The 288,358-nt window shown below is 38.6% G+C and overlaps 2 protein-coding genes and 1 non-coding gene across 3 annotated transcripts; 1 reads left to right on the top strand and 2 right to left on the bottom strand.

The window, feature by feature from the left end:
• Nucleotides 1-55,546: 55,546 nt before the first annotated feature.
• LOC150080014 (uncharacterized) lies at nt 55,547-76,362 on the bottom strand. The gene is made up of 3 exons (XM_090382213.1): nt 76,294-76,362; nt 62,301-62,462; nt 55,547-55,982 (listed from the first exon to the last, which is right to left on the bottom strand). The coding sequence occupies exons 2-3, from the start codon at nt 62,397-62,399 to the stop codon at nt 55,632-55,634; spliced, it is 450 nt and encodes a 149-aa protein (XP_090238339.1). The 5' UTR covers nt 62,400-62,462; nt 76,294-76,362; the 3' UTR covers nt 55,547-55,631.
• Nucleotides 76,363-102,105: 25,743 nt separating this feature from the next.
• On the top strand, nt 102,106-273,943 carry LOC150080012 (putative fatty acyl-CoA reductase CG5065). The gene is made up of 13 exons (XM_090382225.1): nt 102,106-102,205; nt 182,834-182,986; nt 189,410-189,526; nt 201,691-201,866; nt 211,776-211,848; nt 224,867-224,973; nt 227,013-227,190; nt 232,286-232,330; nt 238,735-238,853; nt 249,140-249,379; nt 257,021-257,150; nt 269,712-269,839; nt 273,545-273,943. Exons 2-13 carry the CDS (start codon nt 182,855-182,857, stop codon nt 273,684-273,686), a joined length of 1,587 nt encoding a protein of 528 aa, XP_090238351.1. The 5' UTR covers nt 102,106-102,205; nt 182,834-182,854; the 3' UTR covers nt 273,687-273,943.
• Nucleotides 105,370-105,441, bottom strand: TRNAC-GCA (transfer RNA cysteine (anticodon GCA)). The gene has a single exon. It is a non-coding gene; the product is annotated as a tRNA-Cys (tRNA).
• Nucleotides 273,944-288,358: the final 14,415 nt, after the last annotated feature.

Below are 288,358 nucleotides of genomic sequence, written 5' to 3'. Positions count from 1 at the left end.
CTTTACATCCAACCAGCCTTTTTTTTTTTTTTTTTTGCAAGGGTGATTTTTATCAATCAACCTTCTGAGAGATGAAGTTGGAATATCGGATGTGGATTTAGTCCTACTCTTTTTTTTTATTTGGAAAGGTTTCTTTTCCAAACCTGCGATCTGCGTTGTAGTTTTTTTTTCCTTTCTCCAAATTAGATAGTATCTTTTTGTAAGGTGATACTTAAGCCAAACGTCCTTTGTTTTGGTTTCATTCCACATCTATCAGTATGTGGAATCAATAGTATGAAATGCACAATAGCCATTTTCTTTTTTTGCAACTTCCATCACATGGCTGAATGATCACATGATAGTTTTGTAAATGACATCAATGATGTAACTTACAAATCTCTTTCTAAAGCAGATTATTATTATTATTATTATTAGCCATATAATGCAATGAAGCTTGAGGCTTATTCTGCACCAGCCAAAAGGGCGTCCTTATGAAGGGCGTCCTTATGAAGAAAGACTTCGAATATGTGGGTTGCAGAGTTTGGAAACTAGACACCTTAGAGGTGATTTTATTGAGGTGTTTAAGGCTCTGAGAGGCATCAATAAAATGAATGAGGACGAAATTTTCAAGATTATAAATGATGCTAGAACTAGGGGACATAAATTCAAGTTACGGGGGGAAATGTTTGGATTGGACTGCAGGAAGTTTTATTTCAGCCAGCGAGTTATAAGTTACTGGAATAAGTTGCCTTCATGGGTGGTAGAGGCCGACAGTTTGGGGAAATTCAAAGGTCATCTGGATAGTACTTTCGGGTAAGGGAAGCGCATAGGATGATAGGTTTAATTTCCTTTTTATTTATTTTTTATTTTATTTTTTTTATTTATTAATTATTATTATTTAGTTATTTATTTATTTATTTTTTGTTTTTATCATTGTTTTGTTCGGATTATTTATTTATTTTTTTTTTTTTTTTGGCTGGTGCAGCATAAGCCATAGGCTTTCTTGCACCATGCGGCCGTTACTAATACTAATACTAATACTAATGAGAGTATGACAGGGTTCATTACAACACTGCCAACCTTTGTATCATCTGCAAACTTGGACATTGAGCCTGATATACTTCCATCAATATCATTGATAAATACAAAACACAATAATGGACCCAACACCGAACTCTGGTGGAATCACCTGATAATATTAGGCCATGGAGAGCAGTGGCCATTGATTACCACTCTCTATTTTCTCCCACTCAACCATCCTTTTATCCATTGTGGCAACTCTCCCTTAATGGCATACTGCTCTAATTTGTACAGTAGTCTTCCATGAGGAAAAGTATCAAATATTTAGTAAGTAGGCTTCATTAGCTGAGGAGGCACCAGAACTATCTTGTTTTTAAAAAGGTGGGAGTAAAGACTGGCAAAACTTGCGTCGAACTACTTTGGCAAGAGACCGGAATGCACAACGAGCTCTTGAACGTGAATTAAGTTTTTTCACCTTTAAGCCTATTGAAAGTGTTTATTTGGACTGATTCATTATTGGTTTACAATTATTGCAAGGTTTAGCATAGGCAGATAATGAACCTGGAGATTTGCAGGCAAGGCAATTGTGATATGCAACGTAAAACCCCAGGGGTTCACATCTGGTGAGTATAGGCTTGGCACATCCAGGGTCTCCCTGAGCTGGATATCATCATTCTTCTCTTTCTTGGTGATTCCCCTTCTACTTTTGACACTCTCTCTCTCTCTCTCTCTCTCTCTCTCTCTCTCTCTCTCTCTCTCTCTCTCTCTCTCTCTCTCTCTCTCCATGCCATATACATTGCAGTATATGGTATGGAGTCCATAACACGACCCGTGTTTATATCACGCGTGGGTGGCCATGGTCTTAAAAATACTAATTAGGCAGATCTGTACGATACCGCAGTGGTATCGTCACTGTGTTCCTCACACTGGGTGGTAAAGTCCCTGGTTCGAATTCCGTCGATGACGCGAGGAATTTTAATGGGTTTTTTTTCACTCCGTGGCTGAGTTAGAAGGCTTTTTCCTCAGAAAATGGGTTTTTTTTTCGTCCAGCAAAACAGGCAAATCGACCAGAGCACACACGCAATATACCGACAGAGATACTGGTTTATGTAATCAATTACAGGTAACCCTAATATAATAACAATAATAACTAGAGGGCTTTACCCCCTGCTCGCTTTGCTCATCAACCCCAGCGCAAGTTTTCCTACATAAAATGTGCAAGTATGAATGAGTAAGTTAAATCTTTTCTACATAAAAGACACCCCTGTCGAAACGTATAAATGTTCTTTCTCCCCCTTTTTACACCCATCCTTCAGCTATATCCCTCACTCATGCTTTTTTTTTTCTTCTCTCTTTTGTTCTCCATCAGGAAGCTCAGGCGACCCCTGATAGAGAACAGCCAGACTACTGCGGATAGCCTTGCTCATCTCACAGTGGTGGTGGTGGTGGCGGGTAACGTGAAATCCCACTAGGGGCATTGCGGCCAAGACACCAGCACAAACAATAGAATCAACACTAAACTACACATGCAACACACAACACTTTTCTGGCTTTTCCAGAGGTTCTTTATTCATCACAAGAGTACTGATGGCGCAGATGTGGAAAACCACATGTGGCTTCTTACCCAAACACTAGCATTAGCATTAGCATTAGTAGAGGCATTTGATGCAAGAAAGCAAGCTTATGCAGCATCAGCCAAAAAAAAAAAAAAAAAAAAAACAATTCCACTTCACCCCTCTGTTCGTTCAAAATACCTGTCCAGCTGAGCATTAACCTTATTTAGGCTATCACCTTCCACGACAAGGGATGGAAGTCTGTTCCACCAACCAACCAACCACCCGCTGGCTAAAGGCAAATTTCCGCACATCTATTCTACATCTGTCTTTCCTCAATTTGAATTTATGCCCTCTCAGGTGATTATTCTGAGCGAGAGGAAGAATCCCATCAGCATTGAGCATGCTCAAACCATTCAATGCTTTATACACCTCTATCAGATCACCTCGCTGGTGCCTAGTCTCCAGACACTGTAATTTGCAAAACGTAAGCCTTTCTTCGTAAGAGCATCCCTTTGTTCCATTCACTAATCTTGTTGCCCTTCTCTGTACTCGTTCCAGCAGGTCTACATCCTTCTTGAAATGAGGCCTCCAGACCTGTATACAGTACTCTAGGTGTGGCCTGACCATTGCCTTATACAAGGGAATAATCACCTCCTTATCCCTGCTAGAAAAATTCCTATATATCATTGACAATACACCATGAGCTACTCTTGCAGCCCGTCTGCACTGCTCAGAGAACTTCATATCTGCCTGCACAACCACCCCCAGGCCCCTTTCATTCTCTACCACTGTCAGTGTAGTACCACAGAGTTGATACATTGCTCTGGGGTTGATGTTTCCCATGTGTAGTACATTACATTTGTCAAGGTTAAACTTCATTTGCCACCTCTCAGCCCATCTGCTCAACCTTTCCAGATCCTGTTGCAGCAGCATAGTGTCAGTAGTGTCCTTGACAACCCTGCCTACCTTTGTATCGTCTGCAAAATTCGACATTAAGCTTGATATACCATCATCAATATCATTTATGAATACAGAAAACAATAATGGACCCAACACTGAGCCCTGAGGGACTCCACTAATAACATTAGTCCACGACGAGCAGTGTCCATTGATTAACACTCTCTGTCTTCTCCCCCTCAGTCCCCCTTTATCCACAGCAGCAATTTTCCTCCAATGTCACACTGCTCCAATTTGTGCAGCAGTCTTCCATGTGCAACAGTATCAGAAGCCTTTCTAAGATCCAAGTTTATAATATCAAAGTTATTCCCTGCATCCAGTTCCTTTGTGGCTGCATCATAGTATCCAATCAAATTGGTCAGGCAAGACTTCCCCTTAACAAAACCATGCTGTGTCCGAGCTATAACTGAAGTCTTGTCTAAATGATCCTGCAGTGCTTCTTTAACTAGTGCCTACATTAATTTTCCTGGAAAAGAAGTTAAACTCACAGGTCTATAATTACTTGTGTCAGCCTTTGATCCTCCTTTGTGAATTGGGGTCACATTTGCACTTCTCCAGTCTGTGGGTACCTCCCCTGAGTCCAAGGAAGCTCTCATAATTATGGCTAAGGGTTTGCTTACTTCCTCTGCTGCCTCCTTTAATATAACTGGATAGATCCCATCCACCCCGGGTGCCTTTCTTGTGTTTATCTTCAACAATTTCTCCTCCACTTTACTCTCAGTTATTACAAGATCCTCTAGCTTACTGCTAGAGTTGAATACACCTCTGGCTTTCCCCTCGCTAAATAACTCCTCATGTGTGAATGTCGATGCAAAATATTCATTTAGTTTGTTAGCTACCTGAGCAGGATTATCAACAGTTGACCCATCGATATCAAGTGGACCAATCTGATTCATCCCCTTCCTTCTAGAGTTTACATAAGTAAAGAACTCTTTGCTGTTTTTCTTTGCATCCCTTGCCAAAGATTTCTCGTAATCTGCCTTCGCCTGCCTAACCTCCTTTGTAACTTGGTTACAGATCAACTTGTATCTATCATAGGCTTCTGTGTCACGTGTTAATTTGTATGTATCCCATGCATCTTTCTTCTCTGCCATATGCCTCATCAGTTCATCTAACATCCATTTAGGCCTAAACCTTGAATAATATTTCTTAGTTGGTATGTAAAGCCTAGTAGCTTCCAAGATAAGTTCTTTGAATGCTTCCCATGTTGAGTTTGCTGTTGGTAACATCATCAGTTGGTCCCACTGTATAGAATTTTTAAATACTGTCTCAGTCCATCGTAGTCGCCTTTACGAAAGCAAAAACCCTTCCCTTTACCCCTAATGGTAGTTACCTCTTTGAGTAAATCCCACTTCAGCACACTGTGATCACTGCCACCTAGTGGTTCATTTATCTGCAGATTCTTAATGCATGAAGAATCACTGCTGATAATCAAATCAAGAGTATTCCTCCCTCTAGTTGCCTCCCGAACATGCTGATGTAGAAAACAATCATCCAATAAATCCACAAAAGCCTTGCTAGTGTGTGTGTGACCAGCCCCCAAATTCCAGTCAATATCTGGGAAATTAAAATCTCCCATTATAAGACTCTCTGATTTACTGGCCCACTCTATTTCCCTGTACAGTTCCTTATTATACTCATCAGAGTCATTAGGCCTATAGCACACTCCTACTCTCAATTTTGATCTCCCAATGCTTATGTCACACCAAACTGACTCGACACGGCACTGTCCAGCGATGTCCACTGGCTTCACTTCCTTGCATTTTATGTATTTCTTAACTAATAGCATAACCCCTCCTCCCTTCCTATCCAGTCTATCCTTTGTGTAGACGTTGTACTCCCCAAATTCCAGTTCTGCATTCCTTATATCTGTGTGACACCACGTCTCTGATATCCCAACAATATCTGCCTTTGATGTTTTGAGCAATACCTCAAATTCATCAAATTTATTTACTAAACTCCTAGCATTGGTGTACACGCAAGTATACATGCACCTATTTCTATTCTTAGCTACCCTAACACAACCCATGTGTTTAGTTGTACCGCAATGACTCCCAGCAGTCTCTGAAATATCCTGCATCTTGTTTTTCAGGCTTCTGCTCATTCCAATAGAAGCAGTGCAAGAATCACTTTCACCTCTGCCAGTGGCCACTGTTAATCTATTTGTCCTTGTATCCCCCAATCTAGCAGTTTTCCGACCCACCTAACACTGCCTCGATAGCATCAGCAAATGTTCTTGCACCCTTTCTATTTAAGTGTATCTCATCCCTGTAGAAGCAATCTCTTCTGTTAACAAGTACAGTCCAGGCTGAAAAAAATTCTACCCCTTGAGACTTGCACAATCTTTCCAGGGCCGAATTGATCGACAAGGCTCTCATCATATACTCCCTCCTGTCGTCTCTGGGCAGAATTGAAGACACTTTCAAATTCAACCCTATTTCACGGCTTTTTTTCAACAGTGACCTGTACTTGTTAAGCAATTCTGCCGGTCTCCTACTTTTGATATCATTAGTGCCAACGTGTACAACTATATCACCTTTTGTGCCCTTAAAAGATGATATCTACTGTACAACGTCATCAACCTGACGTAGCCCAGTGGTCAGGAGCGAGAGTGCATAGCACGCGTTCCTTGAGTGGACCGGGGTTCAAGCCCGTGACTGCTAAATACGATAAATATTTGTATTGACGATTTATTGTAAAACTCTACTGACTTGGTTGTCGTGCCGGAGTATAAAAAAAAAAAAAACCTTTGCCTCTGGCAGACATATCCTGTTCCACCTATCCTTTTTACAAAGCATGTTCCCCGTTTCCCTGACAATAGAGTCACCAACAACTATTAGTTCCTTTGGGACCAGCGCATTCTGCCTTGGGGGTTGCCGCTGTGTTGCGCGATGACCAAGTGCAAGCTCTGGCGTTGATGTGGGCAGCTGAGAGCTTGTTGGGCCCCTCAATTTAGTTCCTTCGAGGGCATCCCCTGTCCTTCAAGCACTCATATAGGCCCATAAGAACGCTGAGTTGTTACCTGATTTCGATACATTCCTTGCATCGGGCACACACAAAGACATCCCCCATGGCAATATCATGTCCCGTACCTGAATGCTCCACAAACATCATGCAAGCTGTGCAAATTAGAAGGCAGTGATTCAGAAGGCAACTGGCCCCCTCAGTTCTCCTCTGAGCCACAGCACTGCCATTAGCTTGAGCCTTTTGTTTTGCTGCTCTGGTTTGAGTCATGATTTTGTTTAATTTAAATAAAATTTCAATTTCAGTTTATAACCCTAACTTATCTGCCAACACAGTTATAACGGGATATATATTTTTTAGTGTCAAGTATTAATTATCTCCGAGTTCCCTTTATATAACTTCCATATCAGTTATGTATTAATTAATTATGTTACGTTTGTATATAAAGTGCTTAGCATCATAATACACAGCCATTTCTGAATAAACAGAAAATTTTTTCTGTTTATTCAGAAAATACAATACAAACCTAAAACGATGCCACCTTAAAAATTTTCTGTTTATTCAGAAATGGCTGTGTATTATGATGCTAAGCACTTTATATACATAGTCTAAACTTGTTCGCAGCTTGAGGCTCTAGCCCTAAATGCGCCTTAGTCTAAATACATCATACACCATCAGGCATCTCTCATATTGTGGAGTTATACTTCATAACTGTTTTTGCCATCATTGCATCACTTGGGTACCTACCCACTCACTGAAGAAGGGCCAAATAGCCCTGAAACAGTGCTGTCTGGGTGGTGGTACCTATCTGAGAATAAGTAACATTAGTCTTCTCCTTAGGTGAAGCGTTACTTATTCGAAGTAGTGCAATATCATGGCAACTCGTTGTGAAGGTATTCACAATATGAGATATAACCTAAAACGATGCCACCTTAAAATTTTTCTGTTTATTCAGAAATGGCTGTGTATTATGATGCTAAGCACTTTATATACATAGTCTAAACTTGTTCGCAGCTTGAGGCTCTAGCCCTAAATGCGCCTTAGCCTTATGTTACGTTTGTAATCTAAGTCGGTATATGTATTTAGTTAAAAGTACAATTTAAATGCCAACGAAGTTCAACAAGTATCCTACATCTGTCTTTCCTCAATTTGAATTTATGCCCTCTCAGGTGATTATTCTGAGCAAGAGGAAGAATCCCATCAGCATTGAGCATGCTCAAACCATTCAAGGCTTTGTACACCACTATCAGATCACGTCGCTGGTGCCTAGTCTCCAGACACTGTAATTCGCAAAACTTAAGCCTTTCTTCGTAAAAGCACCCCTTTGTTCCATTCACTACTCTTGTTGCCCTTCTCTGTACTCGTTCCAGCAGCTCTACATCCTTCTTGAAATGAGGCCTCCAGGCCTGTATACAGTACTCTAGGCCTGAACATTGCCTTATACAAGGGAATAATCACCTCCTTATCCCTGCTAGAAAAATTCCTATATATCATTGACAATACACCATGAGCTACTCTTGCAACCCGTCTGCACTGCTCAGAGAACTTCATATCTGCCTGCACAACCACCCCCAGGTCCCTTTCATTCTCTAATACTGTCAGTGTAGTACCACAGAGTTGATACGTTGCTCTGGGGTTCCTGTTTCCCATATGTAGTACTTTACATTTGGCAATGTTAAACTTCATTTGCCACCTCTCAGCCCATCTGCTCAACTTTTCCAGATCCTATTGCAGTAGCATAGTGTGAGTAGTGTCCTTGACAACCCTGCTAACCTTCGTATCGTCTGCAAACTTGGACATTAAGCTTGATATACCATTATCAATATCATTTATAAATACAGAAAGCAATAAAGGACCCAATACTGAACCCTGAGGGACTCCACTAATAACATTAGTCCACGATGAGCAGTGTCCATTGATTACCACTCTCTGTCTTCTCTCCCTCAACCACCCCTTTAGCCATAGCAGCACCTTTATCCTCCTTTAATATAAGTATGCCACTATGATCAAAATTTAATCAGGAAATGACCTCTGTAATTATTCACCTGTGCATTTGTAGTGACGTAATTGCCTTGCCCACTTATACCACGTGACCCGGAATCCCTCTTCTCTCGTTGGTTACCCCATCCCCACCACTCAGCATTCTCAAGGTGGAATAAATATCATTATGTAATTATTTACCTGCATTTACATAGGTCACTTAGGAAAAGGCCTTTTGCTTCGGGTTCCATAATGCCTGAGAGTAAAATATTTACGAAATACTAAACTACTTAGAAATATACAAACTATATTGAGTCTCTTCATCAGCTGATATTACAATGAAATATCAAATGATGCTGTGCGTGGTCATGTATTACAGAGTGAAGCAAGTGCATGAGGTTGGTGAACGGAGGCAGTCGTCTTTCAATGGAAGACAACAATGTAATTAATTATCTCCCATTGCCTCAAATAAATATCACCAGGAAGAAAACTTTTTAATGTATAGAGAGATAATACTAATGCAACATTTCAGTTTTTGGAAACGGCAGTTATGCCCAGGGTTACTAAGGTTCCACCATCGTGAAGGAGTAATCATAGGATTTGGTTGTTAGAGAATAACAGACTTCACCCAAAATTCGACCCATCTGACTCAACACTGTCAACTAGATATCGGTTCCATCTGCGTTTATTCATGCCCACGTTGGACAGCTGTTCCACAGTTAATGTAATCGCTGCCGTTTCCACACTGGGCGGAAAACACCCGGGTTCGAATTCCGACAATGCCACGAGGAATTGTTGTGAGCCTTTTTCCCAGTGAGGCTAAGTTAGTCAGGTGAGAGCAGCATGTTTTTTTCTCAAACTCGATATTTTGTTCAGCAAACAGCAGATCAACACAGAGCTCACGTCATTTACAGATATATTATGTACGGTGCAGTATGGCCTAAGTTGCATTAGCAACTTAAGCCATACTGCATGAGACTTAAATGCTGCCAGATGCAGCATCTGGAGACTAGGCACCTGCGAAATGATCTGATTGAGGTGTACAAGGCCTTGAATGGTTTGAGCAGGATCAACGCTGATGGGATACATTCACTTGCTGAGATTAAGAACCTAAGGAGTCATAGATTCAAATTGAGGAAAGACAGTTGTAGAATAGATATGCGGCAGTTTGCCTTTAGCCAGCGCGTAGCTCATTGCTGGAACAGACTTCCATATGTTGTTGTGGAAGTTAATAGCTTAAGTAAATTTAAGGCTGGACTAGACAAACATTCGGAGTGACCGGATGGGTGAAATGGGAAAGTTTTTTTTTTTTTTTGTCTGATGCTCTATAAGCTTCCTTTCTTGCAACATATACCTCAACTAATGCTAATGCTAATGCCAGGGGCTCAGGTGAGCATGGGATTGGCACACCCAGGGTCCTTAGCTGGATATCATCATTCTTTTCTTCCTTGGTGATTTCCTTCTACTTCTTTCTCTCTCTCTTAGGGTAAATTAGAATTTTTTTTTTTTTTTTTTTGGCTGGTGCAGCAAAAGCCTCAGGCTTCCTTGCACCATATGGCTAATAATAATAATAATAATAATAATAATAATAATAACGGTGGAAATGAACAACGAAACGAAAATAATTCTGTCGTTTGATCGCCTTGGTAACCTTTTTCTGGAGATGACATGAAGATGAGCGTAATTTCCAGTGAACAAATTGTAAAAAAGATAAAAATCTCGGAACGAATGCGAATAATCGCATACATTCCAATTTGATTTCAGATTTTTTGAGTGCCCGACCGTTAAGCAGAACGTATAGTGCCAATGAAAAAGGACAGAAGATATGTGTTCTTCTCAGAAAACTATAGTGACATGAATTTGCGACGCAACTACACACCTCGGATTTCACTGTGGACCTGCCCTGGTGAGTTTTGGACTTAATGCTTAATTATAGACTTTTTTACTTTGAAAATTTTTACCATTAAGTAGATGCAGAGATTGTAAAAACACACGCACAACTTAAAAAAAAAGTTAATGCATTTTCATCCCAGTACAAAGTTTTTCACTCTGCATAACGTCGGTAAAATGTCAATGAAGAACGTGACTGCTGCTCGTCCATAAGCAATAACATAACTACGAAACATTAAACTATTTCCTTTGGAAATTATTTACACATCAAGTATATTCAGAGGTTTCAGAAAACACACTCATTGCAGTAGATTTTAAGGATCAAAGATTGATTTTCAGATTTCAAGAACAGATGTACAGAGTACAGAGTATTTTTGGGTCTAACGGCACCAGGGATTTACTCCATCGCCGCGTATGTTCTTTGTATCGAGGACAGTACCCTGTCAAGGCCAGAGGTTTAAAAGTGTATGGGTCATGTGTTGTGTAATATGTTGTGCCCCTTGTTCCTCTGGATTGTTAGCCCCCACGCCACGTACTCTGCCACGTGGAGGCCAGCCAGGTGTTCCCTTAAAGTTTGCTCTGGCAGGTCCTACCACCTATTTTCCTGAGATTTCAGTGGCTAGGACCTAAAAAAAAAAAAAAAAAAGTAATAATAAATAAAAAAAATAATAATAAAAAATAAATAAAAAAATAAAAAATTCTTCTTTTCTTTTGGGCACAGATGGTACATTATACGATGCTTAGAGGGGCTATAAGGGATAAGCGCTGGAGGTGATAAGATTTCCTAATAGGTCAGGCATGAATTTTGGTGTTTTAAATTTGTACGTGTGGGGCAGGCGCTGTTGTAAGGATTTCTCCTTACAACTGGGAGGGGAGGTGGAAGACTGGGGGTGTTGGAAATTGGAAGTAAGGGGTTTATAGGGAAGATAACCCCTGTTGAAATAGTGGGGCATGCCCATGCCCCACCAGAGGAGAAAGAGGGGTGGCAGGAGGGGGAGGAGCAGTAGGCCGTCTCCTCCCCCCCTGCTAGGGAAAGAGGAGTAAAAAGCAAGCTAGACAGAGCCGGGGCGCTATATGGCTGTATGGCATAAGATGCAATCTTCGAGGTCCGAGTCCAAGTAGCAATCTTCGTCTTTGCATTAGTCCGGTGGAGGTCCAAGTCCAGAAGTCAGGTCCAGATTGTTATGTTCATGTGTTGTATCTGCTTCAGGTGGTCACTAGTTCAGAGTTTCGCAGTCATCTCAAGTAGTTACGTCTGTGTTTTCATAGGTTAGTGATGATGTGGCAGGGATCTTTGTCTTTTAAAGAGTTCGAGGGCAAAGACGGTGAAATCCCGGTAATTATCTTCTTCTTCTTGCAATATTATTTCTTCTAGGTTTCTTAGCAATGAGTTGATGCGTGTATATAGCTGACATCTGAGGTCCTCATAGTTGTCACAGTCATGGATAAGATGTTCCGCAGTTACAGCTCGGGTTGTCGGAGATTCCAAGCTCGTAGAGTTTCCCCTCTGAAGGAGCAGTGTCCCATAAGAAGGAATGTGGTATGCAAGCCAGGGGCAAAACCAGAACGGGAAATATACCCTACTGACATCGGGTATAAATTTTTTGGTGACTTGCCCTTTTGTGGTAAGATTCCATCTATTTTGCCAGATAGATTGCAGGTGTTCCGTTAACCTCTTATTTTCTGAGGATTTGCTTTTCTGTGGATCTGTTGTGTAGCCTCCAAGAACAGATATAACTGGCGCCTCCGTAGCCAGGTGGACAGGAGCAGCAGTGCGTAGCACACGCTTCTTGATTATTATTATTAGTAGTAGTAGTAGTGGCATGTGATGCAAGAAAGCAAGTGTATGAGCTTATGCAGCATCAGCCAAAAAAAAAAAATCACACCATTCCCTCGAAATGCCTGTCCAGTTCCTCCTTAAATTTATTCAACCTATCAACTTCCACAACGACAGATGGAAGTTTGTTCCAGCAATTAACCACCCGCTGGCTAAAGGCAGCAAATTTTCGCACATCTATTCTACATCTGTCCTTTCTTAATTTGAATTTATGCCCCCTTAGGTTCGTAATCTGAACAAGTGGAAGGATCCCATCATAATCCAGCGTGCTCAACCCATTCAAGGCCTTATACACCTCAATCAGATCACCGCGCAGGTGCCTAGTCTCCAGCCGCTGCAATTTGCAGAACTTAAGCCTCTCTTGGTTAGAGGATCCCTTCATTCCCCTCACCAATCTTGTTGCCCTTCTCTGTACACGCTCAAGTAAATCTACATCCTTCCGAAAATGAGGCCTCCAGACCTGTACGCAGTACTCAAGGCGTGGCCTGACCATTGCCTTATACAGAGGGACAATCACCTCCTTTTCCCTGCTAGCAAAATTCCTATATATCATTGACAAAACCCCATGACCTGCCCTGGCAGCCTGTCTACATTGCACAGAGAACTGCATATCTGACTGCACAATTACTCCCAGGTCTTTTTAATTTTCTACCACCTTAAGTGTAGTACCACACAGTTGGTACGTTTCTCTGGGGTTACTTCTACCCATATGCAGTACTTTGCATTTGTCAAGGTTAAACTTCAGTTGCCATTTCTTAGCCCATCTGCCCAAATTATCTAGATCCTGTTGCAGTAGCACACTGCCATTACTGTCATTAACAACCCTGCCAACCTTTAGACCAGAGTTCGAGCCCGTGACTGCCAAATACGGAGGATGCCACCTTTTGTGGCAATGGGAAATTGTGGGAGCAAAGTTGAAAAATATGTAATTAATGATATTGAAATTTCTGAAGATTATTTAAGGAAAAACCTTTCGAGCCTACAGGCCAGTAAGTCTCCTGGAGTTGATGGAATATACCCTATAATCTTAAGGGAGGCGGCAAGTGAGTGCATTGAACCATTGAGCCTAATTATGCGAGGATCACTAGACTCCGGGGATTTCCGTTGGATTGGAAAAGTGCCAATTTATCTCCCATACATAAGGGTGGCTCTAAGAGTGAAGTGGGAAATTATCGACCTGTCAGTCTGACTTCAGTGGTAGGGAAAATCATGGAGGCAATGATCAAGGGTGGAATTCAGGATCATTTGGATCGAATTGAAATTCTCAAGGATATTCAGCATAGTTTTGCAAAGGGAAAATCATGTTTAACAAATCTGGTACGCCATTTCGAAAGGGTCACTCAAGAGTTAGATTTAGGAAATAATTTCGACATTGTTTATTTAGATTTCAGCAAAGCTTTTGACTCAGTCCCACATGAGCGGTTCCTTTATACACTGGAACGGGTTGGAATCACTGGGAAAATCCTTAGATGGATAGCAGGATGGCTTCAGGGCAGGAGGCAGAGGGTTGTGATAAATGGCTATTGCTCAGATTGGGTTGATGTAGGAAGTGGGGTTCCCCAAGGATCAGTATTAGGACCACAGTTGTTTTTAATTTTCATAAACGACATCAATGAAGGGATAGAGGGCGTGATATCTAAATTTGGAGATGATATTAAAATTGGTAGCGTAGTTAATGATCACTGTCAATGATCTGTAAAATAGCTTTATTTTACCTCTTGGACTTATCTGAATAAGTAATCTTGGAAACGCGAATACTTTTCCACGGCCTGTAGAAGTAAAAGCTTCCTCCCTCCCCAACGGAGAAGGTTGCGTCGCAGCCCCCTGTGGTGTGCAGGTGACGCCGCGCGAGTGAAACAGTATCGCCCCCGTCATGTGCCGCCAGCTAGTGGAGAGTGGTCATCTCTCCCCCAGGCAGTGGGCTGACGCATGTTTTCAAAATAGAGAATGTGAGATTTGACACTCTGAAGTGAGAAAAGTCGCCTCTGTAAGAGTCATACTACTGAGGCCGACTGAATCACGTATCAGCGGAATGTTTGGTAGTGGGGAGGCTAAAAAGGGGAGAGGTGAATGTCACATAAACTTCTCCAAAGCAGCCCTGCACGAATATGCAAGCCCCTTAATAAATATCGTCCCTGGGTGAGTCAGGTCCTAAAAGTGTCAAGCAAAAACCCTTTTTGCCTGACCGTCCAGATGAACACCTGCATCTCAGAGGGAAAGGCAGAAAGGGGACAAACTTATATATAGAGATTGAGAACAAAGGAGGTCGAGTCGTCGTCGAGGGAGTGGTCCAGTTCGTTGAGCAGAAAGTTGTCCAGTTGCCGTGGTCCAGTGGCCGCAGTCGAGTTGATTCGAGAGCAGTAAGGAGAAAAGAGGCAGAGAGCGGTATTACCCCGAGTAGAAGCGAGATAAGATGATGCCGGAGGTAGTGAAGTCCTCGCTCCGACGTGGCTCGGAACTTTGCGGTAAGTTCACCCCATTTTAATCAATAGAATTGTATATGATAGTATGTCATATTATACCCACCTTTCTTCTCATTGAAGTAAGCTTCAAGATGTGTTTGATGTGATTGTAACAGTAAAGTAATATTATCCAATGATACCATATTGTGTTCTATTATTTACCCAGCAATTACCTTTGCTACTCATTTAACACTAAGATAGGAGAATATCTATGTCATCATCTAAAGGAAAGGAATCGTTGTTTGCCTAACTACATGAAGATACACAGATTTAATGTACCAACCAAATATCCCTTAAACTAACTTAACAATTATCTGGATACTAGATACGGTTATATCATGTTTAATGTATGTTTATATGTAATGTTGTTATGTAATGTTGCTGTTTAATAAACCATGTTTGTTTGCTAATTTTGCCTCATGACATTCTCTGGTTACACACGGACCACGGAATCCAAGTTAAGAAAGAACCTTTATTTGCGGCCACTCTCGAGGCTCTATTAAGTCAATAGAGAATCGGGGTGGAGAACACAGCGCCCTCCGATGTTGCCAATTTTATTCCACGAATAAGATTGAAGAACACGTTGAGGTTTATGTCCTAATACAAACTGGTAGACGAGCACATTAAAACCCGACTCTCTGGACATTCATTTTAGTGTTGAGCATGCCTGAAAGTTGTATGGATATTGGTGAAAGTTACACAGCATGCCCGCGCTATAACGGAGAGAAAAGGCGGCGTTACAGATCACTGTTAATGATCACTGTTAATGATCACTGAGCTTCTTCAGAGAGACCTAGATAGACTTCAGGAATGGTCAGAAAAATGCCAGCTATGCTTTAATCCAACAAAATGTAAGGTATTACACCTGGGAAACAGTAATTCTAAAATAACTTATTCACTTGGTGGAGTTCAACTAAACCCAGTACTGGAAGAAAGAGACTTGGGTGTTACGATACGGTCAGACATGATATTCTCTGAGCGTTGTAAACAGGTTGCAAGGAAGGCCCATGGTGTCCTATCGATGATCTATCGAACTTTTGCAAGTAGAGATAGGGACGTGATAATCCCATTATATAAGGCTTATGTTAGACCACAATTGGAATACTGTGTTCAAGTATGGAGACCGCAACTAAAGAAAGATATTGAGCTTCTTGAAAGGGTGCAAAGACGGGTAACTCGCCTGGTGAGATCGGCAAAAGGGCGTCTTTATGAAGAAAGACTTCGAATATGTGGGTTGCAGAGTTTGGAAACTAGACACCTTAGAGGAGATTTGATTGAGGTGTTTAAGGCTCTGAGAGGCATCAGTAAAATGAATGAGGACGAAATTTTCAAGATTATAAATGATGCTAGAACTAGGGGACATAAATTCAAATTACGGGGGGGATTTGTTTAGAATCTTTTATTAATTATTAGTATTTATTTATTTTTTTTTATCATTGTTTTATTTGGGTTTTTTTTTTTTTTTTTTTTGGCTGGTGCAGCCTAAGCCATAGGGTTTCTTGCACCATGCGGCCATTACTAATACCAATAATAATACTGATGCGGAAAGGTCAGGGAATGACCACCGCAAATCCCCGGAGCAATATGGCCTTAATTGCTAATGCTCCTAAAAACCAAATAACAACAACAAAAGATGTAACTTTGTCCCTTTAAGATTATTTAATTACAGATAATTTTATTTTCAGAACTTAACAACAGATAGAGCTGTCATGGAACTTCGCAATTTTTATCTTTCAGGTCGACCGACAACAGAGAAGATTCTTCTTGACGAAGGTCCTTCTCTATCGGCTATTCGCTGTTCGGTTACCAACACTATCGTGAATCGTTCAGACCACTTCTTCAGTAGTTTAGTCTTGTAACTGGTCATATCGATCTCCATCTCAATTATTTCGTAGTAAGATTGCGTGCTAAACGTTTTTATTTCGATGATCACCTTCACGCACTGGAATTTCGTTCCATCTTGGGTAGTCACTAGCGCATTTGCGCTCCAAGTATTTATTATTTTTAATACTAGTAGTAGTCGTATTAATACTCGCAAACGATGCAAATTTATATAGCATTAACCAAATCAAAAATAATAATAAAAAAAAAATCCACTGGTAGGGATCTCCTACTTGTGAAGAGCTCCTGGTAGCATTGCGAGAAGGCCTTTCACTCTCCTTCGCTGTCCAGCAAGTAATGCTCCTGGTGTTTTTGATTGAAGCTAATTCTGGTAATCAGAATGCAGTGAAGTTCCTCATACAAATGGCAGGCATACATTAGGTGACTCCAACTCTCCAGCTCTCCGCAGCGGCAGAGAGGGGATCATCAATAATTCCACGACTTGAGAGCTTGGTTATGATGGATCAGTGATCTGGTAGCCTGAAAGTTGAGTGCAGGCCGGGGGAGAACCATGAAGGAGACTTGGGATATACCTTGTTGATATGTGGAATAAATTTCCTAGTGATATCTCCTTTAGTGGAGTTAGCCCATCTACCTTGCCAAATCTGCTGTAAATGGAGACTAAAGCGCTTCTTTTCAGCCTTCAAGTTGTTAGTGGGATCAATGGTATGGTCCATGAAGGTCACCGATGTGCCTTTTGATAGTTGATAGTAGAGGAACCTGCATCGTATCACATCCAGATCCAAAGGAAGGGCGCCTGCCAGCACCTGCAACTAGTAAAGTCTGCAACAATAAATGTCCAGGACCAGATCTACTTGAACCAGAGATCACAAGGAAGACTGTGGAGCATTCCTCATCCTCTACCGGTTCAATCACCTGTTCAATCAAGGGGGAAGACTCCTGCCTGCAGAAAGGAGTCTTTCCCTCTGATTGGAAGACAGCTAACATACGCCTGATTCTGAAAAACCCAACCAAGCCTCCAGAAATCTCATCATATAGACCGATTTCCCTGTTATTTGTGCTAAGCAAGCTTTTCGAATACCTCCTACACAGTAGAACTACAGTACATTATAACGCAGAAAATTTATTCTCTACCAATCCTTGTTTTAAACCAATATGGTATGAAACAAGGATGCTCAACAGTTGATGCACTCCAGAATATCCTTACAACTGCCACAAATTCTAATAGAAAATACTTCTTGATTATTGCCATAGACTTTGCTGGGGCGTTCGACTCACTCTGGTGGCCAAGCGTCCTAAGCCGTCTATGACGTGCTTGTCTTCCCGAAAACCTCTATAACACCATAAGAAGCTACCTCACAGCCAGAGAAATAAATGTCAAAACACCATACTAGAGAGTCAGACGCCAGGTTTACAGGGCTGTCCCCAAGGCTCGGTACTGGGGCCTCACTACTAACCTGAATGAAGGTATCTCCCAGGCCTATGCAGATAATCTGATCCTGGCTGTGTCTGCAGACTGCAGAGCACAACTAGAAAAGGCGCCTCCGTAGCCAGGTGGGAAGGAGCAGCAGTGCGTAGCACACGCTTCTTGATTAGACCAGGTTCGAGCCCGGAACCACGAAATAAGGAGGATGCGGAAAGGTCAGGAAATGTACACCGCCATTCCCCTGAGCAATATGACCTTAGTTGCTAATGCTCTTAAAAACCAAATAACAAACAGAGCAAGGGATTTGTTAAGGGGAAATCTTATCTGACCAGTTTGATTTGATAACATGATGGAGTCACAAATGAACTGGATGCAAAAAATAATTTTGATATCATATATTTGGATTTCAGGAAAGCTTTTGCACTGTTGCGCATAGAAGACTATTAGCATTAGCATTAGTACATTAGTAGAGGCATTTGATGCAAGAAAGCAAGCTTATGCAGCATCAGCCAAAGAAAAAAAAAAAAAAACAAAAAGAAACCACTTCCACTTCACCCCTCTGTTCGTTCAAAATACCTGTCCAGCTGAGCCTTAAACTTATTTAGGCTATCAACTTCCACGACAAGGGATGGAAGTCTGTTCCACCAACCAACCACCCGCTGGCTAAAGGCAAATTTCCTCACGTCTATCCTACATCTGTCTTTCCTCAATTTGAATTTATGCCTCTCAGGTGATTATTCTTACAAGAGGGAGAATCCCATCAGCATTGAGCATGCTCAAACCATTCAAGGCTTTATACACCTCTATCAGATCACCTAGCTGGTGCCTATTCTCCAGACACTGTAATTTGCAAAACTTAAGCCTTTCTTCGTAAGAGCACCCCTTTGTTCCATTCACTAATCTTGTTGCCCTTCTCTGTACTCGTTCCAGCAGCTCTACATCCTTCTTGAAATGAGGCCTCCAGACCTGTATACAGTACTCCAGGTGTGGCCTGATCATTGCCTTATACAAGGAAATAATCACCTGCTTATCCCTGCTAGAAAAATTCCTATATATCATTGAAAATACACCATGAGCTACTCTTGCAGCCCGTCTGCACTGCTCAGAGAACTTCATATCTGCCTGCACAACCACCCCCAGGTCCCTTTCATTCTCTACCACTGTCAGTGTAGTACCACAGAGTTGATACGTTGCTCTGGGGTTGCTGTTTCCCATGTGTAGTACTTTACATTTGTCAATGTTAAACTTCATTTGCCACCTTTCAGCCCATCTGCTCAACCTTTGCAGATCCTGTTGCAGCAGCATAGTGTCAGTAGTGTCCTTGACAACCATAATAATGGACCCAACACTGAGCCCTGAGGGACTCCACTAATAACATTAGTCCACGACGAGCAGTGTCCATTGATTACCACTCTCTGCCTTCTCCCCCTCAGCCACCCCTTTATCCACAGCAGCAATTTTCCTCCAATGTCACACTGCTCCAATTTGTGCAGCAGTCTTCCATGTGCAACAGTATCAAAAGCCTTTCTAAGATCCAAGTATATAATATCAAAGTTATTACCTGCATCCAGTTCCTTTGTGACTGCATCATAGAATCCAATCAAATTGGTCAGGCAAGACTTCCCCTTAACAAAACCATGCTGTGTCCGAGCTATAACTGACGTCTTGTCTAAATGATCCTGCAGTGCTTCTTTAACAAATGCCTCCATTAATTTTCCTGGAACAGAAGTTAAACTCACAGGTCTATAATTACATGTGTCAGCCTTTGATCCTCCTTTGTGAATTGGGGTCACATTTGCACATCTCCAGTCTGTGGGTACCTCCCCTGAGTCCACGGAAGCTATCATAATTATGGCTAAGGGTTTGCTTACTTCCTCTGCTGCCTCCTTTAACATAACTGGATAAATCCCATCCACCCCGGGTGCCTTTCTTGTGTTTATCTTCAACAATTTCTCCTCCACTTTACTCTCAGTTATTAGAAGATTCTCTAGCTTACTGCTAGAGTTGAATACACCTCTGGCTTTCCCCTCGCTAAATAACTCCTCATGTGTGAATGTCGATGCAAAATATTCATTTAGTTTGTTAGCTACCTGAGCAGGATCATCAACAGTTGACCCATCGATATAAAGTGGACCAAACTGATTCATCCTCTTCCTTCTAGAGTTTACATAAGTAAAGAACTCTTTGCTTTTTTTCTTTGCATCCCTTGCCAAAGATTTCTCGTAATCTTCCTTCGCCTGCCTAACCTCCTTTGTAACTTGGTTACAGATCAACTTGTATCTATCATAGGCTTCTGTGTCATGTGTTAATTTGTATGTATCCCATGCATGTTTCTTCTCTGCCATATGCTTCATCAGTTCATCTGACATCCATTTAGGCCTAACTTTCAACAATATTTCTTAGTTGGTATGTATAGCCTAGTAGCTTCCAAGATAAGTTCTTTGAATGCTTCCCATTTTGCATTTGCTGTTGGTAACATCATCAGTTGGTCCCACTGTATAGAATTTAAATACTGTCTCAGTCCATCGTAGTCGCCTTTACGAAAGCAATAACCCTTCCCTTTACCCCTAATGGTAGTTACCTCTTTGAGTAAATCCCACTTCAGCACACTGTGATCACTGCCACCTAGTGGTTCCTTTATCTGCAGATTCTTAATGCATGAAGAATCACTGCTGATAATCAAATCAAGAGTATTACTCCCTCTAGTTGCCTCCCGAACATGCTGATGTAGAAAACAATCATCCAATAAATCCACAAAAGCCTTGCTAGTGTGTGAGTAACTAACCTACAAATTCCAGTCAATATCTGGGAAATTAAAATCTCCCATTATAAGACTCTCTGATTTACTGGCCTACTCTATTTCCCTGTACAGTTTCTTATTATATTCATCAGAGTCATTAGGCCTATAGCACACTCCTACTCTCAATTTTGATCTCCCAGTGCTTATGTCACACCAAACTGACTCGACACTGCACTGTCCAGCGATGTCCACTGGCTTCACGTCTTTGGATTTTATGTATTTTTTAACTAATAGCATAACCCCTCCTCCCTTCCTATCCAGTCTACCCTTTGTGTAGACGTTGTACTCCCCAAATTCCAGTTCTGCATTCCTTATATCTGTGTGACACCACGTCTCTGATATCCCAACAATATCTGCCTTTGATGTTTTTAGCAATACCTCAAATTCATCAAATTTATTTACTAAACTCCTAGCATTGGTGTACTCGCAAGTATACATGCACCTATTTCTATTCTTAGCTACCCTAACACAACCCATGTGTTTACTTGTACCGCAATGTCTCCCAGCAGTCTCTGAAATATCCTGCATCCTGTTTTTCAGGCGTCTGCTCATTCCAATAGAATTCACAGTTTGATTTGATACCATGATGGAGTCACAAATGAACTGGATGCAAAAAATAATTTTGATATCATATATTGGGATTTCAGGAAAGCTTTTGACACTGTTGCTCATGGAAGACTATTGTACAAATTGGAGCAGAATGGTATTAAGGGTAAGTTGCTACAATAGATAAAAGTATGGTGAAGTGAGAGAAGACAGAGGGTGATAATCAATGAGTGCTGCTCTTCGTGGACTAATATTATTAGTGGAGTCCCACAGGGTTCGGTGTTGGGTCCACTGTTGTTTTGTATATTTATCAATGATATTGCTGAAGGTATATCAGGCTTAGTGTCGAAGTTTGCAGATGATGGAAAGGTTGGCAGGGTTGTTAATGACAGCAATGGCAGTGTGCTACTGCAACAGGATCTAGATAATTTGGGCAGATGGGCTAAAAAGTGGCAACTGAAGTTTAACCTTGACAAATGCAAAGTACTGCATATGGGTAGAAGTAACCCGAGAGAAAAGTACCAAATGTGTGGAACTACACTTAAGGTGTTAGAAAATGAAAAGGACCTTGAAGTAATTGTGCAGTCAGATATGAAGTTTCTAAGCAATGCAGACAGGCTGCCAGGGCAGAGCATGGGGTTTTGTCAATGATATATAGGAATTTTGCTAGCAGGGAAAAGGAAGTGATTGTCCCTCTTTATAAGGCAATGGTCAGGCCACGCCTTGAGTACTGCGTACAGGTCTGGTGGCTTCATTTTAGGAAGGATGTCTCTTACCAAGAGAGGCTTAAGTTCTGCAAATTGCAGTGGCTGGAGATTAGGCACCTGCGCGGTGATCTGATTGAGGTATATAAGACCTTGAATGGGTTGAGCACGCTGAATTCTGATGGGATCCTTCCACTTGTTCAGATTACGAACCTAAGCGGCCATAAATTCAAATTAAGAAAAGACAGATGTAGAACAGATGTGCGGAAATTTGCCTTTAACCAGCGGGTGGTTAATTGCTGGAACAAACTTCCATCTGTCGTTGTGGAAGTTGATAGGTTGAATAAATTTAAGGAGGAACTGGACAGGCGTTTGGAGGGAATGGTGTGATTTTTTTTTTTTTGGCTGATGCTGCATAAGCTAATATACTTGCTTTCTTGCATCACATGCCACTACTAATACTACTTAAAGCATTTGGGTGCAGCCACTTGCTCGCTGAAGCGGTGCCTGCCCCAGTTTTTAAAATACCTGTCTTGGTGAATGATTGTCTGCCAAGGAATAGGGGCAATTTCAAAAATCCAGTTTATGCTGTTTCCATTCTTGGACTTTGTATACTTTGGGATGATTATTTCCTCCGGGTTGACGTCTGGGAGAGTTCTCTGGATATTTCTTCCGTAAAGCTCGTCTCGAACCCGAATCGGGGTGAGATCTTTGTTAATGTCTAAGACAATAATGGAAGGTCCTCTTTTTTTGGTGGGGCGGCTATGAGTCCTAGCATCCTAGCATTGGTATCCTGGGGTTGTTCATGATATCAGCAGCTTCTTGGCCAGATTCAGTTTCTATGATTACCCCCATATTTCTGGTTTTTCTAATTAACTTGGTACTAGTATTTTAGAAGTTTGCGGTTAATTCTGTAATTACTGTCTGTTTTACTTCCTTACTGGTTTGTATAGGTTCTGGGTGCATGGGCCTGAGGACTAAAGTGTGGTTGCTTTATGAGGGTCTTCTCTTGTTATTGGTTCCCTATTATGGTGGATGAATCGGGTTTTAAATTCCTCAGCGCATCAGCGTAACAGCAGGAGCGCTGTTGTTTTTTAGTTTCCCACTCTACTTGATACGCCTCTAACTTGACCTGAGCCTTTTCGTTTTCAATGCGGGAATTTAGTAGAATGAGGTCCATCTTACTCCAGATTTGAATTATTTCTCCTCTGAGAGCAGTGGTGGTTTGATTATCCGATTTAGCCATTGGTGTTTCGATCTCTGACCTGAGGGCGAAAACCTGAAGGCTATGTTGAGCCTCTTTTAGCCTTCAAAACAGCCTGGATTCGTCCAGGCATGGATTGAACAAGATGCTGAAAGCGTTGTGCAGGAATGGATTACCATGTAGACATGAGTGTGTCACGCAATTCCTTGAGATTCGGCGGAGGTGTAAGCCTGCAGCGAACAGCCCTTTCCAGCTCATCCCAAAGATGTTCCATAGGATTGAGACCCGTCGACTAAGCGGGCCACTGCAGCAAGAGGGTCATAAGGATTACGATCACTCTGTAAAGGACACCATGTCTAGAATACATTAGAGCACTGGAACAGGCTAAAACAAGAACCATTAATGAGTAACATCAACCAGATCTTAATATAAATTTCCCTAACTCCGTGAGGCATCAGTAAAATGAATGAGGACACAATTTCCAAGATTATAAATGATGCTAGAACTAGGAGACATAAATTCAAGTTACGGGGGGAAATGTTTAGATTGGACTGCAGGAAATGTTATTTTAGCCAGCGAGTTATAAATTACTGTTATTTATTTTTTGGCTGTTGCAGCATAAGTCATAGGCGTTCTTGCACCATGCGGCCATTACTAATACTAACTCTCAGAATATTACCATACTGCAACTGAATGCTCATCGCTCCAAGAATGTTACAGATGAAGTCCGAGTTGCCATCACCAAGAATTCCTATGATTTGCTCTGCTTACAAGAATCCTATTTTTCCAGAAGTCTCCACGGACACAACTCAAAATTAATTGGTTTCCCAATCTCGGCCCGGATCACACATGCTGACGTAGAACATCCATAATCTGCAATAGTGGCATTTAATACCTCACTTGATATAACAGCTATTTCTTCCCTGTGTAGACCAAATGCTACATGTGTACAAATCGCACTTTCTCATACTTTCTATTTGGTATCACTCTACTGTCCTCCATCTGAAGATATCCAAATCTCCTTGAACTATCTAGATTCTGCCATTGAAAAACTATGCCCATCACCAATCATTATAGCTACAGACTCCAATGCCAAGTCTCTATTATGGTTTAGTACCTGCACTGACCACAGAGGACGACAACTGGAGAACTTAATATTGGCACATAACCTGCACATCCTAAATAAATCCAATCAACCCAGTACCTTCTTCACAATAAATGGTGAGTCTAACATCGACCTGACTCTCACAACTGCAAACATCACTAACAAAATATCAAACTGGGCTGTGATTGAGGATCTAACATGTAGCGACCACCGTGCAATTTCATTTAAACTAACCACAAATTTACAGAATCGGAGGTTACCTCCTCAGGACTTGAGAAGCATATAAAGCATATAAAATGGCCATTGTTCTCGGAATCAGTTAAACATGACTTCCCTGATGAAATTTGATATTCATTTAGTCAGCTTAATGCCGAAGAACAAGCTTTCTATATTCAAACTGCCTTACTACGAGCAACTGAATGCTCGACTAAGAGAATAGCTCCAAAAAAATCATCTGTTCCCTGGTGGAATCCCCATCTAACGGTTTTAAGAAGACGTGTTCACAGGGCAAGGAAACTGTATCAAAGACGGCGCTCTTGGCCTCCCAATGAAGTACAAAGACTCAGAAATGAATACAGAACCATAAAACATCAAGATAATCTCGAAATCTCAAAGCAAAAAATCGCTGTATGGCAGTCTTTCGTCTCCACCATGGGCAACTCGAACCCATGTGGACCACTCTATAAACTTAGCAGAGACAAAGTGCCAACCAGTGATATTTCATCCCCTCAGGCCTGGCTTGGCATGATACTGTCACAATGATTCTGGATAAACTTTTAGGAAATCCCTACAAGACTGTATAAACATCTTCTCACCTGGTAACGAAAAACATCTAGTAGAATCTGCCTCACACCTTAGAATCCTACAACAATTTGCTTCTGATTTATTTGCTAGAAGAAAACTTCTGTTGGCCAATCCTGCTTCAGCTTCACCTCCTACGGTGCTTCCAACACCTTCAATAATGTCAGCCTCAACAGTGAGCAGCGTCTTGAAAAGATAAAATATTGTCATCTTGAATAGCTCTTAGAAGATCACATAGATCCAGTGTTTTTATTATTATTGTTATTATTTTTATTTTATTTTGTTTTACTTTCATTCCCTCAGGCCTGGGCCTGAGCAACCCGAGGAAGCTGGCACCCACTGTACTGCTCTGCTTCCAGTGGGTGAGGGATTTGTCCAATCTTAGACAATTCACTTTATTTTTATTTTATTTTTTTTTCTTTTAAATTTAATTATATATTTGTTTTTCTGTTTTCTCTCTTCTTTTTTCTCTCTATCTCTTCTTTTTTATTTTTTTATTTTTTAATATATTTTATTTTTATTTTTGTAATTTTTTTTTCTTCTTTTCTTCTATTTCCTTTAGTTGTACAAGCTAGAGAAAATAGAAGAAAGTCTGGGCAACTGGTTTTATTTATTTATTTATCTTATTTTATTTTATATAATTTTACTTTTTTTTTTTTTATGTGAACCCCAAACACGAGAGGTATTAGAACCTATAGTACTTAGTACCGTGCTTGAGTTGCAGGTTGAGAAGATGAAAGAAGATATTTGTTGACATTGGACTTGAACTTCTGTAGATTGTAATTTTCAGGAAATACGTATGAAGGCAGGTTGTTCCAGAAAACGGCAGTTGAATGAATAAATGAGGAAGATGAAAAGTTGGTTCTGTGGGTTTGAAGTTGAACAGTAAATGGATATTGGCTGGTGGCGGAACGTGTTTGGACTGTTTTGAAAGAGAGAGCGGGAATTATAGAAGCCAATTCAGAAGAACAGTGCCCATGGAAATATCTGTAGAAGAGCCATGCAGCAGAAACAGTACGTCTATGAGAAAGCGAGTGGAGAGACTCTGTTAAAGATGAATCATTAATTAACCTAACTGCCCTCTTCTGAACGGAATCAAGAAGCCTGAGAGAGGTTTTGGGGGCACCACCCCAAATGTGGGAACAATATTCCATGGCAGGGCGGATTTGCGATTTATACAGAGTGAGCAGCTGTTTGGAAGAAAAGTAACGCCGAGAGCGAAAGAGAAAACCAAGTTTTTTAGATGCAGAGGAAGCAATATTTGTAATGTGCTTGTGCCAAGAGAGATTATAAGTCAGGGTAATTCCCAAAAGAGATATATCCTTTTGCCTAGAAACTGGAGTGTCACTAAAGATAAGCATAGGAGCAGAAGAATCCTTTTTGCGAGATTATAAGACAAGACTGAGTTTTAGAAGGGTTGAAATCAACTAAGTTGTCTTTGCCCCACTGGAGAATTACCTGAAGATCGGCATTTAAGGAATTGGTAGCAGATTTTCGAGAAGTTGAAGCTGATTGAGCAGGGCAAGGTTTCTCAAAATGGAAAGTTGAATGCAATGTGCTATCATCGGCAAAACTATGGATAGGATTTCCAATCAATGGAAGAAGGTCATTGATATACAAGAGGAAAAATGTTAAAATGCTAAAAGAGTGGGAGAAAGAACTGAACCTTGGGGGACACCGGCATTAGTGGAGCAGTTAGAAGACAGAGAGCCATCTACCATCACCCTCAGTGAGCGATCAGAGAGAGAACTGGATAACCAATTACTAAAAACAGTTGGCAAACCATAAGATGGAAGCTTGTTTAGAAGACCTTTATGCCAAACACGATCGAAAGCCTTTGAGATGTCAAGAGCAACTACTTGTGTTTCACCGAACCTTTCCATTGAATTAGTCCATAAATGGGTAACATAAGCCAGAATATCACCAGTGGATCGACACTGACGGAATCCATACTGGCGATCGTTGATCAGACGGAAGGTTTCTAGGTAGTTTAAGAGATGGCGGTTAATTGATTTCTCCATTACTTTAGAAAGAGTAGAAGTAATTGCAATGGGAATTTGAATGGGAGGGATTTGTCACCCTTTTTAGGAACTGGCTGGATATGAGCAAATTTCCAAGCAGAAGGAAAAACACCTTTGGAATAAGAAAGCGAAAAAAGGCGGCAAAGAATAGGAGTAAGTTCAGGAGCACAGATTTTGAGAACAAGTGGAGAAATACCATCAGGACCAGGAGCTTTCTTAGCATCAAGATTCATCAAAATCCTTCTGATATCCTTTTGACGGAAGACCACAGGAGGCATTGAATGGACCGTGTTGGGAATGGTGGGAGGTGTTTTACCAAATCATTAATACATGAGCTGGAAGAAAAATGGGATGCTAGCAGGTCAGCTTTATCCTTGGCTGAAGTGACAACAGAACCATCTGGTTTGGACAGAGGTGGAAGCAGAGATGGGGAAAAGTTGCGGCCAATAGCTTTGGCAAGAGACCAGAATGCTCGGCTACCATTAGGGCAAGAAGCAAGTTTTCTACTCTTAGCCTGTTCAATCTCTAGTTTGGACTGATTAATAATTGCTTTACAATTGTTGCGAGCTTTGGTGTAGGCAGAAAATGAAACTGAAGAATTAGAAACAAGCCAATTACTGCAACATTCTTCTCTTGAACAGCCTTAGCACATTTATTGGAAAACCAAGGTTTAGATAAAGGACGAGATTTTAAAGTGGAGTGTGGGATAAAGGATTCCATTCCTGCAAGAATAATTTCACTGACACGATCTGAGCAAACGTTGACATCAGGAGTTTTGAAACAGTAATCCGACCAAGGAAAAGAAGAAAAGAAGTCTCGCAGGTCATCCCATTTTGCATTCTTGTAATGCCAAACAACACGAGTTTGGGAATAGCCATGAGATATAGGTTCCATTGGAGAAGAGACAATCACCAAGTTGTGGTCTGAAGTGCCTAAAGGACCTCTCACTTCGACCGTGTACTTAGAAGGGTTGTTTGTGAGAAAAAGATCAAGCGTATTGGCTGTATGATTCGGATTGTCCGGTATTCTTGTAGGTAAATGAACAATCTGTCCTAGGTCATCAGTAATTGCAAAAGCCTCAGCATCTCGACCTGCTGGGTCGGTGTGACTAGAAAACGGAAGCCAGCTGGAGTTGTGAACATTAAAATCATCAAGGAAAATTACCTCACTGTTAGGAAAGTTGGACTGGAGAAAGTCAAGTTGCAACGAGAGGAAGTCAAAGAGCTCCAAGTGATTAGTGGAGTTTGGGGAACGGTAGAGACAACGGATGAATTTGACACAATGAGGTAGAGAGATTTTAAGCCCGAGAAGATCAAAGAGAGGAGATTCCAAATTGCCAAGTCTCTGACAGGAAATATCAGAACGGACATATGCACAAGTACCACCTTTGAGGCGAAAGGAATCATACAGCGAATAATTTGGGCATCTGAGATGAGCAGTAATTGAATCAACCGATAACTGAGATTCTGTCAGAAAAAGTACATGGGGTTTGGCAGACTGCAAGTGGAAATGGACATCGTTGAGATTAGAATTGAGACCACGTATATTTGTGAAATGAATTAGGAAATCCTTGGGAGGTTTAGATCTTTTCGCAGATATGCTTGTTCTATTAGTTTGGCAATTCATGGTGTATTCAATAGTAAGAAAAAGTGGGTGGGACATGCTGCATGAAGTAATGAAATTTTTGGATATGGCGTACATGTGGTAAGGATATACCCAGATCCTTGACATAACGTGGCCTCGACAATGCTCCCCGCATACACACTACTCGGACTCCCTACAGTCACTATCTGGCAGAGTAGAGGTAGCAAGATTATACACTAGCTGATCCGGAAGCCTCCTAGAGAGTTACCAATAGGTTCGGTCCGGTGTACTAACTAGCGGCCGGCCTGCGAAAACCGTTTTAGAGCTGTACCCTCGAAATGTAAGGAATATTGGATCTCGCCACGACGTTCATCATAACCTCAAAAGTCATCAATCATACTGCATGATGGAAGAGATAGGGAAGGGTTGACCGGAACTTAGCTCTAGAGACTAAACATGGGTTCCACCACTTCAAGCCTCCAATAAGCAAAGTGGTGGTATTTCACCGGTTGATGAGAGTCATCTACCACCTAGTACTGCCTGGTAACATAGAGGGGCGGCATTCCTCCATGTGGTGTGGGCGCCACACCTCGACCCCTGCTTACGTTGGTTCACACCTGGGTGGTCACCCACCATGTGCTTATGCATGGAGGTTATACCCAGGATTACTAACAGTCCCACCATCGTGAAGGTGCAAGCAGAGGATTTGGCTGTTTTTTTTTTTTTTTTTTTAGGAGCATTAGCAACTAAGGCCATATTGCTCCGGGATATGCGGTGGTCATTCCTTGACCTTTCCGCATCCTCCGTATTTGGTGGTGACGGGCTCGAACCCCGGTCTAATCAAGAAGCGTGTGCTACGCACTGCTGCTCCTTCCCACCTGGCTACGGAGACGCCCGATTTGGCTGTCACAGACCGTCCGGACTTCGCCGAAATTGGGTCCACTTGACTTGAGTGTCACCCGAATATTAGTTCCATCAGCGTTTTAGACTCCCAGGTAGCAAGTACAGCTTGTCTGGCATATCTGAGAGAATGTCTGTGACAACCTCAAGGACCACTTCACCATCATTTTATTTATTTATTTATTTTATTAGCAATCTCCTTTTTTTTTTTTAACTTTGTATCTATATATATATTTCTTTATTTTATTTATTATTTTTTTATTTTATTTTCATTTTTTTAATTTACTTTTTTATTTTATTTTCATTTTTTTAATTTAATTTTTTTATTTTATTTATTTATTTATTTTTCCTACTCTTCTCTATCAATTTTTATCTTAATTTATTTTATTTTACTATTTTGGTTTTTTTTTTTAAATTATGATTTTATTTTTTAATTTTTTCCTCTATGCTGGTATCTTAAGTTTAGGGAGCTGTGGGTACGGGATTTGCTGGCACCCACTGGTATATCACAATCTCCAGTGGGTGTGGGACTTCGCCCTCTTCAGGGCAGACAAAGATTGTAATGGTCCATCTCCACTTGGCTAAGGACAATCTAGTTGTGGCCCACCTCCTCGTGGGTTAGACGGTCATCGGGCACGCTTTCCAGGAGATCGCCTGCCCGGTGGCAAAGAGGCCAGAAAAAACTAAACAACACATAATATACACAAACATAACACTACACGTTTCTGGCCGCTCTACAGAGTTTTGTATCATCACAGAGTAACAGGGCGGAGATGAACTTATATTCCTGGAGCTGCTATACAGAAAATACTATACATGTCTACATGTCTACTGTAGCAAAGAAAAGTCATTGTCGTGTTCCTGGAACCCTTCCATAGTGATTCGGGCTTTGTGCACCGGCGCATTATCCTGCAGGAAGTAAATCTGACTGAGGATAAACTATCAACATGAACGGATGCACTTGGTCAGCAACGATGTTTAGGTACGAGGTGTCATTCAAACGTGAATCTATGGGTATCAATGGACCCAACGTGTACCAAGAAAACATTCCCCACACAATAACACTGCCCCACCTTGCACAATAGTCGTAAGACGTGACGGATCCATGCATTCATGCTGTTTTCTCTAAATTCTGAGTCTTCCATCAACATGATGCACCAGGTTCTTCGACTCATCAGACCAACTAACTAGTTTCCAATCCACGATAGTCCAGTGCTAGTGTTGCTGTGCCCACAAGAGGCGTGCTCTCTTGTTTTTCATTGATAACAAAGGTATGCTATGTGGCCGTCGGCTGTTGTAGCCCATTCGCGACAAAGTGCGACGGAGTAATATGGCCTTAGTTGCTAATGCTCCTAAAAACCAAATAACAACAACAACAAAGTGCGACTAGTGGTCCGTTGGGATATTTTGTTCTGGGCACCAAGATTGTATTTTGACGTGTGCGACATTGTGGCCGGTCTGTTTGCTTGCACAATTCTAGTCATCAACCTCTCACCTCTTTCATCAACAAGCGATTTTCTTCTACAAGAGTGCCGTCGAGAGGATGTTTTCTGTTTGTTGCACCATTCTCGATACACCGTTGAAACTGTGGTGCGTGAAAAGTTCAAAACTGCCATTTCAGAGATGCTTTGTCCAGCACGTCTTGCACCTACTACCATGCCACGTTCGAAGTCCGTTAGATCACTCCTTTTCCCCATTCTTCCTACGGTTTGTACACTTAACTGATACTAGAAAGGTTGTTGCTGCATTTATATCCACAACTGTGGTCATGTGAATTGCAACGTTGTGGGACAAACCATTTGTGTGCACAGCAGGGGTGTACCTAATAAAGTGGCAGCACAGTGTAGATACAATAAGACAGCTACTGTCTTATTGTAGTAGTAGTAGTGCCTTTATTTCCTGTTATTAATCGATAGCGCCTTCCCAGACGAGAATACCTCGTCTGGGGAGGCGTTATCTAGGATGGACGTACACAACTGCGGATACTGTAACCGGTGGATGCTACTGTACTGAGGTAATCCTTCCCCAAGTGCGACTATTCCGAGGTGCCATTGGCCCCGAGTTTGTGTTTATGGATGATAACGCCACACCCCATTGCATAGCCGCTGTTGATATGCTTTTCGAAAGTGAGGAAATTGTTCGTATGTATTGGGCTGCCCGTTCTACCGATCTAAATCCCATCACATATGGGATGCTCTGGGGAGATCCTGGGGCACGTCCAGAAAATGTTGAAGATGGCGCTGACAGAGGAATGGACGATGTTACCGCAAAAACGTATCAACAACATTGTTCTAAGTATGGAGAAGCGGTGCAAAGCCTGCATCGGCATTAGGGGTGGCCATATCTCCTGCTGAGGACTACCTCTTCCCTTAGTTCCATCTTTGGCAGTGATACATCTGTATCATGGCAGCCAGTGCTATGTTGCCATTTTTGAATAAAGTCCCTCTTTACCGTTTTGGTTTCCTTCATCATTTCTGTATCTCACGAGGTTCCTTTTTTTATGCTTTTCCCATATCCAGGCCACTTCTATGAGAAGCTACAGGTGAAAACCTGACTGGTCCTTAAATTTTGCACACCAATGTATGATTGTACCAATACAAATATTTGTATTGTTGCAATCATACTATTCAACAAATAGCTACAATTAAATGTGTAATTAAGCTATTGGCCTACTCTTCCAAGCACTGATTCGGTAGAGTAAGTAGTGAGGGTGTGTATCCTGTTTATCACTAACATGGACTCGGCAGAATAAGTATCAGGCGTAAGCATGAATTACTTCTTTCGTGATTTCAGTTGTAGCTGTTCGAAATTTAGTAAGTGTCGTCAAAACATCTTTCGTGCGTACAGGGTACACACGCGATTTTTTTTTATTTATTTATTAATTGAACTATGGTGTCTCAGCCAGCTGTTCTGACAACCCAACCTATTTATAATGCTGTATTACTGCGCAATGTTAAAATGCAATAAATTTAAATCGCTCGTAGATGGTAAATTCTAGAGTTTACATACACAAAAACTCTTTGCTGTTAATTAATTAAAAAAGTAATCGCCTGAGGGGACACAAATTCAAACTGGAGAAAGACAATTGTAAATCAGATGTGCAGAAATTCGCCATTAGACAGCGGGTGGGTGATATTTGGAGAAACTTCCATCTGTTGTTATAAAAGTTGAGAGCTTAAATAAATCCAAGGCAGAACTAGACATTTAGAACGGATGGATGAATGGAAAGGACTTTTTTGGTCGATGCTGTATAAGTTCTTCTTGTACTATATGCCTCTACTAATGCTAATTCTTCATGTGTAAATGCAGAGGCGGATTTAACGGCGGGCGCACCGGGCGCGCGCCCTGAGCCCCGACTTCTGAAGGGCCCACGCAAAACTCCAACAAATTAGTTGAACTAATATGTTCAACTATTAGTTCAAAACTTTGTGATTATTATCATGCTATTATTAATTATATTATACATATATTATATTCAAATTTTATTGGAAATAAAACATTAATAGTACATAATATTTTTTATTTATTTAAAAAAATGGTTAACATGTATTTTTATTTTCCCTGTCTCTCTCTTTTTTTTAAGGGGCTAAATATTTTCTTCTGCGCCCGGGGCCTCAACCGACCTTAATACGCTACTGTGTAAATGTATATGCAAAATGCGTGTTGTTTGTAAGCAACCTGAGCAAGATGATCAATAGTCAGACTATGGACATCAAAGTGCACCAAGGTGATTCAACCCCTTCCTACTACTCTTAATATAATATGGATATCATCATTCTTCTCTCTCTCTCAGGGTAACTCAGAATTTTTTTTTTTTTTTTTTTTTGTCTGGTACAGCATAAGCCTCAGGCTTCCTTGTACCATATGGCTAATAATAATAATATAACTGTAAATAATGTAAATATAGTATACATATAAGATTCAGTAATTTTAAGGTAAACTTTCTTGATATTTTATTTTATTGAACATACACAGTGCCAAATGCCAATTAAACAATGAGCCTGATGCTTCTACAAAAAAAAAGTACTATTGGCAAATTAAGGCTATATATTTTCGAAGTAATCACCTCCGATGTGTACACACTGTTTACATCTTTTATACAAGTTTTGAAAACACTTATAGAACTCCTCTTCTGGTTCTGCTTTCAGCTGGTCAATCGCTGCAGCCTGGATGTTCTCTATCATCCTGTATTGTGTTGCTTTCATGGCTGTTTCGATTTCGGGGAAGAAAAAGTAATCTGTGGGAGCCAAATTCAGTAAATGTGGGTGTTCGATGACTGGACGTTTTGCCAAAAATTGCTTGATGTTGACGGCAGAATGTGTGGGTGCATTGTGATGCAACAACACCAATATTTGGAGTTGAACATTTCGCGCCTACCCCGACAAATTCGATCCCACAACTTCTTTTTCTTGACTGTTGTCCCTTGAGGCACAAATTCTCGATGGATGATGCCTTTGATATCGAATACGGTGAACAAGATTCTCACTTGCGATTTTTCCAACCGCACTTTTTTCTGACAAGGAGCGGACGACAAACGCCATTCTGAACTGTTACGTTTTCTCTTGGGATCATATTGAAATACCCAACTCTCATCACCGGTAATGATTCTACTCAAAAATGTTGGGTTATTGTTGACACACGCCATCAAATCGATGCAACACTGGAGTCTCTTTTCTCATTGCTTAAAACTCAACGAAAATGTGGTATTTTTCTCTTACACAGGTTTTCTTTCAGAATTTCTAGTACAGATTCCTTATTGCTACGGTTCGTCACAGCAAGTAATCTAATTGAAACTGATCTGGTTTCAGTCATTTTTTTCTAACCTTTGTGAAAATCTCCGGTGTTCAAACAAAGATCGGCCGCCCAGATCGGGGATCATCCACTAACAACTCATGTCCTTATTTCAAAAAAAAAAAAAAAAAAAAAGAAAACCATTCAAACATTCTTGGTCAAAACAAACATTCACCGGCATAAACTGGTTTTAAATCAAGTTGCCGTAGCGCTTTTTCCCCATTTATAATAACATCTGATAACTTCTCTTTGCTCCATTTTCAATTTTCTAATGCATGCGTAAAACTACTATTACTCTGTCATAAATCACTAACCTGAGCTGGATATCATCATTCTTCATTTTCTTGGTGATTCCCTTCTACTTTTGACTCTCTCTCTCTCTCTTTCAGGGTAACTTGGGAATTTTTTTTTTTTTTTTTTTTTTTTTTCCTGGTGCAGCATAAGCCTCAGGCTTCCTTGCACCATATGGCTATTAATAATAATAATAATAATAATAACTACTGACTGGACAAGTTTAAACTTGTACTCACTGGAAAGAGCACACTCTAGCGGATCTAATCATGTACTACTTCGGTCTCAGACATACTAAAGGCAGAATGCACGCAGTCTCGTTATTTAATTTCCGCATTGCGTATACTGTATTTATGTTTTATTGCATAAATTATGTATTTTAAAGTTAATATTTTTTATTATTTTTTTTTAAATTCAATTCCAATACGAAAGGTTACTGGACTCCTGCTACTGACCACTTGGCTACAGCCTCAATAGCCGAGTGGTCAGGAGCAGAAGTGCAGTAGCACGCTCTTTGGGAAGACAGGGGTTCAAGCTCGACTGCTAAATACGGTCGATCGGCCAAACCACCCTGGACCAGCGTGGCAGACTATGGTATATTTTCCTCAGCATTAATTGTTGAGGATTCCATTCTGCAGTGCGTTGATAATTTTTTTTTTTTTTTTATGTAAACCACAAACACGAGAGGTATTAGAACCTAGAGTACTTAGTACCGTGCTTGGGTTGGGGGTTAAGAAGACGAAAGAAGATATTTGTTGACATTGAACTTCAACATCTGTAGACTGTAATTTTCAGGCAATACGTACGGAGCAAGGTTGTTCCAGAAAACGGCCGTTGAATGAATTAACGAGGAAGATGAAAAGTTGGTTGTGTGAGTTTGAAGTTGGACAGTAAATGGATGTTGGCTGGTGAGGGCACGTGTTCGGACTGTTTTGAAAGAGAGAGCGGCAATTATAGAAGCCAATTCAGAAGAACAGTGCCCGTGGAAGTATCTGTAGAAGAGGCAGGCAGCACAAACAGTACGTCTATGAGATAGCGAGTGGAGAGACTCTGTTAGAGATGAATTATTAATTAACCTAACTGCCCTCTTCTGAATGGAATCAAGAAGCTTGAGAGAGGTTTTGGGGACACCACCTCAGTTGTGGGAACAATATTCCATGGCAGGGCGGATTTGCCATTTATACAGAGTGAGCAGCTGTTTGGAAAAAAAGTAACGCCGAGAGCAAAAGAGAAAACCAAGTTTTTTAGATGCAGAGGAAGCAATATTTGTAATGAGCTTGTGCCAAGAGAAATTAGAAGTCAGGGTAATCGCCAAAAGAGATACGTATATCATTTTGCCTAGAAATCGGAGTGTGTCACTAAAGATAAGCATAGGAGCAGAAGAATCCTTTTTGCGAGATATAAGACAAGACTAAGTTTTAGAGGGGTTGAAATAAGTTGTTTCTGTCCCACTGGAGAATTACCTGAGGATCGTCATTTAAGGTATCGGTATCAGATTTTCGAGAAGTTGAAGCTGATTGAGCAGGGCAAGGTTTCTCAAAATGGAAAGTGGAATGCAATGTGCTATCATCGGCAAAACTATGGATAGGATTTCCAGTCAATAGAAGGTGATTAATATACAAGATGAAAAGAGTGGGGGAAAGAACAGAACCCTAGGGAACACCCGCATTAGTGGAGAAGTTAGAAGACAGAAAGCCACCTACCATCACCCTCAGTGAGCGATCAGAGAGAAAACTGGATAACCAATTACAAAAAACAGTTAGCAAACCAACTTATATCTATCATAGGCTTCTGTGTCACATGTTAATTTATATGTATCCCATGCATTTTTCTTCGCTGCCATATGTCTCATTAGTTCATCGGACATCCATTTAGGCCTCAACTTTGAACAATATTTCTTAGTTGGTATGTAAAGCCTGGTAGCTTCCAAGATAAGTTCTTTGAATGCTTCCCATTTTGAGTTTGCTGTTGGTAACATCATCAGTTGGTCCCACTGTATAGAATTTAAATACTGTCTCAGACCATCGTAGTCGCCTTTACGAAAGCAATAACCCTTCCCTTTAGCCCTGATAGTAGTTACCTCTTTGAGTAAATCCCACTTCAGCACACTGTGATCACTGCCACCTAGTGGTTTCTGTATCTGCAGATTCTTAATGCATGAAGAATCACTACTGATAAATAAAGAGTATTGCTCCCTCTAGATGCCTCCCGAACATGCTGATTTAGAAAACAATCATCCAATAAATCCACAAAAACCTTGCTTGTGAGCGACCAACCCACAAATTCCAGTCAATATCTGGGAAATTAAAATCCCCCATTATAAGACTCTCTGATGTACTGGCCCACTCTATTTCCTTGTACATTTTATTATACTCATCAGAGTCATTAGGCCTATAACACACACCTACTCTCAATTTTGATCTCCCAATGCTTATGTCACACCAAACTGACTCGACACTGCACTGTCCAGCGATGTTGACTGGCTTCACTTCCTTGGATTTTATGTGTTTCTTAACTAATAGCATATCCCCTCCTCCCTTCCTATCCTTTCTGTAGACGTTGTACTCCCCAAATTCCAGTTCTGCATTACTTATATCTGTGTGACACCACGTGTGTGATATCCCAAAAATATCAGCCTTTGATGCTTTGAGCAATACCTCAAATTTATTTACCAAACTCCTAGCATTGCTGTACACGCAAGTATACATGCACCTGTTCTTTTTCTTAGCTACCCTAACACAACCCATGTGTTTACTTGTACCCCAATTACTCCCAAGTCTCTGAAATATCATGCATCTTATTTTCCAAGCTGCTGCTCATTCCAGTAGAAGCAGTGCAAGAATGACTTTCACCTCTGCCAGTGGCTACTGTTAATCTATTAGTCCTTGTAGCCCCCCCAAAGCTAGCAGTTTTCCGACCTACCTAACACTGCCTCGATAGCATCAGCAAACATTCTTGCACTGTTTCTATTTAAGTGTATCCCATCCCTGTAGAAACAGTCTCTCCTGTTCACAAGTACAGACCAGGCTGAAAAAATTGTACCCCTTGAGCATTGCACAATCTTTCCAGGTCCGAATTGATCGACAGGGCTCTCATCATATACTCCCTCCTATCGTGTCTGGGCAGAATTGCAGACAATTTCAAATTCAACCCTAATTCACGGCCTTTTTTTCAACAGTGACATGTTCTTGTTAAGTAATTCCGCCGGTCTCCTACTCTTAATATCATTAGTGCCAACGTGTACAACAATATCACCTTTTGTGCCCGTAAAAGATGATATTCGCTCTACAACGGCACGATCTGTAACCAAGTTACAAAGGAGGTTAGGCAGGCGAAGGCAGATTACGAGAAATTTTTGGCAAGGGATGCAAAGAAAATCAGCAAGGAGTTCTTTACTTATGTAAACTGTAGAAGGAAGGGGATGAATCAGATTGGTCCACTTGATATCGATGGGTCAACTGTTGATGATCCTGCTCAGGTAGCTAACAAACTAAATGAATATTTTGCATCTACATTCACACATGAGGTATTATTCAGGAAGGGGAATGCCATAGATGAATTAACACTGTCAATCAGGTAGATGATCTTGAAAGAAGTAAGAGTAAAGTGGAGGAGAAATTGAAGATAAATACAAGAAAGGCACCTGGGGTAGATGGAATCTATCCAGTTATATTAAAGGAGGCAGCAAAGGAAGTAAGCAATCCGTTAGCCATAATTATGAGAGCTTCCTTGGACTCAGGAGAGGTACTCACAGACTGGAGATGTGCAAATGTAAACCCAATTCACAAAGGAGGATCAAAGGCTGACACAAGTAATTATAGACCCGTGAGTTTAACTTCTGTTCCAGGAAAATTAATGGAAGCACTTTTTAAAGAAGCACTGCAGGATCATCTTGACAAGAATTCAGTTATAGCTCAGACACAGCATGGTTTTGTGAAAGGTCTTGCCTGATCAATTTGATTGGATACTATGATGTAGTCACAAAAGAATTGGATGCAGGGAATAACTTTAATATTATATATTTGGATCTTAGAAAGGATTTTGATACTGTTGCACATGGAAAACTGCTGCACAAATTGGAACAGTTTGGCATTGGAGGCAAATTGCTGCTATGGATAAATGGGTGGTTGAGGAGGAGAAGACAGAGAGTGGTAATCAATGGACATTGCTCATCGTGGACTAATGTTATCAGTTGAGTCCCTCAGGTTTCAGTGTTGGGTCCATTATTGTTTTCTGCATTTATAAATGATACTGATGATGGTATATTAAGCTTAATGTCCAAGTTTGCAGATGATACAAAGGTTAGCAGGGTTGTTAAGGACGCTGCTGACGCAACAGGATCTGGAAAGGTTGAGCAGATGGGCTGAGAGGTGGCAAATGAAGTTTAACATTGACAAATGTAAAGTACTACATACGGGAAACAGCAACCCCATAGCAACGTATCAACTCTATGGTACTACACTGACAGTGGTAGAGAATGAAAAGGACCTGGGGGTAATTGTGCAGTCAGATATAAAGTTCTCTGAGCAGTGCACGCGGCCTGCAAGAGTAGCTCATGGTGTCTTATCAATGATATACAGGAATTTTTCTAGCAGGGACAGGGAGGTGATTATTTTCTTGTTTAAGGCAATGGTCAGGCCGCACCTTGAGTACTGTATACAGGTCTGGAGGCCTCATTTCAATTATGTAGAGCTGCTGAAACGAGTACAGAGAAGGGCAAAAAGGTTAGTGAACGGAACGAATTGTTGCTCTTACGAAGAAAGGCTTAAATTTTGCAAATTACAGTGTCTGGAGAGTAGGCACCGGCGAGGTGATCTGATAGAGGTGTACAAAGACTTGAATGGTTTGAGCATGCTCGATACTGATGGGATACTGCCTCTTGCTCAGAATAATCACCTGAGAGGCATAAATTCAAATTGAGGAAGGACGGATGTAGGATAGATGTACGGAAATTTGCCTTTAGCCAGCGGGTAGTTGGTTGGGGAAACAGACTTCCATCCCTTGTTGTGGAAGTTGATAGCCTAAATAAATTTAAGACTCAGCTGGACAGGTATTTCGAACGAACGGAGGGGTGAAGTGGAATGTTTTTTTTTTTTTTTTGGCTGATGCTGCATAAGCTTGCTTTCTTGCATCATATGCCTCTACTAATGCTAATGCTAACAATAAGATGGAAGCTTGTCTAGACCTTTATTCCAAACACGATCGAAAGCTTTTCAGATGTCAAGAGCAACTACTTGTTTCACCGAACCTTTCCATTGAATTAGTCCATAAAGGGGTAACATAAGCCAGAATATCACCAGTGGATCGACACTGACAGAATCCATACTGGCGATCGTTGATCAGACGGAAGTTTCTAGGTAGTTTAAGAGTTGGCGGTTAATTGATTTCTCCATTACTTTAAAAAGAGTAGAAGTAATTGCAATGGGACAATAATTGGATGGGAGGGATTTGTCACCCTGTTTAGGAAATGGTTGGATATGAGCAAATTCCCAAGCAGAAGGAAAAACACCATTGGAATAAGAAAGTGAAAACAGGCGGTAAAGAATAGGAGTAAGTTCAGGAGCACAGGCTTTGAGAACAAGTGGAGAAATACCATCGGGACCTGGAGCTTTCTTAGCATCAAGAGTCGTCAAAATCCTTCTGACATCCTTTTGACAGAAGACCACAAGAGGCATTGAATGGAGCGTGTTGGGAATGGTGGGTGGTGTTTTATCAAAATCATTAATACATGAGTTGGAAGAAAAATGGGATGCTAGCAGGTCAGCTTTATCCTTGGCTCAAGTGACAACAGAACCATCTGGTTGGGACAGAGGTGGGAACAGAGATGGGCAAAAGTTTCAGCCAATAACTTTGGCAAGGGACCAGAATGCTTGGCTACCATTAGGGCAAGAAACAAGTTTTCTACTCTTAGCCTGTGCAAACTCTAGTTTGGACTGATTAATAACTGCTTTACAATTGTTGCGAGCTTTGGTGTAGGCAGAAAATGAAGCTGAAGAATTAGAAACAAGCCAATTACGATACGCAACATTCTTCTCTTGAACAGCCTTAGCACATTTTTTGGAAAACCAAGGTTTAGATAAAGGACGAGATTTTAAAGTGGAGTGTGGGATAAAGGATTCCATTCCTGCAAGAATAATTTCACTGACACGATCTGAGCAAACGTTGACATCAGAAGTTTTGAAACAGTAATCCGACCAAGGAAAAGAAGAAGTCTCGCAGGTCATCCCATTTTGCATTCTTATAATGCCAAACAACACGAGGTTGGGAATATCCATGAGATAAAGGTTCCATTGGAGAAGAGACAATCACCACGTTGTGATCTGAAGTGCCTAAAGGACCTCTCACTTCGACCGTTTACTTAGAAGGGTTGTTTGTGAGAAAAAGATCAAGCTTGTTGGCTGTATGATTAGGATCGTCCGGAATTCTTGTAGGTAAATGAACAATCTGTGCGACGTCATTAGTAATTTCAAAAGCCTCAGCATCTCGACCAGCTGGGTCAATGTGACTAGAAAACAGAAGCCAGCTGGAGTTGTGAACATTAAAATCACCAAGGAAAATTACCTCACTGTTAGGAAAGTTGGACTGGAGAAAGTCAAGTTGCAAAAGAGGAAGTCAAAGAGCTCCAAGTGATTAGTGGATTTGGGAGAACGGTAGAGACAACAGATGAATTTTACACAATGAGGTAGAGATTTTAAGCCAAAGATCAAAGAGAGATTTCAAATTGCCAAGTCTCTGACAGGGAATATCAGAACGGACATATGCACAAGTCCACCTTTGAGGCGAAAGGAATCTTACAGTGAATAATTTGTGCATCTGAGATGAGCAGTAGTTGAATCAACCGATAACCGAGATTCTGTCAGAAAAAGTACATGGGGTTTGGCAGACTGCAAATGGAAATGGACTTCGTTAAAATTAGAATTGAGACCACGTATATTTGTGAAATGAATTAGGAAGTGCTTGGGAGGTTTAGATCTTTTCTCAGATAAGCTTGCTCTATTAGTTTGACAATTCATGGTGTATTTAATAGTAAGAAAAAGTGGGTGGGACATGCTGTATGAAGTAATGAAATTTTTGGATGTGGCGTACACATAAGAATATACCCAGATCCTTGACATAACGTGGCTTCGACAATGCTCCCCACATACACACTACTCGGACTCCCTCCAGTCACTATCTGGCAGAGTAGAGGTAGCAAGATTATACACTAGCTGATGCAGTTTACTTTTTTTTTTTTAAGAGGTTAGAACCTATAGTACTATGTACTAAGGCTGAAGGCTGAGAAAACAGAAAGTACTCGTTGACTTGAGTTTTTGTAGATAGTAATTTAAAGCTTCAACACAACCTTTTATACCGTTGCATAGGTAATTAAAACAGGCACCATTTCTAACAGCCAGAAACACTGGTCACACCAACCAACTTAAAATTATTTACATTATATTCTATGGATACCCCCCCCCCCACAAACGTAATGCAAATTTACTTAGTACTATTTTTAAGGCCGCAGTAAAGAGTGCTAAGTGCACCTGCATTTTTTTAGTTCTATCAACTCTTCCTTTCATTTTATTTAGTCTGTTTACCAAAAAGATACAGGAGGAAATTTTTTATTAAAAAACAATGTTCACAATATAATCAACAAATTAAAAGAGTACACAAATATAATTCAATAATGCATACAATGTTAAAAGCATTCACATACACTTGTGTTCAAAGAAAGTGCATCACCCTTTAAAATTGCAATTTTCATCCGAATAACATAAGTCATCATCATGAACTCGGTCCAGCTTAGGTCTTTTAAGACCTGTTCTGTTGTAGCTCTTAGAGGTGGTCTTGATCTCTCCATCGTTGTCTTGGTCAACCAACATCTCTCTTGCCTGTAGGTTTGTAGTTAAAGGCTAATTTTGGGATCCGGTCTGGGTTCATTCTTTCTTTGTGGCTGATCCATTTTTCCTGATACCGTTTTGTCATTTACTATGTTATCTACTTTAATTTCTCGCAGATATCTAAATTTCTTTGGTGGTCGTCTTGTAAAGCCTAATAATGGTCTTAAAAATCTCATTTGTGCTGCTTCTAGTTTGTGTGCATCTTTCTTATTTATGACCCTAGTCTGACAGCTGTAGAAGAGGGTCGGTTTTGAAGTGATGTTGTGCAGTTGTAATTTTGTTTCAGTTGTCATTTGTTTTCCGAAGTGGCATTTAATCGTTCCATTCATTTTATTATATTTTTGTAGTTTAGTGTGGATGTCTTTCCCTTCATCTGATATTAAATTTTCCAAATAGGTGAAGTCAGATATTTGTTCAATTATTTTATCATCAATAACAATTTTGACTCTTTGTATGTTTTTTCCACATAATCCCATTGAGTTTGTTTTTGAGGTGGAGATTTTCATCTCTTACTTTTTACCTATTTTATTAAGTTCATTTGCTGCTATCTGTAGTTCATCTTCGAATTTTGCAATTATAACTTGATCATCAGCATATAATATAGTTTGGATTTTATTCCTGTTGTTCAACTGTATTCCGTTGTTGTTTGTTTTCATTCTTTAAGAATTTTATTGATATTGAATAAATTTGGTGATAGTCCACATCCTTGTTTGCCTCCTTTATTGGTGTTAATTGGGTCTGATAGTTGGCCATTAGAATATTTTATACAAACTTTTGAGTTTTTATATAGGCTTTGGATTGCTTTCCGGAGTTGGGTTGGGTTGGGATATTTTCTTCATGTAGAATCTGCCAAAGTTTTTCCGAGTTTACATTGTCAATGCTTTTTCATAATCAATAAACAGCAGAAATGTTGGTAGATTGAATTCTCTTCTTTTCTCAGATTTGTTGTAGTGAGAAAATGGCATCTATTGTGCTTCTCCCTTTTCTGAACCCACATTGTTCTTCTTCTAAGAATTGTTCACTGTATTTATTAAGTTTATTCTTTAGTATATTAGAGTGTAGCTTTGCAGCAGTTGACAGCAGTTATCCCTCTGTAGTTGTTAGGGTTATTTCTGGAGCCTTTTTTTGTGTAAATTGATTACTATTCCTGTTTCCCAATCTTTGGGTATCTGTTGCTTATGCCATTATGATGTTAAATAATTTTAGTAGTGCATTTTTTAGTAAGGTGCCCCCATATTTAAATAGTTCTACATTCAAATTGTCTATGCCTGGGCTTTTTCAGTTTTTTGATTTTTGTAATATTAACTTTAGTTCTTCCATTGTTATATTTTCTTCATCTTTGGTTACCACAGATTCATCTTCCAATTCCCTAGTGCCTGGGTTATACCATAGTTTGGAATAGTGTTGCTTCCATTCTGCTTGGGAGATGGAGTTGGTTTTTATTTGATCATTTGTGTCTAGTTGTAATTTCTTAAAAATTTTAACATAAGTATATGGCAATATTTCGTACAGATTGCATCAGATAAGATTTACATGCATAGGTGATGACATAATATTGCATACTGTTACTTTCAGCTATATAAGCATGCTCTGCAAGAGTTGCAGTTATTCCTTGCTCGTGTCAGGATGGAGAGTTATGTGCAGTTGACACCACAAAGAAAGAGCGCTATTGTTGATTTACATGAGATGTTCTTCCCGTCATATTGCTCGTAGTGTGTTTTGTAATCAGTCGACATTGAGTAGATTTCTTTCCAAACTGAAGAATACTGGTTCTGCTGATAGGAAAAAAAGGAACCAGATTCCGCAAATGAGTCTCTAAGCCAAAACAGGATTGCATTTTGAAGCACTAATCCCTTAAAAACCGTAAAGCTTCTTTGTTTGAGCTGAAAAGAGAATGGGAAGAACATACGGGAGTGATAGTAAGTGCAGTAACAGAAGACACCTCTTCAAAATGGACTTGTAGCCCTTTGTCTTAAAAAGCTCCACTCCTCCTCACACAAAAAATGAAAAAGGCCTGATTAATTTGGTGTAAGGAACATGTCAAATGGACCCCCCCCAAGCAGTGGAAGTCAGTTATTTTCTTGAAAGAGAAGAAAAAATTCAACCTGGATGGCTCTGATGAGAGACAAATGATTCGCCGTAGATGTGGTGAAGAATACCATACTGACTGTATGGTGTCTACAGTGAAATTCCCTACCGGCCAAATGATATGGAGGTGCATTTCATATCGCGGAGTAGGTCACCTGCAGTTTATAAAAGGTTCCGTAAATGCCAATGGATACCTGGCTATATCGGAAGACATATTGCTACCAACCATTAGAGACCATTTCAACCCACCAAGTAACTGCATCTTTCAGGACTCTGCTCCTTGTCATTGGGCGAAAAGTGTAAGTAAGCACTTCTGTAGTTACTTTAGCTTCATTTCTGCATTAGAGGTTCGACAGTAATGTGTTTACATTTGTTACAGGTGAAAAAATGGTTGGAAGAATGGTCCATTACAACTCACAGCTGGCCAGGAAACAGCCTGGACCTGAATCCTATAGAGAACTGTTGGCATCGTACAGAATCTGCAGTTGCCAGAAAGAAATCAAAGACCCTTCGTGGAAGCCATAATTCACGTTCAGAACCTTGAGCTATCAGTTGATTATCTTCAGAAATTTATCTTATCAATGCCTCAACGGTGTGCTGCTGTCATCATGGTCAGACAGGGTTCAACTAAATATTAGTTTGCAGCTTGTGAACCTTTCATTGTTTTCCATTTAAAATGATAAACTGAAACAAATTGAGAGCTTCTGATAACATTTCAGCCATAATTGTGGTGTTTACCAAAACTGTTGTATAAAGGTTGCAAATGCTCATTTTGGAATATTTTGAGAGCACCTGTCAAATATTACTTAGCTTTGCTTTAACTATTAATAAATATCTTATGTTTATATTTCTATTGGTGATGCTAGTCATTAATTTTTTTTTTTTTTTTTTTTTTTTTTTTTGGTAGTTGTTGGCGCATCGGCTTCTGTGGCCATATTGCACCTCCCAAGGTTTTTGCAGTACTTTGATCCAAGCCCGAGGCGGGAATCGAACCCGCGACCTTTGGGTTGCCGGGCAGGTATTTTACCCACTCGGCTAGCCCGGTCGGCCTCATTAATTAATGTAGCATACCATTGCGAAAAAGGATTACAAATGTGAAATTCCTAGGTGATGTGCTTTCTTTGAACAGTTTATTGTTGTATAATGTACAACAGTCAGCAGACAGAAAACATTTACTGCACAACATTTAAATTTCACTGACTGCAAATGTGCATGCAAACCTGATTTAAAATTGATTGTAAAAATATATGTATTTGAAAAATAACTGCATGTTATTTAGCCTTCAAGTTGCTTCCCCTACTACACTTATTAACATATAAAGTAATGGCTCCAAAGTTAACAGTAAAATATTTTTTTTCATGTGAAAATATCATGCTGACAGGTTGATATACAGATATGGATATAGAGGCAGCCAAATAAATTGCATCACCATCTTAGGGTTCAATATTTCCTAAACAACTTTGTCTACAGGTAAAATTATGTCGTCCCAAACACAACACCATTACATCATCCTTTAAAACTAATATGATATTAATCATCATTCTGTAATATTAGAATTGTATTGCATCATCTTCTTTATAAAAGCATCCACCTGATACTATCTGTCTTTATTTCATATTCGGTAGCAGTACAGCACACACTCAGTTAACCACCAAGGAAGAAAAGTGAAATTATTGCTCTTTATAGGAAGGACCTTTTTTTTTTTTTTTTTTGTTTTTTTTTGTTGCAAAAGTTGGCTTTATCCAGTCTACTGTATCATTATTGAAACATGAGACCAGAGATGTCAAAATAAAATAGAACCAGACTGATATGGAAAAGTACTTGCAGTGCAGAGAGTTTTGAAGCATCAACACCTCTGTGATCATTGTGCAAGTTCCCCAGACCTAAAATCTGTGTGGGAGGAACACACTGAAATCTGAAGAAAAACGACTAATCTGGGCTAAAGAACATGCTAAATGGACAATTTAGCAATGGGAATCTGCAATGTTCTCACCCAAATATAACCTAAAGAGATCTGATTGTAAATGCTACATTTGGCATAAATCAAACAAATAGTATAAAATAGTAATATAGTAATAAAATGCAATAATATAAAATAGTAGTAATATAGTAATAAAATTCAATAATATAAAATTGTAACAAAAAATACAATAGTATTTTGATATTTCATAGACACAAATATCAGAATGATGTACTGATATTCAATACAGTACATCATACTGTACTGTATTGAACTGTACGGCTAAAAACACACCATCTTCCTGGAACAATTTCACAAGGAAACATCTTAATACTTTAAGCAAATTGGTTTCAGTTAATGCTGCATTTTTCAAAAATACATCTAACATTTTAAGTAAGGCCTCTGTGTTGTTACATAACAACATAATAATATTGTTGTTTAATTCACAATATCGTTCCCCTTAACAATTAAGCTTAAAATTAACTAATTACAAAAAGAGACACAAAAAAGGACTGAATTGTATTAATATATTGAAATAAAAATGCTATGCAGGTGATTAAAAATAAAACTAAGGGAAAGAACATCATTTTACACCACATTATATGATTAGCTGAGATTTAGTTTATTGATATTGGTTAGTTAGGTATAATTAAATGATTCCTCCCCCAAATGATTCCTCCCTCCTGTACTGAACCACAATTTTCACACTGACTACGATATTTTTTTTATTTTGTTAACAGTAGCTAAAGGAGAGGAATAATTAAAAAAAGATTAAATGCTCAATAGTTAAAAAGTCTGACAGAATCCCAGTTATTGGTTCAAATATTTAATGCTGATGTTTCTAGATTCTGTCATCACAGCTTGAAGGATAGAGATAATTAAGAAAGACATGTAAAGTTGAATGTGAATTATTTAATTTAATGAAATATTTCGAAAGCATAACAATTTAAATAATATATAACCTCACTTGTAGGTTAAACTATAGGTGCAGGGAAGGGATCTTGTGCACATAAAATCAACTCACAGGGTAAGATATCATATTAATATGATGACACTGGCCATAATTACTATACCACTGGAAAGAGAAAAATTCTAATTTTCAACAAGAATACTAAGTGATAGCTTCGGCCTAAACAGCCCATAGCCAAATCCATGTGCAGCAATGACAAACTAAGGACACATGTTACAAGGGACACAGAAAAATATAATAGCATTAGAAGTGGCAGATGATGCAAGAAAGCAATTTTAAACAGCATCAGTGAAAAAAAAAAAATAAACTTCCCATTTCACCTATATTCCCTCCAATAGTTTGTCTAGTTCTTCCTTGAATTTACTTAAAGCTATCAACTCCCACAACAACAGATGGAAGTCCACTCCAGCAATCAACCACCAACTGACTAAAAGCAAACTTCTGCACATCTATTCTGCAATCGTCCTTCCTCGATTTGAATTTATGCCCCCTCACGTATGTAGTCTAAGCAAGAGGAAGAATCCCATCAGCATTGAGATTGCTCAATCTGTTCAAAGCGTTAAATGCTCAATCAGATCACCCAGCAGGTGCATAGTCACCATACATTGCTATTTGCATAACTGAAGCTTTTCTTGGTAAGACTACCCCTTAACAAATCTTTGTTCCCCTCACCAATCTCACTGTCCTCCTCTTTACTCATTCCAGCAGCTGTACATCCTTCCTAAAATGAAAGACTGCCCCTTAACAAACCCATGCTGTGGGTTTTAAGGGACGGTCTTGTCTAACCAATTTCAGACTTGTCAAGATAATCCTGCATACTTCTTTAAACAGTGTTGTTGTTGTTTGGTTTTTAGGAGCATTAGCAACTAAGGCCATATTGCTCCGGAGATATGCGGTGGTCATTCCCTGACCTTTCCGCATCCTCCGTATTTGGTGGTCACGGGTTCAAACCCTGGTCTAATCAAGAAGCGTGTGCTATGCACTGCCACTCCTGCCCACCGCTACGGAGGCACCTTTTAAACAGCAACTCCATTATTTTTCCTGGAACAGAAGTTAAACTAACAGATCTGTAATTACTTGTGTCACTCTTGATCCCCCTCCATTTGTGAATTGAGGATACATGTACATTCAAACAGCTCTATTTCGTGGGGACCTGCCTTGAATCCATGGATGCTATCATAATTAATTATGGCTAAGGGCTTGCTTACTTGATCTGCTGCCTCCTTTAATATAACTGGATAGATCCCATCCACCCCCAGGTGCCTTTCTTATGTTTAGCTTCAACAATTTCTCTTCCACATTCTTCTCAGTCATTACAAAAATCATTCAGCTCTTTGTTAGAGTTTGAAAACCTTCTGATATCCCCTTCCCTAAAATATTCCTCACTTGTGAATGTAGATGCAAAATACTCATTCAGTTTGTCAGGAACCTGAGCAGGATCTTCAACAGTCAAACCATCAATATCACGTGGTTTGATTCTTGATTAGACCAGGGTTTGAACCCGTGTCCACCAAATACGGAGGATGCGGAAAGGTCAGAGAATGATCACTGCATATCCCCGGAGCAATATGGCCTTAGTTGCTAATGCTCCTAAAAACCAATTTGATTCATCCCTTTCCTTGGCATATTGGCATGTGGTCACTCATAAATATTTAAAATTATTAAAAAAGAACAAAAAAAAAAAAAAAAAAAACCCCATTAAAAAAAGGATCTTTATTATATCAATTAAAGTTATGTTAATTTTAGTGAGTTTTTATTCTATGGCACACAAAAAATGGCTTATTTTTGTTACAGTTTATTTTCTGCTTGCCAGCTGAAGAATGACATTAATGGCTGTCCTAGCGGGATCTTCATGAACCAACCACTAAAATTCTAATAATTAAAATAACCCAAACTCCACCTAAGAAATAAAGACCAGGTTTTGGCAGCAGGAATAAGCAGGTGATTATCCTATTTATTGTATAAGGTGGTGGTTGGGTGACATCTTGAGTACTGCAATGCAAATCTGGAAGCCTCATTTTAGGAAGAATGTGGATCTGTTGGGATTTGTATAGAGTAGAGCAATAAGATTAGTGAATGGAACAAAAGGGTGCTCTTACCAAGAAAATGCTTCATTTCTAAAAATTGCAGCATTTGACAGTACCTGTAAGAGATTTAATTAAGTGTTCAAGACTGAATGGATTGAGTAGCTCAATGCTGACGACATCCTTCCTCTTGGTCAGACCACACACACATGATGGAGAATAAATTCAAACTGAGGAAAGATGTGAAGGTTGTTTGAAGGAGAGATGTGCAGAAATTTGCCTTCAGCAAGTGGGTAGTTTGAATAAGTCTTCAAAGAACTATACAAACTTTTAGAGAGGATGGATGGTGATATGGGAAGGGTTTTTTTTTTGTTATTCTGTGATGCTGTATTGTTTCCCCTCCAATAATTCTAAATTCAATCAACCACTCATAACAATCTCAATTTAATATCACTGAATTATTGCTATTAAAAATCTTTTTTATTAAATGAACTTTATTATGCTAATATATGTAAAGATATATTATGATATTTTTAAGTTCAAAACAAACATGCTTAAAGTACAGCATACATGATGGGTCCAGCCTTCAACCTAGCCTGCAAAAGAATTTCTGAAAATTATCACTGGTTAAATTAAACATCCTAGAGGCAAAATATGGAGCTACAGTTTCACTTATCATCAGTCACTTTAGCATTAGTAGAGGCATACGATGCAAGAAAGCAAGCTTATGCAGCATCAGCTAAAAAAAACCCTCCCAATTCACCCCTCCATTCATTCCAAATGCCTGTCCAGCTCAGCCTTAAATTTATTTGGGCTATCAACTTCCACAACAAAAGATGGAAGTCTGTTCCACCAATCAACCACCTGCTGGCTAGAGGAAGATTTCTGCACATTTGTTCTACAACTGTCTTTCCTCAATTTGAATCTATGCCCCCTCAGGTTCTTAATCTGAGCAAGAGGAAGAATCCCATCAGCATTCAGCTTGCTCAACCCATTCAAGGCCTTATACACCTCAATCAGATCACCTTGCAGGTGCCTACTCTTCAGATATAAGCATGCAACCAAGTGATTTGATACACACATAACACAAATAAATAAATTTAATAAAATAATTTCTTATTAAGCTTAAAGCCACAGTTTAGTTATATTATTTTTTTATGAAAGTACCAAGTGTCATTAATTCTTATGGAGCAAATCAGAACAACATTAAACCAATCTTTCCTTACACAGCTCACAAAATCTCAGAAAATCCCTATTGCAACCCTTTGGACAAAAGATTTAACCACTGCTCTAGAAAAATATTTAGGATTTGTTAAATATTTAATTTTCATAATTTAACTTTATTTAACCCTCTAACTGATGCACAAAAGTCACATGCCTTAAAGCAGGCATGCTGCTTTTCTGCATGCAACACTATATATTTTTTGTAAATAAAAGGCATGAAATTGTTTAAAACGGTGCACTTTATAAACTTACTCTTTATTCTGGTACTATATTTGACAATAAAAAGAAATAATATTTAGTAACGGTAATATTTTTATCTTAAAAAAAAAAAAAAAAAAACGCCCAACTTCCTCACACTTCCAACAAATAATGATTACTAAATATAGCATAGGCATATGATGCAAGAAAGCAAGCTTATGCAGCATCGGCAAAAAAAAAAAAAAAAAAAAAAACTTTCACTTCACCCCTCTGTTCATTCCAAATACCTGTCCAGCTGAGCCTTAAATTTATTTAGGCTATCAACTTCCACAACAAGGGATGGAAGTCTGTTCCGCCAACCAACTACCTGCTGACTAAAGGCAAATTTCCGCACATCTATCCTACATATGATGCAGTGAGACAGAAACTGTAGCAGAAACAAATTCTGTAGGAAATGGGTAGGGAGACATACAGCACATATTGCATAAAAATACATATTTTTTATGCTCTATTTCTCCAATTAAAAAGTAATCAGTTATGCGGATCAAATTGAAAGGCCATAAGAGCACTTATTAAAAATAATACTGACATAATTCTAATAGATATTTTAATATATTTATATTGAATACATTAAAATCACATATCAATGCAAAATCTGATTTTGTGATTGATTTTATGAGAGTCAGAATTTTCCCTGCAACTATAATTCCAACACACAAGTTAGATTACATATTCTTTAACTTGATTATGTTGTTGTCATTTAGCTTTACACAGCCCTGTTAATTAGGTATATCTTTTGGCCTGAGTGGTTTAGTGGAACAATTGTTGGTTTTTAATGGTTAAAAACCATTAAATTAACACTGTTCTTTTCTTAAGTGCATGATAATTATAAAATATTTTGAGAATCCATGATTCATTTGATATTAAATTTTCTACTAATTTACATATTACAATATTTAAAAAAGTATGCTACAGGAATAATAAAGATAATTAATATATAATGTATATAAATCAATATAATTTAATTTAAGAAAATTAAAGTAATTTCAAAATCAGGCTGACATCATGCAAAATTATAATAAAATGAAAGATTTTCTAGTTACTAGTGGATCCCAGGTGATGCACAGGTCCAAGGAGACTGCAGAGTATTTAACCAATCACTTAAATAAAATGCTACTGGTTTTTGCATTTTTGGCTTATCAAAAACGCTAAAACCAGTAGCATTTTATTTAAATGATATATGTGAAAAGAAGCAAAAGAACTTTAACTCAGTTGCTTATGATAAACCCTTGAAGCAAACACAAATGAGATCAGTGATCTGATTGTAATTGCACAAAAGAAAGACACTAGGTGAAGTGGTTATTATAATTACTGCAGTAGCTGCAGTTTCTCCCAGAAAATGCAATTCTTGACTCTTTACTTTCATTTTGTGGGATTGTCTGCTAAATCCACTTGGAGATGTTGAATCTCTTGACTACGAAGAATGGAATAAAAGCAATATAGACAGACAGAGATAACGTACAGCAATTATTATAAGAAATAAGTGATAAAAATCTATTTTCTGAAAATGAAGAAATACAAGTATATCTCATTAAATTCCAAGGGTTCCATTTAAAAATTTTAAGAGTGCGAAAGAGCAGAGTCAAAAAAAAGCTTCAAACTATTGCCAAGCACATAGGAAATGGATTCTTCAACAAACCTTTATGATTACCATATGGTGTGCCTTTGATCTTTCAATTCTCACTACTTTTGAATTACTGCCAAAATTACTCCAAAAGTTGGCTTTTATACCTTCTAAGATGTATTGAAGAATGAAATCAGTTAAGGTAAAGAAAGCCAACACGAGAACTGTGGCAAACTTCGGGAAACTTACTGGACAAACTGGTTTGCGGCTACCGCAGTTTTTCCCTGCATTCTCAGTAAACAGACGGTGTGTTATCAGTAGTGACAGCAGAAGTTGAGAGCGATATATTGATTAACACGTAGGAGTGACAGACAATGTAATGATTAGTTTTTTTCTCATTATTAAAAACAGATTATTGGAGTTCATGAGCGTTTTAACTATTAAAAACCCACATTACTGATTTCTTTGTAAGTTTTTAAGGTTATGTTTCATAACCTAACCTTAAAGGTTAGGTTAGGAAATAATAGGAAAAGAAAGAAAGATTCTTTATGTATATAGGTATCGTAACGTCATTGAATCACTTAATGCTATGATGTTATCGTCTGTCACACCTACATCAATCAATATATCGACTTCTGCTGATACTGATAACACACACCATCTGTTTACTGAGAATACAGGGAGAAACTGCAGTAGCGACAAAACAATTTGTCTGGTAAGTTGCCCGTAGTTTCCCGTTGTTCTTGTGTTGGCTTTCTTTACCTCCGCCATGAAATCAAGTGAGTTTGACTTGCATTAGACTTAAACGAAGTTCTGTTGACTCTCATTCCACAAGTACAGTGCATATTTTGGAATGTATATTGTGCGTGCTGTATAGCTGAAGAAATATAACACATTTGGGTAATTTACCAACACATTTCAAAATTGTAACCTCTTTCTTTTCATGACCAAATGCAAGTAGAAGTGATTTGTTTCTCAATAGATATAACAATATATCCTTAATGTTTTTAGAATTAAAAGTATTATTGGATGGATTGAAGCCCACCAAAATTATAGTTTTGAGTTTGGATAGAAAGGTCCCAAGAAACTGTAAACATTTCTTAGTCAGTAGAAAAAAACACAAAAGAGCTAATTAATTTTCTTTGTGAACATGTTAATATATATTAGTTTTTTTTTTTTTTTGTTAACCTGTAAATAAATATACAAATTTAAATGAGAATCAAACGAAGTCATTCTGGTGGATTTAAGAGTTGTTAAAAAACCTTTTTCTCGGGTTTCAAAGCTTGTTTACGACAGTTGAAAACCTCTTTTTCTACTGACAAATTTAAAGTTTAAATAAAATCCTTGGAATTTTATCAGTATGTTTCTTTTCTTTCTTTTTTTTTTTTTTTCATATTTTTGCCCTTCTTGAAAATCTGAAAATGACTTCTTACCATTTTCCATTAAATTAAGTAGATGCAGCTATGCTTTTACTTGCTAGTGAGTTATTTGATATTCCATAACTGTGTTTTTACCATTTGCATTAATCAGTTCTTTTCAATAAATCACCAGACATCATCTCTCTTTATTCTTTTATTCATTCTTTATGGTTAATGAATTCAATAATCTCCAACTGGATGAACAGACATCCCACAAAACAAAAATATGGTAATGTGAAAATGTTTTTTGAAGGATACACAATATTAACTATCTTTGCATAGCATCTTCCTTTTGCATGATTACAATCAGTCCTCAGATCACCGATGACAAAATTTGTGTTTGGTCGAAGAGTTGATCGCAAGTAATTCAGCAAAAGTAACTTGGCTTCTTTTCATAGATAGCATCCCTTTCTTTAAATCAACGACTATATTTTCTGAAATTTGTTTCGTAGATACACATGAGTTCTATACTTTCTCAGGAGATTCATCGGGTGAAAATAAGGTAAAAAGATGACATAGTAGATATGTGGTATTGGCTTTTTCTTCAGAGTAACAATTAATGAGCAAAAATTCTGTACTTGAGCTAGGTGGTACGTTATAGATTAATAAGGACAATAATATGTGTGTACCTAAACATGGAAAGGAAAGGAAAAAAAGAGGATTTAGTGGCCATGGAACCTATTTTGCCTTGGAAAAATGGGTATCTGGACCTCCCCTTAAAGGTGCACCCTTCATGGGGAATGGACTTATCCTGATTGTACTTTAAAATTTATGTACATGCAATTTGCATAAATCAAGTTTATACGCATGTTTAAATGGGCAGGGGTTTGCCTAGTTTTACCTTAGTGCAATTGTTTCCTACATGGGGAGAACTATAACTTATGTGAATTCTAACTTACATGGGGATACCAGGAACCTTAAGTAATGAAATTTATGATCAGTTGTACAAATTTGCACTTTGCCTGTAACCCAATGCTGCTTTTTTTCTCCATCCAGATACCCATTTTTCCAAGGCAAAATAGGTTCCATGGCCACCAAATCCTGTTTTTTTCCTTTCCTTTCCATATTTGGGATCCCCTGATTGGAAGTAAATTGTAACATTCTGTATAAGATTTTAACTGTTGTTTACAAAGAGATCTCGTATGGCAAAGAGAAAAAGTTATAGCAGAAGCAACTTATTCTGTTCATGCACTCCCAGAAGGTAAGTTATCCTTACCTTAACCAGATATATACATTTTAACAGAATACAATCACCTTTGTTGCCAAGATTCTGCATCCTAACTACCAATGGACAGGACAGCAGGAGAATTCAAAGAGAGTTTAACATTTGTCATTTCCTCAATATTCTGTAAGAAAAAGTTCAGGATTTAAAAATATTCTCATTTAGTGCCTATGTTTAGTTACATTTCTTCATATTTTACAGTTATACCATTTTATAAGCCTCTCACTGCTGCAATTCATATATTCTAATTTATGTTACACTAAAGAAGATCAATATGTCTGTATATCTTGCTAATTTAATTACATCTCAGTCTTTCCATCCATTAAAAATTACACTGTACATTCCTGAAAAGGGCCGCACTTGTTAATAATCAAACCCATAAATTGTCCTTCCCCGTTGCTTCAAAGCATGTACAACATCCACAGGATATACTGTTTTCCTTTTAGCATACTCTGTATATACTACTGCAGCTTGAATAACATCTTTTAAAAACACCTTCAGGACATCTTTAGTCATTTCATAAATCATGGCAGATATCCTCTTCACTCCTCCTCGACGGGCTAACTTGCGTATCACTCCATTGCTCAGGGGTGGATGAAAACGGCGTTTCTTCAAATGATTTCTTACGGTGCCTTTTCTGACAAATCCAACTGCACTGCTGTTTTTGTTTTTACTTGTACTAATCTTATTTTGTTCTTTGTGTGGAAATAGTACCTATAGAAATGCAAAGGATGAAATCATTAGATAAATCCAGATTATTTTTATTATTATTAGCTATAATGGTGCAAGGAAGCTTGAGGCTTATGCTGCACCAACCAAAAAAAAAAAAAATCCAGAGTTACCCTGAGAGAGAGAGAGAAGTAGAAGGGAATTACCAAGAAAGAGAAGAATGATGATATCCAGCTCAGGACCCTGGGTGTGCCAAGCCCAAACTCACCAGATGTGAGTCCCTGGGGTTATATAAGGTGTATACCTCTTCTTCTTTCAAGTTAATTCCTTATTTATACTTTATATTACAAATTTGAAAATGGGATTTGACAAGACCAGAGTTGGGCACATTTTTTCATCTCCAAATAAACTAGTGACTTTTTTGGTGACGTTTTATTTGTGTTCTGAAGGTTATTGCTTATTGTTTTAATGCACTGATTACACATCTGAATTTAGCGCTTAAATAAAGTAAGCATTTCAGAAATAAAAACTAAGCATTGTAGGTAATGCCTTTCTTTGTGGATTATAGCTAGTATATTTAAGTGAATATAAAGAGCACTACTATAATAAAATAAAAAGTAGTTTAACAGTACTTTGAACCAACAAATCTAAATGATTACTGATATGATAATCAGTAACAGAAGTTGAGTTACACTTTCTTTTTTAATTGAATAATTAAAAGTGTTGCCATCTACTGAAGATAAAATATAGCTTTAATTTACTCTGGTTTTGAATGCTCCCAACTATATATTTTTATTGTGAAATAAGTTCACAACTGGGTTGTCAATTTTAATACCACTGGTACCTACCCTCTCACCAAGATCCAACTAGTCTCTGAAATGTCATCTAGATGTGGCAACCACTAAGAATAAGTATAGGACTATATATTTAAGCAGAAAATGAACCCAGCCTAATTAATAACTGCTTTACAATTATAAAGCAGTTATTAATCCATCCAAAGTAGATTTTGAACAGGCTAAAATTAGAAAACTTGTTAGCATTAGCATGTTCAAATGGGAGTTGAGCACTCTGGTCTCTGGCCAAAGCTACTGGCTTCAACTTTTGCTCATTTTTACTTCCCCAACCCCTGATGGTTGTATTGATGATCTTAGTAAACCATTCCCAGTGCAATTCAATCAATGACTCATTTGGTCTTTTGTCAAAAGGATGTCAATAGAATTTTGAACAATCTTTATGCCAAGGAAGCTGTAAGGCCACATGGCATTTTTCCACTTGTTCTCAAAACCTGTGCATGCTCCTGTTCTTCATTTTTTTACACTTTCTTATTCCACTGGTATATTTCCTGCTGTTTGGAAATTTGCTGATATCTGGCCAGTTCTTAAAAAGGGTGACAAATCCCTCCCAGCCAGTTATCATCCTTTGCACTTACCTCCATTCTTTCCAAAGTAATGGCAAAATCCATTAACTGCTGACTCAAAAACTATCTTGAAACATTCCATTTGATCAAATGAGCACCAAGATGGATTCTGTCAGTGTCGATCCACTGGTAATATCTCGGCTTATGTTACCCATTTGTGGACAAATTCACTGAAAAGTGCAGTGAAACTCAATTATTGCCCTCGCTTACAAGTTTTAAGGCTTATAAACATGTTTGGCATAAAGTCTTCTGAACAAGTTCCCATCTTAGGATTGCTGACAGTTTTTTGCAATTGGGTACCCAGTTTTCACTCTGACTGCTCTCTGCAGTTACTGGTAGACTGCTCTCTGTCTCCTAACTTTCCCACTAATGCTGGTGTTCACCAAGGTTCAGTTCTTTCTCCCACTCTTTTCTTTGTGTGTGTTAATGACCAATTTCCACTGACTGGAAATCCTATCCATAGTTTTCCTGATGATTGCATACTGCATTCCACCCTCCAGTTTGAGAAACCTTGCCCCTACATATATTGTTTCATCTTCTCAAATATCCACTACCAATTCCTTAAATGCTGATCTCCAGTGGAGCAAAGATAACATAGTTGATTTCCAGTGGCGGCTTGTGACTGATGTATGGGTGTGCTGCTTTTTAATACGTTCCCAATGGGCCGTTTATTTAACATGAAGCCTAAGAGACAGATAGACTCACGACTTTTATTTCCCAAATGATGACTGTTTTTTTCATAATTTGGTTCATTTAAGTGACAAATAACTAGAATGTAGGTATAGCTTAGCTTAATTTTTCAGCACTCGCCTCATAGTAATCTGCTATAGCTAGTGGGCCTATAGCTAACTGAAAACGATTTTGAAAGTCGCTCATGCGCAGCTATTAGCTTTTATCTTTCTTCATTTGATTTATTTTAATTAGGCAACCATAGAATGGAAGGTGCACTTTCCTTTCTTAGCAAAAGTTTTAAAGCCCATAACTTAGTTTTTAAATCCATAATCCCCGTAAGTTATTAGAATCTTATAAACCACTATGTATGTGGTAAAACTTTCCACCAACTAAGCGGATTACTATGAGGTGAGTGCTGAAAAATTAAGCTAAGCTATACCTACGATCTAGTCATTACATTACAGCACATAAGGACTCCTTAAAAATCAAGTGACAAATAACACAGTACATGCAAGGCGCCTCTGTAGCCAGGTGGGAAGGAGCAGCAGTGCGTAGCACACGCTTCTTGATTAGACCGGGGTTCGAGCCCGTCACCACCAAATACGGAGGATGCGGAAAGGTCAGGAATGACCACCGCATATCCCGGAGCAATATGGCCTTAGTTGCTAATGCTCCTAAAAAAAAAAAAAAGTACATGCAAGAAAAATGGGTTGTCATTTGTTTTTTGTGAAAATTTGATAGAAACCCACCTGTGGCACTAAGTATTGTCAATAAATGGGGATGAGCACCAGTGAGTTGCCAATGCACATGCTCGAATTACTTCCTGGTACCACCACGAGCACTGTTTTCCAATTTGTTCATACTCTGTGAGACTGACAATAGTTATTGCCTCCATATTGACTTTATTTCAAATACATGCATGTGGCGAGAACATTTTCATTTATCAACCCTTTAGATATTTTGAATTTTCATTTATCGTATTTCATATTTATAGATATCTACTTCTAAAAAGTTTTGAAATGAACCCCTCCTCTTTTTACGGAAAACAAGCTAAAGACGAATGTTTGATGAATAGAAGTGATAGTGATGATTCAGATGTACCTCTTTTGAAAGAAAAAGGTGCCTAAAAACATGATGAAAATCATCCAGGAACATCGAGAACAGAGTTGGACTTGCAGATAAAAGAGAAGCCACAATATTTCTTTAGTGATGAATCTGACGATGAGTCAGAATTACATGATTTAGACATATATTCCAATTACAGTGATGGTGATGATAAGATCCAAACCTCAGAAGAATCTGATGAAAGTGATGAATATCATGAAATCAGCGATGAATATCATGAAATCAGTGATGAAAAAATAATGACCCAAATTCTCAAGTAATCTCCAATGCATCTGTCTGAAAATGTTATTTGGCAAGAGGTAGGAAAAACTAAAATTTCAATTAATGAATACAATAAAGATGCTGAAATTATTGTTGATGTTGATTTGAACCAACCTTACCACATATACAAACTGTTTCTAACCGACGATATCCTTCAGATGATGGTGACTGAAACTAACAGATATACACAGTACTGTTTGTCATCAGCAGCTAGTAATATACAAAAATCCGAAAAGAAGAAAGCTGATTGGAGACCAACCACTGAACCGGAAATGGAAAAATTTCTTGGAATATTATTGATAATGGGAATTGTTCGTGTCCCAGATATAAGATTACACTGGTCAAAAAAAAAAAAAAGATTTATACTCAAATAATCTCATTAGGAAATCTATGAGTAGAGATCATTTCTTAGATCTGCTGAAATATTGGCATTTCTCTGACAATGAAACTGCCACTAGCCAAGACCGTCTCAACAAAATCAGAATTTTATTAGATAAAGCCAATAGGAATTTTCAAAGCGTGTTAAAGCCAGGAAAAAACTTGGTCATTGATGAAAGTTTGATCCCTTGGCGTGGAAGGCTACTCTTTTAGCAGTATATCCCTAACGAATCTCATAAATACGGGATCAAATTTTATAAATTATGTTTGCCCAAGGGATATACTCATGAAATCTCTTATTTATACTGGAAAGGGTGATTCAGTGGAAGGTAAAGGACATTCCCATGCTGTCTCAATAAAACTGATGGCTAATCTGCTCAATGAAGGACGTGTTCTTTATTCGGATAATTTTTACACCAGTTTCCCTCTTGTGCAAGAGTTATTAGAAAATAAAACCTTTCTCTGTGGGACTCTAAGAAGCAATCAAAAAGGAATACCAAGGAATATTACAGGAAGACATAATCGCTCTTGAGAACAACAAAGGAGTGAAAATCATGAAATGGATTGATAAAAGACCAGTAACGATGCTAACAACATTAAAAACTCAGTGTAAAATTATTGAGAAAGGAAAGAACAACAGAAAGGGAGAAAAAAATCAAGAAACCCGATGTTATTATCAGCTACAATCCAGCAAACAAGGGAGTGGATATATCTGACCAAATGGCGTCATATTATAGTAGCCTGCGTAAAACCATAGTTATCACTCAGTCACCCTCAGTTATCACTAAATCATTTAGGCTCCCTGTTAGTTTGATAAACTTCTGCCATCCTCAGATTGGGTTGATGTAAGAAGTGGGGTTCCCCAAGAATCAGTATTAGGACCACTGTTGTTTTTGATTTTCATAAATGACATTGATGACGAGATACAGGGCATGATGTCTAAATTTGCAGATGATGTAAAGATTGGTAGAATATTAATGAACACTGCCAAGCAGAGATTAGACTTCAGGGATGGTCAGAAAAATGGCAGCTATGCTTTAATCCAGCAAAGTGTAAGGTATTATACTTGGGGAACAGTAACCCCCAAAATTACTTATAAGTTTGGTGGAATTGAACTAAAGTGGAGGAAAGGGACTTGGGTGTTACGGTACGGTCAGACACGAAGTTCTCCAAGCATTGTAGTCAGGTTGTAAGGAAGGCCCATTGTGTCCTATCGATGATTTATCGAACAAGTGCTAGTAGAGATAAGGACGTTATAATCCCATTATATAAGGCTATTGTAAGACCACACCTGAATTACTGTATTCAAGTATGGAGAACACACCTAAAGAAAGATGTTGAGCTTCTTGAAAGGGTCCAAAGACAGGTAATTTCCAGGTGAGATTGGCAAAAGGGCATCCAAGAGGGGTTGCAGAGCTTGGAAACTTGCCATCTTAGAGGAGACTTGATTGAGGTGTTTAAGGCTCTGAGAGGTATAAGTAAAATGAATGAGGATGAAATTTTCACGGGTATAAATGATTCTAGAAGTAGGAGCCATAATATAAAGGGAGAGATGTTTAGACTGGATTGCAGGGAGTTTTATTTTAGCCAGCGAGTAATAAATTACTGGAATAAGTTACCTACATGTGTGGTAGAGGCTGGCAGTTTGGGGAAATTCAAAGGTCAGCTGGATTTACCAATGGGAGGGGGGGGGGGAAACACATGTTGTCTATTTCCTTTTCTCTTATTAATTATTATTTTTTAAATTTTCTTCTTATTTCATTTTATTATTTTTTTGGCTGGTGCAGCATAAGCTACCATCATCATCATCACTGCTAGATGTGTGTATTTTTTTATGTTGGCTAGTAATCCCACTGCTAGATAGGTACATTTTTTTTTTACAGCCTTGCACCATGTGGCTAATACTAATGAAAGTAGTCCCCTTTTTACAGCCATGATTTGTAGAATTACCTCTTTCCATTCTCCCTTGAGCCACAGCACTCCCACTACTTTCAGCCCTTTGCTCTGCTGCTCTAGTCTGAGGTGATTTCCATTTAAATTTAGTTTAGTTGGAGAATACTACACTAAATTAATAACTCTACTCTATTTACAGGTTACAACAGCAATACATCTTATGTTGTCATGTTATTAAATATATATATATTATGCTTTCAAGTTTGTTATATATATATTATTTTACCCTTATAATGTTATAAATTAGTTCACTGACACTATTAAGAGTGAGAAAGTAAGAATCATCTTTATTATGGGAAGGTCTAACCAGGGCCGGATTTAAACTTATTGTGGACCTAATCTATAAGATGTATGAGGCCCTTCTCTCTTACCTGTCACCTTTAAAAATATTAAAAAAGTATTTTGTAAGATGGAACGAGGCCCCTTGTACTGTGAGGCCCTAAGCTGTAGCTTGTTCAGCTTATATGTAAATCCGGCCCTGGGTCTAATAGCAGGAGAGCAAGTGCAATGGTGTCCGCATGAATGCAAAAGAGGAAAAACAAATGTTTATTCCTTACCTTATTTATTACTGCAGACATTTTATCTTCATCATAATCACTGCTAGATTGGTATATTTTTTTATGTTGGCTAGTAATCCCACTGCTAGATGGGTGCATTTTTCTTTTTTTGTGTCAGCTAAATTTCTATTTTTCTAGACAACCAGACTGATTCCTAAAAGACTAAAGATACAGAGGAATAAAAATCTCAATTTTTCTTTTATTAAAGTAAACAAAGTCACACTTGTGAGGAAAGCAAGAAGAGATCAAACAATGGTTCAGTTTAAACAGAAGTGATCATATTAAAAAAGAAATTAGGAATGCTCTAACCACACATAGCAATGCATCATAACTGTTAATATATCTAAGTGATAAATATTGACACTTATTTACATACTATTCATTGCTTGCATTCTATAGCATCATGCAATTTTTTAAAATTTTCAACCAAGTAGTTAAAATTAAACAAAATGATCTGGAAATTTCTAAAAATTAACAAGTTATTGAATGTGCACTGTGTGTTACAATTCAAGCACATTAGAAAATAATGTTATTAATGGAGTTCCCCAGGGTTCACTGTTGGGTCCATTGTTGTTTTCGGCGCCTCTGTAGCCAGGTGGGAAGGAGCAGCAGTGCATAGCACACGCTTCTTGATTAGACCGGGATTCAAGCCTGTCACCACCAAATACGGAGGATGTGGAAAGGTCAGGGAATGACCACCGCATATTCCCTGAGCAATATGGCCTTAGTTGCTAATACTCCTAAAAACCAAATAACAAACAAACAACAAAAAACAATTGTTGTTTTCAATATTTATCAATGATATTGATGAAGGTAGACCAGGCTTAATGTCTAAGTTTGCAGATCATATAAAGGTTGGCAGGGTGGTTAACGATAGTCATCAGGGTGAGCTACTGCAACAAGATACAGGAATTTTTCTAGCAGGGTTAAGGAGGTGATTATTCCCTTGTATAAGGTAATGGTCAGGCCACACCTTGAGTATTGTATACAGGTCTGGAGGCGTCATTTCAAGAAGGATGTAGAGCTGCTGGAACGAGTACAGAGAAGGGCAACAAGATTAGTGAATGGAACAAAGGGGCACTCTTACGAATAAAGGCTTAAGTTTTGCAAATTACAGTGTCTGGAGACTAGGCACCAGCGAGGTGATCTGATAGAGGTGTATAAAGCCTTGAATGGTTTGAGCATGCTCAATGCTGATGGGATTCTTCCTCTTGCTCAGAATAATCACCTGAGAGGGCATAAATTCAAATTGAGGAAAGACAGATATAGGATAGACGTGCGGAAATTTGTCTTTAGCCAGTGGGTAGTTGGTTGGTGGAACAGACTTCCATCCCTTGTTGTGGAAGTTGATAGCCTAAATAAATTTAAGGCTCAGCTGGACAGGTATTTCGAACGGAGGGATGAAGTGGGGTTTTTTTTTTTGTTTTTTGGCTGATGCTGCATAAGCTTGCTTTCTGGCATCATATGTCTCTACTAATACTAATGCTAATAAATTCAGGTGGTAGATGACTTTCATCAACCGGTGAAATACCACCACTTTGCTTATTGGAGGCTTGAAGTGGTGAAACCCATGTTTAGTCTCTAGAGCAAAGTTTCTGGCATCCCCCTCCCCCCATACTTCTCCTTCAACCCATGCACGGTACTAAGTACTATAGGTTTTGATACCTTTCGTGTTTGGGGTTTTCATAAAAAAAAAAAAAAAAAAAAACTGAGGGGGAAAGTGGAGGAGGAATTGTTGAAGATAAACATAAAAAAGGCACCTGGGGTGGATGGGATCTATCCAGTTATATTAAAGGGGGCAGCAAAGGAAGTAAGCAAACCCTTAGCCATAATTATGAGAGCTTCCTTGGACTCAGTGGAGGTACCCATGGACTGGAGATGTGCAAATGTGTCCCCAATTCACAAAGGAGGATCAAAGGGCGACACGAGTAATTATAGACCTGTTAGTTTAACTTCTGTTCCAGGAAAATTAATGGAGGCACTGGTTAAAGCAGCACTGCAGGATCATCTAGACCAGACATCAGCTATAGCTTGGACACTGCATGGTTTTGTTAAGTGAAAATCTTGCCTGACCAATTTGATTGGATACTATGATGTGGTCACAAAGGAACTGGATGCAGGGAATAACTTTGATATCATATATTTGGATCTTAGAAAGGCTTTTCATACTGTTGCATATGGAAGACTGCTGCATCAATTGGAACAGTGTGGCATTGGAGACAAATTGCTACCATGGATAAAGGGATGGTTGAGTGGGAGAAGACAGAGTGGTAATCAATGGACACTGCTCGTCGTGGTCTAATGTTATTAGTGGAGTCCCTCAGTGTTCAGTGTTGGGTCCATTGTTGTTTTCTGTATTTATAAATGATACTGATGATGGTATATCAAGCTTAATGTCCAAATTTGCAGACAATACGAAGGTTGGTAGGGTTTTTAAGGACACTAATGACAGTACAGTACAGTACAGTACAGTACTGCAACAGGATCTAGAAAAGTTGAGCAGATGGGTTGAGAGGTGGCAAATGAAGTTTAACATTGACGAATGTAAAGTACTACATATGGGAAGCAGTAACCCCAGAGTAACGTATCAACTCTGTTTGTTTGTTTGTTTGTTTGTTTGTTTGTTATTTAGGAGCATTAGCAACTAAGGCCATTTTGCTCCAGGATATGCGGTAGTCATTCCCTGACCTTTCCGCATCAACTCTGTGACAGTGGTAGAGAATGAAAAGGGCCTTAGGGTAATCGTGCAGGCATATATGAAATGTTCTGAGCAATGGGGATGGTCTGCAAGATTAGCTCATGGTGTCTCGTCAATGATATACAGGAATTTTTCTAGCACGAATAAGGAGGTGATTATCCACTTTTATAAGGCAATGGTTAGGCCACACCTTGAGTACTGTATACAGGTCTGTAGGCCTCATTTAAGAAGGGTGTAGAGCTGTTGAAATGAGTACAGAGAAGGGCAACAAGATTAGCGAATGGAACAAAAGGTTGCTCTTATGAAGAAAGGCTTAGAAAGGAAGTTGATATCCTTAAGTTTTGCAAATTACAGTGTCTGGGGACTAGGCACCTGCGAGGTGACCTGATTGAGGTGTATGAAGCCTTGAATGGTTTTGAGCATGCTCAATGCTGGTGGGATTCTTCCTCTTGCTCAGAATAATCTTCAAATTTCATTTTGCAGACTTTTAAATCAGCAAAATAATTGCGAAATTGAGGAAAGACAATTGTAGGGCAGATATGCGGAAGTTTGCCTTTAGCCAGGGGGTAGTTGATCGGTGGAAGAGACTTCCATCCTTTGTTGTGGAAGTTGATAGCCTAAATAAATTTAAGGCTGAGCTGGACAGGTATTTGGAACGAACGGAGGGGTGAAATGGGAGTGAGTTTTTTTTTTTTTTTTTTTTTTGGCTGCTGCTGCATAAGCTTGCTTTCTTGTATCATATGTCTCTACTAATGTTAATGCTAGATAAAGTAGGTAAAGGGATGTATTCCTTTGCATTGTCCGTTTTGCTTCTTTCCATCCTATCGGCCTCTTGTATAATTTTTAGTTTAATTTCCAGGTTTAATTCTATCTGTCTATGTTTTGTGGCCATAACACTGCTAGATAAGATATAATATAAAAAATTTTAAATTAATTTAAAGACACAAGTTCCGAAAAAGACAACAGCTCAGATAAAATGGCACAAAAAATAGATTGCTATATAAGATAGCAAAAGACTCTTTGAATTGGGGTAACAATTGCAACTGACCTTATTCCCGTGGAGAGCGAGGGAGTGCACGTAAACAACTTAGAAAAACTTATTCTTTTGTTAATTTAAAAACTCATCCTTCAGAAGGATGTTTTTCAGAGTGCACTTGATGTTGTAGCTACCATAAAATGCTTTTGTTTACACAAAACTAATTTAGACTATGTATATAAAGTGCTTAGCATCATAATACACAGCCATTTCTGAATAAACAGAAAATTTTTAAGGTGGCATCGTTTTAGGTTATATCTCATATTGTGAATACCTTCATAACGAGTTGCCATGATATTGCACTACTTCGAATAAGTAACGCTTCACCTAAGGAGAAGACTAGTGTTACTTATTCTCAGATAGGTACCACCACCCAGACAGCACTGTTTCAGGGCTATTTGGCCCTTCGTCAGTGAGTGGGTAGGTACCCAAGTGATGCAATGATGGCAAAAACAGTTATGAAGTATAACTCCACAATATGAGAGATGCCTGATGGTGTATGATGTATTTAGACTAAAGCGCATTTAGGGCTAGAGCCTCAAGCTGCGAACAAATTTAGACTATGAGTATTATGATGCTAAGCACTTTATATAAAGTGCTTAGCATCATAATACACAGCCATTTCTGAATAAACAGAAAATTTTTAAGGTGGCATCATTTTAGGTTATATCTCATATTGTGAATACCTTCATAACGAGTTGCCATGATATTGCACTACTTCGAATAAGTAACGCTTCACCTAAGGAGAAGACTAGTGTTACTTATTCTCAGATAGGTACCACCACCCAGACAGCACTGTTTCAGGGCTATTTGGCCCTTCGTCAGTGAGTGGGTAGGTACCCAAGTGATGCAATGATGGCAAAAACAGTTATGAAGTATAACTCCACAATATGAGAGATGCCTGATGGTGTATGATGTATTTAGACTAAGGCGCATTTAGGGCTAGAGCCTCAAGCTGCGAACAAATTTAGACTATGTATATAAAGTGCTTAGCATCATAATACACAGCCATTTCTGAATAAACAGAAAATTTTTAAGGTGGCATCGTTTTAGGTTATATCTCATATTGTGAATACCTTCATAACGAGTTGCCATGATATTGCACTACTTCGAATAAGTAACGCTTCACCTAAGGAGAAGACTAGTGTTACTTATTCTCAGATAGGTACCACCACCCAGACAGCACTGTTTCAGGGCTATTTGGCCCTTCGTCAGTGAGTGGGTAGGTACCCAAGTGATGCAATGATGGCAAAAACAGTTATGAAGTATAACTCCACAATATGAGAGATGCCTGATGGTGTATGATGTATTTAGACTAAGGCGCATTTAGGGCTAGAGCCTCAAGCTGCGAACAAATTTAGACTATGTATATAAAGTGCTTAGCATCATAATACACAGCCATTTCTGAATAAACAGAAAATTTTTAAGGTGGCATCGTTTTAGGTTATATCTCATATTGTGAATACCTTCATAACGAGTTGCCATGATATTGCACTACTTCGAATAAGTAACGCTTCACCTAAGGAGAAGACTAGTGTTACTAGTCTTCTCTTGGCAACTCGTTATGAAGGTATTCACAATATGAGATATAACCTAAAACGATGCCACCTTAAAATTTTCTGTTTATTCAGAAATGGCTGTGTATTATGATGCTAAGCACTTTATATACATAGTCTAAATTTGTTCGCAGCTTGAGGCTCTAGCCCTAAATGCGCCTTAGTCTAAATACATCATACACCATCAGGCATCTCTCATATTGTGGAGTTATACTTCATAACTGTTTTTGCCATCATTGCATCACTTGGGTACCTACCCACTCACTGACGAAGGGCCAAATAGCCCTGAAACAGTGCTGTCTGGGTGGTGGTACCTATCTGAGAATAAGTAACACTAGTCTTCTCCTTAGGTGAAGCATTACTTATTCGAAGTAGTGCAATATCATGGCAACTCGTTATGAAGGTATTCACAATATGAGATATAACCTAAAACGATGCCACCTTAAAAATTTTCTGTTTATTCAGAAATGGCTGTGTATTATGATGCTAAGCACTTTATATACATAGTCTAAATTTGTTCGCAGCTTGAGGCTCTAGCCCTAAATGCGCCTTAGTCTAAATACATCATACACCATCAGGCATCTCTCATATTGTGGAGTTATACTTCATAACTGTTTTTGCCATCATTGCATCACTTGGGTACCTACCCACTCACTGATGAAGGGCCAAATAGCCCTGAAACAGTGCTGTCTGGGTGGTGGTACCTATCTGAGAATAAGTAACACTAGTCTTCTCCTTAGGTGAAGCGTTACTTATTCGAAGTAGTGCAATATCATGGCAACTCGTTATGAAGGTATTCACAATATGAGATATAACCTAAAACGATGCCACCTTAAAAATTTTCTGTTTATTCAGAAATGGCTGTGTATTATGATGCTAAGCACTTTATATACATAGTCTAAATTTGTTCACAGCTTGAGGCTCTAGCCCTAAATGCGCCTTAGTCTAAATACATCATACACCATCAGGCATCTCTCATATTGTGGAGTTATACTTCATAACTGTTTTTGCCATCATTGCATCACTTGGGTACCTACCCACTCACTGACGAAGGGCCAAATAGCCCTGAAACAGTGCTGTCTGGGTGGTGGTACCTATCTGAGAATAAGTAACACTAGTCTTCTCCTTAGGTGAAGCGTTACTTATTCGAAGTAGTGCAATATCATGGCAACTCGTTATGAAGGTATTCACAATATGAGATATAACCTAAAACGATGCCACCTTAAAAATTTTCTGTTTATTCAGAAATGGCTGTGTATTATGATGCTAAGCACTTTATATACATAGTCTAAATTTGTTCGCAGCTTGAGGCTCTAGCCCTAAATGCGCCTTAGACAAAACTAATTTCTAACAAATCAGTGCCATCCTTTAGGAAGCAGGGAGCCAGGTGGCCGGGGGGCAATAATCGGATCGCTCTGCCAAGATTTTTATTAAACGTACAAAATGATAATATTTATTTCTCGTGGATTGAAAAAGAACTTTGTAATACATATTAACCGAATTTTGTAATAAATGAATATATTTACATAAAAAAGCCTATCCTTTCGCAGGGGAATGGTATGTGCTTCATATAAACGAGTACTTTGTATAAACCGAGTTTGTATTAACGAGATTTTACTGTAATCACAAAATCAAATTATATCAAATTAATCACAAATTAAAGTAGGTAACTATCTACATTGCAAATGCTTTTGCAATAAACAACTATCGAATATAAATATAACATTTTAATTGAATGAATATTTTGCCTTACTTCAAACTTCGGCTAACATTTTTTTTTTTACAATTAACATTTTTTAATATGTTAAATAACATTTTTTTGGTTACAATTGTAAAATTGTAAGCAATCAAATTCTTGAAATTATGCTGAACCATTAACAAATTTTTCACAGAGTCGACAGCCAATCTATTTTTTTCATCAGTCCATTAAGTGTTCATCATAATAAAGACTCTTTCAACATTAGATTGTGCCTTTGTATTTCAAGGAACATATTTTTAAAAAATCCGAACTTCTGTATTCATGTTTTCGAAGAAATCTAACCATTTACCCAATGATTTTTTCATAGAAAATTCGGCATTGGTGTTCACATTATCCAAAAATTTATTTAAGTTAGAAAATTATATATGTAATATATGTGGGTGAAGAGAAGCGTTAGATAATCTAATTTTTTTATTTTATAATTTCAAAGTTTCAAAAAGAGTACATTCAACTTTGATAAGTGAAAAGTAAGAGTACGCTGTTTTACCAAATGAAAAAGAGATGGATGGTAATCCTACCTGCGAGCAGTGTTGAAAGACACTCTAATTTACTGGCCCAATCTATTTCTCTGCACAACTGCTGATTATACTCATCAGATTCAAAACTTCCTGCAATCCCGTCTAAACACCTCCCCCCCATAACTTGAAATTATGGTCTCTAGTTCTAGAATCATTTATAACCGTGAAAATTTCATCCTCATTCATTTTACTTGTGCCTCTCAGAGCCTTGAACACCTCTATCAAGTCTCCTCTAAGGTGCCTAGTTTTCAAGCTGTGCAACCCACATATTCAGTCTTTCCTCATATAGACACTCTTTTGCCGATCTCACCAGGCAAGTTGTTATTATTATTATTAGTTATAAGGCTTATGCTGCACCAGCCAAAAAAAAAATTTCTGAATTATCCTGAGAGAGAGAGCGAAAGAAAGTAAAAAGGAATCACCAAGAAAGAGAAGAATGATATCCAGCTCAGGAACGTGGGTATGCCAACCCCATACTCACCAGATATGAGCCCCTGGAGTTTCTGGACTCTTTCAAGAAAAAGAATGTCTTTCTTTAGGTGCAGTCTCCACGCTTGGAATACTGTGTATTCCAAGTGTGGTCTAACAATAGCTTTATATAATGGGATTATGGCATTGTTATTTCTACTAGCAATTGTTCAATAAATCATCGATAGGACACCATGGACCTTCTTTGCAACCAGTCTACAATGCTTGGAGAACTTCACGTCTGACCGTATCGTAATACCCAAGTCCCTTTCCTCCACTACCAGCTTTAGTTCAACTCATCCAAGTGTATAAGTTATTTTGGGGTTACTGTTATCCAGGTGCAATACCTTACACTTTGCTGGATTAAAGCATAGCTGACATTTTTTCTGACCATCCCTGAAGTCTATCTAGGTCATTCTGAAGCTCTGCTTTGCAGCGATCATTAACTACTCTACCAATCTTTACATCATCTGCAAATTTACACATCATGCCCTCTATCCTTTCATCGATGTAATTTATAAAAATCAAAACAACAGTGGTCCTAATAGTGATCCTTGGAGAACCCCACTTCTTACTTCAACCCAATCTGAGGAATAACCATTTATCACAACCCTCTGCTTCTTGCTCTGAAGCCATCCAGTTATCCATCAAAAGATTTTCCCTGTGATTCCAACCTGTTTCAGCTTATAAAGTAACCGCTCATGTGGGACTGAGTCAAATGCTTTGCTGAAATCCAAATTATTCCCTAAGTCCGGCTCCTGAGTGACCCTGTCAAAATAACTAATCAGATTAGTTAAACATGTTCCCTTTACAAAACCATGCTGAGTATCCTTCAGAATTCCATTTCTATCTAAATGATCCTGAATTCCACACTTGATCACTTGCAGTTCAAAATATTTTACAATGAAAACTATATATATTATTTGTTGAAAATGAATATATTAACCAGTCATGATTTACCTTTCGCTGTTTGCTAATGTCCTCGTATAATATACACTTGAAAATCGTCCTTTTTCATTTAAAGTAAATTAAACATTATTCACTTGTTTAGGTCCAATTTCCACCAATATATCTATCCACTTTGTTGATAAAATTTTGGGTCAATGACCAGGATCCTTGATGTCTTCTATGGGAATGTTTTCATCCAATGCTTCTGATTTTTCACCTCCCATAGAAGCATAATTTTCTTGCTCCACTATAGGTTGTCCCATTACTTTAAAATCATCAGAAAATTTCTCAGATTTATCACCTTGTTCTGCATGTGCAATAGTTGTAGTACTTTTGCAATAGTTTAACATACTTCCTTCTTGTTTTTCTATTCTTCTTTTTTTATATTCTGCTGCACTTAATTTTTTCCTATCTGGGTAATGAATCCGAAAAATTGTTTAATGATTTTATAAATGAATATTTAGTGTATTTTGCTCTGAGATAATATGATCTTTGTTGTAAGGTTCCTAGGTACATGCAGGTACCCTACCTTTACAAACCCTTCACGGCACTAAGCCAGGGTTATTTTTTTGAGTAATATTTGAGTTGGATATTTGAGTAATTTTGACCAACTCTTAATTGACTTTTAATTTTAATTTTTTTTTAATGAGTTAAAAACACTTACCTTTATTATTTGCATTAATCATAAAATTTTACTACTACTGCATTAATAAAAAGGTTAGCGATAGAAATGCTTTACTGAATGATAATATTCTGTCTTCTCATATGCCGTGTATACGTGTCGCTTACTTTAGCTCCGATTGAATCCTCTTCTTGAACGAACACGAGTGCATTGTCTGCAACTTAGTGCCATAATCATTTAATACAAATTCCGCACAAAGTATACATGTAACACTCAGATTCGATGTCTTTCAGTAGTCCCATAAATTTACGATTACCAGGTGAGGATTTAGATTTAAAATTTGTCATTTTGATGTATTCTGACACTATTTCTTAACAATTCTGTATCCAGTTGGCAACGTCTGGGGGGGGGGGGAACTAGTTCATAGAGCGACTCCAAACCAGTTTACTGATTACAGTATACTGTAGTCAGGAGCTGGAAGGGAAGTAGCTGAACTGTGCACCTGCCACTGCATAAAGCTTTCTAGGTTCAGTGATAGGAATAATTATAAACTGACCATAAAAACTGGTCTTGTATTGACTTTAGGGGTGAGTGACAACTGGTCTAAACTTCTAAAAGCATTGTAGTAGTAGTAGTAATAGCAGCATGTAATGCAAGAAAGCAAGCACATGAGCTTATGCAGGGTCAGCCAAAAAAAAAAAAAAAATTTTTACACAACCATTCCCGCTCAATGTTTCTCCAGTTCCTCCTTAAATTTATTTAACCTATCAACTTCCACAACAACAGATGGAAGTTTGTTCCAGCAATTAACCACCCACTGGCTAAAGGCAAATTTCCGCACATCTATTGTACACCTGTCTTTCCTCAATTTAATTGTAATCTTGAATGCCAAACAACATGGAACTTTAAGAGCCTGTTCAATCGAGATTGTTTTCCAAGGCTGATCCATAATGGTGTGCATAGGTAACCTGAATTTCTGAAAATGGCAGAACCATAATTTTCTTCCTTTCATATGTTTAGAAGGACTCAAACGTCTTGTTTTATCCGTATTTTGTTTTTTTGTTGATGCATTTTACAACAATGTTCGTCACATTTTCAATATTCACTATCTTGGAAAGTCTTTCTTGGTGGTTTATGCAAAACTAAATTTTTCAGCATATAAACTTTCTCCCATATCATTTTTCAAATATGTCAAAGCGCCCTTGTTCTTCCTTACCATAGATCTTGCACTGTTAGTGGATATTCTGATTAAGTTATTTTATTAAAGTTTGTATTCTAGCATAACTTCTTTCATCTTATTAAATATGTCTTTGCCCGTCGTTGTTGCTTTAAGCTGATTAGGTGATAACAGTTCTTCTGTTACATTAAAATTTCTATCTATTCCTCTGATAAAAACAGATAGTTCAGCTGTATCTGCCGAATTAGTCCTTTTGTCGAAAGCCAATGAATAATAATCAAAATAGGAATTTTTGGTTGTAAGGCAGTGGCATAACTACAGAAAATTTGCCTCCCTGAAAATGCAGGTCAAGGGCCCTGCCCTTCCCTGTTAGCACAACCCCAAAAAGTGAAGAGCAAAAGAAGAAAAAGCTCAACATATTACCCATTACATCTGAAAAATAGCAGATATATTTGTGTTTTTACTTTTTCTGAACAAAGAAAATACAGGGAGGATGGAAATTCTACCAACAATTGTCTACTTACTTTATTATTATTTAAAATAAAAAAAATACTGACATCAGAGTAAAAAATTACAATTAGTTCTGTCAAATTGTATCAAAACAAAAAGAACAGTAAAAAAATAAAACTATTATTATTTTTAGGCCACCCAAATAATTAAATTCATCTGCCATGCTGTGTGTCATGTCTGCGAATTGCGCATTCTATGGTCGATTTGTCTGGTTTTTTCAGGACGAAAATCCCGTTTCTGTGGGGAAAACTTTGCTATCTACACCTGAGACAGACTAACTCAGCCACGGAGTGAAAAAAGTTCCTTGCATCATCGATGGGATTCCGACCCGGGCCTTTTCCACCCAGCGTGGGGAGGATGGTGATGACACCACTGTGCTACCCGTGCATACAGTAAAAAAATAAAATAAAAAAATAATGATAATAAATTAAATTTACAGCAATGAGTAACATTATTATTATTATCACACACTCGACAATGTTTGATGAACGCCGACGTCCATCATGTAAAATAAACTAATGAAAACTGGAATAATAAATTTATCTTCAGTCTTTCCATCACAAGTTAGAAAAAAATGCAATTGTGCTGGTTCACACTGCTTTTCTTACTCTAAGAAACTTGAAAATTTAGAAAAATAGTATGACACTTGATAACAGCTGCAGAACTTTCTTTGCCAATAATGGAAATGAAAATCTGTGATTTGCTAAATTCTTTTGTTTAGTTTCCCTCTCTCGTTTCCTTCCCAAGTTACTCTTTCAAGTAATTTTGCAATAAATTTTCCCGCCACAAACGAAAACAGACAGATGCACATAAAAAGGTTATAAAATATATTATTCATGGCCAGCGAACAGGTCCAGGTCCTGTTGATAATAACCAATAGACAAGAGTAGAATGTTGTTATGAAAATGTCAAATTAACATCAAAACCATAAATTTAATGAAACTTCATGCTTTGCAGTGACCAAAGTAGACCTTTACTCTGCCTGGTCATTGTTTATTCGGCTCTCTGAACACCATGGGTAAATGCCAATTACAGGAGGGGTTTCTCGTTTCAGTTTCAGAACATCAAATGCAAATATCAAAGGATTCTCGCGTTATTAGATCAATTTAGATGCGTCTCTGGTTAGCATAGTAATAACTGATTCCTAGTCCTTGTGGTTTAGGGCAAGCGAGGTAAGTGTGGTTTAGGGCAAGTATTATTCACTGAAGAAAGGAAGTACGATACATTTGTTTTTCAAAAACAATTGCAATGAATTGTTTTTTTTGTTTTTTTTCTCCCTGTCTCATGCTCGTAATGACACTGTACGTTGCAGCTTAACTGCTTCCTTTCATTGCTTTCACTATTTTTTCTCTCACATAATTTCCTAAAATGCTAATAAACTCATTTTGACTCTCTGGCGATAAATATGAAGATTCTTTCCTCTCGGATGAACGTTCAATTCTTAAAATATGTTCTTTCAAAATGGGGTCATAATTTGAATTTGAACTCTACCATTTCTCTAAAGTTTCGTTTATTTGTAGAAACTATGGATTTATCATGTCCACGAAAAGGAAGATTCTGATTAGCCAGAAATAAGATCACATCTAAAACAGCTGTCCATTTTTCTTTATCCAATATCCAGTACTATCTGATGAATGTGGTCAATAGTTTGTTGAAACTTCAACCCTGCACTTAAGGTTTTCCACTTCTCCAAGCACGAGAGATGCTGTTCACTATTTTCATGGTCATAAACCTTTGGGTTTAATTTCCACTAAGTTTTAAATCCCGTGATAAAGTTGGATGTTTTAATTTCTTTATTCTCCAATAAAAATAGTTTGCAGCAAAAGCAAAATAAATTTCCTGATGATGGTAAATAAACCATCCGTGTTCTTAAATTTTTTTCTCAGTTTGTCAGTACACATGTATCTTATAAAACGAGGAAGTTGTTAGCTGTGGACATTTCCCTTTAATTTTTTTTCTCCTCCTCTTTCAACAGTATCAAAAGATCAGTCTTATTTTGAAAATATTCACTGCCTTTCTTAATAAAATAAATAAATTATCTGGTACCGGGATAGGCCAAAAAGCAACATCGAAATACTTGAAAAATATTTTCCTCTTCCTTTTCAGAATCTTCTCTCTGCTCGTGTATTTTCACAAGGTTCTTCTCCACTAGTGGAGGCATAACTTTCTCTGTAATCCTCTTGAGAAGAGTCATCTTCTCAAGAGGATCACAGAGAAAGTTATGACTTCTCAAGAGGATCTTAATCGATTTTTATCCAGCACCAAAGTGGTTAACAGTTTCGGGGGGGGAGGGCACTTCGGTGCTGTTTTAAAAATTGGAAAACGAAGTTAGGCACAACACTAGATCGTCCAATCACTGCAAACCAGTGGGCGGAGCTATGCTAGCTCTGCACACCTCGTCGCAACCGAAAAACTTTGAACTACGTACACAGAAAAATAATAAAAAAATATTCTATTTTACGAATATGAAGCAACCATTTTAATTGGAGTTAAAATATATTCCTTATCTAAGGAACGTCGTATAATAATCTAAGGAAAAACGTAAGGAACGTTCCAGAAGTTTAATCATATATGATATGGTAGTCCACCCTACTTCAAGATAGGTAACATTAATTTAAAAAAAAAAAAAAAAACAAGAACTTTCATCATCCATTTGAAACTACTGTACATTATATAAAAATTAAACCCAAATTCACTGTACCGCTTCACAAGACAACTGCAGAACGTTCCAACAACTCCAAACCAAAACAAACAGACACTTCCGTTTCACACTGTCGAATTATGAATAATGATCACAGCGCCACTAAAAATAATAATATTATTAAAAAATAGTATTAATGCTGGTGGCGAATGATGCAAGAAAGCAAGCTTACACAGCGTCACCCCAAAAAAAAAAAACAAGAAAAAAATGCAGTTTGTTTTGCATTAGCAACATCCCTTCTAATTAAGTTCTTTTCACTTGGTCGGTGCAAACAAGAAATGACTATGCATCCAAAACCAGACCTGACAAAAAAAAAAAAAAAAAAATTAGGATCCCCTGTAAATTAATACATCTATCCGTATTTATTTTGCCTGTAATTGCGTGTGTTCTCTGGTCGATTTGCCTGTTTCCTGGACGAAAAAACCCCAGGTCTGGAGGGAAACCTTGCTATCTACGCCTGAGACTGACTAACTCAGCCACGAAGTGAAAAAGCCCACTCAAGTTCCTCGCGTCATCGACGGGATTCGAACCCGGGCCTTTTGCACCCAGTGTGGGGAGGACGATGACGATACCACTATGCTATCCACGCAGACAATCCCGACCTCACAGGGTTCTTCAATCATCTTCGTTCCATGTGTTGCCCCGAGACCTGGCGAGCGGTGAGCCAGTTACAGAAGTTATTATTATTATTAGCCATATTGTGCAAGAATCCTGAGGCTTATGCTGCACCAGAAAAAAAAAAAAAAAAAAAAAAAAAATCTGAATTACCCCGAGAGAGAAGTAGAACGAAATCACCAAGAAAGAGAAGAATGATGATATCCAGCTCAGGACCCTGGGTGTGCCAAGCCCATACTCACCAGATGTGAGCCCCTGGGGTTATACATCAGCAACGCCAAGAACAGACAGCATCTTATCTTTGCCCACAGATGTCTTGACCGCAGGATCACGCCAAAGGCTTCCGTGTAAAACCCCCTTCTTCAGGATACCAGGCTCGATGCACGCATCGGCTATTTTCAGAGAAGCATTGTGAAATGTTGGATATGCAAGCTCCACACGGATATAAGGAACACCGAAACCGGTAGGTGACTTCCTCAGTGGACGAGTGTGCAATTTCCTATTTTGCTCACTTATAACAATTATCATCAACAAGGCTGTCACCACTGAGGAAAACGTGAGAACTAGCCAAATCAACAAACTACAGCGACTCATCAGTGAACAGAAAACCAGGAACCACCAAAGGTATAGCACCTACACCAATAATAAGTCATTCGTTCTAAATTCGTTCTAAGAGCCACCAGTCCTTGCGACAGGAACAGTTGGTTATTTTAAAGCTCGGTCCAAATTTTGCCCTCATTTCCCAACAAATTCCCATCACGCAGACCCTAGTAGGAGTCGAATACAGCCTCTCGGGACCCTCCGAAGAAACCACAGAGGAGGCCCGCTACAGAATAACCGGATTAATTAGATCGACAAAAAAGACCAAACCTAACCTCGATAAAGAGTAGATCCATCATCTAAAACAAATCCGGAACAACCCCAACATTATTATTGTTCCTGCAGACAAAGGACATGTGATAGTCATCATGGATCGACAAGAGTACTGAGATAAATCACACAAACAGGCCGCCCACGTTCCCTGAACGTTCTCGAAAACAAGGTGAACTCTCTTCTGAGGAATTGGCTCCATCAAAATTAGCAAAGAGTAATACTAGAACCTCCATGCCGCAGGTTGCAACTGGGGCCGCTTCTAAGAGCTACCAAAAATCTGTAAACCAGATATCCCCTTGTGCCCCATTATTTCGGGTACAGTCACCCCCACCCACGAACTGGCACTCTTCATTCAAACCTCATCAAGCGGCTGGTAGGCCGGACAGACTTCACAATCCAATCCAGCCATAAACTCATTCAATGCTTAAAGAACTACGGCATCAATAACCAAGACCTCCTCATATCCTACGAGGTCACCTCCTTATGCACATGTGTCCCATCTCTTGTGCAATAGACTCTGTTTGCCGTCGACTGGAAGATGACCATAACTTATGCGATAGGACTAAACTTTCCGTATCGGATATCTGTGAAGCAACACAACTATGCCTCAGCCATTCCATCTTCATGTTCAAGAGCACTGAATATAAACAAATCCGAGGCCTCGCCACGGGCTCTCCCATCAGTCTTCCCCTGGCAAACCAGGACAGGGAAGAGTTCGAAACAGATTCCCTTTCTAGTCCCCCCCCCTCCCCATCACCCTTTGGTGTAGATATATGGATAATATCTTCGCCATACTCCCCCAAGGCTCCAAGATGACATTTCTAGGATATCTCAACAGCAAATCACCTTTTTTTAAAATTCAAGATTGAAACCGAGAAGGAGCAGGCGCTTCCTTTTTAGACGTGTAGTTAAAAAAAGAAGGTTCACAAGTCACAACGCCATATATCGGAAATCCACATGTGGCAGACAATACACCAACTACCGTTAAGAAAAATACAGTATAATCCAGTGAATGTGTATTTAATAACACAATAAATACAATAAGATACAGTAGAAGCTTTCGAGGCTGACGGGTTTCTTTATCAACTAATAGATTGAAATTTGAATACAACTTATATAGTTATGCGTGCAGTGAGTTGAGAGTGAAGTCACGTTATTCAAGCTGGTTTCCTATTGTTGTCGCACGGACATGCGCTGTTTTACTTTGGCGTTTGTCGAGGTGTAGAATGGTTGTCTCCAGGATGGGGTGCATTCTCATGCCTTTGCAGCGGTTTATGGTCTTCGGATTGTTCAATATATTAAGTGACTCTAGCCATGCGCGGTGGCGAAAGTGTCGAGAGTGGTCCAATATTTCGAAATCACGTTTGGGATCGAGATCGTGGTTGGTGGCCCAAAAATGCTCCGCGACTGCAGACTGGTCAGTTTCGGCAAGCCGAATTGCTCTGTCATGCTCCGTAAGGCGATCTTGAAGACGTCTTGATGTCTCACCTATGTAGCAGCTGTCACAGTCTCTGCAGGTGATGCGGTATATTACTGGAACAGTATAACTACCGTTCCTGTCACTCCAACTCACAACATCATAACATTACCCGGTCAGTAATGAAGAGATCTTGGACACATTGCTCCAACGCTACCGGCACACGCGAAGAAATACAAAGGGTCAAGTTAAGCCTCAGAAAATGCGGCTACCCTGAGCAGACCCTCAACTACTGGGAACTACAGACATTACGCCGTCACAGCACCAGACACTCCTGATCGACGCCCGACATGACACTTCCGGTTTCACAGGCGTTTCCCACATCCCATTTTACCCTGCTCTAGCGTACCACATAGCCAGAATCCGTCGCAGCTAAAACATCTGCACCGTTCAAACACCCGGAACGAAACTCCAATACATATACCCACCTCTGAAAACACCGATTCCCTTTCTGAAGCGAAGTGGGATCATTTACTGCATACTGTGCCGGGGCTGCGACACAAGCTACATCGGGGAGACCATCTGTCGTTTGGAAGACCGGCTGAGGGACCACCAGACCGCCATCACTAAAGCTGACTTCACCCATTCAGCGCTAGCTGATCACTACTATTATTATTATTATTATTATTATTATTATTATTATTATTATTATTATTATTATTAATATGTCTAAGGTGGCACCTAGACTTCCGTCTATCTCCACCTGATAAAGTTGACTTTGTGCAGAACCTCTGCAAAATAGACCTGTATGGAAGGTCTCTTCGCCACCAGGGAGCAGCTGTCACCTGCACAGCCGCTCCCCGGTGGCGAAGAGACCCTAATGGCCGCCCATATTCACTTGGTGCTAGGCCTGGTCTTCTATTTTAAGTGCCTCATGCACAAAAATCCCGCACCCATCGGAAGTAGTGCTATACCGGTGGGTGCCAGCAATCCCGCTCCCAGGCTGCCTACACCTGAGAGCCAGCAAAAAAAAAAAATAAATAAATAATAAAATAAAATACATATATACACACATAATATAAACAAACTAAAAAAAAACAAAAAACACAAATAATCAAAATGTATATAACCAAATTTTAATTAGTAATCATTAGATTATTCCAAAGATTCTCCATTGAAAAACAGTTACGCAGAACTCTTGCAGTGCTTGAAATTTATCCTGATTAGCAATAAGATCACTTTCACAGCCTCTAAATTACCAATCTTCACTTTTAGCCTTTCTCTAAGTTGAACATACAAACTACAATCATATAATAAATGACTCCAAGTCTCAGGTTGACCGCAAGTGCATAAAGGAGAGCTGACTAGACCAAAGTAATGTAGTTTAAAATTCAATGAGCCATGGCCAGTTAAAATAAACGATGTTACCATAGAAGGAAAAAACTATTTGTTGTTACTATCATAAGTAAATTTAACTGTTGGAATAAACAATCTAATCACCTCCCCAGTTACACTAAGATCCCATCTCTGTTGCCACATACCAATCAACTGTGTTAGATCATTTTTCTTAGCTTTAGCTATCTCTATAGTGACGTCAGATGTAATATTCATGAAAGAAACCACTATGCCTTTTTTTAAGTAATAACAAAGGGCCCGATACACAATGTACAAGTCTAGAGGCAAATTCCCGGCCAAAACCTGCATAGCATTCGTTGAGACTGTTCTGCACAAATTAGAAATAACATAAAGCATTGAGCGCTGAATTGATAACAATTTCTGTTTAAATTTAACGTTAGTAACTCTGAAGTACCATGCTGATGCTCCATTCGCAACTATGGGTAAGAAGACTGCCTTGTAGTATAAATTTAAAACTTTCCTTTTCAACCCCCAATCTAACCTAGTTAAACGAATTATTGCTGCACTAAATTGTTTAACTTTTTCCTGTAAGTAATTTAAATGTGGGAAAAACAATAATCTATCATCAATTCTTATACCTAGATATTTCACCTCAGATACTAGGGGAATCTGCCTCCCCTTAATTAAAGCTTTTGGCGGTCGCGCATAATTTAGTTTCCCCTTAAGAAGCATCACAACAGTTTTAGTTGTAGATATCAATAGTTTGTGCAGATCAGCCCATGACACTAGACTTTCTAACACCTGGGCCACTCTTATTTCAAGCACAGGTCTGAATTTAACAGTAACCCATAAAACCAAATCATCTGCATGAGCAATCTTATGCACATTTTCAACTGATTGTTCTAGCCATAAATTAAGTACATAAATTAAGATTCGAACGAAATAACGGTTTTACCTATATTAAGTAATAAGCTACAAAAACTCTTTATCTAAATTAAAAATAAAAATAACCAGTGTAACAATAACTATAAGACTACGTATAAAGTACAATATAAAATAACAATTAGGTAAATAAAAAGACAAACACATCGCTTTTTCGGAGCCTGTAATTCACAGTTGTAATTTTTAAAGAGAGTCAGCGCCCTCTTTAAAATGTATCAAATCTTTCCTAAAATCCATGTATATGATGTAAAAATTATTTTTAGCATCTAGTTCATTTTTGATCACATCACAGTATCCAATTAAATTTGTAAGACAAGACTTGCTCCTAATCGCCTTTCCCACCTTCCAATTGTCAGGGATTTATCAATATATGAATATATCCCTGACAATTTATCAATTGCCAGGGATCGTCAATATCATTTATGAAAATTAAAAATACGATTGGACTCAATAACCATTCGAATAATTCGAACCTTGTTACACCATAAATCTGACCATTTATCACAGCCAGTCAACGATGAGCGAAATTTTCGTAGGAAGACAGGAGCAATTTTTAGACAACGTAACGAAGTTAGTCAGTGTCGTGCGAGCTTTTCACGGTTTTATCTTTCAGATACTGTTTTTTGTCCCACAAAAATACAAATCGGCTATACAATACAGGCAATTTACAGACACAAATAGATAACCGGAGTATTTTAGCGATTTTTCTTTAAGCTATAGGGCCCCTCTAAAAAGGATTCTTTATTAGAATTTAATTCGATTAGAAGTATATTTTTCATTTTTTATAAATTTTTCCATTCCCATTTTATCGAAGAGATGGCACTGCGATCGCAAACTTTTAGACTAAATTATTTCATTTTTTAAATCAAAGCTGGCATTTTCCCGGTAGATGGCAGCACTGTCGGTCTTTAAAAACTCAACTTCAAATTCACGGTACACTTCAGTTTGTTTTCATTCAACTTTAAGAAAAGTTGAATGAATGTAATCCTAAGCAAATATGTTTGTGTAAAAAACTCCAACTTGGTCTTTAAAAAATCAACTCCTTATATCTTAAGAAAAGATACATAAGCTGTGTAGAAAAAAGATTAACACAAACTTAATCTTCTCTCAAGTTGAATAAAAGCAAACTGAAGTGTACTCTATTTTTTTTACAAGGTTCACAGAATAACCAAACAACTTAAGCAAATATAACTACAAAATTAATCTTTTTTTAATAAGCTGAATAAACTGAAGTGTACGGAAAGCTGCTGAGGTCTATCGTGATGCCCCAGGGACTCACATCTGGTGAGTATGGGCTTGGCACACCCAGGGTCCTGAACTGCATATCATCATTCTTCTCTTTCTTGGTGATTCCCTTTTATCTCTCTCTCAGGGTAACTTGGAATTTTTTTTTTTTTTTTTTTTTCATTTTGGCCGGTGCAGCATAAACCTCAGACTTCCTTGCACAATAATAGTAATAATAATAATAATTTTGAAGTTGAGTTTTTAAATACGGACAAGTACTGCCATCTACTAGGATAATAAACTTGGATTTAAAAAATATAATGCTTAATTAAAAAGTACACCGGTATAATCAAAATTGGGTGCGCGACCTAGCGATCGCAGCGCCTTCTGTTAGGAAAATGAAAATGAAAAAATTAGGTAAAAATATGAAAAAATAGCCTTCTAATCGAATTAAATTATAACAAAAAAAGAAACCTTTATAGCCTGAGCAAAATTCGGTTAGAACACCCCGCTTATCAATTGACACAATACACTGTTGCCTCGTAGCCTTACTCGCAGTTAGTTTGCGCTTAAAAGACACACACAGTACATATTAATGTGTATATTATGGTATATAGACCGAGTTCACTCTGCATTAGCAACACCCACCTCGTGGGGCACCTTTGCTTGTAATACAACCTGTGCACATCTTGGTATGGACTCCACAAGGTTCTGAAGGATATCCTCCTGTGAAAGTGTTACCCATGCATTGTCTAGGAATGGCCGCATATTGTCAGGTGGGTGGTCCTAGGAAATGTTCTTTTCTATTAGATCCCAAACAGGCTCAAATGGACTGTGTGTTTCCATTAGATCCCAAACAAGCTCAAATGGTCATAAGGGAAACGAGAATTCACTGTTACATTCCGGAAAAAAGTTAAAAACCTACAGGTCATGTAGAATGGCACGTTATCTTGCTGATAGACGCCGGATTTGTCTGGATACATCGTCATCACAAAAGGTGACGATAGAAAGGTAGGTGTTCCCATAGAGCCGTTAATTAACGGTGATGAGTAGAACCAGGGAATACCACGAAAATAGTCCTCGAATCATAACATGGGCCATCGCTCCATGTTGCTTTCTTCTAATTTCTCCAAAAAAATGACTCCCCGCACAATACAGTGAATGAAACAATTTATTGATGAGATGTGAGGAAAGCCGAGATGTCACCTCCTCCTCGTTACAGTTTGATAAACTTCTGGCGTCTCCCTTCCCAAAAGAATTCCTCTTGTGTGAACGTGGATGCAAACTACCTATTCAATTTGTCCGAAAAATGAGCGAAGGTTATCAACATTTAACCAAGAGACATCAACTGGATAAATGTAATTGAATCCCTTCCTTCTACTGTTAATATTGAAGTGTCTTTACTGTTTTTCTTTGCAACAGACGTCTCATAATCTGCCTTAGTTTGCCTGACCTCTTTTGTTACTTGATTACAGACCAGCTACCATAGGCTTCTGTGCTACCTAATAGGTTATATGCATCTCGTGCACTTTCTTCTATACCACGAGTCTCAATAGTTCATCTGACATCCATTTAGGTCTGACCAGTTTTCTTTTTTGGTATGAAAACCTAGTACCTCCTTTGATTGCTTCCCTGAATTCTTCACCCTTACGAAAGCAAATGCCTTTCCCTTTACCCTTGTTAGTCGTTATGTCTTTAATTAAATACCACATTAGTACACTGTAATCGTTGCCACCAAGAGGGTCCTTTACCTGCAGATTCTTAATGCATGAAGAATCACTGCTTATAACAAGAGTATTGCTTCCTTTGGTTGCCTCTGTAACACAAGCTCTAGAAAGCAGTCATCCATGAAATCCACAAAAGGCTTGCTGGTGTTGCTAGATATTAATGATGGGGAAGTGCATGTCAGATGAGACGTCCACTTCCAATATGTGGGCTAAGGAACTTGTGGAAGAAATACTTTAAAGGATATATGACTGAAGTTTAGGAGGCTCTGTGTGAGGATAGTACAAGGACTGAAGGAGAATTTTTCACGCATTAATGACGCTTGAACTAAGGGAGCATAAGTGGGATAAGGACTGAAGAGATGGTTCAGACGACAGCTTGGGGATATTCAAAGGCCAGCTTGAGTTTTTTTTTTTTTTTTAATATTGTTTAGAAAGATATTTTTTTCCCATGTAGCAAAAGCCTAGCTTCCTCGTATAAGTCAATACTAATACAGTACTTTAATTAATTAAAGTAATATTAGATGAGTTATATTTAATTAAAGAAAACAAATATAAATGAATTTATAATATTAATTATGTCGTAAATTAATTTCGTTATTTTAATTAAATCAATTAATTTAATCATTTAATAATAACAAAAAATTAATGAAAATCAAAAATGCATTTCTGATAAAAGGAAAAGTAAACATAACCTGTAGCCCTTATCAATCCACTGCAGGATGAAAGCCTCCTCAACAATTCATGTTTGAGGACCATAATTTGGTCCTGTGCGGGGTGGCAGATCGACTGTACTGTATTGAGCAGTCAGGGGCTTGAACCCCGGTCTACTCAAAGAGGATGTGCTACTGCGTTCCCGCACTTGACCACTCGGGTACGAAGGCTAACTCCCAAAAATTGTGGTTACACATTTTTGGCTAACTTATATTTCAAACGACGTTCATCGTAGTGAACTTGGCTGGGAATGCAGGTTTTAAACATTAGGTTTTAATTGTCTTTTGTGGGAAATATCTCAACGATCACGGATTTTGTTAACTCCGACAAACTTATTCAGTTACAGAAACCTGTTTAAGCTGTTGTTTGTAACTAACGTGACTTCACCCAAGCAAATCCCTTGCAACCTGTCGGAAGTGTTTCGAAATGAAACACTTTTCTGATGTCACTTCTCAGAAACTTCTATAAATAGAAACTACTGGGAATAATTCCCTTAAGAATCATTTTAAAGAAATGAGTCTTATAAATCCAAACACCAATTTTGTAAGAAAGTGTTAGTACAATGGACTGTAAAACGAATATTTCTAGCTTGTTCATTATTGGGAAATATTTTCACGTACAGGAAACTTTCTTTGTTATTATAGCATTAATAAGAATTTTCCCATCTAAATAATAAATTTTTTATTTATGATGTAATAACATAAATGAGAAAGCACGCAATCAATGTATCACTTTAAATGCGTTCCTTGTTATAAAGATCAAAAATCCTTTATTTATTTTGGCTGAACTCCAGATTATGGGTAAACCTTGCCACCGTGTTGCGGGCATTACCATTAGTAGAGGCATATGACGCAAGAAAGCAAGCTTATACAGCATCAGCCAAAAAAATAAAAATAAAACCTTTCCATTTCACCCATCCGGACACTTCAAATGTTTGTCTACTTCAGCCTTAAATTTATTTAAGCTATCAACTTCAATAACAACAGATGGAAGTCTGTTCCAGCAATCAACTACCCGCTGGCTAAAGGCAAACTTCTGCACATCTATTCTACAACTATCTTTCCTCAATTTGAATCTATACCCCCCCCCCCCCTCAGGTTCTTAATCTGAGCAAGCGGAATTATACCGTTAGCATTGAGCCTGCTCAAACCATTCAAAGCCTTATAAACCTCGATCAAATCACTACGCAGGTGCCTAGTCTCCAGATGCTGCAACTTGCAGAAATTTAGCCTTTCTTCGTAAGCGAACCCCTTTGTTCCTCTCACCAATCTTTTTGCCCTTCTCTGTACTCGTTGTAGCAACTCTACATCCTTCCTAAAACGAGGCCTCCAGATCTGTATACAGTACTCAAGGTGTGGCCTGTGGAGGTGATTATCCCTTATACAAAGGGATAATCCCTCCTTGTCTCTGCTAGCAAAATTACTATATGTCATTGACAAAACTCCATGACTTGCTCTGGCAGCCCGTCTGGACTGCTCAGAGAACTTCATATCTGACTGCACAATTACCCACAGGTCTTTTTCATTCTCCACTTCCATGTGAGTGTAGTACCACACAGTTGATACGTTTCTCTTGGGTTACTGCTACCCATATGGAGTACTTTGCATTTGTCAAACTTCAGTTGCCACTTCTCAGCTCATCTGCCTAACTTTTCTAGATCCTGTTGCAGTAGCGTACTGTCTTTACTGCCATTAACAACCTTGCCAACTTTGTATCATCTGCAAACTTGGATATTAAGCCTGATATACCTCCATCGCTATCATTGATAAATACACAAAACAACAATGGGCCCAGCGCCGAACCCTGGGGAAGTCCGCTAATAACATTGGTCCCTGTAGAGTAGTGTCCATTTATTACCACTCTCTGCCGTCTTCCACTCAACCATCTCTTTATCCATTGCAATAACTTGCTCTTAATGCCACACCGCTCCAATTTGTACAGCAGTCTTTCATGCGCAACAGTATCAAAAGCTTTCCTGAAATCCAAGTATATGATATCAAAATTATGCGATCTTTGGGCCTAGGTGTTAGACGTGTGTGATTCAGCTCCTTCTTTATAGTGATTTTAAGTAGTTTTTAAATGGCATCTTTATAAAATCTGTGTATTGACATGTTCCATAGATGACTCTCAAGCAACTTAGATGGTTTTTATGAAGTCCTCATCAAGATAAGTACTATTTATTTAAGCTTGAACTTTTAGTGTGCAACGTTGCTATCTGAGCCTTTGTTTAGCATAGCTACAAACAGCAACGTTATTGACTTTTGACCTGAAATTCCTACCTTGACACAAAGCTGTTGGTGACCTTGGCAGTGTTCCTGCTTAAAGTCCTGCAGCCCTCTAGCAATTTTGCAGTCAGCCACTCCCACGTCCGAACTGTTTTGTTATTTCTTCAGGCTTAATACTCTTCTCTTCGATTCCCTGCTGTGTCAATAACGGCGCACCTGCTTATTTGTTACATTCTTTTTGCTGATATTTAAAGCCATTCTCAACTCTTCAACATGCCACCTAAAGAAGCTCTTTCATGCAATGTCTGTCAAAAAACAGTACGGAATTGGGTTATCTGCAAGGGAATTTGCAGTATGGTTTTTTGTGATGCATGTTCATTAATAAAGAACTTTTCTAAATCCAGTAATTTAAAAAACAATTTCAGATGCCCTTCATGCAAAAGTACTAACAAGGGGAGTGCAAACTTACAGTCTCCTAATCAGCATAAGCTGAATTCCCAAGATACCCCAACAGATGCTGATCTCCTTAGCAACGTTGACCATCCCTCGTTTTCCCCCGTCAAAATAGTACAATCTCCTAAGCCCTCAGACCATACAAGGAAGTCAACTAAAGATGCCTCCGCCCAAACGGATGACGCTTCCTCTTTGTCCCCCCTGCCTTCAACAGCCCCAAACAATGATCGCTCATCTGCCTCTCTGGAACAAATGCTGAGGAAACAATTTAGAGAAAATGAAGATATTAAACAACATCTTTTTCGTATTGAAGATCAGCAATGTAAATTCTACCACTTGCTTCTCGAACTAAAGGCTATGGTCGAAAGCCATCCGGTGCCTCACCCTTCTTTTCATCAGGCCTCTGCAGTTCCAGCCCTCAGCCCAGAAGCTGAAGAATTCGTTCCAGAAAAAACAGCTGCGCGATACCAAAAATCAAGCTGTAGCTCTCTTTCTGTCCGAGAACACAATCGTGCTTCCTCGCAACGTGTTGACACAGGCAGACAACCTATATCCACCTCTATTAGTAATCAACAAAAACCAAGCAATTTGTACGTGCACTGTCAAAATGATCGCACTGAGCATTATCCTGAAGTGCCTTCCCATAATGGCTTGCCTACAAACTCCCCAAGTTTTAAGTTTCCTCGCAAAAACAACAGAAATGCAAGCATAATAGGAACAAGAAATATGCAGTCTTGTGTTAAAATTAGAAACAGAAATAGTTCGACGCTTAGAAATAGTAACATTTTTGTTAGCAGGCTAGACCCGAATACTACTTCCCAGCAGATGGACCAACTACTATTAGAGTTAGAAATTCCAGGTAGAGCGTTCAAAATAAGAACGAAACATCCCACATATTCATCATTTAGAATTGAGCTAAAGGATTGTGACATACAACAATATCTAAATCCTGATATCTGGCCAAATGGTCTACTCGTCATGCCATTTTATGGAGCCATTGGAGGATCGCTCAACAACTCTAGTGAAAAGTTACCATCTAATTCCCAATCTGCGCAATTCTCTGCATAGCTAGAGAATAATATTCCTAATTCTCATCCTAATCCATCATTTAATTTGCCATCTAATACATCTGTTTGCAAACATCCTTCTAACACAAATGTCCATCTCAGCATTTTTCTTCAAAATGTAAGAAGCATAAAAAATAAACTGTCTACGCTTATTTCATTAATGGTTGAAGAATCGCATGACATCATATGTTTAGTTGAAACGTGGATGCAGGAATCTTTACAAGATGTTTTCCTACTGCCGAAGAATCTCAGCTACACGCCATTCATGACATCAAGAATTAATCGTAGAGGTGGTGGGACAGCAATAATTTTAAAATCCAAATTTAAAGTTTTGAACACATACAACTCTAATACTTTCAACTTTGAAGGAATTTCCCTACTAATTCAAGTTAAGGAATCTCTGCTTCAAATTTATAATATTTATATTCCGCCTGGACCTACTGATGACATCATTAATGAAGTAATAACCTGGATCACTACTGTTCTTAAGCCTCAAACTAACATCATTATAATGGGCGACTTTAACCTTCCCCTGCCCAAATATAATCTACAAATGAAGCTGCTGTCTGACTCATTTTTAGTTCTAGGAGCAAACAAAATCAATGTCCCTGTTACAAGAGGTAATCAAGCGCTTGATCTTGTATACTCTAACTTTCCACTGCATGAAAAATCTAGTACGAACATTACATTTAAATCTGACCACAAAAGTATAGAACTGCAAGCAACAATTTGCTGCGGGAATCCTCGCCCCCCTCTGGAAATCACTAAAAGAATATCATCAATTAAATTCCTTCAGAAAGAAAAGTTTTTGCAGCTCTTAAAATACTACCCATGGGATTCTCTCAAAAATATTCCTATACAGGACGCCACCTTTCTTCTTATAAAATGGCTGAATCAACTGAAAACAGAGTCGGCATCCAAACTTGTTAGAATATCCTCTCACTCCAAACCTTGGTTCAAATCCCACCTGAAACCATACTTTAAAAGTAAGCAAAAATACCACAGACAGTGGAAGAAATACGGCACTTCATCAGCACACATAAAATATAAAAAGAGCAGAGCTTTGTTTCAACTCAAAAAAATTCAGTCATACAAAAATTATGTTATGTCCACGCTAAAGCACAATAAAAGAGCACTATCTACAAAAACAACAGCTACCTTACAGCATGATCTAGTTGTTGAATGGATAAGATGCAATATGAAAACAAGCAGATCTGACATTTTCACTGAAGGTATACAAAACAGATTTATAGCATTTAATTCCTATGAACAAGCAGACAAAGTGCAACATGATGTGTCTCCGAATCAAGCCCTGCTAATTAACCAACTTGTGAACAAAAATACAGTTCAGCGTGCAGTTAACCAAATACGCCCAGATAGTAGTGAAGGCCCTGACGGCATCCCTGGTTTTATTATTAGATTGTCCAGCGTATACATCATTGATTCGTTAGTGCATATCATTTCCAGGTGCATCTGCCAGCCATTCCTTCCAAGACAGTGGAAAACTTTCAGGATTACGCTGATTCCTAAAAAAGCTTGCAGAAATAACCATCCCGGCCATCGACCAATTGCTATTTCGTCAATAATCACTAAAATTATTGAAAAAATTATGCTCCCATATCTTCAACATGCAATCTTCGCCAAGGCACCTGTCAATATGCATTTTGGTCCCAGAGGGCGCTCCACAACAACAAGCTTAGCTGACACCATTGTACGCATCCAAACTGCATTTCAAGACAAGGCACAATGCGACGTATTTTATTTTGACATCAAAGGTGCTTTCGACAACATAGATCTCAAAAAAGCTTTTCAAATACTAAAAAATCACTTTCTCGTTGACACAATGATTATTTCCTATCTTCAATACAGCCTAAATCGCAGACTTCTCCTCTTCCCCACTAATACTGACGATATTCTCGTCACAACCTCAACAGGCATTCCCCAAGGAGCCGTTCTCTCCAGTACGATATTTTCAGCATCTCTTCAACCACTTCTACAAGAAAATCCAAATCTACTGGCATATGCTGATGATTTAAAGTTATTTATAACCTCCAAAGCCAGTGATGATATTCGCAAAGTTATCAATGATGCGAACTCACAGATTTGTGAAATCATCAAGTACCTGAAAGATCTCAATCTGAATATAAATGCAAGCAAATCTGCTCAAATTACTTATTCCCTTCAGAAACAACCCAACCACATAGAAATCAAAATTGCAGATGTCCCAATCCCAAATGTTTACGCTCACAAAGACCTTGGAGTTGTTTTTGATAAAAATCTCTCCTTTAATGCCCACTATTTATATGTTGCTCAAAAAATTCAAAAAGCAAAATGGTTAATGAAACAAGAAACAGCAGCGATTCAAGACAGAAAAACAGTCATTAAGCATGTTCAAAGATGCATCTTTCCCATTCTGTCCTATGCTTCCGAAATCTGGTCTGGTGCTCCTCAAGTAACCGTCAAGAAATTCCTTGCCCTAGAATATTGGGTTCTTAGATGGCTCAATAGGAAGCTTCGCTTTCCACATACAATATCCAGGCAACAGCTTTATAAAAACCTAAAAACAAAGCCTCTGCAACAGATGATCAACGAGTCTGGAGTCATGCTTCTTGCAAAGATAATCACCTCTGCATGCGATTCACCAAATTTAGGCAATATAATAGCTGCCCCCAACAGGGAAAATACAAGAAACCAGCGATTCAAATCCAACCTCTCCAGGCTCAAACAAATGGACAGAATGTTCCCCAATGCATCTCTTCACTTCATAAATCATCACAACATTGATTGCAACAGGTTAATCAACTCTGAAGCCTACAGGAGTCAGATCTCCGATGAAATGAAGAAAAATAATCCAACCCAGTAATGGCAGCTGAAAACTAAATGCCCTGTTCTACAATTTTTTAAATTTCATAACTAAAATTCCTAGCCATTGTTAATATCTATATAAAATTTGCTATGTACATATACTTTATATCATTTCCTCTGTATTCTTATCTGCCCCTAGCCATGTGCTGTGATGGGCTTGCTGTATTTGCAATAAATGAATATTTATTTATTATTATTATTTATTTATTTAGAGCATCCAGTTCCTTTGTGATCACATCGTAGTATCCAATCAAATTAGTCAGACAAGACTTCCACTTAAATCCATGCTGTGTCTGAGCTATTACTGCTGTCTTGTCTAGGTGATCCTGTATCACCTCTTTAAATAGTGACTCTATTATTTTTCCCAGAATAGAAGTTAAACTAACATATCTATAAGTATTTGCGTCACCCTTTGAACCCCCCCCCCCCATGTGAATTGGGGATACATTTGCACATCTTCATTCCATGGGGACCTCCCTGATTCTAAGGATTCTCTCATACTTATGGATAAGGATTTGCTTACTTCCCTTGCTGCCTCCTTCATTATAACAGGATAGAGTCCATCTGCCCCAGGTGACTTTTTTATGTTTAGCTTTTTCTCCTCCACTTTGCTCTCAGTTATTACAAAATCATTTAGCTCCCTGTTAGAGTTCGATAAACCTTTGGCATTCTCCTCGAATAATTCCTCATGTGTGAATGTAAATGCAAAACACTCATACAGTTTATTAGCTACTTGAGCAGGATCATCAATAGTCGAACCATCTATGTTAATTCGACCAATCTGATTCATTCCCTTCCTTCCTTATAGAGTTTACATAAATAAAGAACTCTGTTTTTCTTTGCGTCCTTTTTTTTTTTTTTTTTTTTGTTAGTTGTTGGCGCATCGGCTTCTGTGGCCATAATGCACCTCCCAAAGTTTTTTTAATTTTTACTCTGATCCAAGCCCAAGGCGAGATTCGAACCCGCGACCTTTGGGTTGCTAGGCAGGCACTTTACCTATCTGGCTAGCCCGGTCGGCCTTTGCGTCCTTTGCCAAATATTTCTCGTAACTGCCTTCGCCTGCCTAACCTCCTTTGTGACTTGATTACAGACTAGTTTATATCTGTTACAGGCTTCTGTGTCTCCTGATAATTTATATGCATCCCATGCATTTTTCTTCTGTGCCACGAGACTGATTAATTTATCTGACATCCATTTAGGCCACAACTTTGAACAGTATTTCTTAGTTGGCATGAAAAGCCTAGTAGCCTCCAAGATTAAGTCCCTGAAGGCTTCCCATTTAGAATTCATCGTTATTAACAACATCAGTTGATCCCACTGTATAGAATTTAAAAACTATCTGAGACCCCTGCAATCACCTTTACGAAAGCAAAAGCCCTTCCCTTTAGCCTTGATGATAGTTACATCTTTATGTAATTCCCATATCAGTACATTGTGATCATTGTCACTCAGTGGTTCCTTTATCTGCGAATTCTTAATGCATGAATAACTGCTGATAATCAGATCAAGAGCATTATTCCCTCTGGTTGCCCCTCGAACATGTTGCTGTAAAAAACAATCCTCCAATAAATCCACAATAGTCTTGCTAGCGTGCGAGTGACCACCCCACAAGTTCCAGTCAATTTCTGGAAAGCTAAAAATCGCCCATTACAAGAATTCTGATTTACCGGCCCATTCTATTTCTCTGCACAATTGTTCATAGTACTCATCAGATTCATTAGGCTTATAACATACACCAACTCTCATTTTTAATTTGCCAGTGCTTATTTCACACCAAACAGACTCAAACCTGCATTGTCCACCGACATCAATTCGATGCACCTCCTTAGATTTTATGTGTTTCTTAACTAACAGCATAACCCCTCCTCCCTTCCTGTTTTGTCTATCCTTCCTGTACACATTGTACTCCCCAAATTCCAATTCTGCACTGCTTATGTCTGTGTGACACCACGTCTCTGATATCCCAACAATATCTGCCTTTGAGTCTTGACTAGCACTTCAAGCTCATAAAATTTATTAACTATACTCCTAGCATTGGTGTACATGCAAGTATACATGCACCTGTTCCTACTCTTAGTTACCCTAACACAGCGCATGTATTTACTTGTTCCACTATGACTCCCAACAGCTCTTGAAGTCCCCAGCAACTTGCTCTCTAGGCTGCTGCTCATTACAATAGAAGCAGTGCAAGAATCACATTCGCCTCTGTCTGCGGCTACCGTTAATCTTTTAGTCTGTGAATCCCCCCCAATCTAGCAGTTTTCCGACCCACCTAACACTGCCTCGTTAGCATCAGCAAATATTCTTTCACCATTTCTATTTAAGTGTATCCCATCCCTGTAGAAGCAGTCTCTCCTATTTAGAAAGCACAGACCATGCTGAAAAAAATTCTACCTCGTGAGCTTTGCACAATATCTCCAGGGCCGAATTGATTGACAAGGCTCTCATGATATACTCCCTCCTATCGTATCTGGGCAGAATTGCAGATACTTAAATTTAACCCTAACTCGGGACTTTTTTACAGCATTGACCTGTACTTGTTAAGTAAATCTGCAGATCTTTTACTCTTAAGGTCATTATTGCCAACCTGTACAACAATATCACCTTTTGTGCCATTAAAAGATGATATCTGCCCTACAACGTCATCAACCTTTGTCCCCTGGTCCTGTTCCACCTATCAAATGGAATGGCCAAATTCGGGACGGATCGAAGCAAAAGAATTTAATAGACTCATTTTTGACTAGTGAAAAAATGTTAGGTTAGTTTGCACCAGTAATTCGGGACGGATTCAAGCAAAAGAAGACACTTCCTCCGGAGGTATACCCATAATCTGGAGTAAAACCTTTATTTTTTCGAAATTGAACCTAACAAATGTTCCGATATTTGGCTGTGTTCGACTTCTTCCGGGACAAGAGACCGCTGCGAAATAGTGATTTGGTCTCGGTGGGTCAGAAATCCAGGTTTTTCATCCCGCGAAAACAGGCAAGGAACCAGGTGACAGAATACACAATTTACGACTCCCTCGATGTGCTATCGCTTTTGTCCCTTTGGCTATAAAAAGCCACAGCGTACTGAGAAAGTGAGGCGGAAAAACAAAAAACAATAATCCTCCATTTTCCTCTAAGAAAGATTTTAAATCGCCAGTAAACAAACACACCCTATATTTATGGATGTCAATTAAGACAACCAATTCATTGCGCAGCTCCTAATTTTGCCCGATAGCATCGGCACAGATGAAGTGATGTGGAAAGGACCGTCTGGTCGCTTTGTTCTGAGGCGATAACCGTTGCGAATGAATGGTAATTTGTCCGAGTTAAAGCGGTGATAATCCGTAATTTTTGAGAAAGGACAAAAGGTGCGCGATTAGGTTTATTGTCCTTAGGGCATCAGATATATGTGCGCATTTTACGGGGTGGAAGACTAAAAGAAGGGAATAAATTTACTTCTCATTTCGTATCAGATCAACCCCTGGCAAGGCCTCTCAGCCACAACCAACTCCATTCTACGGGCATTCGAAGCAAAATCAGAAATGGTTATTACTTTGGTTAGCAAAAGGTGTAGGTGGTCAAGGTTTATGTATTTTACATTAAAAATTCCACAGTCTCATTGCAAATCTCCTTTTTCTGCACTGTATGATTACGTTGTATTGCTCATTATGTTTTACGAAGTACATTCAAAAAGTTCCGGGAATTTTTCTATAAAAGTTTATTGAATGAACAGTTTGGCTTAATAACCTAATCACTTTCAAAGTACCTTCCTACTGCACAAACACCCACTTACTCCTTCGATCTTTCCAATCTTTGAAACAGTCTTTAAAATGATGTTTTTTCTTGGTGCACATAGGGCGACTTCGGCGTTTTCTTTGATGTCATCCTCTGTAACGAAATTTTAAATTTAGGGAACAACCAACAGTCAAACAGTGCGAGGTCGGGAGTGTAGGGAGGCTGATGTATCACTGTGATTTTTTTTTTTTTTTTTTTCGCAGCCAAGAACTGCTGAATTGCCTGCAGTCCATTTGACCGTCCGACAGCAAGCGTGGAACAAGTTTTACCCACACGCACCCTACATCTTGCGTCAGGATTGTGTGTACAGACTACAGGCAATCTAACTTAATGAGCAATCTCGACAACAGTCGTTCACTTATCATTTCGCACGAGTTCCTTCACTTTCGTGACATTTTCGTCGTTTCACAGCGTCGAAGAGGTTCATTTTCCAGTGTTTCCCGTCCGTTTTTAAACCTATTAAACCACTCATAAACTGCTGCTTTCTTCAAAACATCACCTTCATAAACTTTCTGTAATGCATGCCGCGTCTTTGTTACAGTTTTTCCAAGTTTAAAGAACTTTATGTTAGCACTGGCAAGCGTGCACACCAACGTGAACATCCTACGAAGCCTTATGACCGTGGCGCAAACCATTTAAATACTAGGGTGCGATTCCGGGAATTTTTGAATGCATACTACGCATATTTAACATATACTGTATTCGTACTACCCTACCCTCTAACTGATACTGAACCAGGTGGAGCAATTTATGCTAATAAAATTTACTTACATTGGTGTTCAGTCTGCATTGACACTGTTAGTATTCCCGTTGTGATGTAGCACTCAAGAAATTCTTTTCAACTAGTTGGGACCTCTTATGATTGATAAACACAAGTGACAGAACAATATTTTTGAAGGAGGATATAATCATCAGGTCCAAATAATCGCTGGCGTGCCTCAACGCGGGGTCAGTTTCTCCTTTAAAATTATAATTAGTGCAGTGCCTGCACCTGTATGGGGCATCAACTGCTCAGATTACAGTAAAGAGAGTGTTTCCACTGGCTGCTAAGTGAAAGATAACCAAACTTCCCTAACACAGTAGCGAAGACCTGCTCACATATCCTGACTGGCATAAAAGAGTCGAATCCTATTCTAAGCGAACATGACAGTAAGACTAGTCTCAGAGCGAAAGTAAGTCGTACTGACTCCACTGAGTCCAAACTGTGGAATGTGATCATAGTCCACTGTCCACAGTGGAATGTGGTCCCCCTAATCCAGATAAGTGCAGGGGCAGAACAAGAACGGACCTTCGGACGCTAAAGGATATCCATCTGGCAAAGTGTATTTTAATTTAATATATATTAATTAAATTAAATTAAATTAAAAGTGAACAGATTACTTTTTTCTGGAACAAGATTAATAATCCATTGATAACGGACTTATCGTACGTTGCAAGACGTACGATAAGTCCGTTTATCAATGAATTATTAATCTTATTCCAGAATAGTAACAGACAATCACACAACCATCTGACCCGCGTGGGTAACACAATTGGTATAAACACAGTGTTTTCCCCCACACCGGGCGGAAAGCACTAGAATTTGAATCTCGTCAACGAGGCTAAGAATTTTTATGGACCTTTTCCGAAACGTGACTGAGTTAGTCGGTCTCAAAAGAGAGTAGCGTAATTTTTTCTCCCGAAAACTCCGGGGTTTTTCGTCCAGCAAACAGCAAATTGACTACAGAACCCACGCAATTTATATAGGTATTATATAGGGCACAATAAGGCCTAAGCTGGTACACCTAAAACACAGAACAACACCTGACAAAATCGCTCACGTTATAAATTTATAAAAATAATGTTATATTATAAAAAATTATTAATTTCTAAGTGTTTCGAGTGATGCGGTAATAACATTTATGACTCTAAGATGCTAATCATGAATAGCACACATTCAGCATTTAATGAAATTAAAATAAAAACAAGGTGTACATAACAGTGCATTTTTCCCTTTTTATTGCTGTATTTTTAAATTGCAATAGTATTTATTGATTTCTTATACTTCTCAGTTGCGCGTGTTCCGTGGTCCATTTTCTGTTTGTGGAACAAAAAAAACCCTAGTTTCCGGGATAAAAAACCACGCTACCTCGCCTGAAACCGGCTAACTCAGCCATGTTGTGAAAAAGGCCCATAAAAATACTTCACGTCATCGACAGACTCAGGTCTTTTCCACCTAGTGTGGGGAGGACAGCGATCAGACCAACTTTGCTACCTGCAAGAGTTTTGAGAATTAATGTTGGGGGAAAAACAGAAGGGAAGAGCTCTCCTTTCCTTGATTGAACACATTCCTGATTAGAATCTGAAGCCCTTTTCAGTTGGAGGCCCAGCCTCATTGCATCGGCTGTAATTTCCCCCTCCCCCATAAAGAATCAGCCCTATTACGATTCCTAATAATGTTTTAACCACTTGAAAAGTGTAAATTTCCTTTTCACAACTACGTTGCTACTATTATTATAACTGCTGATCTCAATATGGTAAAAAAAAAAAATGAAAATAATTTCAACACAATGGCGGATAAATATCCATTCTTCCCTCCCATAAATTTGGTCCTCCCCGTAAAGTGCTCCGGATACCAACGTTTGAAATGAATCAGCTCTTTTTCATCATTTCTTATTTTTCTTTCTCAGTTTTTTCTTCTTTCATTTCCATTTTATTTCATTTCTTAATATAATCCCGAACCTCCTCGAATTTCAATTCCAAATCTCCCTGGAACTACCTTGAGCAGCTACCCAGAATTCTATTGTTAATTAATGGACTTCGGCTGGGCAAAATATTTTTAACCGTTCGAATTTCTTTTAGTGTATATCATTCTTTTCATTCTGATATTTATAGCGATAGGGTGCCGTTCGTTCTTAAATTAATTTGGCCTCGCCAAAGGGTTAATTGGCCATTTTTTTTTTTTTTTTTTAATCAGACTGAAGGTAAGTTTCATCAGATCCGGATTTCTGTTGCTACCCAAGATTTCATATCTGTTTCCTGGTTCAAGTCTGCCATATCAATGAAAATACGCCTCCCTCATTCACTTCACTACTTATACCTCTCATTCAAATTCCCTCTCTAAAACGTCTAGCTACCAAGCCTTGCAGTTCTTACCTTCCAAGCCAGTCCTCATACGGATAACGATTAATGCCCTTACTAATCTCGTTTCCCCCTTCTAGGGCTGCTATGTATTTTTTATTACTTCCTCCAAACCAGAATAAAATGTTATAAGTGCGGTTTCGCTAAGGTTTTATATGGAACACTAATGACATCCTTCTCCGTCCTTGAACAGGTCCGATAAATCACTGATAGGAAATCATGTGACCTCCTAACTGTCTTTGTAGAATGCATTAATTGCTTCTGACTTTCTGTTTCCCTAATGACAGACCTTCCGTTTAGAAGCATTAAGCTTTATTTGCAATTTTTAAGATCATATCTGTGAAATGTCCACATCACTTTGGAGCAACGTTGCTTGTTTCTGGTTATTAACTACTTTTGTAATCTTCAAATCATCAGCAAACTCTGACAACTTCCCCCAGTACTTCGTCATCGACATCAAGAGAGGTTGGACATACGAGGGCAGCGCTGATACCTGAGAAACGCCACTTGCTACTCTAGTCCACTGTGAAAAATGCCCATGTATTCAGCCGGTACCTATCTTCAGTGTACTACCAATGTTTTTCACATTATGACTATTTCAATGTCTAGTTAGATAACGTCAAAGTTCTTTTCAGCAGAAGTTCTTTTCGTCAAAGTTCTTTTACGTCTTCGTCATAGAAGTCGACTAGACTTATCAGACAACAATACTCTTTCCACGTTCTGATCCATTTAGGCTTCCACTCTTATCGACACGATCCTTTATCTGATTTGTAACCACAGAAGTCAAACTCCCTGGTCTACAGTTCCTCCGAACCTTTTTAAAGTAATTCCTTCACAGATTACATTAGTGCTTCAACAACCAAAGTCGATCACCCCGAAGTCTAATGATAGTATCGCTAAGTAACTTCAGTAAATTTTCCGATAAACGCTTCTCAGAAATCATAACATCACCAATTTTACATCCTCCTTATTTAAATATGCAATCAATTGTAAAAATCTTTGCCTGTTCAATTCATCTGCTTGCACGCCTAGGTTGTGTAGAATGTCCGGGGATAGTTTGCAACTGTCCCAGGGTTTTTTCCTTTTGCTCTTTTCCTCTTGTATATTAATGATCTTCTTCCATTGACGGGAAATCTTATCCATAGTTTTGCTGATGGTAGCACATTGCATTCCACCTTCCAGTTTGAGAAACCTTTCCCTGCACAAACAGCTTCTACTTATCGAATATCTACTACCAAGTCCTTAATTGCTGATCCTCGGGTAATTCTGCAGTGGGATAAGCATACCTTAATTGATTTCAATCTTTCTAAAACCCAGTCCTGTCTTATATCTTGCAAAAAAGGATTCTTCTACGGAAAATTGACTAATCGAACAAGTTAGTGCGTTGCATGATTTTAGTTCGCAGTAAATCACCGAAGTAAGTAAAATGGCATCGTTTATGTAATATCTCGTATTGTGAATGTCTTCAGAACAAGTTGCCCAGATATTGAACTACCTACAATAAGCAACGCTTCGACACTGGATTCTCGAATAGGCAACACTAGTGGATTCTTCGCTAGTGGATTCTCGACGGATACCACCACCACCCAGGGGTGGTGGTATCCGCCGAGAATAAGAAACATTATCTTCTCAGTGGTGAAGCGTTGCTTAATGGAGGTAGTGCAATATAAGGGCAACTCGTTGCGAAGGCATTCACAATATGAGATGTAAAAAACGATGCCATTTCACCCACTTCGGTAGTTTACTACGAATTATGCAACGCACTAACTTGTTCGATTACCAAATGTTTATATTGTTTAATATTTTTTAATATTAAAAATAAAGAATTTCTATATTTAAAAAACGTATTAAATATAGAAATTCTTTATTCTTTATTTCCCGCATAAAAATTTCCTGATAAAGAATACATCCTCTGTATTCTTTATCACGAACTTTTTATGCGGGGGAAACTTCTTACGCGGGAAAATAATACATTACAATATATAGAGGTGAAATTGGGACTTAAGAAACCAAACTTAGTACAGGGGAAAACTTCTTATGCGGGAATTTCTTATCTGGGTGCTACTGTATTGCTTTCTCTGCATCTAAAAAACTTGGTTTTCTCTTTCGCTCTCGGCGTTACTTTTCTTCCAAACAGCTGCTCACTCTGTAGAAATCGCAAATCCGTCCTGCCATGGAATATTGTTCCCTCATCTGGGGTGGTGCCCCCAAAACCTCTCTCGGGCTTCTTAATTCCATTCAGAAGAGGGCAGTTAGGTTAATTAATGGCTCATCTCTAGCAGAGTTTCTCCACTCTCTGTCTCATAGACGTTCTGTTCCTGCTGCATGCCTTTTCTACAGAAACTTCCATGGGCACTGTTCTTCTGAATTAGCTTCTATAATTCTTACTTTCTCTATCTTTCAAATCTGTCCAAAGATGTGCCGCCACCAATCAACATCTTTTTACTGACTACCAAGTTCAAACTCACAGAATCAAATTTTCTTCTTCTTCCTCGTTTATTCCTTCAACTTCCGTTTTCTGGAACAACCTCCCTTCATACATATTTTCTGAAAATTACAGTCTACAGAAATTCAAGTCTAATGTCAGCAACTATCGTCTTTCATCTTCTTATCATTTAACCCATGCACGGTACTAAGTACTATAGATTCTAATGCCTCTCGTATTTAGGGTTTTCATTAAAAAAAAAAAAAAAAAAATGACCTTAACCTCTGTATTCCACCAGTACATCTTTCTTTTACGGAACTCCTCCACTAGAAGAAAAGCATTTGTGCCTGCCAGAATGTCCTCCCTTGAGTACTATAAATAAGAACTCATATCAAACATTGTATAGTTGTCTCTCCGGTTAATAGAGCCCAAGGAATTCCTAAGTCCATTACAGTCTCCTCTCTTGGATTTCAAGCTTTCCTTTGACAACCAACACTACTCGTTCTGTGACAGCGGGGTGGCTAACCGTCATCGGTTTCTGCGCTGTCGAATTCATCGGTTTGGAGCGAGAGTGGCTTGGTTCTGACTGCCAGATTTTCATTTAGAAAAACAAACAAACGCGATTTACGGGTACAATATACTGACACCTCATGGCTTGGTTGCCTTCGCACAATAGGTTGCTCGCTTGATTATGAAATTAAAGAGACAACGTAACAGGTGACGACGTATCTGCAGAAAATTTTTTCTTGATCAACGCACGCTTTTATTTTGATCCATTACATTTCATCAGCGTCCCGTGTTTTCTCTTTTTCTTCCAAACCGGTTTTTTTGCCCTCCGCTCATTAACTGCCTTAAGCTTTATCTGCGCGCTAAGATAACTCTAAAGCAGCGGGGCCTGAAACCCACTGATCCGGGTCGTTAAGCGGGTTCATAGCATCACGTGGCGAGTATACGTAAGCACTGACGTCGCTGAAAAACGACCGAGGAAGTAATATTTAGTCAGTCACACTGCTAGGTTACCGTATGACCTGTCAGTCGCGATCTGGGTTCGTTACATGAAGCCTGTTTAGCAACCAGTGCTCGGACATTTTGCTATTTCTTCTAAGTCAGGTAAGTCCGTTTATATTGCTTAACGTGTTACAGTTCATGTTGTGTTCGGTTGCTACTGACCACATGCTCTGCGTGTTATTCTCAACAACTATCACCTTAAAAGAAAAACACCCACCAAGTTCTGCGAACAAGTTACACGAGATTGGGATAATTATCCGAAGAACCAGAAATTATTTGCTGTACTCAAACAACACACAAATTCGTTATTACATAGGAGTCCCTTTTAGTGCAGTTCTGGGTTTCTAGATATGATGCCATCGTGGGTAGTACATTTGGTAGGATCGCTGTCCTCCGCACATCCGGTGGAAAAGCCCTCAGTTCCAATCCCGTCGATGATATGAGGAATTTTATGGACCTCAGGGGAGGGTAATGTGGTTTCTCTCCCGGAAACTGGGATTTTTCGTCCAGCAAACAGCCAATTCAGAACACATCAATTTACAGATAATATATATAGCCCATTATGGCCTAAACCGCTGATGTGCCGAAAACCCAACAACAAATAATAATAACTAGATAGGACAACGTTGTCATAACAACGAATAATTGTGTATTTCTTGTCGAGCTAATTAGTCATTTATTGAAGTTTCGACCCGAGCTGCTTTTCTCAAAAACTGACATTAAAATTCTTTGCCAAAGTTAGCCTGAGGACAACTGGAATGCCCTCATTTTGGGACCGAAAAGATCGCTTTTGAGGAAGCAAATGGACAACGAACACCTCCATAAACAACAGACATCATGACGACAGGCTAAATCTAACTGCGCTAACACAAATTGCCTTGAGATGTCTTCCTCAAGGATATAACTTCAGTTCCGATTTATAAATCGCTGTTGAACGGGTACACTTTCCTGCAAATTTATAAAACGCCTTGCATAAATAATGAAAGAACTGTATACCAGATCTGTGGCGCAACATATTTACGCAACAGATTCAGATTAAAAAAAGTAGCGCAACATTTACGCCTAAGTTATGTCATTTATTTGATAAATAATACAATAATGGTGTCACGTAGAATGATCTAACAAGATATGGCAAGAATCAACGATTATCTTGATTCGATTATCCCAGGAACATTCCATGCTTTCATTAATTACTGAAGATCATCATTCTTACACCAAGATGTGAATTGTCCCGGGCTCGTGACAACGCGCCCAACCTGGGATCTGTTGCATTAATCATTTGACAGTCTTCCCGAGTTTCATTTTCCTTGGTAAAAATGAAGGAGACCGTCTCGACATGGCATTAAAATTTTCAACCTGAACTAATACAGTACTTATTGTCCATTGCTCAATCTGTAAGGATTACACCCCACTTTCATCAGTGCGAAAAATATTCCATTGCACTATTCTCTCTAAAATGTTAAGTAATTAAGGTTATGGATTTAGACAGGGCCGTTTTTCCTTTTTAAACACAGAATTCCATAAATAAATTCTTTCTTTGAATATTTTCTGTTAGCCGAATCATTAATGTCTTACAGTTCGTATTTTGCTAGGATAAGCGTTGCAGAAATAACTTCAAAACGAAATTTATAGAAGCGCTTTCGAATTTCTTTTTAAAAACAAAAGGATCATGTATTTAACTCGGGAACACTTTAATATGTTTAGTGTAATGTAGTGAGAAGAATGAAGATCCTAGGTATACGAGCACAAAAATATGCCCCCTCGGGTTTATAATACTATACTGTATATGCGTTCCCTTAGTTTTAAAACAGTTTGTCATCCCTCAAAGTGCCGCGGCATGTCAGGCAATCATTTGATGACTTTGAAAGAGAGTTATTACCAAACTCCTACAGTATAAGCCCATTTCCTCAATTAAATTATTGAAGTATAATTTTCAGTGCAAATATTCCATTGCACTATTCTCAAGAAACACACCATAACATTAATTATTCTATTATAAGAGGTTTCCTTTAAAACTTCTAGCGGCAGATGGATCAGTGACCTTTTCTTCATTCGGAAACTATTAAATGGACAGTAATGATCAATGTCCGATTGTGATTCGCCGTTCTAATATTACATTTCAAACCCTGTTTAACATTTTAACCTTTCAATCAAAACTAGTGTGTGTTGTCCCGCTTCCTGAAGGCTCTCGTACTCCAAAATAGAATCTGTGTAAATTGCACAACAGTGGATGTAAGTTTACACAACCAAGTTGTGTAAACTTGTATCCTTTTACTCGGAACTGATCAGAAGCAATAAGGAACTTTAATTCACTTTGGATCATTTCAAGGTCACTTTAGTAAATGACTATGGAATCGACTTCCCCGAGCATCAAAAACCGTCTGACAGGACAACGAAGACTCGTTTCAAACGAATAAAAGATTATATGAATTATATAACAATGACTGGCATCGAGGAATGGAATTAACTGGCGCTGCCCAGCTGCGTGTGGACATCACTTTACAATGGAAAACAGAGGCGTAGAACCGCTGTTATTTATAATTTGAAATTAATAAAATAAAGGCTGGCCTTGGCTTTTACAGAAGCTCTTACCTTATTTAGTTTTAATTGGTTACCTCAGAAATAACTTCCACGACGTAAGTTATAATTTCAGCTGTAAAGAATTGCAGGAGAAAAGAATGAAGAGATTAATGAAGAATGAAGCATCGTCATCGTTGTTTCGAAATGAAAATCGAGTTCTTCGTACGAAATCAAGTTCGTGTTCTTCACTGCCGGGGAAACTCAAGGTCGGAGCTCCTAAGGGCCTGGATGAAATAAAATGCCGAAAATTTCTTTCTTTTTTCCATTTATTTCTTTAAAACTAAGCGCGCCTTTGCAAATCTTTCCTATAATATAACACTGTAAAATCTGACACTTCAGAACCTGGAATACTTTAAAATTTGGCACATTTTACAAATAAATAAATAAATAATAAAATATTTTACAATCTGGAAATATTAAGAAAGTAATCCGGCAACTGAACATCATGTAATTATTAAACGTAAAATTTCATTGCGTACTTATCTAAAACATCCCAAAAGCAAAGTTAGTAGAGTATCAAAAACAAATCTTAATTTGTTTATTTCTTAATTTGATAATTTACAGTAAAAATTAAAATTAAAATTAAAATTAAAATTGGATCTGCAAATTAAAAGGAGGATTCTTAGATCACTATTCCAAAATTTTTCATTTAAAGAGAAATCGAAATTAAGAGAATAAAACTAATGAGGGGGTACCCGGGATTGAACCAGGGACCTCTCGATCTGCAGTCGAATGCTCTACCACTGAGCTATACCCCCAAGTACACCGCTGGCGTATAATCATTATACTCGTTTCTATGGAAACGTTGAAACAGCAGTTGTCAAGACAACTTCAAGGTACACTTACACTAGTTTACCGTACCTTTTCGGACCAGTAAAAATGTCACGCTCTTCGAGGCGGGAATTTTGATAATTTTGAATTTTGATAGACCTCTCGATCTGCAGTCGAATAATAATAATCTATGAACTACGCATTTTTTTTTTTTTTACTTTCCCCGAGACAAGGCCTGTCCTAAGACAAGGCTAAAAGATCTGCTCGATATTCACACGTTTAAACTACATTTTGTTTCCTCAAATTTCAACTCAAAACTTAATCTAGCACCTGCACCTACGCTGAATCAAAATGAAATATCTTTTCGGAAAAATGAGAACGAAAAGTACTCTAATAAACAGCCCATCTTAATCACTTAATAGTGCTGGAACCGAACCATATTACATATTAGGTAACTGTTGCTGTTACCATAACAATAAATAAATAAATAATGATAATTAGCGAATCAAACAAATTAATTAAACAAGGAATCCTACTTACACCACAGGAAGAGCCCTCAGTCTTTCGTGATTTCATCATTCCTTTTGTGTAACATCGATTGCAGCATCGCAACCCCTCACGAAGGACTGGGGGCTCTTCCTGTGGCATAATTAACGAATCAACCAAATTAATTAATTTGGGTGGTTCATTAATTCGATTATGGAGTTCGGAGAGTGCATGCATATCATGAAAGTCCACTGCATTCGATAAAATTAGCGTTTGGTGTGCGCTCTCACGCTACAAGATTATCGGTCCGATATTTTTTGAAGACACTGTGATATCTGAACAGTATCAAATCATTTTAATGCGGTTTATCGTTTTGTTTGATGAGAGATATTCCTGACTTCAGTAAGACGGAGACACCTGCCATACCGTTCAAACGACGGGAGAATTATCGCAAGTTTTTTCAAGAACGGTTGATTTCACAGGGCTTATGGTCCATCAGGTCTCCAGACTTATCTCCACCAGATTTCTTTCTACGAGCCCGACTGACCTGTTTACAATAGAAGAGCATGCCACAGAAAAAGAGCCTTGATATTGATATCCAATGTTACTGCACTCTCTCGGATACAACTTTCTTTTTGGATATGAAGTTCTCTGAACTGTTCAGAGAACTTCATCTCCTACTGCACAATTACCCCCAGGTCGTTTTCATTTTGCACTGCCCTGAGTGTAGTACCACGCACTTAGTACGTTAATCTGGAATTAATGCTACCAATACGCCGTATGTGAAATGCATGTGAAATAGTTCTATCGGAACTGCTAATTTGCAACAAATTCTCTTGCCGTCTACAACTCAAATACAATTTCTTTGTTTACTCCGTTCTTTCTCATGCCACTTCATTTCCAAAGATGTTTCCCACAGTTAATGATATAGCATCTACTGAAGGTTCTACACCAAAGCCGCTTGCTTTTAATGACTTCTCCCGGCTCTCTCTCATTTCGTTCTTACTCTGTTTCTTTCTTTCTTTTACAGTATAAATACTATAAAATCCGGCACTTCAGAATCCGGAATACTTTAAAACTCGACACATTTTACAAACAAATAAATAAATAATAAAATATTTTACAAGCTGTAAATATTAAGAAAAACATTCTTAATTTTCTTAGCAGAACAAATTTGCGTTTGCAACGAGTTGCCCTGCCTAGTATCGACTACTTTCAAACAGATGGTGCGCCGATTAGTTAATTAACCATTTCTTTAAGACATTAAGTCCCTTATCAGATAGCAAGTTTTTATAGCAGGTGGTCTTTAGTAACAACACGCAAACAAAATAGTTGCAAAGAACTTTTTCAAAGTGACTACCCATCCGGCACACGAAATCAGAGTTTCTGTTGAAAGTAGTGCGATGCTAGTACAACGCATTACAGAAGCAGGTTTGTTCTGCTGTGAGAATTAAGACCATTGCATTACCCATACCGTTTAAATCCATCTGTCCACATAAACAGATGTAAGAAGATAGTCATTATAAACGTTTATTGGGTAATTAATTTGTTTTTGTTTAATATTTACTGAAATAGGCTCTACTAACAGGCCGCCGTAGCTTAGTGGTCAGGCGCGCTGGTGCATAAGTACATGTGCCTTGATTGACCGGGGTTCAAGCCCGTGACTGCTGAATACGGTGCTGTTTCTTGTATTCTGTCTGTCTTGTGAACTCCTCTGACCATTTGGTCTCCCGGAGTATAAATACAATATTTATTTAAACTGTTCAACTGGGTATACCTGCGTAGTTTGACCAACAACCTTTAGCTAGTCTAAAATTTTTGGTTACTGTGAATGATTCAATTTCACAGTGGTCTAATAAATAAAGATGAGAATTAAGTGGACTGAATTTTCCAGTATCGGCTCTAAATTTCAGTAAAAAAGTCTCGCGATTACGTGGATATCTCTGAGGACATCGAAGTTGATTTCCGAAAGAAGGCAACTATTTTTAGGCATTTGCTTTGTATGTATGATTTTGTAGATGAACCTCAGTCCTTGAAAGTGTCTTTTTATAAATAGAGGTTTCATTTTATTCTTAGAGAAGTGGGAATGATATTTATGGCTGTGATGAGTAGAAATGCCATCTTGCCTTAGGAGATATTTTAAAATACGAATTTGAATTTTTTCAGTTTTATTTATTAGGTGAGAAGTGTAGACACCAGACAGGGCAGGAGAATTCTAACACCGAAAGAATTAGACTATAGATTTTTCGTTAATGTAATTCCTAGATCTATGATTGAAAAATCTCTATTAATTAATAGAGTTTCTTCTTGGTGGTCTATTGAATACGGAAAAGGATTATTTTTTATTTGTATGATGAAAAGACCCAGTTTTTTTTTTTTTTTTAATATGGAGAGAACTGTTTGCATATTGTGGGGGGGGGGAAATAAATGAATTAAATAAATATACATACCATTGTCTTTACTCTTCTTTAAATTTTATTTTGAATATGTATAATAATAATGCTTTATTAAATATTCCTTATTTGTTCTGTTCCCTTATAACTATATAGACCTCTATTCCTTACACATCTGACTTTGCTTCACAGGAGAATTCCAGATTCAAGGGAACTTCTCAATTATGTATAATTCCCTTCGGAAAGGCTGAGTGTTCAGGAATAACAAACTCGTAAATTAATAAACAACAATGTTTATTTACATATATATATACAACATAATATACAATTGAATAAAAAAAACATGTAATATGCATACAAAGTTAAATCAAGGATACTTTGCATATTTTATTCTTATTCCTGTTTCCCTTCACTAGCTAATCTGAGTTGACCATTATATGAATTCCTAGATCTATGATTGAAAGTAGCATATATTAACAATCAATATGCTACTTTCATCGTTATACTCTGTGTTCTCGCCATTCTGTTACAATACACTGAAGACCAATCTTAACTTTCCTAAAGTCTCTATTTGTTATTAGTCTTTCAGATGAACCAACAATTCTTCATCAATACAAACACTATATTCAATTATCTATCCTTAAAACATATTCAAAGTTTCTTATATAAATCCATTATCTGTCCTTAAAACATAATCAAACTTCTTATATAAACCTTATTACCCTTCTAACACATTATAATCATTTGAACCACAATTTAATTCAATTATCTGTCCTTCGTTTCTCTTGCATTTTACAATAACTTTTTTTTTAACATAATAACTCTGTTAGTATATATATAATTTACTTCAGAGATAATTTATCTATCATTTTACTTCTAGTGCTACCCCTTTTTTTTTATTAATCACTATACTGTTTCACTAACAGTCCTTGTTGACTTACAGTACTTACTATTAACTTTTTTCTTTCCTTTCCGGGGAGGTTAGAACCTTCCATTTTAGGCTGTCAGGCTACCTTCTGGGGATCTCCATCATCTGCTACACCTGAATTTGCTACAGATAATTTTTAGGAACTCTTGGCTGCATGGGACTGGCGTTCTTTCTCCACCTTATTCGGGCTACCACCCATTCGCTGCTTCCTTTCTTCTCATCGAGATACTAATTCCGAGTTTTCGCTCCTTTCTCTCGAGCTATTGATTCTGCGGATTTCGCTCCCTTTCTCTCCACCTTATTAAAACCTTTCACAAGAAAAAACTCATAGGGCATCTCACACTAACTCCTTCTCCACTCCACTTTATTAAAACTTATCACAAGGAAAAACTCATAGGGTGCTACCCTCGTTTTTCCGCTCCACCTATTAAGAACTCTTTCAAGAGAGAAAACTTCCCAGGGCGCTATCCTTCTCTTTTCCCACCACGACCAAACACTCCACCGTTAACTGACACATATTTCCTACCACAACAGAACCCTCAACTGTCCATGTTACTAACTCATTTTTACTTATATCGACGAAAATCTCGACTGCTGTGTCCGCAGACTATTTCATTTTCCCTAGCACAAACAAAAATCTCAACTTTGTCTCCCTCCTAACTCATTTCCATAAACACCCACATGAATCTCAACTTTGGGTTCTGTGTCTTCTCACATTTTCTAACACGACAAAACTCAACTGTCCGTCCTAACTCATTTTCCCAAACGCCGACAAGAATCTACTCATTTCCATAAACACCCACTGTCTCCCCTAACTCATTTCCATAAACACCCACATGAATCTCAACTTTGGGTTCTGACTCTTCTCACATTTTCTAACACGACAAAAACTCAACTGTCCGTCCTAACTCATTTTCCCAAACGCCGACGAGAATCTAAACTTTGTCTCCCCCTAACTCATTTCCATAAACACCCACATGAATCTCAACTTTGGGTTCTGACTTCTCTCTCTCTCCCTGTTCACTCGCTTTTTTCATCTCAATTACGTACCGCTCCTTTGTGTCAGGGTCGTCCTTGTTCTGAGTCTTAACCAATCTTTCTCATTTTATCAACTTCCACTCTGTCCTAATTCGCCCATGTTATCTTTTCCCAAGCTTTCTGTTTATTGCTCGATCTAACTTCTTATTTGTAAGAAATTTGTAAAATTTCTTACAAATAAGAAGTTAGATCGAGCAATAAAGAAATTTGTAAAATTTCTCAGGCTGTCTGTACCTTTGAAGTCAGCCGCTTATAGCAGACTAATTTCCCACGATCTATAAAACTTGCCAGACGCCAGTCTTAAATCTAATTCCCAGCATTTGTTCCGTATTTACTACCCTGTCTCTCCTCCAAGTGTCACCGATTAAAGAAATGTCCCGTCAGTAGCATGGTCCTTCGCGCCATTGTTTTCCAGAGTTAACACCTATTACTAACAGCAGTTGCTACTCGTTTCTATTGTCTTGGTTTGTCTGTGTGAGCTGGGAGTCGAAGTGTACCTAGGTTGCTAATAGCCTTTCAGCCTACCGCTCCCCTTGTATAGACGTTGTCTAATTTAATCCCTTGCGAGTGACCTTAGTAATATTCTTGACTTGAAAGGTTTCGCTCCCCCATATTGCCATATTATAAGTTTTACTTTAAATTAATCTCACTTTTCTATAAAATAATACATTTGTAAGATTTTACATCTTACAATATGATTACTTTGGATAAGACTATTACAAGAAATTTAAAACTTCACACCTTCTGCATAAAGGAGGAGTTTTAGTCCTTCAGGGAAGGATATGTGGGTTAAGTCATTGACATAAGCATTAAAAAGAAGTAGGTCCAAAAGCAGAACTTTGGGGAATACCAGTTTTTGAAAGGCGAAAAGCCATTTAGTGATACTTGATAAAGAAGGTCCGAAACAAAATATGAGAGCCAGTGAAGAATTGGATTAGTAAAGCCGTTTAGAACTATTTACTTTACTGTAAACAGTTCAAATTGTAGCGTACTGTGCAAAAATTCAAATTATTATATTAGGGCCACCCGTAATCTCTTACAAATACCGATATATGTATTATGACTGTAAATTGCGTGTGTTCTCTGGTCGATTTGCCTGTTTTGCTGGACGAAAAAACCCCAGTTTCTGGGGGGGAACCTTGCTATCTCCGCCCGAGATCGACTAACTCAGCCACGGAGTGAAAAAAGCCCATTAAAGTTCCTCGCGTCATCGACGGGATTCGAACCCGGGCCTTTTCCACCCGGTGCGGGGAGTACGGTGACGATACCACTGTGCTACCAGCGCAGACCGTACGGTGCACAGAAGAAATGGAAAATTTTGCGAATCGGAACGCCAGTTAATAAATAGGCAATGTGTATAGGTGCAACTCTCTACTGATTAGTTTCGCCGTGGATTTTGACGCGTGAGACCGAATTCCATTAATTTTCATTTTTTCCAATTTTTTCAACTCCATTTTTTCAAATTTCAATCCGTATAGGAATTAAGCATACAAATTTATGACCAAGTCAAAGACTTCGATAAATCGTTAAAGATGATATCTAATAAATTCGTTGGCCACCATTCCAGAGGCGCAAATTTGCTCAAATTCTTCCATATTGTAATGTAGAAAACATTCTTATCTAAATCGATTCCGTCCAGGCGCGATCCTATGTAAATACCATCGGTGCAACCCCCACCCGAATTCCAATCCAGAAGTTTTTAGGTGAACTGGGAAATATTTTTATTTGTGGCTGATTTACTGCTTATAAAAATTATAGAAAGGGTCACCTTTACCCCAACGTACTAAATTTAATCCGAATTTTGTTACAAAACCATTTCATATTTTTCATTTTAATTTCATTTTTTTCCCTCGAATTTGAAGTCAAGGTGACCGTCTTGTTCGCTTTGAAGAGCCAAACAGATTTCGTCTTTGGGTGGGTGCAATTCTCTCGCTCCTTTTAAATAAATAATAATGACGATGGTGTTTCTCCCCCATCCCCAGTGTGTTTTCCTGGGAGATGTTTCCAAGGATATGCTCGGGCATCATTAATATTCGTTACTGCATTCATCCTTTCTTTTCCTCCATTTTCCCAAAATATAAAACCTTGCTAGACTTCACACAGTTTTCGTCTTTGGGTGGGTGCAATTCTCTCGCTCCTTTTAAATAAATAATAATGATGATGATGTTTCTCACCCATCCCCAGTGTGTTTTTCCAAGGATATGCTCGAGCATCATTAATATTCGTTACTGCATCCCCAAAATATAAAACCTTGCTAGACTTCACACAGTGTTTGTAACTTCCTATCCAGTTCCTCCTCATGACGTAACTGTGATCATATAAATAGGAAACTATATTTCGCAACTTGAAGTCATTTAGTTTGTTTTTGCGTAAAGGTGTGGCTTTTTAAAAATACAACAGGATGCATGTCCAGACGATGTCAGGGTAGATAATCAAAGGAGAGTCCAAACAAGTTAGTTGAACATCGTGAATTTAAATTAGTTCACACGTGCTTCCATTCCGTAAGTTTTCACCCAGCAATTTTCTTGTTGAAACGAGCAATCCCAGGGCCACAAAACTGCGCTTTAGCACTCTTTGCCTATTATACTAGCATAGCAATGTATAGATGGTTGTTAATGCATAAGAAGATAAGAATACCGCCCCCCCCGCCCCAGGCTTGTATTAAGCTACTGCTAAATTCTATTAGGGACATTAGCTATTTATAGAGACTAAATGACCATCTTGATGCTGACATATCATTGAGTATTCAAGTAGACCGACGACACAAATTCTACGCATTCGAGGGAAATTTTTTTTTTGTGTTTTACATCGGCCACAGGTGGACCCGGAAAGCCAGCTTCAATGTTTGTTCCAGAATGTTTTGGCAATGCAACGCGTGTGAGAGTAGGTTACCCGGTAAACCACTCGCGGCGAGATATTCACCCACTTTCCAGGTCAAGTTTCGTACTTCTAATATACCCCACAAACACGAGGGTAATGCAGGTCACGCAGCAGTGCGTGTGTGCTTTTTTCAGTTGTATTCGGTAAATAAAAGCGCCTCTGTCTATTTATTATATTTACACCATTTTATAGATTTGTAATCGTTAAGCAAGAAAGTTCTCTTACGTCTTTTGTCAAGTGTATTATGCAAACCTTTTTTTCCTCCAAAAATCACTTGTAAAATCATAATTACTCGCAAATGATTCTCAAGTTTGCTTTTTTTTCTTAAAAGCTCTTCGGCCCTTTTTAAATAAATATTGCATCTTATTTAACATTTTAACTGAGTTGTTTACTCAGTTCAACACTGAGTAAACAACTTGCGCTATAACAAACACGAGGCTGTGCAAAAAATTAGAGGAGGTGATTGACATTACAGAGCAGCCGTCAGAGGCGCTTTCCACTTGTACTCATTTCGGGGATGTCTGCGTAATGTCTCGAGGAAAATTATTGTTATTTAATTCCAAAACATTACGGTAATTGTGTTTTAAACTGGAATTTGAGATATCGGTATTTTAAACACTCTTAGAAGACTGGTAACGATTTGAAAATAGGTTAATTGCAAATAGTAATTACTTTTTAATGAATAATCTTTATTCTTCATAATTAACTTACTTAAATTAAAAATTAAGTAAAATTTCACTTTTCTGTGAGAGTTCTGACCAATCAGGCTGAAGGTGTGTTTTTCAACTGTATCTATGCAATGTTCAACAATACAAATTTCACAGAAAAGTGAAATTTTACTTTATTTTTAATTTAAGTATACCAATTTATTTTTACTTTTTGTTGGAATTACGAAGGCTTGCTCCCTTGCATCATGTTTCCAAAACTAATGCTAATAACATCTATTAGGGACATTAGCTATTTATATTCAAGAATAATCTGACAGAGTTACACGTTCTGACATGTCAAGTAGTTGCAAAGTGAGCTTAAGTCACTCGCTGTAATTTGAACCGTTTTGTGAGCTGCATGATGGATTCAAATCTTGTTTCTAATTAGGCGAATTGTGGAATCTAGCAAGCACAGATTCTTGACGTTACGGAGCTCGGCAAAACAATCACGTGTTCTGCCGATTGAGACTGACATTCTGTGATGGATGCGATTCTCATACAGACTCTTCTGGACCTTTACAATTTGCGTCGGAGTGGTGGAAGTCATCGGCTGTCCAGTCAGCTAGTAGTTAGCCATGTATTCTCGACTTTTCTTGAAGTACCAGTGCTACTTTAACATTTCAGTTTTCTTCAAACACTGATCTCTGTAAACCTGGGACATTTTTCTCACGGTGCCTGTAGAACTCATATTAGATCCAACACAAAACGTTGCTCAATCTTAAAATGAAGAATGCCTTAGAAGGGGCGGATTGCAAAGCTTGCCAGATAGACACCTCAGAGGGAAGGAAGCGAATTGACGTATAGAAAGCCCTGAAGAGAATCGTTAAAATTAAAAAGTTCTATTTTTAATGCTTGTAAAAACAGGCACTAGGAGCAGAAATAAATAAAAAATCAGAAAAAAGAAAAAAAGCTAACACTTCCCTTTTTATATGTCCATCTTCTATAACAGTTTATCTTGTTCATCCTTGAATTTATCCAAACCATACACCTCAACAACACCAGATGAGAGTTTCTTCATATCAACCAAGAATTCAATAATCAACCAACATTTGCTGAAGACAAGTTTATGCACATCCGACTTGCAACCATTCTTCCTCAATCTAAATTTACGCCTTCTCATGTATGTAGTCTGAGCAACAGGAAAGATTCCATCAGCATTGAGACTCAGTCCATTCAAGGCTTAAACACTTCAATCAGATCTCATCACAGGCGCCTAGTCTCCAGACCAAAACTGAAGCTTTTCCTGGTAAGAGCAGGAAAGGCTTCAGGCCTGTTTGCAACCCTCACCAATCTTGTTTCTCTTCTCTGCTACTGATCCAACAGATGAAGCTTCTAGACCTGTGTGTAGTACTCAATATGTGCTAAAACCATTGCTTTATACAATGGATTAATTACCTCCTTATAGCAAAATTCCTGTATGTCATTGAAAAAAAAAAAAAACCCATAAACTGTCCTAGCAGCCTGTCTGCACTGATCAGAGAACTTCAACTAATCTGACTGCACAATTACTCCCAGGTCTTTTTCATTTTCTACTGCCCTGGGTGTGGTACCGCACAATAAAACCATTCTTATCTAGCGGGCCAATGTGATTCAACCCCTTCCTTCTACTATTTACATAAGTAAAGAAGTCTTCACTGCTTTTCTTTACATTCTTTGCAGACTTCTCGTAACCTGCCTTGTCTTGCCTATACTCCGTTGTGGCTTGATTACAGACTAATTTATATCTATTGTAGGCATGTCTATCGCGTAATAATTTATATGCGTCTCATGCATTTTCCTTCTCTGCCACAAATCTTATTAGTTCATCCGACATCTATGTAGGTCTATGCCTTGAACTGTTTCCTTAGACGATATGAAAAAAGCCTAGTAGATTCTACGATAACATACATGAATGCTTCCCATTTAGAATTTGCTGTTAGTCACTTCATCAGTAATTTTGCATAGAATTTAAAAACTGTCTGGGACCACTGTAGTCACCTTTAGAAAGCAAACATCCTTCCCTTGCCTTTGGCAGTAGTTACATCTTTAAGTAAATCCCACATCAATACGCTGTGGTGACTGCTACAAATGTGCTACCCACGACAGGGGTCTTAGCCCTTTTGGGTATCCCAGTAGGTAGAATCACCGTCTTCCTCACATACACCGGGTGGAAAAGACCTGAGTTCGAATCTCGTCAATAACGCAAGGAGTTTTTGTGGGCCTTTTTCACAACGTGGCTGAGTTAGTCGGCGAGCGTAGGATGAGTACTGTGTTTTTTTCTCTAGGAAACTCGGGATTTTCATACAAAAACAGACAACTCTACCACAGAAAACACGCAATTTAGAGACATAATATATACGTAAAATATATATTATGTCTCACATGACCTTAGTCGCTGATGTGCTTAAAATCCTATAACAACAATAACAGCAAAGAAGCTATTAGTTCTTTTATCTATTAGAATTTATCAATTGATCATTATTAATAAGTATTTTACTAAACTTTATTAATACTGTAAGTAGATTAAAGTTTTATTTTCGCACTGAGAAAAATTTGTGTTGAGAAATTCGAAAACGTCCTTCCATTGTTCTCACACTCCGATGCCATGTACTCTGGAACACGATTAGTTGCATAAGTAGGTTGCAGGTCACAGCGGTGATTTGCTCGTATGCTTTGCTCCTATATACTGAAATAACAAAAACCGGTGAAGAAACTACCAAACCATCAAATCTGCCACCGTGGAGGAGGGGGAGGAAGGAATCCGACGGTTAGTTGAGTATGGTTGTTAAAGAATTTGAAAGACAAGAACCCATTGGAGAATCTCTCAGAGGGGGCTGTCATTGAGAACTTTTCTTATTGTATTTATTAAATTCTTCTTTTGTACATTTTAGTTTTGCTCGTATTTCATAACCTGGGTTTATATTATAACCTGGGACCGATTTGAATTTCAGAATAAATATGGTTGAAAAATTATTGGTTAAGGCTCACTACATGGAGGGTGGGTGAGGAGGAGAAAGAGTCCGGGAGGCCACTCGGCTAACATCGTTTGGTGTTTAAAGCAGATGGGGACTCATCGTGGGTAGCACAGTTGATATAATCACCATCCTTCCTACACCGGGTGGAGAGGACCAGAATTTGAATCCTCTCAATGAAGCAAGGGATTTTTATGGCGCATTTTCGGAACGTGGCTGAGTTAGTCTGACTCCGACGAGAGAAGTATGGTTTTTTCTCCCGGAAAATCGCGTTTTCTTCCAGCAAACCGACCACAGACCACTCGCAATTCACAGACATATTATATACGGCGCAATATGGCCTAAGTTGCTGATGCGCATGAAACCTTATAATAACAATAACAACTCCCGGGGGATGCCAGGAGTTTAGAGTTTCACTGCTGCTATAACACAGTGGTGTTAGTTTGAACTTTTTAAAAGAAAACTAAGAGATGAATCATCAGTATATCGTGTTTAAAACTGCTTCTGTTTAGTAATTTTTCTGGTTAGAAAAACAAAACAAAACAAAAAAAAATGCAACAATCGACTGACACCGGATAACTAAGCCATGGCTCGGAGGGCGGGCATGAAGTTCTTCATATAAACGAATTCGATTCGGTGCAAACAACCTTTTCCACACAATGTGGAGTGAAAGCGATTATAACCACTGTTGTGCTCATGAGTGATGATGGTACTCTAGGTGATAACAGCATTTGAACGGCATGCTGCATGGATTCTTTATCTAAATACGTTAAATGAAATACTTCATCAAGTTCTTGTTTATACTCCGGCACGACCACCAGGTTAGTGGAATTTACAACAAATCAAACAATACAAACGTTAATCGTATTTAGTAGTCACGGTCTTGAACCCCAGTCCACTCAAAGAGCGTGTTCTGCTGCAATCGCACTTGACCACTCGGATACTCTTGGAGTCTTAAAAACTGCTTCACTGATTGTCACTTCTCACACATGTTGGATGTTTTCAAAATTCTTGATGTTTTTGGGTGTATTTAGTGCTAATTCTAAAAATCCAAACCGTACAAGTTCTTTTACAAACGGTAAGAATTGTTTTCTTAGATTCACACATTATATAAATATATACACGATGTGCGTATTACTTCCTTTGTGCTTGACAAGTACATATGTGCCCAGACGGGTTTAGACCTGTCGAGCCCTGCGATCAAGTAGCTATATAAACTTGCGAAGTGTTTCTCGCATTCATTTTTTTTTTTTTTTTTAAGTGCAGTCCTGCTAACTATCTGCTTCTAACGTTATTTCCATATTCTGTCTTTGCCAATGGTAACTCGCAATTATTTGAAGCATCAAAATACATGTACGCTGAGTTGGCTTTGCATTAGCAGTAACTTGTACAAGAATGGACTGGTCTGTGACGCTGGAGACGTTTGTAATTCGGGAACAGCTGATACAGATTGTTTTTCACACACACATCGATCAAATTTTGAGTGTCTGCGGGGAAGAATGGGTCGGAGTTCAAATCTTTCTGACTTCGAACATGGGATCAAGACGTGCAGATATTAGTATCTCGACAACAGCCAACATGGTTAAGCACTCCCGTTCTGTAATATCACGATTCTACCGTGACTGACTCAACAGCGGTCGAACAGCTACATATGGTCGCTACACAGCAGCGAGGCAAGATGGTGGTCCAGATAACCACCCAGTAAAACATAAGAACAGCAAGACAAATATCCACATAGACAAGTGTTTAGTGTTACAGGTCAAGCGGCCAGGGGTTTCTCCAATTCCGCGTTATGTACTTTGTGTCGTAGAACAGACTCTGTCAAGGGCAGATAGTGTGGCCTGCGTAGGGTTCTATTGGGTTGTGCTGGTCTGTTGTTCATCTGGCCTCTTAACCGTGGGTTCCTTGGAAAACCAGGGTCCTTTCGTTCCCCGTCCACTACCAAGAGGAGGTGGGCCAGAAAGTAGGATTTAAGGTGCCTGGCTGGGGAGAACCGTGGCTTCGCCTGAGCTTGCCAAGGAGATCCCCTAAATAAAAAAATAAAAATTTTTATTGGTATTTTTCCTTAGTATAAGTTAAGGAGTATAGGTTAAGATGGAGAAGGTGGATGATGGGAAGGTTTCCGCCAAGAATTTGGAAGTTAAAAGGGATAGAGGAGCACCGCTTTTGGAAGAAACCACAATCCACAGTAGGAGGCTGTTAAGAGCAACAAAAGCATTTGCAGTGGTAGGGTTCACCAGGTGAAGTATTTGGGGTAGAAAGTGAGGAGGGGGACGGGCAAGTCCTGGGCGTTTGAGCTAATAATAATAATAAACGTAAACGGATGTAATTTGTTTGCAAGCCTTAACCTTCTGATGGTGTATGCGCATACACCATCATACGTTATTCAGAATTGGTATAATCAAAGATACAATATTTCATATTTGAATATATTACTTTTATGGATTTCTTTAAACGTTTTTCCCCCTAATCTACCTATATTTCATTCCCACTTATAGTTCTCTTTGGACTAGTCTCCTAGAATAATGTTTTCCAAATGGTGTGCTCCGGCAGGTTGGCATGCCGCAAGATTAGGGAAAACTCCATCCAGTTCAATGGCAATTACTATTTTGATGTGCCGTCAATATGCGTCTTCAAGAATAACTTGAGTGATAAAAGATTGGGTACCACTGTCCTGGAGAGCTCTATAACAGACGATTGCTGCATTTATTTGCTTACTTATTGGCAAATGCTTTAGCCTTCGCCGGGAACTGATAAAACAGTCGTAGTTCATTGGTGATGAGCATCCACGGTGAATCAATATGAAGAGTTATTAAAAAAAACATATTCGCACAATGGTGACAACCCCTACGTGCGAATGTGAATGAGTCTCATTATCTAGAGGTCATACAACCCCTGTGTGACCACTAGACAATGAGAAAAAAAATTTTGGAAAGACCATGTGGGAAAGCCTATAATAGCTGAAAATTTAATCTTCAGCTATTCTCACCAGAAAGTCCTCATAATTAAACGACAATGTCCAGCAATGAAACGAAACGTTTTTCCTCATTTACCTAACTACTGTGTAGCCGACGTAAGCATATGGCTTTGAGGGAATGTCATTTACTTAACACACCCTCTGAAATCACCATGAATGGTTATATGTGTAAATAGCAGCTTAAACAACCACCTCTTCCTTGTATGGGCGTTGTCGTTACCTTAGCAAACAACAGTAAGCGGCAAAAATTATATTACACCTCCATAACACTGTAGCCCGATGAAGCTTTTATGTAAACAGAACGTGCAGAAATGTCAACGAAGTCCCATCCCCAACCCTAATGTCAGGCAACAAAATACTGAGTGACGCCTTTTGTTTTTGTCAAAGTGAATTTAAAAGTTTTATTATAGGCATTAAAAAATTCACATTCGCACGCTGAATATATAAAACGAATCCTTTGAAAAATATAATTTGAATAAGATTTAAATAAAAATGTCACCACTGACATGCACAATCTTATACTCAAATAATTAAACAGTTAATCCTCCACCATCCTCTCAACACGCCACATCACCAGGTGGCTGTAGTGTGTTGAGCCTAATGCCCACAACCGTTTGTAAACGAGGTGAGTAGTGTTCATTTTCTATCAGCTATCTTCTTTGAATCATTCTGCCATTTGTAATATAAATTTGAATACAGAAGGTAATGTTTCAATACTGGGAATCTCTTTTAACTTTAGTAAATTATTTAATTTTTTTTAAAATGTAGTGACTGAAGGCTGTTTATGGTAATTTTATTTACTTATTTTTAAAATTAATTCCAAAAGCGTAAAGATCGCAGTGACATCTGAAGGATACCAAAATAATAATAATAATAATAATAATAATAATAATAGATAAATAAATATAATAATAAATAAAAATACAAATAAATGAATAATAAATAAAATAAAAATAAATTATTAATCTCTCTCTCTCTCTCTAAAACTGACAAAAACAAATTTCATGTTCCAACTTGATTTCATAAAAACTTGACATCCGCTCACTGGTTTTTCGCATTGTATGTTTGTAGAGTTTTAAAGTTGGTCCTACTGAGGAAGAACACTCGTGTCATTCGAAAATTTATCACGTATGAATAATCGAGTCAAAACGGTCTTCACAATTACACTTCAATCATTTCCATAAGGCAACTTGGTCTCAGGCGAGGGTGGGAAGGTTTTTTCTCCCGGAAACCGGATTTTTCAAAATTCGTTCAGGAAAGTAGTAAATCGAGCACAGAACACGTGCAATTTACAGACATATTATATACGGAGCAACATGGCTATAGTCGCTGATGCTCCTAAAAAAAACTCTCCAACAACAACAACAACAAGGCAACTTATACGCCGAGTATGCAATAACTTGAATCAAAGTTTTGCTTACGGTTATAATGGCAGGAATTAATAACATATTTTCAATTCATTACATACAAATGATGGTTCTATTTACATGATCAGAATCTAATGGCACTGGCGTGTCGACCGCGACCACGGTGCTTACGGTGGCTTCAAGATAAAAACAACTCAATTAAAGCTATTATAAAGCAATTTTTGTAAGGCTCTGTTGCTTTTGTAAAAAAATAATAATTATATTTTCTAAATACAGTGTAAAAGTAAATTTAATAACAAAAGGGTAACTACTTCAATATATGTTATACTCCGCTCTTCAACGCAACAATTTTGATTTTTATAGGGGAATCGAGGAACCAGCATCCAAAATCGCGCAGCAGATTGGTTGTACAAATTGCATTGCTGCAATTTGCACATTCTTCTATTAAACAGCCGGAATTTTCTTCTATTAGAAGAAAATTCCGGCTGTTTTTTAGGAGGGAGACAATGAAATGATGATAGATATGACTGACAGTAAATGAAAAAAAGGAGCTCGAATTTACCCTGAATTCATCTCGAATTTTTAACCAGCTTTTTTACCTACAACTTAATATCATCAAACACAGATAGTTTGTTCCAATTTACTCAGGCTTTTGTGAGGAGGGGCGATCGACTATTTTGCTTCCTTCTGAATCAGTCACTACTTCAGATTTTAACACTGCTAAAGGAGATTATGGTAAACGGTTCCACTAAGGTATGATTAATTAGGATGTGAAAAATTGTCCTTAATGAGTGTCGTCGTATATTTCTAAGCGGTTACAAAGGATTATCCACATTTTTTTTTTTTTTTTAATATGCTTTCATTAAAGAGTATGAAAAGGCTGTTTAAGCATGGATAATGCATCTCCATCATTTCTATTACCCAGGTAGTATGCATGCATCGTTTTATTATACCTCACATTAATTAAATAAATAAATAAATTTTCGGTTTATACTCCGGGACGACCAAACGGTCAGAGGAATTCACAAGATAGACAGAATACAAAAAAACAGCACCGTATTTAGCAGTCACGGGATTGAACCCCGGTCACTCAACGCCTCCGTACTTATGCACTCGGCTACGGCGGCCGTTTTATTGTGAATACTTTCACAACGAATTGCCTAGGTATTGCACTACTTCGAATAAGTAACGCTTATCTGGTAGAGAAGACTACTGTTACTTATTCTCAGATGGGCACCACCACCCATCCACCGATGATGAAGCCAACCAGCTTCGAAATGGTGCCATCCATGTGGTGGTGGTGGTGGTGCAACTGTAGGTTGATTCAAATGATGTTAAACTAGATGATGCAGTTAGTGTGAAACGAGCATTACCAATCTCAATTGACTCCACCCATGAACTTTACGTTGCAATAGTGATGTAAGGTGCATTTATACACCCCAGTTACGAGTAGTATGCCAAAAGTTTTTAAAAATTAATAAAAAATAAAATGAAATTACACAGCCTATATATATATATCCCTCATCAAGTAGGTAACTATCTGGTTGATCTTTGAATTTTCCCAAGCTGTCGGCCTCTAGCAACTTATTTCAGTAATTAACAACTCGCTGGCTAAAAGAAAACTTCCTTCAATCTAGTGTAACCCTTTTCCTTGATAATTTGGAATAATTTATAACAAATGATTCTTAAAATCTTCATATCATCTGCAACTTGCGACATCACGTCCTCTATCCCTTGGTGGATGTCAATTATGAAAATCTTCCCCCTCAATGATCTTAGAACCGATTCGTGGGGAGCCCGCTTGTAACATTAGAACAATATGAAAGATATCCATTAATCACAACCCTCCACCTCCTATCCTGTAGTCACCATTACAACATATTCTAATGTCTTCCAGATTATTAAGTAGCATTTAATAAGGAACTGAGTCAAATGCTTTGCTAAAATCCAAATAAACGATATAGATATTATTTCCTACACCCAGCTCATGAATAACCGTGTCAAAATAGCTAATAGGGTTAAACACAATTTTTTCCTTTAACAAAACCGAGTAGCTTTCAGAATTACGTTTCAATCTAAATGTTCCTCGATTGCACTCTTTATCATTGCCTCCATCATCTACTAATGAAGTCAGACTGATCTGTCTCAGTTATTTACTTTACTGTTAGAGCTATCTATATGTATTGGTGATACTCTGGAAAATTTTCAGCTTCAGAGGAATCTCTTCCAAATCCAATGATGCCCTCATAATTAACCTTAATGATTAAGAATCTCTTCCAAGTCCAATGATGCCTTCATAATTAACCTTAATGATTAAATGCACTCTTTCACTGCATCCTTTAAATTAGTGTTAGTATTACCGCCCTCTCAAACATTTGACTTCCTCCTCAAGTTCCAACTGAGCGTTGAATTTCCTCAAGCTATCAGCCTCGATCACTCATAGAGGCAACTTATTTTAATAATCAACAGCTCTTTAGCTAAAAGAAAACGTGCAATCAAGTCTAAACCTCTTCCCCCGTAATTTGAATTTATGGCTCTAGTTCAAGAAACAATTAAAACAAAACCATAAATTTTTCACCCTTGTTCATTTTACTTTAATCTCTCAGAGCCTTTTACACCTAAATCAAATCTCTAAGGTGTCTAGTATCTAAGCTTTGAGTCCGCACATTCAAAGTCTTTCCTCATCTGGGCGCTCCTTTGTCGATTTCACCAGGCGCGTTACCAGTGCTTGTACTCTTTCAAGAAGCTCGATTTTTTTTTTTAGGTGCAGTCTCCATACCCGGTATATGCCATCCACTCCAACGGCCTTACTTGCCTTCACGCTCGAAAGTTCTTAGGGGATGGCTCTTCTATTTTCCGATCTTAAAACAATAATATCGACATGTTAATTGGTATCACAGTACACTTCAAGATAACGAGATAATGTATGTGGAATGAAATCTTGAAAGAAGCTATTCAAGGATGAACATTCCCATTTAAAGCCTCAGTCTAGAGGGTAGGACATCCAGCTTTCCTCCCAAATTATCTCTAAGACTTACCAGACGTTCTCATATCACCTCTGGAGAAAACGACTGCTTTATAGATAATATGAAGGCATTTGATAAGTCTATCTTCTTAGAATCCAGTACTCCCGTCTGGAAACTTTCGGAGGCATGATGGGGAGGTGGAAGATGACCATATTTCTGTAACACGCATCCCAATAATCTTTATGCATGTCTGAACCATTAATTTGAGACCGCACTTTTCGGCCATCTTCTGGGTGGAATGTACATTCAATCAAACAGTTGTTCCTGAAGCAAAGTAAAGTAAAGTAAAGTAAGTAAAGTCGAGAGTAAAATTTCATCCAAGTGAATCGGAGATTTTCTTTTAATTAGTGCATTAATTAGCATACAAGTAATGTGATGACATGGTTTCTATCTTCTATTTATAAAAGGTAGAGCTCCATCTGGCTGTCGGATTTGGTGCACGGCTTTGGTGATGATGTAAGTAAACTAGTTTTATGTTACGAATTAGAGTAGCCAATTTATTTATCAGACCTCGCACTTGTGGTGGGGGAATGCTTTCTCATAGCTGCAGGGTCAACGAACCGGTCTGAAGTGAACTGGATTTCCTATATTCACGCGTGCCCTTCTCTATCCGCATGATTGAGCCTGAATCTATTCGTACCACACACAGGAAAGACATTCTCCTGATTTGATAACCTGAAGCAAAACAGAATGCGATTCGATTTGGCACACTTCCTGTGCAGCCCTCGAAACTAACACAGTCGCCATAATCACTGTTCTTACACAACGTGCGAAAGCTCTATGTTCGAATCCCGTCTCGACAAACCCAATCCTCGGACAGGGGAGGGAGGAGACAGGTCTCTGTCTCCTCTCCTCCCTGCCTATCCCCCATACTTCGCCTGGTGCGGCTCGTCTCCACTGACCTCTTTGGGGATGCCTACTCTATCGTCTCTATTCCTCTATCTATTTCCCCCAGTCTTCTGTCTCCCCCCTCTCTCACTAAACCGACCGAGTACACCCGTTAAAAATGCCGCCAAATTCTAATCAATGTCTAAATTCTACCGTGTTCTTGTAAATCTCTTTTGGCCAAATTCTAGTATTCACCCCCTTTTTTATTTATTTTATTATTATTATTTTTTTTTAGGCCTCGCCACTGAAATCCTTGGAAACTAGGTGGTAGAGCCTGCCAGAGTACTTAAATAATCTACTGGGTGTGGTGCCTGCCTCCTCGTGGCAAAGTGTGGGCAACGGTGGGTCCCAATGGCTAAATGGTCAGAGAAACAACAGAACATAACGCTACACAACAGACCACTCCCCAGACTTTAAATCTCTGGCTTCCACAGAGTTCTGTGTCACTCACAAAGAATACAACGCGGAGATGGGGGAAACCCCTGGTGCCGTCAGACAACTAACACACTTTACATCCTGTCTGGACAGGAGGAATTTTCATGAGCCTTTTTTCGCACGGTGGTAGAGTTAGTCGGCTCACACACTTTTGTGCGGTTTTTGTTTCGGGAAATTCCTTTTTTTTAAAAAAAAAAAACAGAAAATAGGTTTATGATACTTGACTACCAGCTCTCACGACCTTGTTGCAAATTCTAAACTTCCCAATACAGGAAAGTTTATTGACCAGCCCGATTTCTGGGAGTTCGAATACCAAAAAAAAAAAAAAAAAAAAAGTAAATGAAGAAATATATACAAATTTGTATATATATATATATATATATATATATATATTTTTTTTTTTTTTTTTTTTTTTTTTATGTTACGAATTAGAATAGCCAAATTCAGACTTTGGTGGGGGGGAGATAGAGAGAGATGCTTTCTCATATCTGCGGAGTCAACCAATCAGTCTGAAGTGAATTAGATTTCCTCATTAGCAATTAAATATTTCTGAAATTACGCATAGTGATTCATTTAATTTATTTCATTATTCACTCTGATACAACCCCCTATGGCCTATGAGATAGGAAAGTACTCTTTAAATGTTCAATGAAATGTTCATTTTAGGAAGGGGGAGTTCAATAAAGATCCAGAAGTAGTTGTGACGAAAAGATGAATATTTTTTTTTGTTTGATGCCTTGAAATCTTCATAGACTACACGAATTTTGGTTTCGATTTGACAACTCTTTTTTTTTTTTTCTTTCCAGCACTGAATGAAATGAAGTGTCACAATGGATAAAATGGAATAGAAATCAGTGGTTCCATTTCTTTTTCTGCAAGGAGAAACACCCAAACAATCCACGAAAAAATGATCGCTGTTTATGAAGAAGAATGCCCAGGTTACAGTGTTATAAACAATTTAAATGTGGAAGAACCTCAGTGCATGATGAAGAAATCCCAGGTCGTCCAGCAACCGCTGACTACTGTAAGTGCAAGAAGAGTTGGGCAAAAATTGACGCATTAATCCTGGAAGATTGCCGTATTAGCGTCAAAGAATTAGCTACAGAGCTGAAATTAGTGCAGAGTCTGCGGAGAACATCATCTATCAACAACTGCATATGAGTAAAGTGTCTGATAGATGGATTCCCAGACTCCCGACCAGAAGAAAGAAAGTGCTCAGTGTGCGCTTGAAATGATGTTATTCCAGGAAAAATTGAAATATTGCCGCATCCTGCTTATTCTTCCATAACCTTGTACTTCCAGTTTTCTTCTTGTTTCCTGCCCTGAAGTACTTTCTTCGTGGAAAACACTTTGCTGCTGATGATGTTCAGGTGATTTCTGCTGTCGAGTCATGGTTTGGAGAATAATCCGAGATCTTCTACAAAACGGGCCTATGGAAGTGTTGAGAGGTGGCAAAAATGTGTCATTTTGTCTGATGACTATGTTGAAAAAGTGCAATACATGGTGTTTGTTTCAACCTTCTTCATTTGATCCCCCCCTCCTCGTCAATCATTATGACATTATTATTATTATTATTATTATTATTAATATCAATTTATTTTTGAAGAAATGTCCCTTTACAGCTATGCAGCTAGAGGACACGAATTACATACAGAGATTAAACATAAATGACAGACAAATGCATTGTGTACAGAGCCCAGATACAATACACGGCCTTAAACAGCCTCTGGTGAAGATACATAAAACATAAAGACACAACAAATAAAAGTACATGCAGATACAACAGAGCGTGGATAGCGCGGCATCTCAGAGAGTCCACTTAGAGCATGACGAGGGCATACAAGTCTGCAAAAATGGAAGATCTGTAGATTCTGATCTTGAGACCTTCTCGACGTCTGTGGCTAATCTATTCAATATTTGGAAGGCGCTATGTGGAAACATGTTGTCCAGGGAGGACATGCTACGCAGCTTCGATCTGTATGGGGATGTGTTGGTCTGGCATCTTCTCCTATCTGACGGTCTGGCGATGATATCTCATATATCAGGTGAGCTCAGTTTTCCGGATAGAAGGTGAAAGAGGGTAAGAAGGTTCCTAGAGATCATGTGATATCTCCAAGGAAGCGTATTAAGATTGGTGACCAGAACAGATTTTGAGATTGTAGGTGTTAGCCCGGCAACCTTATTTAGCCATTTCAAAATCCAGTATTCCAGGGAAAGGAACCTGGCTTGGTATGATGAGGGTGCTAAGGACCATATAGTCTAGGCATATAAAGGAATTTGCGATTATCCATCGAAGAATGTATTTGATGATAAGGTCAGGGTTATGGAAGTTGGAGATCGCCTGTTTTACTGCCCATAAAGCCGAATATCTTTACGTTCGAGTGGCATTAAAGTGAGGCAAGAAGGTGAGGTCTTTGTCCCAGGTGACACCCAAATCCTTATGTTGGGTGACTTTTTTAACTTGAGAGTTCGCTATAATGATGTTCACATCGTTGGTATTTTTCTTCTTGGTGATAGAGAGTTGTGAAGTTTTCTCTTTGCTAATCGAGAGCCCAATCGCATGAAGGTAATTTTCCAGTTCATGTAGCTGTCGGTTGGAGCTCAGAGTAATAGACTGGAGAGACTGGGGGCATTTTGTGATGATGAAGAACTTAATATCATCTGCGTAAGTGGTAAAATTAGTATGGTTTGCTAGGAAGCGTTCTAAAGATGCGGCGAAGAGGGCGGCAGAGAGAACGCCCCCTTGGGGGAACCCTCTGGAGCAGAGAATGCGGTGATTATGGTTCTGATTTCTGATCCATAGGGCTGGACTGAAGGAATTTCCTAAGGAGAACTAGGATGTGGTCAGAGATCGAGGAACACAATATCCAGTTGCTCTTTGTTGCTTAAGGTACCTTCAATTCTGAACAGTGTGTCCATGAGGTTGGTGATCGTGGATCGTCCAGGTAGTACACTATGGAGGTTTGTGGCCGAACATGTGATGGGCCACAAGCTTGTTTATGTAGCTTGTTTATGGCTTTTTCCAAGATTTTGAGGAAGGTACATCCTACGGAAATTGGTCTGTAGTCATTAGGCGATTTTGTGTTAGACTTTTTTGGAAGGGGAGAAACATAATATGTGTTCCAGATGGCAGGGTAAACTCCTGTTTCGAGGATGGAGTTAAATGCGTCAAGCAAGTGGTCTTTGATATATACACTGCATAGTTTAATCATGAAAACAGGGAATCCATCCGGGCCAGTGGTAGACTTGTTGGGAAGACTGTTGATGACCTCACTAAGGCGTTCCTTTCTGATGGCTATTTTATCCAGTGATGTCATGTTAGCTGGTGGATTAACCCGAATAAAGGGGTTTGGGGCAGGTATTGGCTTAGTTTCGAGCGAGTTAGCCCAAGCGAGGAAGATTTCAGTGGTCATTGTCAGGGGGACTGTTGGTTCTTGTTGGTGTAGATTCTTCTCCCAAGTTTCATTCTGTGTGCAATCCAGTCGTTCTGTGCCTTCCTCCGAATGTGTAGGAAGCTTGCCCAAAGTTTTTTATAGAGCTGGTAGTCGGCTAGATCCCGTGTCCTTTGCCATTTCCTGTATAGTTTCTGTTTCATGATGAAGGCGAGTTTTGCGTCGCTGGTAAACCAGTTCTTGGTTCTGGAAGACAGGCGGACGGATTTGTAAGTCCCTTCACGGGCGATGTCTTTTAACAAGTTATCTAAATTGGTAAGCGTTTGATCAGGATGGCTAGCAGCAATTTTTTTCCGGTCTGTAGCTTTTAGCCTTTGTAGGATGATTTGAGGTTGCATATATTTTAATGAGAACATCTTCAGTTGGATTTTTTATGGTCATATTGTTCAAGTTGTCGGGGGAGAGCATAGGCTTTCACAATCAAAGGCAATTGGGAAGTGATCTGATGCAAACTTAAAAATCGGCGTTGTGAGAGTGAGATGGTCGAGATTATGGAATAAGAGGCGGAGGTTTTAATGTCGTCTTGTAGGTTGCGTATGGGTTAGTCTAAGGCCAAGAGATGAGAAGGAGCGTACGACGTCCTTCATAGCAGCTTCATGTCTTGGGGAGGGAATGTTGAAATCTCCTAAATCAAAGGTGAGCATGTGCGGCTTGAGGTGGGTTATAATCCAGGTAGTTAGCTCATCCCTTGCGTCAGGATTATTGTCAGGAGGTAAATATACAGCTACAACTTGAGTCCTCACTTCTTTGACTTTAAAAATTGCAGAAATGGCTTCAAATGCAGGGGAGTCGCTGAGTTGTGCACACACAAGGTGGTGGATGTCTTTGTATATGATAGAGACGCCACCTCCACGTCTGGTCTCTGCCGTTGCAATATTTCCGTATCGGTGGGGAGTGGCCATGTGGGTAAGTTGTCTTCCATGGTTAAGCCAAGTTTCCTGGATACAGATGAAATCATATTTGTCGAGCAGGAGGAGAGATTGCAGAGGGGCCAATTTGTTAACAATACTGCGCACATACTGCGAGAAGACCCTCAATGTAGGGCATGGATGGAGGTTTTTTGGAATAGGTGATTGCTATTGTAGAGGACGAGTTAGTAGGGATTCCTGGGGAGGGGGTGGCCTTTCTTCTTCAGAGAAAGGTCTGATAAGTATGCCTGGGGACCAGAAGTCGGGATCCAGAACTTTTTCGTAGGCAGAGGGTGAACACCTTACTAGAAATGACGCGTAGCCTGTTTTAAGCTGTTTTACTTCGATGGGGATATTGTGTTCCCCAAGAAACATTCTCTTTATGGATTCGGGGCTTGTTGAGGGTCCAAACCTTGAGACAAAAATCTTGGTCCTGGGCAAGGCGACAGAGATGTCATATTTCTCTGCGAGCGTCTGTTTACTGCGATGAGGCTTTGATAATTGCTTGTTTGCCAGTGTTGTTGGAATTCTTTGGTTGCCTTCCAGAGTGGGAGAAATGGGGTGGGGCTCTTGCTTTTCGATACGCATCCCTGGTCGATGATCCTCTGTTCAGTAGCTTGTTTATGTCTGTTGTTGTGTGGTACAACATCGTTTCTTTCGTGAAACTGAGTCAACTTATTAGTGTGGTTCACTACGTGGTTGGCTCCGCTTACTTCCTATGAACGTTTGTCGCTTAGTTTACTTCTTCGTTATGTTTGGCTAACTACAATTATAAGGAGTCTTGGAGTGGTTGCAGTTTTCAGATAGAGTAATTGTATTAACACAATCTAATTTTCTTAGACCAGGTATGTGCAACGTCCTCTGGGGCGAAAGTCCCATAAGGTTTTAAATGTCCCTGCCATGTGATATAAATACAAATGTACACTGCCCGACCAAAATATTAGAAACGGAATCTTATTTCTAATTTCTAAACGAAAACTACTGAATTCGACATCGAAACCTCTCCCCCACCATCTGTAGGAATCCTCCCATTTGTTGTGTGTACAGTAAAGCGCTTTTTTTTTTTTTTAAGTTAATTATATTTACACGTTCTCCCCTTCTAAGTATATAGTTTGGCGGTTTCTATTCTAACGACATTTAAGGAATCGTGGTTGACATGTTCCTTTGCACCGCGTCAATGCAAATGGAACAGGGTTTCTTAAATATTTTGGTCGACAGTGTATAAAATAATGAATATCCTTAGCAAAAATCTCTAATCGGTAATATATGAATGATTCGAGTGCTAGAGGAATGTATTTAGGCCTGACGTAGCCCAGTGGTCAGGAGCGAGAGTGTATAGCACGCGTTCCTTGAGTGGGCCGGGGTTCAAGCCCGTGACTACTAAATACGATAAATATTTGTATTGACGATTTATTGTAAACTCTACTGACTTGGTTGTCGTGCCGGAGTATAAACAGAAAAATTATTTAAAATTTATTTACGACTAAACGAATCAAAACAGAGATCCGGTTTATTCCTAAGATGTTGACTTTCCGACGAAATATGTAATTGCAACATAATAAGCACGGTTGTAATAAAAATAAACCTCCACGACATGTTATTGGTGAGTCATATTTATGGAATTAATAGCTAAATCATCGCATAATCTTCCAACGAAAGGGAATTCCAAATCGTAATGCCACTTGCTGCATTATGAGTCAGTCAGCTGTGATCACCGAAACGTATTATACCATGATGCTCTTCCGGTTATATTGCCTGAGATGTCAGGCGTGAAAGTCGTAGTGATTTAACTTTCGTAAACAACATGACATCAATTGCTATAAGAAATACTGGGACACGTTTTATTGCAAACGAGCTTTCTTTTCACTTTTGGAATACAGCAAACTCATACCTGTAAATCAGGTTCAATTTCCCAGTTATCCTTCAGTTTTCCCAGGGAGAAACATTTCCTTTCGATGATGACTAAATCAAATACATCTTTTCAGACCCTTTCTAACTTTCTACGTTCCTTTTCAGATTCGTCTGGTGACACATAACCTTCTGTCTGTCCGAATAACGCACATAACAGCACTCGTCTGGCTGAGTGAATTTTGCAAAGATTTAGTATTCGACGACCTCATTACACTTTATGGGCCTAATTCTTTACAGCCTACCTATTACGGCCTATTATATTACGGCCCCAAAAAGGAATGTGCAAAGTTAAGAGGTGCCAGGCACAGTCTATTCTGGACATTGGGAAGCAAGTTGTGAGATGGGTTTCTCCGTTTACCACAGAATAATATCAATTAATGATCTTAATATTTAGCATGGATTAATCCAAACCCGCTTAATTTTCTATATAAATTCGAATTTATAGCTGCGTTAAGGCTATTGTACTCTTGATTAACGGTGTTACAAAGTTAATTTTGTCATATTTGCTTTTCTGCGTCACAAGGGTTCATTTCCATGCAGGGTAGATCCATCAGAGGGTAAGCTGACTTCAGTATCCGTTTCACTGTTGCTTGGTATTATAATATTATCTATTTCGCCATCATTTTTCCAATATTCGCTGCACAGTTCATTCACATGTCGGCAAGCATTTCTCCATTCCTCTACAGTCCGAGTTGAATTCTGCCACTGTTCCTTCGAGAACACCATTTATACTATTAGCAATATTCTGTTTTGCAACACGGGATTTTTACTATTTCCCAGATATCTTCTATGGGATTAAGGTCACAAATAGTATGGTGGCAACCGTAAAATAGAATGTCCGTTTTCTTTAAAAAAGTTCGTTGATCACATATCCGCGGATCCCTTCATTTTGCTTAACAATTTCAAGTAGTTTTTCTTATGCATGTACAAAATTAAACATTATTGTCTTCCACCCACTTTTCAATCTCTGCTTTTGTTGCTGACCGTTGGAGATCTGTTCAATTGTGCACTTTGCTACGGGGTGTTATCCATTACAATTAACAATTACAATTATCGATTTTTCTTTCGGATTGGACAAAAGTTTCCCTTTCTTATTAGCAGTGGCCATTTTCCTATGGTAATCTGTAGTTTTTAACTTATATTTAAAAACTAAAAGAACGTTTGGAAATAATTCATATTCTGATCCAGCATGCGCAATCATTAGTCGATCCTACATTTGAATTATAATGAACTTCCGCTTTATTCGTTACTCTGCCAACATTTGAATCAATGAATCAACCATGTTTCATCGATATATACTTGGATGCCAATACAGGACAAATCACGGGGATTTGTCAATGATTATAATGAAACAAGACGATTCCGGCACAGCAGAAGAGACATAACCCTTCATTAACAAGAAGGAAATGGCTACCTACCTATGCAGTACCCAACACCAGCTACCTTCAGCAAACCCACGAGGAAAAGATCGGCAAGTACACAGACCTAAGTCAGGAGATCAAAGAGATGTGGCATATGGAACAATCCCAATCACCATATCAACTACCGGTATGGTGCCAAAGAGCGTTAATTCCAGGCCTCCCAGAGGACACTTAAATGAACTCTAGAAAGCCGCGATCCTGAACACCTGTAGGATAGTCAGAGTTTCTCGACCAACATCCCATGCACTTGGTACCAGTACCCATCACGTGGTGGAAAAATCCCATAAAGGAGAAAAAAAGAGATAATAATAATACGGAAGACGTATCAACCGAGATGTATTCAAAAATTTGATTCTACAGTGGGAGAGAGAAATGACTAATCCTTAATGTCATGTCATCTACGTTGTATAAGAAATTTAACCATGAATGATATTAATGAATGTTTTTTGATTTTAATATAAAATACAGATTTAATACTTTTACTAATTCTAAAATAATTTTTGCATCAAAAAGCAAAATCAGGAAACAAAATATAATAAGATAAAATAAATAAACAAAAATGGAGGGCTGAGTATCGTGTGAAGTGTTCAACTTGCTACCTTGCATCATGACACTCACACATGCTGAAGGTCGGCTCAATAAAAAAAAAAAAAAAAAACGCACAGCCCATTCTAAAGAATGAAGTCATTAAAATATTTCCCATAACCGGTGGGAGAATATGGTACTAATTTTACTGGATTATTTTCAGTCTCACTCTTGGACTTATCGGTCTGACTTTATTTTATTTATTCATTTTGCTGACCCTGTTTCTGTGGATAACAGGGATGGAATTCATCTGTATTTATGTGGCCCGTTTTTTTTTTTTTTTTTCAGGAGAAATGAACGAAAACCAGTAGGTGGTATACTCTGCCACCTCATAAGTGGGCGATCACTCAACCCAAATAACGTAACCCGATACGGCACATACACTCCTTCCTAAAAGTTCGGAATCACAGCGTATAACAAGAGTTTTCGTTAATTTTTTTTTTAAAATTAGCTATGACAACATGAGGTTTTTATTATATAAAAAAAAAAAAAAGGAAAAGGAAACAACACTGCAAGGTTCCCCATAACTTTTCTGAAGATGAGCAGACTTCACGGGCTTGACGCTGTAGACGATCCCATAAAAGCTCTATTCAGTCTATTGGGTTGAAGTGTCTTTAACCAAATATAAAAAAAAAAAAAAAAAAAAAACTATTTATTAGGGTCAACTGGAAAATTATTTCATCTATCCATTATTTCATCTGTATATTGTGTCTGTAAATTGCGTGTGTGCTCTGGTCGATTTGCCTGCTTTGCTGGACAAAAACCGCCAGTTTTTTTTTTTTTGGGGGGGGGAGAACCTTGCTGTCTACGCCTGAGACAGACTAACTCAGCCACTGATAAATGCTCATAAAAGTTCCTCGCGCCATCGATGGGATTCGAACCTGGGCCTTTTCCACTCGGTGTAGGGGACGACAGTGACGTTACCACTGTGCTACCGCACAAACCAGTGGCGTAGCCTGGTAGGATCAGCAGGTACACTGTACCCCCTGACGCTGAAATCTGGTATTGTGGCGCATTTTAGCATTAGGCAATTGGCGCTTTTTTTGTGAATATACCTGCTGACAAAAAATTCTGGCTACACACTGGCGCAGATCAAATCCAATATAAGTCGAAGTCCAGAGGACAGTGCATTATGTTCAAGAATGTTTTTGTAGCCTTCTTTCCCTAAAATTTCTTCAATTCTGACGATGTCATCCATTCCTGTAAAACAAAAGCAACCTCAAATAATGAGGGAACCACCACTGTGTTTGATTGTAGGCACTAAACAGTATGGCACCATTTTTAATTCAGTTGATCGTCTCAAAAACTCCACGCTTAGATTTAAAAATTTCAAATGTAGATTCATCCGTCCACAGTACGTTTTTCCATTCTTCAATTGTTCCAGTGTTGATGGTTCTTACTCTAAGCGAATCGTTTCTTTCAGTTTTCCAATTTTAATAAGCTACAATTAAATCGTGAAGATCGTGAAGTTCTGCTTGTTTAAGACGTTTTACAATGGATGTAGACAAGGGAGTTTCTCTGTCTCTATTGAACTCAGCTTGGGTTTCAAGTGCAACAAGTCGTCGATTACGTTTAGAATCAGTGCTGTGGTCTTATTTTGTGCTTCCGATGTTACCCTGGTCGTCGTGGTCTTATCTTGTGCTTCTGATCGTGGTTTGTCCTTAAAACTATCAGTGTCCTTGAACTGTTAGAATTGTAGCTTTTACTCCGTTAAATGAAACATCTTGATTTTTGCCAATACTTCACGCCGAATAACTTCCTTTATGCAGAGATATAATAGTACTACTTTCTTCAACACTCAGTTCCTTACTTCTTGCCATATTTATCACGAAACACCAAACATTCGTTCTGAGTGACAGGTGTTCGATTTTATAAGTTACAGCTCTTCTCAATTTATATTATTGCAAAACACTCTAGAATCATCTACAATCTTCTATAATATTGAAATGATACTCCCAATTTCAAAAATATTTTAGGATCATCTACAACTTTCAGGAACCGATTACAGCTTCTACTACATTCAGTAATCTAGATCTTTCTTGGATATTCTTGAAAATTCAAGAAATTTCTTAAATATTATTTTAGTTTCTTGATTTTTATAATCGGACTGTCTACATAAACCAAAAAAAAAAAAAAAAAAAAAACAAAAAAAAAAAAAACCAATGTCTCGGAACATAAATTACTGTTTCCTTCTCCAAGAAACAACCCATCACAATTGAAGGCTTCTCTTTGTTTGTCGCTTGTAGACGGACATCTATTGTAGACTAATAGAAGTTTGTATACAATGAAGTTAAGGTCGTTCAACTGACCAGTTTGCAAAGAAAGAAAGAAACATCATGCGCAATTGGTAAAACTTGACATTATAAGCACTGCAATGATCTATTTATGCTTGCGTATTTATCACGCAACACATCAAGAGAATTCTGACCTGGAAAGGTGCAGGAAGAGGCCAATAGAAGCTCCTACTTCTTGCCTAGCTTAAGGATTATTCCGATCTCTCTTTTAACTACAAAGCAACTGAAGCATCAGTGTATTTTTTTTTTTTTTTTTTTTTTTGTAAATTAGATGGTTGTATTCATGGTCTGTTTGCCCATTTTTCTGGAGAAAACACTCAAGTTTCGGGATGGGGAGAGCTATTTATACGGAGGACTGGTGTGGGACAAGGTTACCAACAGTTTTCTTCCTTCCGGCTTTAGAATGAGGTACACTTTTTGCAAGTTCTATCCACTTCTCAAACAAGTTCAACAGGTCGTTTCTCAACAGTTCAATAAAGCAGAACTATGATTTCAAATCACTATTGAAAGTCACCAGTGACCCTCTGCTGACAGGAAGGCAGTAGTTTGGTCCGTTCCTCCTTCAATACAGCAGTCAGTTCTGCTACTGATTGCGGGTGTGTTACCCTGACTAGAATCCAACGTTCCAGCTCTTCTCAAAGGTGCTCAGTGAGAAGGGTCACAACTTTAGGTTAGCCAATGAAGCTTTTTTATGCCCGTATCTTCAAACCAACTCACTAAATGTTGTGCAGTACGACATGGCACATTGTCGTGCTAAAGCAGAAAAAGGCTTCGCACTGCTGCTGCAGTGTAGAAAGGCTGGAACTGTCCGGGATGTCGATGTACTGTATGGCAATCCTTGTTGTTCCCTAGAATGATGTCACAATTGTTCACAATTTCTTCACATGTACAGTAGGGGTTATTGATGATTCCCAAGGTAGTCAACTTATGATTTATAGAGCCGTGTCCAGTTATAATACATGAACAGTAGAGGCCAGGAGAGAACCAAGGTGGCGACTTTGGATAAACAAGTTTGACGTCCGGGATGAATTTCTTAGTTATTAGGCCCTTGTTCGTCTCTTCCCATCTTGTCTGCCAGATTTGTAGTAGCATGGCAGCTAGTTTCTTCTTTTCATGCTTACAGTCAGTGTGGGTGTCGATGGTATGTGCAAAGATGGTAGCTTGGATGCCCCGCGACAAGCAGTAGTGCAAGTCTCGACGGATAACCTCCAAGTCAAGAGGGAGGATACCCGCAAGAACCTGGAGGGCTGGAGAGCTTACTGTGCAGCAGGCCCTGGTAATGGTGAGCAATATACTCTGCTGAATTGTATAAAAAAAAAAAAAGTGCAGCCATTATCAACCCACTGCAGGATGGAAGCCTCCTCAACAATTCATGCTGAGGGAAATGGACCATAATCTGCCACGCTGGTCCAGTGCGGGTTGGCAGATCGACCGTATTCAGCAGTCAGGGGCTTGAACCCCGAGTCTACTCAAAGAGCGTGTGTTACTGCACTCCCGCTCCTGACCACTCGGCTACGGAGGCCAACCTATGGAGGCTGAATTGTATATATAGTACCAAATCCCGGTTATGTAATAACAGGGAGGAATATTGCTTTATACAGGAGTTTGAGTGATCTTCGGTTCAGTCCCCAGTCACACCTGCTTACTCGGACGATTAGTGCTACATAATTTCTGATTTTGATTTGAAGGTATGAGAGGTGCGGGAAGAAGGAGAGCTTCGAATCCAGAATAATACCCAGGTGTTTTAGGGAGGTAACCAGCTTGATGGTTTTTCCTTGTATCTGAGGAGGCCTTGATATTTGCAGGGTGCCTTTGAGAAGTATAGATTGTGTCTTTTGTGGGGAAATCCAGATCTTGTGTAACCGACCGGGCTAGACGGGTGGGTAAGGTGGTCGCGGGTTCGAATCCCGCCTCGTGCTTGGATCAGAGTACAAAATGTAAAACTTTGGGAGGTTCATTATGGCCACAGAAGCCGATGCACTAACAAAAAAAAGAAAAAAATGGCTTGTGTAGAGTCGCCCAGGCCTGTAAGATCTGTAGTGCTTGATTGCCAGTGGCCTCGAGAGTTGCTCTAGTGTCCGCTGCGATGGAGATGGTAATCCGCGAATGCTTGGATAGTAACAGGGCCCAGATCCAGGCCAAGTAACTCATCGAGGACGATGTTCCAGAGGAACGGGCCGAGGACCGAGCCCTGTGGGCAGCCTCTGTAAATAGACTCGGTGAACTTCTGGTATGGTGAGGAGATGGTGATCTTCCTGTTAGAAAGGTAACTTTGTATACACTTGTATAAGTTGGCTTGTATGCATCCACTCTTAGCCTGCGAAGAATGTTTGGCCACCAGAGCATGTCAAAGGCCCCGGCAAAGTCAATGGTTATGAGGAGGAAGTACTTTCACAAGAAGTACTTTTATCTGCAACTTAGGTTATTTGGTAGAGAGCGTCCTCTCTGCAGTGTCCTGGGCGAAATCCATACTGTGAATTGGATTGTAGGCCAGCTTCTGTGTAGTGTGTTAGGAGTCTGATATGGAGGAGGCGTTCAGGTAGTTTTCTCAATGTGAACAGGAGGGCAATGGGCCGGTACGAGTTAGGCTGTTCTGAAGGCTTCAATGGGTTTTTTGAGTATTAACTTTAGTTCAGCTATTTTCCAGCTTTCTGGAAGGATCCCTGGGTTAGAATTGAACAGGTTAAGCAGAAATTGTGGATTTACCTGGGCGGCCTTTTTTAATATTTCTGGTTCAATGCAATCTAGTCCTGGGGATTTTTTATCCTTCATTTTGCCAAGGGCTTACTGCAATTCTTCAGTGTTAAATTCTTCCTCCACAGAGTCAATGTGGTAATTGTCATTATCTACACAAATTTGCTGCTGTTGTGTTGTGAGATGATCGGCGTCGCTGATAAAGAGAGTATCCAAGATATTCATCATGGATTATTACCATGATGTTGTCATGATTCCTTGGGGTGTTATTGTGGAATGGACTACTTCCCCTCCGGGTAGTTTGTTGGTAGTAACTCGGTACACCACTCCCCATGGGTCCGAGTTACCAGTGGTAGTAACCAGTCGCTCCCATGTGGTTCTTTTTCGCTGCCTGATCATGGAAGTTTATTGGTTCCTGATCCTCTTGTAGTCTTTACGAAGTGCTTCCACTTCAGTAGCTGGCCAGGAAGTGCGAGCTCTCTGAAAAGCTTTCCTCTTGTTATGAACAGTCCAGCGTAGGCCTTCGAGTTCGTTCATGAGACCACCATGGAACAGCACTTGGAAGAGGTTTTTTCTTGGGCATAGATTGATTGCAGGAGAGGGTGATGATGTCAGTGACAAGCTTCTGATGCTGCTCGGGATTCAGAGAGAGGATATCAGAAGGGTTGATATCGTAGTGCGGAGTAGGAGTTGATTCTATATTTCTTGTGAAACTGTATGTGATTGCTCTATGGTCAGAGATAGTCCAGGCTTCATTGACCTGCCTTTATTGGGCCTGTTTATTATATTAAATGGTGAGGTGGCCAGAAAGTCTTCCAAATGCTGCCCATTATGGGAACAAGGTCGGTCAGCTGTGAGGCTGTGCCAAGCAGGAGAACAGCAGTTAACATCCGCCCCGAGAATGATTTAAGCGTTAGATAGAGTAGTGGTAACTGTTCTTAGGTAGCTGACACCTGGGCTCGATGTCTTGTCCTGGTCTACAATAGAGTGATATTAAATAGAAGGCACCTAAAGGGCCAATTACATGGGCACACTGCCCACACCGTGCAGAGGGAAAATATTTTGGTGACCATTATGTTCGGGTTCCGGATGACTATGACAGCCCAGGGAGTATCTTCATCTGCTTGAATTATTTTATATGTGAGAGGATAGCCTCTAACTTTCTTGGAGTGGGTGTATGGTTCTTGCAGTAGTAATATATCAATGTTTTCTACATCTACATTTTTCCTTATTTCCTCCGCTACTGCAGGTGTTCGCTGAGCATTAAGTTGTATAAATTTAATAACACTGTTGTTGAATGGTTTAGGAATCTCGCTACCATAGTCGGTCTTCAGTTCTTGGTTTCGCTTAGCCTTGTTGTAAATAGAACATTTTCTCTCCCTGATTGAATGAAATACATCCATTTTTGCTGCTTTGCAGTTTTCGCACACCGCAGCAGATGATTTGTTCAAGCAACTGCTATAATGATGCCCTTTTTGGAACAATCTGCCCTCAGGTTGGTTCCGTGTTTGTGCACGTATGGGTGGTGTGCCCAAAACGACAGCATCTGCAGCATTTAGGAACAGCTACATGTTTCTTGAAGCGGTAGCTGATCCAACCAATAAAGAAAATCTGGCGCAGTGCAGTTTCCTACCTACTATATTGTCCTTTTACTACTCATTTCCTGTGACTCCTTCCTGAACTTCAGAACTGAGATCTATGTTCACCATCCGGTCTTTTTCCGTCCATTTCGTTCCAGCTGTAGTGGCACAATGACGTTTTCATTTGGCGATTACGTTATTCACCTTTGATGAAAGATGCTGCAGTTTTGCTGCAAAAGGAAGAACAGATTGGTTGATTGCTAATATGACACTCTACGATTGCTTTATGTTAGAATTCGCTATGCTCAACGCCTCAACCCATCTACTGCATTTTGCTGATCCGCGTCTATTGCGATCGCAGTCACTGTTATGCAACTTGTACGTGAATGGGGTTGAGGTTTCCAAAATATCAGGGGAATACGGATACTTTTGGTAATATAATGTGTCGCATGATCTAAGAATAGCCAATGGCTATCAGCCAACGTCTCTCATGCCATATACGTAACACGGTCTAGAGGGAAGGAAGAACTAGACACATCCTTAGATTGTACGGATGAGTGAACCGTCTATTGATTTTTTTTTAAACGATGCAATTTAAACTTGGTTTCTCGCATTATTTGCCATTATAAGACGAATCAATACACCTTATTTTGCACTGATAGTAGGCAGTGAGTTTGGCAAGAACTTCACGAAGTGATGGACCCTACTTGCCTTATTAAGACAACCCTAGAATCTGGGGTGGTATAGGGATTGTTTTTTTTTTTTTTTTTTTGGCACGGACTGGATTCGTTGATACCGTTGGAATGTCATCCAGGGAGTACCTAAATTTTGTACCAGATCTACTGCACCCCGCAAATGTTACACTTTTATCCAGAAGGTGATGACCACTTTATGGATGACAATGCAACAGCGCATCTAACCAGAATCGTGCAAGAATGGTTCGGAGAACATGACACGGATTTCCACCATCTTTTCTGCCTTCACATTCATCTGATCCAAATCCTATTAAGAATGTGTGGGATATGCTGGAGAGAGCTATTCATCAATGAAATCTTCTTTCTTTAACTTTGTTGAAGTTACGCGATATTTTGCTGGAAGAATTGTTGATACTGAATGAAGGTCCATATTTTTTTGGCCATTGTGTGTATTATATATCAGATAACAATTATATTATATTATATAATTCAAACACCATTTGTATTAATAATCAAAATAATAAAAACCTGCCATGATACTGAATCGACAGCTAGTAGGTTTAGAACCGAAGAATATAAAAATTCGAAATTTTAAGACTGCGGCTTTAAAGTTTAAGTTACCCTGGTCAACGTTTACCCTGAAAAATAAAATTTAAATAAAAAATTCAACGAAACACATTTCTTTCTAAAGCATATAATAAAATATTGTACGTTGATAAAGATAATTTAATGTATTGAAGATAATTTTAAAAATTTTAAATTATTTAAAAAATAGTTTGTATATTTTATTTTCATTTCTTTAAAGGAGGGGTATTTGTCATACAAAGTTTATTCAGTAGTCACCATATAGAGACTAAAAATGATTCTCCTTCTTCGTCAAAGAAGAAGAAGAAGAATTTGACGTTTTAATGCAACTTCGGTCACAATAAGCCTCAGGAAACTTCCGAGCTGCATATTTGTGCAATTATTTCCGCTGAATTCATGCGTGACAGCTCGGGCAGTAAACAGGAAGTGACGTCTTATCGCATTACCATTACCGAATACTTATAAACAGATGACTAAGCTCGAGCCTAAAAGTCACTCATCAGCGCGTATTTGCATACAAGAAATTGCTGGAAGTCCACTCATCTTTTGGTGATTTCAATAGCCCCAATACTCCATGAGGTGGAACAGAGAACTTAACACCAGGCATGGAGGAAGGTACTTTGAATTCAAGGGGAAGTTAAATATTATAATTTCGATTGTAGTTTATAAGATGTAGTTTTTATTGGATGATTGTTTTCTACATCAGCATGTTCGTGAGGCAACAAGAGGGAGCAATACTCTTGATCTGATTATCAGTAGTGATTCTTCATGCATTAAGAACCTGCAGATAAATGAACCACTAGGTGGCAGTGATCACAGTGTGTTGAAGTGGGATTTACTCAAGGAGGTAACTACCATCAGAGGTAAAGGGAAGGGTTTTTGTTTTCGTAAAGGCGACTATGATGGTCTGAGACAGTATTTAAATTCTATACAGTGGGACCAACTGATGATGTTACCAACAGCAAACTCAAAATGGGAAGCATTCAAGGAACTAATCTTGGTGGCTACCAGGCTTTACATACCAACTAAGAAATATTGTTCAAGGTTTAGGCCTAAATGGTTGTCAGATGGACTAATGAGACATGTGGCAGAGAAGAAAAATGCATGGGATACATACAAATTAATGGGTGACATGGAAGCCTATGATAGATATAAGTTGGTCTGTAACCAGGTCACAAAGGAGATTAGGCAGGCAAAGGCAGACTACGAAAAATCCTTGGCAAAGGATGCAAAGAAAAACAGAAAGGAGTTCTTTACATACTTGAACTCGAGAAGGAAAGGGATGAATCAGATTGGTCCACTGGATATTGATGGTTCAACAGTTGAGGATCCTGCTCAGGTGGCTAACAATCTAAACGAGTATTTTGCATCTACATTCACGCATGAGGAGTTATTCAGGAAGGAGAATGATGTAGGTAAAGTAAACATTGGCAGTGAGCTGGATGATTTTGTAATAACTGAGAGGAAAGTGGAGGAGAGATTGTTGAGGATAAACATAAAAAAGGCACCTGGGGTGGATGGGATCTATCCAGTTATATTAAAGGAGGCAGCAAAGGAAGTATGCAAACCCCTAGCCATAATTATGAGAGCTTCTTTGGACTCAGGGGAGGTACCCATAGACTGGAGATGTGCAAATGTAACCCCAATTCACAAAGGAGGATCAAAGGCTGACACAAGTAATTATAGACCTGTTAGTTTAACTTCTGTTCCAGGTAAATTAATGGAGGCACTGGTTAAAGAAGCACTGCAGGATCATCTAGACAAGAATTCAGTTATAGCTCAGACGCAGCATGGGTTTGTTAAGGGCAGGTCTTGCCTGACCAATTTGATTGGATACTATGATGTAGTCACAAAAGAACTGGATGCAGGGAATAACTTTGATATTATATATTTGGATCTTAGAAAGGCTTTTGATACTGTTGCACATGGAAGACTGCTGCACAAATTGGAGCAGTGTGGCATTGGAGGCAAATTGCTGCTATGGTTAAGGGGATGGTTGAGTGGCAGAAGACAGAGAGTGGTAATCAATGGACACTGCTCAACGTGGACTAATGTTATTAGTGGAGTTCCTCAAGGTTCAGTGTTGGGTCCATTGTTGTTTTCGGTGTTTATGAATGATATTGATGATGGGATATCAAGTTTAATGTCTAAGTTTGCAGATGATACAAAGGTTGGCAGGGTCGTTAAGGACACTACTGACGCTATGCTGCTGCAACAGGATCTGGAAAGGTTGAACAGATGGGCTGAGAGGTGGCAAATGAAGTTTAACATTGACAAATGTAAAGTACTACATATGGGTAACAGTAACCCCAGAGCAATGTATCAACTCTGCGGTACTACACTGACAGTGGTGGAGAATGAAAAGGACCTGGGGGTAATTGTGCAGGCAGATATGAAGTTCTCTGAGCAGTGCAGACGAGCTGCAAGAGTAGCTCATGGTGTCTTGTCAATGATATACAGGAATTTTTCTAGCAGGGATAAGGAGGTGATTATTCCCTTGTATAAGGCTATGGTTAGGCCACATCTTGAGTACTGTATACAGGTCTGGAGGCCTCATTTCAAGAAGGATGTAGAGCTGCTGGAACGGGTACAGAGAAGGGCAGCAAGATTAGTAAATGGAACAAAGGGTTGCTCTTACGAAGAAAGGCTTAAGTTTTGCAAATTACAGAGTCTGGAGACTAGGCACCGGCGAGGTGATCTGATAGAGGTGTATAAGGCTTTGAATGGTTTGAGCATGCTCAATGCCAATGGGATTCTTCATCTTTCTCAGAATAATCACCTCAGAGGGCATAAATTCAAATTGAGGAAGGACGGATGTCGGATAGATGTGCGGAAATTTGCCTTTGGCCAGCGGGTGGTTGGTTGGTGGAACCGACTTCCATCACTTGTTGTTGAAGTTGATAGCCTAAACAAATTTAAAGCTCAACTGGACAGGTATTTCGAACGAACGGAGGGGTGAAATGGGAGAGGGTTTTTTTTTTTTTTTTTTTGGCTGATGCTGAATAAGCTTGCTTTCTTGCATCATATGCCTCTACTAATGCTAATGCTAAAAGACAAATAAAAAATAATAAAAAAAAAAACGAAGACAAATCGGAGCCCAGAGAATAAGAGAATGACACGCCTCTCACTGTACTGTCCTTCAAAAATACTTTCTAAAATGCTGTTTCTCTCAAATGGGTAAATAAATAAGATCTTTATTATTCGGTGTTGAACCTGTCCTCCAACGTAAATCGAGCCCCTCTCTCCTGAGAAATGATGGTTAATTCCAGAGGACAGGTAGATGGCGGTACCAGTTAAAAGTAGGATATAAAAGACACGTAAGGACATATTGTGCCTGTTAGGGTTGTCTACAGTTTTTTACAGAAGTCTACAGAAGCAGCTGTTGCGTCTTCAGAAGAAAATTTCTTCTGAAGACGCAACAGCTGCTTCATCGTGGTTACAACACTGGAAGTTTTCCAGGAGTTTTCCTACAATTTTTTGAAAAACTGGCCATCATCACAGTTACTTCGCTCCTGATCGATATCGGAATTAATTGTTCCGCTATATATATATCAATGAATTGCTAGGTATTCCTGAGTGCATGATTCCTGTAGCTGTCGTAGGAATCTACAATCAGAGTATTATAGAGACTAATTTTGTCAGATGGGATAACAGAAGCATACAGTAGGATGTGAAAGAGGTATCCTTTGGATATATCGTGTCATTCGTTTTGGGTCCTTTAAGTGAGGCCTTCGTCCCACTTAACACTCAGGTCCGCGTGAGGAAACTTTATGCACTGAGGGTGCCGCCTGTTCGGATGTCAATTGTTGTCTTTTTCTTTTTTGCTTTTGTCACTACTGGTTGAACCTGATTTTGTTGGGTTAAGCTCTAGTCAAAATGAGGTTCTTTCGAAATGAAGACCGTACATAGGGCCATGAAAAGGGGTTTAGAGCTGCTGCAAATAAAATCGTTGAACTGAACTGTTTGGAAACATTAACACCTCCACAAACATACTTAAGACAGGTGAAAGTGTGATAGGTCTAGAGTTCTAAGTCCTTCTTTGTCTTCATCTCATTATGTCCTTTCCAGAGGTGGAGCAGTTCACTCCCCCCTTCCCCCAGACAGTACACTGATTGAAATCACTGTCTTCCACACCGTGTGATAAAAACTAGGTTCCGATGCATCAGTGACGCAAAGGATTTTATAAGATTTTCCAATGAATCAGTTAGCCTCATGCAAGGGTCGCACGGTGTTGATTATTTTTTATTTCTTTCGTCTTCTTTTTTTTTTTTTTTTTAATCCCGGCCACTGTCTTTTCAGCAAAGTTTTTCTTTTAGGCAAAACGACCGAAAAATGTATGAATTACAGAAGCAATATACTGGATTGGCTTAGGGGCAGTTCACTGTCTGCCTTTACCATCTGAGTACTGATGCCACACTTGACTGCTAAATACAGTGCCATTTCTTGTATTCTCTCTATATTCTCGTGTAGTTTATTTGGGCTGCACGTGATCAGGCACGAGGGCGCACAAATACACGTTCTTCGAATGATCGGGTTCAAACCTGTTGTTGTTATCTGTGTTTTGGTATAGATTTTCTGTTTGCTAGACTAAAAACCATGTTACCCTCGCCTCAGACGAACTAATTCAGCCATATTGTGCAAAAGGCCCATAAAAATTCCGCACATTATCGACGGGGCTCATACTCAGGTCTTTTTCCACGCGGTGGGAGGAGGACGGCGATCCTACCAACTGTGCTACACACGAGGACTTTCAAACAGTCACTGCCGGTGCTAATGATGCTGTTTCTTGTATTCTCTCTATCTTAGCTAATGCTAAGATAGAGAGATAGTATTAGTAGAGGCATATGATGCAAGAAAGCAAGCTTATACAGCATCAGCAAAAAAAAAAAAAAAAAAAAACTCTTCCCATTTCACCCATCCATTCGCTCAAAATGCTTTTGTCTAGTTCTGCCTTGAACTTATTTAAGTTGTCGACCTCCACCACGACAGAAAGAAGTTCGTTCCAACTGTCAACCTTCTGCTGACTAAAGGAAAATTTCCACAGTTCTCTTCTACAATTAGCTTTCCTCAATTTTAATTTATGAACCCTCAGGCGAGTAACCTGAGCAAGAGGAATAATCCCATCAGCATTGAGTCTGCTCAATCCATTCAAGGCCTTATACACCTCAATCAGATCACCTCGCTGGTGCCTAGTTTCCAGACGTTGCAATTTGCAGAACTTAAACCTTTCTTCTTAAGAGCACCTTTGTTCCCCTTACCAGTCTTGTTGTTCTTCTCTGTACTCATTCTAGCAACTCCACATCCTTACTAAAATGAGGTCCCTAGACCCGTACGCAGTACTCAAGGAGTGACCTGATCGTTGAATTATACAAAGGGATAACCATCACTTTATCCTTGCTAGCAAAATTCCTGTATATCATTGGCAAGACCCCCATGAGCTACTCTTGCAGCCTCTCTGCACTGTTCAGAAAACTTCATATCGGACTGCACAATTACCCCCAGGTTCTTTTCATTCTCCACTACCCTAAGTGTAGTAGTACTACACAGTTAGTACGTTACTTTGAGATTACTGCTGCCCATATGGCTTTTCAAATTAATCAGTTAGTCTCATGTCCTTGAGAATTTTTTGTTAAAATTAGTCTACTACAAAAATCAACTACTTTTTTTTTTTTTTTTTTAATGGCAAGTTGTTCTCCGTTATGGGTTTAGTTAAAATACAGCATCGGTGATACTTAGAAACAATTATAAACAATTCAGTGAATTTACACAGTGCATTAATTACATTTAAGGCGCGTTAGCAAAGAGTAAAAATTAGTAATTTTGGCTCTTTAAAACGAGAAAAAAGCTCGTTATTACATGCGGACGTGGGATAAAAATAATAATTGCGGATTTCTGTAATTTTAATGAAATTTGGGATGGCTGGACAAATCTGTATACAGTATAAGTTCGAAATATACAATTGCATGAAAAACAATGGACCAGGATCAATTATTACGCGCTGACTGACAGACGGACATAGTGAAGATGTGTGGATGACGCACATATGCTATAAAGGACCTTAAAAAAAAACAATATCCATTTGTAAATTCAATGCCAGGAAACGGTAAAGACCCTAATAAACGATAAAATTTAAGACGCATATCCACGTGATTTCGGACGTTTCTTGTTAAAGTTGAATGCTGTTATTTCCACAATTTTCAATTGGCACAACATTTCAACATTTAGCAGCAGCAATTCATTGTAAATATTTTGCAATATTTACAATGAAACTTGTAGTGAATGACTAAGCAGACAGAGTGAATGGTTTCGTAAAGACTTTAACTGAATGTGACTTTCGTCAGCCAATATAGGCGCTTTTAACGACGTAATAAATCAGCGTGAACTTTCCGTAGAACGGCGCGATTAATTGCAGCGGACGCAGTACGTATTCCCCTCATGAGATCATCCAAGTTTTCGAGATGTTTTCTCACTTTTCGTTTATTTATTTGCATTTTCAAACCTTTACAGTGAACTTATACAATCGTTTATTAAGGTCAGGGGAACACAGTGCCAAATCAAATCCCCACACCCCCCCTTGACCCTGCGCTTCGCAACAACTATTTAATATCAGGAAATTTGCATTTCTACTTTGAATTAAATGCGCAGCTTGTACAGTGGCAGAGGAGGGGAGGCTACCATATTTATGAATGTCATGTTTATTTATTTACGCTGTATTTTACACTTTCTTTCTAAACTGCACGGTCTGTAGCATTCAAGTTACATATTTCTTTCTATAAGCAATATTGCAGAATTATAAATTATAAGCGTTGTTGTTGTTGTTGTTGTTGTTATTAAATTAAAATTATCTGGACAGCTGTTGTTGTTGTTGTGTTCGTTAACATTTCCTTTGTTTTGGAAAAAGCTGCGGTAGCCATGTTTCCCCAAACGATTGTACACTCCCCATACAGTTTTACCACATATAACTATACCCAAAAGCGTTCAGGGAGGGGGGGGGAGGCTACACAGGAAAGTGGAAAGGACAGAAAAAACTTCGATGCATTCGCATTCATGCGCAGAGACAAAAATTCTGAGATGCAGCTAATTTTCATTAACTTCAACAATTACTAGATCTCCATGCACACCAAACAGCGTTTCAATTATTAGTATTAGTATTAGTATTAGTAACGGCCGTATGGTGCAAGAAAGCCTATGGCTTATGCTGCACCAGCCAGAAAAAAAAAAAAAAAAAATCCGAACAAAACAATGATAAAAACAAAAATTAAATAAATAAATAATAATAATAATTAATAAATAAATAAAAATAATAAAATGAAATTAAAAATTAAATAAAAGGAAATTAATCCTATCATCCTATGCGCTTCCCTTACCCGAAAGTACTATCCAGATGACCTTTGAATTTCCCCAAACTGTCGGCCTCTACCACCCATGAAGGCAACTTATTCCAGTAATTTATAACTCGCTGGCTAAAATAAAACTTCCTGCAGTCCAATCTAAACATTTCCCCGCGTAACTTGAATTTATGTCCCCTAGTTCTAGCATCATTTATAATCTTGAAAATTTTGTCCTCATTCATTTTACTGATGCCTCTCAGAGCCTTAAACACCTCAATCAAATCTCCTCTAAGGTGTCTAGTTTCCAAACTCTGCAGCCCACATATTCGAAGTCTTTCTTCATAAGGACGCCCTTTTGCCGATCTCACCAGGCGAGTTACCCTTCTTTGCACCCTTTCAAGAAGCTCGATGTCTTTCTTTAGGTGCGGTCTCCATACTTGAACACAGTATTCCAAGTGTGGTCTAACATAGGCCTTATATAATGGGATTATCACGTCCCTATCTCTACTTGCAAAAGTTCGATAGATCATCGATAGGACACCATGGGCCTTCCTTGCAACCTGTTTACAATGCTCAGAGAATTTCATGTCTGACCGTATCGTAACACCCAAGTCCCTTTCCTCCAGTACTGGGTTTAGTTGAACTCCACCAAGTGAATAAGTTATTTTGGGATTACTGTTTCCCAGGTGTAATACCTTACACTTTGTTGGATTAAAGCACAGCTGCCATTTTTCTGACCATTCTTGAAGTCTATCTAGGTCTCTCTGAAGAAGCTTAGCTTGACAGTGATCATTAACTACTCTACCAATTTTAACATCATCTGCAAATTTAGACATCACGCCCTCTATCCCTTCATCAATGTCGTTTATGAAAATTAAAAACAACAGTGGTCCTAATACTGATCCTTGGGGAACCCCACTTCTTACATCAACCCAATCTGAGGAATAGCCATTTATCACAACCCTCTGCCTCCTGCCCTGAAGCCATCCTTCTATCCATCTAAGGATTTTCCCAGTGATTCCAACCTGTTCCAGCTTATAAAGCAACCGCTCATGTGGGACTGAGTCAAAAGCTTTGCTGAAATCTAAATAAACAATGTCGAAATTATTCCCTAAATCCAGCTCGTGAGTGACCCTTTCGAAATAGCGAAACAGATTTGTTAAACATGATTTTCCCTTTACAAAACCATGCTGAGTATCCTTGAGAATTTCAATTCGATCCAAATGATCCTGAATTCCACCCTTGATCAATGCCTCCATGATTTTCCCTACTACTGAAGTCAGACTGACAGGTCGATAATTTCCCACTTCACTTTTAGAGCCACCCTTATGTATGGGAGATACATTTGCACTTTTCCAATCCAAGGGAATCTCCCCAGAGTCTAGTGATGCTCGCATAACCAGCCTCAGTGGTTCAAGGCACTCGCTTGCCGCCTCTCTCAAGATTATAGGGTATATTCCATCAACTCCAGGAGCCTTACTAGTCTGTAGGCTTGAAAGTTTTTTCATTAAATAATCTTGCGAAATTTCAATATCATTAATTACATATTTTTTAACTTCGCTCCCACAATTTCCCATTGCCACAAAAGGCTTTTCATTTGTAAATATCGATGCAAAATAACTGTTGAGTTCATCTGCAACGGCAGCTGGTGTATTTATTACTATCCCCTTTCCCTTACGTAAAGGTCCGATCTGGTTTGTCCTGCTCTTCTTGGCATTTATATATGTGAAGAATTCTTTATCCCCCCTCTTTGCTCTGTTTGCTAGTGTTTTCTCATAAACTGCCTTTGCCTGTCGAACCTTTTCTGTGGCTCTATTACACATCACCTTGTAGCTGTTATAGGCTTCAGTACTTTTTATTGCTCTGTAACGTTTCCATGCCACCTTTTTTTGCTCAAGTAATGTGGCAACTTCACTATTCATCCAACTTGGAACCCTTCTCGTGGAGTATTTTTTTAATGGTATATACGCATTCAAGGCATCTGTGATTAATGTTTTAAAAGCGTACCACAGTTCAATTGTATTCATTCTCTGCGCGATATCTACCCAGTTAATAGAAGCCATGTAGTACCTTAAGGCATCGTAATTTCCTTTTCTGAAATTAAAACCCATTCCTTTGCCTTTTACTTCTGCTACCTCTCTCGTCATCATCCACCGTAGAACTCCGTGATCACTTCCTGCTACTGGTTCCTCTACTGTCAGCCCTGTTATGTCATCTGATTCATGTGTGATGATGAGGTCTAGGATATTCTTTTCTGTAGTACTTTCCCTGACATGTTGATACAAATAACAGTCATCTAGTTGATTTAAAAATTTTGTTCCCCATGTCGAGTTTCCTTCCCATTTACTCCAATCAATTAAAGGCAAATTGAAATCACCCATAATAAGGCATTGACGCTTACTTGCCCATTCCATTTGCATGTAGAGGCTTTTGTCATAGTCTTCACAATCACCTGGTCTGTAGATTACGCCTACTCGCATTGTACCTTTGTTTCCAACTATCTCACACCATACTGACTCTATACTAGCATGTGAAACGTCTGAATCCGGGAAAGCTATCGTCGCACTCAGGCTGCTTCTGATAAGAAGCATTACCCCACCACCTCTTCTATCTAACCCATCCTTCCTAAATACATTATACAAGCCGTACTGAAACTCATCATCCCCAATTTCCGGGTGGCACCACGTCTCTGTAAGCCCTATTATGTCCGCGTTACTTGTTTTAACCAGCAGTTCGAATTCGCTCATTTTATTGACGACACTTCTAACGTTACTGTATAAACAATTAAGATTTACTGTTCTTGTATATTTAACAACCCTAACACAACCCTTGAAGTTTTTTAGGCTCTCTTCCCTGATATTAACTACCTGCTCACGTGAAACGTCTTTGCCCCCAGAACATCTAGATAATACGTCCAGTTGGGGTAACAGATAAGAACTCTTAAGGTATGTGCAAGAGTTACATTGACCAATATTATCAGATAAACGCGTGTCAGTATTACCCACATCCCCCCTAACTAGCAGTTTCCCTGAGCCTTTAAGGTATCCTCAATAATACTGGCAAAAACTTTTGCACCACCTTTGTTTAAGTGTATCCCGTCTCTACAAAACAAATTCCTTCTACCTACAAGTGTGGGCCATGCTGATAGAAATTTACCCCCTAAAGCCTTGCAGATTCCTTCAAGTCTTGAGTTAATCCACAAGGCTCTTAACATATAATCCCTCCTATCGTGTCTGGGCAGAATTGCAGACACATAGACATTATGGCCTAGCTCGCGACATTTCCTCAGCATGGTCCTGTATTTTTCCAACAAATCGTCAGATCGTGTACGTTTAATATCGTTTGTCCCCACATGAATAATAATATTTTCTTTACCCCCTTTAAAATCTGACAGTCTGTTGGTGACATCATCAATAGTTGCTCCTGGCAGACATACCCTGGTTCTGCTCCACCTATCTTTATTACAAAAAATATTCCCCGTTTCCCTTACAATGGAGTCTCCTAATAAAACAATGTCCTTTCTAACCAGGGTAGTTTGCACTTGGTTTTTCTGTTTTGAGGCTCGAATCGGGTGTGCAACACTTGGTAGATTGCTGGAGTTTTGAGTCCCTGACGAGCTTCCAGAAGCATTATTTTCGAGGGCAAGCACTCGTTTTTTCAGGGACTCAAATTGTTCCATCAGTGCACCAAATTGTAATTTAAGATCGGTGCACTCCTTACATCGATCACAAAGAAAAGAATCCCCAGGTGAGGTAGGATTAGTCACCAGGTCGACCTTAGAAAACATTCCACAGGTTCCACAACGGATTAAATCATGACTCACCCGTAAATCGCCATCTGCTATTTCCGTGTGACTCACGATACCCTGTGACGTGTTTAAGGCAGATCTCCTAACAACCATTATAAAATTAAATAAATATCAATGAAAGTAACTTTAAAAAATTATATCTATAATATTATTAAAATCAAACAGTTACAGGAAAACCTATAACAAAATAATCCAACAATATTTAAATAAATCAAATATTTAAAAGCACTATCCAAAAGTAAACCACTTAACTGAGGAGCCCTGTCTAAGCGCGTCCGCTCACCTCGAATGCCAACGTACATAAGCCAACGTACATTATTGCAGTAAGCAACTTTAATCTAAAATGCAAAGAAACCTAGAGAGGACTTAACCCAATAAACTTAAATTAGAATAACCTTCAGTCTATTCTACCGTAACAGCGGAATTTTTGTGAATTTCAATCGGACCATAATCCAATGGCCCTCGTGGGCAACATAGTTCGTAGAATCGCCGTTCTCCCAACACCGGGTGGAAAAGACCTGAGTTCGAGTTCCGTCCATGACGTGAGGAATTTAAGGGCTTTTTTCACAACGTGTCTGAGTTTAGCAAGGTTAGCATGTTTTTTTTTTATCAAGAAACTCAGGTTTTTCGCCCAGCAAACAGAAAATCTACCATAGAACACACGCAATTTACAGACAGTATACAGGGTGTCTCAAAAATACACGGCATAACTTCAGGAACGAGTTCCTCATATGTAGACAATAAAAATATTTTATATTAACATAGTTCCGGAATTCTTGGTTTCCGAGTTTTGAAGGTCAGTCTATGACACTTAACTGTTCACATCACCTTATAGTAATTGTTCAAAATGTCCACCTTCTGCCTGAATACAGGCCTCACATCGACGTCTCGTGGACTCGCTAAGACTATGCCAAATTCCTGGCATGTTTCGTATTATCTCACAACCTGCCACAATTCGATTGCGGAGAGTTTCCACATCAGCTACAGGAGTCGAATACACCAATGACTTTAAATGGCCCCACAAGAAGAAATCTAGTGGGTTTAAATCAGTTGAGCGTGGAGGCCAGGCAGTTGGCCCACCTCTACCTATCCACCGACGTGGAAACCTTCGATTCAGGTAATTGCGGGCTAGATGGCTGAAATGTGCAGGAGCGCCATCGTGCATGGTGTGCTTGTTGACGAATAATCAGTGGCGTGTCGTCCAAGAAATCAGGCATGTTGTTTTTCAGAAAGTTTCTGTACGCCTGCCCTGTGAGTTTGTTTGGAAGTACATGGGGCCCAAATAACTTATCACCAAAAACACCCACCCAGATGTTGAATCTGAACCACTGTTGATGTGATGGAAGAATTGCACGTGGACTTTTCTCAGCCCATACATGCTGATTGTGAAAGTTTTGGTTTCCATCTCGTGTGAACTGTGCTTCATCTGTGAATATCACTAAGGCAGGAAAGTGAGGAGTTGTACCCTACTGCTGCAAGAACCACTGGCAGAACATTACTCGCGCAGGGTAATCTGCTGGTGACGAGGCCTTTACCCGTTGCAGATGATAAGGATGCACTTGGTGTTTCTCGCACCACTCTCCAAATAGTCGAACGTTGAACAGCCAGTTGCATTGCTATTCTGCGTGTGCTGATTCTAGGAGTGGAATACACAACATCCAAAATCTCCTCCTCTACTTCAGGAGTCGTAGCTTTTGGTCGTCCTCTGTCGGTAGCACGAGGTGTAAAGGTCCCATGTTCACAAAGGCGGCGATGAATACCTTCAAACGTTTTCCTGTCTGGACATCTTCGTTCTGGGAACCTTTCGTGGTACAAACGACGAGCCTCCAGAGCATTGCCGTCCGGCAAACCGTACATAAAGTGCATATCCGCTGGCTTCTGATTTGAGTACATGGTCGAAATGGAAAACCACCAGATCCTGTCAGTACCTTGTGATGAAGGAAATCACCTGCCGGAGATAAGACATTCCGGTTAATAACTCGGGAACCAAGCATTTCCGGAACTATGTTGATATAAAATATTTTTATTGTCTACATATGAGGAACTCATTCCTGAAATTGCCGTGTATTTTTGAGACACCCTGTATATACGCGGAGCAATATGGCATTATCGCTAATGCTCCTAAAACCCCACTACAACAATAGCAACAACATAGTCCAATAATGTGGCTTTTCGCTTACGATTTTATTTATCAAAATAAAGAAAACAATCAGCACAGCAACCTGTACTATCGTTTAATCAACTAGGATCGAAAACATGCTGGAAATACTCAAAATCACTAATTAGAAGGTGCTCCCCCTCCGAAGAAACGGAATTCATTGCTCGCCATCTGACGCTAATTGCCCCAAAGCCCCCCTTCTCTTTAAGAATTTGTCCCTGGCTATGTCATGAGTCTCATCAGCCTTACTCCACTGTCAGAAAAAGTGCCTACACAATATTCAAAAAACATCTGAAAACAGCAACAAATTTAAAAAGCATTGACAGCATTCATCCAAACCATGAGGCACTCCCAACTTGAGGAAGTGGATAGTCAAAATAATGTTTCCTCACTGAGTAGGAACATCATATAGAACAAGACATTTTCCTGAGCTGGATTGGACACCTTCCAGCGTTTTACCATTGATCCGTCCTCTTTCAGATTCTACCAATGGTGAAGTCACTACCAGAAGATTACCCACTCTGATGAGAAAAAAAATAATAATAAAAATAAAATTAATCAGTGTCTTCAACAATCCTCAGTATTATTTATATTATTCATTTCTAAAATCTGTAGCTCATTTATCACTGATTTATTTATGCAACAGGCACTCGCGATTAGCACAGTGCTCGTAATCCTGTCCTTCCATACTATGAAGGAAGGCCATAGGTTCAAATTCCGACTAAACAGAAAGCTCTTTGAGATTTTATGTATTTTATTATTATTTTTTAATGTCTGTTTACCGTGGCCAAGTTATTCGATCTCACACAATTGCTTATTTTTCATTCAACTCCCATCAAAAAAATTATACAATATGCGCCATTTACGCCATTTGCCGTGGCACTTGACCATTTATAAGGTCAAGTGCCACGGCACTTGACCTTATAAAATTAACATTAACAGAATCCAAGTGTCAGCCTGGATCGCCAAGAACTTGTATTTATTCATTTTTTTTTTTGTTATGTAGGGATGGATGGTGGTCCAAAAGAAACTCTCCATATTATAGCTGAGATACCGTTTTAGTAAAGGTCAAAAAGAGATCATAGACTTATTTATATCAGACGTTGCCGAAGGCTCGGCGACTGGATGCTAATTACTGCTGTTGTTTGACCTCGACGGTTCATCTCAACAGTTCGTTCTAAACTCGGAATAACCTTGTTCTATCACCTTAACTTGCGACCACACCCATCGCTGCTCGAGTTTTATTTATCCTGTACTTGAGTTTTATTTATCCTGTACTTCTCCATTCTTGGAATACTCCAGTGTTGCAGTAACACTCAACATGAATAATTGTCTTTTATCCTCTGATAGACCACACCTCGAAAAATTATACCTGGCTTGAAAATAGTGTGATTATTCAGATAATAATAATTATTATTACCTGAGACAGCATTAAAAAAAAAACATAAATATAACGAAGTGCCAGTGCAGAAATAATACAGTTGGATGAGTATAATACACATGATAAAACTTTAGAGAAATATACATAGTGTGCATAGTATTAGGGTCAGGCGCCACCTGTGGTTTCCCACATCTGCGCCATATGTTCCCTGTGAAGGAATACAGTACTACTATAAATGCCAGAAAAGTGTTGTGTGTTGTATATGACATATTGTGTTAGGTTCTGTTGTGTGTCCTGGCATTTGGCCGCAGGGCTCTGGTGGGACTCCACTTTACCCGTACACACGCACACCACTAGGAGGTAGCCAGTCTGCTCATTATTCCAGAGAAATATACAGTTCTTCTACCCAAAAAATACTTCAATATCTCAGAAACTAAATCTGTGCGAAAGGTCACTGCCCCGAAATTTCTGAATCCAGTGCGCTGCACTGAAGCTGCATCCACAGTCCCATGGAACATCTTAGATGGATACGAACTGGGCCTCGCAATCAATATAATGACCAATGGATCAATACTATCACCCTTCACACTGCTACCAAGACAGCCGCAATCACTCCGCACTCCAGAGGTGGACTTCCCAACTCAACCAAAGTTTCCACCCAAAACAATCACTACACACCAAATGGAAAGCTTCTGGCGATGTTCAAGACCGTATTGCATTCTCCAAAGCCAGGGCCGAATTCAACAGAAACAAACCAGCGGCAATTAAGAAGCAGCTCGAAAGAACCCTAAAAAAGTAGAAACCATTCTACAAAACAAAGGTTAGCAACGTCAGTCCGGTTGACTAGCTTGAGTACATTGCCAGATTTTCTAAGTAGCCTCCAGCTCTACTTAACCTGCCACTCTTCAGTCACATTCATCCCATTGATAGTCCCGCTACGGTTCGAATTTCGAAGCAACAACTGATGCAAGCCATTAACACTCTCCCTCTCGCAGCAACCACCGGTGACGATGACATTCCCCAGTTCATCGATCCACTCCTCAACCTATATAACAGATGCCTCAAAGATCATTACTTTCCCCCACAGTAGAACAGGTACTTTGTCTGGCCCCTTCCTAAGTACCAACAATCAACTCGCCGAAGCCAATATAGGCCCATCGTTTGCGCCTCTGTATTGCTAAAAATTCTGGAGAAAGCATTACTACTGTCCATCACCCATCAAATTCTTTTTGACAGCCCTTAGCAAATACACTATGGGATATCAGGAAGATCAACTATAACTAACCTTACAACGATCACACCGCACGTCCTAAAAGCCTTAGAACAAAGACAGGAATTGTCAGTTATATATACCTTGACATCCATTCTGCATTTGATGCCATATATATATATATATATATCCAAACTCCTACATCTCTTAGAAAGCCAATTCAATTTTCTTGGCGATGTTCTCTGGTTTCTAGAATCTCTCCTATCCAAGAGGAGGTCCTTGTGTTTAAGATCGGAACGAAGACCTTCATGCATCACATAACTGCTGGTGTGCCTCAAGGAGGAATCCTGTCTGGCGTTCTTTTCATGGAAATTATGGTGCCGTTTGTGGCCAACAAATGCAATTGGATCACATATGCTGACGATGTTAAGCTCCTTACTAGGATTTCACCATCTGAAACCACTCAGCAAATCAATAGGAAATTACAGGACATGGTTGACTAACTTAACACATTCAACCTTCAAATTAACCTCCTGAAATGGGCACAAATCATTTTTTTTACTAAAGTGCAGCCCAACAATGTTGGAGCCTGTGCTCAATGCCCCCTCAGTTCCAAGTGTTCAAACGCACAAGGATCTGGGGGTCGTTTTGGGCTCAAAGCTCTCCTTCAACGATGATGTTAACCTCATACATTCGAGGCTGACTGCACTACGCTGGGTCGCCAAGCAACAGCTTAACCACACCAACGACCCGCACCTGGTAAAAAGGTACGTCGTATCAAACCTATACCAGACAGTACTATATGCTTCAAAGATATGGGCCTCGGCTGCCGTATCCAACTTTTAAAGAACTTTGCTGCAGAATTCTGAGCTACAAAGTTAGCAGACACCCTTCAACTGCGCAGACTCCGATCCTACATCGGAGAAATTCACGATCAAGATGCCCACCGTTAAAATTATAGAGCCGAATTTCTGGGATCACTGCTCTTGGCGCATTCCTTCCCCTTATCTCCGGTCTTCAGCACAGCTGCTAGTAGACCAAAACTGGCTAGTGCTTACAGCATTTGCTTTGTGCTACTCTCACTGCAGGGGATCGACGGTGGCCTCCAAGAAGTGGTCGACAACAAAAAATACAGGAATGGAATCCTCGTCGAACTGAACACGAAGAACTTGCATTTCTTCTATCTGTGAGTGTCTTAATGCAGAGGTTCCTATTTTTTTTTTTTTTTTTTTTTTTTTGGCCAGTATGTATGTATATAATGATAAAAATTACCTTGTTAAAGTTACTTAACCAAATGTTGTTAAGCAGACCGTGATGTTAAACAGATACAAAACTTAGACGATATTTAAAAAGTTGATGTATTGTTAGTTAACCCGACACAAAGGAAGCAACTCTGACAGCAAAGTAAATCAGTCTATCGTCTTCAGCGTGTCCATTCGTCTGTCTGGCCGTTTGTATTCCTTTTTTGTTATTAGTTTACTAAATACAAAAATCAAGACTTATTACTATTTGCTTATTATACTAATCACAGCGCAAACGTTAAATACGTGTTATATTTTAATCGTTATTAAAAATTCAGAAGAAATAAGTAAATGCATTACGAAAGCGTTGACAGTATACTACGATTGTTCATTTTATTAAATCACGGTTGTTTTAAATGAAAAAAACAATAATTATGTTGTGAGGTATGTGCAGTGAAGTAAACACAATACTTTTATATGTTTTAGTTAATGAATTAGCAATTAATTGGTAATTAGACGGTTACCTATTTACTTTTCAATTCTATCAATCATAGAAAAATGAAAATTTCGATTAATTTAAAAAATAAAAATCTTTAACGCGCAATTTAATGTATATTTGACTAATGCACGTTATTATTAGTAGCTTGTTATTAGCAGCCATTTTCAGTAAATTACAATGTTTTTTATTTATTTACTTCTCACCCAATCGAAAGGGGACATTGACCAACTGTAAGAAAGGAATTTCTTCCAGGTATAACAGTCTGTTTGACATGCAGTGACGAGGGTCATCGGTCAATCCTTGACGTCATAAAGACGCACGAACAGGGGTGGGCCGGTAACGAGGGGTTCGTCTGGCTGAATACGAACATCATTTGGTATTCTGTGGACGCCTTAAAGGTCACCTATGACGTAATCATGACACAGAGAAAAGAGATAAATTATAAGGGAATGCATAATTAGAAGTGGGATGCAACGATGGGTGGACACCGACTCGGAATGGACCAAGCGCACTGGAAAGCTGTTCCCGACCATCAGAAGCATCAGCAAGGTCAAGTACAATTATTAAAAAATAAAAATTTATTAACTAGCCTTTGGTATCATAAAATTTTCCATTCTTACTCCTGGAAGGGCCTCAGTAATAAGGGAAAATGAAGGAGGTTTGTGCGTGATTGTGAAAATACTGCTAAATCATACTTTTGGGATTTCTGTCGAGATTAAAGATCACCCATTCGTTGTAAAGTATTAATGCAACCACCGGGAATATCTTTAGTGAGCTTCTGTGAAAATCTGTTATGGATGAAATTTCTCAAAATTCCTAAAAAAAAAAAAAAAAAAAAAAAAAAACCCATGCACATCGGAATAGGAAAAAAAATAATCGCATAAGAACTGAAATTGGTCTGATTTCGATTCCAATTCTCAAGCTACAGCCTGGCATTGATAATAACTACAAATGCAGTGATGAAATTTCAGTTATGAAAATTGACAGTAAACCTAAAAAACCCGAGAAAGAAAACCACCAAAGATTTAGGAAGCTAAATTTAAAAAAATGCTACTCAGTTGTGTGCTCAGAAAAATAATACTTTGATCTCGTTAGTCCTAACCAAATATTATAAACCAGAAATTTAGAGAGGGCACGGGAACTGATTATTATTATTATTAATAATAGCCATATGGTGCAAGGAAGCCTGAGGCTTATGCTGCACCAGCCAAAAAAAAAAAAAAAAAAAAAAAAAAATTTCCTATTACCCTGAGCGAGAGAGAGAGAGAGAGAGAGAGAGAAGTAGAAAGGAATCACCAAGAAAGTGAAGAATGATGATATCCAGCTCAGGACCCTGGGTGTGCCAAGCCCATACTCACCAGATGTGAGCCTGGCAAATGATGCTGCTGGAAGGCAAGCTTCTAAACGATAAAAAGGAAAAAACTTCTCACATCACCTGTCCATCTTCTCCAATAATTTGTCTAGTTCTTCCTTGGATTTATTCACACCACTCACTTCTACCACAACAGACGGAAGTTTCTTCCAATAATCAACCACCCGCTGATTGAAGGCAAACTTGCGCTTATCTATCCTGCAGCCATTCTTCCTCAATTTGAATTTATGTCCCCTCACCTGTGTAGTCTGAGCTAGAATACCGTAAGCATTGAGTTTGCTTCAGCCATTCAAAACTTTAAACACTTCAATCAGATCATTTCTCTCTTCGCTTCTCTGTTCCTGTTTTAGCAGCTCTACGTTCTTCCTAAAATGGGACCTCCAGACTTGTATGAAGTACTGAAGTTGTGACCTGACCACTGCCTCATAAAACGGAATAATCACCTCCTTCCCTGCTAGGAAAATCATTGACAAAAACTCCATGAGCTGTCCTTACAGCCCTTTTACACTACTCAGAAGCCTGACGTAGCCGAGTGGTCAGGGCGAGAATGCTAGTAGCACATGCTCTTTGAGTGGACCGGGATTAAAGCCCATGACTGCTAAATACGATTGACGTTTGTATCGATGATTTTTGTAAGCTCCACTGACCTGGTGGTCGTGCCGGAGTATAAACAAGAACTTTATTATTTTTTTTTTATATATATATATATCTGACTGCACAATTGCCCCCCCTTCCCCAGGTCTTTTTCATTTTTCACTACTCTGAGTGTAGTTGATATGTTAATCTGGGACTCCTGCTACCCGTATGCAGTACGTTTGAATTTTCAACGTTAAACGTCAACTGCCATTCCTCAGTTCATCTACCTAATTTTTCCAGATCTTGTTGTAGTAGCTTACCTTGATTACTGTCATTAACCATCTGCCAACGTTTCTATCATCTGCAAAGTTGCACATCAGCCTAATAATTTTGGAAACATAGTGTATAAAATTCGCTTAAAACTATTTCGGGCATATTTCGGTGTTGGTATTCTTCGAGTCATTCATCTGTAGTGGAATTATAGTTTCCCCTGTCCTGGAATTGTTTCCATAAACCGGAGATGACCCTTTTGGACATGCTGACGAACTCTTTAACTCCATCACGAGGTTGGCCCACTCCTCCTTAGCTCAGTGTTTCTCAAAGGGTGTGCCGCGTCACATTAGTGTGCCGCAAAATTTTCCAAGTGTGCAGCGAAATTTAGAAATTTCTTCTTCTATGACTACGTAGGCGTGCCGCGAAATTTTTCTTCTTTGGAAAATGTGCCACGAGAGTAAAAAGATTGAGAAACACTGCCTTAGCTGACTATCATCGAGATTGTACATCTTGGTATTAGTTCTAAAAGCATATCAGATATGCCCAACAGGAATAAAAGGGGAAAATGCTATTTAGACCTATAAGGATGTGAAAATTATAAGTGCCTGTCCTTTTCTCTTATTTCGTATATTAACAAGTTCTTGTCCTCCGTAAAAATTTATAAACGGCCTACATTCTATTTTTTTTTTTTTTTTTTAATCTTTTTTCTTTAACAGCAGTGACTTTTGAGAAAGAGGGTGATTTTTCGTATTGAGTAATATGGATCCCTCTAAAAATAAAATACCTTCAAGGAAAGTAAGTTTTCGCGCCTTCGAAGTTTCACGTAATGTCACGTTCTGCTTTCAAATGATCCTGATTTTGCTGAGTAAGCTTTTCATGGCTGATGGCCTAAATTCTCGAGCCTCAACGACCGTGAACGACCGTCAACTTTCCTCCTAACGAGCATTCCCCTCTTGTTCTATTTTGTGACGCCATTGTAAAACGCATTTGTCTGGCAACTTATTATAACATCCTTGGAAAAAATTCATCAGTCATCCCTGATGAATTTTTCCAAGTTCGAATGAAAAACTTTCATCGAAGGTTTGGTCCAATCTTCTAATGAAAGTCTTTATGCGATTCCTCATGACTGGGTTCAGCGAAGTTCCATAAATTATTCCAGCTATTGAGGAAAGTATCAAATTACTCCTTTCTGTGTCCACGAATAATTTAATCTGTTCCTTGTTGCGTAATCAATGAAATTTCTATTAACTTCCCGAATCGTTTCTTTATTTAGGAATTAACAACAAACAATGGCGTCGGTTGTACAGCCAGTTTCACAGCTCTCGGTCTGAATTTTTCACAGGAGCAGAACCGGTATTTCCATCTAAATTAATAATGAGGAAAAATAAAAGGGGGATTTCTTAGTGTGTGTTAAATTTATTAAGTTACAAATTTCCTTCCCTGTAGGAAAGGGAAAAGTGTAACTTATGCAATAATTTTATCCTTATAACTTAGAAGACCTTGAAGTATTCTACGAAGACCTCAATGTCTGCTGATTAAAAATGGGTTTTCTTTTTTGTTTTTCGCCAGTAACAGTGAGATGGATTTTTTGACTTGAACAGTATCAAACCTCCTTCTGTATATCAGGATGATGATATTTTATTTATTTAGTCATTACATGAAATTTTTATTAGTATTAATATACACTGTCCAAAAATACACACGAACTTTTATTCAGTATCAAATCGGACTACTTTTGTTGCGAATGTTGCAAGCGTGCGACGCCGAATGAATTCTATAAGTGGTGTTTTGGTCTAATTGTAACCATTCTTCCAGCAAAATTTCGTGCAGCTGCGACAAAGTTGAAGAAAGAGGACTTCATTGCCGAATAGCTCTCTCCAGTATATCCGACACACGCTCAATAGAATTCAGATCAGTTGAACGTGGGGATCAGAGAGGATGGCAGAAATCCGTATCATGTTCTCCGAACCATTCTTGCATGACTCTGGCTCGATGCGCTGTTGCATTGTCCTCCATAAAGTGGTCATTCACATTCGAGATGAAAGTGTAAAATTGCAGGATTCAGTACACCTAATACCAAATTCAGGTACTCCCTGGATGACATCCAACCTTCCATTGGTATCAACTGACCAAGCCGATATCAACAAAACATTTCCCATATCATGATACCACTCCAGATATTTGGGTTGTCTTAACAAAGCAAGCAGGGTCCATCGCTTCGTGCAGTTCTTGCCACACTTTCTGCCTACCAAAACAAAGTGTATTGTGATTCGTCTGACCACAAGACTTTCTTTCACTGTTCCGCTGTCCAATCACGACGTTATCGGCACCACTGCAAGCGGATATTTCTGTTTTTCTCTGAAGTAAGTGGCTTCCGAACAGGCAGGTGACTGCCAAAATCTAATTTCTTCAATTCCCTGTGCATAGTATGGGTTGAAATAAGGCAGTTCTGAGCTTAGTTGAATTCAGATGTTACTTGCTGCACACTGGATGTCCTATTTTTCCGTCCATTGCTTAGGATAATGACGTGTTGCCTCAAAGAGGCAACACGTCATTATCCTAAGTCCTTAGGATAATGACGTGTTGCCTCAAAGAGGCAACACGTCATTATCCTAAGTCACGTTTTCTTTGAATTTGATTACATTTTTTTGCATTTCTTCTATCCGTGACTGTCTTAATATAGAGGTTCGTACTTTTTTTAGCCAGTTTGTATGTATGGTGTGTCTTAGTAGTGGAAAAGGATGATGCGAGGATGTAAGCTGATACAGCAAGTTTCCTTAAATTTCTTCAAACTACCTGCTTCTACAACACCAGATAAAAGTTTGCCCAACAATCGATTACTCTCTGCCTCAAAGTAGGTCATGTTATTACACATTTATATATACAGGGTGTCTCAAAAATATTGGTACAATGTTTAGGGGAGGTAGATAACATCTAAAGGAATGTGAATCGCATAGGAACCTATAACCGGAAACGTCACGGGAAAGGAGTAGCAGAGGCACAAGAAGCAGAAATGACACAAGATAGTAATTAGTGGCAAACATTTATTTGACATAATATTAACAATGGAGTACGAGATGGATGCATTTCATGATGTTACAACAGATGCTCGAAGGTTCCACCATGAGACGCGATGCATGCGTCACACCGACGCAGCATGGATTGGCGGACACGGTCGAACACACCTGCAGTTTCTTTGACAGTAGCAGCAGCGCAGAGGAGATCCATTTACATTTCCACAGGCGATTCATACACGATAGATTTGAGGGGCCCCCACAGAAATAAATCAAGGCTCGATAAATCAGGTGAGCGTGGGGACCAGGAAACGGGTCCACCACGACCAATCCATCGACGCCCAAAACGCCTGTTCAAATGGTCACGAACACACCTTCCATAATGGGCAGACGCCCCGTCATGTTGAAACCAAATGTCCCGTCTCACATTTGCTGGAACATCGTCAAGTAACCCTGGTAGAACTTGTTCAAGAAAGATCCGATATTTAGCGGAGTTCATGCGGGATGGTAACAGGTATGGGCCGACTAAGCAGTCACCGACCATACCTGCCCACACATTTATTGCGAAGCGATGTTGTGCCGCATGGGGGCGCACACCGTGTGGGTTGTCGTGAGCCCACACATGAGCATTGTGCTGATTGAATAAGCCTTCCCGAGTGAAATAAGCCTCATCCGTTAACAAAGCATAGGCTGGAAAATTCAAGTCATGAACACTTTCTTGGAGAAACCACTGTGCAAAAGCCACATGTGCAGGATGATCTTGGGGAGCAGTAACTGAACCCTTTAGAGATGAAAGGGTGTAAGGAATCGTCGTGCCAGACATGCTGTACACTGCAATGAGACACTCCTAAGGCAGAGGCAACGGCACGTGTGCTGGTATCAGGATTATTCTAGACTGCATTCAACACACTTTCTTTCATGGCGGGAGTTCGCGTCGAACGTGGTCTGCCCGCACTACTCCTGTTACCTCTAAATGACCCATAATCGCAAAAATTTTGATACACACACGCAAACAAACGGCTGTCCGGTACATGTCTGTCTGTCTGGGAAGCGTTCTCCATAAATTCGTTGAGCGGCTTGTCCATTGCCCTCTGCTAATCCATACATTAGGTGCATGTCTGCCAGCTCACAGTTCGTATATCGATGCATGCTCTTCGTGCGGCGACTACTGTTTGAATGAATAAACCAGAAATTTTCCCTCTCGCGAACTGATGAACAGCGCCGTCTACCGACTTACGGTGACATTTCCGGTTATGGGTTCCTATGCGATTCACATTCATTTAGATGTTACCTACCTCCCTTAAACATTTGTACCAACATTTTTGAGACACCCTGTATATGAACACATGTGTGTGTGTGTTTTACCTGTATCAAAGGTGGCTCCTAGGCCTAAGCCCAACTGCAACTTGCACTCTGTGTTGGTGCAGAAACTATGCAAAGCTTTATGCATTGGTGTATGGTGTGTCGCTTGTGTCAGTCCACCTCGCCACCAGGGAGCAGCCAACACCTAGGCAGTCGCTGCCTGCCCCCAGGCAAAAGGAGCCGAGTTGGGTCTACTATCACCTTTAGTGCCTTGTGCACAAATCCCGCACCCACTGGAGATAGTGCAATACTGGTGGGTGCCAGCAATCCCGTCCCCAGGTTGCCCAAACCTGGAAACCAGCAAAAAAAAAAAAAAAAAAAAACTAGTGGAAAAAAATCCAAGCCTCAGCAGATACAAGCCAATTTGAAAAACTCCAATAAACTTGGCGAAGTAAATATTTATATTTGTACAAGATACTAGAATTTTAACTCTAAATCCTAGTAATACAATTAAATTTACATATATTACAAATCATTCTATTTATATTTAATGGGATACAAACATATATCAACTTGTCAGCTGTCAGATTTCTATTCGATTTTGGATTTGAGTTCTTAGTTCAAGTCATTTCTTAAAGACCGATTCTGCAAAGGTCTGAAAATCTCAAAGTTTGTTTTGTTCTCAACTAGTAATTTTACATTATCCTCAGCTAGACCTGGAACCTGATTAAGTAGCAATACTCAATGGTCTGTATATTGCGGACAAAATAGTAAAACATGGATCCAGTCCTCCCTTTGACCACAGGTGCAAAACGGATCCGGCTGCAAACCTCTGTCGAAAAATTTGGCTGTCAAAGATCCATGGCCTGTTAATAAATTACGTCGTAAACATGCTTGGTGCAAACCATGAAAAAGAAGGTTGAGTAGAAGCAAACTCAACATTTTCAATATACTTCTTTGTGACTTCACCATGCACAGACTCAATTCCATCTACTTTGCCAAATACTAACCACTTCACTCCATAATCTTTTCCGTTCTGTCTTCAAGTTACTAAATCGGTCAGCTGTAATTCCAATAATAGATACCTGCAGTCCTTTCATATGTTTATAAATCATGCCACGGTATAAGATAAATAAATCTAAAGGCAGTTCTCCTCCAAGGATTTGGAGGGCATTGTTTGATACTGTATGAGGGACATTATTTAGTGCCAGAAGCACTGTTCTTTGAATTGATAGTAGCTTATTTTTGATTTTCACCTTAACAATGTTCTGGTGCCAAATACCTGCTATGTACGAAACTATAGGCAGAAATAATGCTTTGTAATATAGTTTCATGGTCTTTTTATTCAAACCCCAGTCTCTTTTGGAGATTCTTATGACCAAAGCAGTAAAATTTCTAATTTTTTCCTTCAGTTTGGTGACATGAGGGAGACAGGTTAATTTATCATCAAGGATTATGCCGAGATATTTGTTTTGAGGAATATAAGGTATCTGTGAACCATTCAATTGAATTCTTGGTGGTCTTCCATAATTAAAGTGATTTTTAATGTCATGAAATTTATTTTACTCGGAGATATCCTGAGCTTGTTGATTTCAGCCCATGCCACCAAATCATCTAAGATAGGTTGAATTTTGTCCTCTAATACCTTACGTGACCTTCCTTCTATAGCAATCACGAGGTCATCAGCGTAGGCCACCTTAAAGAATCCTCGTGTGTTCTCATGAGCGACTGATCTAATACGGCATTCCAGAGGAGAGGCCCCAACACCGACCCCTGGGAATCCTCTTGAAACCTGGGCATTATAAGACTGATGCTTTGCCTTGACCATGTATCTCTCATTAAAGTATGATCTCAGTACTCTGTACATATAATTATCACATTGCCACCCTTAAAGACCTGAGGGCACTCTCCCACCAGAGGGAATCGAAAGCGCCCTCAAAGTCTACAAAAATTGCCAAAACATATTTAGATGATGAATTCTGGATAAAGTTAGTCAATGTAAGAACAGCATCGTCAGCTTGAGCATAATTGGTTTTCCTCAAATTTGTTTAATATTCTGGGAGCTAGAAGATGTTCGAATAACTTTCCCAGATTAGCAAGTAAGGAAATTGGCCTGTAAGCACGGGGATCGGATGTGTTTTTTCCAGGCTTGTGAAGAATCTTGAGCAATACCAATTTCCAATGATTTGGAAAGCACACTTCCAGGAGGCATTTGTTCAAGAGATTTAGTAGTACTTGTGGGTATCAGTTGAAAAACTTGACGATAACAAGGTTCTCCACAAGGTCAATTCCGGGGAATTTCTTACTGTTTAGTCCAATAGTTTAGTTTAGTACTGTACAAATCCAATTTGTACAGCAGTCTTTTATGTGCAACAGTAACCACAAAAAGAAAAAAAAAAAAAAAAACTATTATTTTTAGGCCGCCCGAATAATTAAATTCATCTGCTGTGCTGTGTGTCTTATGTCTGTTAATGGTTGATTTTTCTTTTTTGCTAGACAAAAAGCCCCACTTTCTGGGGAAAAACCTTGCTACCTACGCCTGAGACTGACTAACTCAGCCACGGAGTGAATAAAAGCCCATTAAAGTTCCTTGCGTTATCGACGGGATTCGAACTTGGGCCTTTTCCATCTGGTGTGTGGGGAGAACGGTGACGATACCATTATGCTAATCGCGCAGACTGTGCAACAGTATTCCATTTTTTTCCATTTATTTGTACACACAATTATTACAAATTATATACAAAGCTTACAAAGAAGATATATATACAATTTTATATAAATTAGCATTCTCATTTTAATATATAAGATACTATATTATATGTGTGTGTGTGTGTGTGTGTGTGTGTGTGTGTGTGTGTGTGTGTGTGTGTGTGTGTGTGTGTGTGTGTGTGTGTGTGTGTGTGTGTGTGTTTTACGTGTATCAAGGGTGGCTGCTAGGCCTAAGCCCATCCCCACCTTGCACGTCTGTGTTGGTGCAGAAACTTCAAAACTTTATGTATTAGTGTATGGGGTGTCGCTTGTGTCAGCCCACCTCGCCACCAAGGAGCAGCCAACACCTAGGCAGCCGCTGCCCGCAACAGTATGAAAAGCTTTCCTGAAATCCAGTATATGATATGAGAATTATTTGTTGCATCCAGTTCCTTTTTACTGGGTTGGTCAAACAAGCTCGCCCCTTAAAAAATCCATGCTATGATTGCAGTATAATTTGATTTCTGTCTAGCTGATCCAACATTACTTCTTCAACCAGAGACTGCATTATTTTACCCAAAACAGAAGTTAAGCTAACTGGCCTGTAATTACTCATGTCATCCTTTGACCCTCCTTGTGATCTGGGGATATATTTGCACATTTCCAAGAATAACGTGGTAGGCAGTTGGCATGTTATCCTCGGATTACTGTTACTCAATGTTAAACTTGAACTGCCACTTCTTAGTCCATCTGCCTAATTTTTCTAGATCTTGTTAGTAACATGCTGTGTTACTTCTATAACTAGGGAGTCCATTATTTTCCCTAGAACAGAAGTCAAACTTCTTGGCTTGCAATCACTCACTTCACCCTTTGATCCCCTTTGTGAATTGGGGTTACTTTTTTAAGATACGTTATCTTAACAAAGGAATCGATAAACCAGTCAAAAATCTAAGGCTTCTCACGATCCCGATCGAACTTACGGGCAGGGACCGTTTATTGAAGCCCAATGATGCAAGTACTTCTTGGCTGAAATGTGTGGTGGGTCCTCTCCCGTCAGTACAATTGCTGTTGGTATCGAATCCCTAAAAACTTTATTTTTATGGCCTTTAAAAATATGTGCAATGTCGTCCCCCCCCCCAAACATGAACCCTCACATTGTTCATAAGTTTATTTTACTTCCAAATCATATTACTAATTATTTATCAAAAAAAAACAATTAAACAATTTGAACATAGCATATGGCATCTACTGTACATTTTTGAACTAAGAGGGATACTCAAATTATTCCATGTTTTTCAATATGGTTCGTAGATAACATACCCGTACATTTCTGCTAGTTAAAATCATAATTACAGTATATATGATTTAAAAGGTTTAGCAATGAATCTTTTTTCCCTAAACTGTACGTTTCCGTTTTTCCCTTACAGTTCCTAACATTCAGTGTGCTTATTGCGAAACTAAAAACGTTCAGTCAGGAAAGATTTTGGTCACATAAATCTGGTTCCACCTCCCCTCCCCTCCCCTTCGGGCTAAATTTGATGATGTAATAGATAGGTCAGTGTTCGCGTTCCAGTAACCTGGTGGTATTATTTTTGTATTATTTCACTTTTATCGAAATTCTATAGGCCAACATCGGATTTCTGTGCAGGCCTCTTCGGATTTATTTCCAGTAGATATTATGAAATGAAACATTTTATTTCATAACATTCTATGAGATAAAGATTTTTCTTTTAGCTGCTATGGAATAAGCTCTCCGAAATTTTTCATAGTAATGACGAGGGTAGACTCACATATACAGAAGTTTCCTCCTCCTCCTTTAAACAATTTCTTTGTTCAGCGCATTTACTAGAAGAATGGAGTAACTCAACAACACAAAACTACGTTAATAATTCTGAAACACAAAAGTTAAAGGGTGTATTTATCATCGCCTTAAATCCCTGCTGAATACAGAGCATATAGACAGAGCCAGATTTAACAAAGATTATAATTTCTATTATATTTACGGTTCCCCTGTGACAATATTAAAACAGAATTTTTTTTTAAGACGGCGCGAGATCCCTTGTAATGGAGGCCCTAAGCCGTAACTTGCTTTAGCTTATATGTAAATACTGCCCAGCATATGACCTTACGTAGCCAAGTGGTGTGAAGAGAATGTAAGTAATACACGCGTTTGAGCCGAGGAGCGGATATCGTCTTTTAAGGGCACAAAAGGTGATACAGTAGTACACATTGGCACTAATGATATTAAGAGTAGGAGACCGACGGAATTATTTGGCAAGTACAGGTCACTGTTGAAAAAAGCCGTGAATTAGGGTTGAATTTGAAAGTGTCTGCAATTCTGCCCAGACACGATAGGAGGGATGAGAGCCTTATCGACCAATTCGGCACTAGAAAGATTGTGCAAAGCTCAAGGGGTAGACTTTTTTTCTGCCTGGTCTGTACTTGTTAATAGAAGGGACTGTTTCTACTGGGATGGGATACAATTAAACAGAAAGGGTGCAAGAATATTTGCTGATGCTATCGAGGCAGTGTTAGGTGGGTGGGAAAACTGCTAGCTTGGGAGGATACAAGGATTAATAGATTAACAGTAGCCGCTGGCAGAGGTGAAAGTGATTCTTGTACTGCTTCTATTGGAATGAGCAGCAGCCTGGAAAACAAGATGGAGGATATTTCAGAGACTGCAGGTAGTCATTGCGATACAACTAAACACATGGGTTGTGTCAGGGTAGCTAAGAATACGAACAGGTGCATGTATGCTTCCGTGTACACCAATGCTAGGAGTTTGGAAAATAAATTTGATGAATTTCAGGTATTGCTCAAAGCATCAAAGGCAGATATTGTTGGTATATCAGTTGGTATTGTCAAGAGCTGCCTTGAATCTATTTAAACTATCAACTTCTACAATGACATGGAAGTTTGTTCAGCAAGCAACCAACCACCTTCTGGCTAAAGGCAAACTCCTTCACACAGATATGAAGAATGCAGAACTGGAATTTGACGAGTACAATGTGTACAGAAAGGATAGGAAGGGAGGAGGGGGTTATGCTATTAGTTAAGAAACACATAAAATCCAAGGAAGTGAAGCCAGTCGACATCGCTGGACAGTGCAGTGTCGAGTCAGTTTGGTGTGACATAAGCATTGGGAGAATTGAGAGATTGAGAGTAGGAGTGTGCCATAGGCCTAATGACTCTGATGAGTATAATAAGAGACTGTAGAGGGAAATAAAGTGGGCCAGTAAACCAGAAAGTCTTATCATGGGGAATTTTAATTTCCCAGATATTGACTGGAATTTGTGGGTTGGTCACTCACACACACTAGCAACGCTTTTTTGCATTTATTGGATGATTGTTTTCTACAACAGCATGTTCGGGAGATAACTAGAGAGAGTAATACTCTTGATCTGATTATCAGTAGTGATTCTTCATGCATTAAGAATCTACAATTAAAGGAACCACTAGGCGGCAATGATCACAGTGTGCTGGAGAGGCATTTACTCAAAGAGGTTACTACCATCAAGGGTAAAGGGAATGGTTTTTGCATTTTAAAAGGCGACTACGATGGTCCGAGACAGTATTTAAATTCTATACAGTCGGACCAACTGATGATGTTACCAACAGCAAATTTAAAATGGAAAGCATTCAAAGAATTTATCTTGGAAGCTACTAGGCTTTACATACCAACTGAGAAATATTGTTCAAGGTTTAGGCCTAAATGGATGTCAGATGGGCTAATTAGACATGTGACAGAGTAGAAAATTGCATGGCAATCATATAAATAACATGTGACACAGAAGCCTATGATAGATATAAGCTGGTCCGTAACTAAGTTACAAAGGAGGTTAGGCAGGCGAAGGCAGATTACGAGAAATTTTTGGCAAAGGAGGCAAAGAAAAACAGCAAAGAGTTCTTTACTTATGTAAACTCTAGAAGGAAGGGGATGAATCAGATTGGTCCACTTGATATCGATGTGTCAACTGTTGATGATCCTGCTCAGGTAGCTAACAAACTAAATGAATATTTTGCATCGACATTCACACATGAGGAGTTATTTAGGAAGGGGAATGCCAGAGGTATATTGAACTCTGGCAGTAAGCTGGATAATCTTGTAATAACTGAGAGTAAAGCGGAGGAGAAATTGTTGAAGATAAAAACAAGAAAGCCACCTGGGTTGGATGGAATCTATCCAGTTATATTAAAGGAGGCGGCAAAGGATGTAAGCAAACCCTTAGAAATAATTATGAGAGCTTCCCTGGACTCAGGGGAGGTACCCATGGACTGGAGATGTGCAAATGTGACCCCAATGCACAAAGGAGGATCAAAGGGGGACACAGGTAATTACAGACTGTTACTTTAACTTCTGTTCCAGGGAAATTAATGGATGCACTGGTAAAAGAAGCACTGCACGATCATCTAGACACGACCTCAGTTATAGCTCCGACACAGACTGAGTTTGTTAAGGGGAAGTTTTGTCTGACTAATTTGATTGGATACTATGATGTAGTCACAAAGGAACTGGATGCAAAGAATAACTTTGATATCATATATTTGGATCTTAGAAAAGCCTTTGATACTGTTCCACATGGAAGACTGCTGCATAAATTGGAGCAGTGTGGCATTGGAGGCAAATTGCTGCTATAGATAAAGGGATGATTTAGTGGGAGAAGACAGAGTGGTAATCAATGGACACTGCTCTTCGTGAACTGGTGTTATTAGTGGAGTCTGTTAGGGTTCGGTTTTGGGTCATTGTTGTTTTCTGTATTTATAAATGATATTGATGATGGTATATCAGTCTTAATGTCCAAATTTGCAGACGATACGAAGGTTGGCAGGCTTCTTAAGGACCCTAATGACAGTACGCTGCTGCAACAGCATCTAGAAAATTTGAGCAGATGGACTGAGAGGTGGCAAATGAAGTTTAACATTGACAAATGTAAAATACTGCATATGGGAAGCAGTAATCCCTGAGTAACGTATCAACTCTGTGGTACCACACTGACAGTGGTAGAGAATGGAAAGGACCCGGGGGTAATTGTGCATGCAGATATGAAGTTTTCTGAGCAGTGCAGACGGTCTGCAAGAGTAACTCATGGTGTCTTGTCAATGATATAAAGGAATTTTTCTAGCAGGGATAAGGAGGGGATTATCTCCTTGTATAAGACAATGTATTTATAATGTATGTATTTATTGAGTACTCTATGTAGTACTCAAGTTGTGGAGACCTCATTTTAAGAAGAATGTAGAGCTGCTGGAACAAGTACAGAGAAATGCAACAAGATCATTGAATGGAACAAAGGGTTGCCTTACGAAGATAGGCTTAAATTTTTGCAAATTACAGTGTCTGGAGACTAGGCACCTGCCAGGTGATCTGATTGAGGTGTATAAAGCCTTGAATCGTTTGAGCATGCTCAATGCGGTTGGGATTCTTCCTCTTGCTCAGAATAATCGCCTGAGAGAGCACATAAATTCAAATTGAGGAAAGAAAGTTGTAGGATAGATGTGAAGGAGTTTGCCTTTAGCCAGAAGGTGGTTGGTTGCTTGCTGAACAAACTTCCATGTCATTGTAGAAGTTGATAGCTTAAATAGATTCAAGGCAGCTCTTGACAAACATTTGGACCCTAATGACAGTACGCTGCTGCAACAGCATCTAGAAAAGTTGAGCAGATGGACTGAGAGGTGGCAAATGAAGTTTAACATTGACAAATGTAAAATACTGCATATGGGAAGCAGTAATCCCTGAGTAACGTATCAACTCTGTGGTACCACACTGACAGTGGTAGAGAATGGAAAGGACCCGGGAGTAAATGTGGATGGGTGAAATTAGGGTTTTTTTTTTTTTTTTTTTTGGCTGATGCTATATAAGCTTGCTTTCTTGCATCATGTGCCTTTGCTAATGTTAATGCCAGGAATTTGGCATCGTCTTCGCGAGTCCATGAGACGTCGAAAGGCGGCCTGTATTCAGGCAGAAGGCGGACATTTTGAACAATTACTATAAGGTGATGTGAACAGTTAAGTGTCATAGAGAGAACAGTTAAGTGTCAAACTCGGAAACCGAGCATTTCCGGAACTATGTTGATATTAAATATTTTTATTGTCTACACATGAGGAACTCATTCCTGAAGTTATGCAGTGTATTTTTAAGACACCATGTAATGACATAATTAGGAAAATTATAAAAATAAAATAAACAATAAAATAAATAAAACTGTCATTAGAGGCAGCAAAATACACAATCCTCCACATGATGCCCAAGGCATAACCGTTAAGTATAAAATTCAGATGTCCAGTAATATGGCAAACTGTTGAGCGAAAATTTAAACATAATAGTTAAATTAACATAAAGGTTAAATCAACGGGGAGGGGAAAGCAAAGGTAACAAGACTAAAATTGTAGCCGACGGTCTCCGAATAATTTAGAAATTCAATTAAAATTAATTCCATTTTTAAATTTAAAGCCAATTAACGTATATAGAAATTTAGTGGTGCCCACCAGTAAGATGTCAGTTCCAAAATACGTGAAATATCAACAATAGAGACTAAACAAACTACGAAAATAAAACAAAGTAAAAAAATAATAGACTGACCATATCGATATGGGGCATAATGGTCAGTCTATTATTTTTTTTTACTTTGTTTTATTTTCGCAGTTTGTTTAGTCTATATTGGTGATATTCGCGTATTTTGGAAATGGCACCTTACTAGGGGGCGCCGCTAAATTTCTATATAATTGGCTTTAATTTTAAATTTGAAAATGGAATTATTTTTAATTAGAATTTCTAAATTATTCGGAGACTGTCGGCTACAATTTTTGTCTTGTTACCTTTGCTTTCCCCTCCCCGTTGATTTAACCTTTATGTTAATTTAACTGTTGTTTAAATTTTCGCTCAACAGTTTTTCCATACTACTGGCATATTTTAATTTTATACTTAATATCGGTTATATATACTGTATATATATTATTCCCCCTCCCCCTTCATAACACCATTCCCAGTGGATGAATTTTCATGTTATTTCATATTTGGGCTTTTTAGAAAGATTTGTCCAGCCACTCCAAATATCATTAAAATGGAATCAATAGAAATTCGATAATTATTATTTCTTTGTCCATCCCTCCACATGTAATAACTCAATTCACATTAGATGGCTTTTCATGACATTTTATATTTTGCCCCTTTAAAATCATTTGGCAGCCCTTCTCAATTTCCTGGTGGCTGTACCATACACAGCGTAGTGCCAGGAATTGTATTAAACTCTTTACTGCAAGAATAATTATCATTATCATTATTAGTTATATGGTGCAAGGAAGCCTGAGGCTTTTGCCGCACCAGGCAAAAAAAAAAAAAAAAAAATTCTGAGTTACTCTGTGGGAGGGAGTGAGAGAGAGAGAGAGAGAGAGAGAGAAAGAGAAGAATGACGATATCCAGTTCAGGACCTTGTATGTGCCAAGCCTATACTCATTAGCATTAGCATTAGTAGAGGCATTTGATGCAAGAAAGCAAGCTTATGCAGCATCAGCCAAAAAAAAAAAAAAAAAAAAACCACTTCCACTTCACCCCTCTGTTCGTTCAAAATATCTGTCAAACTGAGCCTTAAACTTATTTAGGCTATCAACTTCCACCACAAGGGATGGAAGTCTGTTCCACCAACCAACCACCCGTGGCTAAAGGCAAATTTCCGCACGTCTATCCGACATCTGTCTTTCCTCAATTTGAATTTATGCCCTCTCGGGTGATTATTCTGAGCAAGAGGAAGAATCGCATCAGCATTGAGCATGCTCAAACCATTCAAGGCCTTATACACCTCCATCAGATCACCTCGCTGGTGCCTAGTCTCCAGACACTGTAATTTGCAAAACTTAAACCTTTCTTCGTAAGAGCACCCCTTTCTTCCATTCACTAATCTTGTTGCCCTTCCCTGTACTTGTTCCAGCAGCTCATCAGATGTGAGCCCCTGGGGTTAAATAAAAAATGTTGGTAGTGACTCCCATAAGCATCTACAACAACTTGTTTTATTTGTTTAATAATGTTTGTGTGTTTTTCTCAAATTACTGAGATTATGAAGATTGTCTTGGCAGACTGCACTTTTAAATATACCCCCTTGTGAAATGCTTCCTTAAATCCATCCAGTCCTTCAATTTGGATCTCCAGGTAATTCTCTGATGAGCAAAGGTAACTTCGTTAATTTCAGTACTGTCTTATGTCTCACAAAATGGATTTCTCTGCTTCTATGCAACCCCAGGGGCTCAAATCTGGTGAGTATGGGCTTGGCACACCCAGGGTTCTCAGCTGGATATAATCGTTTTCTCTTTCTTGGTGATTCCCTTCTACTTCTCTCTCTCTCTCTCTCTCTGTCTGGGGAATTCAGATTTTTTTTTTTTTTGCTAGTGCAGCATAAGCCTCAGGCTTCCTTGCACCATAAGGCTAATAATAATCATAATATCTTCAATGACACTCAGATTTCTAGACAACATCACATTTCTCTGTTAGTTTTAATCTCTCTTTCTCAGCATAAGCACATCACAAATATTGCTGCTTCTGCATCTAAAAAAATTGGTTTTTTTTCTTTGCTCTTGGCATTACTTTTCTTCTAAACCACTACACTGTACAAATCAAATCCTCCCTAACATAGAATATTTTTCCCACATCTGTGGAAGTACCTCCATAACCTCTCTTAGGCTTATAGACTCCATTCAAGAGAGCAGTTAGGTTAATTAGTGACCCATCTCTTACAAAGTTTCTCCACTCACTGTCTCATAGATGTTCTGTCTCTGCATGCCTTCTCTATAGATACTTCATGGGCACTGTTCTGAATTTGATTCTATAATTTCCCTCCCTCTCTCTCTCTTCTAAACCAGCCAGCATCCTTTTACTGTTCAACTTCAAACTCACAGAACCAACTTTTCTTCTTTCTCATTTATTCTTTCAACTTCCATTTTCTGGAACCACCTCCCTTCACACTTATTACAATCTACAGAAATTCAAGTCTAATGTCAACAAGTATCTTCTTTCATTTTCTCAACCTATGCACTGTACTAAGTACTCATGCTTCACCACATGAAGCATGAGTGAAAGTTCTTTGTAACAGGAAACTGTTAAAATAATTAACCATCCATGATTAGTATTAAAGCTTCTTCATTCGTACTTTCTCCAAGTTCTTGCTGCATGAGCATATTTGAGTTGTCACGTGTGATGGTACAAATGTGCACATGCTAGAATGACTATGGTTCAACCCCCACATGGCTATTAAATATGGTGATATTTCTTTTATTCTCTCTCTATCTTGAGAACTCCTCTGACCCAGAGTATAAACAGAAAATTTATTTTTATTTTTTTGTGTAAATTCTGTGCCTTATCCTTATACTTACTATAATGGGCATATGTCGTTCATTCATACCCTCAATCCAATCCAGATGGCTAATAGTATTTCCATTGTTTTTATATCTAGTTACTTTGGTCACACCTATGGAAGTAACATTTTGTGAAGCACACTTCTAAATAAATCTCATGCAATGTTCATCACATATTCTCTGGCTTCAAACCTGCAAATAATATTCAGTTTTTGCTGCATCATCATCATCATGTTTTTTGTCTTTTTTTCTAAATTTTTGCTATCTGTTTTAGAAAATTTTTCTAAATTGTTTTGTATTTGTGTGGGATAATAGCTCTATTATCTGCTTGTCCCTATTAGACTTAAAAAGCAGAGGAAAGTAATAGGAGGAGAGGAAGAAGAAGAAAAGAAACAGATAAAGAAGAATGAAAGGGGCAGTGACTCCTTCAACTCACACCACTCATAACTCCTCGAATACACAATGCTTCCCCAGTAGGGAAGACTGTTGTTACCTATTCTCGGAAACTCAGGGCCACAGAGTAGTAAGATTATTACAGGCTCCCCTGGTGGCACTTCAAAATTTATTTTTCTAAATTGTTGCAGGTCATTTAGATATCCTAATTAAATAGAAATAAAAATAAAATAATAACGCATATATCCAGTGAAATATTTTAATTAACTTTGGAGCTTTCGAGGCTGAATGTGCCTCTTTATCAACAAATGGAAACTTTACAGATAAAGTTATTTAACGGACACAGAGTTGTGCATGCAAGTGAGCCGTGCGAGGGCACAAGGTGGGCCATTCAATCATTAAACTGGTGATCATTGTTGCTGCATGAACATGTGTCTGTTAAATAATTTTATCTGTAAAGTTTCCATTTGTTTATAAAGAGGCACATTCAGCCTCGAAAGCTCCAAAGTTAATTAAAATATTTCAGTGGATATATGCATTATTATTCTATTTTTATCTCTATGGATTCCAGTACGACAGGCCCATTCATTCTTATGCGTTCTCTTTATGGCCAAAACATTTACAGTGCTTGTGTTTAGTTGCAGAAGTCCTTTAGTTCGGTAGCCCGCAATAGACAACACTTGCGCTTTGCACATAGGTGCAAAACCAACCACATCATTCCTAAAGACTTCCGCTATAAAGCCCCATTTAACAATACTTGCATGGACCGTGCATTTCAACTTCAGCCTACAAACATTGAAATTGTGGATTAACCATCTCCACTATGAAATCAAGAGAGCTGACTATAATAAATCCAGACTCTTGCAGGAACTACAAGGTAGGATATCACCTATAATATTTTCTAACCTTATCCATACCATCTGTCGCCAAACTAACCATATCTCTGATGCTTACCGTTCACAACAACAACGGAAATTTGTTAATTTAAGCAGAGAAGCCCACTCCTCAAGAATGAACACCCGTTCAACTAACACCGCTTCCTTCATTCATTCTAAATTTGAGCAGCAAACAATTAACCACTAAGCAGCTCAACGTTTTGACCGCCGTGAAGTTCGCCTTAATGCTGTCGAAGCCACTGATCACACAACTTGCTATGGGAGTAGAAGCAAGCATTACCAACCTCCCCGAAGAATCTACTAATGAAATCCACTTCAAAACAGCCTCCATCCTCCGATGCACACGGCCCACCCTCTCCAGCCTTAGTCACCAACAGCATGCCGCTCTTTCCTCTATAAGAAAGGACAATTCCATCGTCATACTTCCCGCTGACAAGGGCCATCATACTAGACCGGTTGGCCTACCTAGAGAAAGCCCTTGTCCTCCTACAAGACCCAAAGTCTATGAGCCCGTAACGGATCCGCCAATCAAAGTCTTAGGACATCTAGAATCATACGTTAATAAACTTCTGTGCATGGTTTAAAGCTAATAAAATTTCTACTCCAACTCGGTAGCCTGTAGTGTCCTGCTGCAATGCACCTACATATGAACTATCCAAATATATTGCACAACTTCTTATACCTCTTGTAGGAAATACCACCCACACTGTCACTAACAGTGGCGAGTTCATTCACCTTATTAAAGAGCTCTAAATTTTTGACAATGAGATTATGGCATCATTCGATGTAGTGTCCCTGTTCACATCAATCCCAGTCCAGCAGACCATAAACTGCACCAAAAGGATCCTAGAAAATGACCCAAACCTATCCACTGACGACATCTGTACTGCCCTCAGCCTGTGCTTGTCAGGCATCATCTTTACTTTTGAGGATTCCTTATACCAGTAGGTACATGGCATTGCCATGGGTGCCCCTGTTAGTTCCATTGTGGCCAACATCGCCATGGAAGAATTGGAAGAGCAGATATTCCTGAACCCACCAATACCTATTGCAGATACGTCGATGACATCTTCACCGTCATCCCACGTGCCTCTGAAGCAACATTGCTAGAATATCTTAATTCCTTATCAACGTTCCTCCAGTTCACTCTAGAGTTAGACGTAGACGGATCTCTCCCATTCTTGGATGTCCTGGTAAAATGCGTGGGCCCACATCTAGAAACCTCAGTGTACAATAAGCCAATGTGGTGCGGACAGTTCACAAACTACAGATCCGGCCATGCCCCTAGCCATCTCAACAGCACTGCCCACACTATTCTCCAGGGCTTGGAGCCACTCCAGCAGAGATGAAGCTAGGTGCAACGAGATTTCCAGACTGACAGACTTGATCAATTGTGACTACCCAACACACATATTGGACAAGTGCTTATTACAATTGCAGAAGCTCACAGTCCACCCGAGACCACCATCAACTCAGGACGATGTGCCTACTGCCTACATTCCCTACTATCCAGGCATGTCAGGCCGGATCTCAAAAATCATCCGTTAATACCACATAAAATGCGTGCAGTTGTCTGGTAGAAACTTACCTTCTCTAGTTTCTAACGTAAAGGCCCTGTCACCCCTCTCTTACACAGCGGTGTGGTATACCGCATAGCCTGCAAAGATTGTAACAGCTGCTACATAGGAGAGATCTCGAGATGTCTTCAAGACTGCCTCGCGGAACACGACAGGTCGATTCGCCTTGCTGAGACCAACCAGTCTGCAATCGCAGAGCACTACCGGTCAATCCACCATGATCTCAATCCCAGGGGGGGGGCTACAAAGTAATTGCCCAGTCCCGACACTTTTGCCACCACCTCTGGTTAAAATCACTCAATATATTATGTAATGCAGGAGCCATGAACTGCAACAAAGGCATGAAACTACACCCCATCTTAGAGGCAACTGTTTTAAGTCTAGATAAACGTTGGAGGCAAAACTACGCACATCCATGCATCAACAATGATCACCAGTTTAATGATTGAATTGCCCACCTCGTGCCCTCATGCCACTCACTGCATGCACAACTCTGTGTCCGTTAAATAATTTTATCTGTGAAGTTTCCATTTGTTGATAAAGAGGCACATTCAGCCTCGAAAGCTCCAAAGTTAATTAAAATATTTCACTGGATATATGCATTATTTTATTTTTATCTCTATGGATTCCAGTACAACAGGCCCATTCACTCTTATAATTAAATAGGTTTCCATACTTACATATATGTCATTAAAAATTTATATTAATTTCATGCATTAGCATTAGTAGAGGCATATGATGCAAGAAAGCAAGTTTATGCAGCATCAGCCAAAAAAAAAAAAAAAAAAAAAAAAACACACACTCCCATTTCACCCCTCCATTCATTCAAAATACCTGCCAGCTGAGCCTTAAATTTTTTTAGGCTATCAACTTCCACAACAAGGGATGGAAGTCTGTTCCATCAACCAACTACCCGCTGGCTAAAGGCAAATTTCCCCACATCTATCCTACATCTGCCTTTCCTCAATTTGAATTTATGCCCTCTCAGGTGATTATTCTGAGCAAGAGGAAGAATCCCATCGGAATTGAGCATACTCAAACCATTCAAGGCTTTATACATCTCTATCAGATCACCTCGCTGGTGTCCAGTCTCCAGACACTGTAATTTGCAAAACTTAAGCCTTTCTTCGTAAAAGCAACCCTTTGTTCCATTCACTAATCTTGTTGCCCTTCTCTGTACTCGTTCCAGCAGCTCTACATCCTTCTTGAAATGAGGCCTCCAGACCTGTATACAGTACCCTAGGTGTGGCCTGACCACTGCCTTATACAAGGGAATAATCACCTCCTTATGCCTGCTAGAAAATTTCCTGTATATCATTGAGAAGACACCATGAGTTACTCTTGCATCCCATCTGCACTGCTCAGAAAACTTCATATCTGCCTGCACAATTACCCCCAGGCCCCTTTCATTCTCTACCAAATAATTATTTCATTCTCTACCAAATAATAATTATAAGAAGTGTACTGAAACACCTGAAAATATTTTTAACATTTTAAATTATTCTTGAAAATATTTAAATAATGAAAGTAACATTAGAGGGCTGCAACAAAATTTTTAAGAAATTCTCAATAAATACACAAAGCACAACTGATTTAACAGCAATATGACAAAATACACAAAGCACAACTGATTTAACAGCAATATGTAAGCTGTCATGGACTACAGCATGATAGACAAGTGGTGACAAATTAACGAAATGATGAAAGCAAGATTCGCTGTATTCTTATTTTCAGCATCTTTCATCCAGGGTTTTCATAATGCATAACATAACACATTTTCCTCTCTTATTTGCTTCTGTTTGGAGTGTTTAGAATGCCCCCCCCCCCTAAATTTCTAAAAATTACCAAAATTGCCATAGTTGCAGAATTTCTCACTTCTACCTTCCGCTGGAAGTGAGAAAATATTATTCCTCCTTGTACCTTCAATAAAAATAGTCAAGCAGTGTACTGGTCAGCAGACAGGTATGAGATGGCCAAATTATCTAATCATGTGGATGAAATTTTAAAACTAATTTAAAATTCTTACTTTTATTCCTGTAATTAATGTAATAACAGTTCTGTTAATGGTCTTTAAATAAAATGAGTGAAATAATACTGAGACTAGTGTTTTATTCCAGATACAACAAAATAATTCTAATATGGCAAAGATGCAGAAAGAAAATGAATCCGGAAGTTCTTTAATATCAGTGAAAGAAAGTGGATCTCCAATTTCAGACTTCTTCAGAGACAGAAGCATCTTCATCACGGGTGGAACAGGCTTTTTAGGAAAGGTTCTTATAAAGCTTACATATTTTTTTTTTTTTTTTTTTTGTGGCTTTCTATTTAGAAGTGATGATGAATTTTGGACAAAATTCATCATCACCTCTATATTTTTTCTGTATGTGGGTGGAAGCTGCTTTTTATTTTTTAATGTTTAATTGGAACCTATAATATCATAGTACCATGTGCGGATTAAAAGTTCAGAAGACAGAATATAAATAAAAATAAATTTTTGTTTATACTGTGGGATAGGCCGCACAAAGATGAGTTTCCAAGATAGAGAATACAAGAATATTACCATATTTAGCAGTCGTGGGCCTGAACTTAACTTAATGCATGTTAACTCAAATGCATGTAGTAACCACTTGGCTGCATCGGACCTTCTATATGTTGATCCTGGACATCAGTTTTTGTAGATTGTTTTCATGAAATATATGTGAAGTAAAGTTGAGCCAAAGAACAAAAGTGAAGTTAAGAGTTTAACTGCAGAATGGCATATACTAATATGCAATTCCATCATGTTCAAGATGAGCAAGGGAGCAGCAGAAATCCCCCCCCCCTCCTTTCTTGCTAATCCTTTCCTCCACCTTGCACTGGGAGTTTCAATACAAGTGGTGCAGCTGTACCATAGAATGATAATTATGATGGGATGGATAGTAGCTTTGACTGTCTACAGCATGGTACTATTACAAGTGCCGTTACTCAGTAAAAGAGCACTTACTGAGGAAAGACTTTGAATATGTGAGATACAGAGCTAACTGAGCATTTTAGAGGAAACCTAATTGTGGCATATAATAGTCTGAGAGGAGAAAGTCAAATGAATAAGTTTGAAATTTTCACTGTTATATATGATTCCAGAACTAGGGGCTATAAATTTAAATTTCAAGGGAAGAAGTTTAGATTTGCTTGTAGGACATTTTATTTTATCCGTCGTTATTAATTTCTGGAATAAGTTACCCATCAGTTGGTAGTTGAGACTGCTTGGGGAAGTTTAAAGGTTAGCTGGATAGGTACCTATATGAGGAAGCAGTCAAAGAGGTAGTTTTTTTATTATTATAATTTTTTAAATTTTTTGGTTGGCACAGCAAAAGATTCAGGCTTCCTTGCACCACATGGCTAATACAGACAGTAAGACTAATATTTTTTTTTATATTTACTTTTATTTGTAAGGCAAAACATGAGAAAAGAAAATGTAATACATGGTGATGTAGATCAGTTTTGAGGAAATTTATCCTGAAAATAACTTTCCTCAACGACACGAGGAAATTTATTTTCTCATTTGCATAGAGAAATTATTCATTCGAAGCATGTGCTATTCACTTTATAATAAGTTCATTACATCAGTTTCCATCCATTATCATTATTTATTTACTGGGAAAGTCTGTCTGCTGACAGAAAAACAAAGAATAATTATTTCCTTCCTTTAATGTCAGCAAAAATAATATTTCCGTCTATTATCTGTTCTTGATTTTTACACCGACCCTGGCCTTGTTATTGCGTTAGAGAATTTCAAAATAAAGCCGCAGAATGATGTTTATGTATTGAATATTCAGCAAAATCTGCTTTAAATATTGAGCAAAAAAAAAATTAGCAGAGCATTTACTTTATACAGCATAAAGTTTTAGGTTTACTCAAATCAAAATACTACTGGTTTATATGGTATAGACTGGTGAAAGGAATGAAAGGGTGGTCTTAGCAAGAAAGGCTTCAGTTCTGAAAATTAGAGCATCTGGAGACTAGGCACTTTCGAGGTATTAGTATTAGTAATGGCCATATGGTGCAAGGAAGCCTATGGCTTATGCTGCACCAGTCAAAAAAAAAAAAATAATAATAATAATAAAAAATAATAAAATAATAAATAAATAACAATAAAATAACAAAAAAAATTTAAATAAAATAATAATAATAAGAAAAAAATTATAATAATAAATAAGAGAATAGGAAACGGACAACCTAAGCATTTCCCTCTTCCCGTAGGTAATTCAGCTGACCTTTGAATTTCCCCAAACTGTCAGCCTCTACCACCCATGTAGGTAACTTATTCCAGTAATTTATAACTCGCTGGCTAAAATAAAACTTCCAGTGATCCAGTCTAAACATCCCTGTAACTTGAAATTATGGCCCCTAGTTCTAGAATCATTTATAACCATGAAAATTTCGGCCTCCTTCATTTTGCTTATGCCTCTCAGAGCCTTAAACACCTCAATCAAATCTCCTCTAAGGTGCCTAGTTTCCAAGCTCTGCAACCCACATATTCAGTCTTTCCTCATATGGACGTCCATTTGCTGATCTCACTAGGTGAGTTAACCGTCTCTGGACCTTTCAAGAAGAACAATGCCTTTCTTTAGGTGCGGTCTCCATACCTGAACACAGTATTCCAAGTATGGTCTGACAATAGCCTTATACAATGGGATTATGACATCCTTATCTCTACTAGCAATTGCTCGATGCATCATCAATAGGACACCATGGGCCTTCCTTGCAACCTGTCTACAATGCTCAGAGAACTGATCGTAACACCTAAGTCCCTTTCCTCCACTACCAGCTTTAGTTCAACTCCGCCAAGTGTATGTTATTTTGGGGTTACTGTTTAACAGATGCAATACCTTGCACTTTGCTGGATTAAAGCATAGCTGCCATTTTTCTGACCGTCCCTGAAGTCTATCTAGGTCATTCTGAAGAAGCTCTGCTTGGCGGCGATCATTAACTGATCTACCAATTTTTACATCATCTGCAAATTTAGACATCACACCTATCCCTTCATTGATGTTATTTATGAAAATCAAAAACAACACTGGTCCTAATACTGATCCTTGGGGAATCCCACTTCTTACATTAACCCAATCTGAGGAATAATCATTTATCACAACCCTCTGAAAGGGTGGTCTAAGGATTTTCCTTGTGATTCCAACCTATTCCAGCTTATAAAGTAACCACTCATGTGGGACTGAGTCAAATGCTTTGCTGAAATCCAAAAAAACAATGTCGAAATTATTCCCAAAGTACAGATCTTGAGTGACCCTGTCAAAACAGCTAACCAGATTAGTTAAACATGATTTTCCCTTTACAAAACCAAGCTGAGTACCCATATCCTTCAGAATTCCATTTCTATCTAAATGATCCTGAATTACAACTTTGACCATTACCATGATTTTCATTACTGAATTACCATGATTTTCCCTACTACTGAAGTTAGACTAACTGGCTGGTAATTTCCCACTTCACTCTTAGAACCACCCTTATGTAGTGGAGATACATTGGCACTTTTCCAATCCAACGGAATCACTCCTGAGTCCAGTGATGTTCGCATAATGTGAGTGAGGTGACTTTGAATGGCGAATAGGAAGAATGCCATCAGAAAGCTGATGGCATTCTTCCTCTTGCTCAGACTACACACGAAGGAACATAATTTCAAATTGAGGAAAGGTGGTCGCAGGATAGATGTGCGGAGTTTTGCCTTCAGCCAATGGGTGGTTGATTGTTGGAACAAACTTTTGTATCTGTTGTTGTAGAAATACAAACCTTTGTATCTGTTGGGTAGTTGGAATAAATTCAAGGAAGAACTAGACAAATTATTGGAACAATGGACAGGTGATCTAGGAAAGTTTTTTTTTTGCTGATCCTTTATATGCTTTCACATGCCAGTACCACTACTACTAATAAAAATGGCTACAGAATCCTTCTATATTTGGGACTAATCCTCATAATTGTTTGCATAGTTTACTATCTCTTCCTATCTATTGAGGCAATTTGTTGCAAATATATGTTTTTTCATATAAGAAGAAGAAGAACTCTTTATTGCATACAAAAGGCACACGCTGTACACAGTACCCTTCACGGCTACAAGCCAGGGGTTATAAATAAATTTTCTGTTTATACTGCAGCACTACAACCAAGTCAGTAGAGTTTACAATAAATTGTCAATAGAAATATTTATCATATTTAGTAGTCACGGGCACGACCCTGGTCCACTCAAGGAACGCATGCCATGCACTCTTGCTCATGACCACTCGGCTACGTCAGTCATATATTGATTGCCAACATGGCTTTGAGATCGCTGTTCTTCCCCACCATATGGATTAAGCCTGGGTTTGATTTGAGGAGGAAATTGTATAGACAGTTTCACACCATGGCCACATTAGTTGGTCCTGGACAAAGGTTGTCCAGTTTTTTTAATTTTGTGAATTTTTACTTCCCTTCTACAAACTGGCAAATCAACCACAGTATAAATGAAAGTTACAGCCATATAAATGTAATATATATATATCTGTAAATTTTATGCATTTTATGGTTGATTTAGGTTCCTAATGGCTTTAGGTTTCTCAGAATTTAATCTAAACAACCTAACCCACTGAATATAATAACGGTATCAATGCTGCCAGTGATATCTCTGTCATGAAGTAGCGCCCTAGTTTTTGTGGTACTGCAGTGACCAGTGTTGGAATTAGGTAACATAGGGTGCACATATAAAAAAAAATAGGTTGTTGGGGGATCAAAACAGTAATTGTCTTGCCCCCCCTAAATTATTATTTTAATAATAATATTAAAATAATAATAATAATAATAATAATAAAAAAAAACAAAATATAAGTTCCAAATCTGGATATGCTTATGTCACACCAGAGCTGCATTTGGTAAGAAGAATGACCGTCCCCTTCCCCACACACACACACACACACGCATCTTTCCTGTCCTTTCTAAATACATTATATATGCTGCAGTGAAACACTTGTCCCCTATTTTGGAGTGTTCTGTACCAGAAGTTTACTCTCACTCCTTTTAATTGATAACAATCTTGAAATTAAAACCTATGCCTTTAACAACTCTGATCTCTCTCTCTCTCTCTTTCTCTCTTCATTGCCCAACTTAGGACTCAGTAATCACTCCCTGCTTCCTTTATTGAAACCACCCATAATTGATGTTAGAACAGATATGGTTCAGACCAGTGATCTTGTACTGATCTCCTGACACATCCCTTAAAGTTGTTTAAGCTTGTTTTCCCTAGCATTTACTACTCATTCATTTAAAATGTTAATATCTTCTTGGCATCTTTCTAGTATAAGAAAACTATGTTTTTAGTAGCCACATACATTTTCCCCTGAAAGCTTTGCAGAATACTTCAATTCTTAATCTACGATGGTAGGATGAAAAGTAATATGTCTTATTGTATAACCTTTGAAGGAATGGAAATAAATCAAAAAAAAAATTACTTGTAGATAAAAAAAAAAAAGTTGGCTTTAATTTGATATATAATTTTTTAAACCTATGCCCCACCTAACTTGATACATTTCATCCGGTTAACAAGTTTTTATATGGTATTAAAATAAAATTCTTTTGGCTGAGTGACCAACCATTTCTTGATACCTACTAAATTAATTTCTTCACATTGTGTTTTAATATTTGTGGGGGCACTTGGGGCTAAATCTGAGCTATGCAACTGATGGGGAATCCCATTGACAAAATTCTTGTCAATGATGCACAACAGCAGTGAGGCAATATTTGGCAATACAATACAACTTGTTGTGTTGTATTGATAGGCTTTACTTATTTGATTATTTTTTTTTTGCAGTGTACCAGTACTTATTTATTGTGATCCTTTTTCTGAACATTTGGCATGAATAAAGTTTCAAAAACGGTCAACATCACTTTCGCAGCTGATGCTTGGATTTTCATTTGTGTTTTCAAAGATGCTTCTATTTAAAAGGTTTCAGGGTTGCCAGTTTGTGTTTAGTATTGTTTGTTAGTTACAAGATTGTTTAGTATGGTTAGTTACTACATAAAAAATAATATTCTTTACTCTTCTCTCCCACTCATTGAAGATGAAGTAAAACCATAAATTTTAGCAATTAGCTATTTATATAAGCATCCCTTTATCTCTTACCAGTTACCATCCTTTTATCTCCTAGAGCAACTGCTAATTTATGAGACATCACTCTTGTTTATGCAAAGGTATGGGACTTACCAGAAGCCTTATTAAAGGCTGAGGAGATTATGTGAAAATTACCTTCATTCAATTTTTTCAGTAGCAATCTCATAATAACTTATCTGATTAGTTATGATTTCAGTTACTGGTTTCATATTATAAATGACTTCACTTTAAAAAATCTGCTGTGTTTTCTTATATAATTCATTCCTGTCTGACAAATGACAAATTCTCTGAATATTGATAACCAAAGACAAAAAAATTACTCCTTTTAGATTATCAGTTTTATAAGCAGTATTAATACAGAAACTTTTATCCAATTAAATTTGGCAACAAAAAAATTAAATAAGAAATATTCATGTGTAGTTTCACAACCAAGATTCCTGCCATTAAAACACCTAGGTTAATCATGCCTAGTGTCTCTTTAAAGATATTTAATATAGATTTATTCTTAGAATCTGTTTTAAATAATTGTTTGCTATTCATTCATTCTCTCTCTCTCTCTCTACAGGCCCTACTAGAGAAGTTATTGCGTTCTTGCAGTGGACTGAAAACTGTTTATTTGTTACTGAGAGGTAAAGATGGCCTAGAACCAAGGCAGAGGCTAGATGAACTACTCAGTTCTCAAGTAAGATTTTATATACAGTATATATATATATATATATATATATATATATATTATGATTTCTTAGATGTGCTAACAGAGAAATTCAAAGTATCCACAAAAGAGTAACTCCATGGACCTAGGAGTATTAATTTTTATCTAGATTTAATATAAAGAAATAGAAATAAAATAAAATTATCCATATTCATTCTGAAAAGGGCAACTGTTTTAAAAGAATTTACTTGATTAAAAGTAAATTCTGCCTTCAAATAGTAGCAGTGAAATAAACAATATGCAGATGGAAGATTGTATACACACTTGTCAGGCCTGCCTGAAGAAGGTCAAACATATACTAATATGCAATAGTGACTGCGGCCGCTCCTTGTGTGGAAACTGCTCTGGATGGTCACAAATCTTTAAAATGTCAAAGTCAGCCAAAGAGTGTTACGTTTGTGCTCACTGCTGGAGGGTATTCCCAAGGAAATCTGCTGAAATCTCACCGGAGAAACACAGTTCAATGTCTCAAGACTGGAATCGAGCTCAGAAACCGGAGGGCACACAGCCAGCTACACGACCACTGATACTGAAAGTGCCATTCCATTCCTCAGACTAATTGATTCTGAGGATGCTCCCAGTGAAACCAGTAATGCTAAAGAGGGCACAAAAGGTGATATAGTTGTACACGTTGGCACTAATGATATCAAGAGTAGGAGACCGGCAGAATTGCTTAACAAGTACAGGTCACTGTTGAAAAAAAGCCGTGAAATAGGGTTGAATTTGAAAGTGTCTGCAATTCTGCCCAGACACGATAGGAGGGAGTATATGATGAGAGCCTTGTCGATCAATTCGGCCCTGGAAAGATTGTGCAAGGCTCAAGGGGTAGAATTTTTTTCAGCCTGGACTGTACTTGTTAACAGGAGAGATTGCTTCTACAGGGATGGGATACACTTAAATAGAAAGGGTGCAGGAATATTTGCTGATGCTATCGAGGCAGTGTTAGGTGGGTCGGAAAACTGCTAGCTTGGGGGAGACAAAGACGAATAGATTAACAGTAGCCACTGGCAGAGGTGAAAGAGATTCTTGCACTGCTTCTATTGCAATGAGCAGAAGCCTGAAAAACAATTTGCAGGATATTTCAGAGACTGCTGGGAGTCATTGCGGTACAAGTAAACACATGGGTTGTTGTAGGGTAGCTAAGAATAGGAACAGGTGCATGTATACCTGCGTGTACACCAATGCTGGGAGTTTAGTAAATAAATTTGATGAATTTGAGGTATTGCTCAAAACATCAAAGGCAGATATTGTTGGGATATCAGAGACGTGGTGTCACAGAGATATAAGGAATGCAGAACTGGAATTTGGGGAGTACAACGTCTACAGAAAGGATAGACTGTATGGGAAGGGAGGAGGGGTTATGCTATTAGTTAAGAAATACATAAAATCCAAGGAAGTGAAGCCAGTGGACATCGCTGGACAGTGCAGTGTCGAGTCAGTTTGATGTGACATAAGCATTGGGAGATCAAAATTGAGAGTAGGAGTGTGCTATAGGCCTAATGACTCTGATGAGTATAATAAGAAACTGTACAGGGAAATAGAGTGGGCCAGTAAATCAGAGAGTCTTATAATTGGAGATTTTAATTTCCCAGATATTGACTGGAATTTGGGGGCTGGTCACTCACACACTAGCAAGGCTTTTGTGGATTTATTGGATGATTGTTTTCTACATCAGCATGTTCGGGAGGCAACTAGAGTGAGGAATACTCTTGATTTGATTATCAGCAGTGATTCTTCATGCATTAAGAATCTGCAGATAAATGAACCACTAGGTGGAAGTGATCACAATGTGCTGAAGAGGGATTTACTCAAAGAGGTAACTACCATTTCGGGTAAAGGGAAGGGTTATTGCTTTCGTAAAGGCGACTATGATGGACTGAGACAGTATTTAAATTCTATACAGTGGGACCAACTGATGATGTTACCAACAGCAAATACAAAATGGGAAGCATTCAAAGAACTTATCTTGGAAGCTACTAGGCTTTACATACCAACTAAGAAATATTGTTCAAGGTTTAGGCCTAAATGGATGTCAGATGAACTGATGAGGCATATGGCAGAGAAGAAAACTGCATGGGATACTTACAAATTAACACATGACACAGAAGCCTATGATAGATACAAGTTGATCTGTAACCAAGTTACAAAGGAGGTTAGGCAGGTGAAGGCAGATTACGAGAAATCCTTGGCAAGGGATGCAAAGAAAAACAGCAAAGAGTTCTTTACTTATGTAAACTCTAGAAGGAAGGGGATGAATCAGATTGGTCCACTTGATATCGATGGGTCAACTGTTGATGATCCTGCTCAGGTAGCTAACAAACTAAATGAATATTTTGCATCGACATTCACACATGAGGAGTTATTTAGCGAGGGGAAAGCCAGAGGTGTATTCAACTCTAGCAGTAAGCTAGAGAATCTTGTAATAACTGAGAGTAAAGTGGAGGAGAAATTGTTGAAGATAAACACAAGAAAGGCACCCGGGGTAGATGGGATCTATCCAGTTATATTAAAGGAGGCAGCAGAGGAAGTAAGCAAAACCTTAGCCATAATTATGAGAGCTTCCTTGGACTCAGGGGAGGTACCCACAGACTGGAGATGTGCAAATGTGACCCCAATTCACAAAGGAGGATCAAAGGCTGACACAAGTAATTATAGACCTGTGAGTTTAACTTCTGTTCCAGGAAAATTAATGGAGGCACTAGTTAAAGAAGCACTGCAGGATCATTTAGACAAGACTTCAGTTATAGCTCGGACACAGCATGGTTTTGTTAAGGGGAAGTCTTGCCTGACCAATTTGATTGAATACTATGATGCAGTCACAAAGGAACTGGATGCAGGGAATAACTTTGATATTATATACTTGGATCTTAGAAAGGCTTTTGATACTGTTGCACATGGAAGCCTGCTGCACAAATTGGAGCAGTGTGACATTGGAGGCAAATTGCTGCTGTGGATAAAGGGGTGGCTGAGGGGGAGAAGACAGAGAGTGGTAATCAATGGACACTGCTCGTCGTGGACTAATGTTATTAGTGGAGTCCCTCAGGGCTCAGTGTTGGGTCCATTATTGTTTTCTGTATTCATAAATGATATTGATGATGGTATATCAAGCTTAATGTTGAAGTTTGCAGACGATACAAAGGTAGGCAGGGTTGTCAAGGACACTACTGACACTATTCTGCTGCAACAGGATCTGGAAAGGTTGAGCAGATGGGCTGTGATGTGGCAAATGAAGTTTAACATTGACAAATGTAAAGTACTACACATGGGAAACAGCAACCCCAGAGCAACGTATCAACTCTGTGGTACTACACTGATAGTGGTAGAGAATGGAAGGGACCTGGGGGTGGTTGTGCAGGCAGATATGAAGTTCTCTGAGCAGTGCAGACGGGCTGCAAGAGTAGCTCATGGTGTATTGTCAATGATATGTAAGAATTTTTCTAGCAGGGATAATGAGGTGGTTATTCCCTTGTATAAGGCAATGGTCAGGCCACACCTAAAGTACTGTATACAGGTCTGGAGGCCTCATTTCAAGAAGGATGTAGAGCTGCTGGAACGAGTACAGAGAAGGGCAACAAGATTAGTGAATGGAACATTCACTAATCTTGTTGCCGTTCTCTGTCTTAAGTTTTGCAGATTACAGTGTCTGGAGACTAGGCACCAGCGAGGTGATCTGATAGAGGTGTATAAAGCCTTGAATGGTTTGAGCATGCTCAATGCTGATGGGATTCTTCCTCTCGCTCAGAATAATCACCTGAGAGAGCATAAATTCAAATTGAGGAAAGACAGATGTAGGATAGATGTGCGGAAATTTGCCTTTAGTCAACGGGTGGTTTGTTGGTGGAACAGACGTCCATCCCTCGTCGTGGAAGTTGATAGCCTAAATAAGTTTAAGGCTCAGCTGGACAGGTATTTTGAACGAACAGAGGGGTGAAGTGGAAGTGGTTTTTTTTTTTTTTTTTTTTTTTTGGGCTGATGCTGCATAAGCTCTTGCTTTCTTGCATCAAATGCCTCTACTAATGCTAATGCTAAAGAGATCCCCATGACCAACGCACCATCGGAACGAGGCACGATCTCAGCCCTACCTCTCACATCAGCACTGCCTCACAGACTGAATGGACCCACGCACCTGAGGCCGCCGCGTCGATCTGGACAGCAAAGAGTGTCAGCATGACCCTGATGCGGAAGCCACAGTGGAGACGAATAGGCAGTATTCAATAGGGCTGCAAAATAAAAACCCTCCTGTTCATTCCACCCAACCTCATGTAACCGATGAGGTCCTGTTGCCAATACTGAGTAACTTCAAGGCTGCCCTACTAAAACGTGTACAATTGGAGCTTGATACATTCTACAATAAGTGTTACAAGCTTTCCTCCTGCAAAATTCATGAGGATGTGAAATGTAGCTTAAGTCATTCTATTCCTGACTCACAGTGCAGTAGAAAAGCTACAAGAAATCCATCACTACACAGAGAAAATATCGCATTCCCATGCAAAAGGCAATAATATACCTGCAATGCAGTCCTCAACTGACATGTCAAATGAAAAGTTAAAATTCCACTGAGTGAGCATTCCATGTCCCTTCCAACCAGCCGTAACACAGCCATCACGAGTGCCTCACAACCTATACACGTGCACAACTCATCAGTCAATTCATGCAGTTGTGAAGAAAGTCCAGAAATTATGCCATCGGTACACATGAGAATTGTAACAAGAAGTGACATCAGCCATCATACAGAACTGCTAGCTCACGGCACTGAAATTCGTCCTAATAAAAAGGCCATCAGAACAACATGGGCAGGGATTGTGGGTAGATTTCAGCCCCATCCCACTCACAACACTCCATCACCAAGGGTCAAACAGTCACACGAACCAAGTGCACGAATGAAAAATGCATGTGTAACAGGTGCATCAAATTCTTCTAGTCTCAGAGCCATGATGCCACATCGCAACAGAACATCTAAGAATTTTTTTATTTCGAGGCTGCATCCCCTAACAACTCTTGAACAAGTAGCTAATGTCCTCCTCCAAGACCTCTACATCATTGCAGAAGTCACTAAGCTACCTACCAAGAGCAATAATTATGCTGCATTCAAGTTATCCTGTGAAGCAACGTCCGTCGAACCTATCAGTAACCCCTCTTCCTGGCTGATTGGTGTTATTGTCCAATCATTCTACCCAAGCAACAGCGTCAGAAGGAGAAACATCACAGAGCACGCATCGGACACTCAACTAAATGGAAGCTGACTCAAGATCCAGGCTCTACATTGGTCGCGCCCCTTATGCCATACACAAAACAAGACAGTCGATTCTACCATTGCAGTAGACAGCAGCCCCATTTTACCCCATAGCCCAAATTCTCTGAGCAAGCAAGGCAAGCTACTCTGTCTGATCCCAACAGTGATCACAATGAGACACCCATGACCTCATGTGGTACTTCCTTTTTCGAGGTCCAAAAATTTAATTCAAGTGCACTGCTCTGACACCGTAAGTGTAATGTATCAGAACGTTAGGAGCTTGTGAAATAAAATGGAGACTACGGAGCAAATCCTGCTAGCAGGCAAATTCGATATTTTAGCTATATCCGAAACATGGCTTGAGCATGAGCAACAGAACATAGTGATAGCTACACCAGCAGGCTATGTGGCAGAGTTCACCTCCAGGAGGAATAGAAGGGGAGGTGGTGTTGCTATGTTCTTCAAAGACATGGCCTTCAAATTGATCAACACTATCTACAGTGACTCACCAAATTTCGAAGCCCTAGCCATGACACTGCTCAGAAACACATCCACAATAGATATTTGCTTAATGTATATCCCGCCGGTACCCACAATTGATATCAGTAAAAAATAATTTAAAATTGTTCACTTTTTTGATGGCACTTTTATTTTCAATCCTTTCTTTCTGAACATACTGAGAAAAATCCATTATTTTATGTTAGACATATATATTTTTAATTAATTTTTGCAATTAAAACTCTCTTTAAATCTGTCAGGAAGCAAAATGCAAATTTAAAAAACTGCATGCTTTTAAATGAATGCACACAATTGAATGCCAGCCTGTCAATAACAGGAATGCCCACTGCAAAATGTGGAGAACCTGTCAACAATTTGATTCCAGATAATGCTTCAATGTCACGATGCCTTTGATTGTTACCAACTGGAGGAAAGTGCATGTCATCAAAACCTGCATGCTGTCAATAATTTTATGTGAAGGTGCCAGTCAACGTGTTCATATAATTAGGTTTAATTTAATTCCTGAATTTTTCTTACTCGAGCTATAGTTAATAGAAATTTCTGGAATTTTCAGAGGAGAAATCAAAGAAAACATTTTAAAAAAATATATTAGGGGTTTCAGCTGTGTGGATAGAGTACAATGAAGAACATGAATTGCAGAAAATATTGTCTGGGGTCTCACTGACCCTAGTGACAGGCTCAGGATTAACCTTGAGCCAGGCATGGGAGGCATAGGCGTCTAGCACAATTTCAGCAGTGTTGTACTCTTTGTTTACTTGGGCTATACAAACTGAAACCCCCCAATAGCTGTCAACGAAATGTTTTCTTTGATTTTTATACTGAAAATTCCAGAAATATCCATTAGTTATTATGCAAACAGGTAAAATGCATGATCAAGTTAAGCTTAATTATATGCACATGTTGAGTGGCATCTCTCGCCTTCAGTTATGTGTTGTGTGCCGACCGGGCTAGCCGGGTGGGTAAAGTGCCTGCCTGGCAACCCAAAGGTCGCAGGTTCGAATCCCGCCTCGGGCTTCGATCAAAGTACTGCAAAAACCTTGGGAGGTGCATTATGGCCACAGAAGCCGATGCGCCAACAACTACCAAAAAAAAAAAAAATGTGTTGTGTTTATGATATATGGCAGTGGCTCCTATTAAAGACTATTATTATACACTTTTAAATTAGTAAGAATGTATATTTTTAATTATTTTCAAAAATTAATTAAAAATATAAATTTTTAATATAAAAAAACAGATTTTCACAATTGTGTTAATAATATAATAAAATTAAAGGTAGCATGAAAGAGTGAAGGGTTTTGAATTATTTCTTGCTGATTTTTAAAATCGCACTTTCATGGCATCACTTAGACCCCTACACCTAGAGGAGTAACAATCCTTTGTGCAACTTTTTATGTGATGTCAAAATTTACAGATGACATACAGATTGGGAGAGTTGCTGATAACACAAAAGTTTTACTTTCTTGCATCTTTCTGCTATATTAATGCTAATAATGTTAATATTCCAAGAAACTAGTTAATATTCTGAAACTATTTTTGGGAGTGAAGGAACAGGAGGGACATATACAGGAAAACTGGAAAGGCCAAAGATGCAATAAGGCTATTTATGATATTACTACCACATAAACATCACAAAATTTTAATGGGAGGTCTTTGTCTGACCAATTTGATTGGATACCATGATGTGGTCACAAAGGAACTGAATGCGAAAAATAATTTTGATATCATATACTTGGATTTCAGGAAAGCTTTTGATACTGTTGCACATGGAAGACTGGTGTACAAATTGGAGAGGTATGGCATTAAGGGTAAGTTGCTACAATGGATAAAGGGATGGTTGAGTGGGAGACGACAGAGAGTGGTAATCAACGGACACTGCTCTTCGTGGCCAAATGTTATCGAGTTCCCCAGGGTTCGGTGTTGGGCCCATTGTTGTTTTGTATATTTATCAATGATATTGATGAAGGTATATCAGATTTAATGTCCAAGTTGGCAGAATTCACAAAGGTTGGCAGGGTTGTAAACGACAGTAAAGACAGTATGCTACTCCAACTAGACCTAGATAAGTTGGACAAATGGGCTGAGAAGTGGCAACTGAAGTTTAACATTGACAAATGCAAAGTACTGCATATGGGTAGAAGTAACCCCAGAGAAACGTAACAACTGTGTGTTACTACACTCAGGGAAGTGGAAAGTGAAAAAGATCTAGAGGTAATTGTGCAGTCAAATATGAAGTTCGTTGAGCAGTGTAAATGAGCTGCCAGGGCAGGTCATAGAGCAGTGGTTTTCAACCTTTTTTTAATAACGGCACCCCTAAGTAATTTATTTTATTTTGCAGCACCCCTACTCAATTTTCTGTCTGTTAGATCCAATTCTCTCTCTCTGTGTATATATATAATATTAAAAAAAATATATGTTATACAGGGTTATTCAAAATGAAGTCCGGGGTTATTCAAAATGAAGTCCGAACATCGCGAGCGTGGGAACGAAACTTGAGATATTATAACAGGGTTATTCGGACTTCATTTTGAATAACCCTGTATGATGTTTATTACAAGAATATAATTATAAAAATTACATTTCATAATACAAATTATATATATACAGTATATAATTTTATTCTTTATATAGAGGTACTAAGTAAACATCAATTATAAATCAACACAAAATTAAAAAGATACTGTAATTATACCTAATTATAAAAAGGTATAATTATATCTAATTATACCTTTTTATAATTAGATAGTATGAATCAGAGTTGTAATACTCAATATGTTCTACGTTGATAATAATATTAGTAAATTAGTAAGAGGAGTTTACCTCAATATAGTACGTGGAACACTTCCGTATGATACCCTCCAGAAATTAAAACGGAAAAAACGAAAAAATCGACAACTTACCGGTACATTAAAATAAAATATAAATAATTAAAGTAAAATATAAATAATTAAATAATCAATTTAACACAATTCAAAATCAATACAAAACAATTAAAATTCAAATTAACGCAATTAAAAGAATCTAACGAAAAAATTCAAAACGATTTTACTTCCTGAAGCTGACAATGCTTTTCGACCGACTGTCGTGATCACAGGAATGAAAATTACCGAATCAGGCTAAACCTGCAACTTAAATAGTGATTATGTGTCTTCGCGCATGCGCGTAAAGGTCCATGCATCGGAGATCAAATATGGCCGCCGAACATTAACAGAATTCTCGTGTAATTTAATTTCAACGGTTTCTGCAATTAATAGTCGCGTATAATTTCGTTGAACGTTAAGTATTTTGGCCTCGTTAAATAAAAAAGTATGTTTTTCGTTAATGGCATGAAAGGCTAATTCTGACGCTGCTGAACGAGAAGCACGAACTGAGGCTTCGTGTTGATTTACACAAATATTAAGAGAAAACCGCGTCGAACCCTGATAAGACGAGTCGCAATCACCACAAGAAATGTTGTATACTAGATCATTAATTTGTGTTGCGAACGCGGAAAGAACCGAGCGATTGTTCAGTATAGTGTGTAACTTCCGTATAGGCCTAGCTATAATTTTAAATTCGGTATCTTTAAAGAATCTGTTAAGCTGTTTGTGCCACTGTTCAACATATGGGACAGAAATAAAGTATTTTTTGATATTACTATTGTTGATTGGTGCAGTATTTTGTATCCTATCTTTAGCTTGTACCCTAATTCGATTTATTGTGTTAATAGGATAACCCCTGTTCAAGAATCTGCTAGTTAATATTTGTATTTCTGAGTCCAAAGCAGAATCCGTCGTTGAATATTTATAGGCATTTAGAAATTGATTAAAGATAACCGATCTTTTGTAGGTGAACGGGTGGTAGCTATTATAATGTAAAAGCATACCGGTGTTTGTGGGTTTCCGATAGATGCTAAATTGTATTTTGTTCGAGTCCCGGGTAAGCGTGAAATTTAGAAAGTTTAATGACTTAGTATCCGTATCTTCCCTTTCCAATGTAAATTTGAGTCTAGAATGAATATTATTAAACGAATGTAAAATGTCTTGGATAGTACTACTATCGGTAATAACTAGAACATCGTCTAAATACCTCCCATAGTATGTGATACGGGGATGAAAAGGTGTCAAATGTATCTGCTCAATCGTTGAGAGATTTATATTTTATTTTAATGTACCGGTAAGTCGATTTTTTCGTTTTTTCCGTTTTAATTTCTGGAGGGTATCATACGGAAGTGTTCCACGTACTATATTGAGGTAAACTCCTCTTATTAATTTACTAAACCTTTTTATAATAAAATAAACATATAAATTTAAAAAAATAATAATAAGTTTAAGTAACTTAAACCCAAATTATGTGGCACCCCTGGAATGTTGTTGCGGCACCCCAGTTGAAAACCACTGTCATAGAGTCTTGTCAATGATAGTTAGGAATTTTGCTAGCAGGGACAGGGAGGTGATTATCCTGTTATACAAGGCAATGGTCAGGCCACACCTAGAGTACTGTGTACAGGTCTGGAGGCCTCATTTTAGGAAAGATGTAGAGTTGCTAGAACGAGTACAAAGAAGGGCAACGAGATTGGTGAGGGGAATAAAGGGGTGCTCTTACCAAGAAAGGCTTAAGTTCTGCAAATTGCAGCGCCTGGAGAGTAGGCACCTGCGAGGTGTATAAGGCCTTGAATAGGTTGAGCAAGCTGAATGCTGGCGGGATTCTTCCTCTTGCTCAGATTAAGAACCTGAGGGGGCACAGTTTCAAATTGAGGAAAGACAGTTGTAGAATAGATGTGTGGAAATTTGCCTTTAGATAGCGGGTAGTTGATTGGTGGAACAGATTTTCATCTTTTGTTGTGGAAGTTGATTGCCTAAATAAATTTAAGGCTGAGCTGGACAGGCAATATGAAATGAATGGAAGGGTGAAATGGGAGGTTTTTTTTTTTTTTTTTAGCTTGCTTTCTTGCATTTTATGCCTCTACTAGTGCTGCCACTGTTTATGTGCTATTAACTGCTCTGTACAGTGCCTTACTACTGGTAATTTCACAAGTAATGATGTCCAAAAAGGGAAAAGAAACATTAATTTCAAAGAATTTTGGAATGTATTTTGCTGATACCAGTACAATTTTTTTTTTAAATTTTATTTTATTTAATTTTTTTGGATTCTGTTAGAATAGTTAGTACCACATAAATATCACAAATGCTGTCACTGTTTATGTGCCGTTAACTTCTGCACTATGTCTTACTGGTAATTTGGCCAGTAATAATGTCCAAAAATGAAAATGAAGCATTAATTTTGGAATATATTTTGCTAATACCAATACAGTTTTTTTTTTTGTTTTTTTTTGGGATTCTGTTAGAATACTTTTTAGAATAATATTAACTTTGTGGGCCATTTTCATCTGATTCATTAGAAACTTTTCAAATTTTTAACAGTGACTCCACCAAAAAGTATCTCAAAAATCGCAGTAGATGACTACTGAGTGAAAAGAAGGTTAAGTGAAAATAAGAGCAATTGGCAAAAAAAAAGTGGGAGAAGAAGAAAAATCATATAGTCCATTGTGAACCATTTCAATACAGGTGTGGTTTGCCACTTTTGAGAAATAAGGATTGACTAAATTAAATGTGGGTTGCATCCTTGCTTTACTGTTTATGTGCTGTTTAACTCTTTACATAAATTTAAATTGAAAAAGAATGGTTGTAGGATAGAGGTGCAAAAATTTGCTTTCAGTCAGAGAGCAGTTGATTGTTGGAGCAAACCATCTTGTGTTGTGGTGGGGGATACTCGGAATAAATTTAAGAAAGAATTAGATAAATTATTTTGGGGAATGGACAAATGAGGTGGGTATAGTTTTTTTTTTTGCTGATGCTAAGCTTGCTTCTTTGCATCATTGTGACAACTGATATTAAAACTTCGATATCCTTCTAGAGATCAAGAGGGATATGAAAGTTACTTTAAAGTTGGCTTTAAGAGAGTGATACATCAAGTGCCAAAGGTCTGCATCAAACTTTATTTGAATTCTATCAAGCCTTAGAGTATTTTATTGTGTTATTTTTTTTTTTTTTTTTTTGATATTTTGTTGCATTTTTCCAAAAAAATAAAACGATCTTCACAAAATGCATAACTTGGTTCATGTTGAGAGGGAATTATACCAGTCTATCCTCTATTTTCAGAAGTACTTTTGATAAATGATATTATTCATCTGTATAGCAAGGTTAAAGTAGGATTTTGATTTTGCAGTTAGGTATTGAGACCAGTCAGATACTGATTTAAAAAAAAAAAAAAGAAAAACAAATATGATACAATACAGAAAAGATGCACAAAAAAAATTAACTTTTTTTTTTTTTTTCTGGTAACACTGGATATTTTTGACTAAATATTTGTGTGCAAACTGATTTTTTATTTTTTGTTCACTTAGGTGTTTGACAGTATAAAGAGGCATCATCCTAATTCCTTAACCAAAGTGATTCCAATTAATGGAGACATAACACTTCCAGAGTTAGGAATGAGTCAGTCAGATATATCCTTACTTGTGAATAATGTATCTGTAGTCTTCCATGCAGCAGCTACCATCCGTTTTGATGAACCACTCAAGTAAGTTATTTTTCAGTGACTGTCATTATGTTATATAAACCAACTTGGCTTATATGGAGTAATAAATGAATTTGCTAATTAATTTATTACCCCATATAGCTTTCTTCATCTTAATTATTTTTTCTTAAGTTTGAGAGAGAGAGAGAGAATGGTCACAGTTAATATTATGTGATTCCCATATATTTCCCTTGACAACGTGATAGAAGGAATATGCCACTAAAATGATATTTTTTTTCATTTGTGATAATATCGATTTTAAATTTTATGATCTCTTTTCAAAGCAGAAAAAAAAATAATTAAATTATGTAATTTTATTCCTTTCATTAAAATTATGAATTAAGGTTAACTATTAATATAGTCTATGTATACAGTTTGTTATTTATAGTTTCCAGTATGGTTAGTCTTTCTTCGACAACAGATGGAAGTTTCTTGGAACTTATCCTAAAAAAGGATGCTGCAGAATAAGAAGGTATTCAGATAATAAGTGAACTGGGTTGGCTGATAACAGGCTTAGAAAGCACTACCTGACTAACTTATGTGAGGTGTATAACCATTTTGGTTGTACACCTCACATGCTCTTCATGAACTAATGTTATTAGTGGAGTATCCCAGGGTTTTGTGTTTGGCCCATTGTTGTTTTGTATATTTATCAATGATATTGATGAAGGTTATATCAGTGTTAATGTCCAAGTTAGATGATACAAAGATTGGCAGGGTTGTTAATGGCAGTAATGACAGTATGCTACTGCAACAGGATCTAGAAAAGTTGAACAGATGGGCTGAGAAGTGGCAACTGAAATTTAACATTCACAAATGCAAAGTACTGCATATGAGTTGCAGTAACTCCAGAAAAATGTACCAACTGTGTGGTACTACACTGAGGGTGATAGAAAATGAAAAAGACCTTGGGGTTAATTGTGCAGTCAGATATGAAGTTTTCTTAGCAGTGCAGACAGGCTGCCAGAGCAAGTCATGGGGTCTTGTCAATGATATACAGAAATTTTGCTAATAGGGAGGTGATTATCCCTTTGTATAAGGCAATGATGAGGTCTCATTTTAGGAAGGATGCAGAGTTGCTAGAATGAGTACAGAGAAGGGCAACAAGACTGGTGAGGGAACAAAGGGGTGTTCTTACCGAGAACGGCTTATGTTCTGCAAATTGCAGCATCTGAAGACTAGGAACTGCAAGGTGATCTGATTGAGGTGTATAAGGGCTTGAATGGTTTGAGCAGGCTCAATGCTGATGGATTCTTACTCTTGCTCAGATTACTAATCTGAGGGGGCACAAACTCAAATTGAGAAAAGACAGTTGTAGTATAGATGTGTGGAAATTTGCCTTTAGCCAGTGGGTAGTTGATTGCTGGAACAAATTTCCATCTGTTGTTGTGGAAGTTGAGAGCTTAAAGCTTAAATCAATAAAAGGAAGAACTGGAAAAACATTTGGATCAAATGGATAGGTGAAGTAGGAGGAATTGTTTTTTTTTTTTTGGCTGATGCTCTATAAGCTTGTATCATATGCCTCTACTAATGCTAATGCTGATAAGATGGTTCGGTTATGCTTTATAAGCCTGTTACAAATCAAATCAATATAGGTAGAACTTCAGTCTGAAGGTGAAGATCTGTATTCATTTTAAATACATCTTGCAGTGCTGTTTTAATGTTGTTGCTGAATATAAGCATTTGGATTGTGCAAAGAGCCATGTCTAATTGGGTGTAACCTTGAACTGTAGGGTCTTGAGGATATATGAGGATGTAATTCTTTGGACAGTAGCTCTGACATGACTTCCCATTTACACTGTGATGCAGTTTCCAGCATGATTTTCATTGCAATCGCTGATGATAAATCCAAGAGCAAAATTTTAACACGTTAGGTATAGTGGTTACCAGCTAAACTCCTTTATTATTATTACTCTTGATATTATTTCTCCCTGATTGGGGGGTTCCACCTTGTGACGGGTATTGCTACCAAGTACAAAGGGTGGTTGTTGTTATGTCTAGCGTTACCGTTGGTCGAGGAACTCTCTGACTATCCTACAGGTATTCAAGGCTTACGACTTTCTGGAGTTCCTTGTAGGTGTTCGCTGGGAGACCGATTGCTGTTGGGCTGTTATGTAGGGTCTTTGGCACCATACATGTGGTTGACACAATGATCAGGATGGTTGTCACTTGTTGATTATGCCACATCTTTTTGATCTCCTGTCTTAGGCTCTTTCTGATTTTTCCCCCATGGGTTTTCTGCAGGTTGCCAGTGTTGGGTATTGCTATGTCAATCAGATAGGTAGCCTTTTCCTTCTTATCCACAAGTGTTATGTCCAGTTTGTTGTGCAGGATTGTCTTATCCATTATTATGGTGCAGTCCCAGTACAGCTTGTGGGTTTGAGTCTCCAGTACTGCCTGGATTTCGTACTTGTAGTATGGTACACTTTCTTCGATCAACTGGTATTTCCTTGCTAGCTTCTGACGTATTAACCTGGCTACCTGGTCATATCTATGAGTGCACTCAGTCTGGGTGATCATCTTGCTTCCCGCGGGGATGTGTTGGATCATTTCTGAGGCTAGGTGGCATCGTCAACATGTGCCATCGGACATTCTGGTCTCTTTGGTTATGTATTTCTATAGTTTCTGGTGTTGATCACCTGGTCTTGGATGGTGAGCGTGAATCCTTCAGTCTTGGGGAAGAGCATCCCGCTCGTGAGCCATGTATTGGAAGCAATTTTATCTATATGATCTTGATGGAGATCATTGTAGTGTTTTCTGTGGAGTGCCTTCTTTGCCCATCTCTCTCTAGCTTTGTTTATGCCTCCTGGTTGGGAGGGGACTCCTTGCTTAGGTTGAGCGGGGTATACCACTTGTCTGTCTTCCTTATGGTCTGGTGGAGTGCTGCTGTGTTTTTCTGGAAGTAATCCTTCAGGTTAGCAATCCCTGTTTTCTGTTGCTTGATGAGGTCTGTTAGGCCCATTTCTCCTCCTTTCCCAGCAATTGTCAGTCTCTCCACGGCTGGCTTCGGGTGGTGTTGGCGGCTCTTGGTCATCATTGTCCTTGTCTTTCTCATGATATCCTCCAGCTTGGTGTTAGTCCAATCTATGACCTCAAAGGAATATGTTAGAACTGGGACTGCATAGGTGTTTATGGCTTTAACTGTGTTCCCTCCATTCAGCTTTGCTTTCAGCAGGCTTCTGAGTTTCCGGTGGTATTTTTCTGTCAGGCAGCCCTTAATTTCCTTGTACTGTAACTGCTGAGCCTGCATCATCCCCAAGTATTTGTAGACCTCTCCCTCTGCCATGGCTTCGATCTCTTTACCAGTCTGCAGTTGGTAGTTTCAGTTGACTAATTTTTTTCCCTGGTGCAATCCGTGGATCTTGCGTTTGTCTAGACCAAATTCTATCTTAATATCATTGCTGAATTCTTCAGTGATCCAGAGTAGTGGCTGAAGTTGCTTCTCAGTTCCCCTGTAGAGCTTTATGTCATCCATGTACATCAGGTGGGTGAGGGTGTACAGGTTCTTCCTTCCTTCTTTAAGGTTATATCTGTAATTGTTGCTGTTGAGCATAGTGGATAGCGGGTTAAGTGCTAGACAGATCCACAGTGGGCTCAGGGCATCTACCTGAAAGATTCTTCTCCCGATGGAGATTGGCCTGGTTGTAATGTTCTCAACCTTAATGATGGTACTCCATTTCGCCATCATTTCTCCTAGGAAGTTTATCACTATCGGATTGACTTTGTAGATGTTCAGTGCCTCTTTTAGCCAGCTATCAAGCACGGAGTCGAAGGCCTTGCGGTAACTGATGTAGGCTGTGTACATGTTGTGGCACTTCTTGTAGGCTTGCTCTATAACCACGGCATCTATGGTTAATTGCTGCTTGCATCCTTTCTGCTGTTCGGCCATTATGTTCTGGTTCTCCAAGTGGTGTGATATCTTCCTGGTTATGCAGCTGGTCAGGATCTTGTACGTTGTCGGGAGGCAGGTATTGGCTTGTATTTCAAAGGTGATTGGCTTGTATTTCACCGGGTTTCTTGTATCTTCATCTTTAGGCTTCAGATATGCGATTCCTTGAGTGAGAAACTTCGGGATTGTTTCTGGGTGCGTTATCATTCGGGTGAACTGCTCTGCCAGGTGCTTTTGTGTGTGTGTGTGTGTGTGTGTGTGTGTGTGTGTGTGTGTGTGTGTGTGTGTGTGTGTGAGCTTCTTATACCAGTTGTTGTGAATGTTATCTATTCCTGGAGTTTGCCAATTGTGAGAGTTCTTGATTGTCTGTGTTACTTCTTCCCGAATCTCCCTCTCTCTCATCTCTTCTACGTCCTTGGTTTTCTTGCATTCTAGTTCTATACAGGGTGCTCGACTGTTATGTCTTACTTCCCTGCTCCGTATGTTGCCCCAAAGTTCCTCAATCATCTTCTGCTCGGGTGGTCTATTCCTTTTTCCCCATCCTCTCCAAGACTTCTGTAGAAGGATCTTTGGTCCTCACTGAAGATTTGGTTGTTTATTTTTCTCTGGGAGCTCTCTTTGTATCGGCGTAGTCTCTTGCTGAGTGCGAGGAGGTTCTGTTTCAGTGTGTCCAAGTACTCTCCTATTCTCCGATTTTTTGTCTCATGTTTGCTGTGGACGCTGTCTGTCTTGAGGACGTTCTTCACTTTTCCAATCAATTTCTTACTCCTATTACCCCGTTGGTACTGGGTCAATTGGCCTATCTTGACTTTTAATTCTTCTATCTTCTGCTGAAGTCTTCTTTCCCAAGCTGGCAGTTCCTTCTGTTTTTGGTTCTTCAGCTGCTTGTGTCTCGTTTCTCTTCCATTAATCCTTGTGGCTGCTATGGCAGCACAATACATGGCTGTGTGGATGGCCTCCAGGGTTGCACCATTGTTTCGAGGTAATGTGGTATTATTTCCTGATTGAGGTGGTCTGTGACTCTCCACAAGGTTCTATTGCTTCAGTATCACGTGGGTCTTTTGTGGGGTCCATTCCTTCAAATTCTGTTAGGGCCTTCTTCCACTCATCCTCTATTCTGGATATCATGACCTCATCTCTTTCCACTTCAGCTGCTGTGGGTTGTACTTCTTGCTCTCCCTCCTCTGGTTCCGTATTAATCATATTCTTTATCCTTTGTAGTTGATCGCTCACATCCCGCTTGTTTTTTTCCAAGATTGCAGGAGCTATCAGGTTCTTCATGACGATGGTCCTTCTCTGGTCTGCTGTTCAGTGACCTGAATATCCAGGAATCGTTCCAGCCACTTGGTATGTAGTCTCGCCCTGTATGTTGTAATATCGGTCTCCAGATTCGTTATTTCGTTGTATGCTTGCATGATGTACATATTCATTTCGATGCTCCACTTCATGCGTTGGCATTTTCTTCCTTCCTGGGTGGTCACTCGCGCAGTTGCACAGGAAGCACTTCCAGTTGATGGGGATGGATGGTCTTGCCCTTCTCTTGTGATAGCCATACGGGGGACAGTGCCACTTGCTCCACTGTCTGTCTTCCTTGGGAGACCGTCTCTGATTTTTTAAACTGACCCCCTCTGCCTAAGGCCTGAATGCAAGTGCTTTATCCTGTGCCACACTCAATGCAGTATGATTAATATTTCTCTGTAACATCATCTAGCTATGGAAGTGGACCTGTTTAGCTTCGGCTTATGTCCAGTGATAGTTATCAAGCGTGACACTAGAAGGCGCCCCAATCTACCACTCCGAACTTGGGGTAGGTCGTTCCATGGAGCAACTTTCACGATGTTTATTTAATTTTTTATTTCTATTAATTTATTTATTATTATTATTCTAATTTATTACTATTATTATACCGGTCTCCCATCGTGATGGAGCCACGTTTGCTTCCACCAAGGCAGGACTCGAGCCCGGGTCCATCAGGTTGGTAGTCCAGTGTCATAACCACTGGGCCATCGCATCCCTTATTATTATTATTAATGATAGTAGTAGTAGCATATGATGCAAGAAAGCAAGTTTATATGCATCAGCCAAAAAAAAACTCAACTGTCCATCCCCTCCAATAATTTGTCTACTTCTTCCTGAATTTATTCAAACTGCACAATTTTACAACAGATGAAAGTTTTTTCCACCAATTAACCACCCACTGGCTGAAGGCAAATCTCTGCACATTCATTCTGCAATCATCCTTTCTCATTGTGAATTTATGCCTCCACCTGTGTGTAGTCTGAGCAAGAGGAAGAATGCCATCAGCACTGAGCATGCTCAATCCATTCAGAGCCTTAAACACCTCAATCAGATCACCTCGCAGGTACCTAGTCTCCAAACAATACAATTTTAAGAACTGAAGCCTGTCTTGGTAAACCACCCTTTTGTTCCCTTCACCAATCTGGTTTGTTACTGAATATGGGCAGATGTATGCGGCATTGTCAACATAGAGCTACCCATGATAAATTAGAAAATGAAATTAGACATGATAAATTTTAAAAAATTCTGTAAATAGGTTTGTATAAAATAGAGTATATTAGAATTAATGTTAGAACATTTATTAACTATTACATTTTATTTCTGTCATATTTTAATGGTTTTGCAGCTACCATTGTATGTGTAACAGAGTAAATGTGAAATTGCTGATATATATACCGATGAGCCAAAACATTATGACCAGCAAGTCGGTATGCAAATCGAAGCACCTGCAGGTGAACAATGGTATGTGTGCAGGTCGGGACATAGTATAAAAAAACACCTGATACTGAGCTCCATTAATCAGTGTTACTCTTGTTCTTCAGATGGGAAAGCAGCGGACTTAAGTGAGTTTGACAAAGGCTAAATTGTAATGGCTAGACGACTGGGTCAGAGCATATCTGAAACGGCATAGCTGGTGGGGTGCTCATGGTCAGCCGTGGTTAGTATCTACCAAAAGTGGTCTGAGGAGGAAAAACCCACAAACTGCTGGCTAGGTGTTGGACGACCATGGCTCATCGATGCTCGAGGTGAGCAAAGGCTCTCCTGGATGGTATGTGGCAACAGAAGGGTGACTGTGGCACAACTTGCCAGTAATTGGAATGCTCGCGATGGGAGTAATGTGTCACAATACACAGTACATCGAACCCTGCTGAAAATGGGGCTGCATAGCAGCAGGCTGCTCCAAGTGCCCATGCTAACCATGGTTTACCAGAGACAGCGCCTACAATGGGCACATGAGCTTTGAAACTGGACCTTGAGTGATTGGAAGAGGGTCGTCCGGTCCGATGAATCACGTTTCCTGTTATACCCTGTGGACGGCCAGGTACGTATGCATCATTTACTTGGGGAAGTGATAGCGCCTGGATGCACAGTGGGACGAAAACAAGCCAGTGGCAGTGGTGTCATCCCTGTGCCAGGCACTCTGACATCTACCACCTACCTCTGGTGGGACAAGGGCATGCTTCACTGTTTCAACAGGGGTCATCTTCCCTATCGACCCCTTACTTCCAATTTCCAATTCCCCAGTCTTCCGCCTCCCCTCCCATCTCTTTCCCCTTACACAGTAGGCGCCTCCGTAGCCAGGTGGGAAGGAGCAGCAGTGCGTAGCACACGCTTCTTGATTGGACCGGGGTTCGAGCCCATCACCACCAAATACGGAAAGGTCAGGGAATGACCACCGCATATCCCGGAGCAATATGGCCTTAGTTGCTAATGCTCCTAAAAACCAAATAACAACAACAACAACCCTTACACAGTGCCTGCCTCACACGTCCAAATTTAAAACACCAAAATTCATGCCTGATCTATTAGGAAATCTTATCACTTACAGCATATATCTCTTTTAGCCCCTCTAAACAGCGTATAATATACCATTCCAACTGCACCCAAAAGAAAATATATTTTTTTTTTTTCTAGGTCCTAGCTACTGAAATCTCAGGAAAGTATGTGGCAGGACCTGGCAGAGCAAACTTTTAAGGGAATACCTGGCTGGCCTCTCTGTGGTGGAGTACGTAAACGTTGAGTCCCATCAGGGGTCCGGCGGCTAACAAGCCAGATGAACAAGGGGCACAACATATTACACAACACATGACCCACACACTTTTAAACCTCTGGCCTTGACAGCGTATACGATCTTCAATACAAAGAACATACGTGAAGATGAGGTAAATCCCTGGTGCTGTTAGATCCAAAAATACTCTGTACTCTGTACCTAAACATTGCTGACCAGGTACACCCTTTCATGGCAACGATCTTCCCCTCTGGCGGTGCAGTCTTTCAGCAGGATAATGCGCCATGCCACACCGCCCGGATTGTTAGAGACTGGTTCGCAGAACATGAGGAAGACTTCCAGGTATTGACCTGGCCTCCAAATTCCCCAGACATCAGTCCCATCAAGCATCTGTGGTTTGTTGGAACAGCAACTCTGATCTGCGGCATCTCAACCACAGACCTTACAGGAATTAAAGGATTTGCTGGTTGGTACCAGATACCACAAGACACATTTAGAAATCTTGTAGTGTCCGTGCCTCGCCAGGTATGAGCTGTTTTGGCTGCGCGTGGAGGACCAACATCTTATTAGGTAAGTGGTCATAATGTTTTGGCTCATCAGTGTATAATGAAAGTTTCTGAAAAGTCTATCAGCAAAATGCTTTTCTGATATTTGACATTCAGCTGATTGACATTCAGCTCAATGGCTGAATGTCAATCAGTCGCTTGTGATGGGCAGCTTAATTCTCAAGCAATCACTAAAATACAGTATTCTAAACTTTCCCAATAAATTACACTCCCCCCCCCCCCCAAAGCTGAAAAAAATGATATAGTTGAAATACAGGATTAAAAAGTATTGAAAAATTAGCTTCTGCCCACACTGAAACTTGAAATACAGATTTTAACAGGCTGGTTAAATATAATGATATGCTTATTAGTATTAACATTGGCAAACAATGCAAGAAAGCAAGCTTATACAGCATCAGATAAAGAAAAAAAAAAAGATATACATATTATATATCTATCTCCTCTAATAGTTTTCGAGTTCTTCCTTGAATTTATTCAGACTACCCACTTCCACAACACCAGATGGTGTTATGGAAGTTTCCCTTAATCAGATTTCCTCGCAAGTACCTAGTCAGATTTGTAGAATGGAGCTTTTCTCAGTAAGAGTGCCCTTTTGTTTCTCTTACTAATCTCAGTGCTCTTCCCTGCATTCCAAAAATTGACATTCTTTCTAAAATGTGCAATAGTATCAAAGCTTTTCTAAATTTTAAGTATATGATGTCAAAGTTATTGTTTGAATACAATTGCTTTGTTACTGCATCATAGTATCATGATTGGCCAAATAAAATCATCCCTTAACAGAGCCACGCTGCCATTACAATATAACTGCAGTCCTCTCTAGATGGTCCTGCTTTATTTGTTTAACCAGCGACTCCATTATTTTTCCTGGAACAGAAGGTTCCACTGTTATTTTCCCTGTTTTTGTTTTTAAATTAAAAAAACAAAACAAAAAAACTTGGAATAATATTTAAAACCACACTTTAAATGTTTTTGCTTTAATTATTGTAAATTACATATAACTATCTGAAAATTTGCTTTAGCTATCTGAAGTAGTGTGTTTCTTGGTGTGAATCTAACTCTGTAATGTATGTATTTTAATGGTTGTTCCAAATCAACTGACAGCTATTCAAACTATATATCACATAAATTTATAAAGTGAGAAAGCTTTTTTTTTTTGAGGTGATACTGGACATTTCTTAATTAACTTCATTGCACATTCAATTCTTGATTGCAGCCTTGGCAATTTAATGTACTAGTCTCCATGGGAAACTTTCCTGTGGCTGCTGTTTTGGCAGCTACAGGAAAGTTTCTATATCAATATTTCCCACTAATATCAATGTGGGGAAAAATACTAGCTGTGAGAAAATTATTTTAAAAATAATATAGAAAGCTTTCCTATCTTTGTTCTTATAACTACTCTTCTAATTATTTTATTAACTTTTTTTTAATAGGCGATCTGTAAATATTAATGTAGTTGGAACAAGAAACATTATAGAACTCTGCCAAAAAATGACACACCTTGTTGTAAGTATGATAAATTTATTTAATTTAATCTAACTAAATTATTTAGTATTTGTAATATGGGGTAATTCAAAAATTGCATAAACAAATATCAGTATTGTACCATTTTGAAAACTTTTGCCTATGTAAATTTAAGTCACCCAGTATCGTTGGTAAAATAATGCAAGTAACAAGCTTGCATAATTTTGCATTTGTGGCATCAGTCAAAAAAAAAAAAAAAGAAAAAAAAAGAATTTGGCCCCAAGAGACTTTGTTCCCTTATCTGGTTCTTTTAAGTGTTTATTCAATCCCTCTTTAAATTTACATTAACTTCCAAACCCCCAGGGGCTCACATCTGGTGAGTATGGGCTTGGCACACCCAGGGTCCTGAGCTGGATATCATCATTCTTCTCTTTATTGGTTATTCCCTTCTATTCTCTCTCTCTCTCTCTCTCTCTCTCTCTCTCTCTCTCTCTCTCTCTCTCTCTCTCTCTCAGGGTAACTCGGGGAATTTTTTTTTTTTTTTTTGGCTGGTGCTGCATAAGCCTCAGGTTTCCTTGCACCATGTAGCTAATAATAATAATAATAACAATAGAACACAAGAAAACCAAGGATGTACAAGAAATGAGAGGGTGGGAGATTTGGGAAGAAGAAGTAAAACAGACGATCAAAAACTCTCACAACTGGCGAACTCCAGGAATAGATAACGTCCACAACTACTGGTACAAGAAGTTCACTTGCACACACAAGCACCTTCCAGAGCAGTTCACCCGAATTATAAGGCACCCAGAGACAATCCCAAAGTTTCTCACTCAAGAAATCACATATCTGAAGCCTACAGACGAAGAAACAAGAAACCCAGCGAAATATAGGCCAATCACCTGCCTCCCAACAATGTACAAGATCCTGACCAGCTGCATAACCAGGAAGATATCAGACCACTTGGAGAGCTAGAACATAATGGCCGAACAGCAGAAAGGATGCAAATGGCTGAGCAAAGGATGCAAGGAACAATTAACCATAGATGCTCCAGTTATGGAGCAAGCCTACAAGAAGTGCCGCAACATGTATACAGCCTACATCAGTTACCGCAAGGCCTTCGACTCCGTGCTTGATAGCTGGCTAAAAGAGGCACTGAACATCTACAAAGTCAATCTGATAGTGACAAACTTCCTAGGAGAAACGATGGCAAAATGGAGTACCATCATTAAGGTCGAGAACATCACAACCAGGCCAATCCCCATCAGGAGAAGAATCTTTCAGGTAGATGCCCTGAGCCCACTGTGGATCTGTCTAGCACTTAACCCACTATCTACCATGCTCAACAGTAGCAAGTATGGATATAACCTCAAAGAAGGAAGGAAGAACCTGTACACCCTCACCCACCTGATGTACATGGATGACATCAAGCTCTATGCAGGAACTGAGAAGCATCTTCAGCAACTGCTTCGGATCACCGAAGAATTCAGTAATGATATTAGGATGGAATTTGGTCTGGACAAATGCAAGACCCACAGATTGCACTAGGGAAAATTAGTCAACTGAAACTACCAGCTGCAGAGTGGTAAAGAGATCGAAGCCATGGCAGAGGGAGAGGCCTACAAATATTTGGTGATGATGCAGGCTTAGCAGTTACAGTACAAGGAAATTAAGGCCTACCTGACCAAAAAATACCATCAAAGACTCAGAAGCCTGCTGAAAGCAAAGCTGAATGGAGGGAACACAGTTAAAGCCATAAACACCTATGCAGTCCCAGTGCTAGCATACTCCTTCGGGGTCATAGATTGGACTAACACCAAGCTGGAGGATATCATGGGAAAGACAAGGATGACCAAGAGCCGCCAACACCACCCAAGATCTGCCGTGGAAAGACTGACATTTGCCCGGGAAGAAGGAGGAAGGGGCCTGATAGACCTCATTGAGAAGACAGCAATAGTTAACTTGATGGATTATTCCCAGAAACACACAGCAGCAGCATTCCACCAGGCCATAAGGAAGATAGACAAGTGGTATATCTCACTCAACCCATGCGAGGAGTCCCCACCAAGCAGGAGGTACAAACGAAGCTAGAAAGATGGGCAGAGAAGACATTCCATGGCAGACACTACAATGATCTCCATCAAGATCATATAGATAAAATTGTTTCCAATGCATGCTCACGAGCGGGACGCTCTTCTCCGAGACTGAAGGATTCATGCTCACCATCCAAGACCGGGTAATCAACACCAGGAACTATAGAAAATACATTGCAAAGGAACCCGGAGTGTCCGATGACACGTGTCGACTATGCCACCTGGCCTCCGAACCGATCCAACACATCACTGCGGGACGCAAGGTGATCACCCAGAATGAGTACACTCATAGACATGACCAGGTAGCCAGGATAATATATCAGAAGCTAGGAAGAAAATACCAGTTGGTCGAAGAAAGTGTACCGTACTACAAGTACGAACCCCAGGCAGTACTAGAGACTCCATCCCACAAGCTTTACTGGGACCATGCCATAATAATGGATAGGACAATCCTGCACAACAGACCGGACATAACCCTTGTGTGACAAGCAGGAAAAGGCTACCTATCTGATTGACAAAGCAGTACCCAACACTGGCAACCTGCAGAAAACCCATGGGGAAAAATTAGGAAGTACACAAACCTAAGACAGGAGATCAAAGAGATGTGGCATATGCAACAAGTAACGACCATCCCGATCAGCGTGTCAACGACAGGTTTGTGCCAAAGACCCTACATAACAGCCTAGCAGCAATAGATCTCCCAACAAACACGTACAAGGAACTCCAAAAAGTCGCAATCCTGAATACCTATAGGATAGTCAGAGTGTTCCTCAATCAACAGTAATACCACACATAACAACAATCACCCTGTGCACTTGGTAGCAATACTGTCACGAGGTGGAATCCCCAATCAGGGAGAAATAATATAAGAGCAACAATAATAACAATAATAATAACCTCCAAAAGAGTGTGTGGGAGTTTGCTGCAAGCTCCCTTTCACTAAAGGGAAAGTTTCAGAGATCTATTCTACAATTATCCCCTCTTGATTTCAATTTATACCTCTTTGTGTATCGTTATGTAACAAAGTATATAATGATGCCTGTGTTTGGCATCTTAACCTGATTGAGATATTTAAAACTTTTAAACATCTTGATCACATTTTTATGGCTGATGCTGAATGATATAAGGAAGCCTGCTTCCATATATCATTTTGCCAATACTAATAACTTTTAAACACGTAACATGGTCAACATGTAAAACGTTATGATCTTGACTAATTTCATGCTGCTGAACATGAAAATCAAATTAAAATTCGTCGATTGGCTCTTGTTTTCAAATTTAAGTTGGGGTCTCGTATTAGCAAGTTACTCTACATTATTAACTATGGCTCTCGGCAAAATGCATGGCAACACCACAGTTTCAGCACCACCACACTCTTATCACCTGATTGGTAACTGTCGCTTCACTCTGCATCACTTGTTAAGTTGTTGTTCAACTCTGTTACAGTAATCCTCGAATATGGCTAGGTACCGATTTGTTCTCTATGAAATTCCTTTTGCACAGTATTTATGCTGTCTAAAATTAATATGCCCCATAATTATGTGGGTTATGGGGCATATATATTAATATGCCCCATAACACTCTAATTGAGAGTAGGTGTGCTATAGGTCTAATGAATCTTGATGAGTATAATAAGAAATTGTACAGGGAAATAGAGTGGGCCAGTAAATCAGAGAGTCTTATAATGGGGGATTTTAATTTCCCAGATATTGACTGGAATTTGTGGGTTGGTCACTCACACACTAGCAAGGCTTTTGTGGATTTATTGGTGATTATTTTCTACATCAGCATGTTCTGGAGGCAACTAGAGGAAGTAATACTCTCAATCTGATTCTCAGTAGTGATTCTTCGTGCATTACGAATCTGCAGATAAAGGAACCACTAGGTGGCAGTGATCACAGAGTGCTGAAGTGGAATTTACTCAAAGAGGTAACTACCATCAGGGGTAAAGGGAAGGGTTTTTGCTTTCGTAAAGGCGACTACGATGGTCTCAGACAGTATTTAAATTCTATACAGTGGGACCAACTGATGATGTTACTAATACCAAATTCAAAATGGGAAGCATTCAAAGAATTTATCTGGGAAGCTACTAGGCTTTACATACCAACTAAGAAATATTGTTCAAGGTTAGGCCAGTTCAATATTGTTTAATTTAGGCCTAAATGGATGTCAGATGAACTAATGAGACATATGGCAGAGAAGAAAAATGCATGGGATACATACAAATTAATGCAATTTCATGGAAGCCTATGATAGATATAAGCTGGTCTGTAACGAAGTCACAAAGGAGATTAGGCAGGCAAAAGCCGATTATGAGGAATCCTTGGCAAAGGATGCAAAGAAAAACAGAAAAGAGTTCTTTACCCATGTAAACTCTAGAAGGAAAGGGATGAATCCGATTGGTCCACTGGATATTGATGGTTCAACTGTTGATGATCCTGCTCAGGTGGCTAACAAACTAAACGAGTATTTTGCATCTACATTCACACATGAGGAGTTATTCAGGAAGGGGAATGCCAGAGGTGAAGTAAACTCTGGCAGTGAGCTAGATGATTTTGTAAGAAAGTGGAGGAGAAATTGTTGAGGATAAACATATAAAAGGCACCCATGGGTGGATAGGATCTATCCAGTTATATTAAAGGAGGCAGCAAAGGAAGTAAGCAAACCCTTAGCCATAATTATGAGAACTTCTTTGGACTCAGGGGAGGTACTCATAGACTGGAGATGTGCACATGTGACCCCAATTCACAAAGGAGGATCAAAGGCTGACACAAGTAATTATAGACCTGTGAGTTTAACTTCTGTTCCAGGAAAATTAATGGAGGCACTGGTTAAAGAAGCACTGCAGGATCATCTAGACAAGACTTCAGTTATAGCTTGGACACAGCATGGTTTTGTTAAGGGAAAGTCTTACCTGACCAATTTGATTGGATACTATGATGCAAACACAAAAGACTGGATGCAGGGAATAACTTTGATATTATATATTTGGATCTTAGAAAGGCTTTTGATACTGTTGCACATGGAAGACTGCTGCAAAAATTGCAGCAGTGTGGCATCGGAGGCAAATTGCTGCTATGTATAAAGGGATGGTTGAGGGGGAGAAGACAGAGAGTGGTAATTAATGGACACTTCTCATTGTGGAATAATGTTATTAGTGGAGTCCTTCAGGGTTCAGTGTTGGGTCCATTGTTGTTTTCTGTATTTATAAATGATATTGATGATGGTATATCAAGCTTAATGTCCACGTTTGCAGACTATACAAAGGTTGGCACGGTTGTTGAGGACACTACTGACAGTATGCTGCTGCTGCTGCAACAGGATCGGGAAAGGATGAGCAGATGGGCTGAAAGGTGGCAAATGAAGTTTAACATTGACAAATGTAAAGTGCTACATATGGGAAACAGTAACCCTGGAGTAATGTGTCAACTCTGTGGTACTACACTGACAGTGGTAGAGAATGAAAAGGACCTGGGAGTTTTTTTTTTTTTTTTTTTATGAGAACCCCAAACACGAGAGGTATTATAACCTATAGTACTTAGTACCGTGCTTGGGTTGGAGGTTGAGAAGACGAAAGAAGATATTTGTTGATATTGGACTTGAACTTCTGTAGATTGTAATTTTCAGGAAATACGTATGAAGGAAGGTTGTTCCAGAAAACGGCAGTTGAATGAATAAATGAGGAAGATGAAAAGTTGGTTCTGTGGGTTTGAAGTTGGACAGTAAATGGATGTTGGCTGGTGGCGGCACGTGTTCGGACTGTTTTGAAAGAGAGAGCGGGAATTATAGAAGCCAATTCAGAAGAACAGTGCCCATGGAAGTATCTGTAGAAGAGGCATGCAGCAGAAACAGTGCGTCTATGAGACAGCGAGTGGAGAGACTCTGTTAGAGATGAATCATTAATTAACCTAACTGCCCTCTTCTGAATGGAATCAAGAAGCCTGAGAGAGGTTTTGGAGGCACCACCCCAGATGTGGGAACAATATTCCATGGCAGGGCGGATTTGCGATTTATACAGAGTGAGCAGCTGTTTGGGAGAAAAGTAACGCTGAGAGCGAAAGAGAAAACCAAGTTTTTTAGATGCAGAGGAAGCAATATTTGTAATGTGCTTGTGCCAAGAGAGATTAGAAGTCAGGGTAATCCCCAAAAGAGATATATCATTTTGCCTAGAAATCGGAGTGTCACTAAAGATAAGCATAGGAGAAGAAGAATCCTTTTTGTGAGATATAAGACAAGATTGAGTTTTAGAAGGGTTGAAATCAACTAAGTTGCCTTTGCCCCACTGGAGAATTACCTGAAGATCGGCATTTAAGGAATTGGCAGCAGATTTTCGAGAACTTGAAGCTGATTGAGCTGGGCAAGGTTTGTCAAAATGGAAAGTCGAATGCAATGTGCTATCATCGGCAAAACTATGGATAGGATTTCCAGTCAATGGAAGAAGGTCATTGATATACAAGAGGAAAAGAGTGGGGGAAAGAACTGAACCTTGGGGGACACCGGCATTAGTGGAGAAGTTAGAAGACAGAGAGCCATCTACCATCACCCTCAGTGAGCGATCAGAGAGAAAACTGGATAACCAATTACTAAAAACAGTTGGCAAACCATAAGATGGAAGCTTGTTTAGAAGACCTTTATGCCAAACACGATCAAAAGCCTTGGAGATGTCAAGAGCAACTACTTGTGTTTCACCGAACCTTTCCATTGAATTAGTCCATAAATGGGTAACATAAGCCAGAATATCACCAGTGGATCGACACTGACGGAATCCATACTGGCGATCGTTGATCAGACGGAAGGTTTCTAGGTAGTTTAAGAGTTGGCGGTTAATTGATTTCTCCATTACTTTAGAAAGAGTAGAAGTAATTGCAATGGGACGATAATTGGATGGGAGGGATTTGTCACCCTTTTTAGGAACTGGCTGGATATGAGCAAATTTCCAAGCAGAAGGAAAAACACCTTTGGAATAAGAAAGTGAAAAAAGGCGGCAAAGAATAGGAGTAAGTTCAGGAGCACAGGTTTTGAGAACAAGTGGAGAAATACCATCAGGACCTGGAGCTTTCTTAGCATCAAGATTCATCAAAATCCTTCTGATATCCTTTTGACGGAAGACCACAGGAGGCATTGAATGGAGCGTGTTAGGAATGGTGGGAGGTGTTTTACAAAGATCATTAATACATGAGCTCAAAGAAAAATGGGATGCTAGCAGGTCAGCTTTATCCTTGGCTGAAGTGACAACAGAACCATCTGGTTTGGAAAGAGGTGGAAGCAGAGATGGGCAAAAGTTGCGGCCAATAGCTTTGGCAAGAGACCAGAATGCTCGGCTACCATTAGGGCAAGAAGCAAGTTTTCTACTCTTAGCCTGTTCAAACTCTAGTTTGGACTGATTAATAACTGCTTTACAATTGTTGCGAGCTTTGGTGTAGGCAGAAAATGAAACTGAAGAATTAGAAACAAGCCAATTACGATATGCGACGTTCTTCTTTTGGACAGCCTTAGCACATTTATTGGAAAACCAAGGTTTAGATAAAGGAGGAGATTTTAAAGTGGAGTGTGGGATAAAGGATTCCATTCCTGCAAGAATAATTTCACTGACACGATCTGAGCAAACGTTGACATCAGAAGTTTTGAAACAGTAATCAGACCAAGGAAAAGAAGAAAAGAAGTCTCGCAGGTCATCCCATTTTGCATTCTTGTAATGCCAAACAATACGAGGTTGGGAATAGCCATGAGATAAAGGTTCCATTGGAGAAGAGGCAATCAACAAGTTGTGATCTGAAGTGCCTAAAGGACCTCTCACTTCAACCTTGTACTTAGAAGGGTTGTTTGTGAGAAAAAGATCAAGCGTATTGGCTGTATGATTAGGATTGTCCGGTATTCTTGTAGGTAAATGAACAATCTGTGCTAGGTCATTAGTAATTGCAAAAGCCTCAGCATCTCGACCTGCTGGGTCGGTGTGACTAGAAAACGGAAGCCAGCTGGAGTTGTGAACGTTAAAATCACCAAGGAAAATTACCTCACTGTTAGGAAAGTTGGACTGGAGAAAGTCAAGTTGCAAAGAGAGGAAGTCAAAGAGCTCCAAGTGATTAGTGGAGTTGGGAGAACGGTAGAGACAACAGATAAATTTTTACACAATGAGGTAGAGAGATTTTAAGCCAGAGAAGATCAAAGAGAGGAGATTCCAAATTGCCAAGTCTCTGACAGGGAATATCAGAACGGACATATGCACAAGTACCACCTTTGAGGCGAAAGGAATCATACAGCAAATAATTTGGACATCTGATTTGAGCAGTAGTTGAATCAACTGATAACTGAGATTCAGTCAGAAAAAGTACATGGGGTTTGGAAGACTGCAAGTGGAAATGGACATCGTTGAGATTAGAATTGAGACCACGTATATTTGTGAAATGAATTAGGAAGTCCTTGGGAGGTTTAGATCTTTTCGCAGATAAGCTTGCTCTATTATTTTGACAATTCATGGTGTATTCAATAGTAAGAAAAAGTGGGTGGGACATGCTGTATGAAGTAATGAAATTTTTGGATATGGCGTACATGTGGTAAGAATATACCCAGATCCTTGACATAACGTGGCCTCGACAATGCTCCCCGCATACACACTACTCGGACTCCCTCCAGTCACTATCTGGCAGAGTAGAGGTAGCAAGATTATACACTAGCTGATCCGGAAGCTTCCTAGAGAGTTACCAATAGGTTCAGTCCGGTGTACTAACTAACGGCCGGCCTGCGAACACCGTTTTAGAGCTGTACCCTCGAAATGTAAGGAATATTGGATCTCGCCACGACAGGCAGATATGAAGTTTTCTGAGCAGGCAGATGGGCTGCAAGAGTAGCTCATGGTGTCTTGTCAATGATATACAGGAATTTTTCTAGCAGGGATAAGAAGGTGATTATTCCCTTGTATAAGGCAATGGTCAGGCCACACATTGAGTACTGTATACAGGTCTGGAGGCCTGATTTTAAGAAGGATGTAGAGCTGCTGGAACGAGTACAGAGAAGGGCAACAAGATTAGTGAATGGAACAGAGGGTTGCTTTTACAAAGAAAGGCTTAAGTTTCGCAAATTACAGTGTCTGGAGACTAGGCACCGGTGAGGTGATATAATAGAGGTGTATAAAGCCTGGAATGGTTTGAGCATGCTCAATGCTGATGGGATTCTTCCACCTGTCAGAGTAATCACCTGAGAGAGCATAAATTCAAATTATGGAAAGAGAGATGTATAATAGATGTGTGGAAGTTTGCCTTTAGCCAGCTGGTATTTGGTTGGTGGAACAGACTTCCATCCCTTGTTGTGGAAGTTGATAGCCTAAATAAATTTAAGGTTCAGCTGGACAGGTATTTCGAACGAACAGAGGGGTGAAATGGGAGTGGGTTTTTTTTTTTTTTTATACTGATGCTGCATAAGGTTGCTTTATTGCATCATATGCCTCTACTAATGCTAATGCTAATTGTGTGAGTAGCCTGGATGACTACTGTTATGTATGTGGAAATCACGTTAGCTTCAAGAAAGCATCCCTTAACTCAAGCCATAAAAAAGGCCTACCTCTTGTGCTTTGGGTGTAAACTAGACAACCAGGACAAGAAATGAGCTCCACACATAATATACGCTGCACTACCTGTTCAATAAGACTCAATGCGTGGATGAATCGAAAGGGATATTTTATGCCTTTCGTAGTGCCCATGATATGGAGAGAGCTAACAAATCATGCGACAGACTGTTACTTTTGTATGGTGCCTCCTATTAGAAAAGGGATGACAATGAATAAAAAGTGGACAGTGATGTACCCAAATATACCATCTGGAATTCATCCTGTGTCTCATTGTAAAGTACTACCTATTCCTGAACCACCGATTGTTTTTCTGTACACTCTGATTAAGACACTGATGAACATCAACTTGATATACACAAAATAGTACAGCAACCATCTACGTCAAGGGATCCACCATTTTGCCCAAACCTTTATCCTTCTGAACCACATAAGATCACAGAAAGTGAGCTTAATGACTTCTTTGGGGATCTTGAACTGTCAAAGAATAAGGCAGAGCTTTTGGCCATGAGATTACAACAGTGGAATCTTCTAGATCATTCTGTGAAAGTGACATTTCATACTCAAAATAAAGACTATGATAAATTCCATCAAACAGAAGGTGAACTCACTGTTTGTATGGATGTTGATGGTCTAATGGCAGCAATGAACATGAGGCACATTCCCGAAGAATGGCGATTATTTATAGATAATTCTAAGATTAGCCTTAAGGCTGTATTATTACACAATGGAAATATGCTGCCTTCAATACCCCTTGCATACGCTGTACGCAAAAAAGAAATATATGCAAACATGGAGAACATCCTCTTAGATGCACACTATCAGAAGTTTAGTGACAGATATGTGGTGATTTAAATGTAATTGTCATTTTACTAGGACTACAAAAGGGTTACACTAAGTATTGTTGCTTTCTTTGCAAGTGGGATAATCATGCCAAGGATATGCATTACAGGAAGAGGAGTTGGCCTCAACAAAAATCATTAATACCTGGAATGAACATAGCATTTGAATCTCAGGTAGATCCAAATAAAATTTTGCTACTACAATTACTCCACATCAAACTGAGGCTCATGAAAAATTTCGTGAAGGCTTTGGAAGTGAACAGCCCTGCATTCTTTTTTTTTTTTTTTTATGTAAACCCCAAAACAAGAGAGGTATTAGAACCTATAGTACTTAGTACAGTGCTTGGGTTGGAGGTTGAGAAGATGAAAGAAGATATTTGTTGACACTGGACTTGAACTTCTGTAGACTGTAATTTTCAGGAAATATGTATGAAGGAAGGTTGTTCCAGAAAATGGCAGTTGAATGAATAAACTAGGAAGATGAAAAGTTGGTTCTGTGAGTTTGAAGTTGGACAGTAAATGGATGTTGGCTGGTGGTGGCAAGTGTTCGGGCCGCTTTGAAAGAGAGAGCGGGAATTATAGAAGCCAATTCAGAAGAACAGTGCCCATGGAAGTATCTGTAGAAGAGGCATGCAGCAGAAACAGTACGTCTATGAGAGATCGAGTGGAGAGACTCTGTTAGAGATGAATCATTAATTAACCTAACTGCCCTCTTCTGAATGGAATCAAGAAGCCTGAGAGAGGTTTTGGGGGCTCCACCCCAGATGTGGGAACAATATTCCATGGCAGGGCAGATTTGCAATTTATACAGAGTGAGCAGCTGTTTGGAAGAAAAGTAACCCTGAGAGCGAAAGAGAAAACCAAGTTTTTTAGATGCAGAGGAAGCAATATTTGTAATGTGCTTATGCCAAGAGAGATTAGAAGTCAGGGTAATCCCCAAAAGAGATATATCATTTTGCCTAGAAATCTGAGTGTCACTAAAGATAAGCATAAGAGCAGAAGAATCCTTTTTGCGAGATATAAGACAAGACTGAGTTTTAGAAGGGTTGAAATCAACTAAGTTGTCTTTGCCCCACTGGAGAATTACCTGAAGATTGGCATTTAAGGAATTGGTAGCAGATTTTCGAGAAGTTGAAGCTGATTGAGCAGGACAAGGTTTCTCAAAATGGAAAATGGAATGCAATTTGCTATCATCGGCAAAACTATAGATAGGATTTCCAGTCAATGGAAGAAGGTCATTAATATACAAGAGGAAAAGAGTGGGGGAAAGAACTGAACCTTGGGGGACACTGGCATTAATGGAGAAGTTGGAAAACAGAGAGCCATCTACCATCACCCTCAGTCAGCGATCATAGAGAAAACTGGATAACCAATTACAAAAAACAGTTGGAAAACCATAAGATGGAAGCTTGTTTAGAAGACCTTTATGCCAAACACGAGCGAAAGCCTTTGAGATGTCAACAGCAACTACTTGTGTGTCACCGAACCTTTCCATTGAATTAGTCCATAAATGGGTAACATAAGCCAGAATATCACCAGTGGATCAACACTGACGGAATCCATACTGGTGATCGTTGATCAGACGGAAGGTTTCTAGGTAGTTTAAGAGTTGGCTGTTAATTGATTTCTCCATTAATTTAGAAAGAGTAGAAGTAATTGCAATAGGATGATAATTGGATGGGAGGGATTTGTCACCCTTTTTAGGAACTTGCTGGTTATGAGCAAATTTCCAAGCAGAAGGAAAAACACCTTTGGAATAAGAAAGTGAAAAAAGGCAGCAAAAAATAGGAATAAGTTCAGGAGCACAGGTTTTGAGAACAAGTGGAGAAATACCATCGGGACCCGGAGCTTTCTTACCATCAAGATTCGTCAAAATCCTCCTGACATCTTTTTGATGGAAGACCACAGGAGGCATTGAATGAAGCGTGTTGGGAATGGTGGGAGGTGTTTTACCAAGATCGTTAATACATGAGTTGGAAGAAAAATGGGATGCTAGCAGGTCAGCTTTATCCTTGGCTGAAGTGACAACAGAACCATCTGGTTTGGACAGAGGTAGGAGCAGAGATGGGCAAAAGTTGCGGCCAATAGCTTTAGCAAGAGACCAGACGCTCAGCTACCATTACGGCATTCACATACTTGCAAGAGAAATTCCCAGAGAAGATTAAGGCAGGCATTTTCATTGGTCCACAAATAAGGCAACCTTTCAATGGTAAACAATTCAAATGTGCCCTTAGTGATAGCAAGAAATCAGCATGGAAAGCCTTTCGAAATGTTTCAACTGGTTTTAAGGCAGCAAGTACATGCAGCTTGTTCAACATCTCATTACTTCTGGTGAAAAATCGGGACAAGCATGGGATCATGTTGCACATATATGGACTGATGATCATTTTACGTAATCCTGATGATTATTAATCAGTTTTTCCTGTAATGTAATTATCAACTGCCGTGCTTCAAGGGCATTTATGGGAAGCTTTAGCTACTTTTTAACAATTTCTTTGAATTACATATAAAAGCCTGTTTTTAATACTGTTAACTTTGCACATATATGGACTTCTTCTCTACTCTAGGCCTTAGTTCATGTGTCTACTGCTTACAGCTATTGCAACAGAAAGGAAATAGATGAGATAGTTTATAATGAGCCAGTACCACCACAGAAGATCATTGAAGCTACAGAGTATGTGTCATTTCCTTCTTAAATCTTATTTTTTAATATACATGCATTCTATTTTTGCTTTTGATTAGTAATATTCATAGATTAATAACCTGCAAAGCTTTTGCTATTTTAAATAGCCATATGTTTTAAGTTCTTTATTCTATATGGCAACTCAGATAGAACTGCTTCACTATTCACAAGTCCTGAGAGATTCATTAAGTGAAACCACCATCTGATGAGAGACCAGTAAGTTTTGAAACAAGCTGCCATAATGGTGTCTCAATTTTTTAAACAAATAAAAGTATAATCTTTTGGTAATGTTATTTGTTCAAAAAAATTTGTTCAGCTCTTATGGTGGCTCATAGCTATTGAAATTTGTTCTGTTTTAAATATGAGGGTTGATCAACTAATATTGAGACAAATTAAATTAAAAATATAAAACATTTTGTTAAGTTTCTGATGGTTATTCCTTTTCAGCATAACTCCATTTAGTTGGATGTACAATATACCCCATCTCTCAAATCCATTTTTGAGAGATAATTGAAGGCAGTTTGAGTGACTTTTATTAACTTAGCATCTAATGGAAGGTAGTGACCCTTTAGGTCATCCTCAAACTTAAGAAATAAAAAAAAAAGTCACAAAGGACAAAATCTGAACTACAGGGAGGGTTGGAAACTATTCTTATGTGTTTTTACTTGACTTTAACTTGTGTTTTCTCAACAGTTGAAGCTGCATACTCTTTTGCATTGTTTTGATGCATTAGCTGTTCGGGCATTTTAATCAGGCTTTTTCTGGCCAACTTTCTGATTTAATTTCTTTATAACTTCACTGTAATATTTTTTGAACATAATATAAGATTCTTCCTCAGTATGAGTGTATGCTGGTCAAAACAACTGGGGATCACAGCATGTACAAATGTGTCAGTATGATGTACCTCGTGATATAGTTGAAGTTTTTTTTTTTTCAATCAGTGTATATTGATAATGTTCAAAACAACTCCAGAGTGAAAAGTAATTGTGGCTTTATTGGAACAGTTTTGTGTATTGTGTGTTTGTGTTCTCTGCCTGGATAGTGCCTAAGGATTCTCTCATGCCCCATCATTGTCTCTCTGTGATTATTAGAAATTCTACTTGGCCGGGCATGTATGTTACGTTGGTATCATTAATGATGTTGTGTTGTATGTCTGGCCACTTTGCAGCCACGAATCTGCTATCATGTGGATTGCCAGCTCCTTGGCTGCTGTACCTGTACGCATGAGGAAAGATATGTCTTTTATCTTGGATGCACTTGGTCAACCCCCTGGAATAGGGAAGGGCAGGTGGGGGGGAATTAAGAAGAAAAGGAAGAGTAAAAAAAATAAAATAAATGAAAAAAAAAGTGAGAATTAAAAAAAAGTAAGTGAGAAAAAGGGGGAGTTGGGAGTCAGGATAATAGAGGGTATTGAATGGCTCTGGTCACTAAGTTATGATATTAGTCAAGCAGGGGAATTTGCTATAAGAAGCATATTTTTTTTTTTTTTTATGAAAACCCCAAACACGAAAGGTATCAAAACCTATAGTACTTAGTACCGTGCATGGGTTGAAGGAAAAGTATGGGGGGAGGGGGATGCCGGAAACTTTGCTCTAGAGGCTAAACATGGGTTTCACCACTTCAAGCCTCCAATAAGCAAAGTGGTGGTATTTCACCGGTTGATGAAAGTCATCTACCATATGACATATATAAGCTATATTTGGTGGTAAACAGATGGGGTCAGTATCCATTTCTTGGATTCTTCTGAGCATTTGATTGGACAGTAAACAGTTTCAGGCGACCAGATTTTTGGAATATATAATGAGTGATGAGGTCACTCTCAGATATGTAGGGGAGGAATGTTCCCCTGAAGATAACTAGATCACAATCAGTTCAGTATTTGTTACAATGTTTTCTAGATTTAAGTGAGACCTCGGATTTTTTTCCAATAATAATAATCATTAATTGATATTAATACTTCCAAATTCTGTAAATTTTTCAGAAGTTGTAGAATTACTGAGTTAATTTTTAATTATTGAATTTGTTCACAGATGGATGGAAGAAAAACTCCTAAATTCTATCACTCCCCATTTAATCAGCGGCCGGCCTACAACTTATCATTACACAAAAGCACTTGCAGAAAATCTTTTAGTGAACTCTGAAGGTGATTTCCCAGCAGCTATTGTGAGGCCATCCATAGTTACAGCAGCTTGGAAAGAACCAATTCCAGTGAGTATATGTGTTTATTTATTTATTTTTTTGAAATGTTAAATTATCTTCTAATTTAATTTATATGCATGTGTAACAGGCTTGTTGAAAAATTTTATAAGAGTTTATGAATTTATTTAATAATATAGCTAGAGCAAAATTTAATGTTTTAAATGTTTAATTTCTATTCAAAACTTAAAAACTAAATTTGGTTTCATTATCACTTTGCCATATTTGAATCAGACCAGAAATCAAATGAAGGATGAAAAGTTAAGTGATTTTTCTCAATTTGGCAATGGTCAGGCCACACATCTGGAGGCCTTATTTTAAGAAGGATGTAGAGCTGTTGGAACACATACAGAGAAGGGCAACAAGATTAGTGAACGGAACAAAGGGTTGCTCTTATAAAGAAAGCCTTAAGTTTTGCAAATTACAGTCTGGAGACTAGGCACCAGCAAGGTGATCTGATTGAGGTTTATAAAGCTTTGAATGGTTTGAGCATGCTCAAATGCTGATGGCATTCTTCCTCCCACTCAGAATAATCGCCTGAGAGGGCATAAATTCAAATTGAGGAAAGACAGCTGTAGGATAGATGTGAAGAAGTTTGCCTTTAGCCAGCAGGTGGTTGGTTGCTTGCTGGAACAAACTTCCATCTGTCATTGTAGAAGTTGTTAGCTTAAATAGATTCAAGGCAGAACCAGAAAAACATTTGGAGCAAGTGGATGGATGAAATGAGAAGGGTGTTTTTTTTTTTTTTTTTTTTGGCTGATGGTATATAAGCTTGCTTTCTTGCATCATGTGCCTTTGCTAATGCTAACTTCGCACATAATTATTAATGCTAAATGAAAAAGATATGTGAGATGCGATTAATATTGTATCTTTGCATTTAATGATTAATTATAATATATGAAATATGTGTGTTTGTACACATGAAAGTGCAAACCTCCATGCATGCTCACACACATGCACAGTAGAAGATAGGAGGCTAGTCCTTATTTCCTATATAGGATCCAGCATCTATAACTATATTTTAGAAATACTATTTATTAGTGTGGAAAGAGGTTAATCTTTCTGAATAACCGTGCCCCCACTAATGAATAGTGGGGGTAATCTTTCTGAATATGCCGATTTATTCCATTTATTTTGAAGTGTTGAGCAAGCTGTTCTAGTGGATTGCATGCTAATAATTTATTGATGAAGGTGCAATAGAAATCTCATTATCGATTTTTTAATGAGGTTCTTTGACTTCCACAAGATCAACATTTAATATAGTAAGTATTTACCAATCAACTAGTTTTTTTTTTTTTTATGAAAACCACAAACAAGAGAGGTATTAGAACCTATAGTACTTAGTACCATGCTTGGGTTGGAGGTTGAGAAGACGAAAGAAGATATTTGTTGACATTAGACTTGACCTTCTGTAGACTGTAATTTTCAGGAAATATGTGTGAAGGAAGATTGTTCCAGAAAACGGCAGTTGAATGAATAAATGAGGAAGATGAAAAGTTGGTTCTGTGAGTTTGAAGTTGGACAGTAAATGGATGTTGGCTGGTGACAGGAGAGAGTGGGAATTATAGAAGCCAATTCAGAAGAACAGTGCCCATGGAAGCATCTGTAGAAAAGGCATGCAGCAGAAACAGTACGTCTATGAGACAGAAAGTGGAGAGACTCTGTTAGAGAAGAGTCATTAATTAACCTAACTGCCCTCTTCTGAATGGAATCTAGAAGCCTAAGAGAGGTTTTGGGGGCACCGCCCCAGATGTGGGAGCAATATTCCATGGTAGGGCGGATTTGCAATTTGCACAGAATGAACAGCTGTTTCGAAGTAAAGTAACTCTGAGAACAAAAGAGAAAACCAAGTTTTTGGATGCAGAGGAAGCAATATTTGTAATGTGCATGCGCCAAGAGAGATTAGAAGTCAGGGTAATCCCAAAAGAGATATATCATCTTGCTTAGAAAGCGGAGTGTCACCAAAGATAAGCATAGGAGCAGAAGAATCCTTTTTGCAAGATATAAGACAGGACTCACCCTCAGTGAGCGATCAAAGAGAAAACTGGATAACCAATTACAAAAAACAGTTGGAAAACCATAAGATGGAAGCTTGTTTAGAAGACCTTTATGCCAAACACGATCAAAAGCCTTTGAGATGTCAAGAGCAACTGCTTGTGTTTCCCCAAACCTTTCCATTGAATTAGTCCATAAATGGGTATCATAAGCCAGAACATCACCAGTGGATTGACACTGGCAGAATCCATACTGGTGATAGTTGGTAAAACGGCAGGTTTCTAGGTGGTTTAAGAGTTGGCAGTTAATATATTTCTCCCTTACTTTAGAAAGAGTAGAAGTAATTGCAATGGGACGATAATTGAACGGTGAGATTTGTCACCCTTTTTAGAAATTGGTTGAATGTGAGCAAACCAGAAGGAAAAACACCTTTGGAATAAGAAAGTGAAAAAAGGCGGCAAAGAACAGGAGTAAGTTCAGGAGCACAGGTTTTGAGAACAAATGGAGAAATACCATCAGGACCTGGAGCTTTCTTAGCATCAAGATTCATCAAAATCCTTCTGACATCCTTTTGACGGGTGACCACGGAAGGCATTGAATGGAGCGTGTTGGGAATGGTGGGAGATGTTTTACTAAGATCATCAATACACGAGTTGGAAGAAAAATGAGATGCTAGCAGGTCAGCTTTATCCTTGACTGAAGTGACAACAGAACCATCTGGTTTAGACAGAGGTGGGAGCAGAGATGGGCAAAAGTTGCAGCCAATAGCTTTGGCAAGAGACCAGAATGCTTGGCTACCATTAGGGCAAGAAGCAAGTTTTCTACTCTTAGCTTGTTCAAAATCTAGTTTGGACTGATTAATGACCGCTTTACAATTGTTGTGAGCTTTGGTGTAGGCAGAAAATAAAACTGAAGAATTGGAAACAAGCCAGTTACAATATGCAACATTCTTCTCTTGAACAGCCTTAACACATTTATTGGAAAAACCAAGGTTTAGATAAAGGATGAGATTTTAAAGTGGAGTGTGGAATAAAGGATTCCATTCCTACAAGAATAATTTCACTGACACGATCTGAGCAAACGCTGACATCACAAGTTTTGAAAAAAATCTCGCAGGTCATCCCATTTTGCATTCTTGTAATGCCAAACAATACGCAGTTAGGGATAACAAGAGATAAAGGCCCCATTGGAGAAGAGACAATCACCAAGTTGTCATCTGAGGTACCTAAAGGACCACTCACTTCGACCGTTGTTGTTGTTGGGTTTTTAGGAGCATTAGCAACTAAGGCCATATTGCTCCGGAATATGCGGTGGTCATTCCCTGACCTTTCCGCATCCTCTGTATTTAGTGGTGACGGGCTTGAACCCCGGTCTAATCAAGAAGCGTGTGCTACGCACTGCTGCTCCTTCCTACCTGGCTACGGAGGCACCTCACTTCGACCATGTACTTAGAAGTGTTGTTTATGAGAAAAAGATCAAGCACGTTGGCTGTATGGTTGGGATTGTCTGGTATTCTTGTAGGTAAATGAACAATCTGTGCAAGGCCATTAGAAATTGCAAAAGCCTCAGCATCTCGACCATCTGGGTCAGTGTGACTAGAAAACGGAAGCCACTTGGAGTTGTGGACATTAAAATCACCAAGGAAAATTACCTCACTGTTAGGAAAGTTGGGCTGGAGAAAGCCAAGTTGCAAAGAGAGAAAGTCAAAGAGCTCCAAGTGATTATTGCAGTGGGGAGAACAGTAGAGACAACAGATGAACTTGACACAATGAGGTAGAGAGATTTTAAGCCAGAGAAGATCAAAAAGAGGAGATTCCAAATTACCAAGTCTCTGACAGGGAATATCACAATGGACATATGCACAAGTACCAACCACCTTTCAGGCAAAAGGAATCATACAGCGAATAATTTGGGCAACTGAGATGAGCAGTAGTTGAATCAACTGATAACTGCGATTCTGTCAGAAAAAGTACATGGGGTTTGGCAGACTGCAAGTGGAAATGGACATCGTTGAGATTAGAATTGAGACAACGTATATTTGTAAAATGAACTAGGAAGTGGTTGGGAGGTTTAGATATTTTCGCAGATAAGCTTACTCTATTACTTGACAATTCATGGTGTATTCAATAGTAAGGAAAATTGGGGGGGGGGGGCATGCTGTATGAAGTAATGAAATTTTTGGATATGGCATACACATGGTAAGAATATACCCAAATTCTTGACATAACGTGGCCTCGACAATGCCCCCCGCATACACACTACTCGGACTCCCTTCAGTCACTATCTGGCAAAGTAGAGGTAGCAAGATTATACACTAGCTGATCCGGAAGCCTCCTAAAGAGTTACCAATAGGTTTGGTCTGGTGTACTAACTAGCGGCCGGCCTGCAAACACCATTTTAGAGTTGAACCCTCAAAATGTAAGAAAAATTGGATCTCACCATGATGTTCATCATAACCTCAAAAGTCATCAATCATACTGCATGGTGGAAGAGATGGGGAAGAGTGGACCGGAACTTAGCTCTGGAGACTAATCATGGGTTCCACCACTTCAAGCCTCCAATTCACGGTGCAATACCACCACTTCAAGCAAAGTGGTGGTATTGCACCAGTTGATGAGAGTCATCTACCACCTAGTATTGCCTGATAACACAGAGGGGCGGCATTCCTCCATGTGGTGTGGTGCCACACCTCGACCCCTGCTTACACTGGTTCGTCACTCAGTGTGCTTGTGCATTGAGGTTATACTCAGGATTAATAATAGTCCCGCAATCATGAAGGTGTATGCAGAGGATTTGGCTGTTTCAGATTGTCTGGACCTTGCCGAAATTCAGTCTACTTGACTTGAATGTCACCTGAATATCAGTTCCATTGGCGTTTTAGACTCTCAGGTAGCAAGGACAGCTTGTCTGGCATATCTGAGAGAATGTCTGTGACAACCTCAAGGACCAAATTGACTGCAATTGATATCGAGATGAATCTCTGTACTAGAATATGCAACATTACTATAAATAATATTTATTTATGTAATTTTATTACATAAAATTACATTTTAAGTAATAAAATTGTTATTACATAAAAACGTAATAAAGAAAAATTTTAACTTCTTTGCAGGGTTGGATTGATAACTTATATGGACCATCTGAGTACATAGCACAGGTAAGTGTTCTACTGAGCCAGTCTCTTAATGATTCCACTTTGTTTTCATGATGAATTCATTTTTAAAAATCATAGCTAACTAAATAAATATAATGAAACATGAAAATCAAAATAAAAAACAAAATTAATAATAATAAATGAATGTTTTAAAAAACCGAAAATTAAACTATGCGGTCATTGACCTCTGAATTTATGGCCCCGCACTTGTAGGTAGAAGAAATCTATTTTGTAGAAATGGTATTTATTTGAACGAAGGAGGTGCTGTTTGTTTGTTATGTTTGTTTGTTATTTGGTTTTTAAGAGCATTAGCAACTGAGGCCATATTGCTCCGGTATTTGCGGTGGTCATTCCCTGACCTTTCCGCATCCTCCGTATTTGGTGGTGACGGGCTCGAACCCCGGTCTAATCAAGAAGCATGTGCTACGCACTGCTACTCCTTCCCACCTGGCTACAGAGGCGCCTCGAAGGAGGTGCAAGGAATTTTGCCAGTATCATTGAGGATAAGGGGTCAGGGAAACTCAGGCTAGTTAGGGGAGGGAAAGAAGTGTAATATAGATCTGCATTTATCTGATGATATGGGTCAAAGTAATGCTTGCATTCACTTCAAGAATTCTTGTTTGTTGCCACATTAGCTAATGCTGGCAAGTTATTCTGAGAGTAGCAACATTTCAAATGAGTGGAATGAGAAAAACAGAGAAATAAGCCTAAATAACTTCAAGGGGTATGTCAGAGTAGTAAACTATAGAAGAATACTTAGTCTTAACTGTACGTACAGTAATGTCAGGAGTGTTGACAATAAAATGGCTGAATTTCAATTGCTGGTTAGGACAATTAATGCTGACATAATAGAGCTAACAGAAATGTGGTGGATCAGACAACACTTCCCCTTAACAAACCCATGCTGTGTCTGAATTATTACTGCAGTCTTGTCTCGATGATATTACAATTCTTCTTTAACCAGTGACTCCATTATTTTCGCTGGAACAGAAGTTAAACTAACAAGTCTGTAATTACTCACATCACCCTTTGATCCCCTGTTGTGAATTGGGCATGCATTTGCATATCTACAGTCCGTGGGGACTTCCCCTGAGGATGCTCTCATAATTATGGCTAAGGGTTTTCTTACTTCCTTTGTCACTATGATATATCCCTTCCACCCCAGGTTGCCTTTCTTATGTTTAACTTAAACAATTTTTCCTCCCCTTTACTCTCCGTTATTACAAAATCATTAAGCACCCTGTTAACATTTAATAAACTTCTGTCCTGCACTTCCCTATAGAATTCCTCATGTGTTAATGTAGATACAAAATACTCATTCAGTTTGTCAGCAAGTCAAACCAAAGAAGTCCTTGCTGTTTTTCTTGAGCATCCTTTGCCAAAGATTTCTCGTAATCTGTCTTTGCTTGCCTAACCTCTTTTGTGACTTGACTACAGACTAGTTTATATCTAACATAGTCTTCCGTGTCACCTAATAATTTATATGTATCCCATACATTTTTCTTCTCTGCCTCGAGTCTCATTAGTTCATCTGACATCCATTTAGGCTTAAATCTTAAACAGTATTTCTTAATTGGCATGAAAAGCCTAGTAGCTTCCATGATTAATTCTTTGAATGAGTCCCACGTAGAATTTGCTGTTGGTAACATCACAGTTGGTCCCACTGTATAGAAGGCGCCTCCGTAGCCAGGTGGGAAGGAGCAGCAGTGCATAGCACACGCTTCTTGATTAGACCGAGGTTCAAGCCACCAAATACGGAGGATGCGGAAAGGTCAGGGAATGACCACTGCACCGGAGCAATATGGCCTTAGTTGCTAATGCTCCTAAAAACCAAAATAACAACAACAACAACAACAACTGTATAGAATTTAAAAACTGTCTGAAACCACTGTAGTCACCTTTATGAAGGTGAAAACCCTTCCCTTTACCCCTGATGGTAGTTATATCTTTAAGAAAATCCCACATCAGTACAATGTGATCACTGCCATCCAGTGGTTTTTTTATCTGCAAATTCTTTATTCTTTATCTACAAAAAACCTTACATTAGTGTGCGAGTGACCAACTCACCAGTTCCAGTCAATATCTGGCAAGTTAAAACCCCCATTATAGGGCATTCTGACTTACTGGCCCTCTCTATTTCTCTGTACAATTGTTTGTCATACTCATTAGAGTCATTAGGCCTATAACACACTCCTACTCTCATTTTTGCTTTCCCAGAGCTTATATCACACTCAACATTGCACTGTTCATCTATATATGATATATAAGTGGATGCACTTCCTTAGATTTTATGTGTTCTTCACTAACAGCATAACCCTTCCTATCCTGTCTGTCCTTTCTGTACATGTCATACTCCCCAAATTCCAATTCTGCACAGCTTATATCTGTGTGATATCATATTTATGATATCCCAACAATATCTGCCTTTGATGCCTTTACCAGCACTTCAAATTCATCAAATTTATTTACTATACTCCTACCATAGTAAATAAATTACCCTAACTAAATAAGGGTAACTAAATAAGTTACCCTAACACAGCCCATGTATTTATTTGTTTCACGATGACTCCCACCAGTCCCTGTAACCCACAGTACCCTGCCCTACAGGCCGCTGCTCATTCTAATAGCAGCGCAAGAATCACTTTCACCTCTGCATGCGGCCACTCTTAATCTTTAATCTGTGAATCTCCCCCAAGCTAGCAGTTTTCTGACGCACTTAACACTGTCTCGATAGCATCAGTAAACATTCTTGCACAACTTCTATTTAAGCGTATCAGATCACCGTGGAAGCAGTATCTCCTGTTAACAAGCACATAATCATAGAAGCTACTAGGCTTTTCATACCAACGAAGAAATACTTTCAAGGCTTAGACCTAAATGGATGTCAGATGAACTATTATTGAAACACATGCAGAGAAGAAAAGCATGGGATGTATATAAATAGAAATGGGAATAAATATAAATAGGAATGCGAGAGGTGTATTCAACTCTGGCAGTAAGCTAGAGAATCTTGTAATAACTGAGAGTAAAGTGGAGGAGAAATTGTTGAAGATAAACACAAGAAAGGCACCTGGGGTGGATGGGATCTATCCAGTTATATTAAAGGAGGCAGCAAAGGAAGTAAGCAAACCCTTAGCCATAATTATGAGAGCTTCCTTGGACTCAGGGGAGGTACCCATAGAATGGAGATGTGCAAATGTGACCCCAATTCACAAAGGAGGATCAAAGGCTGACACAAGTAATTATAGACCTGTGAGTTTAACTTCTGTTGCAGGAAAGTTAATGAAGGCACTGGTTAAAGAAGCACTGCAGGATTATCTAGACAAGACTTCGGTTATAGCTCAGACACAGCATGGTTTTGTTAAGGGGAAGTCTTGCCTGACCAGTTTGATTGGATACTATGATGCAGTCACAAAAGAAGTGGATGTAGGGAATAACTTTGATATTATATACTTGGATCTTAGAAAGGCTTTTGATACTGTTGCACATGGAAGACCGCTGCACAAATTGGAGCAGTGTGGCATTGGAGGCAAATTGCTGCTATGGATAAAGGGGTGGTTGAGGGGGAGAAGACAGAGAGTGGTAATCAATGGACACTGCTCATTGTGGACTAATGTTATTAGTGGAGTCCCTCAGGGTTCAGTGTTGGGTCCATTATTGTTTTCTGTATATATAAATGATATTGATGATGGTATATCAAGCTTAATGTCCAAGTTTGCAGACGATACGAAGGTTGGCAGGGTTGTCAAGGACACTACTGACACTATGCTGCTGCAACAGGATCTGGAAAGTTTGAGCAGATGGGCTGAGAGGTGGCAAATGAAGTTTAACATTGTCAAATGTAAAGTACTACATATGGGAAACAGCAACCCCAGAGCAACATATCAACTCTGTGGTACTACATTGACAGTGGTAGAGAATGAAAGGGATCTGCGGGTGGTTGTGCAGGCAGATATGAAGTTCTCTGAGCAGTGCACACGGGCTGCAAGAGTAACTCATGGTGTATTGTCAATGATATATAGGAATTTTTCTAGTAGGGATAAGGAGGTGATTATTCCCTTGTATAAGGCAATGGTCAGGCCACACTTAGAGTACTGTATACAGGTCTGGAGGCCTCATTTCAAGAAGGATGTAGATCTGCTGGAACGAGTACAGAGAAGGGCAACAAAATTAGTGGATGGAACGAAGGGGTGCTCTTACGAAGAAAGGCTTAAGTTTTGCAAATTACAGTGTCTGGAGATTAGGCACCAGCGAGGTGATCTGATTGAGGTGTATAAAGCCTTGAATGGTTTGAGCATGCTCAATGCAGTTTGGAATCTTCCTCTTGCTCAGAATAATCACCTGACAGGGCATAAATTCAAATTGAGGAAAGACAGTTGTAGGATAGATGTGCAGAAGTTTGCCTTTAGCCGGATGGTTGATTGCTGGAACAAACTTCCATCTGTGGTTGTAGAAGTTGATAGCTTAAACAGATTCAAAGCAGAACTAGACAAACATTTGGAGCAAGTGGATGGGTGAAATGAGAAGTTTTTTTTTATTTTGGGTGATACTATAAAAGCTTGCTTTCTTGCATCATGTGCTTTTGCTAATGCTGATATAATAATCAACTAGTTTATTTAAAAATTTTGTTCCCAGTTGTAAATTTCCTACCCACTACTTGCTCCAATCAAGATGGGACTTGGTGTGACAAAAGGTTTCCCAGATTCTATTCAAGCATGTGTAAGTTCTTTGCCATGTGAGCTGCCTTTGATAATCCTTTCCTTCTCACACCCCTTCTATGCTGTCTGTCCTTCATAAATAGATTATACATACCATAGTGAAACTCTTTTTCCCTTATTTTTATAGTGGTGAAGAGGTGATGAAGAGTTTTACCTTCAGAAATAGGGGCAGATAAAGGAAATATGACACCACATTTCCATTAATTCTATTATGTCACAGTTTTCCTAACCAGTAATTTGAATTCACTCATTTTATTGATGACTCTCTCTGACATTACTGTAGACACAGTTAAGACCTAGTATTTTTGTATAGTTTACAACTCTGACACATCCCCCCCCAAGGTTAATCAAGCTTGTTTCCCTAGCATTAACTTCCCATTCGTTTGATACATCACAATCCCCAGCAAATTTTGCTAATATTGGCTGTTGCAGCAACATACAGCAACTCTTGAAATGTGTGTGCAAGCACTACTTTGACCCATATCATCTGATAAATGATATCTATGTTAGCTCTACCCTCTCTAACTGTTTTTTTGAACCCATAAGGTATCCTTAATGATATTGGCCAAAAACCCTTACAATGCCTTTGTTCAAATGTATTCCATCTCTATAAAATAGATGCCCTTTATTTACAGGTGCAGGCCAATGTTGATAAAAATCCCAAATTCATTTCACAAATATAAATACTTTTATTTCTACCTATATAATTTCTCTTTCTGTTTACAACCTGCTGAGCCTGACTCACTTTTTCTGGCAGAATTTCAGTTATTGGTTACCACAATAATTTTATCATAATTTGCTCTGTGATTCCTTTCACTTGAAAGGATAGGTCCACCTCTGACAATCTTAGATGAAAATCTCTTTTTGATCTTGATTGACTCAAACTCTTCTTTACCCTTCAAATTCTGTCAAATTCATTTGTTGCTATATAAGCTTGCTCTCTTGCATCTATAAGCATATATAAGCTTGCTTTCTTGCATCATGTGCCTTTACTAATGCTTCTAACATTTTACTTTTAATTTACTTTTACAAATCACTCAGAACTACTTCACTTTTTTTCTTTGAAACTTCACTTTCTCCTATTTAACTTTGCTAACAGAGAAGTAATTTCCCTTTGTTGTGATTTAAAATGTTTTCACAACTCTAGTGCCGACCGGGCTAGCCGAGTGGGTAAAGTACCTGCCCGGCAACCCAAAGGTCACGGGTTCGATTCCCGCCTCGGGCTTGGATCAAAGTAGTGCAAAAACCTTGGGAGGTGCAATATGGCCACAGAAGCCGATGCGCCAACAACTACCAAATCAAAAAAAAAAAAAAAAAAACAACTCTAGTTGATGGAGATACTGAGGCTTTTGCTATTAAGTAATGATCACACACAATTTGTTCATTTACCTATTTGGAATACCAGACAATTCTAACCACACATTTGATACTTATCTTTTATTCACCAATAATCATTAAAAAGTACACAGCCAGTGTTAATTCACATCATTGTACATACAACTGTTTATCTCAGACTGATATATGAGTAACGATAAGACAAAAAACCTCCATCTATGCTAGAAATCATAATTTTTTCCTCCATATTGGAACTCTCGAGTTTTAATACATGTGTTGTGCTATATACTTTGTTATATTTCTTATTTTTTTTTCATAAAGAGCTAACCCTACAAATTATTTTCATAATGGCAGACAAGTAAAGGATTTCTCAGAACAATGCTGGTATACAGAGACTCTGCAGCAGATATAATTCCAGTAGATCTGGTTGTCAATGTACTGATCACAGTAGCATGGCACACAGCTACCCAGAGGTTAGTAGCTTCATAATTCATTTTATCATTATATCCTTTAATAAAAATAAAAAATGTAATCACTTTTATAATACATATTGAGTGGCTAATTTATTAAATATCCTTATTCTTTTCATGAAATGAAGCATTTTTTTCAGTAACAGCATCTGTTTATAGCACATATTTAACCCCAGGGGCTCACATCTGGTGAGTATGGACTTGGCACACCTAGGGTCTTGAGCTGGACATCATCATCATTCTTCTCTTTCTTGGTGATTCCCTTCTACTTTCGACACTCTCTCTCTCCCTCCCTCCCTCCCTCAGGGTAACTCAGAGATTTTTTTTTTTTTTTTTGATTGGTGCAGCATAAGCCTCAGGCTTCCTTGCACCATGTGGCTGGTAATAATGATAATAATAATATAGGTATGCTGTATGTGTGCAACTCAATGTGAGAAAGCACAAGATGAGAGTATGACCTTTGAATATGGAGTGGCAGTTCACACTAGACACACCCATACCCACTTAAACTGCAACCCTGCTAGGGTTTCCATAAGACTGCAGCTCGAGATTGGTCCAGTAACCAAATAATATTCAGCCATTGGCAATCCTGTGGTTGGAAACACTTGTTGATTCAAAAAGCCAACAGATTAACAGACTTGTGCACAGAAAGAAAAAGACTTCAGTTAGTTAAATAAATCAGAACCTAGTGTTAACAAAAGTGGTATTTCAGAATGTGCAACTTGTCATACCTTACTGCAGATGAGAGTATTGGTGCCGATGATCAAATAGGATTCCACTCCTGTCAGCAAAAGAGCAAGCAGATATAGTTACAGTGGGCTCAGAAACAAACACGTAGAAAGGTTGGAGGATTGGAAAAATGTTACCTGGCTTGATGAACCTTGGTTCCTGCTGTTTCACGTAAATGGGAGGACTAGAGTATAGTAAAAATACCACGAGTCTATGGAACCAACAGCACCACACATTACACCATCACAAGCCTGCATTTTTGCAGGCTTGTGATGGTGTAATGTGTGAGGAGTGCTTTCATAGTTCACCTTGGGCCAAATGATACCAAAACAGCAAGGTTTGGATGCCACAGGTTATCTGGAAATTGTTTCCGACTAGGTGCATATATTCATGCTGCAGTGTATTCACCTGCGAGTAATGTGCTATGAACATGTAATACATATCTATCTGTGAGAAATGCACTATGAACATGTAGTGTGTATCCATCTGTGAGCGGCAGATTTGAACTGATGTTCTAGGTGCCACCTTATATCAGACATATACATATGTGAGTGATCTGCTATGAACCAACAGAATAATGTGCTATGTCACAAGATCAGAATTGTACAAAACTGTTTACAGGAAAAAGAGAGTGAAGTCAGCCTACTGCAGTGGCATCCCCAATCACTAAATCTGAATCCAATGGAGCAAGCTCTTTGGGGTAAAGATCCAGAACAATCCAATTTGCAGCAACTATGGAAATTACCACAGTTGTTGCAAATTGAGCTTAAGCAACTGATTCAATATGGACCAGCACATCTCTGTGGCATGCTTTCAATATCCCATTGAGTTCATGCCGCAATGAGTCCAGGCTGTTCTGAGGGTTAAAAGATATTAGGTAGGGATACCTAATAAACTGGCCACTTAGTTATCAAAATATTAGTGTATAATAATACAGTAGTTCATTATAATAACATGTGCTGCACTCACAAACACACTCCTCATTCATAAGAGTATATTACAGGCAGCCTTGATGCTTAGGAAGAATGTTGGAAAGAGGAAAAGATTGTTGAAGCTAAACAGAAGAAAAAAGCACCTGGGATGGATGGAATCTATCTAATTCTCTTAAGGGAGGCAGCAAAGGAGGTAAGCAATCCCTTAGCCATAATTATGAGAGCATCTTTGGATTCAGAGAACATCCCTGTGGAATGGAGATGTGCAAATGTATCCCTAATTCATATCGGGGGATCAAAGGGTGATATGAGTAATTACAGACCAGTTAGTTTAACTTCTGTTCCAGGAAAAATAATGGATTCCCTGGTTAAAGAAATAATGCAGGGCCATCTAGACAAGACTGCAGTAATATTTCAGACGCAGTATTGGTTTGATAAGGAGTGATCGTGTGACAAGTTTCATTGGATACTGTGAGGCTGTAAAAGATGAACTGGTTGCAAAAAATAATTTTGATATCATATACTTGGATTTAAAGAAGGCTTTTGATGCTATTGTACATAAAAGACTGCTGTACAAATTAGAGCAGTATGGCATTAAGGGCAAGTTACTGCTTAGGATAGAGGGATGGTTGAGTAGAAGTCAGAGTGGTTATCAATGGGTACTGCTCTTTGTGGACTAATGTTATCAGTGGAGTCCACCAGGGTTCAGTGCTGGGCACTTGTTGTTTTGTATATTTATTAATGATATTGAGGAAAGTATATCAGCTTAATGTCTAAGTTTGCAGATAATACAAAGGTTGGCAAGGTGGTTAATAATGTAATCATGGTATGTTGCTGCAACAAGAATCTAGAAAGGAGTGGCCTGACCACTGCCTTCTAGATTCTTGAAATCTAGACATCAAGAATCTATAAGCAGTGGTCAGGTCACACCTTGAGTACTGTATACAAATCTGGAGGCCTCATTTTAAGAAGGATGTAGATTTGCTGGAATGAGTACAGAGAAGGGCAACAAGAGTAGCAAATGGAACAAAGGGTTGCTTTTACGAAGAAAGGCTTAAGTTTTGCAAATTACAGTGTCTGGAGACTAGGCACTTGTGAGGTGATCTGATTGAGGTGTATAAAGTCTTGAATGGTTTGAGCATGCTCAATGCTGATGGGATTCTTCCTCTTGCTCAGAATAATTACCTGAAAGGGCATAAATTCAAATTGAGGAAAGACAGTTGTAGGATAGATGTGTGGAAGTTTGCCTTTAGCCAGCGGGTGGTTGATTGCTGGAACAAACTTCCATCTGTCATTGTAGAAGTTGATAGCTTAAAGAGATTCAAGGTAGAACTAGATAAACATTTGGAGTGAGTGGATGGGTGAAATGAGAAGGGGGGTGTTTTTATTTGGCTGATGCTATATAAGCTTGCTTTCTTGCATCATGTGCCCTTGCTAATGCTAGTTACTAGCAGGGATGAGGTGATTATACCATTGTCTAAGGCATTGGTTAGGTTACATCTTGAGTATTGCATACAGGTCTTGAGGCCTGATTTTAGGAGGAATATAGAGCTACTTGAATGGATACAGCAGAGGGCAAAAAGATTTGTGAGAGGGAACAAAGGGGTGTTCTCACCAAAAAAGGCTTAAGTTTTGTAAATTACAGCATCTGGAGGCTAGGTATCTGTAAGGTGAGCTGATTGAGATGTTTATAACTCTGAGTGGCCTGAGAAAATTCAATGCTGATGGTATTCTTCCTCTTACTCAGACTATGCACATGAGGGGATATAAATTCAAATCGAGAAAGGATGGTTGCAGAATGGGTGTGAGCGGAAGTTTGCCTGCATCTAATGGGTGGTTGATTGCTGGTACGAGCTTCCATCTGTTGTTGGAAGTGGATTTTTTTTTTTTTTTTTTTTTTTTTTTTTGACTGATGCCACATAAATTAGCTTTCTTGTATCATTTGTCACTACTAATACTAATATATCTAGAGAACCTCATGAGCTATTCTAGTAGCCTCTCTGCTCTACTCACAAAACTTTTCACCAGACTGTATACTTATCTCTAAGTCTTTTTTTTGTTCTCCACCACTTTGAGTGTGGTCTAACACAATTTCTTTGTTACTGCTATCATTATATAGTCCCTTGCGTTAGCATTAATAGAGGCATATGATGCAAGAAAGCAAGCTTATACAGTGTCAGCCAAAAAAAAAAAAAAAAGATCCATTTCACCCATCCATTTGCTCTAAAAGTTTGTCCAGTCCTTGAATTTATTTAAGCTATCAACTTCCACAATGACAGATGGATGTTTGTTCCAGCAATCAACTAGCCACTAAAGACAACTTTCCGGATATCTATTCTAGAACTATCTTTCCTCAATTTGAATTTATGCTCCCTGAGGTTCATAATCTGAGCAAGAGGAAGCAGCATTGAGCCTGCTCAAACCATTCAAAGGTCTCATTAACCTCAATTAGATCACCTCACAGGTGCCTAGTCTTGAGACTATGCTAAACCTCAGTTGCCACTCAGTTCATGGCTTAATTTTTTGATGTCTTATTGTGATAACATGCCTTCATTCCTGTCATCATTTATTCTATAATTCAGTATTACCTGGATTTATTGTTGTAGAACATATTTATAATTTGTGTTGCATTACTTTGTAAAATTGATCCTGTGGAATTTGGAAATTCTTGAGACTCATATGCTGCAAAATCCCTGCCTTGTGTAGGACTATGCTACAGTTTTGCATACATTATGCAAATGATTCAGAACTCCTTAGTGAAGTTTGTAAGCTCCTCTTACCTCCCCCTCCCACTAAATGTTGTTCTAACAATTGTAATTTCTGTAATGCAAGTGTGTTCACTATAAGATTTTCTAATGCAGTTTTTTTCTTTTAATAAAAGCACTATAATCATGTAAGCAGTGGCTAATTAGTCTCCATACATTAAGGAGAGTTGAAAATAATAAACATTGGGCTTATGAAAAATTACATACTGGCAAAGCATTGAAAGATACTCAGCCTCATTTCACCAGATTCAATAAATATACTTCACTAAATATGACAGTATTCCTCTGGGTGATATTATATTATAATATATATATATATTATTATAATATATATATATTATATTATAATATTATCACCTAACATAATACTCTACCCAACATAATACTGAATGAAAAGATGCTGTTTGAAACTAGTTCCATAAGGATAGACCAAGGTTGGGAAAACTACCAAATGTGGACAGTCCATTTTGGAGGCATAAGTGCAACTGTGAAATATTCACCAAAGAAATTACTTTGGAAAAGCAATTTCTTTGAAAATGGTTATAGGAACTTGAGTTGCCACATTTATAATAAGAGATCACACGAAGAAAGATTTAGGCCAGCAAGCATATCACCCAGTATTTGCAAATGAATTATAATTCATTTGCAAATGAATGGAGACTAACACATATATTTCTTTCATATTTCATATAATTTCCACAAATGATAAAAAAAAATGAAAGCTCATACACATACTTTGGATTAGCTGTCTTTAGCAACTTGATTCTCCAGCATTAGTAATACCTGCATTTTTCAGTTACCACTTTTACTGCAAAAAACTAGTGTGCTTGTTTTTGCTGGATAGAGGGGTGAGGTAAGGAGGCTTTTTTCACACCCTGTAGAATAATCTAGTGCAGCCTTAGATGGTTGCCACTTTAAAATTTTGAGTTTGACAGCCAAAGCATAATTAAAGATAGAGTTTTGTTATACATTGTCTGCAATTAAAATTATTACCACACTATAAATGGCAATAATAATAATTGCCGACATCAGGCATATTTTCCCATAAAATATAGACTATATTAATACTTTTATGGATTTTTTTAAAAATTGCATATGATTATAATAGCATATAAATTATTTTATATAAATTAAAATAACAAAATATATAAAGTTATAAAGTAAACTTTAACTAAACAAGTAATAAAGAAAAGAAAATCAGTATAGCAACATTGGTGGATGTGAAGCATTACCTATCACATGTCAAGAAATGGAATATAAAATAAAAATATGCCAGTTGTGTGGCAAGTCAAGTATGTACCATAACTTGGCTTGCCATATGACTATCATGATCTTATTATATATATATATTACAATATAATGTAAATTAAGTTAAATATGTAAATTAAAGTAGGTCTCAGGTTCAGAGAATGGAGTGTTGCGAAGAACAAATACAAATAAAACCAGTTCTTAAATAAAGACATTAGAAAAAACAAAAGTGAGGGGAGGGGAGGAAATTAAATTAAGAGAAAGTGTGTTCTGGAGGGAATACATAACTAAAATTTTATCATTTTAAATAAAAGGCAAATAATGCCTAGTTTACAAGCTAATTATGAACAAATTTGGACCAGCACTCTCTTGATAATGCCGAGACCAAACAATGTGAAATATTAGTATTAGTATTAGTATTAGTAACGGCCGTATGGTGCAAGAAAGCCTATGGCTTATGCTGCACCAGCCAAAAAAAAAAAAAAAAAAAAAAATCCGAACAAAACAATGATAAAAACAAAAAATAAATAAATAACTAAATAATAATAATTAATAAATAAAAAAAAATAATAATAAAATAAAAAATAAATAAAAAGGAAATGAATCCTATCATCCTATGCGCTTCCCTACCCCAAAGTACTATCCAGATGACCTTTGAATTTCCCCAAACTGTCGGCCTCTACCACCCATGAAGGCAACTTATTCCAATAATTTATAACTCGCTGGCTAAAATAAAACTTCCTGCAGTCCAATCTAAACATTTCCCCCCGTAACTTGAATTTATGTCCCCTAGTTATAGCATCATTTATAATCTTGAAAATTTCGTCCTCATTCATTTTACTGATGCCTCTCAGAGCCTTAAACACCTCAATCAAATCTCCTCTAAGGTGTCTAGTTTCCAAACTCTGCAACCCACATATTCGAAGTCTTTCTTCATAAGGACGCCCTTTTGCCGATCTTACCAGGCGAGTTACCCTTCGTTGCACCCTTTCAAGAAGCTCGATGTCTTTCTTTAGGTGCGGTCTCCATACTTGAACACAGTATTCCAAGTGTGGTCTAACATAAGCCTTATATAATGGGATTATCACGTCCCTATCTCTACTTGCAAAAGTTCGATAGATCATCGATAGGACACCATGGGCCTTCCTTGCAACCTGTTTACAATGCTCAGAGAATTTCATGTCTAACCGTATCGTAACACCCAAGTCCCTTTCCTCCAGTACTGGGTTTAGTTGAACTCCACCAAGTGAATACGTTATTTTGGGATTACTGTTTCCCAGGTGTAATACCTTACACTTTGTTGGATTAAAGCACAGCTGCCATTTTTCTGACCATTCCTGAAGTCTATCTAGGTCTCTCTGAAGAAGCTCAGCTTGACAGTGATCATTAACTACTCTACCAATTTTAACGTCATCTGTAAATTTAGACATCACGCCCTCTATCCCTTCATCAATGTCGTTTATGAAAATTAAAAACAACAGTGGCCCTAATACTGATCCTTGGGGAACCCCACTTCTTACATCAACCCAATCTGAGGAATAGCCATTTATCACAACCCTCTGCCTCCTGCCCTGAAGCCATCCTTCTATCCATCTAAGGATTTTCCCAGTGATTCCAACCTGTTCCAGCTTATAAAGCAACCGCTCATGTGGGACTGAGTCAAAAGCTTTGCTGAAATCTAAATAAACAATATTATGACTATGATACTACAAACTATCCACAACATGGCCAATAAATGAAAACAGTATGACCACTGAGTCCTATCTTATCAGTAGGCCACAGGATCATGGGATCACTGCATATTGAATGTCAGATCCATGTACTGAACAGCAATTGCAACTGACAAACAACTATCAGCCTGCTGGTGCAATAGACCTTCACAACGATGGCCCATATGCAGTGAAGATATAAAACCAAGATAGCTTAAGCCTTAAAGCCAAATTGCTACCAAAAGAGTGACATATAAATAAGAAACTAAAGTCAACCAGAATATACATACAGTAAACCCTCGCTAATCCAGATTAATTGGAGGAAGAGGTAATCCAGATTATTGCATAATCTGGATTAGTGAAGCAAAAGAACAAAAACTTAGAACACAAATAAATGGAAAATTTAATAACTAAAATATAGGTAGTTCTGATGAAAATAAATAGCGAAAATATCACTGTAGAATCTTTATTTAAAAACTATAAAAAAGACAATACATTTATCCATTGATAGATGGATAAATGTATTGTCTTTTTACACATTTATCAGGTGGCGCTGGCGTCGCACATTAACGGAACTTGATTGTTGCTGTGAATACCACTTAAATCGCTTCTTTCAGCAACACTTCTTTTGGCTTTTGTGTCTATTTGATACACTGCTTTTATCACTTCCCATGTCGAATTTTAACGCAAATGTCTTTATAGATCCATTTTGTTTTTAATATCGCATATTTTAATGTATTATACATGACATTTGCTTTAAAATTCTGTTGGCCAATACCAAATTCTTCAGCAATTTTTTTTCCAGGAACACCATTTTCAAGTTGTTCTATTGCTTTGAGCTTGTTAATGATAGTTAAAGTAACGTGTTTTCTTTTTATTCTGTTTTTAACTTCTTTAGAAACCATAATTATATAAAATATGGTAACTTATGTACATGTATACGTATAAAGAAGTATGCAAATGAAGTGATATAAGCAATAGCATCCATCCGAGTCAACAACTTACCGAACAACACGCAAGACAATGTAATGTATGTTCCGTCTCTCTTTGCACACAGTCAGAGTGACTTATCTGCTCCCATGTGTTCAGAACTGTGAACAGAATTTTTCATATTTTGATCTGGATTAGCAAGCGTTTACTGTATATTCCAATTATAAAAATAAAGAAATAAGGGAGAGAAAGAAGAAGAAAGGAAATGATAAAAAAAAAAAAAAAAAAAAAAGGAAAAGAGAGAAAAAAGGACAGATAAAAAAACATGTATAATACATAAAAAACACATAAATTTAATCAACAAAGGATGTTGCTATACAACTCACAACCCGAGCATCTTCATCAGGTGTCAACTGTCAAAATTTCAAGAAATAACAGCGACATCATATCTATGTCTGATGCCAATAAGGGTAAAAACAAGTTATAAGTATAAATTTTAGATTTAAATTAATAGGAATGAACAGAAACCAAAATAAAGGCAAAAAGAAGGAGAGAAAAAATAACTTATACATGCATTTTGCAGTTGACAAAATATAGACAAATACAGATTTGAAATTTTAATTTAAAAAAATTACATAGTCGTAAATGTGTGAAATTTTAATAAAAAATGAAAGAAAATAAGAATAAGAAAATAAAAAAAATAAGAAAGAAGGATAAAAATAAGAAATTTTAATATAATAACAGTGTAAAAACACCATAGACAACTCTTCAAGGAAAAAACTATGACAGTAGTGTCATAGTTTTTCCTTGTGATATTTATGAAATTATTTATACTCTCGTGATATAAATAATTTCTTAAATATCGCCCGCTTCTCTACCCACTCAATTGCCAACTGAAGACGTTGTAATCCAACAAAAGTCCCCGTAACGACTATTGGCCCACTACATTATTTATTTAATTTCAACTATTTTTCCCTGCTTTAATGACAACCAAGGATTAGATGTGTATACACACCTGCTTCCTTGCGTTTATTCTTATTTCCAAAATAACACTTTATATTTTTTTCATCCCTCCCTTAGTCTTTTTAACTCAACTATTCATCCTAAATATTAACCCAACCCTTTTTAATTAAACCATGCAGATTTATTCAAGGTGAGTACCGCTTTCTTAAGCATTTGCTATTTTATTATTAGTCCATCTACACAGTATTTTAAGATATCCAAAGCCTTGCATTGTCATAAAGATATAGGTCCAAATTTATATAAAGTGAAAAGAAAGAGAACATCATTGTAAATGCGCAAATGGTAAATAAGTTAATGGAGACAAATATAGATCTGAAAGTTTAATAAAATGAAAAAGCAAAACCTTTACGGTAATACTGAACATACAAAGGGCAATAAGAATTATAACACTTAAAACTGACAGAGTGCCTAAAACTCAAGACAAAATAAATGATGCATCACAAATTGACAGTAAATGCAAAAATTTGCATTTGTGCACTTCTTGACTACTGTCTGAATATAAGAAGATGTGAGTTACCATAGTGGTGTATAATTGATCACATGAAGCAGCCTTGTGGCTAGCTTTTTTTTTTTTTATGTGTGTAATTTCAAGCGTTTTTGCTTGAATATGCAGTCTCTTAAGCCCTTAAAAGCATAGAATATAGTATATTTATTACACTATTTATTTTTTTATATTATTATAGTGTCTTATTTATAGTATAGTACACTTTACATACAGTATACTTTGCAATCAAGTTCTGTCTGGTGATGAGCAAATTACAAATTAAATGTTAAACTCAAAATATATTAGGCAATTAAAAATATATTCCTAAGAATGCAATCTGCACATATGCAAAAACCTGTAAAACAAAATTGAATATTGCATAAATGATAGATATGTGTAATTAATTCTTTTGAAAGTTTACAATTTCTGGTAGTATTTTTTTTTTAAAGATATTTTATTTCTCCTGCAGGCCAAATAGCACAAAAATCTACCACTGTACATCGGGTACCTTAAATAAAATAACATGGGGTGATATTGAAAGGATGGCACAGCCCCTTGTAATCAAAAATCCGAGTATACAAGTTCTACGTTATCCTGGCGGAAGCTTCAAATCAAACAGATTCCTGAATGAAGTTTCTGTTCACCTTGAACATAATTTACCTGCCTATCTTCTGGACTTTTTGGGTTGGATTGTAGGCTACAAAACTGAGTAAGTGTCTTTTAAATAATAAAAATAAATATACCATATTAGTATTAGTAATGGCCACATGGTGCAAGAAAGCCTGGCTTATGCTTCACCAGCCAAAAAAATATATATAATAAAATAAAATAATAAGAATAAAAATAAATTAATAATAATAAAAAGAGAATTTTAAATAATAAAAATAAATATACCATATTAGTATTAGTAATGGCCACATGGTGCAAGAAAGCCTGGCTTATGCTTCACCAGCCAAAAAAAAATAAAAAATATATATAATAAAATAAAATAATAAGAATAAAATTAAATTAATAATAATAAAAAGAGAATTTTAAAAAAATAATAATAAAAATTAATAAGAGAAAAGGAAATAGACAACCTATGCATTTCCCTCCTCCATTAAGTAATTATCCAACCGACCTTTGAATTTCCCCAGACTGTCAGCCTCTACCACCCATGTAGGTAATTTATAACTCGCTGGCTAAAATAAAACTTCCTGCCATCCAGTCTAAACAACTCCCCCCCCCCCTGTAACTTGAAATTATGGCCCTTAATTCTAGAATTATTTATAACCGTGAAAATTATGTCCTTTTATTCATTTTGCTCAGAGCCATAAACACCTCAATCAAGTCTCCTCTAAGTGCCTAGTTTCCAAGCTCTGCAACCCACATATTCAAAAAGGGCGTCCATATGAGGAAAGACTCATATAGATGCCCTTTTGCCGATCTTACCTGTCTTTGGACCCTTTCAAGAAGAACAATGTCTTTCTTTAGGTGCAGTCTCCATACTTGAACACAGTATTCCAAGTGTGGTCTAACAATAGCCTTATATAATGGGATTATGATGTCCTTATCTCTACTAGCAATTGTTTGATAAATCATCGATAGGACCATGGGCCCTCCTTGCAACTAGTCTACAATGCTTGTTCGCATACTCTTTGTTGCTGTAACTGCTTTCCATGTTGACTTCATATCTGACTGATCCAAGTCCCTTTTCTCCACTACCAGCTTTAGTTCAACTCTGCCAAGTGTATAAGTTATTTTGGGGTTACTGTTCCCAGGTGCAATACCTTACACTTTGCTGGATTAAAGTGTACAAAAGTAAAGTGTTCTTGGTACAAACGTACAGCCTTGAGTGCACTGCCGTTGGCTTTACCATCACATGAACTGCATGTTCGCATACTCTTTGTTGCTGTAACCGCTTTCCATGTTGACTATCCTTTGACCAGTACTAGTATGCCTGCTACGTCTCAGAGCATTGAGAAAGGGGAAAGAGAGAGAATGAGCATAACCTAACCTAAACAAACAAGTCAGTGGTGGATCCCAACTCTGTGCAGTTCACCTTGTCAGTAGTGGATCCCAACTGGAAATTAGCATTAGCAAGGGCACATGATGCAAGAAAGCAAGCTTATATAGCATATTTAGTCCATATTTGGCGCAATGTTTGAAATTACTAATCTCATGGCACCTTCTGGATCAAGTCTGGAATGCTATTTTGTCATTATAGCTATTAATTTTGAGAAACCAACCTCACATAAATATGTAGACCCCGAAGGGTAGCAATGTTTGTTCGACAATTTCGATAATCCTGGATACTCATCTCGAAAAGAATGGCAAAAATTTTCCCAAGTAGTCTTGAAAACAGTACATAATGCTTCATCAGATGACAATTCGATGAGATCTTCCTTTTGCTGAATGGTAATTCAGCAAATAAAATAAATAATTTTGGGACATGAATAAATATAAAATGCAAAGGGATCGCGAATCCAATACAACTTTTTTTCTGGAGATGCATTAAATCATTTGGAAAAATTCTTAATTAGAATTGTTAGTTGGGTGGCAATGATATCCCTAAATTGTAAAATGTCAATATTATAACAAAATTAGAAAAGAATGGGAACATTTCAATTTTACTATTATTACACTCAAATTCAGTTTTCCAAAGATTAAGCTTCCCTTTGAAAGTTTCTATTTTATCACTGAGTATTAATATATTTATTCCCTGTTCTTGAAGACTTAAATTTAAATCATTAAGTTTTTCAAATATATCAGCAAGGGAACTAAGTTTTCCAGACCATTTTTGATTTGTAAACAATTGAGCAAGGTTCCGATTTTTATCTGATACATAAAAACGAAACTTGATGTTTAAGGTCAAAAAGATGTCGCAACACTTTACCACTGGACAACCACGCCACTTTCATATCTAAAAGAAGCATTTCATCCAATTTTATTAAAAAGAATTGTGAAAAGTCTGCTATTTAAGCTTCTACTGTTTAATAAAGTTGATCACACTTATTGCATCTTTCAGAACTTCGTGCAAATCAGTTTGCATTTCGTTTGCTTGAAGACAATGATTCAAAACTATATTTGGAGCAATTTCCTTTACTTTGCTTTTCAAACCGTTATTTTATCCTGTGAATTCAGCCGCACCATCAGTACATATCGCAAAGCAGTTGTTCCACTTTAGACAATGTTTGTTTAAAAGAAAATGTTTATAACATCAAAAATCTCTCCCGTTGTTCTTCCTTCCTTCCAAAGCTTTGCAAAATAGAAATTCTCCAAACTATCTCCCTCGTAGCACTATCTGACATATACAATAAGTTGAGCAAGGTTTTAAATATCTGTGAATTCATCTAAACTGTATTGCAAAAATTGGACTTTCTCTCAATCGATTTAATAAACTGAATTTTATGTTGTTCACGATAACTGTGTCTCTGAATAGAAGAATGGTATTTAAATCGTTGCTGTACTTTTCTCCATGCATAATTGAAATCATTTTTATTGCAGCAGGGAGAACAAGGGATTCAGCAATAGTATGTGATTTCATTTTTTTTTCGTATTAAATATGAAACTTCCAACGATGCTCTAAAAGCTTTACAAGGAACTGCAGTGTTTTTTCACAACAGATTTCAGACCTTGTATGGCGTCGTCGTCTTTTGAACATGGATTCAGTTTTTTCATTATCTCCGGATGTTTCATATGTAAGTGTCTTTTTAATTTAATAGGTTTCATACTTTCGTTAGCCAGTTTTTCGCAACATATTATGCATGCAGGACGTTGCTCATCATCAACAACACTAAGTAAAGTAAAGCTGTACTTCATAAATTCTTCTTGATATTTCTATTAATTTTCATTCTTTTTGATTTGGAATATGATGACTCTCTACCAGAAATTGGTGGCTGCTGTAGGAATCACGTTGAAGAGTTGGCTACACTTGAAATAATGTTAGTGTTTAAAATTTCACATGATACATTTCTTATCCTTTCAGTTTCTGATGTATCTGTAGCAACATTATTGTCATCACTCCTTTTTTTTTTGTTCTGATTACCCAATTGTCCATGGTAAAATTTATAAAAATGTGTAAATTTTTTTGTTTTCTTAAAAACAATGATAATATACAAAGTAGCAGAAGAATAAAAAACACATCCAGGTTGACGTGAAAGCACCGAATTATGAAGCAGAATGAGGGGTGCGGTGTGCAACAGACTATTTACTGCCACCACATATTCGCACCTCTGGCCTTTAGGCAATTTCAGAAATTTTTGCTGTAGGAAGCATGAATTAAGAGCTAGAGGGATTACGGTTCAGCAATTGAGTAGTACTGAGAAGTATTAATACATACTGAGAAGTCACACTAGTCAGCTGCTTTCTGTGTGTCCATAGCCAGTAAGCAAATTAAGCCATATTATCCACAAGGACAATAAGTAAGAAAGCCGTCTGCATCACACATGAAACCACCCTAAAAAATAAAGACTGGCAACAGGGTTCATTCGTATCTCAGACTTCGTTTATGTAGTAAGGTCTCTACACTTACAGTATTGAAAAAGTAATTTTAACAACAGGTTTTTTTGTCTTTCGTGTGCACAAAAACTAATTTTATTTAAAAATTGCAGCGACCCCTTTAATTTATCCCGCGACCCAGAGGGGATCGCAGGATAAATTAAAGTTGCACCCCATAGTTTGCGCACTACTGGTCTAGAATATTCTTTTCCCTAGTACTTTCCCCGACATGTTGATACAAATAACAATCATCTAAAGTAAGCAAACCCTTAACCATATTTATTTATTATTTATTTATTTTTTGGTAGTTGTTGGCGCATTGGCTTCTGTGGCCATAATTCACCTCCCAAGGTTTTTGCAGTACTTTGATCCAAGCATGAGGCGGGATTCGAACCCACGACCTTTGGGTTGCCAGGCAGGCACTTTACCCACCCGGCTAGCCCGGTTGGCAACCATAATTATGAGAGCTTCTTTGGACTCAGGGGAGGTACCCATAGACTGAAGATGCGCAAATGTCACCCCAATTCACAAAGAAGGATCAAAGACTGACACAAGTAATTATAGACCTGTGATTTTAACTTCTGTTCCAGGAAAATTAATGGAGGCTCTGGTTAAAGAAGCACTGCAGGATCATCTAGACAAGACTTCAGTTATAGCTTGGACACAGCATGGTTTTGTTAAGGGAAAGTCTTACCTGACCAATTTGATTGGATACTATGATGCAGTCACAGAAGACTGGATGCAAGGAATAACTTTGATTTGGATCTTATTTAGATAGTATGAATCAGAGCTGTACTACTCAATATGTTCTACGTTGATAATAATATTAGTAAAATAATAAGAGGAGTTTACCTCAATATAGTGCGTGGAACATTACGCACTATATTGAGGTAAACTCCTCTTATTATTTTACTAATATTTGGATCTTAGAAAGGCTTTTGATACTGTTGCACATGGAAGACTGGTGCACAAATTAGAGCAGTGTGGCACTGGAGGCAAATTGCTGCTATGGATTAAGGGATGGTTCAGGGGGAAAAGACAGAGTGGTAGTCGATGGACACTGCTCATCGTGGACTAATGTTATTAATGGAGTCCCTCGGGGTTCAGTGTTGGGTCCATTGTTGTTTTCTGTATTTATAAATGATATTGATGATGGTATACCAAGCTTAATGTCCAAGTTTGCAGACGATACAAAGGTTGGCATGGTTGTTAAGGACACTACTGACAGTATGCTGCTGCAACAGGATCTGGAAAGGTTGAGCAGATTGGCTGAGAGGTGGAAAATGAAGTTTAACATTGACAAATGTAAAGTACTACATATGGGAAACAGTAACCCCAGAGTAACTTATCAACCCTGTGGTACTTATTTAGTGGTAGAGAATGAAAAGGACCTGGGGGTAATTGTGCAGGCAGATATGAAGTTTTCTGAGCAGGCAGATGGGCTGCAAGAGTAGCTCATGGTGTCTTGTCGATGATATACAGGAATTTTTTTAGCAGGGATAAGGAGGTGATTATTCCCTTTTATAAGGCAATGCTCATTTTAAGAAGGATGTAGAGCTGCTGGAACGAGTACAGAGAAGGGCAACAAGATTAGTGAATGGAACAAAGCGTTGCTCTTACGAAGAAAGGCTTAAGTTTTGCAAATTACAGTGTCTGGAGACTAGGCACCGGCGAGGTGATCTGATAGAGGTATATAAAGCCTTGAATGGTTTGAGCATGCTCAATGCTGATGGGATTCTTCCTCTTGCTCAGAATAATCACCTGAGAGGGCATAAATTCAAATTGAGGAAAGACAGATGTAGGATAGATGTGTGGAAATTTGCCTTTAGCCAGCAGGTAGTTGGTTGGTGGAACAGACTTCCATCCCTTGTTGTGGAAGTTGATAGCCTAAATAAATTTAAGGCTCAGCTGGACAGGTATTTCGAACGAACAGAGGGGTAAAATGGGAGTGGTTTTTTTTTTTTTGGCTGATGCTGCATAAGCTTGCTTTCTTGCATAATATGCCTCTACTAATGCTAATCTAGTTGATTTAAAAATTTTGTTCCCCGTGTGGAGTTTCCTTCCCATTTGCTCCAATCAATTAGAGGCAAATTGAAATCACCCATAATAAGACTTTCACACTTACTTACCTATTCCATTTGCATGTAGAGGCTCTCATCATAATCTTCACAATCACATGGCCTGTAGATTACTCCCAGTCTCATTATACCTTTGCTTCCAACTATTTCACACCATACAGATTCTATATTAGCATACGAAATGTCTTAATCTGGGAAAGCTTTCGTTGCACTCAGGCTACTTTTGATAAGAAGCATGACCTCACTGCCCCTTCTATCTTTCTTGTCCTTCCCAAATACATTGTACATACTGTACAAAACTCATCATCCCTTATCGCCAGGTGGCACCATGTTTCTGTAAGCCCTATTATGTCAGTGTTACTTGTCCTAACCAGCAGTTTGAATTCTCATTTTATTGACGACACTTCTTACATTACTGTATAAACAATTAAAACTTGTATAGTTAACTACCCTGTGTTCTTGTATAGTTAACTACCCAGACACACCCCTTAAAGTTATTTAAGCTCACTTAATTGGCATTTGCTACCTGTTCATTTGAAATGCTTTTGCCCTCAGAACATCTTGCTACAATGTTCTGTTGTGTTAACAAACACATACTCTTGAGGTATGTGCAAGAGTTAATTTGACCAATACTATCAGATAAACGCATATCTATATTACCCTTGTCCCCACCAAACTAGCAATTTCCCTGAACCTTTAAGGTATCCTCAATAATACTGGCAAAATCTTTTGCACCACCTTTGTTTAAATGTATCCTGTCTCTACAAAACAGATTCTTTCTGTGGGCCAAGCTGATAGAAATTTGCACCCTAAAGCCTTGCAGTCCTTCAAGTTTTGAGTTAATCCACAAGGCTTTCAGCATATAATCCCTCCTATCTTGCCTGGGCAGAATTGCAGACACATAGATATTGTGGCCTAACTCATGACATTTCTTCAGCATGGTCTTATATTTGTCTAACAATTCATCAGATCAGGTGTGCTTAATGTCATTAGTCCCCACATGAATAATAATATTCTCTTACCCCCCTCCCCTTAAAATCTGACAGTCTGTTGGTGACATCATTAATAGTTGCTCCTGGCAGACATACCTGGTTCTAGTCCACCTATTCTTATTACAAAAAATATTTCTTGTTTCCCTGAAAATGGACATTTGTCAATGTTAAACTTCATATGGGATTTCAGCCCAGACCTTTTTGTTACACAGTATGGCATAACATCAGTTAACTCTGGAAAATGTAAAAATATAAACAATTTAAATTATTTATATTTTATTTAAAGTATAAATTAAAGTTGCATCTTTGGAAATGCTGAAAATATGTTTCCAAATATTTTGTGGACAGATGAAGCTAAAATAGTGCCATACGGAATTCTTTTAGCTTAATCTGTCCACAAAATCTGTGGACTTTATCTCTCCACAAAATCATAACTGTAACCTTCTTCATGTAGCAGGTTATCTAAAAATTTATCACAATCTATGAAACAGTCCTAATATTTACATTTTTTTTTTTTATATATAGAATTTTTCCCTTTCTTTCTGATACTTCCTCCCATATGAGTTCAGTATCTCAAATGTCATTTCTTCTGATGACCATTGTTATTTCAGCATCTGTATATATGTGAATTAATATAAGTTTTAATTAAAATTACAAATAAAGGATTACATCAAATTACTTAACTGGGGGGATGGCTTGAAAATTTATCAAAGCAACAATCAAGATTTATAAATTCAATACTGAAATCTGGTGTCTAAATTTCATATGCAAATATGAACAAATTATTTAATGTAATTTCAGCTTTGTGCAAATGTGCAAGCGGATGCAAAGAGTTGCCTGTATACTAGAATATTTTACGACTAAGGAATGGTTATTTCACTGCAGGAATTTGCTCTCACTGTTGGAATACATGTCCCCAAAAGACAAAGAGGTAAGTTTTTCTTAAAATGTCTTATTGTTCCCATTATTAAATATGTATGCATATAATTACTCTTCTAGGAGGAAGAAGAAGAAAAAAAAAATTAAGCATTCAGAGACCAATTTCTTTGGCAATGTGCACACAGAAGATCTTTATTGCTGTAGTTATGCCACATTCTACAGATAGCAAAACCCTCCATGGCTACAGGCCTGGGATGCACATACACTAATTATTAGGATATAGAGATGACTGGTCATTCACATCAAGGTTCAAGTTTACAGGATGTGTTAGGATATGCTAGTAAAAGAAAACAAAAATATTAAATAAAGAAATAAGCTAAGAGGATTTATAGAAAGTATTTGCATATTGGTATTCACAGTAGGAATGTCATCAGTAGGAGGTGAGATGACTGAGTGATTTTTTTTTCACTACTTGTGTATCTGTATTGACAAGAATCAGTCAGCTACATATAGGCAATTATTTGTAACTACAAATGATGGTTCTGCTCAAAGAGGAACTGGAAGAGGATTCCTTCATTTGTTCTGGAGTATTACGGAAATTTGGTGGTGTGATGAAGCCAGCAATCATTGACAGTAGTTTTTGCTGATCAGACTTTTGATTTAAGAGTGATGTAGTTTAAAGCCTCTGTCATTGCATTCATATGATAAAGACTTTTCAGCTGATGTTTAAAGGTGAGCCAGTGGAGAAGCCAGTATTCATCTGATTGAGAGGTTTGGAGAGTAGATAGGACAGTAGATGCTCAGATTTCAGTTGCTCACAGGGCTATGGGGTGACTGAGCCTGTAAACATATTTTTGTTTTTTGGATCTCTCATGATTCAAGATGTGCATGGAATGTAAAGTCTTATCACAAAATAGCTTTGATTTGTGGAAGATCAGAACTGTTATTTTTAAATTAATATGGTATAGTTTAAAACTGTTTTCCACTCCCCATTTCTTGAAAGAACCTCAAAGCTAGGACAGTGACTCCAACTACTTTTCTTCATGGTGTGTGGAAAAATCTGGATTTTAGGTATGAATTCTAAATTTTATTTTGTTATGAGGCACTCAACTCTGTAACATACATCATTAATCTGCTGGCAGTTGAGTGAAATCATATATATTGGATATTGACAACTTTGTAGCACGTTTTCATTCTATCCAATTAGAGACTGCAAGTTACTTCACTTCAGAAAGAGAAGAACAATTTTCCAGTGAAGTCAGCATAAATAAAAGAGAGAGAGAGTAAACAATTTGTTAATTTTTATGGACAGTAGAAAGAAGTTGATGTGTGGATTCAAGTCTAAGTGCTGCAAGCGATAACATCACAGTCTGTAAGGGCTGCAATTTCCAGCATTGCATAATATTAGTATTATGTATATTCACGCAAGTTTTAGTATTGGCAAAGAGGCAAGCTTATACACAACTTCATTTTTCCATCCCATCTAATAATTTGTCCAAACCTTAAGTTTATTCAAACTTCTACAACACTAGATGGAAGTTTATTCAAACAAGCATTTACCCTTTGACTGAAACTAAATTTTCACATAGTTAATCTGCAACAAACCTGTTTAAATCCATGTTGATTTTTGTTTGATTTGAGAAAGAGTAAAACTGATATTAGCATTAAGTTTTAGCATCATAAAACTGATAACTGATATTAAAACTGATATTAGCATCAAAATTATGATGCAAAATTACGATGCAAAATTACGATTTTACGATGCAAAATTATTAGCATCGTAAAACTGATATTAGCATCAACTTTTAGAGCCATTTTCCACAAATGGTCTGAAAAGTAGCAAATAAGATTTATTGCTTATAAATATAAGGTTAGGTTGGTTATAATTTATTGCTTATAAATATAAGGTTAGGTTAGGTCTCGCACCTGGAGAATGGAATCCCAGAATAACGTAAAAATCAAGGAGAAGATAAAGATGCTTCAGGATGTAAAAGATTTTTGAGTTTATGGTAAATTGATTTACCAAACTCTAATGCTAGGAGTTTGATAAATAAATTTGATGAATTTGAGGTATTGCTCAAAGCATCAAAGGCGGATATTGTTGGGATATCAGAGACATGGTGTCACACATATATAAGGAACGCAGAACTGGAATTTGGAGAGTACAACGTCTACAGAAAGGATAGACAGGATAGGAAGGGAGGAGGAGTTATGCTATTAGTTAAGAAATACATAAAATCCAAGGAAGTGAAGCCAGTGGACATCGCTGGACAGTGCAGTGTCGAGTCAGTTTGGTGTGATATCAGCATTTGGAGATCAAAATTGAGAGTAGGAGTGTGCTATAGGCCTAATGACTCTGACGAGTATAATAAGAAAATGTACAGGGAAATAGAGTTGGCCAGTAAATCAGAGAGTCTTATAACGGGGGATTTTAATTTCCCAGATATTGACTGGAATTTGTGGGTTGGTCACTCACACACTAGCAAGGCTTTTGTGGATTTATTGGATGATTGTTTTCTACATCAGCATGTTCGGGAGCCAACTAGAGGGAGTAATATACTTGATTTGATTATCAGTAGTGATTCTTCATGCATTAAGAATCTGCAGATAAAGGAACCACTAGGTGGCAGTGATCACAGTCTGCTCAAGTGGGATTTACTCAAAGGGGTAACTACCATCAGGGGTAAAGGGTAGGATTATTGCTTTCGTAAAGGCGACTACGACGGTCTAAGACAGATTCGAAATTCTATACAGTGGGACAAACTGAAGATGTTACCAACAGCAAATTCAAAATGGGAAGCATTCAAAGAACTTATCTTGGAAGCTACTAGGCTTTACATGCCAACTAAGAAATATTATTCAAGATTTAGGCCTAAATGGATGGCAGATGAACTAATGAGACACATGGCAGAGAAGAAAAATGCATGGGATACATATAAATTAACACATGACACAGAAGCCTATGATAGATATAAGCTGCTCTGTAACCAAGTCACAAAGGAGGTTAGGCAGGCAAAGGATTTAGAAGGAAGGGGATGAATCAGATTGGTCCATTTGATATCAATGGTTCAACTGTTGATGATCCTGCTCAGGTAGCTAACAAACTAAATGAATATTTTGCATCGACATTCACACATGAAGAGTTATTCAGTGAGGGGAATGCCAGAGGTGTATTCAACTCTGGCAGTAAGCTAGATAATCTTGTACTAACTGAGAGTAAAGTGGAGGAGAAATTGTTGAAGATAAACACAAGAAAGGCACCTGGGGTAGTAGTAGTAGTAGTAGTGGCACATGATGCAAGAAAGCAAGTGTAGGAGCTTATGCAGCATCAGCCAAAAAAAAAAAAAAAAAAAATCACACCATTCCCTCCAAATGCCTGTCCAGTTCCTCCTTAAATTTATTTAACCTATCAACTTCTACAACGACAGATGGAAGTTTGTTCCAGCAATTAACCACCCGCTGGCTAAAGGCAAATTTCCGCACATCTGTTCTACATCTGTCCTTTCTTAATTTGAACTTATGTCCCCGTAGGTTGGTAATCTGAACAAGTGGAAGGATCCCATCAGAATTCAGCGTGTTCAACCCATTCAAGGCCTTATAGACCTCAATCAGATCACCGCGCAGGTGCCTAGTCTCCAGCCACTGCAATTTGCAGAACTTTAGCCTCTCTTGGTAAGAGAATCCCTTCATTCCCCTCAACAATCGTGTTGCTCTTCTCTGTACACGCTCAAGCAAATCTACATCCTTCCTAAAATGAGGCCTCCAGACCTGTACGCAGTACTCAAGGCGTGGCCCGACCATTGCCTTATACAGAGGGACAATCACCTCCTTTTCCCTGCTAGCAAAATTCCTATATATCATTGACAAAACCCCATGACCCGCCCTAGCAGCCTGTCTGCACTGCTCAGAAAACTTCATATCTGACTGCACAATTACTCCCAGGTCTTTTTCATTTTCTACCACCTTAAGTGTAGTACCACACAGTTGGTACGTTTCTCTGGGGTTACTTCTACCCATATGCAGTACTTTTCATTTGTCAAGGTTGAACTTCAGTTGCCACTTCTTAGCCCATCTGCCCAAATTATCTAGATCCTGTTGCAGTAGCACACTGCCATTACTGTCATTAACAACCCTGCCAACCTTTGTGTCATCTGCAAACTTCGACATTAAGCCTGATATACCTTCATCAATATCATTGATAAATACACAAAACAACAGTGGACCCAACACCGAACCCTGTGGGACTCCACTAATAACATTAGTCCACGAAGAGCAGCACCCATTGATAACCACCCTCTGTCTTCTCCCACTTAACCATCCTTTTTTCCATTGTAGCAACTTATCCTTAATACCATTCTGCTCCAATTTGTACAGTAGTCTTCCATGGGCAACAGTGTCAAAAGCTTTCCTGAAATCCAAGTATATGATATCAAAATTATTTTTTGCATCCAGTTCCTTTGTGACCACATCATAATAACCAATCAAATTTGTCAGACAAGACTTTCCCTTAACAAACCCATGCTGTGTTTGAATTATTGCTGCAGTCTTGTCTAGATGATCCTGCAATGCATCTTTAACCGGCGACTCCATTATTTTACCCGGAACAGAAGTTAAACTAACTCATCTGTAATTACTCGTGTCACCCTTCGATCCACCTTTGTGAATTGGGGAAACATTTGCACATCTCCAGTACGTGGGAACCTCCCCTGAGTCCAAGGATGCTCTCATAATTATGGCTAAGGGTTTGCTTAGTTGCTTTGCTGCCTCCTTTAAAATAACTGGATAGATCCCATCCACCCCAGGTGCCTTTCTTATGTTTAACTTCAACAATTTCTCCTCCACTTTGCTCTCAGTTATTACAAAATCATTAAGCACACTGCTACAATTTGATAACCTTCTTCCATTTTCAAATTGTAATCATTCCTCACGTGTGAATGTAGATGCAAAATACTCATTCAGTTTGTTTGCTATCTGAGCAGGATCATCAACAGTCGAACCATCGATGTCAAGTGGACCAATCATATTCATCCCCTTCCTTTTAGAGTTTATATAAGTAAAGAAATCCTTGCTGTTTTTCTTAGCATCTTTTGCCAAAGATTTCTCGTAATCCGCCTTCGCCTGCCGAACCTCCTTTGTGACCTGATTACAGACTAGCTTATATCTGCCACAGGCTTCTGCGTCACCTGATAATTTATATGCATCCCATGCATTTTTCTTCTCTGTCACGAGTCTCATTAGTTCATTTGATAACCATTAGTTCATTAGTTCATTTGATAACCATTTAGGCCTAAACCTTGATGGGATCTATCCAGTTATATTAAAGAAGGCAGCAAATGAAGTAAGCAAACCCTTAGCCATAATTATGAGAGCTTCCTTGGACTCAGGGGAGGTACCCATAGACTGGAGATGTCCAAATGTGACCCCAATTCACAAAGGAGGATCAAAGGCTGACACAAGTAATTATAGACCTGTGAGTTTAACTTATGTTCCAGGAAAATTAATGGAGGCACTGGTTAAAGAAGCACTGCAGGATCATCTCGACAAGCCTTCAGTTATAGCTCGGACACAGCATGGTTTTGTCAAAGGGAAGTCTTGCCTGACCAATTTGATTGGATACTATGATGCAATCACAAAAGAGATGGATGCAGAGAATAACTTTGATATTATATATATTATATACTTGGATCTTAGAAAGGCTTTTGATACTGTTGCACATGGAAGACTGCTGCACAAATTGGAGCAGTGTGGCATTGGAGGCAAATTGCTGGTATGGATAAAGGATAAAGGGGTGATTGAGGGAGAGAATACAGAGAGTGGTAATCAATGGACACTGCTCATCGTGGATTAATGTTATTAGTGAAGTCCCTTAGGGTTCAGTGTTGGGTCCATTATTGTTTTCTGTATTTTTAAATAATATTGATGATGGTATATCAAGCTTAATGTCCAAGTTTGCAGATGATACAGAGGTTGGCAGGGTTGTTAAGGACACTGCTGCTGCAACAGGATCTGGAAAGGTTGAGCAGATGGGCTGAGAGGTGGCAAATGAAGTTTAACCTTGACAAATGTAAAGTACTACATATGGGAAACAGCAACCCCACAGCAACGTATCAACTCTGTGGTACTACACTGATAGTGGTAGAGAATGAAAAGGACCTGGGGATAATTGTGCAGGCAGATATGAAGTTCTCTGAGCAGTGCAGACGACTGCAAGAGTAGCTCATGGTGTCTTGTCAATGATATACAGGAATTTTTCTAGCAGGGATAAGGAGGTGATTATTCCCTTGTATAAGGCAATGGTCAGGCCACACCTTGAGTACTGTATACAGGTCTAGAGCCTCATTTCAAGAAGGATGTAGAGCTGCTGGAACGAGTACAGAGAAGGGCAACAAGATTAGTGAATGGAACAAAGGGTTGCTCTTAAGAAGAAAGGCTTAGGTTTTGCAAATTACAGTGTCTGGAGACTAGGCACCAGCGAGGTGATATGATAGAGCTGTATAAAGCCTTGAATGGTTTGAGCATGCTCAATACGGATGGGATTCTTCCTCTTGCTCAGAATAATCACCTGAGAAGGCATAAATTCAAATTGAGGAAAGACAGATTTTTTTTTTTTTTTTTATGAGAACCCCAAACACGAGAGGTATTAGAACCTATAGTACTTAGTACCGTGCTTGGGTTGGAGGTTCAGAAGACGAAAGAAGATATTTGTTGATATTGGACTTGAACTTCTGTAGATTGTAATTTTCAGGAAATACGTATGAAGGAAGGTTGTTCCAGAAAACGGCAGTTGAATGAATAATCGAGGAAGATAAAAACTTGGTTCCGTGGGTTTGTAGTTGGACAGTAAATGGATGTTGGCGGCACGTGTTCGGACTGTTTTGAAGGAGAGAGCGGGAATTATAGAAGCCAATTCAGAAGAACAGTGCCCATGGAAGTATCTGTAGAAGAGGCATGCAGCAGAAACAGTGCGTCTATGAGACAGTGAGTGGAGAGACTCTGTTAGAGATGAATCATTAATTAACCTAACTGCCCTCTTCTGAATGGAATCAAGAAGCCTAAGAGAGGTTTTGGGGGCACCACCCCAGATGTGGGAACAATATTCCATGGCAGGGAGGATTTGCGATTTATACAGAGTGAGCAGCTGTTTGGAAGAAAAGTAACGCCGAGAGCGAAAGAGAAAACCAAGTTTTTTAGATGCAGAGGAAGCAATATTTGTAATGTGCTTGTGCCAAGAGAGATTAGAAGTCAGGGTAATCCCCAAAAGAGATATATCATTTTGCCTAGAAATCTGAGTGTCACTAAAGATAAGCATAAGAGCAGAAGAATCCTTTTTGCGAGATATAAGACAAGACTGAGTTTTAGAAGGGTTGAAATCAACTAAGTTGTCTTTGCCCCACTGGAGAATTACCTGAAGATCGGCATTTAAGGAATTGGCAGCAGATTTTCGAGAACTTGAAGCTGATTGAGCTGGACAAGGTTTCTCAAAATGGAAAGTTGAATGCAATGTGCTATCATCGGCAAAACTATGGATAGGATTTCTAGTCAATGGAAGAAGGTCATTGATATACAAGAGGAAAAGAGTGGGGGAAAGAACTGAACCTTGGGGGACACCGGCATTAGTGGAGAAGTTAGAAGACAGAGAGCCATCTACCATCACCCTCAGTGAGCGATCAGAGAGAAAACTGGATAACCAATTACTAAAAACAGTTGGCAAACCATAAGATGGAAGCTTGTTTAGAAGACCTTTATGTCAAACACGATCAAAAGCAACTACTTGTGTTTCACCGAACTTTTCCATTGAATTAGTCCACAAATGGGTAACATAAGCCAGAATATCACCAGTGGATCGACACTGACGGAATCCATACTGGCGATCGTTGATCAGACGGAAGGTTTCTAGGTAGTTTAAGAGTTGGCGGTTAATTGATTTCTCCATTACTTTAGAAAGAGTAGAAGTAATTGCAATGGGACAATAATTGGATGGGAGGGATTTGTCACCCTTTTTAGGAACTGGCTGGATATGAGCAAATTTCCAAACAGAAGGAAAAACACCTTTGGAATAAGAAAGTGAAAAAAGGCGGCAAAGAATAGGAGTAAGTTCAGGAGCACAGGTTTTGAGAACAAGTGGAGAAATACCATCAGGACCTGGAGCTTTCTTAGCATCAAGATTCGTCAAAATCCTTCTGATATCCTTTTGACGGAAGACCACAGGAGGCATTGAATGGAGCGTGTTAGGAATGGTGGGAGGTGTTTTACCAAGATCATTAATACATGAGCTCGGAGAAAACTGGGATGCTAGCAGGTCAGCTTTATCCTTGGCTGAAGTGACAACAGAACCATCTGGTTTGGACAGAGGTGGGAGCAGAGATGGGCAAAAGTTGCGGCCAATAGCTTTGGCAAGAGACCAGAATGCTCGGCTACCATTAGGGCAAGAAGCAAGTTTTCTACTCTTAGCCTGTTCAAACTCTAGTTTGGACTGATTAATAACTGCTTTACAATTGTTGCGAGATTTGGTGTAGGCAGAAAATGAAACTGAAGAATTAGAAACAAGCCAATTACGATATGCAACATTCTTCTCTTGGACAGCCTTAGCACATCTATTGGAAAACCAAGGTTTAGATAAAGGACGAGATTTTAAAGTGGAGTGTGGTATAAAGGATTCCATTCCTGCAAGAATAATTTCACTGACATGATCTGAGCAAACGTTGACATCAGAAGTTTTGAAACAGTAATCAGACCAAGGAAAGGAAGAAAAGAAGTCTCGCAGGTCATCCCATTTTGCATTCTTGTAATGCCAAACAATACAAGGTTGGGAATAGCCATGAGATAAAGGTTCCATTGGAGAAGAGACAATCACCAAGTTGTGATCTGAAGTGCCTAAAGGACCTCTCACTTCAATCTTGTACTTAGAAGGGTTGTTTGTGAGAAAAAGATCAAGTGTATTGGCTGTATGATTAGGATTGTCCGGTATTCTTGTAGGTAAATGAACAATCTGTGCTAGGTCATTAGTAATTGCAAAAGCCTCAGCATCTCGACCTGCTGGGTCGGTGTGACTAGAAAACGGAAGCCAGCTGGAGTTGTGAACGTTAAAATCACCAAGGAAAATTACCTCACTGTTAGGAAAGCTGGACTGGAGAAAGTCAAGTTGCAAAGAGAGGAAGTCAAAGAGCTCCAAGTGATTAGTGGAGTTGGGAGAACGGTAGAGACAACAGATGAATTTTACGCCAGAGAAGATCAAAGAGAGGAGATTCCAAATTGCCAAGTCTCTGACAGGGAATATCAGAACGGACATATGCACAAGTACCACCTTTGAGGCGAAAGGAATCATACAGCAAATAATTTGGACATCTAAGATGAGCAATAGTTGAATCAACCGATAACTGAGATTCAGTCAGAAAAAGTACATGGGGTTTGGAAGACTGCAAGTGGAAATGGACATCGTTGAGATTGGAATTGAGACCACGTATATTTGTGAAATGAATTAGGAAGTCCCTGGGAGGTTTAGATCTTTTCGCAGATAAGCTTGCTCTATTATTTTGTAGATGTAGGATAGATGTGCGGAAATTTGCCTTATAGTCAGTGGGTAGTTGGTTGGTGGAACAGACTTCCATCCCTTGTTGTTGAAGTTGATAGCCTAAATAAATTTAAGGCTCAGCTGGACAGGTATTTCGAACGAACGGAAGGGTGAACTGTAAGTTTTTTTTTTTTTTTTTTGGCTGATGCTGCATAAGCTCGCTTTCTTGCATCATATGCCTCTACTAATGCTAATTATTCATCCTAAGAATGATTTATTGGATGTTTGCAAGTGGGAAGAAGGATTTCATCACTTCTCTATGAAAGTGAGAATGCACATAAAAGAAATCCTTGAAATAGTTCAAAGACATGGATTTACTGGATGATTGTTTTCTACATCAGCATGTTCAAGAGGCAAACAGAGCGAGTAATACTCTTGATCTGATTATCAGCAGTGATTATTCATGCATTAAGAATTAGTAGATAAAGAAACGACTAGGTGTTAGTGATTACACTGTATGAAGTAGGATTTACTCAAAGATGTAACTACCATCACGGGTAAAGGAAAGGGCTTTTGCTTTCGTAAAGGTGACTACAGGGGAACCAACGGATGATGTTACCAACAGCAAATTCAAGGAAGTAACCTTGAAAGCTACCAGGCTTTTCATGCCAACTAAGAAATGAAATACTGTTCAAGGTTTAGGCCTTAAATATATGTCAGATGAACTAATGAGACATGTAGTAGAGAAGAAAATCCATGGGAGCATACAAATTATCAGGTGAAATAGAAGACTATGGGGGATAAAAGCTAGTCTGCAATCAAGTGACAAAGGAGGTTAGGCAAGCAAAGGCAGATTATGAGAAATCTTTGGCAAAGGATGCAAATAAAAATAGCAAAGACGTCTTATGTAAATTCTAGATGGGGATGAATCAGATTGGCCCACTTGATATCGTCGGTTCAACTGTTGATTGAACTGTTAGCTTGCAAACTGAATATGAGTATTTTGCATCTACATTCACATCAGGAATTCTGTAGGGAAGTGGTGAATAGAAGCTTATTAAACTCTAACAGGGAGCTAAATGATTTTGTAATAACTGAGAGCAAAGAGGAGAAATTGAAGAAGTTAAACATAAGAAAGGCACCTGTGGTGGATGGTATCTATCTAATTATATTAAAGGAGGTGGCAAAATAAGTAATCAAACTCTTAGCCATAATTATGAACGCATCCTTCGAGACAGAGCAGGTCTTCATGGACTGGAGATGTGCAAATATATCCCCAATTCACAACAGGCAATCAAAGGGTGACACAGTTAATTACAGACCTGTTAGTTTAACTTCTTTTCCAGGGAAAATAATGGAGTTACTGGTTAAAGAAACATTGCAGGATCATCTAGACAAGACTGCAGTAATAATTTATGGTTTGTTAAGGGAAAGTCTTGTGTGATCAATTTGATTGGATAATATGATGTGGTCACAAAGGAACTGGATGCAAAAAATAATTTAGATATCATATACTTGTATTTCAGGAAACCGTTTAATACTGTTGATATGGAAGACTACTGAACAAATTGGCATTAAGGGCAAGTTGCTACAATGGATAAAAGGATGGTTGAGTGGAAGAAGACAGAGAGTGGTAATCAGTGGACACTGATGTTCATGGACTAATGTTAATAATGGAGTCCTACCTGGGTTCAGTGTTGGGTCCATTGTTGTTTTGTATATTTATCATTGACATTGATAATCAGGCTTAATGTCAACGTTTGCAGATGATACTAAGGTTGGCAGTAATGACAGCATGCTACTGCAACAGGATCTAGAAAAGTTGGGCAGATGGGCTGAGTGGCAACTGAAGTTTAACATTGACAAATGCAAAGTACTGCATATGGGTAGAAGTAACCCCAGAGAAATGTACCAACTGTATGGTACTACACTCAGGGAGGTGGAGAATGAAAAAGACTTGGGGAGTAATTGTACAATCAGATATGAAGGTTTCTGAGCAGTGCAGATAGGCTACCAGAGCCGACCATAGGGTTTTGTCAATGATATACAGGAATAAGGAGTGATTATCCCCTTGTATAAGGCAATGGTCAGGCCTCACCTTGAGTACTGCATACAGGTCTGGAGAGCGCCTCCATAGCCAGGTGAGCAGGAGCAGCAGTGCGTAGCATACGCTTCTTGATTAGACTGGGGTTCGAGCCCATGACCACCAAATATGGAGGATGCGGAAAGGTCAGGGAATGACCACCACATATCCCTGGAGGAATATGGCCTTAGTTGCTAATGCTCCTAAAAACCAAAATAACAGCTCTGGAGGCTTCATTTTAGGAAGGATGCAGAGTTGCTAGAGCGAGTACAGAGAACGGCAACAAGATTGGTGAGGGGGAACAAAGGGGTGCTCTTACCCAAGATTATTGCAGGATTAGAGCCAAGATTAGAGCACACAAGATTATTGCAGCATCTGGAGACTAGGCAGCTACGAGGTGATTTGATTGAGGTGTATAAGGCCTTGAATGGCTTGAGCAGGTTCAATGCTGATGGGATTCTTCCTATTGCTCAGATTACGAACCTGAGGGGACATAATCTCAAATTGAAGAAAGACAGTTATAGACCAGATGTGCGGTATTTTGCCTTTAGCCAGCAGGTAGTTGATTGCTGGAAAAGAACTCCATTGTAGAAGTTGATAGCTGAAATAAATTCAAGTAAGAACTGGACAAACCTTTTTAAACAAATGGATGGGTGAAATGGGAAGTGTGGTTTTTTTTTTGGCTGATGCTGTATAAGCTTGCTTTCTCACATCCTATGACTACTAATACTAATGGGTGACCACATTGGCGAGGATCAGTAATTGCCCGTTATAGTTTGGTAAAATGCAAGGCAAAATTAAGTGGTTACCTTTTTGATTTTTTTTTTAAGCAGATACCGAAAAAGTCTCCTTCTTCATATTATTTGGCCATTCTAATAGTCATTCACAATGTCAAAATTTCTGTTGAGAACTGCTATTCATATTTCATCTACCAGTTTTATGACTGTTTTTCTAGTTTCTATAAAATACCTTTAAGCTGAAATCTTCACTAATTGTTTACATTAACTGTGATTGTCTAGATATTCTACACTGATATTCGTCTCATTGAGTGGCCCCTGTACATGGAAGATTATGTCCTGGGAATTAGGCAGTTTGCTCTAAAAGAGGATGAATCTACACTTCCAGCAGCAAGAAGGAAATTAAAGAAGTAAGTTGAAAATTTCAGTTCTCTGTTGAAATTATATGATAAGGTACCTTTTTGGATGTTTTTTGAAACAAAAATAATTATGACTGAATACCATAATTACCATAAATTCAACATTAGACCTATTTTCCCCTTTTAATAAACTGTTTAAATTAGATTAACAATTAGGACCACAATGAAAATTTAAGACTAATAATAGCTGCTTGTTTTTTTTTTTTTTTAATTGTTAATTTTGAAAAAAACAGAAAAATATATATTTACTGCTGACAAGGCAGGAGTGACTTTTTCAGGTGGTGCCAAGGGAACTTTCTTTATTGCTTAAATACTACTATTTTTTATAACTTTTGATTAAAAATTAGTAGTGTAATCATTATTTGTAATTATCTGATTAAGTTGGTAAATTTATTTGTTACTTGGCCTTTGTAATTGCTTACGAATCCACTGTTGACTTCTGCTGCCATTGTGCTCAGAATGAATTTTTGTTGTCATTGTTATGGTAGTGATATAAGCGATATTTGGAAGTTTCTACATAGTTTTTTAGTGTAATCAGTATTAGAAGATGCCTAGTCTACCATACTCTAACGATTAAGGTACCTCTTCCAATCGATTGTTTGTGAGGAGTGGCTTAATGCAGTGATCCAGAAGTGGCCCCAGGTCTATCAGCACCCTGTACAAAATTTTTTGGTGCACCCTCTCCAACTTGAAATTTACAGCAAATCATTGAATTTTCGGGGCATTTTGTGCCCCTAAATTTTGGCACACTGTTTGGGAGAACCATTCGATTGTGCCTTAAGCTGGCTCTGCAGCGATCAACAAGCATAGCTCCTCTCCCCCATTGCTTTGATAGGCTGCTAATTACAGCTGGTTTGCATATTACAGTGAATGCTGTTTTTCAACCAACTAAAGCCACCAGGAATATGATATACAAGCCAGTAAACCTAACATTCCTTTTTACTAGACTTTCAATTTTGATACCTTTCTGAAAAGGATTTTCCAATTTTAATCCAGATTAACCTGGGAAGGATCCAAGTGACTGAAGATTAACTCAGAAAAAAACATATGGTGCAAGGAAACCTGAGGCTTTTGCTGCATCAGTAAAAAAAAAAAAAAAAAATTCTGAGTTATCCTTGAGAGAGAGAGAGAGAGAAATAGAAGGGAATCGCCAAGGAACAGAAGAATGATGATATCCAGGCTCAGGACCCTGGGTGTGCCAAGCCCATACTCACCTGATGTGAGCCCCAGGTTTGAAGAACAGGGTTGTTGCCCTTGAAGGAATTAAAATGGGGAGGGCATCAAGCTCTCAGCTGTCTGACTCAATGCCAGAGTCCTCACTTATGCATCAGGCAACACAGCAGCAATCCCCACAGCAGGTGCTAGTCCCACAGGAAGTAGTTATTGTCAGGGAGGAATTATATTATACAAAAAGAATAGGTGGAATAGGACCAGGGTATGTCTGCCAGGGGATAAAAGTAGATAGCTGGATAACATCATTCTTCTTTTTCTTGGTGATTCCCTTCTCTCTCTCTGGGTAATTCAGAAAATTTTTGTTTTTGTTCTCTTAATGGTATTTGAAGCATGTTATGTTTTTGCTTTTCCATGATTATTGGGCTTTTTTTTTGTTGAAGAGTACTCTCGAGCATGTGCAGTGAACATTAAGCTACGTTATAATAAAGAAATTTTAAAATTATTAACAAAGTGCTTAAACTGACTTACATCTATCCTTCTACCTAATCATTCTGTAAAAATGTGAGGCTATCAGGTGCCAATAGTAGCTTTGAGAAAGAATAAGGTGATTTTTATAGGGAGGAGACTGTGAACAATGCTCAAGTACGTGATCTCTCTCAGAAAATTTTTTTTTTTTGGCTGGTGCAGCCTCGGGCTTCCTTGCACCATATGGCTAATAATAATAATGTTGCAGAGCATATATCATCTTTTAAGGGTACGAAAGGTGATATTGCGGTGTGGGCACTAATGATTAACAAGAGATCTGAGAACTTGCTCAACAAATTGGAAAACAGGCCTTGAGCTTCCGGTTGCATATCACAAAATTTTCTAGCAACGACCAACAAACTGAGTTACAATAAATTTATTGAAATAAATAATATATACATAAAATACTAAAACAGAGATAAAATAAAATAAAAGCGTTAAAATACAGTAAGATAAAATCCTTAAAATACACAATAGCTTTCAAGACAAAGTGCCTCTTCATTAGCTTCAAAAATAAATCGTGCTTAACACACACAAGTAAATAACGTAACCTAGCCTAACAAACCATAAGAAATTCCCCCTTCTACCATTTCACATTAAAAACCATGCACTTCAGCTACTGAGTTATCATTTCTACTGGTCTAACTAAAGGCATTCAGAATCACTGCTTGATATACATTTCCACCATTTTAAAAAGCCTGAACCACTCAAACACTGCTCACTGCATATTGCTCAGTCTCCAATTGCCTGGTTTCACCAAATCAACTGATATGTTTCAGTCTCCTTCTCTCTATTTCTGATTTTCGTGCAAACTTTTGTGATTGCTCAACAAATACAGGCAATGGTGAGAAAAAGTCATCATGAGTTAGGATTACATTTGAAAGTACCTACAATCCTACCCAGATACAATAGGAAGGAATACATGTTGAGAGCCTTGTCAGTCAATCCAGCTGTGGAGAGACTGTGCAATGCCCATGGGGTAGAATTTTTTCTATGCTTGTTAACAGGACTGTTTTTACAGGGATGGGATACACTTAAATAGAAGGGGTACAAGAATATTCACTGATGTTATCGAGGATTAGATTAAACAGAGCCACAGGCAGAGATGAATGTGATTCTTGCACCACTTCTACTGGAACAAGCAGCAGCAGCCTGAAAAGAAAGGTGTCAGGGATTTCAAGCCCTGATGTGGGTCATCACGGAACAAGTCAATACATGGGCTGAGTCAGGTTAAGAACAGGTGCATTTATACTTGCATGTACACTACTGCTTGGAGCATAATAAATAAATTTGAAGAAGTTGAAGTACTGATTAACAAATACCGACATTGTAGAGATATTGGAGGCATGGTGCCACTCAGACATAAGGTTATGCTCTTAGTTAAGAAGCATATTAAATATAAGACAGTACATCCAGTCGACATAGGTGGCCAGTGCCATGCAGGGTCACTTTGGTGTGACATAAGCATTGGGAAAACAAAAATGAGAGCAGGAGTGTATTATAGGCCTAATGACTAAGATGAGTGTAACAAACAATTATACAGAAAAATAGAGTGGGTCGGTAAATCAGAATGTCTCAATAATGCAGGATTTTAACTTAGTAATGAGTTTGGTGAAGGGAATGAAAGTGTGGTCTATTAACCTGCAAAGGAAAAACTGAAAAATACTCCTCAAATGTGTGCAACTGCTCAGCAGTTCACCCGACACAATTCACATACAGACATACAAATGGCAAGCCAATATAGTTTTGAAATTTTTGTGCATCTGTCATAGTTCTCTTTCTTCCTCTTTCCATTTGTGAGTCATAGTTTCTAAAGCAACTAGTTGTTCTGTAGAAAGGACTTCCAGAAATTCATCATTGGCAAAAAAATGTCTTCCTAGTTGGTTTCCATATAAAAAGGGACTAATATTTATTTATATTGAAATAAATTATATACTTGGCCGATGCTGAAATTTAAATACATTTCTTTACCCTAATATATATATATTTTTTTTTCAGAATCTATTATGCAACTCAGATGGCACAGCTGATGCTTGCTTTAGGGATGATACGCTTACTTGGGTCTAGTAGTGTTGGTCGTCAGATTTGGTGGTCGCTAGTAACATTGGGTTTGAGACTTGGAAAGCTCATCCCTGGATGAGCCTCCTCAGACAGTATAAAATGCAGGATGACACATTTTGGGATCATCACTAGATTGTGCCTTGTCATAACTGTTCTGAAAATCATACAGCTCAATGGACCTTAGTATCATGTTTTGTGATATGGCGAAAACAATGATTTCTTACTGTGCAATAAGTGAAACTTAGGAACTGTTCAGAGCAATGAAAATAGTTGGAAGCTCACAGCCTTTCTGCAGCTGTAATTAAGGGCAAGTTGAATGACACACACAGTAATTTAATCATGTGTATGCCTAACCTTAGAAATGTATATTTTTAATTTAATTATCTTATTTAATATGTATAAACAAATCTTAGTTCAGCCAAGGCTTTTTGAGACAAGTTTTGTAAAGTATATGCAGCATTTGGCAGAATTAAGGTTTGATTAGTACTGTCATAAAAAAAAGAAAGAAACACTAATAAAGACATATTTTGAAGTGTTTTTGAGACCAAGTTATCCAGGCAATTCCTTTATCTGTGAAAGACAGTTGTTTATCAAGCTGACCAAAAATGTAGGCTACAATTATTTAACACATCAGAGTATTTATCCACACAGTGATTATTCCAATTCACTCGATGAACTCAAAAATGGAAATACTTTCAAATTATCATGCAGAAGTTTGTCTTGATTTAATTTAATTGACTATAACCAATTGATTATATGTAATCAATTTTACTTCACTAAGTTTGGCCCGTCACCATTCATGAGTGATGGATTAAGAACTTGGTATTGTGTTGATATTACATGTGCTTATATACATAAAATAAATAAATAAATATAAATAAAATAAAAGAATAAACACACACACACACACAAAAATCAATAAGTTAAGAAAAAAATTATGAAATTATGAGCCAACAAAAGTAAAGTCCAAAAATTAAGAGTGTTATTAAGCTATTAAGTTTTGGGTGTTTATTACAAGATTATAGCTGTAATGGAATTAAGGCGAAACCTCAAATTTATAACAAAAATGTCTTGAATTCTTGTTGCAGATTCAAGGGTTTCATTATCTGAAGTTACTCAGAATTCCTGTCATACAAAATTTGATTCACCAAATTCACAAAAAAAAAAAGGAATTCTTGTGACATATTAGTTCCTTATTCTGTTGGCAACACTGAGCACATACTTGCATGCTACTTTGTCCTGCTATTATACTTAAGAAGCCAATTTTATGAGTTATAGCCAATTTCACTCAGTTATAGGTGAAAACTAAAATGTAACGTGTATCTTACTGCTGAAGGGAGAAATCTTGCTGAAATTACACAGAATATAGTTCATTACAATGAAGTGTACATGAGTTAGCAAATAAATCTTGGCATGTGTCACAGTTCTTATCCAAAGGTACATGCATGGAACTGAAGCGTGACAACATGCTTTCTTCCACACAGTTCTTTCTGTGTTGGAAATCATAGAGAAGATTCAGTCTGAACTGTTACATCACCTCCACATTTACCTGCAATGTGATTTTCTCCTTTTCTGGATCTTTACTGAATAAAAGAGCATTTGGAGGTGTCACTTCTCATCAGAATTATATTGTGGGTGTGCGAATGGTTCTGAGATCAGACAAATGAATTCTTTCAGGTTCAGCATTGGAAGAACTGTGTAGAATGTAGCAGGGAATCCATTGTAGGTTTAAAACAGATAAATACAAGTTCTGTTGTGTGTCAGTGTACACTTTGCCTGCAGAGATGTTTCACAAGCTAGTTTGTATGTCTTTTATGATAAACATAAAATACTAAACTGGGAACTGTCTGAGCGAGCTAAGCAAAGAAGCCTTTAAGAAATATCATTGACAGAATTTGAATCAAAAATTTGAGCTCATTCTTTAGAAATTTTGAAGTAAATACAATATGAAAATAGCTAGTCTGCTTTGTGAGAATGAAAAGAGAGGAATATACTAGAATTCCAATGAACTAATGAGCTAATCAATGTCATTTACTGATATTACTGCCATCTTGCTATCAGAATTGCAGCTTTCAAGATATAACACCACAGAAAAAAGTATAGCACTGCATGCAGCAGGCTAGATTGAAGTCGTGCATCATCGTTTTTATTCCAGTAACATGAAAACATAATTTCAAGGAAAACTTAATTTTGCTCTTAAGCTATTTTCATTGGAATAAAAACATGCAAAATCATGGAAGAGATAAAAGCAATTATCGTATATTTTAAAGTTTTAGTGCATTTCACAGTTGACTCAGCATCTGTATACATCAGTGCTGGGTCCATTGTTTTCTAAATTTATTAATTAGCATTAGTAGAGGCATATGATGCAAGAAAGCAAGCTTATGCAGCATCAGACAAAAAACAAAAAAAAAAAAAAACCCACTCCCATTTCACCCTTCCGTTTGTTCCACATACCTGTCCAGCTCAGCTTTAAATTTATTTAGGCTATCAACTTCCACAACAAAGGATGGAAGTCTGTTCCACCAACCAACTACCCGCTGGCTAAAGGCAAACTTCCGCACATCTATCCTACATCTGTCTTTTCTCAATTTGAATTTATGCCCTCTCAAATGATTATTCTGAGCAAGAGGAAGAATTCCATCAGCATTGAGCATGCTCAAACCATTCATGGCTTTATACACCTCAATCAGATCACCTCGCAGATGCCTAGTCTCCAGACCCTGTAATTTGCAAAATTTAAGCCTTTCTTCGTAAGAGCAACCCTTTGTTCCATTCACTAATCTTGTTGCCCTTCTCTGTACTCATTCCAACAGCTCTACATCCTTCTTAAAATGAGGCCTCCAGACCTGTATACAGTACTCAAGGTGTGGCCTGACCATTGCCTTATATAAGGAGATAATCTCCTCCTTATCCCTGCTAGAAAATTCCTGTATATCATTGACAAGACACTATGAGCTACTCTTGCAGACTGTCTGCACTGCTCAGAAAACTTCATATCTGCCTGCACAATTACCCCCAGGTCCTTTTCGTTCTCTACCACTGTCAGTGTAGTACCACAGAGTTGATATATCACTCTGGGATTGCTGCTTCCCATATGTAGTACTTTACATTTGTCAGTGTTAAACTTCATTTGCCACCTCTCAGCCCATCTGCTTAGTTTGAATAAATTCAAAGAAGAACTAAACAAATTATTGGAGGGGATGAACAGGTGGTGTGGGAAGGGATTTTTTTTTTTTTTTGTCTGATGTTTGAAAATCTTGCTTTCTTACATCATTTGCCACTACTAATACTATACTTTATCTATTAAGCTGACTGATGCTATTAGACTTAATTGTGGGGGGAGGCTGCATTCATAAATCATAACAATGTATGTATGGAGGGACAGGGAGGCAACAGAAAAAAAGTTACAATATGAGTAAGGGGTTAGCACAAATTTTATATAACAGATTTTTTTTGTCATAAAAAATAATGACCTGAAATATTTTATGGAACAATGGGTTAAAAGCTGTTGTGAAGCACTACTGAGGTAAATTCAAAAAGATCATATTACATGATTACTTAGTAGTCCCTTATCTGTTTTAATAAATTAATTTAAATAACTTTTTTTAACCTAAAATATTTTATTTTACTAAATTCTACTTTTATGGTTATACCTGAGTTATCAATTGTACTTTTAGATCGTTAATACTTCAGTGGGCTATTGATTTAAGCAAAAATTATTAAATAAATGCAGCCAGCTGATATTCATTTTCCACTCTTTCCATTTAATGCTCTGTTGTTAATGGCTTACACAATAATTCAAAGCACAGTTATTTGGAATATCTGCTTTTCTGTTTGTTTTCACCTAAATTGTTACTTTTTAAATTGGGTTTTTTTTTTTTTTTTTGTTTTTTTTTCAATTGTTTGAGGTCAATGTGATCCTTGCTATAAGGGATGGATGATTCTGTCATCAGTGGAATCAGATTTTCTGTTATTTATTGGTTGCTCCATTATTTTTATAGTTTAGCCAATTCCTTCCAAAATTAGGAAAACCATTACAAGCTGCAGTTTATCCTTGCCAAAACTGTCCACAAACAAGAAGGCTAAGTACCTGTGGGAAGTGTGAGAGGGAGTAAATCCTTGATTCTTCTAGGTATACACTGATTACAAATCTAGAGGTTATCTGATCATAGAGTTTGTAATATATATTAACTTAATGCCTTCCAAAACTATCTGTAAAGAAATTTAAACACAATGCTTGCTTGCTCAGCAGGAGAAAAGTCCGACAGACAGCATTTCAAAATTAAACCAATATCCTAGGGTAATAAATAGGAATTTCCACAAATAGGAATAAAAAACTGAATGCAGAGAGACATCTGAAAGCCTTTCTTTCTATCAACAATTAATAAACATTTTAATATCAACCCCAGGGGCTCACATCTAGTGAGTATGGGCTTGGCGCACCCAGGGTCCTGACCTGGATATCATCATTCTTCTCTTTCTTGGTGATTCCCTTCTACTTTTGACTCTCTCTCTCTCTCTCTCTCTCTCTCTCTCTCTCTCTCTCTCGGCGCCTCTGTAGCCAGGTGGGAAGGAGCTGCAGTGCATAGCACACGCTTCTTGATTAGACCGGGGTTCGAGCCCGTCACCACCAAATAGGGAGGATGCGGAAAGGTCAGGGAATGACCACCGCATATCCTGGAGCAATATGGCCTTAGTTGCTAATGCTCCTAAAAAAAAAAACCAAATCTCTCTCTCTCAGGGTAACTTGGGAATTTTTTTTTGGCTGTGCAGCATAAACCTCTGGCTTCCTTGCACCATATAGCTAATAATAATAATAATAATAAAAATAATAATATTGAACATTAATATTAAGAAGCTTTGATATTAACCAACTGTAAAGAATATAATTAAATTGATAAATAACAAAAAAAATCCGACAATCTGGCATCCACAGGACTCGACAGTGCTAGGTTATCAGATATTCCAGATTATTAGACATTATCTAAAAATACTTAAGTCAAGTAACAAAATTTTTTTTGTGTTTGTATATTATTATTTTAACTATTATTTTGTGTAATAAAACATCAAAAAAATACATATACAAAATTACAATACAGCAATGAAACAATCTTCAGTTGTTCCAATTGCTCTTTAATGTCAAACTACTTCTGACTCGTGTTTTCTTTCTTTCTTTCTCTCTCACACAGGGTAATTCAGAAATTTTTTTTTGGCTGGTGCAGCATAACCCTCGGGGTTCCTTGCACCATATAGCAAATAATACTAATAATTAGAGCCAACATTAAATCCAGCATTTTGGCAACTGTGTAGCAGTTTGATCCCACTGGAAATTGCTGTAACTCCACAAAGTAGCATGTTTGCAAACTCATACTATATGATTAAATGGTCCTATGATAAGTGAACTCTGTGAAAATTAAACTTTCAGGTTTCCTTACATGATTAAATTTATTCTGTATGCCAAATTAGTTGTAAATGTTTATTATCAGCATAACCAAAAATTGAATACAGTTTGTTTGTTTGTTTTGGGATTTATTAAGTGCATCGGCAACTATGGCCATAGTGCGCCAATTGAATACAGAATCATATATATATCTCACATAACTCCATATGATACACAGTATAATGCAGTGAGAATGATGAAAATTGCCATGTTAATGCTGTTTACAACCGAAATGCATTATATCAGCCTAATACTTCATGGAAGAAATGTGACACACCGAGAAATCTCACACTCTGTTCACAAGCAAAACAAGTGGCTCAATGAGACTAATTTTGCTCACAAATTGCAAGACAATCCTATGATAAACTTTCACTGTCTCATAAGTTGCATCATATAAATATGCCCTAATTCTTAAAAACAGTATGTATATATTGCTCACTTCAAAGGTTTCAATATGGTAAGAATTTGTTACACTAAGATGAAATCTTCATCCTGAAGGTTGGCATTTTGTTGGGGATCATCAGATTTTTCAGACCAACAGATGCCTGATGGGCTTAACTGAGAGGTCATAATGAATTATAGAAACTCATTCGATTATACTCATATCATTTGAATGGTTAATAGTTAATAACTACTAACCATTCAATTATATCATTAGATTATGCCCATCACTACTCGATTATTGAGTTTTATTGTATTTCATTTATGTTCTAAATAATGCTACATTTTTATACTTCATTAAAACTGAAGAATATTATACAGATTCATATGCAGATTCTGGCAGCTACCTGCATGTTGCATGTGAGCTTCTGCAGCTTTGACAACAAACATCTTATTTTTAAAATTGTTTCTAATTTTATCTGAGGTAAATATTAATATCCATATCTAGCTATGCTAATTCATAATATAAACAGATAGCTGTAGCTTCTACCTCAGATCATGTATATCCTATAAAGGTACCAATGTTTAAGAGATTTTTTTATGCATGAAATGTATCAATAGACTTAATTTATGTTTGCTCTTACTCTTGAGTTTGGCAATAATGGTATCAAGCTACTCCAAAAATGCTCAGAAAGCTCAAGAGAAACTAGACCTTGTGTATATTCTGTACAGCTCTATCTGTTAACTGTATTTTGTACATAGAGTTGGTTTGCATCTTATATACAATAAAATAAACAATTTTGGCCATGCGTGATTATTTGCTTTAGGAATAAGGACTTGTAAATTTTCAAAGATCTAAATACAGTATGTGTTCACAACTATGATTACAGATTTCAACTGGGAAAGAAAACACATTGGCAAAGATTTAGAACTAAGTCACATACAATACTTGTTAAAGTGTATCATTTTGAGGGTAACAAATACATACAAAAATACAGTATATCAATTCACAAATACTGATTTTAGTAATGCAATCAAACTGAAAAATCAATTAAAAAAACTATGTATAGAGAACAAGTATTACTTAAATATTCCTTAAACACAATTACAATAAAAAATTTCACAAAATTGCAGAATGTGCCCTGGTAAAGAGAGGGAAAAAAAAAAAAAAAAACAGAAATGAAGTGATTGACTTGTACAGTATGAAATCTATTTTATTTTATTATTTTTTTATTATTATCTGAATTTGAAAAATATTTTCAAATTGTTAGTGGTTATTAAAAAAAATAATAAAATTAAAAAACTGCTGATATTTTTTCATCAACATACTTTGTTCTTTTTGACTCCTTTCTGGTCAATTATTAATACAAGCTTTACAAAAGTAAAATATTGCACTTCCAACTGTTGTAATTAAAAGGCACAGCAAAACTTCAGTGTTTATAAATGCAGCTGCTTATAGTTTTCATTATTATTTTTTGAACTGATTAATAGGCATTACAGAAATAAAAGATGGGCGAAGGTAAAGAAAGCCAACACCCACCAGAATCACGGGAAACTTTTAGTGGTCAAATGCGTTTCCCAGTACTGCAGCTTCTCCCTGCGTTCTTGGTAAACAGATGTGTTATCAGTAATAGCAATAGAAGTCAATAACGATGTATTGATTAGTTTTTTCTCATTATTAAAAGCAGATTATTGGAGTTCATGAGGGTAATGCCTTCGCGGCTGAAATTTACTTATGGGTACATCCTCCAGACTGCCTTAATCTTAGGGTGTTTATCCCCCTCTTCCCGCCATTTTAGCCCAATAGGAAACAGACTTCTACTGCAACTACCGATAACATGCACAGTCTGTAGAAGTCGTGTTTGCATCGGGTTAAAACAGCGGGAAGGTGGGATAAACACCCTAAGACTGGCAAAGTCTGGAGGGTGTACCCATAAGTAAATTTCAGCCCACTCATGAACTCCAATAATAATCTGCTTTTAATAATAAGAAAAAATTAATCAATACATCGTCATTGTCTTCTACTGCCAACACGCACCATCTGCTTACTGAGAATGCAGGGAAAAGCTGCGGTACCGGGAAATGCTTTTGACCGGTAAAAGTTTGCCATGGTTCTCTTTTTGGCTTTCTTTACCTTAGCCAAAAGATGTTTATAATTAGCATTAGCAGAGGCATATGATGCAAGAAAGCAAGCTTTATATGGCATCAGCCAAAAAAAGCCCATTCCCATTTCACTCTAAAAGTTTGTCTACTTCTTCTTTGAATTTATTTAAGCTAACTTCCACGACACATGGAAGTTTGTTCCAGAAATCAACTACCCATTGGCCAAAGGCAAATTTCCAAACATCTATTTGACAACTGTCTTTCCTCAGTTTCAATTTATGCTCCCTCAAGTTTGTAATCTGAGCAAGAGGAAGAATCCCATCAGCATTGGGCTTGCTCAAACAATTCAAGGCCTTATACACCACAATCAGTTCATCTTGCAGGTGCCTAGTCCCAGATGCTGCAATTTACAGAACTTAAACCTTTCTTCGTAAGAGCCAACCCCTTTGTTTCCCTCACCAGTCTTGTTGCTCTTCTCTGTATTCATTCTAGCAACTCTACATCCTTCCTAAAATGAGGCATTTAGACCTATATGCAGTACTCAAGGTGTGGTCAACACCCCATGACTTGCTCTGGCAGCCAATCTGCACTGATCAGAAAACTTCATATCTGATTGCACAATTACCTTCAGATATGAAGTGAGCAGTGCAGACAGGCAACAGTTATTTTAGGAAACAAATTTCCTACCATTATCCCATTCCTTTCACAGAAAATCTCTCCTTCTGATTGTCTATTTCAGAACTGATCCCTCATCAGATAGCAGGTGGTTTCCAGTTTTCAGCCAAAGCTAACTGTTTAGGTGTCTGAGTGTTGTCACTAGAGGCCACTTGCTGATGACGAGGGACAAGTTAGTCCTGAAACACTGTCATAGCAGGCTCTCTTCTTTTAAAAAATGGCCAATTAATCTTTTGGCAGGCTATGTGTTTGAAAGAAAATATATTGGCTGTGTTAGGGTACCAAAGAATAAGAACAGGTGTATGTATACTTGCGTGTACACTAATGCTAGGAGTTTGGTAAACAAATTTGAGGTGTTGGTCAGAACATCAAAGGCAGATATTGTTGAAATATCAGAGGCTTGGTATCATGCAGATATAAGGAATGCAGAATTGGAATTTGCAGAGTACAATGTGTACAGGAAGGACAGACAGGATAGGAAAGGAGGAGGAGGGGTTATGCTATTAGAAAAACAGCAAAGAGGTCTTTACTTATGTAAACTCTAGAAGGAAGGGGATGAATCAGATTGGTCCACTTCATATCGATGGGTCAACTGTTAATGATCCTGTTCAGGTAGCTAACAAACTGAATGAATATTTTGCATCGACATTCACACATGAGGAGTTATTCAGCAAGGGAAATGCCAGAGGTGTATTGAACTCTGGCAGTAAACTAGAGAATCTTGTAATAACTGAGAGTAAAGTGGAGGAGAAATTGTTGAAGATAAACACAAGAAAGGCACCTGGGGTGGATGGGATCTATCCAGTTATATTAAAGGAGGTAGCAAAGGAAGTAAGCAAACCCTTAGCCATAATTATGAGAGCTTCCTTGGACTCAGGGGAGGTCCCATGGACTGGAGATATGCAAATGTGACCCCAATTCACAAAGGCTGACACAAGTAATTATAGACCTGTGAGTTTAACTTCTGTTCCCAGAAAATTAATGGAGGCACTGGTTAAAGAAACACTGCAGGATCATCTAGCATTAGTAAGGGCATTTGATGCAGGAAAGCAAGCTTACGCAGCATCAGCCAAAAAAAAAAATAATAATAAAAAAAAAATAAATAAATAAAAAAAAACCACTTCCACTTCACCCCTCTGTTCGTTCAAAATACCCGTCCAGCTGAGCCTTAAACTTATTTAGGCTATCAACTTCCTTATCATCTAGACAAGACTTCAGTTATAGCTCAGACACAGAATGGTTTTGTTAAGGGGAAGTCTTGGCTGACCAATTTGATTGGATACTATTATGCAGTCACAAAAGAACTGGATGCAGGGAATAACTTTGATATTATATACTTGGATCTTAGAAAGGCTTTTGATACTGTTGCACATGGAAGACTGCTGCACAAATTGGAGCAGTGTGGCATTGGAGGCAAATTGCTGCTATGGATAAAGGGGTGGTTGAGGGAGAGAAGATAGAGAGTGGTAATCAATGGACACTGCTCATCGTGAACTAATATTATTAGTGGAGTCCCTCAGGGTTCAGTATTGGGTCCATTATTGTTTTTAGTATTTATAAATGATATTGATGATGGTATATCGGGCTTAATGTCCAAGTTTGCAGATGATACGAAGGTTGGCAGGGTTGTCAAGGACACTACTGACACTATGCTGCTGCAACAGGATCTGGAAAGGTTGAGCAGATGGGCTGAGAGGTGACAAATGAAGTTTAACATTGACAAATGTAAAGTACAACATATGGGAAACAGCAACCCCAGAGCAATGTATCAACTCTGTGGTTCTACACTGACAGTGGTAGAGAATGAAAGGGACCTGGGGTGGTTGTGCAGGCAGATATGAAGTTCTCTGAGCAGTGCAGATGGGCTGCAAGAGTAGCTCATGGTGTCTTGTCAATGATATACAGGAATTTTTCTAGCAGGGATAAGGAGGTGATTATTCCCTTGTATAAGGCAATGGTCAGGCCACACCTTGAGTACTGTATATAGGTCTGGAGGCCTCATTTCAAGAAGGACATAGAACTGCTGGAACGAGTACAAAGAAGTGCAACAAGATTAGTGAATGGAACAAAGGGTTGCTCTTATGAAGAAAGGCTTACGTTTTGCAAATTACAGTGTCTGGTGACTAGGCTAGGTGATCTGATAGAGGTATATAAAGCCTTGAATGGTTTGAGCATGCTCAATGCTGATGGGATTCTTCCTCTTGCACAGAATAATCACTTGAGAGGGCATAAATTCAAATTGAGGAAAGACAGACGTAGGATAAACGTGCAGAAATTTGCCATTAGCCAGCAGGTGGTTGGTTGGTGGAACAGACTTCCATCCCTTGTTCATGGAAGTTGATAGCCTAAATAAGTTTAAGGCTCAGCTGGACAGGTATTTTGAACGAACAGAGGGGTGAAGTGGAAGTGGTTATTTTTTATTTTATCATTTTTTTTTTTTGGCTGATGCTACATAGGCTTGCTTTCTTGCATCAAATGCCTCTACTAATGCTAAGTTGCTGACAAATTGAACACGTATTTTGCATATACATTTACACATGAAGAATTAGCATTAGAATGAGGAGCAGCCTGGAAACAAGATGCAGGGTATTTCAGAGACTGCTGGGAGTCATTGCGGTACAAGTAAACCAAAGGGTTGTGTTAGGGTAGCTAAGAATAGGAACAGGTGCATGTACACCAATGCTAGGAGTTTGGTAAATAAATGTCATGAATTTGAGGTATTGCTCAACACATCAAAGGCAGATATTGTTGGGATATAAAGAATGCACAACTGGAATTTGGGAAGTACAATGTGTACAGGAAGGATAGAAAGGGAGGAGGGGTTATGCTATTAGTTAAGAAATACATAAAATCCAAGGAAGTGAAGGCAGTGGACATTGCTGGACAGTGCAGTGTCGAGTGAGTTTGGTGTGACATAAGCATTGGGGGATAAAAATTGAGAGTAGGAATGTGTTATAGGCCTAATGACTCCGATGAGTATAAGAAGAAACTGCACAGGGAAATAGAGTGCACCAGTAAATCAGAGTCTTATAATGGGGGATTTTAATTTTCCAGATATTGACTGGAATTTGTGGGTTGGTCACTCACACACTAGCAAGGCTTCTTAGGATTTATTGGATGATTATTTTCTACATCAGCATGTTCGGGAGGCAACTAGAGGGAGTAATACTCTTGATCTGATTATCAGTAGTGATTCTTCATGCATTAAGAATCTGCAGATAAAGGAACCACTAGGTTGGCAGTGATCACAGTGTGCTGAAGTGGGATTTACTCAAAGAGGTAACTACCATCACAGGTAAAGGGAAGGGTTTTTGCTTTTGTAAAGACGACTACGGTGTTTGTTGTTTGTTTGTTTGTTATTTGGTTTTTAGGAGAATTAGCAACTAAGGCCATATTGCTCCGGGAAATGCGGTGGTCATTCCCTGACCTTTCCTCATCCTCCGTATTTGGTGGTGACGGGCTCGAACCCCGGTCTAATCAAGAAGCGTGTGCTACGCACTGCTGCTCCTTCCCACCTGGCTACGGAGGCGCACGACTACGGTGGTCTGAGACAGTATTTAAATTCTATACAGTAGGACCAACTGATGATGTTACCAACAGCAAATTCTAAATGGGAGGCACTCAAAGAATTTATCTTGGACGCTACTAGGCTTTACATACCAACTAAGAAATATTGTTCGAGGTTTAGGCCTAAATCGATGTCAGATGAACTAATGAGACATATGGCAGAGAACAAAAATGCATGGGATACATATAAATTAACATATGACACAGAAGGCTATGATAGATATAAGCTGGTCTGTAACCAAGTCACAAATGAGATTATGAGAAATCCTTGGCTAAGGACGTAAAGAAAAACAACAAAGAGTTCTTAACCTATGTAAACTCTAGAAGGAAAGGGATGAATCAGATTGGTCCACTGGATATTGATGGTTCAACTGTTGATGATCCTGCTCAGGTAGCTATACAAACTAAATGAGTATTTTGCATCTACATTCACCCAAGAGGAGTTATTCAGAAAGGGGAATGCCAGAGGTGAGTTAAACTCTGGCAGTGAGCTAGATGATTTTGTAATAACTGAGAGGAAAGTGGAGGAGAAATTGTTGAAGATAAACACAAGAAAGGCACCTGTGGTGGATGGGATCTATCCAGTTATATTAAAGGAGGCAGCAGAGGAAGTAAGCAAACCCTTAGTCATAATTATGAGAGCTTCCTTGGACTCAGGGGAGGTATCCACAGACTGGAGATGTGCAAATGTAACCCCAATTCACAAAGGAGGATCAAAGGCTGACACAATTAATTATAGACCTGTGAGTTTAACTTCTGTTCCAGGTAAATCAATAGAGGCACTGGTTAAAGAAGCACTGCAGGATCATCTAAACAAGACCAGTTATAGCTAGGGCACAGCATGGTTTTGTTAAGGGAAGTCTTGCCTTACCAATTTGATTGGTAAGGCAAGACTGGTAAAACAAATGAATGGAACAAAGGGGTGCTCTTACAAAGAAAGGCTTAAGTTTTGCAAATTACAGTGTCTGGAGACTAGGTACCAGCGAGGTGATCTGATAGAGGTGTATAAAGCCTTGAATGGTTTGAGCATGCTCAATGCTGATGGGATTCTTCCTCTTGCTCAGAATAATCACCTGAGAGGGCATAAATTCAAATTGAGGAAAGACAGATGTAGGATAGATGTGGGAAACTTGCCTTTAACCAGTGGGGGTTGGTTGGTGGAACAGACTTCCATCCCTTGTTGTGGAAGTTGATAGCCTAAATAAGTCTAAGGCTCAGCTGGACAGGTATTTCGAACGAACAGAGGGGTGAAGTGGAAGTGGTTATATTTTATTTATTTATTTTATTTAATTATTTTTTTTTTTTTGGCTGATGCTACATAGGCTTGCTTTCTTGCATCAAATGCCTCTACTAATGCTAATGCTAATTGGATACTGTGATGTGGTCACAAAGGAACTGGATACAGGGAATAACTTTGATATATATTTGGATCTTAGAAAGGCTTTTGATACCGTTGTACATGGAAGATTGCTGCACAAATTGGAGCAATGTGGCATTGGAGGCAAATTGCTGCTATTGATAAAGGGAAGGTTGAGTGAAAGAAGACAGAGTGGTAATCAATGGACACTGCTCGTCGTGGACTAATGTTATTAGTGGAGTCCCTCAGGGTTCAGAGTTGGGTTCATTGTTGTTTTCTGTACTTACAAATGATATTGATGATGGTATATCAAGCTTAATGTTCAAGTTTGCAGACGATACGAAGGTTGCCAGGGTTGTTAAGGACACTAATACAGTACGCTGCTGCAACAAGATCTAGAAACGTTGAGCAGATGGGCTGAGAGGTGGCAAATGAAGTTTAACATTGACAAATGTAAAGTACTACATATGGAAAGCAGTAACCCCAGAGTGACATATCAACTCTGTGGTACTACACTGTCAGTGGTAGAGAACGAAAAGGACCTGGGGGTAATTGTGCAGGCAGTCTTCAAGTGTCTGTCATATTGTCATGTCAATGATATACAGGAATTTTTTCTAGCAGGGATAAGGAGGTGATTATCTCCTTGTATAAGGCAATGGTCAGGTCACACCTTGAGTACTGTATACAGGTCTGGAGGCCTCATTTTAAGAAGGAAGGATGTAGAGCTGTTGGAACAAGTACAGAGAAGCTTAAGTTTTGCAAATTACAGTGTCTGGAGACTAGGCACCTGTGAGGTGATCTGACTGAGGTATGTATAAAGCCTTGAATGGTTTGAGCATGCTCAATGCTGATGGGATTCTTCCTCTTGCTGAGAATAATCACCTTGAGAGGGCATAAATTCAAATTGAGGAAAGACAGATGTAGGACAGATGTGCGGAAGTTTGCCTTTGGCCGGTGGGTAGTTGGTTGGTGGAACAGACTTCCATCCTTTGTTGTGCAAGCTGATAACCAAAATAAATTTAAGGCTGAGCTGGACAGGTATTTGGAACGAATGTAGGGGTGAATGGGAGCTTTTTTTTTTTTTTTTTTGGCTGATGCTGCCTAAGCTTGCTTTCTTGCATCATATGCCTCTAGTAATGCTAATTAATTATGTTACGTTTGTAAAATCTAAGTCGTTATATGTATTTAGTTAAAAAGTACAATTTAACTGACAATGAAGTTCAAC

The sequence above is a fragment of the Mastigoproctus giganteus genome, chromosome 10, assembly GCF_048544385.1.
Source record: "Mastigoproctus giganteus isolate SK-2022 chromosome 10, ASM4854438v1, whole genome shotgun sequence".
Taxonomy (NCBI): Eukaryota; Metazoa; Arthropoda; class Arachnida; order Uropygi; family Thelyphonidae; genus Mastigoproctus; species Mastigoproctus giganteus.
Note: the sequence above shows the minus strand (reverse complement) of the source record. Positions and strands in the feature narration are given on the sequence as shown.

Coding starts and splice junctions, on each gene's coding strand:
- LOC150080014 (XM_090382213.1), bottom strand. CDS start 62,399: ATGCACCCATCTAGCAGTGGGATTACTAGCCAACATAAAAAAATATAC. Junction 55,983..62,300: donor TGTCTGCAGTAATAAATAAG/GTAAGGAATAAA, acceptor GCATTTCTATAG/GTACTATTTCCACACAAAGA.
- LOC150080012 (XM_090382225.1), top strand. CDS start 182,855: ATGGCAAAGATGCAGAAAGAAAATGAATCCGGAAGTTCTTTAATATCA. Junction 227,191..232,285: donor CTTGGAAAGAACCAATTCCA/GTGAGTATATGT, acceptor ACTTCTTTGCAG/GGTTGGATTGATAACTTATA. Junction 269,840..273,544: donor GCAAGAAGGAAATTAAAGAA/GTAAGTTGAAAA, acceptor TTTTTTTTTCAG/AATCTATTATGCAACTCAGA.